At 40.3% G+C, this 258,810-nt stretch overlaps 5 protein-coding genes and 16 non-coding genes across 37 annotated transcripts; 15 read left to right on the top strand and 6 right to left on the bottom strand.

Moving 5' to 3' along the window:
• Positions 1-13,488: 13,488 nt before the first annotated feature.
• Positions 13,489-13,561, top strand: TRNAR-ACG. The gene has a single exon. It is a non-coding gene; the product is annotated as a tRNA-Arg (tRNA).
• Positions 13,562-17,081: 3,520 nt separating this feature from the next.
• On the bottom strand, positions 17,082-17,172 carry TRNAY-GUA. The gene is given in 2 exon segments: positions 17,082-17,117; positions 17,136-17,172. It is a non-coding gene; the product is annotated as a tRNA-Tyr (tRNA).
• A 1,638-nt stretch (positions 17,173-18,810) lies between these two features.
• On the bottom strand, positions 18,811-18,883 carry TRNAR-ACG. Its single transcript has one exon. It is a non-coding gene; the product is annotated as a tRNA-Arg (tRNA).
• A 245-nt stretch (positions 18,884-19,128) lies between these two features.
• TRNAY-GUA lies at positions 19,129-19,219 on the top strand. Its single transcript is given in 2 exon segments — positions 19,129-19,165; positions 19,184-19,219. It is a non-coding gene; the product is annotated as a tRNA-Tyr (tRNA).
• Positions 19,220-23,982: 4,763 nt separating this feature from the next.
• DNAJC5B (DnaJ heat shock protein family (Hsp40) member C5 beta) lies at positions 23,983-60,741 on the bottom strand. Its single transcript, XM_038128620.1, has 4 exons — positions 60,635-60,741; positions 34,144-34,357; positions 29,674-29,848; positions 23,983-24,077 (listed from the first exon to the last, which is right to left on the bottom strand). The coding sequence occupies exons 1-4, from the start codon at positions 60,739-60,741 to the stop codon at positions 23,983-23,985; spliced, it is 591 nt and encodes a 196-aa protein (XP_037984548.1).
• On the top strand, positions 38,088-38,160 carry TRNAA-AGC. Its single transcript has one exon. It is a non-coding gene; the product is annotated as a tRNA-Ala (tRNA).
• TRNAY-GUA lies at positions 39,250-39,333 on the top strand. The gene is given in 2 exon segments: positions 39,250-39,286; positions 39,298-39,333. It is a non-coding gene; the product is annotated as a tRNA-Tyr (tRNA).
• TRNAA-AGC lies at positions 39,660-39,732 on the top strand. The gene has a single exon. It is a non-coding gene; the product is annotated as a tRNA-Ala (tRNA).
• Positions 43,024-43,112, top strand: TRNAY-GUA. Its single transcript is given in 2 exon segments — positions 43,024-43,060; positions 43,077-43,112. It is a non-coding gene; the product is annotated as a tRNA-Tyr (tRNA).
• TRNAA-AGC lies at positions 46,287-46,359 on the top strand. Its single transcript has one exon. It is a non-coding gene; the product is annotated as a tRNA-Ala (tRNA).
• On the top strand, positions 47,072-47,160 carry TRNAY-GUA. The gene is given in 2 exon segments: positions 47,072-47,108; positions 47,125-47,160. It is a non-coding gene; the product is annotated as a tRNA-Tyr (tRNA).
• TRNAY-GUA lies at positions 53,914-54,002 on the top strand. Its single transcript is given in 2 exon segments — positions 53,914-53,950; positions 53,967-54,002. It is a non-coding gene; the product is annotated as a tRNA-Tyr (tRNA).
• Positions 54,340-54,412, top strand: TRNAA-AGC. Its single transcript has one exon. It is a non-coding gene; the product is annotated as a tRNA-Ala (tRNA).
• Positions 56,194-56,282, top strand: TRNAY-GUA. Its single transcript is given in 2 exon segments — positions 56,194-56,230; positions 56,247-56,282. It is a non-coding gene; the product is annotated as a tRNA-Tyr (tRNA).
• Positions 57,379-57,467, top strand: TRNAY-GUA. The gene is given in 2 exon segments: positions 57,379-57,415; positions 57,432-57,467. It is a non-coding gene; the product is annotated as a tRNA-Tyr (tRNA).
• Positions 57,785-57,857, top strand: TRNAA-AGC. The gene has a single exon. It is a non-coding gene; the product is annotated as a tRNA-Ala (tRNA).
• Positions 60,742-81,873: 21,132 nt separating the features above from the next.
• Positions 81,874-82,800, bottom strand: LOC119696965 (serine/arginine repetitive matrix protein 3-like; the record flags this gene model as incomplete). The annotated part of the gene is made up of 1 exon (XM_038126924.1): positions 81,874-82,800. A coding segment is annotated over one exon (927 nt), but the record flags the coding sequence as incomplete, so codon positions are not given.
• PDE7A (phosphodiesterase 7A) lies at positions 82,666-158,221 on the top strand. Of its 13 annotated transcripts, none has more exons than XM_038122782.1 (14): positions 82,666-82,944; positions 121,945-122,005; positions 128,618-128,650; positions 129,141-129,224; positions 141,834-141,985; positions 143,682-143,745; positions 145,995-146,090; positions 149,184-149,284; positions 151,501-151,632; positions 151,926-152,017; positions 152,620-152,764; positions 153,610-153,706; positions 154,691-154,771; positions 156,100-158,221. In XM_038122782.1, exons 1-14 carry the CDS (start codon positions 82,807-82,809, stop codon positions 156,309-156,311), a joined length of 1,488 nt encoding a protein of 495 aa, XP_037978710.1. In that variant the 5' UTR covers positions 82,666-82,806; the 3' UTR covers positions 156,312-158,221. The 13 variants fall into 13 exon arrangements, with proteins under 13 accessions (XP_037978710.1, XP_037978719.1, XP_037978742.1 ...); XM_038122824.1 differs by lacking the exon at positions 82,666-82,944 and adding an exon at positions 93,204-98,297; XM_038122797.1 differs by lacking the exon at positions 82,666-82,944 and adding an exon at positions 108,713-115,283.
• A 1,890-nt stretch (positions 158,222-160,111) lies between these two features.
• MTFR1 (mitochondrial fission regulator 1) lies at positions 160,112-184,202 on the bottom strand. 4 transcript variants are annotated; one of them, XM_038122904.1, is made up of 8 exons: positions 184,070-184,202; positions 177,734-177,876; positions 174,400-174,498; positions 169,066-169,184; positions 165,682-165,923; positions 163,656-163,917; positions 163,393-163,561; positions 160,112-161,785 (listed from the first exon to the last, which is right to left on the bottom strand). In XM_038122904.1, exons 2-8 carry the CDS (start codon positions 177,797-177,799, stop codon positions 161,726-161,728), a joined length of 1,017 nt encoding a protein of 338 aa, XP_037978832.1. In that variant the 5' UTR covers positions 177,800-177,876; positions 184,070-184,202; the 3' UTR covers positions 160,112-161,725. The 4 variants fall into 4 exon arrangements, with proteins under 4 accessions (XP_037978832.1, XP_037978823.1, XP_037978842.1 ...); XM_038122895.1 differs by having other exon boundaries at positions 184,041-184,099; XM_038122914.1 differs by lacking the exon at positions 184,070-184,202 and adding an exon at positions 183,976-184,036.
• TRNAV-AAC lies at positions 171,824-171,896 on the bottom strand. Its single transcript has one exon. It is a non-coding gene; the product is annotated as a tRNA-Val (tRNA).
• Positions 184,203-185,393: 1,191 nt separating the features above from the next.
• ARMC1 (armadillo repeat containing 1) lies at positions 185,394-219,550 on the top strand. Of its 2 annotated transcripts, none has more exons than XM_038128222.1 (7): positions 185,394-185,726; positions 188,201-188,404; positions 192,502-192,593; positions 213,037-213,226; positions 216,470-216,586; positions 216,669-216,743; positions 217,285-219,550. In XM_038128222.1, the coding sequence occupies exons 1-7, from the start codon at positions 185,409-185,411 to the stop codon at positions 217,474-217,476; spliced, it is 1,188 nt and encodes a 395-aa protein (XP_037984150.1). In that variant the 5' UTR covers positions 185,394-185,408; the 3' UTR covers positions 217,477-219,550. The 2 variants fall into 2 exon arrangements, with proteins under 2 accessions (XP_037984150.1, XP_037984151.1); XM_038128223.1 differs by having other exon boundaries at positions 188,204-188,404; positions 217,285-217,900.
• Positions 219,551-258,810: the final 39,260 nt, after the last annotated feature.

Raw genomic sequence — 258,810 nt, 5'->3', positions numbered from 1 at the left:
TTTGCCCATGTGTTTTGGGAAGCACCAGGATCCTACCTTTCCAAGGTGTGAAGTACATGTGGTTACTGGAGAGGTCAGTAGGAGCGATGGCTGCTCTGGAGCTTGAACACTTCAGGGTGTAAACATCTCGCCACCTTGAAAACCAGACTGTTGGACAATTCAGACTTGTTGTGAATTATAACATCTGTATTGTCTCACCCTTCTCATGAGATTGAAAATAGAATAAAAGTTTTAAAAAGCCTCTCAGTTGCCCCGTCTTTGGGTCAGAAAAGAGTATAATCCAACACCAGACAAACAAAATTGCCTGCCTATAACTGTGCTTAAGTTTGTTCTGGTAAGATTTTGGTCTTAGAAGCCATAACATAAAAATCCAACATGACTTTGTGCCATTTGTGCACATTAACTCCATGGGCAGGTTAAATATGCATGAAAAACATTTGAATTTCCTGATAAGAAAAAAACAGAAGAAATGCAGTGTGAAAGGCTTTCATTTGTGCTGCTAGAGAATAGGTACTAATTGTATATGCTCTCTCTCTGACAGTTTGATTCAAATATATTTTAGTTTTGAGCACTGCTGTGTTTATATCTGTTTATTAGACACTGATATCCCTTTCAGCTTGGCACTTGTTCCAGAGTTATTTTTAAAATGACAATTTCCCAGATAATTTGTGACATGTGATGCCTGATCTTAAGGGAAAGCCATCTGTGCTTCTAGTTGCCAATAATTTATCTCACAACTGTACAAGCAGTAAATACCTCATCTTCAAATTTAAGCCAAAGTCCCCACATTATTGTATAAAATCAATTTGCCACCATGTAATCAGAATATTCTCTTCTCTTTCAGCCAATAACTACTTTCTCAGTTCAGTGTCTTGTAGAAACCTTTAATGTTTATTCTGCCTTATGACTGTAGAGGGCTTGCATCTGAAAAATGCAGTAGAGCAGCTGAGTGAGTGCCCTGTGCATCCAGGGACAGACCCCAATTCTAAAGCAAGTTGCACAGTCTGCATGCAACACCACTCTGGAAACTGTGCACTTCAGGAAAATATAAAAGTGAAGGTTTTCATGGATTTCTGCATGAAAATGAATACTATCCTCTGCATGCAAATGCAATAAATATCATGAAATTAAATGTATTATTGAATATTTTATTTTCAGTGCCTCACATGCCTCTTAAGCATTTGAGTGATCTCTTGTATTCATTTGCAGCCCACCAAGCTGAAAATTCCCCTGTGTAAACTTACACACATTTGTCAGCAGTCCCATAGAAACAAATCGATTTTTCTAAGTCTTGCATTCACAGGAAGTTAGTCATAGCTTAGTTAAACCCACTTGAAATCACACCTTTGCTTTGACTGCCTGTGTGGACAAGAGCCTGGAGTCCAGTGGGAGAAGCTGCTCTGGCAGCTGAGCTGCGGACAGCTGGGGCTTTTGGAAGGGCTGGCAGGGAGCCTTCCCTGGCAGCAGCAAGAAGATATTTCTCTTCTTTCCCTCCCTTCATAGCTGGGTCAGAGGCGACTTTTGCATCTGGAGGAATCTGAGCCCCTCATTCTTGCCCTCGTCACTTCGAGTCAGCTGCCCCTTGCACAGCAAAACCTGCTTCAGTGAGAGGCTCTGAATTAGATGAGGAAAACCATCCTCATCTGGCAGGGCAGGAACTTCCACCTTACTGCACAGGCAGAAACAGAGAAATTCTGGAGGGAAAAGCTGAAGGCTAGAAATGTCAGCACACAAAAACCCCTGCATATGCTGATGTAGGGAAGGGGGTGCTCATGGCATGCAAAAAAAAGCCATACTGTCCCTCTGGAGAATGAACTGAGGCACCTGTCAGGGTGTAACGTGGCTCTGGGATGTGATTCTGGTGATTCTATACCTACCTACAGTAACCCCCAGAAGCCTTCTGTTAAGTGGCTGAGCAGGACATCTGATGCATCTGCAGAGGACATCTGGTGACAACAAGGTGAGGAGCAGTGTGCTGCTGGTTTTCCCCTTTCTGTGTGCTGAAGCATGCTGACATGGAACAGGTAACAAACAGCACAACCAAAAGGAGGAGTTGGCAAAATGAAGATAAACCCATCTTTTGCAACCAGGCCTGAACTGAAATATTTTTCTGGCAGGAACGTGTAGTTCAGACATGTGAAAAATTAGTACAGGTTTTTCTGACAAGGCATTGTGAACCACAGCAATAAATTACAGGTAAAGAAATGCAGAGGCTTGACCACACTTGCAAAGGCAGGATGAGAAGTGCCAGGAAAGCCACACATTGTATGACCACTCTGCAAGAAAGAGGAAGAGAAGAGCCAAGTCCAAGACACTGAGGAGAAACAGGAAGATCCTGCAGCTGGTCTTCAGCAGGGACTACTTAGGATAAGATTCAAAGAATTTGCACTGAGAAAGAGCCTGGCACCCTCCTGTTTCTCCTTGGCAGCCCTGTCCCCCTCCTCTTCCTCCCCTTCCACTACTGCAGGGGAAGACCACCAGCACACACAGTTGTCCACCTCTGAAGAGTCACCAAGTCAAGCCATCTGTCAAGGGACAAACAAAGGGCAAGAGGAATTGCTTTAACACTCCTCCTGGACAGAAAATCTGGATGTCTGCCAGTCATCACCAAGAATAATTTTTTTTTCCCAGTATGGCTTGTCTGTGAGTGTTACCTGGCTTTCTTGACATAACCAGAACACCAATTCCTAAATATAGGCTTGCTTTTACAGATATTCCTTCTAATTCCTCTATTTTGCAGCTGAATAACAGCTTGTGGCCTGCGGACTGATGGCCTGGAACCTGGAAAGCTGGCTGCAAAGCAGTGGGCTTAGGAGAGGGATTTGGAGAAGGAAGGAGAGGTTGAGTGATGTCCAGGTTCAGGTTTCAATGCCATAATGACATCTCTGGGTTTTGCATTCACAGAATTCCCCTCTGCAACCTCTTATCTTGTACCAGAGTTGTGAAGCTCTTGTGTGTCACTCAGAAAATCAGCCCTGTGGCTCTCGCATGACTGGAAAACAAAGAGAGAAATCATATTTTGGCCAGAGGATGATGTCAAAAATATGCTCCCACATGAGTTGTTTCTCCAACGAGCCTGCAGAGACAAAGTGCACTCTGCAAGGAGCAGACTCCTTGTCCAGGCATCCTGTCCTGGACATGGTGGGTGGTGAGAAGCATCCTGGTCCCTGGGGTGACAGTGCCTTGGCATGCTGCCACCCCACTTTCTGCCTGTCCTGGGGCATGAGCAAGCACCCTGCCACCCAGCCCAGGAGCGGGCAGACCTCTACACAGGCAGCTGCCCAAAACATCTGGGAGCTGCCCATCATTCCCTGGGCAGGGATCAACACCCACCCCCACTCCGCTGCCTCCAGCAGCTTCCCACACTGCTGAGGCTGGTGGGACTCACCTTCAGGCTTCCCACAACAGCCCAGCTGCTGGAAGAGGGCAGAGCTGGTGGGTGCCTGAGCAATACAACAGCCAAACAAAAACAAGGTTGCCGTCTCCAATTCTGCCCACCCAAATGTGAGACTTAGGGCAAAATGATGATGCGTCCTTCCCCTTTTCCCATACTGCTACCTCTGCTTGTTGTTCTGGCTGAAAAGATTTGCATTTTTAGCCAAGCATGGCTCGGGGAGGCTAGAGGAGGTTGTCCATCAATCTCACCTTTGTCTGTGCCCATTTACCCTCGGGAGAACAGTCCCTTGGGAGCAGGTGGCAAGCACCGGCATTCCCACCTACAAGCAAGCATGCTGCGGAGACTCAGATTTCACTTTCATTGGCAAAAACTTCATGAGCCGACAAGCCAACTATAAGATGAAGCCCTCCTACCTATACAAGTGCAAACTGCAAATTATATTTTGCATTTCATGATTTTATTGTGATCGATATACACGCCATGATAAATACAGAGACTAGCCTTGTATGTGACTCAATTTATGCAGCCAAAGAGAGCTTCTGCAACAGAGACAAGTGCTTTCAAAAACACTTTGAGCCTTTGAGGCTGACATTTTTTCCATTCAACACACACACACACACACATGCATATACATATATATGTGTGTGTATATATATATAAAATATCTGTCTTTGTGTACCTCATACGTGATGACAGGCCATATGCGGTCAGTATTTGGAGACCTTCTAGAAACAGTCTGAGGGCTGGTTTCACATCTCCAGAAAAACAAAGACCAGCACAGGAGATAATGACATCTTTAGAAAGTTTCTTTTGCACATATGAAATCACAGCAGAAGAGGAAAGCTCAAAGCATTTCCAAGGGTGAGTCACTGGGAGCACATCAAATGTATGGGACATGAGATTTCAGGAACCAGCTACAAAGACCAGACAGAGGGAGGTTGTCTGCCCTTTTCTTTTTAATAGAGGATGGACACTGCCCTGAGCTGAACTGTGCTCAAAAGCAGCCTTCTCTGGGTTTATCCATGCTCAAGAACCTTCCACAGTTTGTAGCAAACTGGGAGAAACATGGGATAAAATGGCGTATTAATTAGATAATAACTTCTGTTCCAAATTAATCAGTGGTACCAACATAAATTATAGCATATAAACCTCAGAGATTTGGATTAAAAGACCCTGAAACAGTGAGAGGAGAGTCTGTGGACAAACTGCATCAAGGACTCATTCCTGCATGCTGTGCTTCTGCCATCATTGTGGCACAGACATGAGGTCACTGCCCCACCTGTCTGCCTGGGAGAAGGAAGATCCTTTGGCTTCCTTCTGCCCTCCATCAGTGCCAGCAAACCAGAATAAACCTGTCACCCAGCTTTAGGGGACACAGGGAAACAAAGCCCTCCTGAAAGAAAGTCCTGGTTTCCTCAGAGTCCTCAATATCAGGATGAGAAATGATGCTCAGGCCATACCATTCAGGCAGGCAGGGTGACCCTGTGAGGTGATTAACATGAGGCCTTTATCATGTTCCTTGCTGTTATCAGTATTGTCTAACGTCTCAAAATCAGTGAGCCTGAAAAGACCAGCTGTAGGATAACAAACATGAGATGAAGAGCTCAGCACCTCCCCAAACCACATGCAACTTTACAAACCTGGAGATTCCCAAACCCCTTTCCTCTCCACACATCGCTGCTAGAAAGAGATCCGTATTTCACAGCCAAGGGATAAAAGTATGTCCAAAAGACTGGAGGAAGTATTGCATGTGGGAAATAATAGCACTGCACTACTGTCTACCTAAAAATTGGTCCTTTCCAGGACTAGGGACAAGTTTCACAGATAACAGGAACAGGCTTGCTTTTCCACATCCCTAAACCTACCCAGCAGTGAAAATGAGACATGAAGGAAAAAAGGATATAAATAAAACAAAAACAGTTTAAAAAGGGGGAGAGCACACCAGTTAGAAAAGTTAGGAAGTTAGGAAAATCCCACTTCCTTTTGAAAAGTAAGCAAGCAAGTACTTTACTATTTTAACACAACCCTCTGCTCTTCAAATGCCACCCTGACCCTTTCCCTGCTACTTTGCTATCGCAGCATCCCACGAGAGCCTGGGGTTCAATGTATATCATGGCTCGATATCTCCCCTTCTAGCAGAAAGGTAGGAATGGTGAATCCTCCCCAGGTACCTGCATTTTCTGGAGTAACAGGGATGTTTGATTTTGGAGTGCAGGAACTGGTGCTGTGGCAGTAGGGAGGAACAGAGGTGGCACAGCAGGGGCAGTCCTCCTAAGCATACCAGAATTTAAGGGAAAGGGTGTTGCAGAGCTTTAACAACAGGAATTTTGACTGGGTGACAGATCTGTGTTCTGCTCTGGACTTAACAGGCCATAGCACTCCAAACCCCACTGCTGCAGCCCCAGCTCTGTCAGTAGGAAAGGAGAGTGATGTTCAGTAGAGAGGGACTTGTGTTTCACAGCACAGATCCAGCTCAGGCTTCCCAGCTGGCATCAGCTCATCACTTCACAGGGATACAGCCCTGTCCCAGTGTCAGATTTCTCCCTAGCTGTGGTCTGCTTGACATAAGCCACTCTTGATGCTATTTCAGTGTGCTCTCCATTGCTCAGTTGGCAGAGCAGAGGACTGCAGATATTTTTTCTTCCAGGACAATGCTCAGGTCCATAGTTCAAAGGAGAGACTGATTTTAAGTTTGTACTCAGCACAAATTTATATCACATCAGAGACCTGCTGAGACTCCGTCCCAGCTCCCCAGGATGGTCTAGGTTATGTTCTCATCCAACTCCATCTTGAGGGTCATTCTTTCAGGACAGAATAGAGATTCAGTGCTTGAAGATATAGGGTCAAATATTTCCCTATTACAGCTAAAGAAAAATACTGGCGGTAAGGGGGGGGGGGGGGGGGGGGGTGAGGAGGGTAGAAAGGTTTTCACACAGTAAGTTGCTACCAGAACCAGGAAAGTGGCTGTTTATCAAGTAGCTGGAGTCAGAGGTAATGATTGTTCTTAGGGTTTTTGGTTTTTTAAAATTCTTCTGTTTTCCTTTTATTTCCTTTTGCTGTATGCCCTGCAAATGTTTTCAAGGCACATAGCAAAACCAGCATGACTCTTCATTCCTGAGTACCAATGCCCTTTTTTTTCTCCCTTTTGAAAGTCAGATAAGAAGAGAAAGTTTTCCTTTTGGCCATTTTCCAATCAGGTTCTTTCACCCACTCCTTCACATGAGATTTTTGTGAGCATAGGGGAGCACAACAGCTGAGAGAGAGATGCAGGCATTTGCAAGGAAAACAACAGGAAAAGCCTTCAAGCCAGGCACTTTTAGCTACGATCAGAAATGCCATCCACTGTGACATTGTGTTCATTGTACCAAGCAGCAGTTTATTGCATTAACGTCCTTTTGAATTATCACTTCAGGAAGCATCTCAAGCACGCCGGCCCATGTCCACACACGTGGTGTTGCATCACCCTCTCCCCACACCAGGCTGTTCCCTAGGAGTCAGCCCTTCTGATTCTGGCAGAGTTTAGGGAATGCAAGGGAAGAAAGGGTGCATAGCAAGTCCTTTCACCATAGCATCACTCAGATTTTGTGTGTCTTCTAAAAGGCCTTGACCTTGCCAGAGAGGGGGCAGCTTTGCAGTAAGATTTGTGTTTTGCCTGTGCTGACTGAGGATGAACATCTCTCACTACACAATTCTACCCTCTGCAGTCAGGAGTGGGCAATATGAACCAACAGATCATGGCAACAGACAGCACCATAATAGTCTGATAGATGATCTGGGTGGAAGACAGAGTTGGGGCTGGCTGTCTTCCTCTCCTTCCAAAATTCTCTCCCTGATGCAGCCAACAGAGCTTGTCATCAGCCTGGCGGGTGACCCCCCCTGTGACCCCAGCCATCTGAGGGAGGCTGCTCCAGCATTGAATGCAAAGGAAGGTGTGCTGCTGTGAGCTGGACGTGCTCCTTTGTCCCACCACTGTGGTCAAGAAACTGGGAAAACAGGGCACCACTGACGCCACATCCCCTGTCACTGCACCCTTTGGATCAGGAGAAGACAAGTCGGGGAGAGAACAGGTATCTCCAGGGCACAGGGAGGGCTGAGATGTGGTGGCAAAGCAGAGCATAGGATCAGTGCCAGAGCTGCTGTGCATTTCCATTGTCACAGCATTTAGAGCTGCACTGCTAATGGAGCCTGCAAACAAGGAGAGGTAGTGTAAAGACAGAGCCTCTGATGGATCTGCTTATTGCAAGTTTTGCTTCCTCATGTCACTTGTGTTGCTCTTTTTATAATGCTGTGGGGTCAGCTCCCTTCATCTTTATCCTGTTGTAGGTGTGCAGAAAGTCTTACTTCAGATAATCCTTAGGTAAGAGGTGACAAGCTGGAGCAGTACATGGCCTTGTTCTGATGCTTCTGATAATTCAAAAGCCTGTAATGCAAACATGAGACGGGTGATAATAGATTTATGTAAGAGTAGACTACAAATCACATCTCTTCCAGTTACCCATGTAGTATGGCCTTGGTGCTATTTCCATCCCTAATCAGTGCTATGAAGCACTTCACAACAAGCTGACAGCTTTGCAGCAGCATTGTTTTGTGCACAAATTTGTATTGAAGGCACCTTCTGGGCCTTGGTTCCCCATTTCCCACAGTGTTACAGCTGCTACTTGCCATCATGCTGCTGAGACTGGGGCTGCTGTGAGATCCTGCTGGGAGTTTCTCTCAGGACTGTATCTCTTATCTTTTGATAGCTCAGCTCCCAGGGTAGAGGGCTGCAGTGTTTTCAGAGGAATCCTTAAGTCGCTGGCTCTAATTACAGCGCAAAGGAGAGGGGATTTTGACAGGGAAGGAAGATTTCTACTCATCTCTAAACTTCCTATTGTAACCCTGAGAAACACATTGAGAAACCTCAGGAGTCATGCCCAGAGCTTTTGTCCCATTCCACATCACTGCCCACAGCTGCCTTTGCCAGCAGAGGATGCCTCTGCCATCCCTCACCTTCATCAGAGATATTCACCAGGCACCTCATTTCTGCAGCCAAAATGGGGCAGGCATGGCTATCACTAATCTTTAGCATTCCATAGAACATGGCAAGGAGCCTGACATGAGCTAGGTGGTCACAGAGTAACAGCTCACTGTCCCCTTCAGCTAGTAATGTCAGCAGGCAATCAGTAATGCTGAAATCCCACTTAATCCAGAAGAGAAGAAGTAAGAATGGAAATAAAATAATTCATCCATGACAAATCCATTAATATCCATCCAAAATAGATTATATTTATGGAATACTTAAAGAACTATACAGGCTCCTATCCTTGCTGATCTTAATTGGCATGACCTCTCACCCATCATTAGGTGTTCAGGTGATATTCCTGAGAAGGGGCGATGCTTCCTCAGAAGCCTTCTCTGCATGTAATGTCTCAGGTTGCATTCAGTGGGGTACTCCTGATATGTCAGGTCTCATAACTAGTCCCTTGGGCTTCTGAAATGTGTCCAGACAGGATGGTTATTCCCAGAACTGAAGTCATGCATTGTTCCCTTTCAGGGAAGTATGTCTCTTTAACAAGCCAGGTGTCATCCAGTCAGGCAGGAAGAAGGTGCCAATTCTCTCATCCTTTCTCTGGTGACTTGTTAACATGTTTCCATGTGAAATGTTTTTTATACCTGACCTCACAAGGTACATGGAGATGGAAATTGAAAAACAGCATCTCAAGGAGCCAATGGGGAGAGCAGGAAACTCCACCTTTCTTCATCTTGGTGTTCTCATTTTCAGCCCTTCCCCCACTTTACAGCTTTCTCAGGGAAGCATGTCCAGCATGTGGGAGGCAGAAAGAACCTCTTGTCTCTGACCCAAGCTTGGTGCTGTCCCCACTCCTCCCACCACCACAAATGCAGCAGGAACCATGCAGGAGGGCATAAAAGTGCTGAACCTTTTCTTTCCAGTTTAGGGAGGAAACTGTGCTGCCAGCTGGCTAATGGGTATCTCTGTGAGGTCCCTGTGTGAGGCCACTTGGTAAGACTGGCAGGAGAATGTTTGAGGGAAGTGGAAGATGCAAAGGGAAAAAGACTCAAGAGGATAAGGAGGGAGACTGTGTGTGCATGCACAGCAGTAAGTCCCAGGATGTCATCTGCATTGAACAAATCCTCTGAAAATGATTTGTCAAGCCCAGCACGAGGCCTCCACCTCCTCTACTATTTTGCAGCACCACAGCAATCTGCTTCTCATCCTTCCCACATCAACCTTTATCTCCTTTATCCTCTTCCATGAAGGGGTGAACTGTCCGGCCCTCTCCCTGCAAAGACAAGTCCCATCAACCAGGGAGCAGCCTCTGCTTGAGCAGGCAAGGACTGCTCCCCTTGCTTCTGTTCCCAGCACTAGCTTGAAGCAACACATCCCCTCCAAACCAAGGCTGACTAGGCTCACACACTTTGCTGTATTCTGGTTTTGCCCACCAGAATAATGACAGCAGGCAGGGCAAAGAAGAGATGTTTACATTATTACAGAAGAAAAAACAAAAAGAGAAAAAGAAAATAGTGGGATTGAGATATCAAGCCAGTGCCTTTCCCATGACAGCACTCAGGCTTAGCATTGGAGCCAAGGTATTGTTAGCTGGCCAGGTAATGCTAAAGGAATGAAATCATTCTTATTTTTGCCAAGAAGAAAGGCCATCCTGTCTCTTGGATAGGGAAGAAATAGAAAGAGCTCCATACCAAATTAGTGCAATTCCCAGGATTGGAAGAATTTGGGGTTTTAGCAGAAAATTTTTTAGAACGTGAGAAGTGCTTTGTTCCCCCACAAGGAAAAGTTTCTTGGTCAACACAGCCTGAGGTGTAAGGTGTGGAGGAAGATAGGCTGTCTGCTCCTTACTGTGTCAGGAGGGCCTGCAGCAAAATGCCTGGATATGAGGGAATAGCCACGCTGATTTAATCTTCAAAGCCAGTAAATGAAGCTTGGTTTTCTCTCATTTCCCCACCTACCTCTTTTATAAGTTTATCTGTCTTGGCAACTGAGCATATGTTTTTATTTTCTTTTTGTCTTAACCTGTCTTGCATTAAGTATGATTTCAGTGTAATTGGATACTAATGACTTGTTCCTTGCCAAAGGATGTGGTAAAACTCCAAGTAGAGCTTGGGGCACCTTACCAGCACTCTGGGTTGCCAGCTTGTTCTCCATGATATACACAGCATTGTGTGCAAACATCCAAAGCAATGTCCCTTCCTTCAGCTGCGGCCCCCATGCTCTCCCCTGGACAAGTCCGGCAAGGAGAAGTATAGAAGCACTCTAGAAAAGTATTATCCCTTCTCATTTCTAGCTCTTACATGTACTCCCTTATTGGTCCACCAGCCTGAATTCCCAGCTCTGGCTCCAGCTTTCTTTAGGCATTTGGGTTGTTTGCTACGACCAAGGCTTTGTCTCAAACCATTAGTTGTGGCTGCAGCTCTCTCTATGGCTCAAGCAGGGCCCATCTCACTGGGTCCTGCTTTCAGAATTGCCAGACACCACACTGCAGCTGTTTTGGAATTCAGTACATGCTGCATGAGGCAAAATGGAGCAGCCTTGTTTGCCCAGAGAAATTCTGTTGGAACTACACGGAAATCCGAGAGACGATCCTTCTCTAACATCATCCTCCATCCCATCACTTCAGGAGGGGTAGCATCCATGGGATCTCTGAGCTCATACATAGGAGCCCTCTCTCCTGCCTGGCCTGGGCATGCAGTGGATCATCTCTCCGGCTGCCAACTGGAGCAATAGGTGTGAGTCCAAGATGCCCAAGTAGAAAAAGGCAACACCTCCACCCCTGCAAACTGTTGTTTGCAATTACACCCTTCCTGTTGTTATACACCCACCACCCATTTGGACGCACTCACTCCCTTTCATTCACTTTGTGGTTTCCCCGGTTAATTCAGAGGAAAATGAAACACATTTGCAAGAGAGAAGCTATTTGCAAGCCTTTGCTTATGAAGGATCTGCTCCTCCCAGTTTATCCCCCTGCACTAGCCTGAGGCAGTCAGGAAGAATTTGGCCTCACTACCCACTCACTACCCAACTCACAAAGTAAAGTGAGCAAGGACAAAAAGGAAGAGAGATTGGACTGAATAACAGGTCTAAAGGGAGCTGTCTGTGGACAAAGACAGTGGGTCTACCTCTCATCTACTGAATACATTCCCTACTTCTCACTCCTTGCTCCCACTCCATGCCTTTTTCGTCATTACCTCAGCACAACACTCCTCCTCCAGGCTGCAGTTTGGCAAGCATCTGCAAGAGGCTGAGCTGCCCTGGCCAGCAGGAGAGAGTAGCCTGGGCTTCTCACGCAAGGTCTGGTCCCCTCATTAGCACCATCTGAGCTGATTCACTTCACTGACCATTGGAAAATCACCCACCTTGTTGGATTGTCATGGTGACTCAGGTGCCTGGAGCGCTCACAGACAGCTGTAGCCAGGACAAGGCAAGCCCTGTACATCAGAGCAGTGGAGAAGAGGGGAGGAGAAGTTGGACCTCTTTACTTTAGGTAAAGAGCTGCCAAACTGGCTCATCCTCCTTTCAAACTTCATCCTCAACTTCCTTATCGTTATCCAGAACATAATTAATACCTTCAGTACCCCAGAAGATAATCCATAACTTGAAGGAGCACTCATGAGCAAGTCAAGCCAAAAGCCATCACTTATCAGAGTAGTCAGGCAAAATCACTGCTGCCAGGAAGGTACAGTAGCAATGCATGTTCAGATGGAGTTGTAGTAATTAACATCTGACTCCAACAGCTCCCAGCATTTTCTGTGGCAGCAGGTTGCATGAATCCCATCCTGCTTCTAAGGAATGGAAAAAAGTGCCACTCATGTTCTTTCCCAAGCTCCCTAATGTACAACACTGGTTAACTGTTTTGGTTTGCTTTTCATTGGCCTAATGAAACTAGGGCTGCATATGCAGGGTTTTTTGCAGTATCCTGGCTCTCTCTGGTACAGAGCTGTTTAAAAAAGCGTGAATAGACAACTGTCATGCCAGAACTCAAACATCAAACAAAGGCTACCATGAGAAAGAAGCTTGTAGCTCACTGACACCAAGTTATTATCAGTAGTGGATCAACACATTTGACTGCCACAAGGTAAGCAAAGGGCTCAGAAAAGCAGGCAGTAAGTGTCAGCAAGAGGTCCTGAAGCTGAATCCAAAATGCCATAAATTGCCATCTCTTCTAGGAAAAGCAAAATCTATTTTGCATGTGATTGACGAGTAAAAACTGGAAAACAAGTTCTGTGACCTCGTGGCCTTTGTGGAGCATATCAAATGACCAAGACCACAGTCACTGAGACACAGCCACCTCTGTGAAGCACCAATGTGATGCACTGCAGGAATTCAGAGGCAAAGCCTGTTCAGACAGTACAAAGAGCATCATCTCTGGCAGCTGAGCTGCAGGGAAAAAATAATGGGGTACAGAACAAGAGTAATTCAGAGGTCAGGGCAGGAACCAACATGTGGACGTGAGTCAGGTGTACTGTAACGGGAGAGGTATTGATGTGGCAGTGGCATGAGGGCTGCCTGGAAGATGAGGTGCTGATGCTGACTGCCTTCAGAGATGCTCTTATCTCAGAGCAGATCAGATCAGCTCTGTGTCAGTCCCAGCCCTCCAGGCTCTGTCTGTCTGATCTGGGAGGCAGGACCAGGCATGGAGTGAAGGCTCGTCTGCTACAGAACTATGGAAGCAGCAGATTCCTCCTCCTTCTCCCACCAGCTGGGATTCCTCCTCCAGACACCAGGGGAACAGGCAGGCTCTGATGGCCCAAACGGCTGCTAGGGGCAGGGAGACAACAGAGTTTATGAGTGAAGGGGCATGACACATCTGCCAGAATTCGGGAACTGGATGGTATTATGATGGTCTTCCTGTTTTCCTTTCAGCATAGATATTGCAGCAGGTGACACAGTGGGACTTATCATCAGCTTGCACTTGCGAAGCTTCTCCTCACAGGGAAGTAATATCAGATGTGGAGCTTGGACACAGATATTGGGATTTCCACTGCGCAACCTCTGCATTTTGGAAGACATCAGAAGTGTCCCCTTAGTCCCTAATAGAGGATATAGCACCTCCTCATAGGTCAGTGCACACAGCTGGGGGCCAGTGGCGCAATGGATAACGCGTCTGACTACGGATCAGAAGATTGTAGGTTCGACTCCTACCTGGCTCGTTCTTTTCAGTTTTACAGTCTCACACTCTTTCTCGCCTTCTTAACCCTGGTCTTCCCCCAGGTTCCCACCCACCCCTCTGTGCGTACGTGGAGGGAAAACTGCGAAGCTTGGGTAATTCAAAACAAAACAAAACCTCGACAACCAAGCAGTTCAAAAGCTGGAGATGTGATTTTGTGTTCCTTTATTTTAATACCCACACATCCTGCTCATTGTGCTTGGGAATTTTCAATTGGGTCAACTCCACCTCCAAACAGACTTATTTTTGAAAAGATTTTATTACATGGATCTTTCCCGACCCCACTGGGAACTTTCCATATTCTCCTCTATTCCCAGCATCTTCCAGTTTTCCACTGTCACACTCCAGCTTGGCTGACCCTGGAGGATGCTCACTTATCCAACTCCTCCTGCTGAAACAGAGCAGGAGAATGTGCCAAGGAGATAAAAATCATGTCTAAGTATCCAGGATGTGAGCTGGGAGAGCTGCTGATAGCTGAATGAATGGGTAATCCTGAAATCCCACTTAGGTCAGGTGAGAGCAGGTACAAAAAGAAGCATGTGTTTACAATACTCAAAATACATATACTGACAAAGAGTACCTCAGAAAAGGAATATTCAATTTTCAGGTACTAATAAAATCTGGAAAGTGCTCTCTCGTTTCCAGTGGTTTCCCACCTTTGCAATCAGCAGAACATCTTGTCTATGCATGTGCCACATATCTCAAACAGCATCCATCAGGAAGCATATTGTTGTGCAGGAACATTTTCACCATCTCTCCTTTGAAATACTTCAGGCAGACTGAAACTTTTTTACCCTCATATTCCCATGAGATTTATTCTGTTTTCCGTTTCTCCAGCAAAAGGGACAACCTTTGTTTGAAATACAAACAAACCTTTTCTTACAAGACAGGACCTGAACATTTCCTTTCTGTTGCAGCAGTGTCCCCCCTGTAGCCATCAGGCTATTTAAAAACCCTCATCCCTTGTTTGCCTGAAGTGCCCTACTCTGGCAAGCAACCCAGTGTATCAGAGTGAAATGTTGCATGATTTGGGTTCTTATAGTCTCTGGCACCCTCCATAATTAAGTGATAGAAAGATTGAATAGACTGTACACACAGAGCTCGTTAGTGGCCCTTGCTGGAGACCAGATACAAAAATAATTATACACTTGCAGGTGACTGTCACTATTAACTTGCACCTAAATGAAGTATTTCACAAGTTACACTATTAAGCAAGCACTGAATAGTTTGCTACTGTAGTGAAAAACATTTAGTACCTTTAGATCCACGAGCATGTCCTAGAAGAATGGGAAGCTGAGCCAAAGAGTCACATGAATGTAAAAGGCTATAGCTCAAGAGAGAGAATAGCTGCTTAGCATAACGTGAGTCCTGAGACCAGGACATTTCGTGAGGGTTTTTGGTTTTGTTGGGTTTTTTTCCTTTCCTGGCTTTCATTATCCCTCAGCAGTATTACACTCTTACACAGAAATGCATGTCAATTCTTCCTGAGTGGGTGGGAGAGAAAAAATATCTTAGAGATGGAGAGAGGGGGAGAAAGGAGATGATCCCTTCTCTTGAAGAAAGTCTGTGTGTGCTTTTATTTTGGAAGCTATCCTTTAGGAGAAGTGAAAAGAGTTGCCACTGAATCAGTGAAAAGGAACAAAGGAGTTCAGAGACGTTTATATGGGCAGGGGTGAACCCTGGGAATAAAATAAATCTTTGGCTCTAAATAGAGTCTGTGCCCTGTCCCGCACTAGGGAATGGCACAGGGATGTGATTTTGGACTGTGGATTCAGATTTGACTGCCAGTGAGTATGAAGTTGTGTGGATAACAGACAGCTAAGGAAATGGATGTCTTTCCTCAATTTGTGCTCACTGAGATGCCTCTGTTCCCTAAAAGCCAGGTTTTCATGCCTGAGTTCCTCATGGGACAGTTTCTGAGAGGGATACATTGCACCATGCTGGAGGAGAAGGGAAGAAAAGGTTGCTGGTGGTGTCTGTGTGCGTGTCCACACACATGCACAAAACCACACTAATTAATGAAGGGGTATCTGGGGCCAGGGACGTAATGCACAAAGAGAAGCAGTGCGCAGGACTGACTCCTCCTGAGTTTCATAAATCTGTTTCCCTGCTGATAATCTTGCTTGTACTATATTCCCACAGAGAGTGGGTCCTCCTTGCTCTCATATCTGAAATCTACCCCAGAGAAACACTCCCACTCAGAGAGAAGACTCACACGGGGTTCTGTTGAAGGAGAAAACTTCACTTCCATTCTCCCCCTGCTATGCAGACAGATTTGGACACTTTCAGACACGTTTACTCTCTCCAAGCCAGGAGCTGCTGCCAAGCATGTTTTTCTGCACCCCACGTAGCACCTGTAATGGAAAAGAAGACTGGAAGGAAAAAGGAACAATAGAGCACAGGAGAGAAAAAAGCAGAGTATGAGTGCTGGCTCTCTTATTAACCATGTCCTAAGCAAGCCCATGTCGGTCTGCATCAAACCCCTTCTGTGTAAGGACCTCTGTGACCCCTCTCCCTCTGCTCCACATTCTGCTAGAACATCCCACGTCACTCTTTCTGGCACATCCAAAGGACCAAACATCACATTTGTTGCCTTAAGCCAAGAGGTGGTGGAGGACTTTTATCCACTCCTATCAGCCAGGGTGCTCACAACCCTCCTGTAGGAATTATCAGGCATCACAGAAAGCCCAATCAGTACAGATTGTTTGGCATCACACAAAGCAACATGCAAAATGGGGAGAGACCCAGAGTGGAACACAAAGGATCACCATGGAAAAGAAGACCTAACAAAACTAGCTAAGATTGAACTAAATTATTTTATTAATTATTTTTGGCTTCACATGGGAGGATCCTAAATATTAAAGTGAGAGGGGATCTTGTTAAGTCATATAAGTATCCCAGAGGTGGCTGCCATGAGGATGGTGCCAGACTCTTTTCAGCAGTGCCCAGTGACAGGACAAGGAGCAATGTCCATAAACTAAAGCACCAGAAATTCCAGCTCAACATGAGGAAGAACTTCCTTACACTGAGGGTGGCAGAGTACTAGAACAGGCTGCTGAGGGAGGTAATGGAATCGCCTTCTCCGGAGACATTCAAAACCCACCTGGATGCATTCCCATATAAACTGCTCTAGGTGACTCTACCTCAGCAGGGGGGTCTCCAGAGGTCCTGTCCAATCCTAACAATTCTGTGATTATGATAATAAATTATTTATTAAATCTCATTAAAAATAATTAATAATAGTTTTATCAAACATGATAATAACTAATATTTTTTGAAAACAACAAAACACTTCCAAAAGCATCGCTGTAAGAGTTATTTCAGTATTTACTGCAGGGCTGCTATCTCTTTGCGGTGTTTTCTGAATTTTGTTTCCCCTCAGGAGAGAATAAAAAAAGGTGAATTGCTTGTGCATCACACGTGTTTGTAAACGGCTCCGGGAGCGTCTTCCTGAGCGGTGAGCGAAGCCGCGCTCCGTTCCCAGAAAAAAAAAATTTACTGTCTCCTTCGAGCCGGAATCGAACCAGCGACCTAAGGATTCCCGCGGGGCGAGGCCTCTACAGTCCTCCGCTCTACCAGCTGAGCTATCGAAGGGACATGGCCGCCGCCCCCCAGCGGCCGCAGAAGCCCCCGCCCAGCCCCGCCCCGCGCGCAGTGCTGCGCATGCTCCCGGCAGCCTCGGCCCTCACGGGGGAGAGGCGCGGGAAGAGGCTGGGCTGAGTGAGCAGCGGCCGCTGCCGGCTCAGGGAGTCAGCTAATGGTGTAATGGCTCACACGTCTATCTTCGAGTGCGGGGAGTGGAGGTTTGACCCTACCTGGGCTGTGCATGTTTTTGCACAGGCGTGCGTCGAGAAGCAAAAGCAGGACCCTTCACAGCAACACACATACACATCGCTTCGAAGTGTTAGCAGCGCTCGTGAGGTACCGCAGTTATTTATTCATGCCACGGCGAATCACTTCTTTTGGGACATGTGAATCCACACACTGCTGTGTCCAGTTCTGTGGGCCTCAGCACAGGAAAGACATGGAGTGAGTCCAGAGGAGGGACACCAAGTGATGAGAGGGTAGAAGCAACTCTCCTGTGGAGTCAGGCTGAGAGAATTTTGGTTGTTCAGCCTAGAGATGGTTCCCAGGAGACCTCAGAGCACTTTCCAGTACCGAAGGGAGTTCCAACCGAGCTGGAGAGGGACTTTTTCCATGGGCATGCAGTAACAACAGAAGGGGTAGTGGCTTTGAACTGAAAGAGGGTGGGCTCAGACTGGATATAAGGAAAAAAAATTACAGTGGGTTTCATGAAAACACTGGAAGAGGTTGCCCAGAAAGGTGATTAATGGCCCCTCCCTGGAAACATCCAAGGTCTGGGCCTCTGAGCAGCCTGATTGAGTTGAAGCTATCCAGTGTCCCTGCTCATTGCAGGAAGGTTGGAAGTAGGTGACCTTTAAAGGTCCCTTTCAACCCAAACCATTCTGTGATAAGTGGCTGCTCTGAAGCTAGGGTGTGCTCTTGAATCTAAACATGTGGAATGCCTTCCTCGCCTCTCCTGCTTGCAAGCTCTTCTTGATTCGCTGCATAGCCTTAATGGAAATGAAAAATGTTTGGGTTTTGTTGCAAAATCACACACTTTTCATGCAACTGCACAACACGGATGTTCTTGCACTTCTGAGGACTAAGGGATAATTAGAATATAAACAACATTCCTAATCACAGCAGGCTTGGAAAAAAATTTGGAAAAAAAAAAAAAAAAAGAAAAATTTAAGCCTACGGTGGTGTTTCGCTTTGGAAAACACAGCACTACCAGGCAGACAAATGGGGATAAATCACAGAATTTTAAGGGGTTGCAAGGGACCTTACAGATCCTAACCTGCCTGTCAGGGACAGGGACACCTCCCACCAAGACACGCTTGTCTTGTTCAGGCTTTATCAGGTCTTGCTTAAGGCCTAATCCTGCCTGGTCCTGAACACTGCAAGAGCTGGGACCTCCACAACCTTCCTGGGCAACCTGCTGCAGTGTCTCACCAGCCTGACAGCAAAGAATTTCCTCCTAATCTCTAAATTTCCCCTCTCATTTTGTACCTCTTACTCCTTGTCCTGTCACTCCAGTTCCTGACAAAGTCAGGATGATGAGATCGGATGAGAAAAAGAAAAGAGAAATCTTAAGAAGCCAGGATGGTGAGATCAGAAGGAAAACCATGACGCCCACCTCCAACGGGTGAAAACAGAAAAAAAAACATGCGAGCCAGGCAGGAGTCGAACCTACAATCTTCTGATCCGTAGTCAGACGCGTTATCCATTGCGCCACTGGCCCCGCACGATCAGCAGCCATCCTTGCTGTCCTGTATAGCCGAGAGCGAGGGCTCCACGGGCTCCCCGGCCCCCCGGGCGCCCCTCACGGCCCGGGCCCCGCCCCGCCCCTCCGGCAGGGGGCGCTCCCGGCGTTCCCGCCCTGCCCCGCGACCGGCCGTGAGGCCCGCCCGGAGGCGCTGCGTGCCGCGCATGCGCGAGGGGAGCCGGTGCGGTCTTGGTGCGCGGCGGCGGGCCGGACGGCAAGTCCCTTCGATAGCTCAGCTGGTAGAGCGGAGGACTGTAGCGGCTGCGCCCCACGGGAATCCTTAGGTCGCTGGTTCGATTCCGGCTCGAAGGAGACGGCAAAATTTTTTTTTTTCTCCCTTCTATGCGAAGATGCCTTTTAACAATTGTGTCTTCAGGCTTTTGCAGATACGGTTGCTTTTCTAGAAGAGTTCCGGCCGCATCGCAAACCGAGCCTGTGCGCTGTGCCTCACTCTCGGGAGCGACTGTTCCTGCGGGAGCAGTGTATGCTGGGCCTAATGCAGGACTGCCAACACCTCCTAAATTTCTAAAGGAAAATGAGATGTGTGTTCATACTCCAACGTGCCACAAAGCAAGTCAGTGCAGAGACTGAGATCCCTTTGTCTCATCGCAGTTAATTAGGATGTTGAAATTCTGAAGGTCATTTTTCCAGGTCTCTTCTCCTCTCTTCCAAATGTCTAGACACTGTTTTTACAGCATAAGGCTCTATCTGTACATGCTGCCACAAAAGGAATACATGTTCTTATCCAGCCAACTGAAGTGTTCAAGTTCAGGCTGGACAGGACACATCCCTGCCCATGGTCAAGGGTTGGAACTGAATGATACTTAAGGTCCCTTCCTACCCAACTCGTTCTAAAATTAGCATGTAGTGACTCTCTCCTTTGGTCGAAAACTGAGTGTTCTTACCAGGGTCTGTCTATTAGAGGTGTCAGCTACCACACAGTTGTCCCATCTTACTGCCTTCCCAGCCCTGGAATGGATGAAACTGGCACAAAGGACTGAGTTCTCTTGCACGAAACTCTGTACCCATTCATCTCTCAAAGTGAAAGGAGAGGCCAGATGTGATGAGTGAGCTGACTTCAGTTTCTGGAGGGAAGGAAGGGAGTTGTGGTCATCTGTGGTCTTTCTCCCTGGTTCGTAACAGCACACTGTTTTCTACAGGAAATGATAACATAGGAAAAAATATCAATAATTTTAACTATGTTCAGTTTAGCATGCTTCTTCAATTGTATTAAGCGTTGTGGCTTAAGCCACAAACTTGTTGAGGGGAGTAAAAGTGCACAAACTACCTAAAATAACTAGTTACATGATGGTACGCCTAAACTGTCGATGCTGCCTCTTCTGTTTGGTGTTTTGAGTGAATCTGGGTATGTGTTAATATCTAAGCACACAAAGGAACAGATCTTTGAGAGAATACATACAGCCAAAACAGCTGCCCCTTGTCCATTTTTCAAATGCTTGGGCTTTTGTGGTCACAGAGGCTAGATACCAACCTAGTGACAAATATTCCTGTCTTGTAGCATGCCCAGATTATCTGGCACTCTGTGCTGGCTCTTGAACAGATGCAAAACCCCGGAGTGTGGTGCTGGATGTCTCAGGATGTCTGCTGTTGTCCTCAGCAGCACCATGGTTCCACTCTCTGCACACACCTCTTGCTGGGGGAAATTCTTCCATACAGAGGCTGATTCCAGTGAAACTACTGAGTTACATCCCTTTGTCACACTGATGATTTCTTTTACAAGCATTCTGCATTAAGTAAAGGACTTAAAATGTGAGGCCATGGCTCTGGCTGCTTTGCATGGGCAGGCACATCTGCTGCAATCCAAGAGCAAGTTCCTCTTCGGGGAAACCCTGAGCTGTCATTTGACACTTGCCAGGGAGCAAAGCCATAACTCGGGCCAGCTGTCTCAACAGCTTCTCTAGCTGTTACTGGAATGAAGTTGTTGATAGTGTGGCAAGGTAAAGGGAGTGCTACAATTCATACATACAACTTTTATTAGTCAGAGTGATTGACAGCCAAGGTAGATTTGAACACATGGAAGTTTACATATAAATAAATGTAGCAAAACAGAGAAAAAAATTAAGAATATGTACATTTTGAGAAGATTTCTGGGTGTGCAACTGAACTGTACACAAAAGCAGATAATGTTAGCATGTGTTCGTGTTAGAAACTTTTCTGAAAAGCAAACAAAGGAGTAAAATCACACTGAAGAGCTAAGTCCTGAAATCCTTTATCATTCTATCTCCACATGTCTTCAGAATAGATGATCTTCACATCAGTGAGAGACACAAATGCTTTGGTACTTTAAAAACTAAGTTACCCATTTGAAATTAAACCGTGAGTTCAGACACTCAGATCTTTAAGCTGCAAGTCCTGGACAACTCCCTCAGAGGCTTGGTCACTGTTTTCTTCTGAGATTTTCTGCTAACTGACATGCTAACTAATGCACTGTGGCTCTTCTGTACAGAACCTTGTGTCTGTAAAACATGCAGCAGCTTGTCCATCTTTGCTTCACACTGTGAGATCAAGCCATAAATCTTTCCCAAGAAAAGGCTCTCATTTAGAGAATGCAAATAAGAACCACATGACTTGCAGTACATCTCAAACCCATGGAGAAAATTTCCTTGATTTTGGTGAACTTTGGCTGTGGCCCTCTAGACCCATCAGAGGTGTTGCATGTGAAAAAATTCCCCAATTGCTTTTGCTATTATGGGATTCACTTCTTCCTCCCTGGCTTTAGGCTTGCTCTGTAGCTGTTGCTGAAATCAAGGGTGCAATTCCCAGTGACTTCCATGGCAAAAGTAGGATGGATTTCACATGGGAAAGGATTCCATGTATAAAACATAGCTTTCCAGCAGACTTTTCTCCCAGTGCCTCTTTCAGCTCTCTGCTGGAAATAGTCACTAGGTAACATTTGGACATTTTCACACTAAATTTCTCTACCAGACAGTGAAACTTAGGAAATTACTTCACCTGCAGATTTGTTATGTACTATGTGCTTTCCCTGCTCCTTCATTGGGGATGACATCCTACTCCAGAACAAACACCCTGAGAAGGGGAATAGTGGAGAGAGTCAAAAGAGGAGTGTGTGTGCTGGTGTCCACAGCACACACCCAGTCTCTGGGCTCTGCCCATCTCACAGCACCCCAGTGCTGTCTGATCCATCCCCCTGACAGGAAGATGTGCAGCACTCGGCTGCCACTGGAAAGACAAGCCTCTGGAGTCATGTCTCCTCAGTGGCAGGATGGTGGCACCAGCCCCCTCTCCTGGCACCACTGGGCTGGATGGGCACATCCTCAGTGGGCAGGTAGGGTGGTGGTCTGGAATTACATGCATATGCATGGTTTCCAAAATCCTTGCAGCTGAGGACAAAGAGGAGCCTGTGGGTAGGAGGGAAATGAGTGCCTGTGCACTCTGGCCATGCCAGCATCTTCCCTCTGTTCTGAAGCAGAAAACCAGGGCCATTCGTGAGGGCAATGTGTTGGCTGTCCCCAGTGCCTGTATCCAGAGAACAGATATATAACTTGAACAGGAAGTAATGGTCATGAAAATATCCTTGTGTTATGGGGCTTTTAAAGAAACATTGAAAGTAGTATGTCTTGACTTTGGAGTTACAGCTGGTTCTATAAAACACGTTATTTTCCCAATATATTTAGCTGAATGACATTTGATCACAGGTGAGAGTAGAAGGAAGATAATAATGTTTCACAACTGTGGGATCCAACTTTAATCAAGGGAACAACACTTTCAGCTAGTTATATATTCACAAGTCTGTATAATTTAGTGGAACATTGTGACCCCCCTTTTGACCACAGCATGCAAAAATGGCAAATACACAGAACTGACAATGATTGATGTAAAATGATCAATGAGGAGAAATTCTGCCGCCTCAGGCCTTAACTACTATGTCAAATCAGTGAGGTGCTAAGCTTAAGATTTAAGAGGTATTTCTTTAGCTCTTACAAATTAGCGGCCTAAGTTCTTCATGCCTCCTTTAGCCATGCCCACATGTATCTCCACTGATTTGTGCAGTGGTGCACCTGAACCTACACCTCATTCCCGCCTCTTTATTTTTAAAATCATGCCATGTGCTCTCAAAGCCCCTGTGCCTGGCACAGAAGGGAGGTTTCAGTCTTACCCCAATGAGCTGGTGAGGAGGACGGTCACTCCTTTGCTGCTTGCTTTCCCTGCCAAGTCCTTGCTGCTCCCACAGCCCCAGTGCCTGTGCTGAAGCGATGGCTCCCAGCCCAGTGCCAGCAGGGCAGTAGGGCCACAAGCCAAGGGCATGGTGCAATAAGCCAGCTGGCAGAAAGCTGTTGGCTGGGAACCAAAAGGAGGAGCTTTGCCACAGGCCTGTGGGAGGAGGAGAGAGGCTCTGTGACAGCCCAGGGTTTGTCTCATGGGCTTGCAGCTTTTGATGGGGAAGTCACAGAGCCTATGTGTGCTTCTGGACGAGGCTCCTGGATTTGGAGTGACCTGCGCTGTAACAACCATCAGAAAAATCTCCTAGCACTTTGTCTTGGCTCAGGATTTATAATTGCCAGAGCTGGGTCCCAGCAAGCCACCAGCTACCCTCCAAAGAGCACTTCTCTGGGAAGGAGAGCGGCATCTGTCTTGCTAACAACTTCCTCCCTGAGACCCACTAAAGAGCACTTCTAGGGCTCCCTCACAGGAATGTTTCACATCTGGCAAAACTGCTGCATGCAGGGAAAGTTCCTGGGGCAGGGAAGACAGCCAGTGTGTCCATAAAGGGACTCGAGACTGTGTCTGGGAGGTGAAACTACAGATGCAGGCAGGGAGAAGACCAGGTATATCAAAGGGAACACTACTAGAGGGAAAGACAATCTGAAGCTGTGAGAGACCGGCATGCTCTGTACAGGCCATAGGTATCTCCCTACACAGTGCAGTTATCACTATTGGAAGTAGCGTAGAGCGAGATTCTGCCTCGGTAGGAAATCACTCTCAGGTTACTTTTTATTAACTTAAAGACAGCTATGAACACAGGCTGCAGAACTTGTCACATGTTTTTCTCGCTGTGAGACTCGGTGAGAAGCCCAGCAGGTCCCTGGCCTGCCCTAGGACTCTGTGCGATAGCTCCGACGGCTGTCCCCAATCAGTTGTGTCTTCTCAGTGGCGTTGGTCGGCTGAAGCGTAATAGGAGTTTCTCCATCTAAATTGGAGAGGACAACAAAGATTACTTTAAGAATCCTTCACTTGCTACCAATGTCAGATTGCTTGTTAGCACCACAACATTTCATTTGCTGTTCTGGTTACAGCTTAATTTGGTTTCACAGACAGCTGTGTGGGTACCAACAAGGTGACACTGCTCGCACCCAGCCTACAAATGCTCTTCCTCCTAGTTCTCATACAATGGCAGATTTCTGGGAGTTGCTGCTGCTGTTAGACTGGACATTTGCTGTGCCTGGTGCTTTGCAGAGCTTGCAGGCTAAAGGTTCCTGCCTGTTCTAATAGCAAGTGCTTGTTCTGACAAATGGCTGAATATAATCAGCACTGTTGTGAGTCAGCAAGCACTAACCTTGACGATGTTTGTGAGAATGGGACAGAAATGAGTCTTGAAGAAGTCAGAGTTGACTGTAAAGAAAGAGGAGAGTTTAAAGGAAAAAAAATGCATGAGCAGTAATAGTAATACACTTGAGAGGAGAGAAATCATATATATCCTGAAAGCCAGCTAGTTAAACAAAAATGTTAAATTGAATTTGAAGTCTCATGTAATGCATATGCAATAGGACTCTGGGAATTACTATTTTAATGAATTTGGAACTACCAAAACTTCATATTATCACTATCTAAATCCTTACTGCTGTGTACTTTCTCACTCTGTGCAATTTTGTGTTTGCTTTTCCAATATATCTATAAAAAATGCATTTGTTGTAGAGTGGAGGAAAGTAGAAGTGAAGTCTTTACAGAGTTTCTTGATGGCTACTGTGTTCCATCTGATAAAGAAGAAGGTTTGGTTGCCCTTTTCCTGGGCCTCTTTCCAACCCTCTTTTTTTTTGGAGGGAGGGAAGTACTCAAGTCTCAGAGATTGACTTTTACAAGTCCAGCTATGAAGCGTTTTGTATGAAAACTTTGGACTCTCTATATCTTGATACTAACAGAGTCTTCACAGTAATCGAATACAAATTATGACTTTTTTTGCCAAATGACCAAATGTTCAGGAAAAAAAATCTCATCTGACATTTCCTTCTGTTTACATGACAGTTGATGGGATGAATCATGGGCAAAAGATGTAATGTACAGGAGTAACTTAACCCAGAGCAGGAATCTAATTGCATGCCATACGGCTTCCACTCAGTGGGGGTAGAACAACTTTGACTCTGTCAAGGTGAAAGGCAAGAATGATTAAATGCCAAGCAGCTTCTCTGTATGGGCAATTCCATATTTAGACACAAGGTCAAAGACAGACGTGTTTCATAACTTCTAAAAGTATATGAGTAATTAATGCTTTGAGCTCAGCTCAGGCTCATATTAGTTTGGCAGTTCCAATCCATTTTTAAGTTGCTGTGTGTTTTCTAGTTTTCTGAGCAGCGTTCCCTCCCACCCACTACTGCCTCCAAGTTGTTCATTTTCTGGAAGATTGTTGATGGAGGGCAGAGATTAGCAGTTCATTTTGCTGTGATACCCAGGTGTGCAACAGGAGAACAGGACCCACTGCAAATCTGTTGCGCTGCCTCCAGCTGATCTGCAGACAGCTCTTAGCTGACACCCTCACCAAGCATTTTGCTGCTTGCACCCTTCTAAGATTTATTACAGGGTTTTTTAGCAGAACAGGGACCCATAGCATAATAAACTGCACAAATATAGTCTGCTAATGGCAAGCTGCAGAATGGAGGTGAGGCAGAATTCACAGTTTAAACTGCCTTCTATAGATAGCTCCTGCTCACTGTTCGCCTACATTTGTATCATATGGAGTGTGGAGGAGACAATGAAGTGATAAAAACTTTTTGCTTCTGAGTTGGGAAAGTATTTTTCTACTCAGGTTCTTTTATTCTTGTCCTTTTTTTTCTCTCCCAGAATTCAGTTTCTGTAAAATAAAAGTTGGTCTAGAAATGCCTTGCTTTGTTCTCACAATGATAACCGAACAGGAGAGAACAGACCTGCCAAACTGCTTTGAGTGCATCGTTACAGCCTGAAATACAAAGGCAATCCAAATTCCAATGCCACCTCCTCCAGGAACACAAAAGTTAACAAAAATTTTGCCATCAACTTCAGTGGAAGCAAAATCTGTCAACCAGCCCCATGTGTGTGGGAAAGTGATGAAGTGCTGCACGTGTCTGTGCTGCAGACAAGCGAGTGATACTTCCCTCTGCCAGTGCATTTTGACAGGTTACCTGTAACATCATGGCATGATACCACAGATTACCTTATTTTGCACCTTTCTAATGTCATGTTTGATCTGAAACACTAAAAAACGTCATGTTTAAAATGTAATAACCCAAACACAACATTTAATTTTTGGTCTTCTGCTCTATATTAGGTCAGAGTCTTCTGGTACAAATCAATAATTATGTGGGGAAATCCTTGTAAGCTAAGTGTGTGCCAGAGCTTGCAAGCCCCTAATTTCCTTTAGTTCTGATGGTCATCTTACCCCTGGAAATACATGCTGTAAAACGAGGCTCTCAAGGGAGTCATTGAACTAGCTGAGCACTAGAACTAGTGGCATTTATTTGACTAAAACCTTCTTTTAGAGGAATATAAATTCCCCTAGAAAATATCTTTTCCTAGAGAAATAGCATACCAACAGAATTGAAGCCTTTGGCATGATTATGTTGATTTCAGTGGCAACTCACTTTGCTCTTACATTTTAGGGAATGGATCACTAAATCTTTGGCCTCACACCTCTTTCTTTTTCACTAATAATTATGTTTTATGATATGTTACTTTGAGGAATGAAATCAACTGTGTAAAACCTTAATTTTGTTAATGAGAAATGTGAGGAACTGAGAAATTATTGTAGTCATGTGAGTTCGATAGTTGAAGTTTAAATCTCAACTCCTTTGGGCAGTACTGTCAGCAGCAGGCAGCTCCCACTGAGCACAACTGCTAAGGGCTCAGTCTCAGAGCTTTGTAGCATCTGGAATTTTGATGCTTTATCAATGATGCATTCCTCAGAAAAGCAATGACTGATTAAAAAATATTTGGATAGTTTTTAGTGTGGCCTTAGCTTGAAAAATCTGCATTTTGACCTCAGTGAGAAGTTCTGGTTAGCAATATTGTAGATGCTGGGGACAGCAGGAAGCAAAGAAATTAATTAGTGGCTGGAATGCTCAGTCTGTGCTCAGAGGTCATGCAAAAAACTTGGATCCTAATAGAATCTCCTCTTCCAAAATTAAATCTGCTGCACAAGTGATTCTGAATTACACAGTTTGTTTCTGAATTACATACAGGGACATTTCTATTATTTACCTAAAGGAAGGCCTGAGTATTAATTTCCATGGCTCAACATTCAAAAATGCACAGTCCTTGCTATTCTAAAAGTCAGCTGTGTCTTTCTGGCCAGCATGCCTGAAGTTGGGGTGACAAGGGAAGAAGGAAGGGAGGAAGCACACTTTGATCTGGTTGTCATTCTCTTTTTTTTTTCCTAAATGCATTGTCTGTTTTCCTTTCAGCTGCAGAAAAGATGCTGATGTTACCCTTTGTCATAAAGCTTTTATTTTTATTCCTTACATGTTGATCTCTTTTAAAATAAAGAGAATTCTGCTTTACTGAGACTTGCTGGTTTTGATTAGGAGGAAAATGTAGCAAGACTGAAGAGGAGGGTAGGAAAGGTATAAAGATCTAGTTTTCTTCAGCCCCTACCTAAGTATTGTATTTAATATTATCTTCCAAATACTTAAAACATGAAATTCTATATTATGTTCATTTTTCAGACTGGTACTTTGCTCAGCATTTAAAATTAATTCTTAAAATTGATCTCATTGGGACTCGGTGAGAGTAAAGGCATGTCAAGAGGGCCTAAAATTAAGGAATACCTATACGTTCTGGTACCTGTGCCAGAAGGAAAGAGCAATTTCTTTTCTGCCACTGGGGAATTTTGTTCTGGATTTTGAGGCAGAATTAAAATAAATATAAACCAAATTAAAAATAAACAGGTGAAGAAAACGGGCAGAAATTAAATATTCTGATTCTTCAAATCAGAATAGATTTGAAGAAGTTCCATCCTTCTACTTTAGACTTGGCTTTGGTATCCTAGACTCAGGAAGAACAAGACCCAGTTTAGATTTGCACTTTTCAGGTGCCTAATGTAAAGTTTATTAGATTTGTCTCAAGGTATTGTGGTTATAAAGTTTTCACTAGTAGTTTTTATTGCCTTTGCAGGGACTGATTAGGTATGATCAATTTTTAAGCTGACTGTGTTTACCTTGATATGCCTCTAGGCAAAATCAGTTTAAAAACATCACCATACGTTGGCATAACAGTTATAAAAATAGCATTTGTTTCAACTACTACAAGTGTTTTGTTACATATTTATGGAAGGGTAAATTTGTGTGAAAAGTTGGGGGGGAAAACTTTCTTACTGCTAAGGGAACATGACATTTGCAATCTGGCAGTGCTATTTTAAGCATAATAAACATAAGAATATAACAGTATAAGATCTTCCGTAACAATGGAAGAGAAAAAGAGTGAGCTGACTTAGGTCCTTCCTCATAAAAAAACCATAATCATAGTTTATAAAAATTTGCAACTGAAAATTGTTCCTCAGTCCTTCCCTGGTACCTTGGGTTCTTATTGCTGTAGCAAGGGTCACTGCACCTCTCACCCTGTACATATCTATCCCCTTTGGGATGTGTCTACTTCCCCTGAATATGAAGGCAAAACTGCCCCTCTCCGGCACACTGGGACTGTTTGTTCAGAGCATGTATCCCATACTAGTACCAAATTAGGAAATCACCTCCATCATCCCTTGGCATAGCCAAAACCTGAACGTGCAGCGGGGGGAATGCAGCAAAGCAAAAAAAAGAGGCTGACCTGCTCTGAAGGTCATTCTGCTGCCACAGGCCCATATTCCCAGCTCCTAAGTTCCCTATTCCTCTTGCCCCTAAGTTAGCACTTGCCAGCTCCACCATGAAGCACATGGAATTAAATGGGCCAGGAACTACAGACATTTTTGAGAGGATTAGTTTACACCTGGATTTTATCCAATGCCTGAGTAAGGTAGAATTGCTATTGCAGAAGAGAGTGAGAAGCTTGAGGGGCTGGATGGGAGAGGGACAGGACCATGGTAGCTCCCATGCTTACTCTCCTGGGTGACTGCATTACCTTACTGTCGGAAACTTTGCATTTTTTCTTGAGGCCTTCTCTTGGATGGGTACAATATCCACCACAAGCAGGGATAAATTTTACACAACTAAAGTCTGAATGACAGCTTATTCAGGCCAATCAGATGTGACAGGCACCAGTCCAGCAGAGCCTAATGTATGAGCATAGGATCTAGGATATGAAGAAACGTGGGCATGGGGGCTAGAGGGTGAACATTGTCTCTTAAAATGAGCCCTAAGACAATTATTCTGTAAGTGTCTCATAAGAGATACAGGAGATGTTTAGTTGCAATTGCCATAAGTTTGGTTTTGTATTAATACATAATTTGGGAGGTTCACCGGGTTGTGGTCTTAGCTAGAGTGATCTGGCATGTCTCCACTGAAGTCTGGAAGCAGCCTCAGCGTTGTGAGCAGAACATCTGGACTACAGGCTTTAAAGATTGTTTTGAACAGCTTTGCCACACAGTAAGCCCCTACAATACACACCTCTTTCCATGTCGTTCTTAATTTGCTCTTCCAAGTCTTCTGGAGACACACAAAACTCCTGCTGCTCCCCCTCGGGTGCCTTCGGTTTGCACTTTCCACAGCAGCAGTTGAAGCAGCAGCAGAGGCAGCAGCAGAGGTAGCAGCCAGTCAGCAAACCACAGACTGCAAACAGGCCCTGGGTTAAACACAGCAGGATGAAAGTCCTGTTAGCAGTGACCTTCCCCAAACTTGTGGCTGTCTTTTACAGCTGAAGGCAAAACTCTGGTTCCTAAGTGCTTGGCACTCAGAGGAGTCCACCTGCTGTCCCAGTGCCTAAAGAAGGGCCAGATCTTCCAAAGCCCTCCTCACCCACAACCTCCTATGTGTCACTAAGGACCAAATCCACAAAGAAGACACCAACCAACAGGCTCCCACATGCTCAACGTTTGAAAGTCTGTTGTTCTGCTGATGGCCCTCAAAAAACCCTCCAGGCAGTATGCAAAACCCCACCCACCTTAACGTGACTCATTTCCATCTTTAAAATGACTCATTTGCCCAAGATCATTTTTGCAAACACTTATTTACTGGCAAGCTCTTGTCAATAACAAAGCTGAAAGAAAAAGAAGCAAAGACCCAGATGCATCCCACATAATTTTGGGCACTGAAATAAGGCATCCAGTTTTGGACTGGATGTAGCTGCTATGGACTCCCCACACAGTCAAAGAGAAGTTAAAAGCGCTTCCAGGGGAAGGTTTAGCCATAACAGTATTTGAATTTCCCATTGTGGGTGTCTCTCTCTCGCCCCATTAGCCTGTGCAGGACCACACAGGTGACATCTCCTAAATTATAGTCCTCGGACTATGGTTTCTTGATTTGGGGACTCAGGTAGCAACAAGTTCCCACCTTTGATCACTCTTGTCCCCATGGCACAAAGCATAGAGGATTCAGGAGAGCCAACACAATCGCCTGGGACCAAGCCCAGAGATCTTAGAAAGAGTCAAGAGCCAGAAAATTTAAATTTATAGGGCTTTCTTCCTTCAGATGAGGTCAGTGCCTGGGTTCACAGCACAGCACCCCAGATGTTTAAGTGTGTGCTGCATCACAGCAATGGACATGTAGGAGGGGAGCCTTTAGGCTGGCATTGCCAGTCTGTGCTCCATGGGGATGTGACAGCAGCCTGGCTCCTGACCCAGGGTAGATCCAGGACTACATGGAGATGTCTGTGACACAGAAGAAATCTCAATGGACATCTCTTCATGGACATAATGGTACAAGAGCAAAGGAAAACAATTGACATTCCTGGAAAGTAAACCAAAGCTGATATGTAGAAATAAATGGAAAGAGGGTAGATTTAGATTAGATATTTGGAAGGAATTCTTCATTGTGGGGGTGGTGAGGCACTGGAACAGGTTGTCCTGAGAAGTTATGAGTGCCCCATTGCTGGAGGTGTTGAAGACCAGGTTGAATGGATCTCTGAGCAACCTGGTCTAGTGGGAGGTCTCTCTGCACATGTCAGGGGGCTTGGAACTGGATGATCTTTAAGGTCCCTTCCAAACCAAACCTTTCCATGATTCTCTGAATGTGTGGGTAAAAGCAGCACAGCTTTGTGGCTACTGGCTATGTATGGATTGGAGGTACAGCCAGGCTTCAGCATTACAGTTTTCCAGTCTGCCTTTTGCTAGCTATTTGTTATGTTCCTAAGACATTATGCTGCTTGAGGAAGAAAGTAAGCACAAATGTCAGGATATTGTCAAACTCAGACAATGGAGCTATGGAAATAATATTATGTATGCATGTCTGAGCTAATGTTAGTGGGGGCTGGCTGGAGCATCTTTGAAGGTAATAAGACTATTTATATGCCTAATATTAATATAAGCATGTATCTAGAGTGAGCAAGGTGCTTTTAAATGAAAAGAAGGACTCAGACTTTTTGTCGTAAAATACTTTTCTTCTAATGGACACCTGAAACGGTGCCATAATTCCCAAAATAAGTTATCTGACTGTTTATCACTTATGCCATAATGGAGAATAAATCACCACAATGTATAGAATGAAAAAATAAAACAGAATGAAAGTGTGTGGAGGAAAAAACACATTGAGTTTATTCATGATACCTTTAATGTTTCAACATTTCTTGTGCTTATATTATCATAGTTGTTAAATCAAAAATCAGTTCATTGATGTTATCAATGAACTGTCTTCATGGTAGAGGGTGAATTGGTTTCTGCTATAACAGTTAAACAAACAACCTCTATGCCTGCCAGTGGAGCAGCAATTTGAGTTCCCATTACCCATGTCAGATGTTCCCAGTTTAATATGCCTGCTAAAAAGTCTAGCACTCTGAAAAAGAACAGTAATTTTCATTTTTCATTTCTCCTTTCATTTGAACTTCCTTACTGCTAATGATAAAACTCCTTGCAACTGTCAGATTTTCCCAGTATGATTGTGCTGGGAAGAGGAATGTGTGCAGTCAATGAGGAAGATAACAAGCCAAGGCTGTGATCCCTAGTGTCCTCCACCAGAATGGAGGAAATCAGGATACCAGAGGTCATCTGCAGATGATACATCAGACTCAACTAGTATTAAGATGACCAATATAAAAATTTCAAATTGATGTAGCATTTGTACATGAGTTAAAAACAAATGAGAAATAGTGAGAGCTCCCCTTGCAAAAACAAAACAAAACAAAACAAAACAAAACAAAACAAAACAAAACAAAACAAAAAAACCAAAACCAACAACCAAACCAAAACCAACCAAACAAACTAACAAAACCACTTTGGCCTCTTTATACTTTGGGGGTGGAAGGATTTTGGGTTGGGGGAGACATAGAGAGACCACCTGTGATGATCCTCAAATTACTCTATATACATATTTTGGAATTTTTTTTTGTACAAAATTCTTGAAAACCAGGAAGCAATGATTACTTTGCTCTTCAGCATATCTTGTCTCAACTCTGTTGCTTGAAGTAATCCTCACATTTCTCCTTTAGTTGTTAGGGACTTATGAGCTTCTCTCTGTACTCCCCACTGCTCTCTTTATGAGTCAAAGCCACTGTGGTTATTTCTGTACCTGATTTTATGGCCCCAAAGGATTTTATACTCCATAAAATCTCCATTAAAGATCACCAAATAAAAGAAAAATAGAAGTTAAAAAAAAAGAAACTGTGAAGAAAATCTTTTTTGCCAAAAACTGTTAAAGGAGTCCACACTGTTGCCCTCTCAGTGCTGAGGCCACCTAACTTTGACAAAGAGGCAGAAGAAGAGGTGGACAGCAAAGATATGGGGGAATGATCCATCAGGACATGACAGCAGCTACGATGGGGTGTCCAGCCTGCAGCAGGAGGCAGCTACAGCAGCTGCAAGGAGGCAGCCTCCAACCAGCCTCTGAGGAGCAGCACCTTTGCCAGTTTAATTTAAACACCAATACTTTATTCATTGGTTTCATGCACTGTTCTGCATTTGAGCAGCTTCTGCCTCATCCTGATTCAGAAGTCAAATTATGGCTTCTAAGACCCCCAAAGTGCCCAAGTGACTTCCCAGCTTAAAAGGGGAAAGTGAGGCAATGCAGCACTGGCTTGTTCCTTGCCCAACAGAAAATTCTGTGTTCCACAGTTCTCAGATAAAAGCTGTCATCGCATGCTAGCTTCAAACAGTACAGATCATCCTCCTGTGTATCCTGTCAGAGTCCAGCAGAGTGCTTTCCTGTGCTGCTGTGGCTGGAGACAGGTGGGATGGAAACTGCATGGATTTTGCACATTTGCAATTCTGTTTGTTGCATGTCTGTAACATTTCAGTACTTGCAGAAACACTTGAATTTGATACATGCAAACATCAGAGGACACCAGTGTGATAAGGGAACAAATGAACGCAGCTCCTTCATGACTAGAACAGCCCATTATGTGTTTTTTCTTGAGCAATATGCAGGGTTTTGGTGTATCATTCTCTTCTTGTCCTACTCTCTTCCTCCATTCCACTCTTCTAACCTTTTCTTTCAGTTCCCTTCTCTCACTCCATCACCAAGGCCATAATCATAGTGTTATGTATTATTATTGCTTACTTATGTTGCGTGCTATATATAGCAAAAAAGACAGCTAAATTTGTTCCTTAATAATTTATTAATTGGTTGTCACATAAATGGGACTTCTTGTGTTTGAATAATGAGTCATTTTTATTTAGTCATTACAGAAAAGAAAGTCAAAATTAACCTGGAGCACTAGATTCAAATCTAATTAATGTCTGAAAGTGTTACAAAACATGTACTATAATTATATACCAGGTTAAAAAAAAAGAGAAAACTTTCTATATTAGTGCTAGTCTGAGCTTACATTACATTCTGCCACTGTCAATTTTCCAGATAATTTTGTTTTATTAAGTTTTTAGTTTAGAGTTTTAAGCCTGTAGAGAGATGATGTTTTTCAGGGGGTTCCTTGTGTATGTAATTGCCAGTGTGCATTGTAACATTTGATTTCCAAAGAGAATAACAGCTTACCTTTGCCCACCAGCTTGAGAGCATGAAGTAGGTGTTAACATTTTCCTCACCAAACTGTTCTGCCACATAGAGCCCCAATGATCCATACTTGTCATATATGTTTCGCTTGGACAGATCAGTCAGGGTTGCATGAGCATTGTTGATCTCTTTAAATTTTTCTGCAGCCTCTGGATTGTCTGGATTCTTGTCAGGATGGTATTTCAGAGCCAGTTTTCTTAAATATGAGACACAAACAAAAAAAACCACCAAAAAACCAGAGGGAAAGTAAGTCATCTGCATATGTGCATGTATACAGACACAAAACATTGCAAAAAATATTTTCATTGAGTTATAACAATTCTGAACTGTGTGTTCAGCCTCCTTTTTTCCAGCTCTGATGTACTCAGTGGAAGAAAAGTGACACAAAGGAACCAAACAGGAAAGTTTTGATGAAAGAGGTGTGCCTATTACACTGAGAATGAACTTTGTGTATTGATACCTAGTCAGCTACAGTGTTAAAGTAGACAGTGATATATGATGAAAGCACAGATTGCAACATGATAATAAATCACAGGCATTTGTTGCATTATGATTGCCAACTCATTTGCATCATTTAGCAGGTTTTAGCAAAGATAAACATTTTTAAAGGTTGTTTAAAAACATGATGATCACACTGCTTATCCAGGCAACATTATTTTCTTTATGGCAAAGGAAATTCTGTGTTCGATTGCCTATCAATAGTAGCTACATTAAAATGTTGTAAACAGTGTCTGTGTTTGCAGAAGCCCAGACAGTGATGATGGAGAGCACAGTTAGGAATTACAATAGAAGGGAAGCATCTTTTCGAAGCACAAGGTGGCAAAGCATAATGAGTTAATCCCGCTTTCAAGTGCCTGTCTTTTGGCCTAGTTCCCCACTGCTGCGCTTCTGAGACAATCCTTAAAGGAGTAAAAGGGGATTGTTATGGGATCATCATAAGAACCATCACAGAATGGTTATTTCCACAGGATCATGGAGTGGTTAGGGTTGGAAGGAACCTTAAAGATCATTTAGGTCTGGCTCCCTACCATGGGCATGGACAGCTTCCACTAGATCAGGTTGTTCAAAGCCCCGTCCAGCTTGGTCTTGAAGACTTCCACGGATGAAGCATCCACAACTTTCCTGAGCAAGCTGTTTCAGTGCCTCATGACCCTCACAGTAAAAAATTTCTTCCTAATATGGGATCTAACCATACTCCTTTTTAGTTTAAAGCCATTGCCCCTTGTCCTATCACTTCATGCCCTGGTAAAAAGTTCCTTTCCAGCTCTCTTGCAGGACTGCTTTAGGTACTGGAAGGGGCTCTAAGGTCTCCCTGGAGCCTTCTCTTGTCCAGGCCAAACAACACCAATTCTCTCAGCCTGTCTCCATCTCTCTGGTCATACTCATGTCCCTTCTCTGGACTTGCTCCAGCAGGTCCATGTCCTTCTTATTTTGGGGTGCCCAGAACTAAATGCAGTAATCCCTGTGTGGTGTGAGAGTGGAGCAGTGCCAACTAGTTTGGGCTGCTTACGCCATTGGAAGCCTTTACTAGGTCAGGGTTTGTCACTGCTTTTTGCCCCTGACTGTTCTCAGCACTGTGGCATTTCAGGAGAGGTACGGCTTGAAAAGTGCAGTGTGTGACTCTTGGCTCACAGCACTGGGGAAGCATGGCATCGAGAAGAAGGGGGTTGCTTCCAACCATCGTGAAGCACTGGTAGTGTGAACTTACACACACTTGCAAAACAAGCACAGACAGATGTATATATTTTCAAAAATCACCACTCCCGGTGAGGAGCTTGCAAAGTCTCCAGGACATTTATTTAATGAGTAGTGCTGACCTCTAGTGGCATCAAAAGTGACTTAGTTGTGTTTTAAGCTGCTTCAATCACAGCCAAGATACGTTTCTTTTTGTAAATATTCTCTCAAAATATTTTGAGACCTATCCATAACTGCTATGACCAAAAATAGTATTTGTGGTGGGAAGGCAGTGTGCCTACACTTCCTCTAACAAATTTAACCTCAGAGTAGAGTCCTACTTGATTTCCTTCTGTCGTCCCAGTAGAGGTTACTCCTCCAGGAAAGAGTAACTGCTTTGTTCCTGATGACAGTTCCTGCCTGGAAGACATTCTGCCAATATCAAAACTGATATCAGCCTGGGAATGGCTTCTGCCAACAATGTCTTCAATTCTGTTGTGCTAAAGTCACAGAATCATAGGTCATAAATAACTCCTTAAACATGTGTCTAATAGCACGAATAGATTCATGTTCAGTCATATTTAATACAGTATGCATATTGTACCTTAAACACAAAGTTTTGGTCATGTCTAACATGTGCCCTAAACACAATAAAAAATTAAATATAAGAAATGAAAAAACAAGCTAAGTCTTGCATGGCTAATGATATTATGTGTCATCCAAGTATTTAAGTAAATTATGCAATCTATCCCTTTTCTTACCTGAAAACAGGCCCCAACAATTAGAAAACAAAAGAAAAAAAGGAAATAAGAGAGAATTATTACTTTCAAAAACCCATGTATGTTTGCAGGTATTGGACAACAATTTTCCAGCCTTCCTTTCTTTTCCCAGAGACCCAAAGACATCTTCCGTCTGACCTATATCCCAAAAAATCTTATAAAAAATAAGAATTTGAACAGAATGTAGCTTTAAAAAGATGAAACACATTAGTTGCACTCTCTTTAGCTAGTATTGTTTTAGACTACTAACAGGATTACTTTCAGCAATTAACAAAATTAATAATCTATGTTCTTATTTTGATTTTGGGACAAGTGTTCTCACTAAAAAGAGTACATTACCAAAACAACTCTCTGCACACTGAGATGACGTATACTAACTGAAGATGATTTAGCAATGGGAAAAAGATTTAGATATTAGCAGTGCAATTCATATCAGTGAGACAAAGGACTCTGTTAGGTCCAACCCAAGAAACAATAAAAGTAAGGACAAAACCTATGTGACATAACACAAAGTACTAGCTATATGGTACTGTGGGTACCTGTGGGTCCCTGAAAAAGTGACACTCCCAGTTATGTAATAAATAGGGTTCATTATGACAAAAAAGAAGACAAAAAAGTAGAGAGTGACATGAACAAAGGAATTTGTAGGCTACTTCCTATACCAAAACCATGGGTTTATGTCCATTCATACTTTTTTCATGGTGAATGGCTTTCTCCTTCCCCACCTTAGGATCACTGCCCACTGCAGCCCTCCACAGCAGCAAGCAAGTTTGGGAGAGAAAAATGACAGCAAACAGAGAAACAGCTATCCCTCAAAATGGATGTCACTTATGGAAATGAAGTCAGTGAAATAAACTCAAGACCTCTCTCAGCTGGAGGCTTAGGCTGAAAAGTGAGATCAGGCCTGACTCTGACACAGGGGTGGGTCTCATGAGGGTGCTTTTGAATGAAGATAGCAATACTTTGAAGACAGGAAAGTATGCTCTATAGGCCAGATATGACAACATTATGAATTACAAGAGGATGTGAGCTGGATGTCTCCATGCTTCCTTCGATAGCTCAGCTGGGAGAGCAGAGGACTGTAGGCTCCCTGGCATGGCCATCCTTAGGCCGCTGATTCAACTCTGGCTTGAAGGAGTCACCTTTTGCCTCTGCCACACATCCTGCACTGGCACTGCTGCCTTTTGCTCCTGCCCAGGAGCCTTCCCTTCAAAGATCTCTCCAGGCATGAGCTCTTGTCTGAGGTTGGGAAAATGACCAGGCAAGGCATTTTCTGGTGAACCCTTGGGCAGGGGATGGTGATTCTGACCATGGGAGTTGTCTGCAGTCCCGTCCAGCAGGACCGTGGGTGGGTGGGTGGGTTGGTGGTGTGAGAGTGATATGAATGGGAGGCGCAGGCTTTGGGTGCAGGGCACCCTGGGTCAGGGCTGGGTGCCTGGGAGGGGAGAGGACCTCGGTCAGAGGCTGCAGGGTGGGGAATTAGCTCAAGTGGTAGAGCGCTCGCTTAGCATGCGAGAGGTAGCGGGATCGATGCCCGCATTCTCCAATGCTTTTCATTCCCCCTGGTGGGGACACAGGGCCCTTTGCCAGAGATTCATCTATTCTCTGGAGTCTGAGGGAAGATACAAAGTGTGCCCTGGATTTACAGAGGAGGATGACATCCAGGGTTGTATCAAGACTACTATTGGCAGTTTGATAGAAGAATTAGTCTTCTCCCTCTTTGCTTGACAGTTCTCAAGTATCATGTGAAGTACAGAGAACATTAACAGAATAGAGCAACCTTAGTGGAGGGCCACCAAGGAACTCAAGGAATGCTCTTTAATGACAGACTGAGAAGAGTAGGTGCTTTCAGTTTAGAGAAAGACATGTTCAGAGGATTTACACATGATGTTACAACACTGTTACAAAACAGAGGAATGGCTGTCTTTGTGTTTTCTCTTGTGCTAGAGCAGAGGGCTGAAGATAGCACAGTGAAAGGGAATCAAGGCAAAATGCAGCAGTGTTGTAGTGCACTAAATAGTTATCTAGTTGTTGTATTGCGCGGGGTGATTTGAAATGTTATGTCACATGGATTGTACCCTTTTTCCCTCATGTGGTATGTTCCTCATTCACCCCCCTGGTGGTCTGTGCCTTTGTAACCCCTCCCCTCGCCCCTCCTCAGTGGTCTTCCATTGGCTGCGGCCCTCTGTCCCTGCCCCCTTTTCCTCGGGTATAAACGTTCTCTGGGAGTAGGTCGTGGCCTCTTTTTCCACCTGGGTGGTCTACCACATGGAGGTCCCTTTCCAGCCAATAAAACAGGACACTAGAACCACGTGGAGAAAGAGCGCTTCTGGTCTTTCGCTTCGTCTATGTAGTATCCGTGCGGGCTAGAGTTCAAGCTAGCCGGGGTGGATTTTACAGCCCGAAACCCACGGATGTTACACAGCAGGATATAGGTGAGCTCTGTGTGGTTGTGAGGAAGTTAATCTGTAGATGATGATGTCCAAAGAGGTTAGGGAGCACATGAAGAAGGTTCTGTGATGCCTCAGCTGTTTAAAACAAGATGTGGTAATAGAAGCATGGTGGTGCACTGTAGCTGGGGAAAAGTGCTGGGTGAGTGTGTGCTGGGTGAGGTCTTGGGGAGGTACCCATGCTTCCTTCGATAGCTCAGCTGGTAGAGCGGAGGACTGTAGGTTCCATGGCCATCCTTAGGTCGCTGGTTCAACTCCGGCTCGAAGGAGTCACCTTTTGCCTCTGCCACACATCCTGCACTGGCACTGCTGCCTTTTGGTCCTGCCCAAGGGGCTCGCCTTCAAAGGTCTGTCTAGCCATGAGCTCTCATCTGACCTTGAGAAGTTGACCAGCCAAGGCATTTTTGGGTGAACCCTGGTCAGGAAATTGTGATTTTGAGCACTGGTGTTTTCTGGAGTCACAACCCGTAGCAACATGATCAGTTGAGTCGTTGGTGGTCGATATGAATGGGAGGCGCAGGCTCTGGGTGCAGGGCACCCTGGGTCAGGGCTGGGTGCCTGGGAGGGGAGAGGACCTCGGTCAGAGCTGCAGGGTGGGGAATTAGCTCAAGTGGTAGAGCGCTCGCTTAGCATGCGAGAGGCAGTGGGATCGATGCCCGCATTCTCCAGTGCTTTTCCTTCTTCCTTGCGTGGATACAGGGCCCTTTGCCAGGGATCTCTCTGCCCACTGGTGTTATTAGGAGCTATTTGTAGCTGGCTGCACAGATAACTACAGGAACTGGAGTTGTACCAGCAGGAGTAAGGGCTGTAGACTGGGGTATCTGCACCTTCCTATTTACTTGGGATTGGATCAGTATCCTTGCTCACCTTTATGCCTACTCAAGTGAAGCCCTCTGTTATTGAGAGGAGCAAAATATCAAACTAATTTTAAAGTATGTGAAAAGAATGACTCTGGGAACCACCAAGCAGTGAGAGCCACCCTGCTAAGATCACAAAATAGATCCTCCTGGAATATACGTCTAGACACGTGAAGACAGGGAGGTGCTTAGAGACAGCCGCCATGGCTTCACTGAGCGCAAATCTTGACTGACTAATCTAGTGGTCTCCTACAATAGACTGACTGCCTCAGTGGACAAGGAATGAGCTGGATGTCATCTACCTAGACTTTGCTAAAGCCTTTGACATCATCCCACACCACATCCTTGTCACTAAATAGGGGACACAGGGTTTGGGTGGATGGACTGTTCAATGAATAAGGAATGGGTTGGATGGCCACATCCAAAGAACTGTGGTCAACAGCTCAGTATCCAAGTGGAAACAAGTATCAAGTGGTGTCCCTCTGGGTCTGTATTGGGACTCATACTATTTAATATCTTCATTAACGATGCCATTGTGAGTGCAGCCTCAGCAACTTTACAGATGACAAAGGGAGCGGTCCAATTTATATGCTTAAGGGAAGAAATTCCATCCAGAGGTGTTGTGGTGCGGCACTTAAATCAGTTCAGTTCAAAAGGTTTCTCCCAGCCTTCCCCCATAACTATGTGTTGGTTCAGTCCCGGTTTTCCCGCCAGGTTCCTGATTGGTCCCCTAACCCCCAAGTTGAGGTTGTCAGTTATGTTCCTCCACCCCTGTTGCTGTTGTTTTCTGCTTAGTCATTCTGTTGATCCCTCCCTAAGGCCTTGTCCATCACCTAATGACTCCGCCCCTTACTCCAGAATGTTCTTTCAAGTACGTTAGGTGATTGGACCAAAGGAAAATACCCCTCCCCACCCTATCATTCATTTGCTAGCCAGGCTGTCCGTTACACTAGCACCTCCCTTTTAGCCTGCCCTTACTGGTTCGTTTAATGTAACCTCCCTTTTCTCCACCCCCTACATAAGCTGCTGTTTCTTGTGATCTTGGTCTTTTGTTCGGCTGGTTTCCCTGGTGAATAAACTCTCTGGACTGCACCCCGACTTAAGACCTTCTTTTCACCGCCTTGCCCTTCCTTCTGCCGTCGCCTGACTCCTGCAAGGCGCTGCTTGGAGCCTAGGGTCGCCTTGCCCGAAGCTCACCCAGGTAGTGCCCCTCCCTGCCACTTGGGCTGCGTGTCGGCTCCCACCTGGCACAAGCCTGCTCCTGGGACTGGGAGTAAAGCATTCTGCGGACGCGGCGCGGCACAGAGGGACCTTAAAAAGCTCGTGGAGTGAGTCTATGTGAACTTCATTAGGTTAAACAAGCCTGCAAGCTCTTGCACCTGGGTCAGGGCAATCACCAGTATCAGTACAGGCTGAAAGAGGAATGGATTGAGAGCAACTGTGTGGAGAAGGACTTGGGAATGGTGGTGGATGAAAAACTTGACATGATCTGGCAATGTACTTTTGTAGCCCAGAAAATCAGTCATATGCTGGGCTACATCAAAAGCCCAGCAGGTGAGGGAGGTTGTTCTGCCCCTCTATCACCCTCTTGTGAGCCCACACCTGGAGTGCTGTGTCCAGACATGCACTCCCCTGCATAAGAAAGACTTGCTTAGAGCTGGTCCAGAACAGGGCCACAGGACTGATTGGGGATGAAATATCTTTCCTGTTAAGACAGACTGAGAGAGTTGGCACTGTTCAGCCTGGAGAAGAGAAGGCTCCAGGGAGACCTAATAGCAATCTTTCAATTGATAAAGAAGGCTTATAAGAAAGACAAAGACACTTTTTAGCAGACCTTATGGTGAGGGAAGTGATTAGAAATGGTTTTAAACAAAACAGGGTAGATTTAGATTATGTAAAAAGAAATTCTTTATGATGACAGTGGTGAGGCACCGGAAAAGGTTGCCCAGAGAACTTGAAGATACCATATCCCTGCAAAAGTTTGTGTCTGGTTGGATGGGCCTTTCAGCTATCTGATCTAGTGGAAGAGGCTCTTGCCTACAGCAGGAAAGTTGGACAACCTTAAGTTTAAATGCTCTTTTCAATCCAAAATATTTTATTACAATATGTGAAAGACAGATGGTCACAAACTGCAGGCTTTAGGTGAGCTAAGCAGAAGGTTTTAAATGCCTCTGAGGAGGTTATTGACTCAACTATTAGACTTTTTACTGTGGTGATGGGAAGAAGAATAAGACACAGTGGGCCACAACTGAAGCAGGAGAGATTGCATATTTTCCCTCCTCGAGCCAGGCAGGAGAAGAAGGGTGTCCTGGAGTGCTGTGCGCTCCATGCTTGGAAGTTGATGTAATATAAATGGCTGAATCCTTGAGTCAGCTGCTGTGATCCTTGAGCTCGGGCTGCTGTAGGAGATTTGAAAAGATGTGTCCTGAGGCCTCATCTAAGCTGATTGCTATGACTGCTCTGTCACAGAGGAAGAGCTTGTTTGGGTCCCTCCATTGCTCTGCTGGTGGAGTGAAGGGCTGTAGGCTCTCTTCCATGGATACACATCACATCTGTTGGGGTGCTGCCTGCCCTAATACATCTGAAAGGCCCTGAACTGACCTCATGTGGGACCTCCATCTCCACCCTTGGGTCTAGAAGCTCTATTTACATTAATCTCTCTTTCCATGCTACACCCTGGGAGTCTTGATCAGTAGCTAAGTTAGAGCCATAACTTTGAATATGTCCAGCCACAAAGACTCTTGACGCATACACTGATGTGCAGATGGAAGTTCTGCTTGACCTCAACCCTCTCTTGTCAGTCTGGACCTGCCTGGCTCTCACTGGACACATGATCATCATTCTGACCTCTTCAGCAACTTCCTTGCTTGCAGTGCCTGGTGGTGATTTCTGCTCTAGCCTCTTATCTGGGATGAGCCACCATGGCTGGGTCTGCCCTGATTTGGTGTTGTGGACATGAGATTTTCTGCGCAATGTGGGTCTAAGGCAAATGTTTCTTTTTTCCTTCTGGACAGTGTCATGCAGATATATGTGAGGTGGTATGGAAGCTTAATGGTTGTCTGAGTGTGTCCTGGCCAAGGTCCTGGGCGTGTCCCTGCAAATCCTTTGATAGCTCAGCTGGTAGAGCAGAGGACTGTAGGCTCCCTGCCATGGCCATCCTTAGGTCACTGGTTCAACTCCAGCTCAAAGGAGTGACCTTTTGCCTCTGCCACACATCCTGCACTGGCACTGCTTCCCCCTGGGCACCCCCAGAATGAGCTGCCCAGCCATGAGCCGCAGTCTGAGTTTGGGAAGATGACAAGCCAAGGCATTTCTGGGTGAACGTTTGGTGACAGACAGTGGTTCTGAGCCCTGGAGTTCTCTGCAGTCACCCCTAACGGGAAAGTGAGTGGGTAGGTGGTAGTGTGAAGTTGATTAGGGTGGCTCAGGCTCTGGGTGCAGGGCACCCTGGGTCAGGGCTGGGTGCCTGGGAGGGGAAAGGACCTCGGTCAGAGGCTGCAGGGTGGGGAATTAGCTCAAGTGGTAGAGCGCTCGCTTAGCATGTGAGAGGTAGCAGGATCGATGCCTGCATTCTCCAATGCTTTTCATTCACCTTGACTTGACCTGTGCTGCAAAGAGGAGAACAGCATCTAGGACAATGACCATGGCAACATGGGCTGTGAATTGAAGGAACGGATTCTCTCACTTTGTTCAGACTATGATGGAAAAGATCCAGAATATTGTGCCCATCCTTGGGCCTCCATGTGTAAGACAGACATTGACCAAGTGCAAAGAGCTCAGAATAAGGCCTCCAGGACTCTTGGCAGCAGGGGCACCTGCCCTTTGAGAAGAGGCTGTTTAATGTGGCCCTGTGCAGATCTTGAAATAGAAAGGGCTGTGTGGGACATAAGCAAGCCCTTATAAAAATGCCTATCAGGAGGTTACTGATTCAACAATTAGGCCTTTTGCTGTGGTGATTAATGGAGGAAAGAAAAACAACAGGCCGCAACTGAAGCAGCAGTGGTTCCAGTTTTTTCCCATCTATGAGAGAACGAGAACCTAAAAAGAGGTAATGTCTCAAACACTTGGTAGCAGAGGAAAGGACTGTTTCCATGCTGATGAGATAAGGTACACTTAGAAAACAGCATCTTTCAATGCAGAATAACACTTTCCTTGGATCAGCTCCCTTATCTTGGGTAACTATCTCCAAAATCAGGTATGAGACAGAATTGCACTTGTCTCTCTGACATCTCTGAAGGGAATTGAAACCATGAGGCCCTCCCAACCCCATCTTAAAAGTTTGAGAATAACAAAATGCACATGCATGAGAGCTAGTCTATAAATAGCACAACTGAGATGGGTGGGGTGTGCGACCACCACCTGAAGGAACCAAACCAGAGGCAGCACTGGAACCCTGGCTGGTGATCCAGATCTTTTCCTCTGTGTCTATCTTCTTCTCTTCTTCTTAAAAGTTTAAATTGCTGCTCCCACGGGCTGTTCAGAAAAGTTTAGATCATTGCTGCCATGGCCAATTCAACTTATAATAAGGTTTAAACTTACTCAACTTACAATAAAGTTTAAACTGCTGCTGCCATAAATGAAAGTTTCTAATTGATAATTTGGCATTGTGTTGTCTTAATTTATCCTGAAGGTATCCTGAGTGTTAGTTGTCTCCAGGACTGCCTTCTAGGGACCAGATGTTTTATGGCTATCCCAGAAAAAATGGTCCAGGACCACCCTCTCAGGACCTGACACCTTCTCAGGTCAGCATGGTGGGAGAAGAATGTTGCTCGGTGTTGTGATGCACTAGATAGTTATTTGGATGCCGTACTGGGTGTTGTGTTACATGAATGTTTCCCCCTTTCCCTCAGGTGGTTATTCCCTTGGTAAGGTGATCTGTCCCTTGTAGCCCCTCCCTTCACCCCTCCTCACTGGTGTCCCATTGGCTGCGGCCCTCCATCCCAGCCTCCCATTCCACGGGTATAAATGTCCCTTGGGTTTGGAGCTCTTTCTCTTTTTTTCGCCTGGATGCCCTACGATGCAGATGTCCCCTTCCAGCTAATAAACAGGACATCAGAACCACGTGGAGAAAGAGCGCTTCTCGTCCTTTACTTTGTCCATGTAGGATCCGTGCGGGCCTAAATCCCAAACTAGCCGGGGGGATTTACAGCCCGAAACCCATGGGTTCCTTCAGCTCTGGAGTGCTGTGCAGTCTCCATGCTTGGAGCTCCTCCCTCATCTAAGGCTGCTTGGAGGAGAAGGTAGACATAGAGATGCCCTGAGTACTCATTCGAACTGACTGCTTTGAGAACACAATCATGGAGGCAGAGCAGAGAGAGGACCTTGATAGTCTGTTGGTATCTGCTGGTATAGTGGAAGGCTGCTGGTTCTCTCACATGGTGATCATTACATCTTGTGTGGGCAGTAAGTGCCTGAATAGGCCTGAAAGGCCCTCACCAGCCTCGTGTGGGGTTTGCACCTCCAGCCATCAGCACAGTTCTCTTTATGTTCACATCCGGGCTTTCACTTTCTTTGTGTGTTAAAAAACAGGAGTCCTGGTCTCTAACTCAGTACTGGCCACAGCCATAGCACTATCAAAGCACAAAGAACTTGGATCCAAACCTGATGTGCAGATAAATGTTCTGCATTGACCTAAGCCCTGGCATGTCAGTCTGGACCTGACTGTCAGTCACTGGACATGATCATCACTCTGACCTCTGCAGTGACTTCCTTGCTTGCAGTTGTCCCTGCTTTGTCATGGTGATAGTGCTTTCTGTTCTGGATTATTGCTTCAAGTGAGCCACAATGGCTGTGTCTATCCTGGCCAGGGGTAGTAGGCTTGAGAAGCAATGTGAAATAAGTTAAGTCTTTCTTATTTCCTGCAGAGGAGGGTCATGTAAATACGAGGAAGTGGTGTGAGACTTGAATGATTGCATAAGTGTGTAATATCTGAGGTATCTAAATTACATGCTTCCTTTGATAGCTCAGCTGGTAGAGCCGAGGACTATAGGCTCCCTTGCGTGGCCATCCATAGATCGCTGGTTCATCTCTGGCTTAAAGGAGTGAACTTTTGCCTCTGCCACACATCCTGCACTGGCACTGCTGCCTTTTGCTCCTGCCCAGGGGGCACCCCCATAATGAGCTGCTCAGCTTTTGCCTGAGTTTGGGAAGATAAGTGGCCAAGGTATTTTTGGGTGAACCCTGACCATGGGAAATTGTTTCTGACCATGGGACTTGCCCTCAGTCACATCCAGCAGGAAAGTGAGTGGATGAGTTGGTGGTGTGAGGATGGGGTTATTGGGAAGCCCAGGCTCTGGGTGCAGGGCACCCTGTGTCAGGGCTGGGTGCCTGGGAGGGGAGAGGACCTCGGTCAGAGACTGCAGGGTGGGGAATTAGCTCAAGTGGTAGAGCGCTCGCTTAGCATGTGAGAGGCAGCGGGATCGATGCCCGCATTCTCCAATGCTTTTCATTCCCCTTGCCTGAACAAAGGGCCCTTTGCCAGGGCTTATGGGTGCTCCTAGTATATCCAGAATGCAAAGAATAGGATGAGGAATAGAATAGGAAGACCTGGATGGTCGGCATGGGCAATTTAACAGAGGTTTCTCCCTCTCTGCTTGATAGACATCCAATGTCATCTAAAGTATTGTGTCCCATTTTGAGATCTATGCAGAAAAACAGTCAAAGAGACCTATCTCTGGAGTGCCACCAAGAATCTCAAGTAATGGAGTTGTTTCTCTCTGTGGATGTAATGAGGACAGTGGACATGTTCAGCCTAGAGAAAGAGAGGTTCTGAGGACTTGCACATGACCTTTTGACTTAGAAGAGGTTTCAGAGTAAATGGCTATTTATGTGTCATCTGCTTGAGCAGAGGGCAGAAGACAGCACAGTGAAAGGGAACAAGGGAAGATGCAGCAGGACATGGGTAAGCTCTGTGCGGCCATGAGAAGAGTCCATCTACTGATGAAGAAAATGATGTCCAAGGAGCTTATGGAGCATTTCTGTTTGTGGTTTGCATGGCTGATGGGGTCAAGTGTTGAGCAAGGTGCTGTGATGTAGGGGCTGAGGCTGTTTGAAGCAAGAGGTGGTAATAGAAGCATGTTAGTGCACTGTGGCTTGGGAAACATGCTGAGCGTGTTGTGGGTGAGGTTCCCATGGAGCTGTGCCCATGTTCCCTTCGATAGCTCAGCTGGTAGAGCGGAGGACTGTAGGCTCCCTGGCATGGCCATCCTTAGGTCGCTGGTTCAACTCCGGCTCGAAGGAGAGGCTTTCTGCCTCTGCCACACATCCTGCACTGGCACTGTTGCCTTTTTCTGCTCCTGCCCAGGAGCCTTCCCAGAATGAATGCCAAGTTCTGAGCTCTTGTCTGAGTTGTGGGAGACAACCATCCAAGGCATTTCTTGGTGAACCCTGGGGCAGGGGATGGTGATTCTGACCATGGGAGTTGTCTGCAGTCATGTCCAGCAGGAGCGTGGGTGGGTGGGTGGGTTGGTGGTGTGAGAGTGATATGAATGGGAGGCGCAGGCTCTGGGTGCAGGGCACCCTGGGTCAGGGCTGGGTGCCTGGGAGGGGAGAGGACCTCGGTCAGAGCTGCAGGGTGGGGAATTAGCTCAAGTGGTAGAGCACTTGCTTAGCATGTGAGAGGCAGCGGGATCAATGCCTGCATTCTCCAATGCTTTTCATTCCCCTTGCCAGGATACAGGGACTTTTGGGGAGGGCCCCCCTGCCCTCTATAGGGTAAGGAAACCTGGGAAGCAAAGTAGAGGACAGCATCCAGGACTTCTGCAAGAGTAAGGCCTCTGGATTGAGGGAAGGTATCATCTGGCTTTCCTATTGGATAGATGCCATTTAGAATTGTGTACCTGTTATATATAGGTTTATACAGGCTTTTTGCTATAATGGAACTAATTTGCTTCCTAATATCTGTGTTTTGGATTAAGAGTGTGAGTAATGTTGGTTAAACACTGCTGTTATAGTTCTTGGTAAGCAGAGTTTATGCAAAGCCATGGATTTCTCAGTTTCTTGCACCACATCCCATCAGCAAGGAGACTGGGGGGCACAAGAAACTCTGAGGAGACACATCTGGGACAGGTGACCCCAGCTGACCAAAGGAATGTTCCATGCCACATGACATCAGGCTCAGTATATACTAGAGAGAAAGATGGCTGGGGGCCACTACTGAGAAACTGTCTGTCTGGGCATTGTTCTGCAGGTGTTGAGCAACTGTGTTGTATGTCACTTATTTTGTGTAATCTAATTCTGTTGTTACTGTTATTGATATTTCCCCCTTCCTTTTCTGTCCTTTTGAACAGTCTTATTCTCAATCCACAAATTTTGCTTTTTTCTCCCAGTTCTCTCCAAAAACCATCTTGAGGGTGGGGTGTGTGAGCAGTTGTGTAGCGTTTAACTGCCTGCTGGGTTAAACCACAACAGCCCTTTTTAGTGCCCAACATGGAGCTTGAAAGGTTGAGATAATGACAAATCTGACTAGAGCACATTAAAACAAATTTCTTTCAAGCATTCATTATATTAGTGTAATCCTAGCTAATCCTTATGTTGATTTATTTACTCTTGGGGTTGAGAGTAAATAAATTTCTGTTCCCAGAGTTGGGTTATGTAAGATCTTACTTGCTCTGAATGTTTCTTGTTGTGTTGTTTATCACCTCTGGGGGCTGGGCTAAGGTTATGATGTTGTCATACTTTGTAATACTGGTTTAGGATATGATAAAACTGACGGTCACAAGACGTAATTTATTTGTAATCAAGTAGTGTTATCTTCTCCATACTTCTAGAGCCATCTATTGGAAACTATTCCTAATTACACCCTTTATCTTTCCTCCTAGAGGCAATCTGTTGGGCATATAGTTCCCACATCTTCCCCCTCTCCTCCAGGGTAATTACAATAGCTCTGAGAATTCTGAATATAGTCAGAATGTTCAAAACAGTACCTTTTGATTGCTATGTCTCCTGATTGTATTTCAGACCTTGTTTAGACTTAAACAACTTCTTTGTAGGATACCATCCAGATAACTGCCCTGAGCCTGGGCATATATAGTGGCAGGATGTGTGGGATAGTACAGACAAGTATGTACGATAATGGGCATCTTGAATATTTTGGAACTTCAGCCCCGAAAAAATTCAGAATCCAGAAAAACTAGTAAAATATTTGGAAGAAGTATGCTGCCAACCTGGTAATTCTAGAGAGAAACAAATCACTGCAACATGCTGGGGCCTGGCCCATGCCTAGCGAGTCCCGTTCCACACTATTGAGTCTCTGCAAGGGGATAAGGTCTTTGGATCTGATGACAAAATTTCAGGCACTTTGGCTACCCCAGTCCCAGCAACAGACACTGCGTATGAACCAAAGGACCCACTTGTACCGATACCATCTTCACTAGAAGACATACTGGAAGTAGAAGTCAGCTCCTTTAGTAAGGGATGAAGGAGCCTCTTCTAAGGGTCAGCAGCAGGAAGAAGACTGCTCCAAAGCTGGGCCCTTACGAGAACAAGAGGAGGAAGAGAGGTGGCTGCAGATTGAGGAGGAAGAACTCATAAATGAGGTGTTAACCATCTCATCCCTATATTACACCAATCAAGACCCCCTGATTCCCATGTATAAGCTGACTGGTCAGCTGGAAAGCCCTGGAGGGGTCAGCAGGACTCACTCACCCTGTAACAGTTTCTTATGGTCACTGTGAAAATCTGATTGAGAGTGGACACCAACAGTAAATCTACTGTTGGTAGATTGAACGAAGCCATAGTACCTTAAACAAATCCATGCTGCTGCTAAGTGCTGCCATGCCAGACAGGCTAGAACTTCAATTTGAACTGGAGACAGTTTGTATCAAAGGCAGCCAAGTGGCCTGTCACAATCAATATCACTAGCATGTTTTTCTTAATCCCTTTGGCAGCAGAGTGCAGGTCACAATTTGCTTTCACTTGGAGGGGCATCCAGGACACCTGCCCTGGAGGTGGAAATCCAGCCCTACCTTTTTCCATGAACTTAACCAGGCTGCACTAGAACAAGAATGCCTGCAATACATTGATGACTTCATCATATGGGGAAACACAGCAGTTTTTGAGAAGGGGAAGAAAATTGTCTTACTCTTCTGAAAGTCAGTTTTGCCATAAATCAAAGTAAGGTAAAGTGACTTACACAGGAGATCCAGTTATTAGGAATAAAGTGGCAATATGGATGTCATTGTATCCCAATGAATGCAATTAACAAAATAACAGCTAGGTCTACACCAATTAGCAAAAGGGAAATACAAGCTGTAATAGGCATTTGAGGTTTTTGGATAATATTTATTCCAAATTATAGCCTGATACAAAGCCCATTCTATCAACTAACCCGGAAGAAGAATTATTTCATTTGGGCCGTGAACAATGACAAATCTTTGAACAAATTGAAAAGGAAATAGTACATACAGTAGCCCTCAGGCTGCTCTGGGCAGGACAAGATGTTGAAAATGTGCTGCAGCTGGGGAGAATGGTCCTACTTGAAATCATTGTCAAAAAGCATCCAGGGAAGGCTCAAGGTTGACTCTTAGGGTTTTGGCATCAGGGATGGTGAAGATTCAAGGCCAGCTATACTCCAACTGAAAAAGAAATATTGGCATCATATGAAGGAGTTTGAGGTGCTTCAGACATGATTAGTATTGAAGCACAGCTCCTCTTGGCACCCTGACTGCCAGTGCTCGGATATTCAGGATAGTCAGAGGGAGAGTCCGTTCTACACATCATGCAAGTGATGCTCTGTGGAATAAGTGGGGTGCAGCAATGATACAATGTGCTTGAATAGGAAATCCCAGTGGCCCAGGAATTTTGGAAGTGATCATTGACTGGCCAGAAGGCAAAGATTTAGGAATATTGCTGGAAAAGGAGGTGACTTGTGCTGATGAAGCCCCATGGTAAATGAAATACGAGAAAATGAAAAACAATATGCCCTGGTGAGTCCTGTCATATTTTGGGAAAATATCAAAGGTGGAAAGCTGCTGTGTGGAGTCCCATACGCATCACAGAAACTGCTGAATGACAATGTAAATCTAGTCAGTTTTCACAGGTGAGAGCTGCTGGTGAAAGCTGTCCAGCTGGCTTTAGACATTGCTGAAAGGAAAAATGGCCAGTACATTATCTCTATACTGACTCATAGATGGTGGCAACTGTTTGGAGGGGGAGCATTGAAATTGAAGTAGGTCAACTGGCAGAGCAGAGGTAAATCCACCTGGATTGCTGGGTTATGGCAGGACATTTCTGCTTGGACAGAGAACTTTGTTGTTAAAGTGTGTCATGTAGTCATTTACCCAAGACTCAGGTCACTGACTAACATCAAAAATCCCAGCTGATGGGTCAGGATGCTAAGATTGAAGTGGATCAGGTGGATCTGGACTGGTAAGAAAGCGTGAACTATTTATAACTTAATGGGCCCATGATATCTCAGGCCATCAAGGAAGAAATACAACAGATACATCACCTCCTGACTGAGGGGTGGACTTACCCACAGACACTATCCAGATTATCCGTGAATATGAAACATGGCCTGGAATAAAGCAAGCCAGACGGTGAAAGCCTCTCTCTAATGGAGGACAGTGGGGAAGTCTGGCAGATTGATGATATCACATTCCCAGAAATGTGCCAATGCAAGCGCCAGGTGCTTCCACTCACAGAACTGTAGAATTACTTAGGTTGAAAAAGACCTTGAAGACAATCAGGTCTAAGCATTAACCCAGCACTGCGAATTCCACCACCAAACCATGCCCCTAAGTGCACATCTACACATCTTTTAAATACCTCCAGAGATGGTGAGTCAACCCCCTTCCTGAGCAGCCTGTTCCAGTGCTTGACTACTCTTTGCTTAAAGAAATTTTTACTAATATCTGTGGTGGAACCTACAACCAGATGGCTGGAAACATATTCTTTGTCTCGTGCCACCGGCTGGAATACTGTCCTAGGCCTTGAGAAATGAGGTAAAAATGAACCCCAGAAAGAACACCTGGGCCAGACAATGGTACTTATTTCAGAAGCAGTCTCTTAGACATTTGGCTCAAACAGCATAGCACTGAATATGTCACACCTCCTACCATGCACCAGCCTCCAGAAAATTGGACAGATGAACTGTTAAAGACTACACTGAGAGCAGTGGGTCCTGGGACATTTTAACATTGGAATACATATTTAGCAAAAGTCACATGGTTAGCCAACACTAGAGGATCTTCTAATCAAACTGCCCCTGCCCAATCAAAACTTTGATGTACTTTTACAAAAGGGAAAAGTCTCTGTAGTGCACATAGAAATTATGCTGTGAAAGTCAGGCTGGGTTATTCCTACTTCAGGCAAAGGCAAACCCATCCACGATACTGCTTTTGATTAAGAACCTGGGTGCATTTGGTGAGTCATGCAGAAGGATGGAGAAGTATGATGTGTACCTCAAGGGGATTTGATTCTGTGTGAGGACAAGCAATGATTTGAATTGTATTATATTAAGTGCTATATAATAATGTGTAACAGCTTTGCTATGGTTGCTATATGCCATATAAAAATTATTACAAAAAATATTTAGCTTTATTAATATATGAAAAATGAATTTTGATTAGACCAGGTTAAGTGGAGCAGTGACAGAACCAGAACTGTCTTCAGAATGCAACAGTCCAACATCACACGTCATCTCTCCTGCCCCAAAGGACTGCTATTAAAGAGGAGCCCAAAATCATGGGCTAAATAAACTCAACTGACATTTTGGAGGAATGGTCCATAGGCTAAGGGAATGATATCTGCATATGTATATAAAAAGACCAGAAAAGAGGCATTGGAACCTGTGGGACCTTGGCATGACATAAATGGAATAAAATAAGGCATCAATATTGACCTGGTTTCAGATGGAGCAGAGTTAATTTTCTTACTAGTAGTTGTAAGGTGCTGTGTTTTAGATGAAGGAGGAGAATATAATGTTGATAACATTCTAAGGGTTTAGTTTTTGCTGAGCAGTGCTCATTGTAAGTCAAGGACTTTTCAGCTTCTCACACCACCCCAACATCAAGGAGGCTGGTGGGCAAAAGGAGTTGGGAGGAGACAGTCAGGACAGGTGACCTGGACTGGCCAAAGGAATATTCCATAGCATATGGTGTCATGCTCAGTACATAAATTTGGGGAAAAGATGTCTGGGAGCTGCTGCTCAAGAACTCATGAGCATCATTCATTGAGTGTAAAGCAACTATGTTGTGCATCATGTGATTTGCACACTTTAGTTCTATTAATATTAGAGTTATTATTATTATTATTATTGTTGTTGTTGTTATTTCACTTTCCATTTCTTTTCTGCCCTAATAAACCATGTTTTTCTCACCCTGGGGAAGGGTGTGAGTGATCAGCTGTGTGATGTTTAATGGCCAGCAAAACAAAGCCACGACAGTGCCCAGCTTTATGCCTCTGTGTAGAAGACACATGTGAATCATGTGCAGTGATCTCAGAAAAAGGCCATCAGAATGCTTGGGAGCTGATGATCCCACACACAGAAAAGGACATCAATGGAATGGAGGAATCTCAGTGGAGGGACACCAAGATCCTCACAGAGTGGAGGGATTGCTCTACATGGATGAGCAAGAACAGTGATAATGTTCACACTGTCAAAGGAGAGAATCAAAGGGCTTAGGCATGACCTTCATGCTTGTAGGAGATTACGGAGTAGAGGAAATACTGTCCTTTATCTGATACTTCAGCAGAGAGCAAAAGAGAACACAGTGAAAACCAATCAAGGGAAAATACAGCAGGAGATGGGTAAGATCTGTATGGCCCTAAGGACAGTCCATCTGTAGAAGATGATGTCCAAGGAGCTTATGGAGCATTTCTGTTTGTGGTTTGCATGGCTGATGGGGTCAAGTGTTGAGCAAGGTGCTGTGATGTAGGGGCTGAGGCTGTTTGAAGCAAGAGGTGGTAATAGAAGCATGTTAGTGCACTGTGGCTTGGGAAACATGCTGAGCGTGTTGTGGGTGAGGTTCCCCTGGAGCTGTGCCCATGCTCCCTTCGATAGCTCAGCTGGTAGAGCGGAGGACTGTAGGCTCCCTGGCATGGCCATCCTTAGGTCGCTGGTTCAACTCCGGCTCGAAGGAGAGGCTTTTTGCCTCTGCCACACATCCTGCAATGGCACTGCTGCCTTTTTCTGCTCCTGCCCAGGAGCCTTCCCAGAATGAGTGCCAAGTTGTGAGCTCTTGTTTGAGTTGAGGGAGACAACCATCCAAGGCATTTCTTGGTGAACCCTGGGGCAGGGGATGGTGATTCTGACCATGGGAGTTGTCTGCAGTCACCTCCAGCAGGAGCGTGGGCGGGTGGGTGGGTTGGTGGTGTGAGAGTGATATGAATGGGAGGCGCAGGCTCTGGGTGCAGGGCACCCTGGGTCAGGGCTGGGTGCCTGGGAGGGGAGAGGACCTCGGTCAGAGGCTGCAGGGTGGGGAATTAGCTCAAGTGGTAGAGCGCTCGCTTAGCATGTGAGAGGCAGCGGGATCGATGCCCGCATTCTCCAGTGTTTTTCATTCCCCCTTGCCTGGATACAGGGCCCTCTGGTGAGGGATCTGTCTGACCTCTGGGGAGGCTGTGGAGAAATGTATGGTGTGCCCTAGATTTGCAGAGGGGCATGACATCAAGAGCACTATGGGCAGTTTAATAGATTAATTGATTTTCTCCTTCTTTGGTTGTGTCCTAGGTAACCGAAAATGTTATTGTCTTCCATAGCCATCTGTGCCCAGAATTGTTGCTCTCTTGAAAACCTTGTGGCTGGAAATGAAACTGCAGGGCTGTGGCATTGCCAGGTCTTTTAAAAGGCAGGATCTCTCAGGCTTAGCTCTTTCTTGCCTCTTGGTTTTTGCTCTTTCCTTTTCGTTCTCGCAGGGAGAGAGCTGAGGCAGTGTGGGTAGAAGCTCCTCTTGGTTTTCTTTTGTTTTCTTTCCTGAGAGGATTGCTTCAGAACTTCCAAGAAGCCGCGTTTTGTGGTCCTGGACTGCTTCAAAGCAAATTTCACCTGTCTACACTCACAACATGGCACCAAGAAAAGCGCAACAGCCCCTCTCTACATGGCTGTCCCAACCTGCCAGCAGTGCCCAGTAGAAGTGGGAAGGCACGGAGTCTGAGTCGCCCCTGCCAACTGCCAGCTCTTTCTCCTTATGAAAAGGTGAAGTCCCTATATGAGTTCCAGCTGGATTGAATTTCCGCTGCTGGAGTGCCTTTTTCGACAGAGCTGCTGCCACCAGAGAGATAGGAAGGGCATTTATCTGGTTTTGGAGTCCAGGTTTTCTTTTTGTTTTGCCCTTGTTCTCTGTGGCTTGTTGTTTAGGAGGAGTTTTCGTAATCATGGAGGCTTGGTATCTGTGTTGTTACAGGGTTTTTTTCTCTCTTTTTGTCCTCTCTGTCCACAAGCAGTTGAAAGAGGGGGAGGGTTGCCACTGTCTTTGTTTCTCCACATGCAGTTCTTCATGGAGGGTGCTGTCTTGGGCAGAGGGTTTTCTCTGCAACTTTTAATTTATCCTTTTTCACAGGGAGTCTGTGAGATTTAGAAACTTTGTAACTAGTGATTAGTATTGTTATTTTTCTTGTCTGTTGCTATTTCACTTTTTTGGTAAACTTATTTTTATATCTACTCATGTTCCTCTCTACTTATTGGTGCAAGGGGATTGGCTAAAAATAAATGGGAGGTAACTGGCTTTAAAGTGTCTACCCCCTTAGCTTGACTTAAACCCAGACAGTTTGGCAATTCTCAATATCACACTCAGTACGGAAAAGGACATTAATGAAATGTGAAAACCTCAGTGGTGGGCCACCAAGAATCACAAGGAATCACAGGATTTCTCTTTAAGGATGGACTGAGGAGAGTGAGCATGTTCAGTTTAAAGAAAGAGAGGTTCTGAGGACTTGCAGATGACCTTGTGGTATTTAGTGTAGGTCACACAATTGAGAAATGGCTATAATTTTGTTTTGTCTTATACTTGAGCAGAGATCAAAATACAGTGAAAGGGAATCTAGGGAAAATGCAGTGAGATATAGATGAGATCAGTATATGGCCCTTAGGAGAGTCCATGTGTAGAAGATGACTTCCAAGGAAGTTGTGGACATTTCTGTAGTTCGCATGGCTGATGGGGTCAGCAAGGTGCTTTGATGTAGGGGCTGAGGCTGTTTGAAGCAAGAAGTGGTAATGGAGTGTCATGGTTTGGCGTCTCAAACCACGACATGGAGGCATGGTGGTGCACTATGGCTTGGGAAAAATGCTGAGCATGTTGTGGGTGAGGTTCCCCTGGAGCTGTGCCCATGCTCCCTTCGATAGCTCAGCTGGTAGAGCGGAGGACTGTAGGCTCCCTGGCATGGCCATCCTTAGGTCGCTGGTTCAACTCCGGCTCGAAGGAGAGGCTTTTTGCCTCTGCCACACATCCTGCACTGGCACTGCTGCCTTTTTCTGCTCCTGCCCAGGGCACTCCCCAGAATGAGTGCCAAGTTGTGAGCTCTTGTCTGAGTTGTGGGAGACAACCATCCAAGGCATTTCTTGGTGAACCCTTGGGCAGGGGATGGTGATTCTGACCATGGGAGTTGTCTGCAGTCCCGTCCAGCAGGAGCGTGGGTGGGTGGGTGGGTGGGTTGGTGGTGTGAGAGTGATATGAATGGGAGGCGCAGGCTCTGGGTGCAGGGCACCCTGGGTCAGGGCTGGGTGCCTGGGAGGGGAGAGGACCTCGGTCAGAGGCTGCAGGGTGGGGAATTAGCTCAAGTGGTAGAGCGCTCGCTTAGCATGTGAGAGGCAGCGGGATCGATGCCTGCATTCTCCAATGCTTTTCATTCCCCCTGGTGGGGACACAGGGCCTTTTTCCAGAGATCTGTCTGTCCCCTATGGAGATTTATGATGTGCCCTGAATTTACAGAGGAGGTAGGCATCTAGGGTTGTATTAACAGAAGAAATTATGTTCTCTCTCTTTGCTTGACAGTTCTCAAGTATCAAGCCCAGTACAGAAAATGACATCAATGAAATGGAACAACCTCGGTCAGAGGGCTGCTAAGAATCTCAAGGAACTAGTGGATTTCTCTTTAAGGATCAGCCGAGGAGAGTGGGCATGTTCAGTTTAAAGAAAGAGAGGTTCTGAGGACTTGTTGCAGTGCTTAGGCATAGGTTACAGAACAGAGAAATGGCTGTAATTTTGTTTTATCTTATGCTTGAGCAGAGAGCAAAAGCCAGCACAGTGAAAAGCAATCAAAGGCAAATGCAGCAGGAAAACTCTGTGTGGCTGTGAAAAGAGTCCATCTGTAGAAGATGATGTCCAAGGAGCTTATGAAAGCATTTCTGTTTGTGGTTTGCATGGCTGATGGGGTCAAGTGTTGAGCAAGGTGCTGTGATGTAGGGGCTGAGGCTGTTTGAAGCAAGAGGTGGTAATAGAGGCATGATGGTGCACTGTGGCTTGGGAAACATGCTGAGCGTGTTGTGGGTGAGGTTCCCCTGGAGCTGTGCCCATGCTCCCTTCGATAGCTCAGCTGGTAGAGCGGAGGACTGTAGGCTCCCTGGCATGGCCATCCTTAGGTCGCTGGTTCAACTCCGGCTCGAAGGAGAGGCTTTTTGCCTCTGCCACACATCCTGCACTGGCACTGCTGCCTTTTGGTCCTGCCCTGGCAGGTCCCCATAATGAGCTGCTCAGCTTTTGCCTGAGTTTGGGAAGTGGCCAAGGCATTTTTGGGTGAACCCTGACCATGGGAAGTTGATTCTGCCACTGTACTTGCCCACAGTCACGTCCAGCAGGGAAGTGAGTGGATGAGTTGGTGGTGTGAGGATGGGGTTATTGGGAAACCCAGGCTCTGGGTGCAGGGCACCCTGGGTCAGGGCTGGGTGCCTGGGAGGGGAGAGGACCTCGGTCAGAGGCTGCAGGGTGGGGAATTAGCTCAAGTGGTAGAGCGCTCGCTTAGCATGCGAGAGGCAGCGGGATCGATGCCCGCATTCTCCAGTGCTTTTCATTCCCCCGGTGGGGACCATAGGTGCTGTGTCCTCTTGCAGCTGTGGGGAGCCTTGGGGGGACCCAGGGGCTGTATCAGGAGCAGAACAGGCCACTGGCATAGGCGTGATTAAGGCATTATCCCTCCTTGCTTTGCAGTAATTAAATGGCATTAAGAGTGCTGTACACAATTTCTAATAATTTCACAATCAGCAATGTACTGTCACAGAGATGGTGTGAGACCTCTCAGAGGTGCTGACCTTTTGGAGCAAGTCCAGAGAAGGCACACTATGATGATTAGAAGGATTCTGCTCCTCTCCTAGGAGGGAAGGCCAGAAGAATTTGGACTATTCAGACTGGAAAAGAGAAATCTTTAGTGTGATGCAATTGGAGCTTCTCAGTACTTAGGCAGGGTCTACAAGACAGCTGGAGCAGGACTGGAGCATGGGAGTGTAGTGGTAGGACAATGGACAATGGCTAGAAACTGAAAGAGGCAAAGTTTAGATTAGATATTACAAAGAAATTCTTCACTGTGAGGTTGGTGATACACTGGAATTGGTTGCTCAGAGAAGCTGTGGATGGCCTATCCCAGGAAGTGCTCAAGGCCTGATTGGATGAGGCTTTGAGCAACTTGGTGTAGTCTGAGCAACCCTGGGCAGAGGATTGGAACTAGATGATCTTTAAGGTCCCTTCCAACACAAACCATTCTATGTTTCTAAGATTTTCTTGTATGAAGTCTATCAAACAGGATCTTTTGAAACTTCTGAAGAAAAGAAATCCAGTATCTATCTCTCTGCATATTACTTCACTGTCAGACAAGAAAGCATAAGTCAAAGTACAGTTTCATTTATTAAGCCAAAAGAAAGGTTTTAAAATTATTTTTGAATTATATTGAAGATAAACAGATCTCCTTTGAAATTCTGCTGATTAAAAGCCCATTAGCTTTACTCCCTGATAAATTAGATTGTGCCAAACTCCAAATAAAATCACAGAGTCATGTCTGTCATGTTTATTAAAAAGCAAATTTTGCCCTGGGCTGTGGTGGTATAATTAACAGTGACTTAATTAATAATGGCAGGAAACTCAGAATCAGGTATGGCTGGTTTTATACCTTGTACTAAAGAATACCATTTCAACAGCAGATTTTTGGATTAACATGAATTAAATTATAATTAAAGCAAATCTATGAGACTGACTCATCATTTTATCTTGCAAATATTTACAACTACTCTATTAAAAGTGAATCCCTCTGACATTTCCACTTTAGTCAGAAGCAGCCTTTTTTTTCTCTAATTACTAATAAAGATGGAGGAAGCACCACTGTCAGTTTTGCCATAGATCACTGTCTAAATCATCCATATTCACGCTCAGCATTAAAAAAAGTTAATTGCAGTCTACATTTTTCCATGACAACTTTTTCCTTTGGGGATTTCCAGAAAATTAAATGTAAGAGCAACTGGAAAACATGAAGTTTGAGACAGAAGATGATTTCTATAGCCAGGCTGTTCTACAGGGACACAGAAGGTGCAAATCATGAGTGAATTTGCTACCATAGTATGCTTTTTTCCCAGTGGTATAATTATGCAAGACAACAGAACCATGGGATGTCAACAGTTCTCCTTCCATTGTATGAAGAGTTTGGACATTCACTACTCTTGCCTTCATTGAATATGTGCCTTTAGGAACAGAAAGCAGGAGAACTGCAATTTGTTCAAAAACATGGAGGACAGAGTCTTGCCAAAATTCAAGCTAAACTATGCAAGTAGAGCTATTTCATAAACCTTTTTGAGTTCATATATGTTCTTACATTTGATAGGAAAAGTAAGCTGTGTTAAGTTTGCCTGGTAATACAGTGCAACCAACAATAGCCAGAATTATGCTGTAATAAAAGTTTTACAATATTTATTAAACCTGCAAGTACATGTCTGACGTATTTCAGTGTCAAGAACATCTACTTCACACATGACATTGAAATTTTTTTTCTTTCAACAGCAGCTAAGCAAATTTAAGGGCAAAATTACCCATAAAATCTGGTCTTACTTCTAGGTCTTGTCACATTTCAACAATGAAATCTTTGCCACCATTTTGATAACTTGTGTTTGACTCAAACTATTCTTAATGTCCTCTCTTCTTTTTCAGTAGAGAAACTAGCATTCCTGTGCCGGTATTTTTCAGTAGTTGGTTTTACTCACAATTAAAATCATGTACCTCTTTTTCAGCTCAAATAATTTTCAGATCCCAAGCTCTGCTTTTGGTTATGTCTGCCTTCATAAAGTGAACAACTATCTCACACCTAGCAATTTTCCCCTTCAAGGACATTACAGACTCTAATGAAATAATCTATCTTTTTCTTTTTTTCTAAATCTATCTTTTCTTCTAAACAATCGTCTTTTTCTTTTCTGACAAGATAAACTGATTGAACTCATGTCTCTTACTCTAGTTCTCAAATTGTCATTACAGCACTTGCATTAGCTTTACTTTTCAATAAACTTCAGGAAAAATACTAACACAAGAACTGGGCGCAGTATTCAAATAGCCCGGGTTAGTTTATCCCAACAGTCTGACCTCTCATTCACTAAGATTAAAATATTTCAGATTATTCACAGACTGCTTGGGGGATGATTTCAGTAGATTTGCATTGCATCATCATCTCTGATCCTTTTCAGGTTCGCAAATTTAAAAAGAAGAAAGGAATGTCTACCGTGCAGGTAACTCAAAAGGTTTTGCCATCATAATCATGCCAGACAAATAAGCATTTTTAGACCTGTTGCAAAGCACATTTTACATACCTGTAGGACTTCTTAATCTCATCATGTGTTGCTCCCTTCTCTAGTGCCAGGATTTCATATAACGCTTCACCTGATGTTGACAAAGCACGTTGCCTTTGTTCAGCCATGATAGCAGTGCATTACCGAAGCTGCTAACGTAGAACATCATTTAAAATACCAGGGACTGCAAGTATATAGAGGTAGTATTTCTTATTGCTAATTTTAATAGCTTTTTTCAGGCAGCAAAAGGTTAAAAATACATGAAAGTAAATCTAGAATAAAATCTCCTCTATATTATCATCTGTCCTTTAATATATTTTACAATTAGGAAAAAATGAGAAAATGGAAAAGCAAAAACCAAAGAACAGAAGTTTTTGTGTTGGGTAGCACTGTTCATATTAGAGACTTGATGTTGCTGTCACTGAAATGAGTAAATAAATTTGCTATAGCATTAACACCCAAACATTATATTTCCACCTAGTTTTATTTGTGTTTGTTTACATTTTTCTTTACTAAGTCTTAGGAGAATTATTCCACTATTTGTTGAGGTTATTGACTTCTTACAGTCGGGTAAGAGCTTTGTACCTCTGAGTATTACCTAATGCAACAAAGTGGAGAATTTTTGCTTTCTTAACACAAGGGCTCAGGTTCAGCCTAACCAATCTTAGGTGCTTAAATTGAGATTAGATTTGACTCTGAATCAAACCAGACTCCTTATATTGTCAACAGACATACAGACTCCGAGAACAGCTGGCCAAGCACTTTCTTCCTATTATCTCTACAGTGTGCTCAGGATGACTTGAGTATTGTGCCCAGTTCCAGGCCCCTCAATTTAGGAAGAACATTGATGTGCTGAAGCAAGTTCAGAAAAGAGCAATGGAGCTGGTGAAGGGTCTGGAGCACAAGTCTGATGAGGAGCAGCTGAGGCAGCAGTGGGTGTTTGGCCTGGAGAAAAGGAGGCTCAAGGGTGACCTTACCACTCCCTACAACTCCATGAAAGGAGATTATAGCCAGTGAGGGTTGGTGTCTTCTCCCGGGCAACCAGCGACAGGACAAGAGGACACAGTCTTAAGGTACACTAGGGGAGGTCTAAGTCAGACATAAGAAGAACTTATTCACAGAAAGAGTGATTAGATATTGGAATGGGCTGCTGGGGAGGTGCTGGAGCCACCATCCCTGGAGGTGTTTAAGGAAAGACTGGATGTGGCACTTTGTGCCATGGTTTAGTTGACATGGTGGTGTTCAGTCATAGATTGGACTTGATGATCTATTCTAACCTGATTGATTCTGTGACTCCTAACCCATGACCCTGAGAACTAGTGGAGTGAATGTGGACCTACATGATGAGAGTATATACCAAGAAGTGACCCTGGTATTATAAAAGTAACTTTATAAAAAAATTATTCACGGGAAATACTGACATCTATCAGAGTCCTGTCTTATTTGAGATACAAGACTTAGGACTGAATTAATGATAAATTTAACATGATACCCTTACAGTATAGTGCAAGCACAGACTGACAGATTTAGTCCACTTCAGATCTAACATTTTTTCCTTCCTTTATCACAGAAGAGAAGCAGACAAACCAGTGATTCTTCACTGAGTAGTTTGACTACCTCCTTACAGTGTGCAGTTTATCCTTTTGGATTTGAAGAAGGAAACATTTTTAAACCAGATCTAGCTAATGCTTGGCAATGACACAAAGAAACTCAAAGAGCAGAAACTCCTTCTAGTAGCTTTCCAATATTTAGAGAGGGCCTATAAGAGACCTGGAGAGGGACTTTTTACAAGTACATGTAGTAATAGGACAAGTGGGAATGGCTTTAAGCTGAAAGAGGCTAAATTTAGATTAGATATTAGGAATAAATTTTTCACTGTGAGGGTGGTGAAGCACTGGAACAGGTTGCCCAGAGAAGCTGTGGCTGCCCCATCCCTGGAGATTTTCAAGGCCAGGCTGGATGAGGCTCTGAGCAACCTGATCTAGTGGAAGGTGTCCCTGCCCAGGGAAGGGGGTTGGAATTAGATGACCTTTAAGGTCCCCTCCAACTCAAACCATTCTAGGATTCTACATAAACCATAATTTAAACCACGAGATATAGATACCTAGGATTCATAAGAGAAAGCTACAGCTCATTGATGGCAGACTTGCCACAACAAAACTCTCACAACTTTCTGTCTTTGAATATTGGATCCGTCTCCAAATGTTGAAAAGCGATCACAGAAAAAGCCTAAAAGTGAGCTGTAACCCCAGTCATAAGAAAAATTTCTGTAAACCAGCTTTGTTAGGTAAGACTATCCACTCTTTTATTACACCCTTCTCATTGCTGAGCTAGAAACACTATCATGAGATTATTCATATATTATTTACTAAGCCACATTTTGGTTCAGAACCAATCATATAACACTTTTAAGTTCTTTGGTATTATTCAGTATGAAAAAGAAAATCAAATACCATGTAAGTACACAGAGAAACATAATCCACATAGTAATTCTGGCACATAGTATTTACTTTGATGTTTTCTTTTTCTGATCAACCAACTCACAATTAAGGGTCCTTTGACCTGCTGAAAAAAAAATACCTTTCTACTTTTAAGTGTGGTAAACAATTAAATGTACTGAACTTTTGGTTTTAAGATAAAAATTAGAAAATGAAATTGCATGTGAGTATCTAGATATTACTTTACCACCTGCAGTAGTTACCATGCTGTTTGTTCATGATGGCATGCATAGAGCATATTTAGAATAATCCTGGGATCTGTCCTGGCATTGAAGTCATGCAAGGCACATGAAGCCTGTTAATGCACAAGGTAAGGGTAGTAACCATGTGAAGTCACAGATATACAGCATTAGTTAAAAATCTGTGACATAATGCTGATCAGCTACCTGGCAGCCCTGAAGCATAAAACAAAATTAAAGTTATGGTGGATTTAATTTTGAAGAACTACAAGGTCATGTAATTTTTACTTTCTCATAAAATAATTCTAATAACCGAGTCAGCTATGGAAATTTATACTCAGTAGCCTATTCAGTCTTCTAGTGATTAATCAACTTGAAGCTTTAAGTTTAGCTATTCAAAATTATTTCTTACTTATTTAAAGCAGTCCTATAAAAGTATTAGAAGTGCAATGAGACAGTACTTTTCTAGAAAAAGTTAAACTCGCGTTATTAAGGAAGATGTAACAGTCACAATTTTAGTACTAGATACATTCCTTATGGCTGAAATTACATTAGAATCCTATTTTTGAGCTACTTATTTTTTTTCCAGTAGAACAAAGTCAAGAAGATGTTGTTTTCTTCCTTGAATGACAATAAAACTATTAAAACACAATCCAAATTCTGGTAACAATTCCACATCTCCTAAGAAGATGGGACCCAAATTAACTTCAGCTCCTTCTGTGCTGATTTTACACTACCCATCATTAAGTATCTTATACAGAGGTTGTAATAATGTGCCTTTTTTTCTTACAATACCCATAGTTCATTTGCATTCGTGCTGAAAAATAAGGCAAAGTTATTCAAAGAACATACCTGCTTCAAAAAGTGGTGGCACACAGTCTGGCATGTATAAACTCACAACATTATGAGTTCAATGCCTTGATGTCTTTATGCCAATATCATCCCAAAGGAAAGAAGCAAGTGCCACCAGAAGTGCTGTTCCACAGAAAGCAGCTGCTGCTTTTCATCCTTCACAATCAGGGTTAAACAGGTCAGTGGAGTCTGATTACGTCTTTTGTTGTCCAGTATCCAGTTGGTTATCTCTCAGGAAGATCTATGAAAGAGCAAATAAAACATTCATGAGTCTAAAAGCTGATATATCCAAGAGCTAATGACACCAAAAAATTTGGGACAACTGTGTATTGAGTTAGTTGTTCTTCTGTGCTTTACTCCTGATAGGGTATTGAGTTTGTCTTTATTTTTTTTCCATGCAGATATATTAAATTGTTTTAAATATAAAACAGTCTCTTGCTCTAAATTTCACTTCTTTAAGACCAGCCATGGCTTAGGTTTACTACATAATTTCTTCCAAAACTGGATTACTTGAAAAAGTCCCTTTAGGACTTAGTCCTGAGTTCTTGTAAATTTTTATATCAAAACAGAAGATGTAGGATGTCGTCTTTTATTCTGATGGAGTTTCTCCTCTTACGCCATGAAAACCTAGAGAGCCATTCCTCTCCATTTGAAACAGAGAAGACTATAAATGCTAGAGTCTTAAAACCTTCAATTTTTCTTGGCATATCATTCTTGGAACCAAATAGTTCATCCTTTGCACTCAAAAATTTCCTAGATCACCCAATTCCAAACCATATCATTTGTACTATGTCGACTTTGGCTGGCTGCCAGACCTCTACCTACCTCACACCATCCACCATCCCCCCTTCAACAGCATGGGAAGAGAGGATAAAGTGAAAAGCTCAGAGATCAAGATAAAGATAGGGTGATCCCTTACCCATTACTGTCATGGGCAAAACAGACGTGACTTGGGGAAAATGAAATTTAATTTATAACTAATTAAAAGAGATTTGGATGGTAAGAAACCAAGACAAAAATTAAAACACCTTCCCTTCACCACCCTGTTTCCAGGCTCAAATTTGCTCCTTCATTCACATCTATCCCCCATGAGCAGAGCCAGGAGGACAGGAATCATGGGTTGTATAGTGAAGATCATATTAAATATATATCTATAATATTTATGATCATTTATATATGAGATATATATATATCTCACATATATTATACAGTTGTGGTCAAATACGTAGTAAAGTATGTTATGATCACATAAATATATAGTATATTTATGATTATATAATTATGACCATATAAAAACAAAACAACAATAGGATAGCTGATAAAAAAATTAACTGGATGCTTTTTAATGTGAAGCATATGATTTTAACATTTCTCTAGTTGTTGGTATATTCTTAATTTCAAACTTTCCCTCAAATTTTAGCTGCGTATGGGGACAAGGCAAAGGACATTTTAATCTAAAATGTGAGTGTTTTTCATAGTTATGAGAAGTCAAAATGGCAGAGTCAAAGTATCTTTCCCAGGACATTAACAACAGAGTAGGTATAGCTAATTCTATTACAATAAACCAGATTATTCAATCATCATGGTTGATCACTATATTTCACATTCAACAAAAACAAAATGCACTCTTTCTAATGGTAAGAAGAAATTTAGGGGAAAAAATAAAAACAAGCAGAAAATAAAATCACTTCCAGGTTCTCCAGATCCCTTGTATTTATAGTCATCCTATTACAAGTAGGAGATCCCTGCTCTGCATTCCTGGCACACACCGGGATTTGCAGTTCTGCGTGGATACAGCTCCCTCTGGCGCGCAGAGCTGGGACCGCTCTGCAACCTGCCTTGCTTTTCCCTCAAGCGCTCCTTATTTCTCTGAAGGAAACGAACACAATCCCAGCGAATCTAGGGAGTTTTGTCCCTTTTGGTGTTCTGTATCCTTAACACATTCTAAAGAATCTTTGAAAGACTCAAAATGTGCTGAATTTTCATACATCTTTTTGTCAGATCAGCTATGCAATTTAGAAGAATAACCAGATAATTTATTGCCTGTTCACTCTTCTCATTAATTTTTATGGTTTTTGTATTGTAACACCTGAGAGTGCACCACAAGATCACTGTGGCAGGCAATGCAAAAATAAAACACAGCTCTAGTCCCAAGGGCTCTATTAGCTAAAAAATCTGACTTATACTTTATATTTCATGTATACATTGCATGTATTTTCAAAACAGGCAAATCAGAAAATGCCTGGAAATTCAAAGTTGAATATTAGACACAAAAAATTTGAAACATGGCCCAGAGAGAACAGGAGGTCTGGGGTTGCTTCAGAAGCCTCCAGTTACACATAACCAGAGCTAAGGACTGAAGGACTCTGAGTCACTCCAGTCCTTCCTCCTACCACTCCCTCCTTTTCTGGGCTCAGAGCGAGTTCAAGAACTTAAAGCCTGGAGCTGAGATATACATGCATGAAGGTACTGGCGTCACTGCTTAACAGTGGTGTGAATTTTAACTTCCAAGGCAAGGAAAGACAATTTTTAAAAGCTGAATGATATTCTTAGTTTGTTGAATCTGATAGGGTTAATACTGACAACATCAAAGCACGCAGGAGATACAAGTGATCAGATAAAGCACTCCTGACCTTTATGGAGAACCTACAGCTTTTGACTCCTCCAGTTGTGGCAGGGAAAGAAAAATCTCAGATTTTCCTTTGAGGAACTCAGTGATTGAAATTAATTCTTTTGCTGACATGCTTCCGTAAAGCCAGTAGGTTAAGGGAGATTATCTTCACCATCTAGTCAGCACTGGTAGGTCACATCTGGAGTGCTGGGTCCAGATAAGGGCCTCCAAGTACAAATCAAGCATGGACATACTGAAGAGAGTCCAAAAAAGGGCCACAAGGATGATGAAGAGACTGGAGCATGTGTCCTGTAAGAAAAGGCTGAGAGAGCTGGGACTGTCCAGGATGGAGAAGGCTCCATGAGGGGAACTCATCAATGTGTGCAAATGTCTGAAGGGACAGTGCAATGAGGACAGAGCCAGGCTCTTTTCAGTGGTGCACAGTGCCACAACAAGAGGCAATGGGCTCAGACTCCAAACTCCCAAACATAGGAGGTTCCCTCTGAACATCAGGACACATTTCTTCACTGTGAGGATGACTGAGCACTGCTGCAAGTTGCCCAGAGAGGTCTGGAGTCTGCATCCTTGGAGATACTCAGAAGCTATCTGGACATGGTTCTGGGAAACTGGCTCTGGGTGTCCCTGTTTGCTTTCCCCAAAATCTCCCTGCTATGATTACTGTTATTGCTAATTTCTATGCCTTGTTCAACAAAAAGGTGGTCCACAAGGATGTTGGAATTTATATTGGTGACTTACCACACATGCCAAGAGAAAGAAGGCAGGTGAGGATACTGGAACAAGAGCTCTTGCTAGCCGAGGACTTTTCACTGGTGAATGAATGGCAGTCTGGAAAAAGAAGACTCAACACAAGTAGAGCATAAGGATATAAGTAGGGTAGGCTGATAATATGTGAATTCAGAAAGGGTGTATACAGGGGTAGTGTATCCTGGCTTTTCACTCTCTGGGCAGGATTTTTCTTTTGTTTTATACTTTAATATGATGCTCTGGTGATATCAATATTTGTAACATTCAGCTAAGCAAGATAGTCAGAAGGTAAATGATGGAGACAGTGAAAAAAAAAAAGAATGCTTCTGCCAAGATGTGCTAGGCCTCTGGTTAAGGCATGGGGATTGATTTTTTTTAAGAAGGAAGAGTACTTCTGAATGCTATGTCCCCACATGCGCTTATAATTTCTTTTTATCCAGTTCTGTTTCACATGCTCCTGGACATTTAGTGCCCTTTTTGAACTTTACTGCATGCTGTTAGATATTCAATTTCCCAAAGTAAAGAGCATTGGATTAAGGTCCTCCCTTCTTCAGAGAGACACTTTTTAGATGTCAGTCAAGCCCAACAATTTTACAGCAAGAAGTTACATTCCTCTTGCCACATTTCTCTGTTACAGAATAGTTACTGTCATTATGGCTTCAAAAGCAATAACAGAATTGATTTAAATAATATGATTACATTGCATCCATTTTTAAATACATGGAACTATATTTGAAGGAAGGTATTCCATCTGGTACCCCATCTGCAACTCCATCTATACATGAAGTAAGTATTCATAAGAGAACATTCATATATTTGAATTCTCTGAACATATTGTGACCTTCTGTTACTATTCACATAGAATATCTCAATTTAAATATATCTTGGGTTTTTAATATCTTTAACTGAAGTACTGGAAAAAAAAGTAGCAAATTCAAGAAGCAGAAGCCTTAAATGAACAGTCAGTTACATATTTCAATTTCTCATGCCTTTACATGGTCAGTTTGACACAGAGAAGCAATCCAGACCTATAACTTCCTGGTTCATTCCAGTAAACTCAATTCAAAGCCTTGGCTGACTACTTAAGTGACATGACATAAACATTTTTTTTCCTGGCAATTTCAGCTAGAGGCCCCTGATATGGTGTTTTAAGTAATAGTAATAGACTTAACTTTTTCAACAAGTTACGCAGGAAACACCAGGAATTTTATTTCCATCTGTGGTTTATGAGAAAGTTCTGTCTATCCTCCCTAATTTAAAGTGGGTTATGGAAGTAGCCATAACTAAGATGTAAATCACAATAATCTGTCCATCTTTAAATTAAATTACTTTCTGAAAAGCAAAGACTAGGAAGTTTATTTAGCTTTGACAACTCAGAAGTGAGTTTTCCAGGTATTTTAGTAAAAGTGAAGTAAGAGAGTTCCCTAATTCTTTATTTAGGCAGTGTCTTGGTAATTTACTTTGCAAGCAGCTGTAGTGCTTTAAGGCACTACAACTTCGTATAGTAAATTTACAAATCCACAGTTCTGGTAGCAAGGTTATTCATTTTAGCATGGCCTAATCAGCTACAGCAAAGAATCAGGAAGATTAGCTTGAACAGTGTAAATAAGTGCTTTGACCTATTTCTCAGGCTATTTTACCAGAAACCTATTAGGAAACAGCAGTACCACATCTTCACAGTACCTGTTCTTCAGGAATCAAGACTTGCTTTTTGTCCTCCCCACCAAATACAACATTTCTTCAGCACCAAACAGTTCTCCCCACTTGTTCCTCCTTCACATAGTTTTCATAATTCACCCTCTGACATCTCCTGCAGTCTTTGTCTATGCAAGCTCTTTCTTGAAATTCCCACATAGTCCTCAGTTCTACCCTGCACCTACCATTCAGCTATTCTCTCCAAAATTCCTGCAAGCTGGCTGCTTACGTACATAGTTCCCAGGAGGGAGGGGGTGCAGCAGGGGAGATAGCAGGCACCGGCCATTTCTCTCTAAAGCTTCATTAATCCCCACATTGGATTTATTGCCCTGTCTTAGAAATGCTCACTTAATTGATGGCTGAGAAAGGTAAATTCTTTCTGAAGTGCTGATGAGTAACTATCTTATCTAGAGCCAGAAAGGAATGCCTGTTCAGTGGTTGAGTTACAAGTCAAAGAATTAAAGCAAAATGCAATCCCAGTAGGGGAATTACAGATTAACGGATGAGAAGACAGAAGTCCAAGATATTTTTCTTTCCTGAATGTTACTTACTGTGAGAAAGTAAAAAAATTTAAAAAGTATTTCAATAGCATAAATACACCAGTAAAGTAAATAAGCAAAACCATAAACATGAATGTTATTATGCACATAGCTACTGGAAATATTTTGCAATGGTCAGAAGACTAACACTTCAGTAAATTAGTAGCTTCATTGTTAACCATTTATCACAGCTGTTCTTAAGGTTTTTTTCCTCACCTTGTTATGACAAGACCTTTCAGCTGGAAAATAGTCAGAGCTGAAACTCAAAGTCTGAACCCGTGGGATCACAGTTGGCTCAAGTTAATCTTAGTGCTGCCAGCAAAGGAGCGGTGCAAACTTTCACTGATTTTCCTTCTTACTATTATTTTTTTCCTTAGTTTTCAGCAAAATCAGCTTTCTAGTCTGACTCACTCTGCAACTGGCATCATTACTAGAGCTGATGCAATGGAAGTGGTGACATCACACCTTTTCAGCAGCAGAAAAGCCTTACATTGTTTTCAGCTCACCACAGAACTGCACCTTAAGAAGGATATAGGAGCCAGAACACCATACAAGCATGAAGGACACGTAAATTCTGTGGAAAATAGTACGAATAAGGAGAATTAAGACTCCTCTGGAGTAGTCTGTGGCTAAAGGATAGGCCAAAGTTTAACTATATATCAAACACGTTGGAGGCCTCTGCTGCCAACTTTACGCTGCCATGGGTACGTGACACAAGGTACTGTTCCAGTTGAAATGTGCTCTGCCAATTCCATTTGTTCCAACAAAACTTTGGCAGGTTACCTTTGCCCCAGCAGGATTAGTGCTGCAACAGGTACCGGCTGCCCACACGGCGCTAACGCTCTGTGGTTCCGGCCCAGTGCATTTCCTCTGCAACCAGGATAAAAGCAGACGGGCGGCAGAGAATCCTCACCAAGCACTCTGCTAATTTGACAGAAATGTAATCATGTGCCCACACCTGATCCAGATCAAATTTGTACTGCTGGGTGATGCGGCATGGCCCGGAGCCAGCGGTAATGATTGTGGAACCACAGCACTCGGCTAAGGCTTCTCGTGCCGAGGAATTACCCGTACAGGAGACTGCAAGCAGCGAGTGTGGCCTATCGCTGTGGAAACAGCTTGTGCAGGCTCCCCCGAACATGCCCCGATCCGCACAAAAGAGCCATAGCGCAACCCCTTGCCAAACCACCTTTCTTTCCACCCTCAGAGGCAGGGTGCTGGGTTAGCTTGTGACTGAGAGCATTAAGCATGGGAGGGGAATAAAAAAATAAAAAAAAAAAAAAGGAAATTACACGTCTGAGGTTTTTCTTTCGGGCAAGTCTCTTATAAAAATAAAGGAGTGTACAAATGTCTTTGTTTCCCTGCCAACTTTTATAAGAACTAATTAAGACCAAGAAGAGCTTCATTTTCCTGTTTATTTCATAGAGAGAACAGCTAATGAATTTAACCTATTGATGATTTTGCAGCTGCCTGCTTTAATTTGCTTATGATTGGGAAACAAAAAGTTAGTGTAACAGCAAAGAGCTGCCAAAGCCGCTGAGCGGTCACTGGTGCGTGACCAGTGATCCAGCTGTGTGATCAAATTTCAATTAGGCAGCTGTGACAACAGAGCACGGGCTGTCCTTCCGAGCAAGAAAACAGTGTTGAAATTAAGGCCGCTGCTTAGTACTTGCTTATTTTCAAGTTGGCTGATTTGCCCATAATAAGGTCAGTATAACCATAAAAGTAGAGACTGCTGGCATTTATTCTCTGCCAAAGAACATCTTGAACTTTTCAACGTTATGATTTATCTATTGATTGCAACAGGAAATTCAGGCCACAAAATGCAGTGGTAATTGCTATCAATAAATGAGAAACTACGCTTTACCTGAAAACAATTTTCAGAGGGAAATATTCACAGGCCTTAACTCATATTTCTTAGTTCAGACAAGTGGATTACTAGGCATTTATTATATCAGGGAGTCCTATGGGATTTATGGAAATTGTCCAGAATTCAATAAAGATTTTTATGATAGCTATAAACTCTACAAAATAATTTTTAACATTCCTTTGATTCTGAAGGTGAGATCCCAACCCTCTATAAATCAGTGACAGATCTCACAGTTGAGATTGACAGAAAATGAGCACCCAATAATTTGCAAGTCTTATTTATAAAATTTTCCATAAATTACTGTACATGACTGGGGAACCTTATGGGTTTTACTCACAATAAACTTTACAGTGTCGGTTTTTTTTTTTTTTTCCAAATGTGGCAGGAGGAGGATGATTCACTTCAGAGGAAGTGGGTTACTTCATTTTCTTGCTTTCCTTAAAAAACAGCTCTTCAAACTTTTACATGTTATTTCAAAATATTATTTCAAAACGATTCGCAAATATTAGCCAGGGATTCCCAAACTCTGGTATCCTAGCAGCAGACTACCTAAGCTACTTAAGAAGGCATGGGAACTACTGCTGCCCTGCTGCACCATCAGTCCCCAGCCAAGGTTAACCCTGTATCAGCTTCTGCAGGAAGCTTTGTACCATTCTAACAACTGGGAATTAGACTATCAAATAACGGCTACTCTCAGATTTCCACTGTTTATTTTATTCCAAAAATCACAAATCTGAAGATGTGAAGCTTTTTCTGGCAAGCAGGGCAAAAGCCCTTCCTAGAGCAAGTAGAAATTTGCCACCAGAACCTTTTGGTTGGAATGTAGCAGTTTATTATAAAGACTTATAGGGTGTGCATGGAGTCTGTGCCATAGAAAGGGGAAATGGGTTTCTGCAGAATGCATGTCAAATCCGAGCAGAACAGGATCTTACATACTACTTGGTAACATTACTTGGTCAGTATATGCTGTTATTGTTGGTTCACATCACAGTCTCCTCTGCTGGTGCCAGGCAATAGCAGATTTCACCCACTTTCCTTTTCCTATTTAATTTGAAAGTCACATGAAATTTAAATTAATGTATTGTTACAAATTGCATACAAAACAATGTTTTTTCCTACATTTGATAAGTAGCAATTATGAATATGTTAGCGTGATGAACATTTGTTCATTTTTTTTTCCAAGTAGTGTTTAGAAAGATCTATTTCATCATTGTTTCTACAAATGGACATCCATACATACGGATATGATAAAGTGACAAGAAAACGAAAATATAACTGAAAATTGAATTATAAAGCAATTTAAGCGTTGAATATATTTGCTGTTTGGGAGCACTGTACATTTATCTGCATTTTGCAATAAACCAGGCACTTGTAATGCAAATGGTATTGACTTGCAGTGTATTAGTATTAATTCCGACTTCTAACAAATTAAATTCTCCCATTATCTGGGAATTGATTATTTTGGCTACAGATGCAATGACATGTTGTTTGCCCACAGATCATCTATTTCAAGATCACAGCAAGATAAGCAATCTTTCACCAAATTAAGCTTTTTGGGCCTGTTCTCAATTCTTTGTAGTCTGCAGAAATGTCAGCATTTCTATTGGGGTTTTACACTCATTCTGTCTTTTAAGACAGGGCTTTCTACTTATTTTGTGTAGTCAGAAGTTGGGTGTGTAAGTAAAAGCTCCTGCATAGAACTAAGCAGATGTCATGGTTTTTCCTGGTTTTAGGTATTCTATAAAACACGTTGCCTTGCAGGTTTGGTACAATTTGCAGACTAATACATTTGTTCAGATTTTATGCATTTTAGTATGAAATTTCTTACAAAAGAATTCTATTAACAAACATTCCAAGTCCAGGGTAAGATGAAACATTATAAAAGCTGCTTATTTTCTTAGGCCTATACTTGTATAAAAGTAGTCTACCAATTCCTAGTAATGTAATTTAATCTAGAAAACTGCTGACATGGTATTGATTTATGTAGATTTAACTGATGTTCTGACACGACTAGAGGGTGCTCTCCATAATCCCAGCTCAGCAAAGCATGTAAGAACACGCATAAAATTAGGTATATGCTTTCTACCACTAACACTTTATGCCAATTAACCCATATTTTCACCACAATTTCTGCTATGTCTATAATGTATCATAAATATATTACATAAATATTAGACATATGTAATATATTTCATATGTACATTACATATTACTCTTATCTGTTGTATATTTCATAAAGTTACTCACATATTCCAATGAATATATTTCTGTGAGATTTTAAAACTAGATTTTCTAAAATGAACCACTTTTTGAATTGTATGGTATGTGAGTAATCCCTTACATAACGCTGATTTTCACCATGTAGGTGAGTTTTTATGATACAGATGATGTGGTCTAAGGTAGGCTGACTCCAAAAAGGGCACTCCCATTGCTAGTTACATACCTGCACCTTGAACCAGCTGTGCTGTTTGGCTGGTCCCACGTTTTATGATGGGGCGAGGAAGGGGCGTGGGGCTAAGAGTAATTTTTTTCCAGTTTAACTCTCTAAAACTCTCTCTTGGCTTACTCTAGAAGTGAGCATCAGTGCTGGTAGGAGCAAACAGCCAGGAGGAGTGAGATGGAGGTGCATGGCCTCTCTGCACAGCAGGATCTTCTTTAGCACAAAGTGTACTGGCAAAATGTGTATTTTAAAACCACAATTCCAGCGCGCTTCACACCATTACAAGGCTCAGCCTCTTTGTTTTACTGCACTACTCCCCGCTTCCCCACCCCCTCCTCCATTCAGCTTTTAAAACACAGGACTTGTCTCTAATTAACTGCAAAGCTGCTTTTAGGAAATTGATGAAAAAATGTTCTCCTGATACTCAGACTCTCTTTTATCTGAACATAAAAGTTTATCAGAGCTAATCCTTTTAGTATGCCCTTGTCTTAAAAGAACAATTTTCTTTCTTTTGGCCAAGACAAAGGAGTTCAGGACTTTCTGTAAACTAACTCTCCCATCACTTTGTTGCATTTTTGTTGACATATTGGCAAGATTCCTTCCAGTTTTAATTGCATTAAGCACATAGAAATTTAGTGAGTTGTGAATGTGACAGGATGCCAGTTACCTTTTCACAATTGTTGAAAACAAAAGGTCTAGCAAAGAACAAACCAAATAAAAGCAGAGCTAGTCTCTTGAAAGTAACGAAATCTTCTCGCTGCATTTCTTCAGGTAGTTAATGGGAAGACTGGCAGAATGACAGATGTTTTTCCAGGCTTGCAGGAGAAGTCAAGCTAATGCTAACCCTGACACATTCTTTCCTTCACAAAGAAATGTCAGGATGCTACATGGCAAAAAAAACAAGAGCAGCTTCAAATATTTAATCCTCACGCTTCTACTGCTGTAGGTTTTGATAGAAGAGCAGTTCCACCAATGAGCTGAAAAGGAAGAAAAAAGGTTTAAATCCTGATTAATTTTTGAAGCAAGCTCAAATTTAATGGAGAAACTGTGGTAGTATGCTTAAGCATTTTTGGAGAAGGCAGAAAAATAACTGCTTGGAATATAATGAAGTCATTTTGTTTGAATACTAATTAGTATCCAGTTTTACTACTAATGTGATCCTCTGAATGAGATTGTTAATTCTAATAGTAGTTAATATTTATTTCAAATTAACTTTTTTTGTGAGGGAATAATTGCACACAATAGCCCTTCAATAAAAACAAAATTGAATAGTAAAAAAGCCAAAATGCAAGAGGAATGTAGGTGTAAGAGAAAAACTGTAGGTTCCTGTATGTAGTCATCCAAATTATCAGAAGTGCAAATGCTGCAAGTTACTCCAACTCCCATTTCTGATTTGTGTCATACACCAAAGAGAGACTGTTGTTAAAGTGTCCTTTTGTTGCTGGAAATTTTTCATTAATTTTAGCATATATAAAAAAGCAACTAGTCTACATTTTCATACAAATAAGCTTCTGCAACAAGGGAGTGTGCTCATCTTTAATACAACCAGACATAAATTAAAATGTTTGTCTGAAGAAATTCTAGTGCTATTGCCAGCTTTGGTCCTATAAAAACCAGGACTAGTTAAAGCTCATGCTTGACTTACTTATTTTTTAAACAGGAATTGCATCAGCTGCTTCTCCTGTGGGCTCATTTCACTACAGAACCTTCTGCAGAATTAATTCAGGGGAAAGGCCCTTCTGCCCTAGAAGAAGGCAGGACCCCAAGAAAGGTCTAATTTTTGACCTATAAACAGCAAAATGCTTTCCTTTGATTTTTAACAACACAGCACAATGAGATTTATAAAACACTGTTGCTTCAGCCTAGGCAGTAAGCAGCAACTTTAGCTCATTATTTCACTTCTGTCAGCATTTGATAGTCTCAGTTTTAATATTACATGACATCTTTAGTATATATCAATAGGCCAGTAAAGAATCAGCTGTAACATCAGGAATCTTTTGAACTTAAACATGACTCCCAAATCCAAACCTAACTCTAATCCATAATTATGGATAATTTTTTAAAAAAATAAAAGTCAAAATTGCTTTAGAAAATCTTTGCAAAGACTGTGCTAAAAATTACACCTTCATGTAAAGAAATTTAGAAAGGATGTGCAATTTTAATGAGGTACTGAGGCATAAAACATAAAAAAAATGCTACCAAACCAAACCAAAATAAATCACTAGATTTTCTAAAGATAGAATGGGAGATTGATGTTCTACAGTTTATCATGGAGGCTCCCAGGTACTGTACACTGAGTGGCCTGCTAAGAAATGATTAATCTGGTGAATGTGCAATGAATTTGCTACATCTGCTCATAGGGGTCCAAACCCACCTTCATTACCAACATAAAAAGCTGTGAATTTTCAGATTCTAATAACATCATTAAACTTATAAGCTGCACCTCGGAAACTGCACCTGGGGTTCTCATATCCTCCCACTCTGATATTAAAAATATTCTGCACATCAGCTGTTATTATTCACGTAAAAATGACACAAAGAGAAGCTTTCTACACAGGCTTATGCTGACACCAACGCCCTTAGTCATTTTAACTGTAGTGTGAGGATTTTTGTCCAGGTAAACATGATCATAAAGAAATCCAGTGGCTGAGACCAGTTAAGCTGAGTGCACTCTAGCTAAAGCTTTTTAGAAGTGCATTTAGAAAGAATTATTCCAAATCATATCTTCAGTGGAGTTAGAAAAAGCTGGCTTTGAACCCATATTAAATTTGTGACAGTCTGTAGCTGTGTTTAGAACTGACTTTTGTTAGCCTGTTTCCACGGTCAGTCCTGTTCCTGGAGGCTATAACTTGTCAGTAAAACTCCAGTCTTAAATTAAGCACAGAGGATGATTCTTGGGGCAGGAAGCAAATTCAAACTTGAAATGCTCTGGGATCACTCTTTAACTTTCTGCTCCAGCTTGCTGGTTTTGGCATAGAATTGGTACATATCTATTAGCCACTGTCAGTTTAGTGAAACTGAAGTTATTACAAACATTGAAAATATTCTGAACATTTTTCAATATAATATTTAAAATACCAGAAGCTGAAGGAAAAGCAAACAAGCAGTCTGCCCAGACAAGTCAAACCAACTTTATCTGCCTCTCCAGCAGTGACAAAACCTGTAGCTAATGGGAACACAGCACACGTGACTTAGCTTGTCCTCGCTGACGCCGTCCTTCTCCACGGCCCACCCCGACAGTGCCATAAACACCATCACATATCCCACTTCATCTGATAGACTTCACAGACACTGACTGAAGCACACTTAAATTAGGAGAAAGGTTACGCCATGTTCCTTCTTTTCAGTGAAGAGAAAGACAACTTCAAAGAGCAACTTGAAGGGCCTGCTGTCTTTCCCTTAATTATTGACTATGAAATTAGCCTTAGGCAACTACTCTCAAAGTTAAGCCTCCAAAGTCAGGAATGATGAACCTGGGCCATAGAAAAGATAAAGCTGCTGCAATATGGGTGCAAAAAATGACTGTAAAACATTCCCAGAGGAGTTAGCATGAGTTGACAGGATATACTAAATACCATTCTTCAGATCTCTTCCAGGTCTTACACTAACTCATTCATGGAATTTTTACTGCTGAGCTGTTTTGAGAGCACGCTTATTAAAATTGCAGATGACGGAGAGCCAGGAAAGTCGGGAAGTATATTGAAGGACAGGACTAGTATTCAATCTTGACCAACCAAAAAAATGGGTTGAGGAAATCACAATACACTCAGATGAAGGCAAGTGCAAGTCATCGCACTCAGGAAGAATGAGCACACTGAGGGGATGATGCAAAGTTCTGCAGAAAATATCCAGGGTGCAGGGGATGTCAAACCAAAGCTGAGACAAGAATGTTGTATTGCCCAACAATTCAAAGGAGCCCAATGCAGACCCAGGGCAAGGCAGAGGGAAGGGACACACCAAATAGGGAGAGAAGTACATTTCAACTGAGCTTCCACATGTCTGAAATTCCTATGGAAATATACAGTATTCACTCAGACAATAACTCTGGGTAGAAAAAAAGGACTATCAGGTCATATGCCAAAGAAATGCCAAAAACAATTTTAAAAAATGCATTACTGGGGATGTAACAAATGAAGACACTTTTTACTTGTCTAGAGAATAACCCTGATTTTTAGACTACATAACTTCTTCAGCTAAGAAGAAAAGCTAAAGCGTCTCGTGCTTGTTTTGATCATGTACCTGTATAAATAAATATTTCCTCTGTTCTCAGGATGTTTTCAAAATACAAGCACATTATGCCTTTGAGGACGCCTATTTTCCAGTTTGTACAGAGAACATGGGAAAAGCATCCTCTTCTACTCAGACTGTTCAGTTCTGCTAGTGTTAGCTGGGTGTGCCCCAGAGAGACACTCCGTGCCGTGCAGTTAATCCTGCAGAATGCCTTGCTGGAGTACCTGTGTGATTTCATCTTCTTTTTACTGTAACTAGGAAACTAAACTAACTCTGATTTTGTGATCTTCCATCTCTCCAGTTTCACAAGTACAGCTCTTTGTGATAAATCCAGCCATCAGTAATGCCTCTTCCTTGCTAGACAGCACCCTGAAGATAATAATGATGTGTAAAAGACATAATTGCAAATGTGAAAAGAAACACTGAAACATTATTAATGTTCCCTACATTTGAATATTCTAATTAATAGCTGTATTGGCCATGATAAAGAATTTACAAGACACACGGCTTACATGGATGAACTATGGCACCTCGTAATATCCTTTGATGCATTTAAGATATGCGCCACCATGGTACTCCAAGAACTCCATGGTTGAAATTTAATTCAAACAAAATGCTCTGAAAAATACTTTGGAGTTGTTTAACCTCTATGACAAAAATCAACAAAACCCTCTTTCTTTTTCCACAAGTTCTTAGCGCATGGCAAGTGAAGACAACAGACACAATTGGCAGAATGTAAATCACAGTTGGCAGAATGCAACAGTTTGTTGCATTCTTTTTGCAACAAACGTATTCAGGCTGAAAACATGTGACTTACCCCATAATTTTAAGGCTTTATCTGTCATCCTGAGGTAAGATTGGGGGTTGGAACTAGATGATATTTAGGGTCCCTTCCAACCCAAGCCATTCTATGAATCTCTAAGAGTCTTCCTTGTAAATTCACTCAAGAAATCAACACCGGGCTAATATTAATAATCTCTGTATTTATTAAAAAAATAGCAATTTGTGTCCTGACAACATCACACTTATGGAAACAGTCACTGCCTGGAAAACCTATGCTTACTTAATAATAATGTATTTCAGTTTCCTTAAAGGTGTTTATGTAACATTAATTAGAGATCAAAGATAATCTGAGGGGCAACACTGGATATGTTATTTAAGGCAGTACTGTCTCAGACTGAAAATTAAAGTGTCCTTAGAGAACTAATTTCAAATAATCAGTATGCAGAGCTGATAGGAACCATAAAACACTCTATCAATAATCTTCACTTATAGTTTGACCATATAGGATTGCAATATGTACTGCTTATATTGTGAAAGTAAGAATATATTTTTTCCCCTAAAAACATGACATGTTTTTGATGAATTGAATTTCAGATTGACTAGAATAAAAATCCATCCTACCTGAGTACAGAAAACAAATTATTTATCAGTAGAAAAGAACAAAAAGTAATTTTGACAACTTATTGGGAGAGGGAAATCCTGACACCAGTGAAGCTGGTGGAGTTCTATCAGTAACTCAAATGCACTGCTGATTTAATGTAAGCAGGCCAAATATGAGTAAACTATCAAAGAATGCAGAAGAAAACCTGACATGTCTTAATTACTGGGGAAAAAAAAAAGCTGAGTATGTTATTTTACTTTGAACTACCATGTGCTTATTGTATCTTGAAATATTGCATGCATGCATTACAAAATCATACTGAGAATGCTTGTGAGATTTTAATTTTTTTAAAAAAGGGGGAAAACAGCTGAAAAAAGCTCTTAAGACACAGCAGTTGATCCAGTGTCCTCCTCATATGTCCGTATGTTCTTTTGGCTATCCATGAGACTAAGTGGGATTACAGCTCTGCAAAAGAACGAGGTGCATTTGTTAACTTCACAGCTCAAGGTGAAATGGCCATCAGTCCATATGTATAAAACTACTTGCTTCTAGAACTAGTTCAAACAGATGAAAATCCTCCATACAAACCACCTATTCTTTCCAAATGGGTTCCTCTAAAGCTGTGTCATTGCCTATAAATAACCGCTATCATGTGAAATCTAAACCTTTCTGCCAGTAAGCAAGCACTGAGAAGAACAATGTATTATGCAAAATTAAATCATATGAATCATTTTGCAAAATCTGATTTTTAAGTGGGTACAGGCACTTCATATATTATTCAAAGAACAGAAACGTTCCCTTACCTATCATGCTATATTTAGGATTTTTTTTTTATGATGGAGAAATAAAAGAGATGAAAGGATGGGAAAAAAAATAACAGTTGCAGAGAGACAAAGGGAGGCTTAGTCCAAAAAAAAATAAAAAAATAAAAAAGCAAAGTTTATTTCTAGGTGTCCCAGCTAATATGAAGTAAATAACTATGGACTAGTAGATCACACAATGGATTATTCCTTTTCTCCCTTAAAATGCAATTCCTGGAATTATGGAATTGTGCGGTTTGCAGGAACCTATTTTTTTATGTTAACAAAAATTACATGGTTTTACCTCTTTGTCTTGCAAAAAATCCCACCTCTCCCCACTCTAAAAATGAGCCACAAGGGTTCAAATGCAAATACAAACTCCCCAGTGTATTGCATCTGATGGATGATGCATTTTGAAACAAAACTATCTTTCCATGTTTGATTTTCAAGCAGCTGTTCAAGGCCAGGCTGTACTGACCAGTGCCCAACCTCCCGAAGGAGCAGCCAAAGAAGAGAATCCAGATCTGGCCCTGGTGACACCACAGCCCCCTGAGTGCTGCTCCCCCAGTGTCAGGGCACAGCCTGTGGGATGGAGTGGGGAACTGAGGGCTGATGGACACAGAATACCTGAGTTGGAAGGGATCATCACAGTCCAACTCCTGTCCCTGCACAGCAGGACCATCCGCAAGAGTCACCTCGGGCTGAGAGCATTGTTGAAACACTTCTTGACTTGTCAGGCTGGTGACCACTGTGACCACTTCCCTGGGGAGGCTTTCCAGTGCCCAACCACCTTTTGGCTGAGAAACCTTTTCCCAATATCTGACCTAAACTTCTCCTGACACAACCTCCTGCCATTCTCTTGGGGATGACGTTATGACACGGGGTTACTGAGTCAAACCCCCACTTACCACCTTTCTGGCCTGGGGGTTCCAGGACCCCTTGGGTCTCACCCAAGCAGGGTTGCACCTCAGGTGCTGTGTCCAGTTTTGGGCCCCTCAATTCAGGAAGGTATTGTGGTGCTGGAGCAAGTCCAGAGAGGCGCAATGGAGTGGCTCAAGAGTCTGCAGCACAAATCTTAGGAGGAGCAGCTGATGGAGCTGGGGCTGTTTAGCCCCCTGGGAGAGGAGGAGGCTCAGGGGTGACATTATAGCTCTCAACAGCTCCCTCAAATGAGGTTGTAGCCAGATGGGGGTCAGTCCCTTCTCCCAGACAACCAGCGACAAGATGAGAGGACATAGTCTTAAGCTGCATCACAGGAGGTTCAGGTTGGCCATGAGGAAGAATTTCCTCACAGAGGGGGTGACTAGATACTAGCACGGGCTGCCCAGGGAGGCGGTGAAGTCACCGTCCTTGGAAGTGTTTAAGGGAAGACTGGACGTGGCACTCCGTGCCATGGTCTAGCTGTCACGGTGGTGTTCGGTCACAGGTCGGACTCGATGTCCCCTCAGGCAGCCCTTTCCCATGCCAATCCGTCCCGCGGCTCCGCGGCTCTGGGAGGACGGAGGGAGGGAAGGAGGGCGGTGCCGCCCCCCGCCCCTGCGAAGGCGCGAGGGGGAGGGGGCAGGGCGCATGCGCGCGGCGCGCGGGGCCCGCCGAGCCGCCCCTGCCTGGTGCGCGCGGACGGGGAGAGTGTGGGCAGCGGTGACGTTATGACGCCGCTCTGCGCGTGTCGCCAGCCGCGCGACCCACGCACGGTCCGCCGGGCTCGTGCCTGCTCCTCCAGCCGGGCCGCCGCGCGCGGGCGGGGCGGAGGCGCCATCCCTCCTCCTCCTCCTCCTTCTTCTCTCCGTTCTCCTCCTCCTCCCCCTCCTCCCCGGGTCCCCTCTCTGACGGCCCGGCCCCTTCCCCTCGGCAGAGCGGCGCCTCCTCCTCCTCCTCCTCCTCCCGCTCCCGGCTGTGCCGGACAATAGGGGCGAGCGCGGCGCGTGTCTCCCCCAGCGCGGCTCCCGGCCCTCCATGCGCGGCGCCGGGCAGCGGGGCTGACAGCGGCTCCCGCCGGCGGCAGCGCGCCTGAGGGAGGGAGCGGCGGCGGCCGCGGGCTGCGGGCCGGGACTCGCCGCCCCGGGCGCTGACAGAGCCGTCCCGCTCCGCCGCCTCCCCCTCGCTCCCGCCGGCGGCTCCCGCCGGGCTTTGGCGGCGGCGAAGCACAAAGGCGCGGGGCCCGGCGCGGCCCGGCCCGGCCCCCCGGGGGGCGCGGGGGCGGCGAGGAGGCGCCGGGCCCCCGCGGGGCTTCGCCGCCGCTCCTTCCCCGCTGCGGCGAGCCCTGCGCGGGCAGGTGCGGCGGGCGAGGCCGCTGCCCCGCGGCGGGCCGGCGCACGGAGGCTTCGTCAATGGAAGTATGTTACCAGCTGCCCGTGCTGCCGCTGGACAGGCCGGTGCCGCAGCACGTCCTCAGCCGCAGAGGGGCCATCAGCTTCAGCTCCAGCTCCGCGCTCTTCGGCTGCCCCAACCCCCGGCAGCTCTCGCAGGTAGGCACTGCCGCTGGGCCCGCCGCCCTTGTCCGCCTGCCCCCGAATACCGGCGCGGTGGCGAGAAAATGCAGCATTTAATGTTTTTATGACTAGTTATTGCTCAGGTTATCTATTTAGCATCGCTTGCCATGCGAACGGTGAGTTCCGTGGTGTTTATTTTTATTTCTACAGCCAGTGGGTTATTTTTTTTATCCTGAAATTTTTACGCTAGGACTGTTTTTTAGCTCTTTTATTAGCTTGGGCTTTCTTTGAAGGGTCCAGATTTTCTATGGGGTTGCCAAAAGCCGCAGCGACTTTACTGAAACGGTGAACATACACTGCAGTGTTTTATTTGGGATGCTCTGCTTTTTCTCTGTCCAACTATTGAGGCTTGGCAATTTGTCTAGAAGGAGACAAAGATCCTTGGCTTTTTGGTTTCCACGGTATTGCTCCCAGCCCATATTACATCAGTCACAATGTGAACTGTACTGTATTTTGTTTCATCTGATCGTGTTGGAAATACTGTGAAAAAGGTCATTATAACTCTCAAGACAAAAGGCAGGTTTTTCTTGTGAACACTGCCCTAAATTTCTGGATGTGCGTTAGTGTGGTTTCCCAGCACCCAGTGATAAAATTATATTCTGGCGGAAGTCTCTGGAGAAAATCTGGAATTATGGTGGAAAGCATATGTTTTGGTGGAGTCAGCCCGTTTTGGCTTCGAGGGATTTCCTATGTCGAGATTGAAAGGTCTGTTTAAGTGCTATGGAGTATGTTGTCCTTACAAAAGATGTTGTCTTTGCATGTGTAATGGTACTTTTTTGTTCTGTACGTTTTTGGTGTATCTGATTAAGTTATTATACTTTTTTTTTTTTTTTTTTTTTTTTTTTTTTTATGACTTGCTGTGCTACACGTACGTCTTGCTAGAAAGTACAGAGCTGCCAGTCGCTTTTGGCTTCTTCCCCTGCTTCGTACCAGTGGAGCCCTGTATGTGTGTGAGCATTAGGCACATGTATGTTTGGACAGGAAAAATCAACAGAATACTGTGTTAATGACCAGGAACTTGAATGCATGTGGAAACAATTATTAGCGAGCAGATGAAGACGGACATATGTTGACAATGCTTCCTTCCCTGATATGAATGTAATAATTGACAAAAAACTTTGGTTTTATGGCAAATTAATTTTCCATGGCAAAATTAATTTTTATGGCAAATTAAATTTTGTAGGAACCGGGTTGGGATCTTTTTCATTTGTAGTGCTTGTTCTGAGCTGTACTTGGTGAGGGTGGCTTTTCCATATGCATAAGTCATCTTGAAAGTCCAGCCTAATATAGCACATTTCATTCTGCGGAGATAAGAGTCTCCCTTGTTTGAAGCATTCGTGGTTTTCTGAAAAAGAATAGGCAGAATAGTCAAGGTGATACATTGTATTCCTTTCTGTATGGTCTCCAGAACAGGTGATGCATGAAGTGTATACAAGCTTACCAAATTACATCTGGTATTGACATTTAAAGTGCTTTCTCTCTAACTTTCAAGCTTCTCAGTGGATTCCTTATTTTCTGGCCAGTATGCTGCTCAAAGAAGAGGTACTTGAATAACCTGTAAAAAGGGAAGCTATGTGTGCTTAACCAAGTCGTATTTTGTCTGCATAAACCAACAAGTAACCAAGTTTATGCGTTAATAATAAGGAATTAAGATATTTGAGTGAGGAAGCCTTTGCTGTTATTGGACATCTGATTAGCTTTACCTTTGTTTTCCTCTTTCTCTGAAGTCTCCTGCAAACAATAGGATGTGAATAGGTCTACCAGACCTGCAATTACAGGTTGGTGTAAATGATGGACTAAGAAGCATCACTCTAGTGAGATTAGTGATCCTGTGTAACTTGTGAATTCACCTTACAAGTCTTTTGTAAGACATTCCAGATTCATTCCTGTCCAAAGAGGGCTGAACCCTTGGTAGTTTGTCATTTTCAGTCGTCTGCTCCAGCTAGCTTTGAGCAATAGGAGTAACACTGGAGATATGTACCCAAGGAGCTGGTATGTACAGCCAGCATTTTTCAACTAATCGGCATTTAGCAGATTTTCTTGAAAAATGTAAGGCCTTGAAAATTACATTCCCACTTATAGCTTAAAAGTGACTTGACATGATTGAGTCACAAGATGTTTTAGGCTTATCCTTCCAGCAAGAAGGTATTTTATATAGGAAACATACATAAGATAAATGCACACTACATTAGACATAGCATTTAATTGGACAGTCCAAAGCAGGCAAATATTTATCTCTTAATAAATTAAGTAGAATTTCAGTTTTGTTAAAGTTTCTCTGCATGGGTTCAAAATGTTTTCAAAATTCAAAATGTATGTTGCTTTTTTAAAGCTTAAATTAGGTGCTGCTGGAAATTACCTCGAAGATTCTGGTCTACTCCTCTCAGCCCTAGGAAGGATAAATTGTACTTACAACATTATTGGCAGATGTTTGTCTAATCTGTTTGCTTAATCTATTTTTTAAGATATAGTCTTATGCGATGCAGTGAGTTGACATAACTCATTAATGCTGAAGGTTAGAAGCCCTGACATTGGGTATGTGTTATTACTGCTTCCTCTGTGCCATCTCTGATGCTGGTCAGGTGTTTGCTGATTCAGTTCACTAAAACGGCAGAAAACTAACACAAGCAGGAAACTTGGTAGCTTCCTGCCATCACTTTGAATAAAACAGGCTTATTGAAGTTTGTCAGAACTGATTTAAAGGAAAAGATGGTACCTCCAGGCTTTTGAAAGTCATAAAAGCTTTAAATAATAGGAATTACTCAATCTCACTAGTCAACTGTTCTTAATAGTGCTTAACTGTTCTTGTCATAAAACAATTCTTTCTTAATACTGGAAGTCTTCCTTGTGGTGATTTGCACCTTTTAGTGTATGCAGTAAATGCAGAGAAAGGCTTATTCCTTTTTCCTTGTAGTTTTCTTTTATGTATGAATTATTTCCCCGTAGTCTTAATTTTTGTCAATTTCGAAGTCTTTGCAATAAAAATAATCAAAGTAACATCTGGAGGTTATTTGTGATATTTATTGTTTAAGTCCAGTCAGGTGAAAAGCTGCTGTTGTGTGGGTATATACAAATGTTTTAGTTAATAATCATCTTTGAATATGAAATAATTTTAAGTGTTAGTGTTAAAAGCTGTTTTTAAGGGCATTTGAATGTGTAAGTGTTAAAATTACCAGGACATTTCACATTGGTGAGATTTGAATTTAGGTTCCTTGTGAGATCAGGTGGATGTTAACTAGTACCTTGGATAATACATTCAGGGTGTTCATTCCACATATTACAAAATTATGTTTTTCAAATTAAAGCTGAGCTTTCAGAGAACAGTTTTTGATTTATTGCCTCATCTAGTTTTTATCTTGGGTTGTTAATAGCAGTAAAAAAAGTTTCTAGAATTGTACTTACTGGGGGTAAAAATTCTTAGTCTGTGTTTTCATGAATAAAGGTTTTTAATAAAAACCACTTCATAAATGTAGCTGCAAGCTACTTTTAGATTGTCCTGCATTGCACTCCCCCTCACCCCATGTTGAATTGACATAAACATATCACAAATGAGTAAGAAAACTTTGGCCTAACCTGCTATTTTTGACTCATTTCCATCTCTCTACTTTGTAACTGGTTCTGCAGTCTTCAGAAATGTTCCTCCAAAATGGCATCAACGGTAGCAGTGTCTGAATAGAAGTAAAGATCTAGCTTTAGCCTTTCTCTTTTTAAATGGCTGAAATTGATGATGATAAAGAAAGATGTCTCCTAATGATGAAATTGCATGAAGAGGGAATGGAACAAATAATAGAAGATTCCATTTGAATCTCAGAATTGTAGGCACCGTCTCCACCTGAAGTACCAAGTGCTACTGTGTACCAGGCAGCACCATGTCCTGCTAGCTGCTCAGTAGCCCCCTTCATGAGCCTTCTTCTTTGCATCTCCATTCCATGAACGTAAACAACGCAGTGTCAGACTTGGTGACTCTCATACCTGAACAACAGATTGTAGATCACACATATGGAATCCTAGATTTGACTTGGGGGTTGAAGTGGGGGGAAGTCACTAAGATCAGCTGGAAATATACTGCATTGGTTGATTCTTCAGTGACAGGTGTATCCTTCCTCTTTCCCAGCATTAGCAAAGTGCTTAGGCCACCTTTTTCTGTGTATTTCTTCTTGTCACTGTCACCTGATGTGATTCAAACATGTTTTGCTCTGCACCTAGCATGGTAAGTTAAAAGATGCAGTTGAGAGATGTATTTATATGGTCTGGACATAGACATTGGTCTTTAATCCCATCCCATGGTTGCACCTTTTTGCGGGGAGAAGTGTTGGCGTGACCTATTTTTCCCTTGCAGCTGCTCATTTCTACTCCTGTGTCTTCCTCTTAGTTGTGTCAACTTCTTTTTTTTTCTTTCCTTTTTTTCTTTTCTTTCCTTTTTTTCTTTTTTTTTTTCCTTTTTTTTGATCAGGTTATTTTTCAGCCATGGCTGACTCATAGTACAGTTTCATAAATGATTGTGACTGTTGGTAAGGAGGAAGCAGCACACCACAATGCTAGACGCTAGACTAGGAGTAGTGAGCAGTGGAGCAGCAGAAGGAATGCCTTACATTGGCCCTACTACTGAATGTGAAACCTTGCCCTAAACCCCTTTCTTTTCTCATCCACCATTTTTCATAACTTTTCTTCTATACCTTTCTAATCCTCTTCATCAGTGCTTCTCAATTGCTGGCTCTTTCATTAGAGTTCTCCTGCCATTTCCCATATCTCTACTGCATGAATAATTAACGAGTTAAAATAATGAAATAATTTTCATGTTGTGATTCCTAGCCTCTGGAATTAATTCTGTGTTGCTGCTCTGCTTGCCATTCCCTTCATCTTGTATTTATTGTGTCTGGTTGCTGAGATTGCATCTATTCATATGAGAGGGAGAGACTGACGCTGACTACGCACAGCACAGACAAGTTCTGATTGAGGCTTTCATACACTACAGTAATTTTATGTGGCAGTTCATTTTTAAAATGCCCTGAGTTTTATAACCAATTAACTTTTTCATATGTTCTACTGTAAAGCAACATTGGTACTTCATTCAGCAAAAAGGTCATAGCAGCTTCTTTCATGGCCTATAATTGTCTGTGTAAGATCTAAACAGAGTAATAGTTTAAAATCCCCATTAATTAGATTGTCTTAAATCACCAGAAGTCAATTCTTCTTTGTCCAGATTGTGTAATAGTATGTTTTGTGCTTTGTATGAACCTCAATTTTTAGATGCTATCTTTAAAGAGAAATTGATTTGAAAAGAGAGTTTATAGCTATGTGCCCCAGTTGGGAAATATTGAATTTTAACCATAAAACAATTTTACAAGAAGTCAGCATTAGTATATGAGTATTCTATATGAACTAATTATATAGTAATAGCAGGCAAATACAGGTTGTTGGAATTCAGAGTGTCTTCTGTGGGATGTCTGTTTCAGCAGCTTTCCTGAAAAAATCCCTATTTGCTAGGTAAGTGTGTTTTTCTAGGTTGCCTGAGAAAAGCAACAGTGTCCAAACTCGGTTAATTCTGAGTCAATAAGCTCATATTTGAGTTAGTAACCTATCATAAAATAATGTAGTTTTTTGGACACATCTGTTCTACAGTTGTAGCATGTGAAAAACAATGCTGAGGACATCTGCATTGTGAATCTTTATTTCTTTGGTTCTTCTATTTTTGAAAAGCCTACAGTGGAAAAAAAATGGTGGTAATAGAATGGTGATGTGTTGGAACAGTAACAGTTCTCTGTCATGTCAATGACCATTGGCTTCTTGTTTTTTGTTTTTCCCTCATCACTTGGTATCTGCAACTTTTCACTGGTTTTCTGGTAAAATTGTAGATTTTTACACTAACTCAGTAATTTTCTTGCATTGAAGATCTCAGATTCATGACTGCATTCCCAAGTCATGCCAGGTTATGGCTCACATATATGAAACACCTTTTGGATTGGAGTAAACCTGTTGTATTTGCTTTTGTTCCCTGCACCTGCATGGGAATAATGAGTAATTTGACAGCTCAAGTTAGTTTGATGGTTTGCTTTTTTTTCCTCCCAGAAATGTGGAACCAGAGTAGCTTGGTTGTCCTTTACTGTGTGAATATTTGTTAACACATGCCAGTATTTTCCTCATGTGAATTTATACAGTTGATGTTCAAGATACAAATTCATGTATCTTATGATTGAAGGAATGTAATGTGTTCTGTTAGAATGTTGTTTCTTTGTAAATGAAGGCATGAAGATGGACATGCTAAAAATTAGAATCTTAATCTCGGTAGTTGTATTACATAAAGCATTTAGTGTAAATCATCATTTGTGTGCTTTCTCAGCTGAATGAAATGTTCAGTTCTGCTTGAAAAGAGTCTTTTATATAAGCAAGCACAAATACATCGTGTGGGCATGCACATGCATGTAGGGTCTCACAAGAAGCATGTGTCTGGTCCCAGGAACTGAGCACAGACTTACCAAGTCCTAGTTCAGAGTTATGCACAAAATCCTCGCTGGAAACCTTGAAAGAGTTTGAGTTTCATCAGATTTGAATTTTTCTTCAGTTTGTTCTGATTATGTCATTAACAAGTAACTGCAGTGTAAATAACCACCCTGTGTAATCCAACAAGGCAGCCTGCCAAAGAAAAAATGTCTTATTATAAAAATGCAGTCATGGGAAACTAGATTTAGGGGTTCGTTGGAGTGTTGTTTATTTGTATGTTTGCATCCTGGCTGTATTGTAAGGAATTTGTAGCCAAATATTTTGTTTTCTTTCTAGTTGAAAATAAATTTGTGGCTGTTATCTTGCCTTCCCTGCCCTCCTCCCTTCCATACCCTGAGAATTTTTTACTTCTGTTACAGCAGCCTGATTCCTGTTTTCCTCCCACTTCCCCCCTCTTTGTACACCTTTGATATGGCAATCTGATTTATTATCTTCCTGACCACACTCCCACAATAATTATAATTAGAGATTCCTGGAGTCTGCTTTTTATCACAAGGTAGAGGGGTGAATTCTTTTCCCAGCTTGTAGCTGAAGTTGTGGAGGAGCCAAGGTTTGCAGCAGGCCTTCCTCCTCTGCCTGTGTGAGCATCAGAAGGAGTATGCAGCAATGAGAGTAATAAAGAAAGGTCTGTATTAGTAGAATATTTTACTATTTCTTCATCTCCTATCTGCCAGATGAGATATGTGGAAAGCAAGACACTGTTTCCTTTACCAGTCGCAGGGATTTTTTCCTGTTTCTCCCCCCATGACAGACATAGCTGGAGGCTACTCTGACTAATAACACTGGATACATGTGAAATACAGCCAGCTGCCCCCTTTAGGGCCAGGGGTCAATTCTGTCCCACAGGGTAAAGAAAATCACAGGAAAATATACAGAAACCTATTCCAATGCTGTGAAGGAAAAAATCACAATGGGAACTCTGAGACTTGAGTAGGTAGATCAGCCTTCGAACAGAAAGGATTTAGAAACTTTGCATGAAATTTCTGTCTGATGCGATGGTTCTTAGTTGTCTTAAGAGTGGAGGTACCTGCGGTGTTTGGATGATGGCAAGCAAGTAACTTTCCGAGGGACTCAGTTATATCTAGATCAGAAAGAGTTAAAACTCTCACAAAAAATACTTGAATAGAATAGTCTGGAAGAATCATAGCTGTCATGGCAGGAGTGGCACTGGCCTGTGTTCCTTCTTGCTTTGTGTTTGTAGCAAATACACCCCATATATTGATGCTGCAGTTGATCACATGCAGAGGAGGAGGTTTCATGTTTAGTCAGGCATGAACTTGCACTTCCATTTTCTTAAACTTTCCAGTAAAGTTCATGTGCCACAGTAATCTCTTGAAATGTGTATGTATGGCAGGGGTGTGTGTCTTATCAGTAGTGCCTTGTCTTCTCTTTTGCAATGGTAAAGTCCTGTAATCAGTTTTCAAAATGCCTGTAAAACTTAAATTTCCTTGATTATTACCTGTGGAATTTTAGACTTCAGCTTCAATATTGAGTAAAAAAAAATCTGTAGTTTTTTATAGCTGCAAACATAGTGTGAAACTGCTAAATAATAAATATCTATATATGGATAGTAAAGGACAGGGGTTTTTGATGCCCTTTTATATTATGAGATCTAGACTGTACATTTGTTGTGGAGTTCTGCCATTGATGTGTTTCTTCTATTGTGAAGTCCGAGCTACATTTTTTTTAACATGGTGATAATAGGAATTTCTGCACTTTCCACTTAATTTAAACAATAATTATTAAATTAAACAATATATTTAATAAGCTTGTCCTAACTTGTTTTCATTTAGACAAAATAAACTGATTATATTTTTTTCCTGATAAAACAGTATTTAGCTCACAAATTGGCAGATGAAATGGTAAAGCTTTATTGCCTGAATTAAAACCAAAAAATAATCTTGAGTCCTTAGCTTTGAGAAGCTCATAATGTCCCAAATGCTAGAAAATTTGTTGTCCCCTCAATATTTTTTCCTTCTCCTTTCAAAAAGGGTAGTGGTTGTCCTCTGCATCTTGTCCTTCTGCTTGTATCTTTGTCACTTCAGATTATTGCAGGAGTTTTGCAACCTACCATAAGTGAAGACTAGAAATCAAAGCTAGCAAATTGCAGATACTAAATTCCTGAAGTTTTGTTTTGGGCTTGTACTTTGTGATCTGTATTGACTTTCAGGTTCTTTTAAGGAGGAGAAAGGCTTCATCTCCATAAGGGTGTTGAATGGTTGAAGCTATGGTTACCTTGTGGTTTTTCTTTTCCTTGTGATATTGTGATGTTATTTTTGCCATGCCCTTCCATCTTAAGTTCGGGCCTGAAGGGATTTTTTTTTTGTTTGTTTTAAATGAAGGCCTCTGGTTAAAATTCTCCACCTATCACATTTTGATACAATAGACTGTAAGTGAAATAATCAGCTGTGCACTACAAGGCTAATCCATTTTCATGAGCTTTTTAGGAAAGATGATTTGAGAGGATTAGACAAGGAGGTATTATTCATGATTGGCTGAATAAATAGGAAAACAATTAAGACTAATGAACTTTAAGACATTTCTCATCATTCTTAATATTGTTGTATTTATATGAGAACATGGGAAAGAGGCTATATGCTGAAAAATACAATTGTGTTGGAAGCAATTTGTGAGTCAGGTGATCAAATTTTTCCCTTATGCTGAGCGTGGGTGACAAAGGGTCTGGTTAAGGTGGGAGAAGAGAAAGGTCAGTAAGGCTAGAAAATACATTTTGAGCTCGTTTCTTGGTGCAATAAAACATGTTTAGAAAACTTAAACAGAAGGTTTATGTTTCTGACACTCCTGAAATTAAGATTGTTAAAGTTAAGTACAATGATTTTTGTGTTTAATGTGTCATGAGAAAGAGAAGGGCAGTTTTTTAAATTCTGCCTTGACACGTTGTAATGCTGTGCTTGATGCTTGGAGAGGCTTTGTGGTTGATGATTATTGTTGACAGGAGCCATAGTTTTTATTACTAATATTATTTTAAATGGAAATTCTTTTTCAGGTATGAGTTTTATTTAATGTGTGCAGTCATAGTTCCAAGGTGCTTTTGGTGTTAAATGTAGGCAGTATTGCTTGCTCAGTAATTGCTTTTAGCTGCCTATCTTTACTCCTGCTCTAGTGCTGACAGTTGCACTTCTCTGACCCTGTGGAAAGCTGGTTTGCTGAGCTGCAGCAGCAGAAAGCCCTTTAATTTTTGTAGCAGTAATTTTCTGCTCATTTGTCTCTCCCTGGTTTTCTTGCAGGATCTGAGGAGTGTTGGCGCACGGGAAGGAGCAGGGATATGCAGGCAGAGGCCACCCAGCGTGTGTGGCAACATTGACTCAAGTTGTTTCCATTGCAGTTGGAGGAATGTCCAGAACAGCTGAACTGTGTGGAATTGTTTCACTTTCTTGGCAAACGAGTGGACTGATTAATTCTGTGGTGTTATTCAAATTAAGTAACGCACTATATTCAGGTATTTAGTATTTCCAAAGAAGCGTTGTGCGCCCTGTGTCTTTTATATATTATTATTCACACAGCTTCAAAATCTGTAATTTCATCTTTATTACATGAGTCCATGGTTCTGTATGTTTCAGGTATTAGACATGGCTTGATAGAACATTTTAAAAGGACTACATATTAGATTGCTAGCCTTTATCAATTATAGTGAGGTTTTAGAAACTTTTGATCATTATGACACATTAGTTTTACAGTTGGGAGTGTTTCAGGATGATGGGATGATGTCAGGTAACTGTTGTGGTTCTTCTTCTTAGTTCTTTTGGTTTTCCTGTTTCCAGGTTACTTGGTGTTAGATATCTCCTTCAAACTTTATAGAGCTTGCCCTGAAGCATGTCTTAGGCCAAGGACAGTCATACCATAATAGCTGTTCTTTATGTTACTGAGTTGCCAAGTCAAACAAATCTGGATTGACTGTGTACATGTATGCACAGTTGTTCAGCCATCCATTTCTGCTGAATTTAGTAGAGATCGCAGTATGCTGATTATGTTGATTGGCAGAATTATTTTAAATCGTGTCCTGAAGTGCATTCAGTCCTGTGGAGGTATTTGTGTGTGGGTTCATTAGGGGTCTGTGGGGAACTCAACCCCTGGCCTAGGAGCAGTGCCTTGAGCAAGTTGGGATGCCACACGCTGTCTGCCCAGAGTAGCACCAGGAGAGCATTCCTGGGAGCTGTCAACATACAGGAGATAAAATAGGCCATACTGCTGATACATTTGCTGGATCATGATAGAAGAAGCTGCAGCAGTAAACGTATTGCCTTCTATTTCATGCATGCTGGCATTTGAGAAGAGAATGGATCAGTAGCAGATGATGGCCCTGCAGTTGAAGTAAAACTTGAGGATGGAAAAGGTGATGTGCATGGCTGTCTTCTCTTAGTAACTCTTCATCTTTGCCGCAGAAGATACCTCATGAAGGTTATCCCTGAAATCTCCTTTGTAGTACTTGTGAGAGCAAAGACTGAGGATTGACAAAGGGTATTATGAGAGATGTGCCACCAGTGCCTTTTGGGGTTTGTTTCTCTTGGGAGAAGGTAAAGATCAGATGATTGTGTGACATGCGTGATAGCAGAATGTTACCCCGGCATTGTTGCGATTGTTGTGAAAACAATGTGGTTTTGTTGAATGCACACATTGATCCACATTTGTTTCATCCATTGTATCTTCTTCCCTCTGCTGCCTGCTTTATAGCATTGCTTTCTTTGTGTTCATACGTGGTGGCTTAATCCCAGATACAGCCTCTCAAAAACCTTCCATGAAAATTTTAGGTGTCTTTATGAGGCCTGGTGCTTCACTTCACTCTAAAGTGCCAATGGAAATGTTTGGTAAATGAAGAAGATGGACCTATTGTGAAAGTATAGATTATTTGTTAGAGTAATATGTGGAAAGGTTTTAAGCAGGTTTCTGCTCTTTAGGGCTTCCACTAATTGGTGCTTTGGGAAACAGAAGGAAGTGGCTCTTGTCAGGAAGAGAAAGCGGTGAGCTTTTAAATCTTCCATGGACACCTCGGTATTTGTGTGTTGTCATGTAATGGTGGTATATGCTTTCATCCCTGCTTCTTGTGACTCGATATTCTTTGCATGTGGATATGGGCTATGCCCCTAATTCTCTGCAGGGAATGAAAAAAAAGATTGTGTGCAGAGTATGGCAGCGCCTACACAATAGAGGCCTCCAGTGAGGCAGTAGTTGCTGAGTTACAGTTTCCAGCATTGAGCTTGCTTCTCAGGTGCTTCTTTAGGGCCACTGTATTAGTTTTTTTCATCTGTGTTGAAACCATATAGTAGCCTCTAGCATTTTCAGTGCAGTGTGACAGATTTTACTTTTCTGTTCCAGTGGTCTTTTAAGCCTCTCGTGGGTCCTCACAATGATGTGAACAGCTGGTCTGGTCCATGGTGTTTTCTCGTAGGTGCTGTTATTATCTCAGCCTCCAGTTTGGGCCCCCTGTGCTGCTGCCTTGTCTCGAATTCCAGCAGATCCAGGACTGCTGACTGCATGCAGCTGGGATAAAGGGGCCGTATTTGAGGTGTGCCTAGCACATAATTCACCAGCAGCTTCAGCAGTCCTGCTTCTGGATGACAGGCTGACTTTGGGTGGGTGCAGGTGTGAGAACTGTACTCTAACTATGGAATGACAGGATCTTTCAGAGTGTGGTTGTTAAAATGCTTAGTAATTTGGGAAGAGGGGTAGTTTTTACTTAGGGTTGAAGTGACTTGAAAAAGCAAGGGCACAGGGAAAGAGAGAGAATCCTGGTTTTGGAAGTGGGCCTCATTCTACTGAAAGTTCAGATGGAGACTTTGTTTACAGTTTCTATTTTCTGTATTTTTTTCTGAAACCATGCTCTTCCTTTGACTGCTGTCTCAACATTGAAATCAACCAGTAGGGAGTATAGGCCTGAAATAGCTCACGAAGGGAGACTGTGGAAATGCGATTTTGTCCTTAGTCCGCAGATTAGCGATTGGAAAGGGTTTGGTAAAAGCACCAGGGCAATGATATCCAGAGGAAACTTCTGATATGGGTTAATTAGATCCATAACAAACGGAAATAATTCTAAGTCAAGTTTCATCCTTGACCTGGCAAAACTTGGTTATATGCAAAAAGGGAATTGATATCATCCTGTCATTGCAGTACTTTCTCGATACCTTCTTTTTTTTTAATATTCAATCCCCGGCATCCTGCAGGTTTTCACTGTTTTATAAGTCCATGGTCCTACATTTTCTGTTTCAGGAAAATTAAACATATTAATGAAAATTCCTTGGTGCATTCAAGAATGTAATGTTTGGGTTAAACAAAGATGGGAGATTTGCTGTTTGTTAGGCAGGGGAAATGGTTGTGTAGTTAAAATAGATAATTAGTGAAGTAATTAGTTTTCTAGTATGCAGGTCTAAACCTTATGTATCTAATTTTTTTTTTTCAGTTTGCATTTCTGAGCTAGCTAGTTACCCTTACTTGGCTAAAGTGTGCATGGGTTGTCCGCATTTTAAATCTTTCTCAGTACTGTTTTGAAAAATAATGCTGCAGTAAAATTAGAAGTCAAAATACTGTTAAACTTCTGCTCTACTGCTGAAACAAAGATTGTAGGTGAGATAAGGGACTTGGTTTTCTCTGCCCAAAAAGCAGTGACCTCTCATGTCCTGTGTCATCTGGTTGAAAGGCACTGCTGAAGTGTCCAGCATCTCTGTTCCAGCCTCAGCTACACAGACACACAGAAGTGCATCCTTTCACTTAGATGTTTTTGGAATCTCTCCTCTTTCATAAGTTCCCTTTCCTTGTCGTGATGGCTCTCCTGGTAGGCTGTTTGTCTACCAAAGAAAATGGCAGTTCTGTTCCTATACTTTTGAGGGGAAGGAGGGACTCATGCTTAGGGAAGAAGGGTCTGGTTAGTCTGTAATCCTTCATGCTGCTGTTTGAGATGGAAAAGGGTTGAGAATGAAGGCAAATACTCCAGGGTTTGAGCATGTAAGTGGGGGGCCCAGAACCAGTAATTCAGAATTACTGGGGCAGATACTGCAACAGGCATTAGTGCTGGCCTCTTTAGTGCTGGCCACTTTATTAGTGCTGGCTACTTTCACTTTTAACTGCAGTGTATTGCTTTTTCACTGAATGAAATGAACATGTTTAGGCTTATTTGTGAAAAATTGCTCTGTTAGAGAAGGACATGTCTTTGATGATAGCTTTTTTATGCTGTGTCTCCAAGACTTATTAAGCCTCCAGCAGCAATCGTGGGTTATTCTGATTACTGGGAATGTTTTTTTTGCTATGGAAAGCAACATGATGTCTTCTTTTTCTGTTTTAGGCTAGAAAGCATCTCTGATTTTAAAACAAAATGTTTTCTTAGTAATTCATAGACATTAAAATACTCTTGACATGATAAGCAACTGCATTTATCTTTCATGAATGTTCACCTTCCTGAGTATATTTCAAGTATTTAAGTATCAGCTTACTATTTGACGTATTAGTAATCATTTTGAGGAAAGGACTGCCGAGCTGCTTGTTTTTAAGGTTCTCAAGCAGTGTTTGAATGAAACTAGCTAGTGGACAGATGTGTAAGGTCTGTGCTTGGTAATGCTGAGTCTTCATCGTGTGTGTGAAAACTCCAATAATCTGTCCTTCTTACTCACAAGATGAAGCACATAAATTTAGTATCTCCTACTTTCTTGTCTAAGAATGTTTATTTGTCTTTTTTTAACTTCACAACTTCAACTAGAATTCATCAAGCAAACGTGGTATTTACAAGTGTGAGCTGTACTTTTTGATATTAAAAACAGTGAGGTAAAATATTTCAACAGCAGTGCAAAGGAGGAAAAAAACCTGGATGTGTAAAACTAGTAGGAAGGCCAGGCAAAAGGCATAGCTGAGTGTGTAATTTGAAGGGGAAAAAAATAGAGGTGGGGAAGAGGATTTTCGTGGGTAGATGTTTCACATACTTGAGAGAGGAGTTCCTGTGTAGTGGTGTTGAAGAACTGTGCATTCTTTGCTCTTGTCCTTTGATTCATTGTAAGGGTACAAAGGTGGCCCAAGTGCAGGCCTCTGGCTTCTGTTGGCAGTGGTAAAGGGACAGATGAGGTTATTAATTCATTCTGTCTGTCAGGCACACACTTCGACAAGAAATAGAGGCATTAAAACATGGTATATGAGGATGAACAAGTTTTGGAATTAAGAAGCTTTGGAATTTTGAATTTTCAGGTTTGCTGCTTTAAATTGTCTTACAGTCGTGGATCAAACTATGGCAAAAAGGTGCCTTCTTAAAGATGATTAAGGAGTTTTAGGTATTCCAAGAGCAACTCTTGAGGCTATGGGGCACAAATTAATTCTAATTAGCCCATGGTGGAATGTGTCATTGAGGTTTTTAAAACCTGTTCTATATGGTAGATATCCCAGCATGTTTTTCGAGATGTTTCACCATGTTAAAATCCACACAACACCACCTGGAGGGTTCTTCTTTAAATTGCCAGTCTGCTTTGTGATGTGTATCTCCAAATCCAGCTGACAACTCAAAGCTCTGAACATCTGCAGTGACCACATTACATAAATGTGCTGGCACGGCTGTCGGTCCCTCCCACACATTCAAATGAAGCTGGTATGGATGTACTGTATCTTTTTAATCAGCTTTGTCCGGCCATCTAGGTGATTTGTCTTTGGAAATGATGTCAGTTACTTAAGAATGTGTGGTACCTCATGTATAGGCAAGGAAAGTGTGGTTGTAAGAAACTGAGCAGGAAGAATGAAAGCTGAATAAGCTGCTGATTAAGGTCCTTTCTGGCAGATGAGACCTACATGATGTTTTCAGTATTGTGTCTCTTTCTGAAAACTGTTTTCAGGGTATGCAGGTAAGTGAAAAAAAAAAAGGATTTTTTTTCCTGAAGTGAACTTCAAGGCTGGTAATTTTTGGTGGTGTCTGTTAGTTGTTGTTTGGAGAAGTGAAGTAACTGATCTTATGGGTAGTACTATCGCTGTTGGTGTTGTCTGGAATATAAGTATGGCCATGCAGAGAAAGTGTACAGAGCAGTGATCCAGAAACGGTATCTGGACTGACAAATGTAACAACTCCAGTTGCAACTTGAATGGTTTTTTTTACTAAGAGTTTCCAAGGTCACATAAACTAGTTAAATACTTTCCTTAGAAGTTAACCCTTATACCTGTTACATAATATGATGAATTAATTATATTTGCAGATGAGAATGGTTTAAATAATTTTATTTAAAAAATACTTTTTGCATTGTGGCAAATAAAAATTATTTTTGTATCCAGTGGCTTTCATTCAAATACAATAGGCAAAACATCATAATTGCAGCTATTGGAATTTACTTTTTTTTGTTCCTAGGCTTTTATTTGTAGTAGTGGAGGTCATAGTTTTTATCCAGTCCCTCATTTTTTAGCTTTTATTTCAAGCTTGCATGTTTTCAATAACTTAATACTTCAGATAAAATTCTCAGTATTTTTGCAACAATTAACTTTTGTTAGTGTTTTTCTGTTTCTGTGGAAAAAAGTGGAAGTCTAATGCCTTTAAATTGCAAACATAGGGAGATGTGTCATAAAATGAATGGGTATTTATTATGTTTTCAAATGTTTTGTGCTTTTTAAAATAGGTTTTTATCTTAGCCATTCCATTATGACCAAGTGTATTATTCTGATAGTATTTTGGCATGGGTTGGTGCTATTCCTGAAAGCAGTGCCTTGATAGCAGATTTCTTAGAGACTTTGAGGATCTTCATTTTGGGGGTGGTTGGGGGATGGAAAGAGCCCTGCTAGTTAATGCCTGACTACATCTTTTCTGTATTGTAATGAAAAACTTCTTGTGGGCATTAATGATGTTGGTTCCATCAGCACACAGAATGTTCTTTTGCCAGCACAATGAAGAACCTAATGTAAAGTCATCACACACCTTCAGAATCTGGCAGCCTTGACGTCTTGGAGGCCTTCATTGTGTCATATGAGTTCAGCTGTGGGCTGGTGATTGTTGCAGAAATCTAGACAGGAGTGTGACAGGAAAAAAAAAATTGATGTCCTACTTGAGTAGGTTTTTGTAGATTTAAATGGCAACTATATCAAGAAACTGCAGATAGTTTTATCAGTTTTGTTAAAGATTAAACTGACTTTATAGGTACTGAGTTATCCTTTTATATCAACACATGTAATGGCCATGTTACTTCACTGGTAATAATTAATGAATTGATTTGCCTTTTAAGAAGTATCATAGTTCTTGGCTATTTGCAAAGCTCAAGATACAAATCTGCATAATGCTTGGCATTATGCACTTTTTAGCTTTTTTTTTTTTTTTCTCTTGATTTGGTGATTTTTTCATACTTTAGTGTTGAAAAACGTGGCCCAGAAAGCAGGATTATCTCCCTCCCAGCTGTTTGTCCGTGTGTCCTCCAGCACACCCCATAGGTTTTTCAGAAACATGTATTGACAACAAATATGCCAAGTTATTATTAGTAGGACTGTTGTCACTCTAAGGAGCATCACTGGTATGACATTGATTTGGTCTGATGGAGTTTGACACCACCTGCATTTTGGAAAGAAAAGGTCTCTTACCTAATTTGATATCATGCATGTGCATATCAAGGAAATGAGTCACCTGGTATTTTCTATTGGAGAGAGGGGTTTGGAATCAGAGCAGCCTCCTGCACACGTGTAGCAGGCTTTGACATGCACGGATTTAGCACATACATGGAGGCAGTTCCTGTAATCATAAGCTGAGAGTCTCTTCTAGTCTTTGTAGTATCAAATTATCGCAGTGCCCAGAACTTGCTGATGTGCTCAGCATGATGCCAAGTTGCTCTCAGAAGGATTTTCTTATATCTGGCACTTCAGATTGATAAAATATAGGAAAATTGGATAGTTACTTTTAAAAACCTTTGCCCAAACTGGTGTACTGTTGCATATGCATGCCTAAAAGTAAACTCAGTCAGAGGTGGAAAAAGAGTCTGCTTGATGAGGGAGGCAGGAGTATGCCTGACTTCACTTCTGGATCTCTGTGTGGACTGTGGAGCCCAGGTTTCTTTTGGATTAAGCAGGTGGTGGTGGTGCTTAGCTCTCACCTGCAAGTAGTTAATTGTTGTGAGCTAAAGAAAAGTCTGTGAATGTTGTCTTCCCCTTTCTTAGAATACATATGCTGTTGACATTTAGAGATTTAGGAATTCAGTCACTTCTCCCAGCCTCTGTGAAGAGATGAGTTACTCTTCTGGCTTTGCAGAATGCTTGCTCCTCATATTTCAGGAGAGGTTCTTGTGCCTCACTACAAGCCAGAGGTGGGCTTCCCCAGCTTCGACGATGATGGAGATCTGAATGTGGTTCCTTGAAAATTATATTTCTGTCTCAAAGATTTGTTCAGACCTCCATCACCTCCCATTTTTTTCTGTCTTAAGAGCAAACAAAAATAAGTAATGTTGATGTTAAGCTTTCTCTCCTACTTTTAGTCTTATCCACAGTGTAGCAAGAAGACTTTCTGTTTAGTTGTTCGTTGGGTTTCTTCTGTTTCACCCTTTTATGTTTTAAATAATAAAAATACTGCCAGTTATGGAAATCACCTTTAAGGGAGGTTATCAAAATGTGGCACATGATTTATATGTAGTTGTTAGGAGAAAAAAATAGCAAAGTAATCCATCAGGGAGTTAGTCAGATTATATTTTATGTACAAAATGTCTAGGAAAAATTAAAGCAAAATAATAAATGCTATGATATTTGTTTAGAGAATAAAAGCTAAATTCTTTCAAGGGGTTTGTGATGTAATTTAATATATAGAGAGGAAGGGTTTGGGTTTTGCTAAGCTACTTGCTCAATTTCACCTATAGAAATCACTCCATTTTCTATGGAGTGATTACCACTGATTACCATGAAAATATTGTAAGAATTTCCAGTAATCTCACCTGCCAGTGGAAGGTAGCTTATTGTCCCTTTATGTGGTTTTGTGGGGGATATTTTTGTGACTTTTATAACTTTGCATTCAAAGGCATTTTTTAGATTCTAGTTGTCTTTATTTTTTTCTTCTACAAAAAATGAGAAAAGTATTAGCATAAAAAGATACTGGTTGATGCAAACTAAAATTTATCCTGTGCATTTCACAGATGTACACTGCTTTTCAAACAGTATTTCTCTGTAATACAATAATAATAGTTACAATTCTGATTTCAGAGTTGCGTTTTTGTGGTCTTCCAACATTACTTGCAAAAAAAATTTTTTTTTCCTCCAGTTCCTCATTTCAGGAGCTTTGCATTTGTATGAGCTTGTCCCACTCCTCCACAACATGTCTGGATTCAGCAAGAGGTGGAACAATACATACTGCCTTAGGACAAGCCGTACTTCAGTGAAAGGCTGAAAGGTGTACAGCTGAAGGGCAGCGAGCCTCCTGCACCACGTGCCCATGGTATGGGGGAGGCTGAATCCAGGAAAGGAGTTCAGCTTATTACTCATACTTCTGCTTCTCCGATGTTGAATGTTACATTGAAACTTGTTTTGCAAAATTCAGGAATGAAAAGAAGATACAACAAGGTCCAGGCACTGAGGTGCCAGCCCTGGCTGTTTTACCCCATGCAGCATTGCAATCACTCAGTTCAAGGTGGGCTGGAAGTACTTGGAGTACTCTTGTACCACTAAAGAGCCATAACCTGAGAATGAGAGGCATCAGTTTTTCAGATGAACTGTGCTATACCTAGGGATTTTTAAGACATCAAGCAATTATTTTTATTAAAAAAGGACACTTGAGAAGTGTTTAGTCTCATTGCAACTATTATAAAGGAGGAGGCTCTCGAGCACTCTGCAGTGCTCTTGTGGCTAACCTGTTCAAAACTTTGTACAGTGTTGAATTTTCAGGATCCAAGGCGTTTTGGCATGAACTGTGCACTTGAAAACTTACTCTCATCATTAAGGACAGATTGCTTTATTGCTAATGCCCTGTCCACACCTAGCCCTGATTACTACACTACTTGCAACCCTAGTAGGCATTGTTTTCCTAGGGAAATGGCTTCAGACTACTTCTAAACCCACAGTTTTAAAGATTTTTATTGAGCTGTAGGGTTTGTAGATAATAGAAACAGCCAATCCAGTGTTGAAAGTTCAGTTGTTCCTGGAAAAGTGTATCTCAGGTCTAGGAGGATAAAAATGTATCAGTTTACAGAACTACCTTAATTTTTTTTGCATTGTACTATTTTCTGTAAAATGTTTGTACTCACTGGTTAAGAATGATTGTTTTAAATTTGTGCATTTGGTTCCAGCTTACATGCTGAGTGTATTTGTATATCCCTGTATAAAGATTACTCTATTGCTCAAGATACGTTTTAAAGTCTTAATTTTAGAAACAGATTTTTGTTTTCTATAATTAGAAGTTATGAGTTATATATGTAGTTTATATATAAAAACACCAGAAGTGGTCTCTGAGATGATTGTAGAGTTTTTTTAATTTCTCTCTTACGTTATGTGGGTAAAGTATGTCCTGACCAATAGCTTCATAGTTTGGTTGTTGGTTTGCTTTTTTCTGTGTTTTTCTGGTTTGTTTATTTTTGTGTGTGTGTGGGTTTTTTTTGTTTTTTTTTTTTTTTCCCAACTGAAGTAAAACAGAAGAGCTGTGAAATAAGTTTTCTTCCCTTATGGATGTAACTCTAAAGATAATCACATCATTTAGGAAATATGCATTTCAATTGCCACTGCAATCCATGTTAACATCCTTACATGAATGCATTGTGAGATTTTGGGTTTTTTTAATGTTTTACAGGAAATCCCTGCCTCCTTTATTTCTAAAAATGTACTTGCTTTTGTTGTGAAAAGCATTTTAACCATACCTTGTGTTTTGTGTCTGGAAAGAATGAAGGATTGGATGTATGTAAAGGGCAGTTAAATGCCACTCCGGAGAAAAAGATACTTCCCATGCTTCCATCTTGTAATTGCTTATTAGTGTGGACATATACATCAAGCTTTTCCTAGATTATGACTGTATGCTCCTCATTTGTTGAATGCTTGATGTGAGATCTTGCAGCCTGATTTGCCTTTCCTGCCCTCTTCCTCACCTCCACCCCCTCTAAAGAGGGAGATGCTTAGGCTCGGGAGCCATGCTTATGTGTAGGCTGCATGTGATTAAAATAAGAATTGAAGAATACAATTCTAGCAGTCTTAAATTGTGTGTCCAGAAGAACTGATGTCTGAGCTATGATCTTGATGCTGGGCTGGAGTTTGAGGATGAATACTTATCACAGAATCATAGCATAGTTTGGCATGGAAGTGACCTTAAAGATCAACTAGTTCTGTCCCCTCTGCCAGGAGCAGGGACACTTTCCAGTAGACCAGGTTGCTCAAAGCCTCATTCAGCCTGGCCTTGAACACTTTCAGGAATGGGGCATCCACAACTTCTCCGGGCAACAATTTGTGAAGTGCTCTGATAGTTTTGATGAATGCTCTAAATAAACCACTAAAAAAATTAATTCTTCCTTTGGAGTTTGTGCCCTTTGCAGTATGTGAAGGCTATTGCCATTTCAGACCTTCCACTTTTTAAGTAAAGAATTATGACTTAGTTATGGGAGCAACAACCTATGTACATAAGTTGACTTGGGAACTGTGAAAAACCAGAATGGACTTTTACTCCTGGTCTATTAAATAACAGCAAGTATATGCTGTAGGAGAATTGCTAGTAATCTTTGTTTTTTTAATATATATTTTTTGAGGTGAGTTTAAAATTAAGGACATTATAAGTATGGATTATAATAAACCTACTGTTCTGGCTAATGATTTGTTGCCAAATATACCTTCAATGCAGGATATTTTCAAAAATGTTTGTGTTGCTTGTTTAGAAGGACACGTCTGCAACTTCCTTGAAAGGCATAAAAACTATTTAGTAGAAATACTTGTGTATCTCAAAGCAGAATAAAAAGTTCAGTGTTAAAAATGAATGTATTATTTCTAGGATTTGAGAAGTTTTTGCTCTTCATAGTTTGGAAAGTAAATGAAAGACCAAGAGTTGGGCTTTTCACTGGTGATTTCAAGGAGTTCTCTGGTGTGGTATGCGATAGGACTTCACCCAGGCTGATTGGTTAGCCCACAGCATGTGCTACCTTTCTTTTCCCATTCTCCTACACTATTTGTTGGAATATGATGCAAAAGAAGGGACGTTAGAATGAGAGTAAGTTGTTTGGAAATTTTTGATTAGAGGCGTGAGGGCAATTTGCAGTTTTGTGTAGGAAGCAATAAGAAAAACATTGAGGCAGTTCTGGTGGGGGTAGGCTGTTTTATAGCATGGGAAGCAAGGTTCTGTTGTCTGTGTCACAGCTGGCTCCCCGTGGAACCTCCAAAAACCCAGGGATCTTGAGCTACAGGCTGGGTTGCATTTCTTTCTGTATTTCTTAGATGTGTGTTAGAGTAGTCTTTGCACTTCCAGTACTGTTCCCTTTAGGAGCAATAACATCCATATTCAGTAACTTATTCTAAAGCAAAAAATGTTTTTAATGTTTTCTACTATTCTGTATTTCCATGAGTCTTCAAATTCTGTCAAAATGAGAAAGGCTTTAATTATATCGAGGTCTTGTATCTGTCTTCCATCATATTTGGCGAAGTAACTGACAGCAGTCCTCCTTTCCCCTGGAAAACAGGGTGAGTGGTGCTGTGCGCCTTTTGATCTGTGAACTCCCATCTCTGACATAATGATGAGAAGCCTGGAATTTTGCTGTAGTCATACAAGCTAATCCTCTCCTTTTTGTACCTCATTTTCCAACTGTGTTTTGGGGGTTGCTTATCTAGCTTGCTCTGTCCTTCTGCTCTTTTCCAAAAGTTCCTCTGTAAAATTAGTTCACTACATTAATAAGAAAATTATGATCCAGTATACCAGCTTTCCCCTTTCCTGCTTAAATCATATAACATTAATGAAATTAATTGTGTCTTAATATTTTTAGTTTGTTGTGCAGGCAGCAGAGTTTAGTCCTGGAGATAATCCTGTAGCAAGCTGAAATGGCTTCTTGCAGAATAATGGGGTGATTAGTGATGCCAAATTTGAAGACAAAACTGGAATCTGATACCAAAAATGTGTGTAATTTCCACATTCCTGAAATACATACAGAGGTACTGGTCGTGATTCTTGTTTACAATGTAAGATTTTATCATTAGCTTGTGTGCAAACAGAGAATACAGCAAGTGGACTAAACCCCAGACTTCATTAACAAGTTCGCCCAGAGTAGCTAACTGTTGCCTTAATTAGATGCAGCTTCAAAGTATATGCTAAGATTTTTCCACTAGAGCTTTTTATCACTTCCACAAGTTCAGCATGCCCTATACAGATGCTTAATTTGTATGCTGGGCCCTGTGATAAAGCTATTTCTGTCGATGAGATTCCAAAATTGTAGGCACTGATGTCAATGCAGATGAGGTTAGCCTAATTTGGTCAAGAGAGGGCTATGCCATGCAAAATCTTCTTTACATGGGCACATAAAGGCCAGTGCCAAGACTGACAGGTGTCCAGTGGGTGGCAAGGAGCTTCAGAGATAAACATTCTTGTTGGTATTGCTACAATTCTTGCTTCTTTAAGAAACAATGTAATAATTTTAGGGCTGTTTTCAGCATCCCTGCAGGATAACAAAGTAAAATGGTAATGGCACGTAATTTTACAAATGTATGTCTTCTAGATCCTATTGAAATAATGTCTTTTCTATGCTTAATTCAATTTCTGTTTAGTGTTAAAATCCTGACAATGAAAGTAGCATCTTGTTACCTTCAAAAATGGCATATTAAATTCAGAGGTGTACTGCTGTGAAATCACTGTAGGAAAAATTACCTGAAAGTGGTTTTTAATTGTGGGAGGTCTTGGAATGTTGTAAATGTGATAAAGTGCACACTCAGGTTGAATAATGAAGAGTCTGTACAAGGCTATAGTACTTGAGAGAAGGCTGTAGAAAGATAATAGTGGTGGTATCCACTTTTTTTTCCTATGTCAATATGTCAGCAGTGAAAAGGGTAAGCGGTAGTCTATATTTTATCCAAAATGTATTAATCTATTAATAGAACACTTTCTTTGTATGCCTGTTTCTATACCTTCTTCATGCCTCCACTAACAGGATGTCAATCATACTTTTTTTTTTTGCCTTTTAATTTTTTATATTAGTTTTGAGCTGGTAATTCTTCTGTTCCTTTGTCAGCTGCTTCTTTCTTAGTACTGACCTATTAGAAAAAAAGCCAAGCCAAACAAAAACAAATCGGCTTTTTATTGTGTCCAGGAAAATATTTCTTACACTGACATCTCTGTAATGGAAAGCTGAGCCTTTTCAGTGTATTTCAGTCTCAAACACAGTAGTCTTTTTCAGTTCAACACCTGCAGATATGAGGCACAACACTTCTGAAAAGCTCTCTCTGTTTCAGGGTCAGCTTTATCTGTAGTGGGTGAGAAGCTGAAATAAGTAGATTTGGGTTTTGATGAAAAGTATTTGGATGCATGGATTGCTGGCACCCACATGCTGACAGAATATTAATGCAAGGCAATAATTACATGTTTAAAGCTGTGTAGATGTCTATGAAATATAAGGTTTGTATGAAAATCCCTTTATTAAACTTCATTAGCAAGTTTTTAGAGCATTTGCTATAAGAAATCTGCTACTGCTACAGGTCAGAGAACAAGAATTGAGAAGTGTGTAAGAAGGGGTTGTATTGGTAGCTCAATAACATGAAAGGTGGGAAGCTGGCAATAATATATTGTGGCCTGGAAAGTGAGGGAAGGTGTTGAAATGGCAGGTGTGTGCCATGGGGAAGACTAGGGTTTTCAGCTTATTGCCTCATTAGAGCTTCTTCAAGTTTAAGGGGTTCAGCTGAAATTGATCTGCCTATCCAGTTCAGTGGATTGGTCAGTTTATCCTTAAGTGGAAGACTAAAAGCATTTTTAGGTATGGTGGGCAAGCAAAGTCTGCTCTAAGTGTTTAGTGCAGATGCATCTCTAGATGAATTTCATCTAGGAAAAACATTCTAGCAGAAACTAACTGCTATGGTTTGGGTTTGTATAAGGTGTGTATGGGGTTTTCTGTTGTTTGATTTTTGTTAATTTTGGGGTTTTTGTTAGTTTCATTTGTTTGGGTTTTCTTTAAGCTTGAAATGTTAGGGTTTTTGTTGAGGTGGAAGAAGTTGAATGTAGTTGGTCAGTCTTTTCTGTATTTCATGTACTATGATACCATGTGTGGCTTCTTAGTTTTGTGCTTTGCCTTTTGGTGATCTTTCTTTGACACCCTTTATTCTTCATGAACTCTGCGATGACTTAAAGTTAATTATTATTTTCATTTCTATCATAAATTAAATACAATATTGGTTTGTGAATTTGACAGCAAATGGTGTAACCAGTTTCAGTGTTTATCCTCTGTAGTTCTTGAGTTACTTTAATGGAAATAATCACAAAATAAGAGAATGAAAGCTAGACTTTATTTGTTTCAGATGTTCTGTTGCTGTCTCTGCTTAATTTGAGAAGGTGAATCTTCCAGCTTTCCCCTTGAAATATATTTTTTTGACAACCTAATATTTTTATGTGATGGCTAGCAAGGAAAAAGAAACAAAGATAATTTTATTACTGCCTTTCTAATATTTAATGTACTGTTGGAGCTTTAGCATATGTCAGTGTGCCTGGGGTACTGCTGAAATGTGTTAGGTTTTGTTTTGTTTGTTTTTTTCCCCTGTGGGAATTGTTAATTTTTTTTTAAAATGAGATTTGAAAATTGAAAATCTTTGCTTAAAGTAAATGGTAGATGTGTTGCCTGGGGAGTCTTAGTAAGCGTGAATATTTTCATTTTGTGTAAACTGTTCTTTAAATGCTTCCTACAAAGGGAATTAAAGTGTGCGTGAAGGGGTTAAAAGTAGCTTTTAGCTGTGCTGAATTAGGAAAAACTTGCTAGACAAGAAGCAGGCAGGAAGATATTACTCTAGGCTTAGAGAGAGGTGAGCCCTCATAGCTATGGAAGTACCCATCACTTAGTCAAATAGAGGCTTTTAGTTGTCACTATAAATTTTATTTATTTCCTTTGCCTTTTCACGTGTGAATAAGAAAGGAGCCCAAGGAGCAAAGGAAAAGGAGCATCTTACATTGTACCTTGCCCCTGTGCCTTTTAACCTTCACTTATTGCACTGCATTGCTCTCTTCTCTGAGTTCATGAGCTGGACAGACACATCTGTAGAAATCCATACATGAGCTGCTGTGTGGGGAGGCCCTGAGTGCTTCCTGTGCTCCCCCTTTCCACACACACACTTCTGGAGGCTCTGAAGAATCACAGGTGAGCTAGTGGTGTTCACATAAGCGTAAAAATTATTGGGAAGGCTTCTCTCCAAGGCAAAAAGCTTAAACCTTGGAGGTTTTAGAAGACAGACTTGTTGTGTTCTTTGAGTCTTGTATTGATAGTAAGTAAAGAATTATAAGATACAACTTGTGTGACTTTAAGTTCTGTAATTTTCTTTTCTGGTTGTTGTGATGTGTTGACAGTTTTGCTGTGTCTTTCTGTGAGATTGTAAACTCAATGTTTTTTTATTTAGACTCCCATTTAAATATAGCACAGTAAGATGATCTTTCACTGTTCAAAGGATATGCTTTAGAAATAGAACATAAATTTTTTATTCCCAAGTCTAAAACATTGGTAGCTTTTCTTGTCACATGGTAGTGTTCAACTGTTCTCACTTACATAGCTGGGTTACTTGCAATATGTGAGGTACGTGGGAATTGAAATTACTGTTGATTTGCTTCCAGTAAACCATTCAGTCTTGGCTGAAGGTGTATTTAACAGTGAAACACAGCAACTCGGAGCAGATAAAACTCAACTTCTTGAGTTTTAAATCTACATTATCTGACTGGATTGCAGTCTTGGGACCTTGGTGGAACTTTGTCTTGTAGCAGTGGTACAGTTCTATAACTCTTTGAAATCACAGACGAAGGTGTTTGTATTGAACTCTAAAATGGGCCTTGTTTCTTGCTGTGAAGGAGCAGGTTGGCAGATACAGGCTGCTGTAGACCAGTCCTAATTGAGCGTCTGTACAACTGCTAGTATGGTTCTCTGTCCAAGGTGATAAGACTCACTACATCCAAGGGTTAAAAATTAATATTTCCAGAAAAGTTAATGACAAATACATGTGCGTCAACTTTGTCCTAACTTTTTCATACTTTTTTTTTTGTTTGTTTCTTTAAAGGGGCTTTAAAAAAAAGTGGTGTATAACTCCTTTCCAAAATCTTCTCTCCGGAGAGAAGCAGAAATCTTAGTTCTGTGAACTTAAGCAAAGTCCTAAAATGCCATAGTAAGTAAACATCCTTTGGAAGCATGTGTCTGAATAAATCAGAGGAAGAATACTGTGTTGTAGAACTTCAATTAAGCTTCTGGTGATTTGTTTTACCTAAACCAGTAAATTTTCAGTTTCTATATTTAAATGATCTAAATTGGATTGCTTGTCACTGAGACAGTTTATACCATATCACACTTTTTCTTCTGAAAGCACATCTAGCTAAAAAACTGAAGTGCATGATATGACAGAGGTAGTGAGAGTGTTCTAATTTGTATTGCAAAAGAATCATTTTAAAAAGAAGTAAACTGTTTCAAGGTGTTTAATCTCTGTGTGGAAGTTAAAAAAGTGTTCTTATACACCCCTCAACTACAATATGTATGGTTTTGCCTTTTTCACTGTTACATATCCATTTCTGTCAACCTGCAAAATCATGATGTTGAGCAAATAAGAGGAAAGGTTTAAAACAGCCAACAGAAAAATGCAGTGTGTAATAATGTGCTTTTTTGGACAAAGATTTATATGATTTATTTATAAAATATACACTACCTCTTACCCCTTTTAGAAATATAGGACACAGCATGATCCTGATTGTTTCTATTGCTATGTTGCAGTAGCAATAGAAAATTCACTGAATGGGAGATGGTACAGAAATGCAAGTTGTTGACTTCTTTCATTCATTTGGATTGTATCTTTTCTGAGAGGGGTTTCTTTCCTTTTCTATCTTACTGAGAGCTGAAATGGAAGATTTCCAGAACTGAAAAGTGGTTTTTAAGGGTATAATTTCTGCCCTCTGGATCCTTGACTTTCAAAGTTCATGTGTTGGAATTCTCAGCCCTTGGTTTAAGATCAACCAGCCTTCTGAGTTTAGTTGCAATGAGTTAGGTAGTTGCAATGGTGATTTTTATGTGGTCGTGAAGGTGAATTTTGGTAACTTTCTTAGATTTTTATGTTTGCTTATTGCTTGCTAGCTCATATGTAGCATTGTTGATGAGTCACTGTCCCTGAAATTATTCAAAAGATATGTAGATGTGGCATTTAGGGACATGGTTTAGTGGTAGACTTGGCAGTTCTGGGTTAGCAGTTGGACTTGATGATCTTAAAGGTCTTTAGCAACCTAGATGATTCTGTGATTTTGTTAATAAACAGCTGGAGTAGTTGGAATCTTGTACCTAGTTGCAACTTAGGCTAACATGGCAAATCTTTTAAATAAGAAGCTGAATTGGAAGTAAATTGCTTAGATAACATTTTAAAATAAAATGTAAATAGAAGTAACATTTGTAAAAGTTGGTTATTGTGTATACACTGTGAAATTCTAGAAGTTCTGCTCTCAGTATCTTATGTCAGTATTAAACTAATGGTGCATTTTCTTATTTTTTTCCCTTGAGAGCAGTGTTTAGTGGTTGGGTTGGGCTGCAGCAGTAGCTACCCACACTTGTTACAGGAATACTCATAGATTACCATTTAATTATTCTTTTTTAGTGAAGTCTGCTGGAGAAAGAGATCATACATGATATATAATGAGACAGGAAGAAAAGCAAAGAAAAGATGGAAATGAGTTGTGGGGTTTTTTTTCCCACTGTGTGCTGATGAATTCATAAATGATAGGCTTTTTCCTCTACTGTCATTATAGGCTGTTAATATAGTAAAGTTCCCAGACTGGTTTACAGCAAGTAATAGGTCAGTCAGGAGTGTATCCTAGAAATCAGTGTGCCACAGGCCTCTGTTCTGGAAGGGGTTGTTTGAAGGGCAAGGAGACTCCATGGAGATTTCTTTTCTGGGCCAGGTGTACAGGTGCAGGCACATGAAATCAGGTCATTCTGGCAAGTAGGAGTGATAAGCAACCTTATGCCTCCAGTTGAACATAAAAACTCAGGTGGTGATGGAGATCTACAAAACCCTGCTGGAGATGGAGTGTCATTTGAGACCCAGCAGTGTATCTGAAATCTGGTGCTCTTGCTTCAACTCTGGATTTCTTGTAGGTGTCACTGAAATGTTTTCTGGGGGGAGTTAGAGCATTTAAAGGCACTTCTGCACAAACAGTAGTTACTAAACTTTGTAAGGCGACCCTGAGCCATTCCTCAGGGCTGATGAACTTCAGGAAAATAAATGAATATAGAAAAGTATTGGAATAGATAGGTATTTAGAAATATACAAATAAAATTAGGATCCTGTACGTGGTACTTCAAATGCAGAGTATGTAATAGGAAATAATGGGTTTCCACATGGAGCCTTGCAGATCTCTAGGAGTGTATGTGGAAATAATTGGAGCCTTACAAATAATCGTGGTGTGTTAATGGGGAGCTACTTTGAATGGGTATGAGCTGGTCCCATGTGATGCCTGTTTCCCAGTGAGAGCAAACTGCTATCTTTAGGAAATTTCTTAGTGGAATCTTTGTAACAGCTGTTTCAAGACCCCAGCTGCTTTCTGCTGTATTGATAATGCATGCTTGTCTTATCAGGAATAGCACAGAGAGGTTTGTTCAGTAAATGCAAAAAATTGTAGCAAAACATTGCCTTTGACTGCTTCAATGCATCTCCAGTGCTGCCTATCATCAAGTCTGCATTGAAGCCCTTGGGATATTTCTGTTTCTTTAGAAATGGTAAGAGACAGCGATTGCACTTGTACATGTGAGCTGATGGTAAGGAGAGAGGAATAGGTAATAACTTGTATGTGAATGTTTGGTACTGTAAATCTTGCCTTACCAAACGTGGTGTCTCTGCAGAACTCAAGAAAATGGGTTTTAGAAAAACTGAAAAAGAATCTGTTAGAAAGCAGTAAAGAGAAAGAGAAGAAAGAAGACAAAACAGTATTAGCAACTTCCCCAATTTAAAAAAAAAATACAATGCAATGTATGATAGCTATTCTTTTTTGTGTGCTTCTTAGTTTCAAGATGAAGCTGAGACTGATGGTGAAGTCCACAGCTGAAGGGTCCCTGCAATCCCAGAACTGAGGCAGTGTAACAGGGAGTAGTTAACACAGAGGGAATTTATTATTACGGCATTTTTATGTAGCCTTCCACCTGCGGGTTTACAGTACTTATTAATAACTTTGAATTATTTCTTCTTTGTAAAATCTCTTTCACTTTCACCTTGCAGTTGTTAGTGGGGTTATTCAAAGCAGCACTTTCCCCAAAAGAAGCACTTTAGTTTCTGTGTTGATTTGTTAAACTTCTCATACAAACCAGTGAGCTTTCTGATCTTACTCTGTCTCCAAATTCAGAATTGTATTGCCAAAACAATCTTTCCATTTCCAAGCTGTAATTAAAACAACAGTCTAGTGGTGCTTAACAAGTGGTCAAATACTTTTATTTCTCTGTTCTCATACTAAACTTATGCATGAGACAGTTTTACGATAACTTCCTGTAAGAGAAGGCTTCTTCATTAAACCACTTAATGGTGGAAAACAAAAGAGGGAAGGGTGATCACTTTGTATAGTTCTGTATGCTAAGATAATGTTGTATTTCTGAAATTGGTAGAAGAAAGTCTTGCTCCATGCACATGGGGCAAGACTATGCACACACTCCAAGAACATCTTCATGTGTTTTGAGACAGGAAAACAAGATTTGTGAGATATTGATAATAGTTGTGATGGAGAGGAATGCTTGACATTTTGACAAAGAGTATAAGGCTATTTATGCTTGAGTTTTATTCAGAGGAGAGTTCAATCTTGAAGCAAATCACCTCATTGTTCCTGTTTGCTGTGCTCATTTGATTGTTTTCTGGAGTGGTTTTGGTATGTGCTAACCAGGCTTCTTCCAAAAGAAACAAAATCATTCACTCTTTGTGTGCACCTAATGTGCCTTTACCCTCGATAAGGTTGTAGAGGTTTGATCAGTTACTGGATCATTTTTGGCAGCTTTGAACCTCCAGTGGTAGGATCTGGTTCAGGAAGTTGGAGTAAATATGGCCTTCAAAAACAAATTAAAACTCCTGGGCTTCATATAGTATGGGTGTAAAGATCTGAGCAGCAGGTGTGTTTTGATCTGCTCCAGTTGTGCCAGATTGTAATGCAAATATAGCCTGATGCCATTTATTGTGGGTTTGTTTTTTTAAAGAAACATCAGACTAGTGGTGATTAATTGTTAGGGTGTTTTAACCTTGTCAACTATTCGGAGGTGGTAATGTTTTTAAATTTATATCTGTGACAGTTTGTATTGTATGTGGGACTTGACAGATAAGTGCTGCATTCATGAAGTGACGTACAGAAAGACCCATTCTGAATGTTCTTGCCTTTGGTTTTGATCTGGCTGTTTTTCTGGGGCATGGTGACAGGGCAGAAGATAAATGTTTGCAATGTAATGGTTCTGTAGGGATTCACAGGTTGTGCTCAGAACATGATTATAGCTTAAAAGACATCATAAATATTTGGAATCATGATATAAAATAACAAAGAGCTCTAGCTCACTTAGCAAATCTTTTCCTTAATTCAGTAAACATTCACTGTGGTGTATGTCCACTTTTCCTGTGGAGGGGAGGAAATTAGTTTCTTAATGTTAAAACTACTCCTTTGGTGATCTGAGCTAACTTTTGTGGTTTGTGCACGTATTGGAATTTGGAATTGATTGTTTTTTCAAAAAAAATTATAGGAAGAGCAGACACTTAATATAATTTTGCTTTCAGTTATTCAGCATCATCCTTTTAAATGCCTCATTATCCTACACTGTTCCTTTTTCTTCCCCACTGTAGCTCCTTTTTTTCCTAAGTATTTGAGATTTCTTTGTATTTTTGAAATAAACACTTTTGTCAGCTTGAAATGACAGAAATTAGAATGAATCTGAAGGCTGCACCAAGCATGTAGGACCACTTTGCTGCACAATCAGTGTTCTTGGAGGTAGCTAGACTGCTTTCCAACCCTGGGAAGGGCTAGGGAGGCTGTAGCCAGGTTCAGCCCTTGGAGCAATAAATAAAAGCCCCATGCCAGTTCAGGCATGAGTGTGAATGGCTAGTATGAAGGATGGCTTGGTATTTAGAGGACAAAAGAAGTTAGGCAATGACAGTTGGTTTGAACAATTGCACATATTCGGTGCATTAACTTTCATTAACATTATTTGTAGTACGTTGCTATAAAAGCAATTTTGAAATATGTTTTGAAGTTCAGTTCTTAGCAGCTCTCCAGGTGGCAGAGATAAAAGGAACTTGTGAATATCACAAGTGCTGGAATCTGCTGGAAACAGGCTCTTCATAGCATTTGAAGGCAAGGCAGTATCCTGACTTAGCTCGAGTGTTTTGACTACTGGAGTTTGATCCTGTTGTCTGGCACACTTTGCTGTATTTAAAGATGATGAAAGGATGTAATCATGGTTTTACATTTCCGTTGGCATTTCTGTGGGGTTTAGTAAGGTTTTACTAATTGCCATGTCCTCTGGTTGTAAAACTTTCTTGTTGAGTCCAGCGTTGGCAGCGAGAGGAGCGGGGCAGAGCACATTGCAGGGGCTGTCAGGTGACAGCTGCTGCCTGCCTTGTGCCTCACTGCTGTGCCCTGCTGCTTTCAGCACTGGCGGCCATCGGGGGGAGAGTATGCTTCAGGTATTTGGGGTGATCCAATGGGAATTGCATTGATCTGGTGTTTAGCTCTGATCCTTATCAAATGGATTACTTCTAAGGTAGGCCATTTTTAAAATCTGTTTTGACTAACTGGGTGTATGAGTAGTCCGAGAGAAAACAAGTCATTAAGAACTTCACAAGTGCTTATTTTTCCTTTTAAAATCTAATCTGTTTTAGAAACATCATTTGCTATTTAAGACTGTGTTTCTTGAGTGTTCATACATGATTTTGTAGCTCTTGTCTTTTGCTTGCCTTGAAGTGGGAAGAAGTGTGTTTGTAGCAGTGCCAGTTAGGAGACGGAAAAAAAAAGGATCTGAAATGGCTTCTGAATGGCAGGAGTTGGCTTGCCTGTGTTACCAACAGATTTCCAGTTTTATAGCACCTTAAAGCCTTTGTAAAAATAAGGAAAAACAATTTTAAACAGAGTGAGAATAATACAAATTAGTGTATTTTGCTTCCTGGACAGGATATCCTTTTTGTATTGTTGATTTCAGAGTTACAGGAGTGGAAATACCAGTTTTGTTTGCTTATGTGAAATATCTACTTTCCTTTGTAGCCTTTCCATTTGAGATCCCTATGCTTTGCAAAATGCATGCTAATGTTAGGATTAAGTTTTTACTCTCTTCATTCCAAAGAATGTAAGTATCCCCATAATGGATATTTGTGCTAGTAAATATAGGTGAGATTGGTGTCTGGAGATGAGACCAGGCTCTTCTCAGCATAGATCACTGCAAAAAGGAGGAATAAATTTAAGTGTAGGATTATGAAGGAGAGCCAGAATAATTGGAGAGAATTAAGGGAAAAAAATAGAGTTCCTGCATTCATAGATTTTTTTTGTTATTGCTACTGATACACACTTCTAAAATTTTGTACAATTAACAGGAGAATCTGAACAAGTGTTAATTTTGAGTTTGTTGTGAAAACAAGCTTTGCCAGGCACCCATGCCTGTACTCTTCAGTCATTGCCAATAACATGTTTCTAAATTTATTAAAAACAAAAATGGTCAGACTTAGTTGCTAGCACTTGTGACAACTTTTGTCACATCAAGAAAGAGACCAGGATGTCCAATAGATGTTCGCTTGTGACTGAAGGCAGATTCTATAGATTTACAGCCTGTGTGCTAGACCAGTACTAATCTGCATTTTACCAGTATATTGTTGAACTGCTGACTTTTTGGAACTTGACATAAAAAACCTGTTCAAGGATTATATCTAATCCAGTTTGGTCAGAGATTGTTTTAAGATGGGGAAAAATAAAATTTCCAGGTAGTTGAACTGACATAATACAGTTAGGCATAAAATTCCCTGCTATTTATGGTTGTGTTTTCACATGTGCTAGTGGTGGTTTCTTTTAAAGAATTAGTGTTTTTGTGTTTATTCAATTACCTATTTTACCATTGCCTTGATGCTATTCTGATGTAGTTTCCTTAGGCAATGCCTCTGTGTGTTACTGTCCTCACTTAAACCAATTGCTTGTGGGTTTTTTTGACTGTACATTCTTTCCGATCAATTGTCAAGCTTTTTTTTTTGGGTATATTTTTAAGTCTTGACTTTTTAATGTTGACAAAGCTGTGGATAAATTTTATGCCACATGATATACATCTGAGGTATATAAGAAAAAATAGCTTACAGATGCTTGTGAGATATATGTATCGCTAACATTGATAACTATCACTCAAATGATAGCTAAGTTTAAAAGTGGTTGCCATCTGTCTTGGGACGTAATCATGTGAAATAGCTTTATATGGAAGAAAATATTAAAATTATCACATTTGAATATTTGAAGGAAAGGTGTGGTTCTTATTGCTGATTAAATGTCAGGAAGGCAGTATGAATGACATTTTCTTACTGCTGGTTTGATAAACTTTCAGAGTAATGCTTTGAACTGCAGTGAAATTTTTAAATAGTAGTAGGACCATTTTGCAGTGGCTTACCTGAATTCAGTGTCAATTTAAGTGCTTCTAAAGAGCATTTTTCTGTACTTCAGTGAGTTAAAAACTTGATGGTGCTTTTTGGAAAACTGTGACTCTTAGCATGAAACTTTTAAATGCTTGAAATAAGTCTAAGATACATGACAGTCTTGCTTTTGAAATCTAATAATAGTTGGAGAAATAAGGTCTTAACTAGTTTGTCATTCTCAAGACTTCTAGTTCATAAACAGTCTTATGATCTTAAATGCTTTCCAAGGGTGTGTATTTGAGGCAGCATAACCAGTACATTGCAATTGGTATAACAACTTCTCCACACTTGTCTTCAGAGCAGCTGAGACTAATACTCTGATAGGTCAGCAAAGAGCTTGGACTAGAAAGTCAGGTAGGTAAAAACGCCTGCCTGCGTTGCTTTCTGTCCTCTGTCTTTTCTTTCCTGGCTTCTGAATAAACAACTGAGTAGCAAAATGAAGGTCGTGTTGTCCGTCAAAAAGCATGGATGGTTCTTTTGATGGGTGGTGCTGAGTTTTGAAGGCCAACAGCTCTAGCAGATGTTGTTAGAGGATGAGAACAGGAGTTGTTTTGCCAGACAGTCCACAAGCTGGCCCTTGCCAAAATGGAGTACCCAGCAGAAATGCTGGTGCTCTGCTCTCAACAAGATTGGGAAGTCTGTGTGATAAAACTGATACATCAATGGAAACATTTCTGTTTGACACAAACAGCAGCAGGTGCTCCGTTTCCAAGTGGTACATGCAAATGCTTGTACTCCCAAGCATCACTGAAGCGGTTTCCCTTTGAAGATGTATCTGTGTGCTATTTTGGCATGTTCCCATTGCGTGGCCTTTAATAACTTTCTATACTCTGTGAAAAGATATTCAGAGAGATCTGACTGAAATATAAGTTCTGGTAGATACTCCCTTTGCATGTTTTTGCAGAGTTCTTGTATCATTGTTGTTCTTAATAGATTAATGGATCTTCCAATTTAGTTTGAACTTCTTCCATTCACTTTCCACAAACATCTCAAAGGAGAAGAAAAAAGGAAGCTTTTTGACTGTATTGCCCTTTTGAAGAATAAATGATACTCTGGTGTGAAACTGAAGTTTAAAGTTTTCCTTTGAAAGTGGAAGTCCAGTATAAACTATCCTTCCCAGTCATCTTTATGACATCCATCTTCACCGCTGAAGCAAAACAGCCCACCCAGTTCAGGTGGCTGTGCTGGTGCCTGGAAAGGAGCAGAGCAGTTGAGAACCTCGGGTAGTCATTTGAGGAATTTGTTGAATCATTTAGGATCTGGCACATTCCCACCAACCAAGTTGTCCTTGTGCTTGAAAACCTGCCTAAACACAGACACATTAGGGTTGTCTTCTCTTTGACCACTAGTAATTCTGTCTGCTTGCTGGAATGGTGCTTATTTGTTTGATATTTGTACAGAGGGTCAGTATTGTTGTTAACAGGTACAAATCTTCAGGTAGACTGGAGAGGTGGTGCAGAGATTTAGAAATAAATTCTTATGCTAAATGAGTTAAAAATATTGACAATAACATGACAAGTAATATTTTCTGGTCCAAGGTATCTGTAGGGTTGTCTGATTCAGTGTATGCTATGGTTGTCTCAGCTGTGTAAGTAAGGTATATTTTTAGGGTAAGTATGGTGTTGGTGTCTTGGTGTAGGCTACAGAGAGTGGGCCTTTGATTAGCCATGAGGAGGGTAGCATTTTTGTTCATCAACAAGGGTAAAATCCTGCTGATTAAGTTGTTTGAACAGTTGGGTGCTTGGCAGTAACTTTAGTTCAAGACACGTTTGCCTTCCTTCTTATGAATTTGCTGTCTGATCATATCTCAGTAAAAACTGAAGCATTAAATCTGTTTTTTCTCTTTGCTGGGTTAAAGTACTGGAATCTGGACAATATATCTTAAAGAACCTCATAGAGAGTATGTTAAATTACCTCTCTCTTTCTGCCTTATTCCTTGCATTTTTCTGGAGTACTGTAGCGGGTAGAATAACAAATACCCTGACAGTATTATTTGAAGTGGGAAAATAGGTGATGCCCCACAACCTGCAGGGGATGGTCTGTTACGTATTTGCAGGGTAAGCTGACGCAAAGCAATCTATGCCTGGATAAGTGCAATATCATTTGTTTACTTACCAAAAGTTGCTAAAAAACGTCTGTACCATTAGCTTTGTCCTTTGTCTCTGGCTGCCCACTACAGTGCTCAACTCTGTACCTTACTTACTTGCCTGGTCTAAAGATGAAAGATCGGACCACTCATCACCCCCTCCAAGACCTGTTGGTAGAACTTGTTTTCCTCTTACCTATTTTATATAACAAATTTCAATGAATAAGTATCTCTGAGACCTCAGTCCTTTTAGCAGAATTAGCTGAAATTGTCCTGCTATTTTGTAGTATTGCTAGTGAAATTTATACAATAAGTTGTCTCTATTTGTCCTTAGAGAACCAAACTTTCTTAGGTAATGTTACTAGATTTGTTTGTTTCAAATATATCCTTGCAGCGCAAAATCACTTGCCTGTATAAGCAACTACTGTATATTTTTTAAAATGTGCTTTGTATTTGATACCATACATGGATGCACTACTTTATATATACTGCTTTATCTAACAATATTTTATTTTGGGGAGCAAGTAATATTTTAGAATCGACATATCAAAAGGATTTATTTTTCAGTAAATTTTTGTATATTGTTTTCTTTCTTGGGGACTAATGCTCCAGTTGTATGTGGGTCTTGTAGCTGCATGTCTGCTTAGGTTTCTCCTGTATTAGATTACAGAACTGTACTGGACATGTCCAGAAATCTGTGATAGACAGGTGCAAATTGCAAGTTAGCCCTAAATTACATCACTGATTGTGCCTAGTCAGTGATATGAAATGTTCCAGGCTATGGAAAATATATTCAGCTGAGATTTTCTGAAACTCAAAGGCAAGTTTAATGAAAAAGATTGAAAATGTTAGTGAGAAATCAGCATCATTTTCTGGCTGGGTAGTTGTATTTCTACCTTTCCCATTGGGACAGGCATACTGCTGTGAGAAATGCTGTACAAGCATATATTGAGGAATTATTTGCATGGTTTATGATCTTCCAAGAAAATACAGAACAAAGGCTGAGACAACATAAAAGTTCTGTACAGGGAGTTCTTCCTTGTAGTCTTTACAACAGCTTGGATGCCATTATTATTATTGGACCCCATTTGGAGCTAGGTCTTTTGGTCACTTCTGTAATTGCACATTAATCTTATTTTTGGAAAAAACTTCTACAACTTCAAGTGTAAGGTTTTATTTTTTTGTTTTGGCATGAAAAAATTTTAAAAAATAGTGTAACATATGAGTTTGTAGTCTTAGCCCATCACTTGTATAGATCGTGATGATTGAGGTTACTCATCTCTAGTCTGCCTTTAAGTTCATTTAGGTTGTTCTGTAGATAGATGCATATCAGCAGTTCTGCTTTTTTGCCGTTCCATGTAATTTTTCTTCCTTCATTTCCTTCAGAATTCCTCTCAATAGGCAACATTATTTTTTCTATCCTCTTTCTTAACATGGTTTGATTTCTTACCTTTTGAACTTGCACATTTTCAGGCTGTTGTGTGTCCATGAGGTAGAGTTGTTCCTGATGTGTACATAAAAAAATGGGTGATTGTGTTTGCCACCAGACTGACTTTTATCTGAAATTCTCAAAGGCATGTGGTGACTCTTGGTGTCATCAAGGACTTCACTGTCCTCAGTGTAAGAAAGAAGTGTGGTGTACAGAGAAAGACCATTGGAGTTTCTAATGTGTACCTCCCACAAAAAAAAAATCTTATTTCTGTAAAGACCAAATGTTCTGAACTGTCAAAATGGAGGTCCGATTGTGAAGGTGGTGCTCTAATCCTAGGATTAAGAAGTAACATTAATGAAGGCCTTAGGAAGGGGCAGAAGATGGTCAAAGTACAATAAAGGCATGATGTGAGGCTGGATGCTAGGTGGAGTCACGCTTTGCAGACTGTGTGATGCTAGTGAGAACATTCCTCCAGTTTTTAGCTGTTGGAGAAGTTCACCACTTCGTGGGAGATTTTCTGGATTGTAACTACCACAGTAGCTGAATATGTAGGAAACATATGTGTCCCATGTAGGTAAAAAATACAGTTTATGTGGGAGTGTCTCAATCTTGTACATGGATAACTTGACTCTTCTGAACTCTTATCATCAAATTTGAAATATTACTTGCTGGCTTTCTCTGAAATGCCTTTATGTATAGCATCTTACCTCAGATGCTTTGCCTACAGAAAATAGAGAGTACAATGAAAGTAACATGTGGCATCCTAGGGCTGCAATAATGGCATAATTTCAGTTTTTACATCTCTTACCTTTGCAAGGTGGAAGTACCCCACAGGTAAAAGTAGATATATAAACCAGAAACTGCAAGTATTTGTTTCAATATGGTGTTCTAGAAGGCCATGAGGAGCCTTTTTTTGTGTCTGCATAATCTCTTTCTATGTCTTTCCTATTGTGAAGAATGATTGAGAAACATTGGAAAGGAATATATGGGGGTGTTTTTAACCACACTCTGATCTCACTTTTCATAATCTTTTCACTACCAATTCCTATCCTTCCTTTGTTCCCTCTTAAAGCAAAATCAGTCGCTACATATACTTTAAAAATGCATTTTGCATGGAAGACCCACAATTTCTAAGATTAATGTTAATAATTAAAATGGAAATGGTCAATTAATACTTTATTTTAATTTTAATTTAAAAATTATTTGCTTCTAACTTGCTTAAAATACACTTATTTTTTTTCAGAGACGTGGAGCAATTTCCTATGACAGCTCTGATCAGACGGCGTTGTACATTCGTATGCTAGGTAAGCATACCATTTTCTATAGTGCGAGTTCCAACATTTATGATTGGTTTCAATAATAATTTTTTAATATCTCTGTTGAATTAATAAACTTAGCATTCTATTTCTCCTGGATAATATTTTGGTTAGAATCTCCACAAGAGTTTGGGTTCTTATGTGTTGACTTGGGTTTTTTGGTTGTTTGCCTTTTTTGTTATCTTTTTTCCTGAGGTAAACATTGTGTAGGATGTTTTACTCCTATATTGAAGAAAAAGGAAAGGTCTTAAAATTTACCCAATGTGTTTGTTAGAAGTAAAGTTTTCTAAGTGACTCATAATTATCTTTCTGTAATGGAATTTACCATCTCTGCATGGTATCTTTCTAGTTAAAACTGTAGCTTAGAGAGCACTTATTGGAGAGTTACCACACGCTCTTAAAAACTTCAATACTGAGGCTATGAAATGCGCGAGGTGCTCTTGAAATAATGATATGATTTAAACTATATTTTTCTCGTTAATCCTGGAAGGTGACTCGAGAAAGGAAGGGGTGCTTGACAGGGCTGAGTAGTTCAGTCAACTTAGTGAGGAGTGCTTCCAGAGTAGCAAGGAGATAAAGGGTAAAGCCGAGTTCAAACAAAACAATGGTATTGGGAGGGGAAAACATCCAGGGGGTACCCTCTGTGGTAGTGAGTGCACAGAAGGAGTTGAGGTCATTTGTTGAGAGGAGAAAGATGCAAAGTTCTTGCAGATCTGGCTGCCAGATTCAGTATTTCCACACGTCTTCTGGAAGCTGCTGATGGTGCAGATGGCATGGGGACTGTGCATGTGCTCCAAGTCTGTTTCACTGCTGTGTGATGCCACTTAATTTAAGCCACCTTGAGCTATGAATTTGTGTTGAAATGGACTATGAATGCTTGCATGATGTCTCACACAGCTCAATGAACACCAACAGCTACTCATTATAAATTCTTAACCATCTCCAACTAAATCAGCCAGAACATGTCTATTTATGCCCTGGGTCTTTTCAGTTTAGTTGTATATTGTACATGTTAAAATCCCCAGAAATTCATAACTGCATTGTCTATGAATTTAAAGTTGTAAGCTATATGCATGTGTGTATATGAATTTATACTCCTAACCTATATATGTAGGAATATATGGTCATATATACATACAAATCCTTTTGACTTAGCAGCTTCACATTTTTTTCCATTTATTTTGATTTTTTACGTTTGTGTAGTTGTTAATACTGTACCACTGACTGTCTACTGAAGGATTTTGATCTGAGAATTTAATTACTTTGGGGATTTGTTGAGAAGAGAACAGAAGATACTGGGTTCTAAATGTTTATTGAAAAAGCTGCTGGGTTGTTGTTGTTGTTGTAAATAGGTTTATTTTGTTTTCAAAAGTTAAAATTAAGCAGTTAGGCCCATAATTTCTGCAGAAGGACTTGTGGTAATGCTCAAGTAATGCTAGAGAGAAGCAAAGCATGGCTTCCTCTAGTTTTTGATATATACGTCTGACTGGAGAGAAAAATTTAATTTGTCTTGGAAAACTTCCACTATTCTCATAGGTAGAACTGGAAAATATTCAGAACATGATGTTAAGTAAATTAATTTTTCACTTGTACTCTCATTGAAATTAATTATTACATAATGAGATTGATGCTTGTTATGAATAGTATAATTCTTGCTGGCATAATTCATTCATGCTGTTCTGCTATTCAGAAGCAGTAAATCTTTTAAAGGCTTGAATTCCAGCTTAGGTGGGGGAGGGGGGGTACCAACAAGCAAACAAAAAATTGCTCATGGCATGTTTGAATCATTATGTGGTAAATTTGTGTTATTTTCTCACTTAATAGATATAATTTGGTTTACACAAATGTTATATGTACTATACTGTACAAGTTAGCAACTATTTAGATATTTATTATTTTTGTACTTGTAAATCAACTGTAAAAAAGACCAGCCTGAAAGCTGAACAGTTGGACTCATCAGTATATAGAAACATTCATGTCAGAGTAGATTCAAGGGTTAATATATTCCATTACAATTTTTTGCAAGAAATGTGAAGCATTGCTTTTCCTGCAGTATTATTAGAGTTTTGTTTTTGTTCTATTTATCTTAGTGCACTTGAACAGAATAAGCTATAAGGAATCCTCAGCTGTGGCTTAATGGGAAGTTAGACACAGTCATGAGAAGATTTGCCTTTTACTTGATTGGTTTTATTCCATACAGACTGTATCTACTAATGAAATCTACCTTGATATGGTGTTTATCCTAGCAGAGGAAAAATGTAAACTAGGAGTATCTACAATAACTCCCTCTGCCTTTGTTTGTGCTGGCCATGAAGCTGCTTCATTCAGTTTTCAGGCTGTTCCAATGGTAATCCAATGGAAATTCATTTACACCAAGTAAATAGGAATTCTTGTGCTGTGGCAATGTGTCCAGGTTCAATTTAAAAGATCCTCTTTTAGGTGTATTTAAAATAAAAAGCTAAATCCTAACTGCCTTCATCAGTGTGTCGATAAAAACAAGGAGCGTTGACTGTAATGACTCATCTGTCATACCCCATTCCCAAAATATACACTAAGCCACTCCCATGTGGCTTATTTACTATTTTAAAATATAGATACAGATGCAGCATTGTAGAATTTTTCTTTTAAGACCTTGGAAAGGCTAAAACATCTGCATCACCTCAACCACTTTTCTCAGCAACTATGAGGAATTCTCAAAATATCTTGTAAGTGCTTCTGTGTAATCTGGATACTTTCTTGATTTTTCTATTGCTTTTCTGGTTTCCTTTTCTTGTTGCTTTATATTGACTGAAAGTTCTTCTACTGTGCATGGGGTAGAAAGTGTGGGGCACTGACTGCTTGTATTGGTGAGCATGCACCTCTCAGCTACAATTGGAGCATTTATCTTCCTTTAGAGGTCTTGATCACTTCAAATAGGAAACATAGGAGAAAAGCTACTGTGTACTGTGCACGCTCTTCTCTGGTAGTGGTTTTTACGTTGTGTTCTGTTTGCTTTAATTCTGGCACATTCAGCTGACCTGTCATCTGTTTCTCCAACAAATTTAATAGGAATTTTAATCTGTGAAGTTAGTAATTCTGTCTGAACATCCTGCTCTTCACAACCTCATGGCTTTGACTTGAGTCCTTTACCTTGAGGTGGCTATCGTAATTTCTGCTCCCAGCTGTCCTCCATGGTCTCTGAGGTTTCTGCCCCTGCTCCGGATGGCCTCAGCTCCCCAAGCAGCTGCTGCATTGTTGCTGTGCCACGCTGCAGTGTTAGGGTAGCACCGAGTATGTGCTGGGTAACCCTAACGCCCAGGGATGTCAGCTGTGGCATTTCAGCTGCCTCGTAAGTATCAGAGCTGTCCTTGTGGTCTGAGGAGGAATCTGAGAGAGGGGCAGGAATTAAACAGTCTATTTCAAGGTAAGTTTTGTTACAGCCCTAATTATTTTTCAGTTTTCAGTTATAGCTGCAAACCTCCCTCTTACATTCCTTCCTCCATGATTTATTTAGTCTTCAATTAAATTTCTGCCATTATGATTTTTGTCTTAAAAATGCAAGTGATCCTGATCATGCAGGACTATTCTGGAAAAAAAATTGTAGCTAAATACTCAGCCATCAGATATTGTATCATTTTTGTGCTCAGAATAAAGTTTGCAAAGGAAGCCTTCACATTTTTTAAATCTTTCTCTTGATTCTTTGGAAGCAGCAAAACTCTCAAAGAGGGAAAAAAAAATTGTTCCTGGAAGTCCAGTATCCTTAAGATGCTGGACTTGAATGTGTTCCATAGAGGTAACACAGGAATTTTTCCAGTGTGGCTGAAAGTGACTCAAGAAGAGACACTTAAAAGCTGTCAGTCAGCTTGCTGCCACTTCTGTGCCCTCCTCCAAGGAAATTTACTTAGAAGCAGACTGTGGGATCTGATGGCTTAAAAAGATTGTGTAAGCATTTCAATATGTTTGTAAGGGTCTATTGTTTTAGGTGTTGAATTTTAATTGTCTTTCAGCTACTGTAATAATGGTTGGCTCTAAGGTTGGACTTCTGTTGCTGTTTGAAGGAATTATGTAACAGTGTCCTTTTGTTTGATAAAAGTAATCTCAAATCTGAGATATCTTCTACTTTTTTTGTGAAGTTCTCTGTGAAGATAAACATGTCTCTTCCTTAAAATTAAATTCTGCATAACTTCACAGTCACAGGGTTGCAAAACACTTGTGTGGGATTTCCCAAGTAAATTGATGTGAACATTTATGTTGTGTGAGGGTCCAATGAAGTGGGTGCATTTGGGATCCATTAATCTTCTGCAAGTTACATTAACCGAAGAGTGAATGCATAATGATGATCCAGTATTTCTGGATGTTTTGGAACTAACTATACATATGCACTAGAGATTAGTTTCACTGTGCTAATTGCACATTATTTCATAATGTGCAGCCAGTTATCCCTTTTTCTACTTCTGCTTATTTAGAAACTTCAGATGGATGTATGGTATCATCAAATTCCACTTGTACCAATATTTTTAAAGTACATTTATTGTCTGAAAATTTTGAAAAATGCAGCAGTTCCGTACCATGATAATGGAGATGTCTCTTTTGCTTTTGTTTTGGCACAAGAGAATTTTCTGCTTTGTTTGCTCTAATGAATTCCAGTCTTGTAGAAGGGGTATATTTTTCCAGAATAAATCCAGTTGTATTCTAAAATAATTAATCAATTGTTGGGATACTGTTATTGGTTTTTTTTTTAATCACTTCTTCTACCATGATTAGGGAGAGAGAATTTTGCTCACTAACTGTGATGAAAATATTTAGCTTTCCTTGCTGGGAATTCCTCATTTTATATGTATGCAAGTAAATACACTGATTTTAGCTTTATCTTATTACAGTTACCTTTTCCTTAGTTTACCATGAGCATTTTTAGTATACATTTTAGTATACAATACTAAATATTTCTGTAAATAGATGTTCTAATAATTCCTGTTTAAAGTAATGTAGTCAATTGCCCTTCTCCATTTTACTTACAGACAGTTTTTCTTGTTTTCCTCCCTAAAGTTCTCAACATTGCAGGCATTTCAAGGGTACCAAGGACACTATTATTCAGTCTATGCTGTTAGTCATGGGTAGTAAGTGAAAAAGAACAAAGCAGAGAGACACTTTCTGGACATCGTATATCAGATGAACCTGCTCATTTTGTTATTTGCAGAATTCCATGTTGGCCCTCAGATATTCTTCTGTGAACTTTCCCTATTCTTGATGCTTAAAACAAATTGTTTGCCACAACCTAGTCATACACTGTGGGAAACTATTTGCTAATTGGTACTGTAGTTTGTAAATTTTAAAAGTAAAAACCTGCATTTTAAACTAAAAATAAATCACAAAAGCTGTATCACCTTTTCTGTAAAAAAGTAGCTCCACTAAAAAACCTCTTATTTTCTTTTAATTTAGCTGGTGAACTCATTCACACAGCTGTAGCTATGCCTGATTACCCAGATAATTATGAGTGAAAGGTAATGCAAGTTGAATTTTCCTCCATGCACACTGTTACTTTCATATACAGCTACTAATGCATTTGCCCCGTCTCTTCCAAAGTTTCCTCTCTTTTTCATTTTAATTAATTTATTTTGTAAATAAAATTCACCAGTTGCTTGTGCCTAACGGAAGAGTTCTACAATTTGCTGCCTCTGTATTGCCTGGAAGGAAGCAAGTCTCTTGCACTTTGCTCAAATGAATGCTTGAAGCCTTTATAAGTAATATATTGTAAGTGGTCTGAAAAATAATGCTTGGAGATAGTGATTGGGTTGCTTTCCCTTGCAGCTCAGTTAAAGTTTTCACTTAAAAAATAAAAGAAGATTAATAACTGAAAGGCACATGTATTTACTATGTTTTTACTGATATGTAAACTTTAGGGGAGCCCTGGGCCTACTTACCCTTTTGTGGTCCTTCCAGCATGCCTCCCAGGACAACATTTGTACAAAGTGCATCACTGTAGATGTGTCAGTATTTATAGATATGTATCTCTAGAAAGATACCGGTTAGGTATTTAAAAGCATATTTACTGAAGTCTAAGTCAGTACCTTTAGCTATTTTCTGATAAGTTGACTGCTTCAGCATTACACATTGCAGGCTAGAAAAGAAAAAAAAGGAAAAAAATGCTCTTGAGATGCCTATGACTTGATGAAAAATAAATAGCTATATTTTTATTTAGTTCTTATAAACTCAATCATAGTGCTTTTAGTTAAATACTTATTTTGGTTTCATATGGGAAGTGCTGTGTTTGAAGTGAGGCGAATACGACACTTGATGGATTGTCATAATTAGAAACCACAACATTTGCACATCTTAAATTTATCTTTGTTAGGGTTTGAGGAGGGAAACAGTATTGCATTTAATTCTCGAAGATTTCTCCAAATTTGTAATTGCAAAAGGATTTTAAGTGAAAGCTTTTAATGCAGGTGAACTGCTTATATTAATACATACAACTATCTAACAAAAGAATACTGATCAGCTTTCGGTTGGTAAAATGCATAAGTAGAAATCAAGTAGCATGCTAAAAGATTCAGGTTGAAGCTAATTACAGTGCAAAATAGTTTGATCAAATTTTAATACTGAGTTTTGGTATTTTAATAGGCTCTTGTGTAATATTCAAACAGCTGAGCGCAAGTAAGTAAATGCTAGTGGGAAAATATTATATAATATAAAACCATATTGTAACTAGCTTATTTGCTAAAAGCTGCCATTTCTAGAAGTTGAATCTTTTTTGTATTCTACAAAATGTTATCGTTGTATGTGTGTTACTGAGGAACAAATCAATTTTAAATGTTCTTGTTTTCTGTCATATTAGGGTGCATTTTTACCATACTGGTGTAGCAAGCTCTTCCTAATTTCATCTGAATGCTTATCACATGCTTCTGGCAACGTACGCTTAGGCAGGAGAGATATTTGCAAGAAAGCATGTGATTGCATGTTTAACAAGTCTTCAAACTTTGTTTTGAATTTCACCTTTAAAACAAAAAGCATTGAAGTAGGCCTATTGTTTGAATTACTCTCCTCCATTAAGTACATGAATCTTTACCCCTCCAGGCTATGTTCATTTGCATTTTATCTCTGCCACTCTTCCACACTTTTATTTCACTCTTGACCCTGTTTCTAGGAGATGTGCGAGTAAGAAGTCGGGCAGGATTTGAAACAGAGAGAAGAGGTTCTCATCCATACATTGATTTCCGTATTTTTCACTGTAAGTATTTAAAAGCAGATAAATGACAAATAAACAAAGGCTTCCATCAATTTTAACTACTGAGCCTCTAAAGTAAAGTTAGCAGCTTTTATCGGAAGACTATTTTTTATACTTCTTAGGAAAATCTTTCATTCTAGCTCATGACCAAAATTAGAAGAGGAAAATCTTCACTTCTAAATATTTAAAAAAAAATATATAATTTTAAACTCATTGAATTTAGACCTGAATCCATATGGAAATGAAGATGTATCTTCTAAACAGCTACTGATGTGTGTGCTGTGTGCTTACTTGGCAGACACAATCAGTTGAGGAGAATACTTTTCTGTTTTTATAAAGCCCTGGAAGGCCCTGTCCAGGATGATGCTTGAACAGAATTACAGTAATATCAATATTCTTGACCTCATCATAATGAATTAGCATTTACATCTACTTAACTGTGTAGCTAGGACTTAAATTTTTGGACAGAGACATATCTTAAAAATTAAATTGTTAGGAGAAAGTGGCAGCCTAAATTTTTTTTGATTATGTGTTTGAGGAATCTTTTATTTTTTTTAGAACTGTTACAAGAAGAATATTTTTGTAGAGAAAAAAGTAAAATTATCCACCTCTCTTGTTACAACTAAATTTGTCAGTAGTTGTGGTAATATAAAGTTTTGACACCACCAAACCAATATGCAGCAAAAGTGCAGGGGATCTGAGTCTTAATTTAATTATGCCAATAACTGAAGTATTAAGTGTCATAAAGGATCTATACCAGCATTGTATCAGCACAATTCCAAGTATTCTGGATGCAATGGAGAGATTTAGTTAAGCCGATTTCATGGTAGTAAGTGTGGTTGTTGTAATTACCTTATGAATAAAAATGAGTGGCAGAAACTGGTCTTACATTCTGATCTTAACTGAAGTTATTATTTTTAAAAGCAGATCATTTCTAAAACTCTTAAACTCTTAGTTTTGTTCAAAAGTTTCATAAAAATAGGTGAGAAAACAAAGTTTGAAGAATGTGCTATGTAGATTTTTTTCAATAAAGAGGATGAGTTTAATCTCAAGTCCTGATTGAGTATAATAAATTCTCTGCAGAAATAGCATGCAATTTATGAAGTACGTAATTGTCTTTTAGTGTGTATGTATATACATATATGTGGCATTTCATGCTGATATAGGAAAATACTAACAGAAGTATTAAAATAACTGCCTGTTAAAAGGCAGTCGACATATGATATTATTGCTGTTGTCAGATTAACTATTTCCTGGTTAACAGGAAACCAGGATTAACTGGTCCTCATCACATTGTTTCTTTCCATCCTGATGATTGTGCATCAGGCGGATCATGACTAGTCAGGAAAAGGACTTTCACACCCTTTCTCCTTGCCCCTACTTGTTGAGACACAGCCACCAGCTTTTAGCAACATCACCTGAGGTGTCTAATGACAGCAAAAAATATTGCTAGGAGGCCCAAAAAATTCTTTAGCTTTAACTTCCCTCTCAAGTCAGCTGCTCTGTTAGTTTTCAGAGTTGTCATATTATAGTCAGATTTTTTGCACTTCAGGATTGTAGCTTGTTGAAGAGGTGCTCTTTGACTTCTGGGCTCCTGCCACATTGTGGAGTTTCTTTCAAAGTCAGGAATTCAGCATAATCTCTCACCATATCAGTAGGTTATCTAGTAATTTACATAAATGTAAGATTCTTTTTTATCCATAAAATGTGGTTTTTTTTCCTCTCTGCAATGATAATTTAGTCCAGATCAGTGTTTCCTTAATTGTTTTAAGTCAAAGAGATTTAGTAATGTACTATGAGACTGCCAGTAGAGAGAAGTTGCAGGAATCAGACTTGACCTAATTTTTGGGATATTCTCCCTGCTCCTTCCCCTGCCTTCTCCTGGTTACTTCAGAAGGAGTTGGTTTTGCCACATAGAGGTAAATGACTGAAAAATATTCACCCATTTGAGCAATAACATGTGAGAGGAGTCAGTCAGCTCTGCTTTCCTTGGGGCAAATACTGAACTGAAAAGGGTCTCTCCTGCAGCTGAGGCAGACTAAACCATCTGAATGTTGCCTTTTTTTTTCTCCCCACCGCAGCTGTATCCTGAACATCAGTAATGCATGGACATGCTTCCTCCATTGTGTTTGTATAGTTTCACTATAACTTTCTTGCACTATCCACTAGCTATATTCTGTGGTTCTAAATTTTTTGCAACGGTCATTGCTTATGTATTTTGCAGAGGACTTATATAATTGCTGTCAGTCACAGTGCTGAAACATTCGTGCTGTTCTGTGTTTTGTTTAGCTAACTTTGGTTGTTCAACATTGTTTTCTTTTTCTGTCAATGATGTTTTGAGAAGAGGTTGAATGTCTTTCAGGAGGGGTAGCTAATAATATGCTGACCAGTCTCTTCTCTAATATTTATTGATAGGCTCTTAACCCAGTATTTTACTGATACTGATACTGAATTTTAAATGCTTTACTTTGCTTCATAACACTGTTTCAACTCGCAACTTCAACCAGTGTTGCTGAAGGAAAGTTTGTCAGCACTTATTTCTAAAGATCACTTCTGTATCTTCTTAGGCATTATAAGCTCAGCATCTATATCTTCATCCCAGAATTCTGTAATTAAAACATGAATATTCAAGTTTCTAACCTGTTTAGACGTATTCTCAACAGTAACTTTTAGGAAGTTTGATTTTAGGAAGATGGTTGGAAAAATATTGTTGTCATTAGGACAGTGAAATTGGGAGTAATATCTGAGGATTACTAAATGCAGGATTTCACAGACAATTAAGGTGACTTGGTTCAATGGTAGTTATCTTTCTACATTATCTGTTATTCCAGAAGTCTCCTTTTTATAGGTAATTGCAGGAACTACCAAGAAGAATAGCTTAATAAATTTTTGTTTTAACAAGACTGCTTCCCGGTGGATGGGCAGTCAGGATTATATTCTTCTTGTTGGCTGGCAGTTGGTTAATGTTACCAGTTAGTAGTTTTTCTGTTACTGTGTTCTGTTGGTTATGCCTGTGTGGGACCATGGGCATAACGTCAAGATGGCATCTTAAATCCACCATTTCTGGAAAGGAGAGAGCAGCCAACTTTCTTCCTCTGAATTTCTTCCACAACTTTCTTCCTCTGAATTCATTGTTGCACTGCAAAGTGTATACACTGTAATGTTTTATTGAATTGACTGTAGAACATTGGGTCTACTTTTCACTCCATGAGAAACAAGAAGGGAGTTTTGCAGTTCACTGTGAGAATGCAGCATGTACTGTTTGGTTTTCAGGGAAGTCACTGAAAAAGTCAATGCAGTGGTTATAATCACTCTTTACTGTCTTCTGGTTTACAAATAGGCTACAGTTTACGTGAATACTTCAAAATTTTCTTTACATTGCTTGAGACATCATAGGCAGTAATTCAGTCTTCAGTGTTGTCAGAATATGTTGATCAAAGCTAATGTGAAACACAATCTTTGGTAGAAGAATTGGCAAGTGACAAGATAAAAATATTCCTTTTTTTCAGAAATAGTAAGCCAGCAATAAAGTTTTAGGCTTTGTTTTCTTGCTCTTGAAAGGTTGTCAATAGTGTCTATTTTTTAATATATGTATGTATGTATACACACTACACGTAAGAAATTTTGATTGTTGGAGGTGTCCCTAGCATGCACAAAGAGAGGCATATATAATGTGCCCTAATCACTCTCTTTCTCCTGAAAAAAACCCCAGAGAGTGTGCACAGTGATATGTACAGTATGTTATAGTGAGGAAGTGAAGCCAAAATGAATAACGATCAAATGAATAATTAAGATAACAGAAAAAAATATTGAGAAATGTCATATGCAGATACAGCTGAAATTAATGCTTTTAAGCTTCCTTTTAGGAAAGGGTTGTTGGATATAGTCTGGACGAACCAGATAGAAAAATGGATACTTTGGTTTTGCAGAGAAGAAACATGGTTTTCTTCTTGTTTCTCCTGTTGTGCCTAGCCTAGAATAAGTAAGAGCTTGTCGAAAAGGGTTTTAGAATTCTCTCTCGTGCCAGTCTCATCTGAGCATGCTTCTATGGGGAGATGATGATGTTGCCAATACATGGGGCATACTGTTTTGTGTTTTATAGATAACCAAATCTGTCACATCTGTGAGTTAAAATATCTTAGAAAGAAGAAGGCATTTTGAATTAATCACTATGTGTTTGGTAACATTCAGGAATGCTCAATTTTGAAGAAAATAGTTGCTTACATACAGCATAATGGTACTGTATAAGACTTCATTAAGACTTAGGTGATTCTTCTCCTTAGCTGTGTATGGAGCCTTTTTAGGGGGAAATGGAAAGAAAGGAAGAGATATTTTTATAGGTGATGGATAAATCTAATTCTCTTCCTTGAGAGTACAAATACACGACAAAATTTCAGAGTTTACCTTTATTATACAACCTTCAGACTGTTTACTTGGAAATTCCCATTTGTGGAATGTATTATAAGCTATTCTGAGATCTGGCAAAAATGTCAGCATGTGCTGTTTCAAGGATGTTTTTAACTTTGTGGTTCTTAGCTCATGAACTCTTTGAAAATGTTTACCTTGAACAGTGGATTTAGACTTCCCTTGGCTGAGATGCCAGAATTCAAAGAAGAGACAAGAGTGCAAATTCAAATTGATTGCCTGAAACAATTTGAAAAATCCTGTGGCAGCAGCTAATGATGCTTTTGATGATACCATCTAAAGATTGAGATAAACTAAGCAGAGTCCAGATTAATTTCAATGCCCTTTTTTTCTTTCAAGAAAATAGAGGAATTACCTATTTGGTTATATTTAACAGTAATTGTCTGTCTTGTTCAGCACTTTACTATGAAGAAGGGTCGAGTTTCACAATGAGTAAAGTAATGCAGTAAGATTTATGTGATCATAGCTTGAAGTATTTGTTTCTTTTTGAAAATACCATCATTGAGGAGTAAAAAGCTTGTACTTGAGAGATTACTTCAAAAGCTGCCTTCCTGTGAATGATGCAATACTGAATTTGTCTTCTAATTATTCACAGTCCAGATTATTCAAATAAATTGTGTTCCACAATGTGAGAGATTTTGACTTTGATTTAGTTTGGAGAATGCAGTTACACAAGGGGAAATCAAGAAAATGCTCCAAATACAGCTGTATTGACCAAATAAAAAGAGTGAGCTTGAAGTGAACTTGGTTAAGGAAGATTTGGGGATAAAAAGTTCTAATTGAGAGTATAGAGCAGGTTTGTTTTTTTCTGTTGTTATTCTAGATGTTTGTTTTACTGACAGTTTCTTCTTTCCAAGCTGCTGTAAAACAGTATGTGTGCTCTGGAGTCTTGCACAGGTACAGGCCACTCTGTATTTTGTTGCTGGCTTAAGTCTGACCACAGAAGAAGACAGAGATGCATTCTATTTTTTCCCCCATTTCTTTTGAACCTCTCCAATGTATTCTTTCTCCTAGTACCTTATTTAGAAAGGTTTGGTTTTTTGTTTTTGTTGTTTTTTTTTTTTTTTTATGCTGGACAATTTGGTAAAAAATACCTGAGAATTCTTTTAATCTCTGCTCCCAGTTTGACTTTCTGTACTGACCATCATGTAGACTGGTAAAGGAAATTTGTTTTCTGTTAACCATGATGGGTTGTTTTTCAATTCTTTTTATTTCTGGTGATGGAAAATAGACAAAAAAAGATGAGTTGAGGGTTCTGTCATTCATTTACTGTAGAACTGAAGATTTCTAGGACATTGAAGAGAGGTGGGTTTTTCTGGGAAGACAGCAAGAAAATGATTTGGCAACGATCTGAAATATATTATCCTTTTGGGAAAGGAGTTTGGAACCATTCTATGTTGTGTTCTTCAGGAGGATCAGTATCTTGATTAACATGGCATAACCCATTTTGTAAAAGGCTGTGTTTGTATATATTTTGTGCATTAGTGTTCTGATGATAATGCTCTGAATATTTAGCTTCAGTAAGGTTTCTTAGTTTACAGTATGCTGTTGTGAATTGCAGCTTTGCCCTGCCCAGTGAGTGGATTAGGGTTAAAAAATCCCCAAAAACACAACTGCAGGATTGCTGGGTTTATGATTCAGTAAACTGGTACGGAAAGACTGTCTTGTATGTAGCTTCCTAGTCTTGAGATTATTGCAAAATGTTACTCATTCGAGCACAGAAATGGCAGTGTTTAATTCACTTAATTTTGTATCTTTCCTGAGGTGTTTACAGAAATTCTAAGATGAGCCAAAATTCAAAAGAAGTAAATTAGTAAAGTCCTGTAGATACCTTTTCATTATTTTTTTTTTACACTTTTACTGCTGTGCAATGACTTATAGTGCCATTGGAGAATTTGCACTGATTTCACACTGAAGTAGTCTAATCCCTTCACTTTGAGCAAATTCCCTCAAATTAGCTCTGCTTTGAGCAGAGGATTGGACTAAAGGATGTTCAGAAGTCTCTACATTCCCACCTAAATTATTCCATGGTTCTGTGCTTTGCTAAGGCAATGAGATCCTTTTGCTCTGTAAGATCCTTCAGAGAAAGTTATCTTTGGTGCTGGTGATGCCTAGCACTTCCCCTCCATCGGGGAGCATCTGATGAAAACCACTAGAGTTTTTAAGAGAATTGTGGTACTACTAGATATCTTTTTTCTGGTTCCACTCAGAAGACACTTGCAAAGCCATGTTTATTTCATGAATCCTTAACCCATAGCATATTTTCCAGCAGTCATTATTATTTGGAAAATAATGGAAAATATTTGGAAAATAAAAAAAAATTATGAATGTGCATATAGATATATATTGTAGATTAAAACCAAATCAGTATGGCTTAATATTTTTTTAAGCAGAAGAAGTGTAGTGCCTTACAATGATGCTAATCTTCTAAGTGGTTCTAAGAAAGACAGGAAGTATAGTGAGGTAATTTAGACCCCAATAGTCTAAATTAGTCTTTTTATGTAACTTTAAAATCCTTACTAAAATTATAGTTTTATATAATACTTGAATACTGAATGTCGTAAAAATATTTTAAAATTCAAACCATAAGTGGTAAAACATACAGGAGAGTTAAGTAGCAGGACTGAAGTAAAAAAAAAAACCCTACAAACATTCATGGATCTAATATAGTGCATTTCTTAATGGTTTGATGGGAATAGATGTGAAATTAGAGTGCTTATGGGTCCCTCTAGTGGTGTGAAATGCTAGATCATACTTTCAAATTATTCATAAATTGAAAATAAATTATATCCTGGAAAGATGGATCTTTAGAAAGGTGCATCCTTAGATGATTTTAATTGGCATGTAAAATGGAATATTTCTTTCCAACAAATATTTACAGGTAGTAGAAAATTTCAGATGATGTGTCAGGTTTGATGATGGTATCTGCTACGTAAAACTGTTAAATGTGCAGTTGAGTTAATACAGAAAATTCATGAGAGATCACTTCAGCTAAAAGAAGATAACTCCATATTTTTGGGGGAAAAGCCTCCTCTGGTGGGCCTGTGCTCATCTCAAAGTTCAGTTTTTACATTCAAACATAGGAAGGATCTAATACTTAAATTTTTTTTTCCCTAGCTTTTTTTTTTTTTTGTGGCAGTGATACCCAAGATCCTCAATTATGCTCTTTCTATTGCTGTGTAGCAAAACTCAGTGCTTTTTATAATGGATAGTTTTCTATCTGCCTTTTAGGCTGTAGCAAGGAAGAAATGGAGGTAAAGTTCTTATAGCTGGACAGCCTTGTTTTTACCAGATTGCTGTCAGAGGGTGTAAGTCTATCTTTGCATTATAAGAAATTGAAGTATATTGCTAGGATTTAAGGTTCCGTTAATAAATAAACCAAATCATAATTGTCATTCTTTTGTGGACTGTCCTTAATATACAAAAGATAGAATAATTGTGAGACTAAATCCATCAGTATATTGTGATCTTTTAAGTGATTGTCACTTGTCTTTACTTACTTTGTTTTTTTATATTGGCATGAGAAAAATAAATATTTAATACCCCTGTGAAATGTGCTGAAGCATTTTATTTTAGGTTTTCATGAAGTTAAAAGATTGGGAGTGGGAAGAGATTAAAATTAGCGTCTCAGAATACAGATGAAATCTGTTGCATGAAGGCGACTTGTGTTATTTTATTGCTATATATGCAGCACATTAGCAAAATAACTGATACTAATAACCAGAATTACTTCTTTTTCTTTATTTTAGAGAAAGGAATTTTTTATTATACTAGCATCTCATTTAAGATGCTTAGAAACAAGAATATAACCATTTTTATCAAAGAAACAAAAAGCCCCAAAACTTATGATTGATGCTTTGGATGATAACTAATTTACAAAGGAATGGCAAGAAGAATGTCATAGGACAGCTGCTGTTGAGTAGGCACTAAGGCCTACAGTTTGCCTTCTGGTTGCTTGCATCAAAAGCACTTCTCAATGCTGTAGTATCCTTCTTAACGTGCCCATCATCCCAACTTTGCTTTCATTCTCTTTCAGTTCATAAGGCTGTAAATGTCAAATTTATTTTATTGTTCTAATTTGTCCTTAAACTGTCCTTGTGAGCAAATGGTCAATATCAGATATTAGAAGGGCATTTAGCACACTGAAGGCTCCAAATGAAAGGAAAGATGTTTGGGCTGGGAGATGTTTTTGCAGCATGCTTGTTCATGAGCAAATGCAGTGCACTCTTCATTCTTCACTGTCTCCTTTCCATGATCTATACATTACTGAGCCTCGGTTTGGTAGGGTCTCTGAAATTAGCATCTCTTTTCATGACTCGTGATAGAAGAGGGGAGGTTGTCATTCTTATATTAATCATGCATCTAAAGGGAATGAATGTGCCAGGAGAGAAATGCCAAGTTTCCATTGCACAACTGTATCATTCATTTTACCAGTCTTTTCCATTTAATGGCCTTAGCTGATCTGCCAAAACCACAAAGCACTTGGTTTTTGTGTCCTTAATAATAATTTGTCTGTGAGGGAAAGGAAAAGGCAGGCACAGTAGCTATCAGTGTTCCTGCAGCTGGAGAATGTATCTTCCCCTCACTCCCTTCCTTAAAAGCCAGCTTTTTTCTGTTTCAGCCTCCCCTTTAAATTAATGGCCTGTCAAACCTCTGCATCTGACTTGCTTATTCTGAATTGTCCTGGGGTAAATGTTTAACTGTTTAAGAGAGAAATTTAGTTTTTGGGTTGATGTAGTCCCACAAATCAGGTGCTCTGGAGCTGCAGAGGGCTCAAAATCTCTTTGCTAATTTGGGAGTTCATATCTAAAGGATAAAGACATGTATTTAGTTAAGCTGGGGCTATCCATGTGCAATAACTAATAGCTCAAAGGGAAGCTCAAAGCCCAGCCCGTGGGGAGGAACAGCCCCAGGCCCCAGCACAAGCAGGGGGCAACCCTCTGGAAAGTGACTTGGCAGAAAGGAACTGGGCCTCCTGGTGGGTACCAAGTTAAACATGAGCCAGCCATATCCCTTTTCTGCAGAGAAAGCAAGTGGTATCCTGGGCTGCATTAGGAGGAATGTTGCCAGCAGGTTGAGGGAGGTGATACCTCTCCTATATGCAGCACCTATATGGTGAGGCCTCACCTGGAGTCCCAGTCTGGGCTCCCCAGTAAAAGAGAGACATGGACATACCAGAGAGAGTCCAGCAAAGGGTGAGGAAGATTAAAGGGCTGATGAGAAAAGGCTGAGAAAGCTGGAGCTGTTCAGCCTGCAGAAGGCTCAAGGGGAAACTTCTCAATGTATGCAAATACCGGAAGGGAAAGTGCAAAGGAGACAGAGCCAGGCTCTTTTCAGTGGTGCCCAGTGTGAGGACCAGAGGTAATAGGCACAAAGTGATGCGCATCAGGAAACACTTTTTCACTGTGAGGGTGGGTGACCAAATGTTGACACAACCAGAGAGGTTGTGGAGTCTGCATCCTTGGAGATGCACAGAAGCCTCTGGGAGATGGTTCTGGGCAGTGTGGTCTAGATGAGCAGAAGAGTTTGACCAGATGAACCTCATCTGGTACTTTCCTACCTCATCAGTACTTTGATTCTGTAATAAGCAGCATTGCTGCTAGGAAAGCTGGAATAATGTAGGCTTTGCTTTTTTTCTTTTAACAAGGGATAGAAAAACTAAGATTAATGTGTGGTTTACAAGGTATGTAAATTGGTGATAATTTAGAGAGTTTAAGCATATTTGTAAGATGAATAAGTGTCAATAGCATATTGTGAAGAGAATGATGGTTCAGCTTCACAGAAAACCAAGTAACTTATTTGTCTCTGTACCTCTATCATCACCAGAAAAAATCCTGAAGCAAGAAGATATGCAACTCCTCCTAAATGACTTTGAATACAAGTATAGGTGGAACACAGTCCTGTACTGCCAAATTGTTGCATTTCTGTATTCTGTTGTGTACTTTGCTGCCACAAGCTGCTCTTTTTCTTGTAGAACCGACAGCGTACTATTCCCTCCAAGATTAACAGGTGGTACCTGTGACGGTGAAACTTAATTTGTAGCATGACAACAAAAACAAGTTTTTGTTAACTGTAGATCTGTAGAAAACCACTTGAGAACAAGAAAATTATCTATGCTTCCAGAAAAGTGCTCATTTTTCCTGCTTTAAATATGTTGTTTAATGAGATTTAGTGTAGTCTCTGGCTTTTGTGTGTGACTTTGTGGATATTTTAGATAATTTTATAACCTAAATATAACCGTTTTATATTATTTGATTTTCAACCCAATAATTTCTGTTTTGAAAGCTGGCTCTGAAGGAATTGGATCAAGAGTGAGAGAGAGAAACTTCTTACCTGTAGCATATACTGCATTAGCAGCAGCAGCTGTATTGCTCCCTGCTTCTCTGTTATGCAGGCTGGTAGTGCTCAGACTGTAACGCCATGCTCACAAATGTGCTTAGAAATATTGGTAGAGTAATGTAGCATGACAGAATCTATTCGTTTTCCTGCTCAACACATGAATGTTGCTTTATAAGCAACCTTCATTGTACGTAGTACATCTGTTTACTTAATTAAAAAAACCCTGGGGTATATTATAGGTACCAGTGTCTTCAGAGGAAGAGCCCTTGGCCTTGAGAATGATAGCTTGAAGAAGGATACTTCATGTGGAGATGTCTGTGTTAGCCCTGAACTTCAGTGTCTTGATGAAGTGTTTCAGGCATGTCTGAAAGAAGATTCAGTTGAGTCAGTTTAATCTCTGTTAACACAGACGATGGTAGGGAATGGTGCTATGTTTGATTAGATACTCTATGATCATGGCACTGTCAGCTCTATTTAGAGGTATTTTATTAGTGTATTTTGTGAATTAATATATTAATTTAACATTTATATATTAATAAGCTAGCATAGAACAGAAAGTAAATTGGAACTTCTGCAGGGAGAAAAATGTAAATGGATACATATTTATGTTTCTGTTATGTAGAATTAAGCTGCTGTCACAAGGAATCACTGAGGCTTTTAGTTCAGATTGTCAATAAGGCTACACCTTCCTGTGTACGTTTTAGACTGACTTTAAGAATAAAAGTTGTAACTCCTTACTTCACCAACTTCTAATATGTCTTGTTTTTGGAAGGACAAGAGATCTGTGCTACAGAGTTATGATGATGGGTTTTTTTATGATCTGCATTTTTGAAAAAGAGCATGTTGGCACTGACTTCCTTACTTAATACCTCTTTTAAAAATTTTACTATTTAACAGGAGTCATTTCAGGCAGGTTGAGTGAATATCAAGATAAGATTATTGGCTTCCTGTTGGTTATATAAAACTGCTATTGGGGGGCACTGTTGAAAAGAAAGTAAAGGCCAAGTTTGGCCTAATGTATTTCAAAATGAGAATATCTGGCTTGCTACAAAGGAACTATAGCTCTATGTAGTTTGATGCTGGGGTTTCTTAAACACTTCAGGCATATCAAATGGAACTGGACATAAACTAGAATTGGTCATTTGTGTAAATCAGTTAACCTAATAATAATAAAGCAAAATATTTGGATTAATGTTTGAAACGAGGCTGACATAATTTTCTGTTGTGTTTTCATCGTACTGGGAAACAGAATTAGATATGCTGTGAACGTAAATGTCATTTGTTGTTTGGCTGAAGAGTATAGTTATTAGCAAAAGCACCGAAATTACTTGAGTGTGTTTAAAACTTCAGCATAGTAAAGAGATTTTCTGAGCTCTAAACTGTGTAAAAGTAATTTGTACTTGCTCAAAGCCTATTTGTATCTCCTTTATCAACACTCAGTTTCTGATACTCTCTTGCTGGTGTACATGTTATCTTTGGTGATTTGTTAGGGACATGGATTGGATGTGTGTACATGACAGCAATTTTCCAGAAATAATTGTTTGCAGTACTGTATGTGTTATTAAACAATATCCATAATATTTTTGTCCTTTCAATAACAGAGTTCCTTAAAAAGATGAGTTGCAGCTATGATTTAAGTATTTGTTTTTCTTCACAGGATGCTTGCATAGAATGTATTTTTTCTAATCCATGGCTCTGTATTTAGTATTAATAAAAATATCTGTATTTGTGCTGAAATGTTTGATACTCAAAAAAAAAATGCATTATCTTTATACCAAACTTCCCTAAGCACTTATCTTTTTGATAAAGGTTTTTTAGAGAGAGTGTTTATTTTCTTGTTTTTTGTAGCAAATTCTGAAATTGAGGTCTCTGTGTCTGCAAGAAATGTGAGAAGGTTGCTTAGTTTCCAGCGATACCTGAGATCTTCCCGTTTTTTCCGTGGTATCACTGTTCCAAATTCTTCAAACATTTTAGATGATGATTATAATGGACAAGCAAAGGTTGGTTGCTTGATTTTTATTTTTTTAAAGTATGTTTTTCTAAATGCTTGCTAGTATATATAACTATATCATATACTAAAAGTGCAACCAAACACCAATTTAAAGCATTTTTTTAATGTATGTGTGTATGTATTTTTCTGTGTTTATATATATATATATATGTATGTATATATTGTAATGAAATCCAGACAAAATGTCATGGTCTGTAGCAAACTCCTCTACTGCCCACAAGTTTACTCAGATGATTTTTATGTGGCTAGTGGTTTTGTTGTTGTTGTTTTTTTTTTACATTGTTGTTTTGGTTTTTTTTTAATAACTGGTGAATTAAGGATGCCCTTGAATAATTGAATAAAAAAATTAAGAGAGGAAAATGTATCTGTATTTAATAAATGTAATGGAGCAATTCAGACAACTTTGATTTTTAGTCCCCTTTGATTTTTAGTTCCCTTTGATTTTTAGTCAAAGCTCACTAGTGAACAACTGGAAGAGTGACTTCCTGAAAGTGCAGTAAATGGATTTCTCAGGACATGCTTATGTCAAACTGACTTTTTCTTTGGTAGGCACTTCTTCTAGAAAAGAAAAGTGATAGCTGTAATACACTTGTTCAGCACTAAAGCAGGGAAAGCAGATACTGGGAAGAGAGTTAGTGCTAAGGGAGCAGCTACCTGAATGAGCGGCTGCTGTATTTGCAACAGTGGATGGAAAGTGTTGAAGGGGATTGAGCAGGCAAAGGTTATTCAGGTTATTCAATATCCCAAAGGCTGTGTCACTGCATGTAGTGCTTTTTTAGTAATCTGACACAGAAAAAGAATGTACTTATAATTCAATGCATGTATCCGTGCTGAATTCCATCAGCCTGTGGTATACAAAAATATCAGAGAACCTGGAGAATGGATGTTAAAAATGTACATGTAATTTAATCATAAAAATATACTGTTAATGCTTTTGTTTCTTCTGATAGCAGAGTTTTAGTAGCTGGTAGAGAAAAGCTAGAACCAATAATTAGGTCACAAAACAGCTCTAGCAATCTAATGAGAATAAGAGAAGGCAGGAATCTGTTGTAAAATGTGCTGGACAGGTATTTCTGATACAGGTAAGGGAGGCAACGATTGGGACTGCTCAGCTCTGGTGAGGCCTCTTGTACTGTTTGCTGTTCTTGGTCACTCCTGTTGTGGGAAGAACAGTTCATGTGGAACAGCTGTGATAAAGATGTACTAATTCAGTGGGGTGAAAAGTCAAAGGCCAGGTTCTTAAGTTAAAATGCTTATACAGTGGCTCAAGTATCTAGTGAATCATATAGATACTGTCCTGTAAGCAGGGAAAAAAAGGAAAAGGTAAACGACTACATGGAGATTAATTTGCTAGTCTGAATGCACAGTCATTCTGCCGTACTATTTCTGATTTGAACCTAATTATTTTTAATTGTCTTTGAGAAACTGCCTAAAGGTTGAAAGGAGGATCTCCAACCAGTTTTGTCAAGACACTTATTGTTTGTTTTTTTCCTCTCCGCTCTTTTTATTTGTAAATGTGTGATGCTGTTCAGTTATCAGACAAATTTAATTATTCTTTTACTACTATTTTTTATGTAGAAGTTCTAAAGACTTCATCTGTCTCTGAAATCTTAAATACTCCTCTGAGCTACAGGAAGATAGACATATATTGATTGAAAAATGACAGCTTTTGTGTTTCTTTTCAGTGTATGCTGGAGAAGGTTGGAAATTGGAATTTTGATATTTTTCTTTTTGATAGACTGACAAATGGTGAGTTTACTTTTGGTATTTCATTTGTGGTTGATCTTCTAGCATAACTTAACTATGGTATTATGTTGCAGTGTTGTTTGCGATTGTTTGTTTACTAAAAAGTGCAAATTCCATCAGGTAGTACTTTTTGATTTAATAGTTTTTAATCTGAGTCCTAGTTTGCCTGGTCACTCCATTAAAATAATGATACTGCCAGTACTGATACTGGTAATTGATTTTTAGAAGAGTACTTGATGTACTTTATAGGTTGCTGTTCTCTCTTAGTAACTTAAAGTAGTAATTTGATACAAATTAACAAATAATTTTATGATCTTTGACTTCTTTTTTTCAATTATGGGATGCTGGTAATTTTTATGGTTCTGTCCAAAAGGTCATTTATATTGACCAAGTATTTTTCTGATAAATGTAGTGTTAGATAGAATGGTTCTATTACTTTATAGTGCTGTAAGAGACAGGTTGGTGTTAATGCATTATAATTATGACATAGAATACCTGGAGAATCGGGAGTTGAGCAGAGGGAAGCTGCTGTACACATGGCTTGCACAACATAGCAAAAGGAAGAGAACATTTTGGTGACTTTGAGTGCCCATTGCAAATAGCAGTAGGAACTACAGGAATAGTTGGTTAAAAAAAAAACCAAACCCTAAGTATTGTTCATTTGTAGGCAGAAAAGAGATCTGTAAATGTGCTGGGAAGGAGGAGGGAGGGCTGCTGCAGTGGGTAGGGTGAAGTTTTGCGTTATAATCTCAGCAATGGCAGCTGGGTTTTGAACAGAATGGAAGGAGGAGATGGGCAAGTCCAATTTCACAGTGACATTTATGCCAGTGTGGCGAAGAGAAAGGAGGGCAGCTCTTGCAGATTTTGCAGCAGTCATGTGGAGTAGGTAGCAAAGTTGCAATTACAGTTGCCAGAACAAGAAATTAAGTTCAAAAAGGAGAATGTGGCACCAAAAGATCTTTTTCTCTTCTATTTCATTGAAGGGGTGCTTGCCTAATCAAGTATAAAAGCAGTAACCTCACAGTTATATTAATTACAGAAGATGGATGGGAAAGAATGAAAATAGTAAGGACTTCTAAAAACAGAATGCTTATACAGATAATGATAAACTTTACATAACTGAATAAAAAAAAGCTATGTGTACAAGTTAACATGTAAGCATAGCTTCTTTTGGATTAGTTTATCAAAGGGGAGAACTCTGAAGTCATCCTTCTTATAAGAGCCCTCTCTACCTTTTAGATGTGCTTTTTTTTGTGCATTTATTAAAGTACCACCAGAAGAGCTTCTATTGTGGAAGCCTTATGATACCACCATCCATTCTGAATCCTAATTAAATTATTTTAGGAGGACCCTTTGATCAGTCAGCCTTGTTCTTGAAAGTTTGTAAGGGCAGAGTGCTGTATATAAAACTGCTGGATGAGCAGCCCTGGATGAACCTCTGTGAAGGAATTTCCCCAGTAAACATTGTTCCAAGAATTGTTTATTTATTTCATTGTGAGGATGTGACATGAGAATACATCAATTCTAGCCTAGTAATAAACTTGATTTAGAAGAAATTTTTGTCTTCTTGTCAGTGCTAGGTTTTGTAGTGCTGAACGAAGATTCTCAGCCATGACATTGTTTGCAGAGCAAATAATGGACAAGCTATTAAAAAAGAAACACTGTGGACTGTGTCTCTTGCAGTTTTACTTACTTTACCACTGCAAAAGATTATAATAAAGCTATGATTAGATAACAAATATTATAAGCTTGTAAGACTATGTTTTTTGTAGAGTTCCGGGTGAAATAAGTCCAGCAAAATATATGATGAAAATGAGAGAGAGCATATTTGCAATGTCCTCTAATCAAGAGTATTGTCTAGCTTTTCTTTTTGGCTGATTACATTTGTATTTTGTATATGTGTTTGTGATATGTTACATAAATATAATTATAAAATGGAATATAATTATAATGGATTTGCATGTTGAAACAGGTTTTTTAATGTTCAGTAACGTTTTCTTCCAGTTGCCATTGGACAGTTGGTGAATGCATTAGAATTAAGCAAAACCACTGGTTACTAGAGACAGCTAATGGAAACTTGTCATGTAGTAAGATTTAAATATTTATGAATTGGTGTAGAATATCATGACTTGGTGTAAAGAAGTTTGCTTGTGTAATTTTTGTGACCAATTTGTTTGAAATAATACATTTCTTATGGAAGAGTCACTGATTTCATGGCTTCCAATGAATTAGTATTTTCATCTTATTTTTAGGAAACAGTCTAGTCAGCTTAACCTTTCATCTGTTTAATCTACATGGACTAATTGAACACTTCCAATTAGATACGATGAAACTTCGTAGATTTTTGGGTAAATACAGCTTTTTATTTTGATGAATGTTGCTGTTTATCTGCATTTTTATACCTTAACTGAAGTCCTGGTTGTAGTTTAGCAATGAGGTTTGAAGGGTACTGATGCAGTCTACATTGTGCAGTGATTTGAATTATATTTATTGAGATGGTCTTTTAAAGTTTGTATGAGAATAGAATTTTCTGTGTTAAATCCAAATACGTATTAAGAAGTTTAATAGTTTCATGGCTGACGCCGTATTCTATTTATTAAATCTATTCAGTATCTATTAAACAATCAGGAATATACGTGACACTGTGTGACATTTGTATTGGGACAGGCTAGACAGCTACTTTCTTTGTTCTGATTTTTAGTTCTGTATTGATCTTTTTTTTTTCCAATGATGCAGTTTCCTAACTGTATGGAATACGTCAGAAATAGGTTTTGGTGCCAGTTTGGTTTTACCCTTGGCTTGCTCAAATTCTCCTACAAGTAAGCATTGCACTGTGGACATGGTTTCTCCCTAGACAGAGTATGGGACAATTTTAATTTAATGTCTGGGCCTGTGTCACTGGAATGCTTCCTTGAAAATATTCAAACCAAGTGGTACATTCAGTTGACAGAGCTGTCTGCCTCCCAATGCATAGACAGGTGCTGGTAGGAGACCTCCTTCCTTTGGTTCTTCTGCGACAGTACCTTTAATTTTGTGAAATGGGATGATTTTTTTAACTGACTGGGAGACACAAGTTTCTGGTCCCTTTCAGCAGTTTTTCACAGTTTCAGAGAAAACAATTCTGTGGTTACAAAGCTTGTTGCTTAACAGGGGAGCAATCACATTTGGAAGTCTTTTCTCCCCTTTCAAATAAGAGAATGTTTTTGTTTTCACAATTTAGTTCTCTTTCAGTTAAAAAAATAAAATCAGTTCTGTCTTGCATTTCATGTTGTTTCAAAATAGACTAAATTTTCTCCAGTTTCAGGAATGTTAATCAGCTGACCTTAATGACTGATATCTTGGAATGGAGGAAAATGATTATGGAAATCTGGTTTTAGGCTTCTGGAGTTCTAACTGAATGTGGTTTGTTTTTCTCATTGGGTTAGTTGACATCATGCAAATAATAATACTTGAAAAATCAGTTAGAAATTACTAGCTTAGTTAACTGGTTATCAGAAGATGAGAATTCTAACTAGATATGACTATTCAAAGTCATAATCCACTAAAATGAGATTAGATTTTGAAGAAGGCAAAATTTATTCTAAATTTGAAAATCAGCACCTTTCCCTTTTTGGTAATGCCTTCTACTTAATATCAGTAAAAAGCTCTGTCTTAGTCCATTATAAAATCAAAGAACCTTTCTTCCAAAAACAGCTTCTTAGCATGAACACAATTCATTCTTTTCTTTTGCTACCTCTTATACTCAAATCCATAGCAATCTGAAATCAAATTCCAGAAGACTAGGACAGCTCAAATGGTCCAGTGCCGCACAAAATTCACATATATGAGAATCTACTGGAATCTTTTTAAGTAGAGAAATCTTGATTTTAGTCCCCTATGGGATCTTAACTATTTTTTTTTGTGTGTGTGTGTGTATATATATATATATATATATATATATACACACACACTTACACACATGGTCTTTCAGTGATTTCCATCATCTGCTTGGAGATCTGCATCTTCTTACTGTGTCTTTACAGATTCTTATTCCAGACCTAAACCAGGGGAGAGAAAATGCAAAGTAGTGCATTCCTGAAAACAGGGTGGTTGTGCTGTTCTGATTCTGGCAAACTGTGATCAAAATGTTGACCTAGGTCTGCTTTAATAAAATAAGTAAGTTAGGAAAATTGTAAAGTTCAGGTAGCTGGATCAGCCTATGAAGCCATAAAAAAATTAAAAAGAAAGCCAGGTATATATGCATTCATGCACTTGATCTGAGGAATAGGTGGGAGAGAGTTCTACTGCAGGTTAGTAAAGCCCAAAGACATTTATATTGATTTTCATTATTTTTCATATGAGCTGTCACCTATCCATTGAGTACTATTGAGATGACATGGTGGTGACCGTATTTTGACTTTTCATGAACCTCAGCTTTCACAAATACCATGTCAGTAATGCTGTAACATTACATTCACAGTTTCATGGATCCTTTGGCCTTGTAAACTGAGTAGAAAATAAGCTTGTGGGCATGTTTGTTTGGTGGGACTGACAGTCTGTAGTCAGACATGAAAATGTTCTTTTGAGGTTTACTTGGAAGAACTAATGTGTAGTTCTTCCCAGCAAACCTCAAGACTTTAGAGGTAGTAGGCAAGACTTTAGAATATAGTTTGATTGCTGTGCTTCTTCCCTTCAATCCTTTTTAACATTATAGTTTTTTCATTCCCAGTACTTGAGCTAATGTTGATGCCCTTCAAAGAATTCTGCCTGTAATGTTCCAGGACAGTCAGGAAGATGGAGGAAAGAGGAGGAAAGCAAAGAAGTAGTTAAATAGGGAATATTGAATATAGGTGTAGTTAGTCAGACCAGCATCTAAAGGAGATTCTTTTCTAAATTGCATATGGGCTTACATTTGCCTGAGTACCAAGTATGAGAAAATGCCTAGCATACATAGAGAAGTGGTTTTCCTTTTCCACTTTCCTGACTGGGAAAGAAAAACACTTCATATGATGGGAAAGCAGCACTTAATTCCCCTAAAGTCCTGTTTGTTTTCAGGTCATGATATGAAGTCATCCTAATGGTTTGGTAAATAGCATAATTTTAATTTTGTATTCAGTGTTGCCTCATCATTCAGACAGATTGTCAAAGACAATCTTCCTGGGAAGATTCTTCCCTGGGAAGTTCTCAAAGTCAGAGTATCTCAGATTATATATTGATTTCAAATTGTTTAATTTTTGCTCTGAGGTAACTTTACATGTAGTTGATTTCCTTTAGCAAACACTGTTTCTTTGCATAAAAATCTTACAGCTGCATTGTGGTTCAGCTGATGATTTATTGACTCTGATGCTTTATTATATAAACTTGTGATACTGCATATTTCTGTGTCTAATAGGGGCATATTAAATGGTCCTTGAAAAAATTGCAATTCTATTTAAATTTGGATATTTGTTATTTTCCTGCAGTTATGGTTCAAGAAGATTATCATAGTCAAAATCCTTATCATAATGCAGTTCATGCTGCTGATGTGACTCAGGCCATGCACTGTTACTTAAAAGAGCCCAAGGTAAGGAGCATTCTCACTTTTACATCATACATACAGAAATATGTGTTTGTGTGTATATGCACATGAATGGATTGTGTGCACATATCACAGAATCATTTAGGTTGGAAGAGACTTCTGAGCTAGAGTCCAGCCTGTGATCAATCACCACCTTGTCTACTAGACCATGGCACATGTGGCACTGAGTGCCACATCCACCTAAACACCTTGACTTAAACACCTCCAGGGACAGTGACTCCACCAGTGTGGACAGCCCATACCAATGTCTAATCACCCTTTCAGTGAAGAAATTGTTCCTAATGTCCAACCTGAACCTCCCCTGGCACAACTTTAGACTGTGTTCTCTATGCTGTCGCTGGTTACCTGGGAGAAGAAGCCAGGCCCCACCTGGCTACAGCCTCTTTTCAGGCAGTTGTAGAGAGCAGTAAGGTCATTGGTCTATATATAAACCATATATGTATGTGTATATGCACATACAGGCTTTATCAAAAGTAAAGAAACCTAAGAACCTAACAAGAAACACTTTTGAACTCTCCCTTGCCCTCCCTATTGCTGAGGCTGTGGATTCACACTTAGTGTGCTTTTCTTTTCCTCCCCACTCTGAGCTGACATTGTCTTTTGTGTGACTTCCTGCTGAACTAGAGCAGGGAATTAAAGTTGCAGCTGTTTAATATAGTGCTGTGCCCCAAGACATTATATAGAATTGCAGCCTGAGTCAGAGCTGGCAACAACAAACCTGTGTACTTGTCATATGGGATGTTTTTTTTTCTTCCATAAATTACCATTACTCTTGCTTTGCTCATCTTTCCTGTTACTGAACGGTTTACTTCTATGAGAGGCAGTCCATAGCAATACATCAGGAGTTCTCTTTGGCTTTCTTTTTAAGAAAGGGTAAAGCGGCAGACCTTAAGGAACTAAACTAGTTTAGTGTTTGTTCCTCTACTACTTAGACTGCTGTCAGGCTGCTTCAAGTGATGTCTTGGACAATTTCAGGGCAAAGTTGTGTCCTGTATTAAATTGAAAGCTTTAGTGCTCTGTTGCTAGATGAAAAGTTATCTACCTTGATGCAGATTATCACCAATCTGATATTCCCTTGAATAGCTCCTTATTCTGCTTCTGAGGTAAAAACAAGTAAATTTTGGCTCCATAAAACCTTTTTCAGAGGCTCTTTGCCCACTCCTCCCACTCAGTTTCTCAGTGCTGCTCTCAGACCAATTGGTGCAGTGAGCCTGATCAAAGCTGGTACATGATGAGCTTTTTTATGGCATTCAGTTTGGAAGCTCTGAGCATTTTTTGTTTAATGCTCGTGATGGAAGTTTTGTAAAGCTTCAGATACAAGAATAGGCTTGGTATTTTTAGTAACATGTACAGCTATAGTTCAGTGTACTGAACTCCAGCTCTGTTGCACTAAAGTACATAATAAACATGTGAGGTGTGATACATGGCAAAAGCAACAGGGAACATAAATTTCTGTCCTTGCAGGGTGTTCGCTGCAGTTCACCTTTATATGGGCAGAACTGTCCTCTCTGTTTTAGTGCAAAATAGACTTTGTTACCGAGTTTAAACTTTAAAACCTCTCAACCACAAGAAGGAACACCTATGAACAGTGACAGTAAGTCCATGTAGATGCACACTGAGATAATTGACATGCTCATTGGAAATATTTATTTGTGGCAGATTTTCCTCCTTTGGTTCTATTCCTGGTAGATCTTGAAATACAATTTTGCATAAATGTAGAAATACATTCTAAATAGTTCTAAGTCTTCCAGAGCATTAGTTTCTTCCTCTTAGGAGGAAAGGTTTTCATGCTTTTTAAAATTAATATGAATTTAAAGCAGAGTAGACACAAATAGACTTGGTAAATGAGAGGGAGAGCTAATTTTAAGAATTTGCTGCTTTTATGGGGTCTGGTTAGGAATCGTGCTTCATTACCAGACACAAAGGGTTTTGTGTGCTGGCATATTTTAAGAGTGGACTTGGCATATTTTAAGAGTGGACTTTGCCATTCAGAAAGAATAATGCTTAAACCATTGTTGAAATTTTGTTGCTTTTGGAGGGGGGGAATACTGTGAAAAGTCAATGGAATGTTAGTTTTACATCTTCAAGATTTTCTCCAGATTTCTATTGGCTTTTAATTACTGCAAACCAAAAATGCAACATTCATGCACTTTTTCTAAGGCCATATTGCATTACTAACATTTGTTGGATTTGCCTTGCAGCTTTCCAAGTCTTTAACTCCATGGGATGTCCTGCTTAGTTTAATAGCAGCTGCCACGCATGATTTGGATCACCCAGGCGTTAACCAACCTTTCCTAATTAAAACAAATCATTATTTAGCGACTTTATATAAGGTAAGGATAAAATCAGTTGTTTTGTTAAAACCAGGTTTGGACAGGAGTATAGAAAAGGAGTATAAATTGTGATGTGTTTAGGTAGTGGTAGGATGGAATGCAGACATTGTTTCCATGTCACTGGAATAAAAAATTGTGCAAATTAAGTATTCAGGATTTGTGGGTTTTAACCTTTGGGAAAAGCAAAAAAGAAGAGAAGAAAATACAACACCAACCCCAAAACACAGCCAAATTGTATATAGCTCTTCAGTTTAAGAAAAAGGCATTGACTGATATTCCCTTTTAATTCACAGAATACCTCAGTATTAGAGAACCATCACTGGAGATCGGCAGTGGGGTTGCTGAGAGAATCTGGTTTATTTGCACACATGTCATTAGAAAACAGGTATGTTTATACCACATAGTATAGATTAGTTTCAGATAGAAGCAATCTGTCAGCTAAGACAGCCCTGCAAAACAAGATAAGTTATTGCACAGCAGTTTTGAGTACAAAATACAGAGATCTATTTTAAGAATTCCTGGATACTGTGCTGGTAGAGTAGAGCAGTTCATGGTGCAACGTGATACTCAGAAAATAACATATATTGCAAGCACACTGAAGGAGTGTATTCATGTAGTCAAGCACCTGTTCAGACTAAACTTGGCAGTCTTTTCCCGTTCTGCCACCACAACTGTAGTTTAAAATAGACCATCTTCACCTACTCTTGACAAGAAATAATCTTGAGACAATCAGTTCGTGCATTTTTAAAGGGGAAAAAAAAAAGGAGGGGGAGGAAAAAAAGCTAAAAACTGTTTTAGTCTTTTGAAAGCTGCCAATGAAATATTCTGATACTTCTGTGAATGTTGCAGGAATTTTTCAGGAAAAGAAAACAAACAGTTCAGTGAAAATGTTATTATAAAGCTTGTATTTCTGTAATAACAAATATGATAAAATGCCATGTAGGTCTAGTGATGGCTGTTTTGAACGTTTGGTGTCACTTATTTCAGGCAGCTGATGGAGAGCCAGATAGGTGATCTCATTCTTGCCACAGACATCAGTCAACAAAACGAGTACCTGTCCATGTTCCGATCCCATTTGGATAGAGGAGATCTATGTTTGGAGAACGCAAACCATCGTCACTTCATCTTACAGGTGATCTTACTGCTCGTATTTTTGAAAACTGCACTTTAGTGGAAAAACTAATTTACTTTAAAATACTAAATACTGCTTCAGCCAGGCCTTCTCCCCCTTTCAAAATGGAGCAGAACTGTCTTTTAGTCTTTCTGTTCCATTACAAAGAGGTTGTTCCCTCCACTTCAATTCCCACAGCCAGCACTTCTCCCAGTGATGGTGTGTGTTGGTAAGTCTGATAACTTAAAGCTGCTGAAGCAAGGTGTTTCCAAGACAAAGAAACACCTTCTAACAACTCCATTGCAGCCTCAGAACTGTAAAATGCTTTGTCAGAACATATTTTGGGGAAGGAAAGCACAGCTGTTGTGAATCAGTTTGCAGTTGTGCTAGTGAGCTTTAGCAAACTTTAAAAACAAAAGTCTTGAGCATCTTAGGTTTGTAGGCATTTTCTTACTAGGTTCATATTGTGGGCTATAAGAGAAAGTGGACAAACAGATGAGAAGTTCTGTCTTGTGCAAGCTATTGCTAAAAATACAAGCATGAGAGCCAGAAATGGAAAATACTGCTTGCTTGCTTTGATGCTTCTTTTTCTGAAGTTATTTTTGGTTCCTGTACCAGTGAGTATACTAAATATAGTGGTCCTGAAATACTTTGAGTTGACTGAATTTCCATATTACTCAGGGAGGATCATGAGATCTCACAATTCCCTGAGTGTTTTTTAAATATTACAGAACATAACTTTGGAGCACAAATGGTAGGCAGGTTTGTTATTCACAAAACCTAAAATAATCTGCTATCAGGAGCTGGTAATTACAGGCACTTGTGTGGAAGGAAAGGTGATCTAACACTGTGTGTTAACTTGTTAGATGGCTTTGAAGTGTGCAGATATTTGTAACCCCTGTCGGACATGGGAGCTGAGCAAGCAGTGGAGTGAAAAAGTAACGGAGGAGTTCTTCCATCAAGGCAAGTAAGAGTAGAAGTATCTGTTAGTGTATAATGTATTTAGTGTGGAGAGAGTGTCCATGAGCCCTAGTCCATTTATATTTAGCACTAACAGAGATGTGCAGTATAGGAGTTTTTTACTTTCATGGGTTGTGTTTCCTGCCAAAGGTCAGAGTTACTAAAACCCAGCAGAGAATCAGCTTAGACTCTGAACCTAGAATGGCTGATGCAATGCATCCTTCAGCTGAAAGGGGCTTCAGATCAATAATTATGGCCACTTTAAATTGGCCTAGTGGTTTCAGAAAATTATGGAATATGTTCATCATGTGTCTTCAATATTTAAGCTTCAGCTGTGAGGCCTGTTGGTAAGCAGGTAAGAGCCAGGGAGATTTTTAGTTACTGTGCAGTTTAGATTACTTATGAAAACAGTTAATAAAGCCTTTAATTGGCAAATGGAGTGAATTTGCTCCATTGTTATTAAATTGTTATATAATAAAATTAAGGGTAGTTTGGTGGACTGTAGATCTGCTAATTTGCACGTGAATATGGTAAATGGGGAACAGACTGCTTTATTTGGTGCTAATCATGTGAGACTTAATCTTAGATAAAGGTGATGGGGAAGCAGAAACACAAATTGCCTTTAGCGAGAAATTTCTGAAAGCTAAGCTGTCCCCTTCCATATTGCTGAGGGGGGATTAATTTGTCATTTCTATGACAGTACAGGCTTTGCAAGAAAGAGGATGGTAATCCTTCAGGAAACTTGTGGTTCTATGGGGTTTCTGTAATTACTGTTTAATGAAAAATACCAAGTATTTAAATACAGTAGTTGTAAGTATTGTTAGTCTGACAGATCTGCTTGGCTTTTTGGGAATTGGGAAGTAAATGCATTCCATCAGCTGCAGGGTAGTGTCTTTGTTAACCAATGCTCACAGCTCACTTCTGTTAGTGATTGATTTGATTGGGACTTGATGATTTAATGGCTGCATTATACTTTTGTTTCTTTAGGTGATATTGAAAAAAAATATCACTTGGGTGTGAGTCCACTTTGTGACCGACAGACAGAAACTATTGCCAACATCCAGATTGGTAACTGCAATTCAGTTCATTTTAGCAGATTTCTTTCAGCATGCAATTTGAAAAAAAGCACATTTTGGATACATTTCCTAGAGGCTGAACATACTCTGTGTCTGGCAGCACTTTATAATAAAGAGCAATTTTATTTTTATCTGCTACATAACCTCTCTGGAATTGTTTCTGAACGGTGCTGCCCTGACAGTCCTGGAGCCCCTCTGTTTCCTCACAGAGCAGGTACAGCGTGGGAGGCAGCTCTCTGACTTCTCCACACTGCTGCCCAGAACTTTGCCCATCTGAAGGGTATTTTGGGAAGAGGAGGGTCCCTTCCTCTTGCCATACGGTCTTGGGTGCCTTTTGCACTGAGCTTGTCACAACTGGGCATGCTAGGTTTAGCTTTTTGGAATGTCAGCATTCCCTTTAAATACAGCCTTTAAGGAGGGAGGTGGGCAGAGATGTGATGGAGGATGGTGGATAGCCATGATATTAATAGTTTTTGCTAACCTGACTTGGATTTAAATATTTAAATAGTAAAATGTCTTTTTATAGTTAATTTTAATAAAAGTTGATTATGGAGGTGAAGTGGGACTCAGTTAAAAACCTAGTAAAAGAAAAGAACAAATTTAACAACAATCACAGTGTGAATTAACGTTTTAGATTGACACAAAAGCTGATGTGTTCAATCAGCTGCACTGTTTAATTTAGAATGCTAGGAAATCATGTATTTTTTTAATTAAAAGACTCAGTTTTGGCTATCTTATCACTGATTTTTTGCTTAATGGAAATAGACATTACAAATAAATGAACATGTGCATACACACAAAGTACATCAGTGTGTTGTTTTGTGGCCTTGTTTAAAAAGTTTCTAAAATTTATATTTTACAGTATTTTTAGTCGCCCTACTATTGTGAAAACAATATATTCTTTTTCCCCTTGTGTAGTACAATTCAGACACACCAAAGGGTAATTAATTATAAAATATTTAGAACTTTAGGTTTTCTAAATTGTGTGACTTAGTTGCTGATGTTTAAATTTCTCTCCCCCTCCATATTGTCCAGTATTTGTCTTCATTTGGTCATTGCTGTGAAAGAAAGAAGGTTAATTTGTAATGCAGTGCATTGCTGTTCTTCTGACTGATCAGTAAAATCTTTTACATTTTGAGAGAGTTTTTGTAAAGATGCCCAAAATATCTAAATGAATATTTAACTGCACGTTGGAGAATAGTAGTTTGACACATTTATTGTTTGCTGCTAAATGCTATTTGAAGTGTTTGGTTTAAGTGTTTTGCTTTTTCTCTGTATTGTTTTTTTATTTAATCTGCCTCTGCTTGCTTGTTTTTGAAGGTTTTATGACTTACTTAGTGGAACCACTGTTTGGGGAATGGGCCCGGTTTTCCAACACGAGGCTGTCACAGACAATGCTTGGCCACCTGGGACTGAACAAGGCAAGCTGGAAGGGAGTGCAGAGGGAACAGGCGGGCAGCGGTGACGATGTTGACCCCACTTTTGAGGAAATGGACTCAGACATTTTACCTCAGGAACCTCGATTGTCCTGACCTCAATCTCCATGACAAAACTGCCTCTTCCCTCGGTATCCGCACGGTTGGATTAAAGGAGACACATGCCAGCCCAAGGTTTTGGTAGAATGGTAAAATGATGCCAGCATTATTTATTTCCAAGTTTTCCTTTGACACAGACCATTTGACCCAGAATTTTTTTAAGCCGCCAGATCTGAACATAGAGCAATATGCACCCGCCTCGGTTGGTTGTGTTCGGAACCTCGAATATGCAAAGCACAGCAGCGACCGAGCCTTGGAGCAACGGGACGGAAGCGCCATCGTGCCCCATGGCTTGGGTTTTCTCATGATATTTGGAATACGGTCTTCAAATCTAAGACTTGACATGGATTGTTCCACTCCCTTGGAATTTAGCAAGACTCGCATAAATGTGTTCAAAGCATACCTTCCACTCAGTCCCTGTTTTAATACGGAAATGTGAAGTGCCCATCCTCTGCTGCCTCTGGCAAGACTTGATGTTTACAAATGTACTCTGAAACTGTCGGTTCTAGACTTAACCTTTGCGCATGGCTGTGAAGGAACCACTAACTTGGGTTTTTTTGCTTTTTTTAAAGAAAAAGATCAAATTTGAGACTGCAGCTCTTGTTTCTTTGGATGCCAGAAAAGCCTCCCATTTGCCATAATTTTGTTTGCGCACTGGGAACTGAGCATTCATCATAGAGCACAGCCAAGCTTTACTCCAGTGCTGTATGGGAATGCAATTTTTTATCAGCGAAAAAACACTTCTGAATCTGGGAAGGGGTGGGGGGGAAGCGTCCGAACTGCATTGCGATTCTGCAGTGGGAACATCGCATGTTGTTCTCACTATTGTACACTTGAACTGCACATGCAAGAAAAAGGTGGAATGTCTAAACACCATAATCAGCTCAGGGTATTTGCCAATCTGAAATAAAGTGGGATGGGAAGCGTGTCCTTCAGAACAAGGGTACAAATGCCCCTTTCGCTGCAGCGTGTGTGTATGTGTGGGTGTGTGAGTACGTTTGGGACCGGGGAGGGCGGGAGGGCTCGGGGAAGGGTTTGAACGGCAACATTTTTTCTTTTTCTTTTTTTTTTTTTTTTAATTTATTCTTTTAGAATGTGACAATTTCATGAACAGCCACACTGGGGAGGAAACTGTAACAAATTGCTACAGATGCCTTAAACTATGCACAAAGCTAAGTGACCAAATTTGTTTTTGATTTGAAAAAAAAAACAATAAAAAAAAGTGCATTGTTTACGTATTCCTCCCTCTACTGAAACATTACCCACTGATGGGTTTTTGATGGGAAAAGGAGAAAATGTTTTTTAGGACAAAATTAAAGGACTAATTTTAAACTTAAAACATTCCATTTTTGTAATTTGTTTTACATTGTTTTAAGTACAGTAAGCACAACTGTAATCTAGTTTGAGAAACTGGTGCTTTCTTTTAGTTCATTTGTATTTCCCTGTTATTATTGTAAAAGACTGTTTATTAATTCTGTTTACAGTTTGTTGCAACAGCCATTTTTGGAAGAGAGCTTCAGCGTAAAGCCATTTGTAAAGGCTTTGCCATATTCATTTTAATATGTGCCTGTTGCTGTTAACTTTTAATTAATAAAACAAAATCTTTTCACATTATGCTCCTGTACATTTAAGTTATGACTGAGTCCAGCGTTGTGGAAAGGTAGCTAAGGTTGCAGTCAGCTTCCACTGTAAAACTAAACCAACTTTTGGATTTGAAAATACTAGTCCTCGTATGCCAAAATTGATTGCCTCTTGGAGCTTGGCCTTTTACTGTTTGAAAAGCAAATCCTGACTTACCTGATTGTTTCCCTTCTAAAACTGTTTATTATTCTTTCATGTTCCCTGAAGTAGTATCATTAATCTCAAAGTGGCCATGTTTAAAGAAATAAATTTCTAATGAAACCATTCTTTTGAGCCTGCGTGAACTTCCTTCCTTCGCTGTCAGTGCAAGTTCTTGACGCTGACTCCAAGAGAGAAGGATCAGATGGGACAAGGAGCTCTGGTTGTAATTTTCAGGAGAGAAGAGCCATTTCTGACAAGTTGCCTTTGAAAAGGGCGCTTAAAGCTGGGAGAACACAGAGGTAGCAACTGTGTGTAACTTAGCACAGAGAAACTGAGAGAGATGTACTACAGAGCAGCACTTAACTGGGTTAAATGTGGAAAAGTACTGATTCCTCTTGGACATTTTTGAATGAAACATATTCCAAACCTGCAGCTATTTTCAAAATGACAACTAAAATCAGTCTGATGATGCCTTCTGTGACACATTTGTAAAAAATGAACTTGGTTTAAAGAGCATCAACTGCATTTTTAGTTTTGCTACTTGCTACAGGCATATGTTAATATGCAATTGTAATGAAAATTAAGATTAATAATTTTAAAAATAGGTATATGGAGTATTTCAACATAGTATTTTTAAAGACCCTGTGATTTTTAACGTTGTGCAAACTTGCTGTCCTTTGCTCTGGCAGGACCCAGAAGAGCTTGTCAAAGTGTAAAATAGGGGTAGTTTTATTCTAAGCCACCCTTCCTGGAAGGGGGTCTCTCTACCAGACTGGTAGATAGACTGCTTCTAATCCCACCTCTTCGTGCCTGTGGAAGTGCCTGGCATTGGACTTGAAATAAAAATACTTTTTCCGTGTTGGCTTGAAGTGCCTTCTACAAATCCACACTGAACTTTAACATTCCTGCAGCTTCAGCACGTCAGGTGAGAGCCGAGAGTCCCGCGGCCACTCGGAGCCCCTGGGGCCCAGAACCCTGCCGGGGAGGGGGGCAGCCCCAGCTGTTCCAGCTCACCGACAGTGAGCACTGTTCTGTACACAGACACAAACGGGCCTCAGCTTATGTACAAGGGGGCCCAGCCTCCATGGGTGGCCTTGGAGCACTTGAGGTGTTTTGTTGTGTTCTCAATGCAAAAGTGTGGTTATCTTATTGCAAGAGTCCCATACCTTCTTGGTCATTTCTCATGGGTAGTTCTTCTCAACACTGCTCCTTCTTCAAAGCCCAGACAGCAGCTGACTCTAGGTCCCACTTCTCCCTGTCTTATAGGATTGTTCTTCCTTATTGGTTACAGCTGTGAGTCAAGCCTGTTCCTGATCTTGGATAATTGGCCTGGCTGCAACTCTTTGGGGGTAAAGCTGCTTTTTACACATTTCTTATACTCTGTTCCCACCACAGTGTTCTCCTGTGGACAGTGGCATTGTGTGCAATTTCAAGGAATAGGACACAGATTAGGGTACAGTGTAAGATATTTGATGGCAACTTAGTGATTTTCTGGCACGGATGACATTTCTTCTGCAGTAATTTCACATCACTGCTAAAGCTCACCTCGCTTCTCGTGCTGGATACCCGAGTTTAGCTGAGCAGCGTCTGGTGCGGATGATTGTCATGCTTTAGCCTGGTTTAACAGGTCAAGTGACATCTTGAATTTTACAGGTTAATGATTTAACTGGGCTGCCAGAGGAACTGAGTGTACCAGGGGACGGAGAGGCTGTTGAACAAGTCCCTTCCTGCTATCATTGTGGTGAGGCATAAACTCCCCACGGGCTCCTGAGAACCATTGTTTGTTTGTTCAAACAGCATGCACCTGAATTAACAGCGTGGGGCTGTTTCACAGCCACCCCTACTGTCACTCCTGCTGCACAGCAAGGTAAGCAAACCAGCCCTGGAGGAGATGCAAGGAGGATCACTACAAGGAGGTTGTCACTACGCTGATTTATAGTCACTGTCACAGAACAGAAACTTCCCTTTTTGTGGCTGCTATCATTTGTAGAGTACCACAAATCAAATATGCCATCTTTATTTTATCTGCTTTTAATTTTATATAGTAGCAATAGAGCATAAAATACAAAACTTAAAACCACAGTTAACTTTCACAAAGGTGTTTTAGAGGCACTTAAAAGAACTGAAGGATTGAATGACCAATCAGTAGGACTGATGGCAGAGCACTTTGGAAGGAAGTTACATTGTGTACGTATTAACACCATTTCAAGTTCCACACCAGAAAACAAAGCTCCTCCATGTACAACCTACATTCCAGTTATAGGCAGCAAAGCTTCACATCTTCAGTAACCTTGTCAGAGCCATTCAGCTGACTTTATTAAAAAAGTGCTGCTTTTGTCTTTTCCTAGGAAACAGAAGCTCCCAGAGGCAGCTGTACTTGTCCCAGTAGCCAGGATCAGCTTAGAGCACCAAAAATACCCAAGCTCAGCTTTTTCAATGCTCATCCATGGTCAGAGCAAACCATGGCTTTGTGTCAGCGTGCTCCTCAACTGCAGCTCTTGGTTCCTGAACAGCTTTTTTCACCCTGACTTGTACTTTCGGCTTGAGCCTTTCTACACCTGTGGAGAACATGAGCTCAGGTGGCTGGTACAGGTGTGGCAGGAAACAGCTGCTGCATCAGAGGGGCTTCCCCTGGAAAATGGGTTATGGGAAACAGCTTATCCCATCTCTTCCCTGCAAATGGGGCCACAAGGGCTTGTGCAAGCCCCATCCGCCAGAAACACACCCAGGGAACCAAGCTGGGGAGAAGGTGTGCACAAGCATCTCCTACAGCAGCAGAGATGAGCTGCTTTTGGCAACTTGCACCCCACAGTACTTTGTACCTTTGTTTTCTTACCTACAGCACTTTATGCCAACTAACACATACTCTTTGTTATTTTAATCTGCTGCTATTTACTGGCTATTTCAAATTCCCTTCACTACCTTCTGACAGAGGCTCCCACAGCATGACTTTACTCTTTATAATGGCCACAGGATGATGCAAACAGGTTTTACTCCCTTACCTTGCAAGCTGAGGTGAAACAAAAAGCCCTGCACAAAAATGTACTACTATGTAAAATTTAGGGGTTTTTTTGTTGTTTTTTTTTTTTAATTTAAGACCTCTGCTGCAGGTTCAAGTTTTCACTTTGTGTCAGTAAGAAGCAGAGTGCCTCCAGGTTTTCTTTGGGCTAAAAATTTGCTACAGTTAAGTTTAAAAGAAAGACTTCACCATGAAGATTTCAGTATAAAATTACACATTGTAGTGCAAATTATAGGTAGAGCTCACATAAAACTGGTATTAACTTAAGGGTGTATCACCATCATTAATAACATGTACACAAATTTTTATGCTGGTCAGTTATGCACAAAAAATGTTGTATATATAACTTAGTGTTAATAAACCAAATCCATCACATAAATCTGAGTGGAAAGCCAAGCTTGAATACAAAATTAATACCTGAGTATAATGGTCCAATTTATTCCCTTGATAAATCACCTACATACAAACATGTTTAGTGCCTCATTTCTGCGTTTCACATTAGATCTTTCTGTTCTGTAAGAAAAGAGACCTCCCAGTACTAGTGCTATTTGAAACATAAAATATTTTATACAAAGCAGCTTAACAGTCTTTTGCAGAATAATCTTTAACGCTAAGATTTTTCAATTAAAGTCTTCATCTTTCCTGTAGACTTCAGCATGTGTGGTCCAAACTGGAAAGAGAACCAGAAACATGTTCAGATTGCTTTCAACAGATTCCCTGTTGAACTATCTATCCATCCAAGTACTAAAAGCAGAACCTGGGCTGAAATAATTTCCTTTATCACCCTGCTTCTCTCCAGGTGGATGTCACAAAGTAAAGGGAAATTTGTGTTAGCAACAGCTGAAATTGCTCAGAGGAGGGAGCCAAGGACCTGCTGGAGCAGGGCTGGAGGCAGTTTGCTCCAGCACGGTAAAATAAGGAGACAGACACAGCTATCCTTACACCTTGACAGCCAACTGCTCCAGCAGCAGTTCAACAGTGCTGCTGCTCTTACTCTACCTGCGTTTCTGTGCCAGTCCCTTTCAAAAGTGTCACACACGTCTGATCTAACAAAGTTAGATATTGGTAAGTGACTGATGGACAGATTCTATTAGCTCACTGTGGGTCAACATTCTATCATTTAATGAAAATCTTCAGGTTTTTTGAGGACTTGATGATCCTTTACCTCAAAAGGTGGACTGTAAATTTCAAAACCAGAAAATCATGAAAAAACCCTGTATAAAAATTTTGCAACTCGTATTCTTCTCCTTACTGTACCAGAGATGCTGAGGAAACGTGATTAATTCTTGGGAAACATCTAGCCTTTTACTTGAGAAAAACAGCCTGAACATTACAGAAATAAAACAGTAGAGGCCAAAAGGCAAGCAAGTCAACATTAATTAGCTGAAGTACTCAAAAGTCCTGAGATTTGTGGTAAAGTTATTTTCCTTAAAACATTAAGTCAGAGCAGAGCCAGCTTTTGGACTTTAATGTGCATTTTTTTTGATTGCAAATTAAAAAACCAAATGCAAAAAAAACCCCTTTACTCTTCCTCTCTGGTTCCACAGCACAAGGCTTCACGGATTGCTGACAAACACAGCTGATTTAGACCAGGCTGGTTTTTAAGTGTACATTGATAGAGACTTGTATTTTGAATGCTGACTGCTTAAAAACCAAATTTAAATCCATCTGAAATAAACTAGAAGCCATTAATAACTTGTGCCAGGAGGTGGACTTCAAATACAGTTTCATTTTAACATTCTCACACTATAAAGAAACTGTTTTCATATGCTCAGCATTTCCAATTATTAGAAGAAACTCCCTATACCAAAGAACCAATCCAGCAGACCTTCTGAACAATTTATTTTCCAAATTCCTAAGAATGTCTGATATGTTTCAGGATCTTGCTTCAAAGTTTCACCTGCACTAGCTGAATGGCTAAGGTTGGTAATAACAGGCAAACTCAGTTCAGACTGGATTCGATGTGAGCCCTTAGCAATGGTTTTCTGAGTATCAGATGCTGTGGCAACAGAAAATATTTTTGTTTTAAAAAAATAAAAAAACTGTTACAGGACTTTTTACAGCTAGGGCCAAGACAGTACACAATCCTAAGACTTGCCACTAAAAACATTTGATTGCCAAAATTCCTGGCATATCAGCAGTACTTCACCGGGTTTTGTAGACATAACAAATGAGATGCTAACTTGTGTAACACCTACAAATGTTAGCAGGAAGATGCAGGTTGGTTTGCACAACTATAATTTAGTTCAAGGATGTGTTCAGAATCAAAATACTCACCAGCACTACCTCAGTCTGTGTCTTTGTTTCAGCCTTTGGAATCACTTTTTCTGTTTCACCTTGGTTATCGTTTTGGTATCGATACGCAAACTTCTTTTTGAGAGCTTCTGCTATTAATGTTGCTGGATCTGCAGGCTGAGACACTTTAGGTTTTGTACCTTCTAAGGATCTAGAAAAGAAAATGGTATCAGTATCTGTCTCACCCTGAAATAATTTCAAAACCAAATCATGAATACCAATCTTGGTACATTGACATTTATTACCTTTTCACCGAGCGTAGTTTCACACTGTTCATGTCTTTGAGGATTTCTAGCATGTTTGGTACTTCAGGCTTCTTTGGCCCGTTCTCCACCACATTCTGGCCAGCGTTCATTTTTTGGTTTTTCCTCTCTTTAATGAGATCAATTGCAGACTTACTCTGACCCAGACTTAAGGGAGGGGGTGGAGGCAGAGGAGGAGGAGGAGGTGGTGGCAGTGGTGGAGGTGGAACAGGGACAGCAGCTGAAGCAAATGGACTTGACCCAACTACAAATAAAACATGCAATACAAGTCAGTTTACTTGTGACTACCCTTCACATGCCACAAATGCTCAGGTAAGAAAATCACTGAAATAACTTCAATTGCATCCCCTCTATCACCTTTAGATTTTAACGCCTTCATTCCTAAAACATCTAAGCAGGTTCAGCCAAAAAACCACATGAAAATCATTCTTGAAAAGTTAGAAGAGTCTTTTGACATTCCAGTTCTAATTCCAGATGCATTTGTGTCCTTACTGCAGTGGGACAGATGCCATGACATCTTCTAGTGCTCTGCCCCTAATGTTAGCAGTATTTCCCTTTCTTCTCAGAGGCAGCTACTGAGCTGGAAGTCTCAATCTGACACAGGAGCAGTGTTTCTCCCTACTTATCATCACAAATAAGAAATGACCATACAGGATTTTTCAATGTAAGTTTCAGAGCTCAAACAGTGCTTAAATTGAAGCTTATTCCAGCTGTCCGAGGTTGAGGATTTTTAGGCCAGCTACTCATCTGTCTCTACTCATAGAGATTCTCACCATAATCTTGATTTTGAGTTCCATGTATACTTCAGGTAAAAATTGGTGTAATAAATACAGTAACAGTAATAACCTGACAAATAAATGAAGAAACCTTTGTTTAACTGCACCTTTAAAAAAACCCAAGAAAAATCCAGTCAAACCAGAGTTCTGAGGCTTGGAGTATAAAGCGTGTAAAGATATTTACAGAAATGAAATAGAAGAGTCTACTCTGTGTATCTGTAAGAAAGCACACAGCATCATTACCACGTTCTACCACAAGAGGGAGATAAAGATGATAAAATAAAAATTTAATTTCCCTAATAAACAGAGGTAAAGGGGGAGAAAAAAAAGTTCATAGTTATTTCACATGCCCCCACTCTCCCCCCCAATTAAAATTCAAGAGTGTAACCAGGTGATCCTTAAAACTATTTCACAGTTTTGAATATGAGCAGTTCAGGAACAATAAAGTAACTCCTATCAGTTAACAGCTAAAGGAGCATCTGAAAAATCACAATATGATTTTATACACAAACACAGGCAATGCTGTACTTGTTAAGTGACCTCAGGAAAGAGTGAAAACCAAATGCCTGTCATCTGCAGCCGACAAGGGCCATCTCCTGCTAATCTCTGAAGGCTTAAAACTGAAAGGAGTCAGAGGTGAGAGAAAGAGGAGAAAGAAATTCAGGAAAAGAATGATTCTGTTTACTACCAGAAACAGTGCACCACTTTTGGTTCCATATGGACAACGTGTCTGGTCCCAGAGATGATTGCAGTAAACAATTAATTGCCTTTTCTGTTACTTGAGATGTATATTACATATTCCAAAAGCATAATTAGCATCTTGTATGAATACTTAATGATCAGAGAGCCTATTTCCTTACTGAATGGAAAGACTTCAGTGTCAGTAATTAAAGTTACATTCCTTTAGTTTGGTTTAAGCCATCATGTTTATCATGAGCTTTGCTCTGAAAGCTGTTTAATACTTCTTTACTCATTCACAGATTCAGAGCTCTGGCAGATTTACAGACAAACATGAAGACTTTAGGAATACTAAAAAAATACAGAAAATCTGGCAAGTCACTTGTCTTCAAGACCTATTCTGTACCCCTTGGTTATTGTGCCAAACTAACCAAAACAATATGGAGAAGTGTTTGGCATTGCAGTATCCCACAAAAAAGAATTAGCACAGTGGTAATTATAAAAGGGACACATTCGTTAAGTAATTTTTACTAAGAGTGCAGCAAATTTAATACCTGTTGTCAAGTTCTGCTGTTCTTGCAAGGTTACAATTTTGGCTATCTGTGCTCTTAAAGAGGCCAGTTCATTTTCTAGGGCACTGATCTTCTGCAGAGCTTCTTCGTTTGCCATCACTGCAATCCTGGGCACTGGTTCCTCTCCCGACGGGCTTTGCAAGGATGTTTGTCTGTGCGGGGACTTCCTGGAATGATGTGCTTCACCTGGAAGAGGCTGGGTTGTTTTTAACCAAACTTCTGACCTGCAACAAAAACATCACAGCATATTTTAAAAGCGCTTTGAAATAGATAAAGACTAAAGCAATGTTACCTACAACTCAGGGGTACAAGCTGAAGACCTGACTTCAGAATTGTTTTTAGACGAATCACTTCCATCAAGACCTTAAATAGTTTAAGGTAAATAAGAGCTTCACATCCTTTCTCCTTGCATCATGAGCTATGTTTCTCCTCTTCCCCCAGACAGCATTTTGTAGAATCCTTGGTTTCAGCAAAAAAAAAAAGGACTATATTTCCTCTTATCCCAGTCTGTTTCTCTGCCTCAAACCTATTGTATATTTCATTTGAATTAAGATTTTTCTTCCCTTAAATGCTACCATTTTTCCCCATGGGCAGCAAATAGCCATTTGCAGTTGATTCCTTTGAAGAAAGAAGAGTCTCTTGGGTCCACAGGATTTTTTTTGTGCTGTTTGTATTTCTGAATTTTTTTAAAATGTAAAAAACATTTCCCATTTTAGCAGCATTGGGAAATACGGAGTGCATGAAACAGCTTAGTGATGCAGTGACTGCTTGTCAGTTGATGGGAAAGGGTCTCCTATCAAGTTTTCTAACACAATAATTAGAACAAGAGAGAAGAAAATTTCCATACAGTTTTAGAGTCCATGACCTTCCCTCTGCTTCTCACAAGAAAATGTAACTCTGTTGCCTTCCCTTAATACCCACCAAAGCTCAAGCCACGTTAAACACTGAGGCGTTACTGAACATCTGCTCAAACAAGTCCAATAAGCCCTTACAAAGACACCAACATTTTAAAACTGTTTATCTCAAGAATCTGAGGAACCTGATCCAGATAAAGATGTCCCTGCTCATTGCAGGGGGCTTGGACTAGATGGCTTTTAAAGGTCCCTTTCAGTGCAAGCTGTTCTATGATTCTGTAAGTAGAACTGGTAAGGACTGATGACAACAAATCATCATAAACTTTAAAACACAAAATGTGGCCACATACTTAACTCTTCAATCCTCCCTGATGTCAATCCCCAAACTTCTCAGGCATGCCAGGATTCCATTATTTATTTAAACAAGAGAGTGAGAAGAGGGCCTGGTAAAAGGACTTTCTGTAGAATGGCTCCAGGCTAACTCAGCCCAAGTGCCCCACCACTGGATGAGTGGATTAAGCTACTGTGGGGGCTCATCATGTTAGATATGCAGTTGTGCTAGACCTAAAGCAAGAGCCAAGATTTAAGGCTAGAACAAGCCCTGTGCTCTGATCACATCAAACCAAGATTAGATACACATTTAAGTTTTCTGTGACACTGATAAAAACCATCAGCACAACTTGCAGTAATTTGATCAAGGAGAATTGAATATTATCATGGATGATGAAATTTAGGTGGTGATACCTAGACAGGAATAGAGAGCAACTCAAGCTGAGAACAGGAAACCTCCTGTAGCAGTCACCTCCCTGCTCTCCCTAAATAAGGTGGAGGTGATCACTCCTTAAAACCTGCCTTCCAGAAATCCTTTAAAGGAGAATAGCTAAACAACAAAGGGTATTTTCTGCTTAGAGCAGTAGTAGAGTTTTAAGGAGATGTCTTGACTGGAACCTAACACTATGGGAAAATATTATGCCTGAGTTGTCATTACTACTCTGACTAGGGGTAGAGGAAAAATGATTTGTCATTTAGTTGCTTCCTGTATAAAACTGCATTCACAGAAAAAAAACCCAAACCCTATGTCTGCAAGACTGTTTACTAAATTTTACAGTAGATAAATATTTAACAGTAACACCTATGTGATCCTGTCGAAACAGAGAATTTCAAATGCCTGGAAAACACCTAATGCATACCAGCTCCACTACCAATACTGTGCACAGATGTAATAAACAGTGCACACTGAAATAGTCATATTTACTAAGTAATTCACTTCCTGTGCTCCATCATAAGCTGTTTGCCTTAAGGTCACTATGTATCTGCAGGATTATTTTAGTCCTATCCCACATCCATCTGTCCCTGCTCCCCCCTTCCCGTGCACACATTTCAGCAAATACGCAGTCCTACATCTTTCATAATAGGTTCTTTGAAGCACCAAAGAGCCATTCTCCCTGTTGTCTCCATTAAATGTAATAGCTTTGCAGTTCAATTCTTAAACAAAGTACTTCTGTGCAAACAAAAGTAGTATCGGACAGTTCATGTCCTTCGTATCAAACAGACTTCAGGAACAGTGTTTCCCAAGCAAGTCCTGATTTCTGTGACTCCCCTCTGAGCTTGTGAAATTAATGTGGCATTGCCAGAATGTTTGTTATGCAAAGCTTCACTGTAACAAGACATGTTGGAGGGCATCTAGGTCATTACTAACCTATTTTCAAACCTATGCTTTCAAATTAAGAACACTATCCTCCTGTAACCTCCCAAGCCAACAATCTGTGCCCCTCTCTGACAGATCAGTTTGTTTAGAAGAAAAACCTCCTCTGCACTACAGAACTGTACTTTTGTTTCTGGATAGTCTGAGTAGGATGGAATAGATAACTTTATCCCTTCAGCTAAACTGTTTCAGGTAGTGACAGTGCTGTGTAGACCCTTGGTCCAACAGAGCAGTAGCTATCCCAGCATTCTGGACACAGGTGCCCACATGCTTCCCTGCCACTTTTTCTTATGAAGATTAAAGATGTGAAACACAAACCACAATTTTTTCACTGTACTTAGCAGACTGCAGAGCCTTAACCAGAAAGGTGAAAAACAATGTGCCAATTACTGGATTGCCAGAATGACCATTGCTGCTAATGAGGAAGCTGTACAGTTCACTGCCCTATGGTAATGACAATCTCAGGAGAACTGGAGAATCACTGTTAGCAATTTTGCCATAGCACAGCAGACATTTTCATTGCTTGAAGCTGTTGTGTGCAGTTCTTTGCAATACATAAATAAATAAAATCCTGAGTCTTCCTTGTATAATGTCAATCTCCTGTATGTTTTCCAACAAGTCCTGGTTTTGTAATCCTGTTAGTCTAACCTCTGCCACTTCTTTTCCAGACCCTACCTCTGTCTCTTCTCCCAGCATTCAAGTGGTCTCTGTTAATTTGTAATGCACAGTGGAGTCTCAGTGCAGAGAAGTGAAGTTTCGTCCTCTCAGTTCAGACAGAAGTCCAGAGAGAAGATTCTAGAAACATACCTGAGCCTTGTAGAGACTTCACCTTCTTCTTCAGCAATCCATCCCACATCAGCAAAGGAGGCCACTGCATCTTCTCTGAGTTGAGCAGGAGTGTTTCCTTCCGTGACATGAGAAATAAGCTAAATTTTAAAGGCAAGATTGAAGGTTTTAGAGTCAATACTTTCAGCCTGAGTCACATTTATATTACCCAATACTTCTACTGAGGCTACACGTATCTATTAACACATACATGCACAAAACACATCTGTAGACTTGAAACACTTATTTCTGTCCTGTGCTCAGTCCAGAATAATTTCACTGACTTCAAACTATTCAATCCATCCTGCTGAACACTTCACAGAAGTTCATGGCTAACTACATACACCATCACATGATGCTAATGAATACAAAAAATCCAATGCAAATTGTTACCTTTGAGACAAACAAACATCAACATTCTCACACAGTTTTTTATACCAACTCAAATAGTATGTTTTTAAATTACATTCATGACCAGTAGTTAAAAAAGACATTAAGGCTGCCAATACTTCTGAAGTATTTTGCCCTAATTTAGTATTATTTTCAAAGTGAAATTCTGCCAAAGTTTCCCTTTCCCAACAACGTCTGTATAAGAAGTATGCACATTGCATAGGGCGAAAAGCAAACAAGCAAAGCAACCCCAAAACCAGGCAAAAAGGCAATTCTACCAGCTCAGTAATCACAAAGACTTTGAGTGAGAGGTAGGATGCAATCATAACATTATACATTATGTGCTAACAATCTTATTTACAGCATGCCAAACAAATGGACCATTTTCCAGCATGGTTCTGGCCATTAGCTTTACAGCTGTTTGAAGCCAAAGGTGAGCAAGGCTTCAGAGACTGGAACCTTTCTTCAATTTCCCGTTAAGTGACCTGAATGGTGATTTGAAAAATTGTTTCGACCATCAATACTCCATAGTCACAACTCAACCAAACGGTTTCAAATCTATTTTGAAATACTGGCTGCCCCAGGTCAGATGAGGGCATGTGTTCAGAGTCACTGGACTTCCTAGCAGCCTGGCATCAGTATCTCAGCAGATAAAAGCTACTGAAACAACTTTCAGTGATTTGTTCTGCTCAGTCTTTCACCTTGAGTTCCATATCTCCAATGCATATATGCCCCAGCTTTGCTTGTATTCCATAGAATCACAGACTCGTTAAGGTGGGAAAGGCCCTCCAAGATCACAGAGTCCAGCTGTTAACCCAACACTACAAACAAACCCACAGCCAAATCGGCACGAGTTGTTGCAGCTGTTCAAGTGCTGCCTATGGCCAGCAGTGGCCAAGAATCTGGGAATACTGACAAAGATGGTGGCAGTAGGTGCCAGTCTGCATGCACCCAGACCAGCAGCATTTAGGTCAGTTCTCAAGGCAACTCCACTCTGTAAGAGCAAACTACCATGAAATGTTAGGATTAATCTAAATTTATAGCAGACCTATCACAGTAGGACTGCAGCCTGGAGGAGGTGAAACCATCTCAGAAGAACATCCACACATATTTTAGTAGTAGCCTCTGATACAGAAGTCTCAGGAAGAGAGAAGTTGTGGGCTTGAGGCTGTTTTTTTTTTTTTCCCTGGGAGTTGTTGCAAACAGCCTTAGAAATTGAGATTAGTTGCCTTCACCTCACACTCTCACTCGTATGAAAGTCTTTATCACAGCTCCCAGGAGTGCATATTGGCACCATCAGATCATTTGGAAACAACAGGGTTTTTTCCAGGTAGCATCAGCACAGATGGTAATATGTTTATCACATTAACAGTTGTGCCTAATACCATTACAGTCTGCCTCTCTTTAAAGCAGTCTAGAGAATACTATATTGCATGTTAGGATTTTTGCTGTTTGAGGTTTCCTTGGCATTTTTCTTTTTAAAAATGAATAGAAATTTTCAGGACCACAGCGTTTGTATTAATGTTAATGGAAATTTTAAAAATTAGCTACTTTTTGCAGGCGATACAAATTTTTCTGGCAGTAATATTACCATTAAAAGATTGAAGCCACTTTCAAATAAAGGCACTACACATACTTGAATCAAAAATAATTTTCTAATTCAACAGTAAAGAATGTATTTACCACTGCCAGAATTCCTGCATAGATAAATAACTTCTAATCCAAGATTTAGTAGTAAGCCTTCTGTTGTATTGTGATACAAGTTTCTTCTTAATTTTAGTTCATATTTATATGTAAACAGAATATGCTTGTTACCCCATATACAGATGTTTCTTTTCTCTATCCCTAAAACAACAAAGCCTTCCTCAGCAGTGGAATTTGAATTTCAAGTTAATGCAAGATTGTTGCTTTAATTTAAAGGTGAAATGCCAATACTTGTCTCTCAAAACCTTCACCTGCCTATGAACACCTCTGTGACTACCCTACTCCTCTTGTCAATTCCAGCAGAAAAAAATCTGAGCTACTGCTCTGCCAGCACCTAAAATAGAGAACAAAGTACTGAAAACAGAGGCCCAGTTCTACTGGATGGCAGGAACTGAATGAATCAGCGCCGTAACCTGCTTTTCTTTCCCTGGAAACTCTGTAGTTGCTACCCCCACTTTTTCCTTTGCAGGTTTTCTGCCTATCTTAGTGTGCACGTGTGCTGCACACACAGACACGCCTGAGGGCTGCAGACCCATCCTGAATTTCTGAAGACTACACACACTGCACGGCTCTGGCACCTCGGGTTGGAAGGGACACATAAAGAATCATCGAGTCCAACTCCCAAAGAAGGAGTCAGCCTCGCCAGTGTTTCCGCCCGGTTTCGAACCGGGGACCTTTCGCGTGTTAGGCGAACGTGATAACCACTACACTACGGAAACGCTGCTCTGCAGCGCAGCACGGCAGGCTCCCTGCTCTTTTGTTCGCTCCACTAAGTGCAAAGCACAGCAGATATTTTCATTCACTTTCATACACAACAGAATAAAAACCTCTTGATTTAAATTACTCATGCAACTAGGTATCAAACATTCGGAAACACTCCGAGTAAGACAAACTTGCTGTGATTTTTCAAATTAGCCCAGTAAATTCAGATGTTTGTGACATGCACACCAATTTATTAGGAGACTTCCACTGAGTTATCAGGTATCCATCAGACAGACAGGAGAAGCATGGGACTAAAACACAGATGCTGTAGCTGAAGGATGCTATCTTGAGAGACACTACTGTAGGTTTGGTTACCTAGGCTATACTGGTAAGTTTAATTTTATTTTCTCCTAAACACTACATATAAATCTAAAAAATATGACATACAAAAGATCTATATGAACTATTTTCAATTGTTCATGCCATATAGAGTGCATAATGTACATAAGCTCTGCCACCTCTTACTGAATATGTAAGTTGCATTTTAGTATTTAGCAGTTAATTTAATTGTTAACTATGGCAAGATCCACAGAGTCAGTAGACTTGAAACATCAAAATGTTTGGCTACTATTTTTTTTTTAGACTAGCTGAACAAAAGCATTTTAGAAGGTAAGTATGGACATTACAGAGATATTCTTTCAATGAGTCTCATCCTTTTATCATAAGAAAAATGCAGACCTGTGAAAAGCCTGATGCTCTGGGTTTAGAAACATTGATTCCATACATGCACCCTCAGATGATGCAAGAAAGATTTGATTTGTTTTTTTAAACAGAATGACTTACAGCAAGGTTCAGTTCATGGTCCTTTCATAATAGAGCTAAAGCTGGCAAGAGAGAAAGAGGAAGAGACAGCTATAGGAAAGTGTCAGTTGCAACAGCATGAAAACGATTGAGATCAGTATTGAACTTCACTACAGAATCTTAATGCTGAGATAAAGACACAAAGAACAGATGTTAGCATCACACTTAACAAACTCAGCAGTTTATATATTAAAATAGAGTCCACACAAACCATATAAATTTTAATGTGTTTCAAGGCTCAAATTTTGGAATTCCTATTTTTAATTAAATCAACTCTCACAACTACTTCTGTTTTCAGGATCCTTCCTTTCATCTCATAGAAAGTGGATGTTTATACTTAGTGTACACACAAAGCTGAATGAATGTCTCTTTAAGAGAACTAAAATGTCAAATGTTATATTTATTTTAACAGAATTCAGACCAAAACATATTTATGTATTTATTCATTTGTTTGCTTAAATACTAAAAATAATCAGGAACAGATTCCCCAGATACATCTCACCATTCCTTGCAAGAGCATAAACCAGAAATGTCTTCTTTTATGTACCATATTAAGAGAAGTCAGTATTAGGCTAACTATCTGCAAATGAGCATCATCTTCCCTTGTATGGCCTTTACAGCACAGAAAATCAGACACATAGGAGGACTTCACTACCTTTTAAATCTGAGGCACGTGGAGCCTTCTTGCTGGCAAAACACCTACTAATTATATATTTAGAAGTTTAATCCAGCATGCCATTTGTTGTCCTCACCTGCACAAAACTCCACATTCCTTTATATTTTTTTTTTCATCAAGTCACTAGAAATGTGAGATGGCTGTCCCAGCTTTCTCAATGTAATTTTTTAAGAGAGGCAAAACATTAGTATGGCTTTTACTATCATACCATTAAGGCTTCTATGGTAATCTGAACATTCTGGTTTTGCTACTGTAATTTTGAGTCTAAATATTGTTCATACATTTCATTTATGATAAAGAAATTAATTTAAACATTGAAAAATTTAGCACTATGGAAGTTACTATATCTTAAGTGTGGCAGCTGATTCCCTCCATTCATCCTTACACTCCCCACCCTTGCTCAGCCCACGAAACATTCCTCTCTCAGCTTGAATTTCAAACACTAAATTTCTCCAATTCTATACCCACCCCCTAACCCTGACATCAGAGTTGAAGAGATTATGTGTAACAGCTTCCACTTTCCCATCTGTTCCTGAAAGACTCACTATAGAAAGCATGGGTTTTCTCTTCCTTAAGCTTTTACACTTGCTCTTTACCCTACCCTTTCACCTACACAGCGCTAGCGTTGTCTTTTAAACAAAAGCAAACAGGGTTCTCACGTTATCTTGTAACTAGTTTTTTTATTTCTGATAAAGTTGTTTATTTTCCCAAGTATTTTTAATACTGTTCATCTTTACATGCCTCTTAAGCCTAGCTTATAAGTACTGTTTATATAAATAAGTTTCAATCATTTTTCTCTTTTATGAATTTTTTTTCAACTTTCTTATTTGGGAAAAATCTGAACTGGAAGCAGAGAGAAGTTAAGTAGCCTAATTCTCCTATATCTAGTTTATCATACTCTACTTTTACAGACCTTCTAGTCATGAGCAAATCCCTTTATCAGTATAGTGAGAAACAGATTTGAAATTGCTGCGAACACCTACCTGAAAGTGAACCCTTGGACACTGTATAAGAGAGAGGTTAGTACCAATTTTTCTTACAATACTTCGAGATGAACCATAAGGCTTGCTTGACCAAAGCACCTGCATGGGAAAAATAAAGAAGCCAGCTGTTAAGTGAACTGAGTTTTGCATCATATTGTAGTAGTTCTAACTCATTCCTCCACACCATGTTTTTCCTAAATGTATTTAGTAATTTCTTTCATGCTGGAGTAGGATATAATGTTCATACACTGAATTCTGTCCCAGTGAACTCCTTACATTCTATCCCCAAACTGGCACAAACACATTATACATCATCAGTACAGTACAGCCAGGGCTGCTAAGGTTGAGACAGCCTTTGGATTAAGTCTAAAGCCAAAACAATAAATCAGGTAACACAGAAGACTTCAGGAGCTGAAAGTATCTTCAAAAACACAATATTCAAATTTTCAAGGCATTAAAGAACCTACATTCAGTGAGACACCTCTTTCTATATGGTTTCAAGAAAAACCACTCAATCATTAAAAATCCTTGAAGTCACATCGTTCTTCATTTCTCAAACTATTTTTTTTAAATTTTAATTGAGAGCTCTTCTAACTCTAAGGAAGAATGTCTACCATTCTTAATGAAAGTAAGTATTTGCTACAATAAATATGAAAATGTAACTGTGAAATTAAAGAGCAAAGGAAAGTAAAATGGAGAAAATAAGACAAAATTTTTGTAAGAAAGAAACTTCGTCCCCTGCCCCAAAAAAATAGATTCACCTAGAGAAAACTGCCCACAGCAGCTCAACACACCAGGCTTCATTAAAACTGGTTCTACTGCAATTTTTATTTGCTCTGTGTTGTTTCAACAGGGATTAAATTTGCTTCTTTTTGTTGTATTTACAACAGCCTTATGAAAGGAAATAAAATGGGAATTTAATCCTAGGAGAATACTACAAAATGAGCCAGAACAGAAGCAAACACCCTGGAGAGCAGTAGGAAAGATTTCAGCACAGGCAAAGGCAATGCAAATGAGGAAAAGAATAATGAGAAGACTCTAACACAGGGTACATTGTTAGTAAACAATCAGAACATTGTATGGTAATTTAAAAAACTTGGCCATCGTTTAATTATGGCTGTAAATATGAACTTACTAGTCAGACTTTAGTTTTTAAAAGATCACAGCTTCAAGCAAACTTGACATCCTGGTAGAAGGTTGCCTAACAAAGAAAACAGGAAAAATCCAGGCTATTCTGGATAGGCAAAGGCAATATTGCCTGTATGATGACTGTAGTGGTGCTGTGGGAGTTGCATAACACACAGCTGAATATTTTAATATACTAAGCAAAGATCACTAGTCGTAGATATTGAAGGTTCTGTTAAAAAGGAAAGTTTATGTTCCATGGTATTAATCTCCAGATTATTTCACAAACTTCACACAAACATGCCTATTTCTAATTTCTATCCTTCCTTCCTCTGGCTTTATTGGAATGTAAAAATTTTGACAAAATGAATGTGCACTGCACATATACTATGCTACATCCTCACAACAGAGCTGCAACTTTGCCATGAATCCACTCAGACCTGTTTTTTTTTCCATTCTATAAAAAAATCATTCTCTTGCTTAATACACTGCTAATCTGAACTCAAATTTTTCAATGCAGAGTAGTCTATTGATGCTGCATTTTGGTTGCCCCAACCAAGACCTCACATTTGTGCCTATCACCTGTTTGTTTACATGCCTGGGCACACGGCAGGCAGATCAGTGGCCCTCAAGAACAAGTCCCTGACAAACAGCACCACAGCAATACAGTCTCATTATTCACAACTGATTCTGATTAAAGCAGAACTGTTGGCAAGAGACTCAAAGTGATGGGGCATTGGAACAAATAATGCCAGTCAAAGGAAGGCTTAATAAGTTGCAGAAGTACTTCCACAACAGCAAGACAGTCTAGACTACATGCTCTATTACCAACACAAGTGCAATGCATTTTAAACAAGCAGCAAAACTTGTTTAGATATTGCTCAGACCACAGACAAGTTGCTGACTAGCAGTCAAAAATATTTGGTTTCCGAATGCCCTTGGGGCTCTTCAGCAACAGTGGTTTGGTGCACCAAAACACTGAAAGACTCAGTTTTGGTAATACAAGATATGCCAGGACATTATTGTCAGCATACTGCATGCAAACTGTGCCACAAGGGATTCAAGTAAAATCAGATCCCTGCTCAGCTGAGCTGAGGTCTCAGCACTGCTCTAACCAAATTCACAACTTCTTGTTGACTTGAAGCACTGGCTGAGCAAGTCTGCATAATGCTACTTAGTCATACACTGCTATTGCATCAGTGCTTCGCTGCTGTCTAGAACAACTGACACTTGGAAACCTAACTACATTATCACAAGCTTGATACAAGTAGAGAATGGGGAGAAAAGGGTTAAAAACTTGTTTCTCTCCCTATTTAGGCTGAAATTGCTGAATTACTAGTGTTATAATGCAACATATTCTCATACTTTGAATTTTCCAAGTTACATGGAATCTCAGATCAAAATTCAAATAAAATCCTAAAATATAGATTTTTGTTGTCAATCGTCATATACGCTGTATAAACAATTTGCTCTCCATAGATTCCCAAGACTGATAAAAGGTTCTACCACAGTAATACTGACTAAATACTGCACAGAGCTGTTACAGATTTCTCCATTCTTAAAATATTAAAATACTTCAAAAAATTTCAGGGATTACCACACTAAGGTCAGCATTTGTCAAAAGAGCTTCCTAGAGGTCAGTGACAGAGCAGCTGTTGTGAAGCAGTTCTCTGTCTCTCTCTGCTAAGCATTCAAAGAAAACTCTGTATATAGTCTCCTCCAAGAGGAGAGCCATGCAGGCCTGTTCCCCTGTTTACTCAGTAAAGAACACAGCTGTACTGCTCTCATGTACTGTTGTAACTACAGCACAGAAGAGGTAAATGTAGCACAATTATAATCATCTCAGTTTCATGGGGCTTTTGTATCTCCAAGGTAAGAACAAGAAAGAAGATTATTTTTTAATCACTGTTAAAAATAAGATGGAATTGTCCTTCAACTTTACAACACACACGGAAGGCCAGCATGAACAGCAGTGTTTACAAAGTAAACAGTTTATTAGAATCAGAAGGAACTGCGTAGTACTTTTAACACATTTATTACTCAATATTGCAGTGTTCAAGCCATAAACTTGATGACTTTTCAGCAATGCAGAATCATCCCAGTATTGAGTGTACCTAAAGTGTTCTTCTAGATAAGCACAAACTAAAACACATGAAGTGCTTTCTATACCTTATTTTCTGAAAACATAAAGGAAGTTTGAAACACTTACTGATTCCATGTTCAATCCAATTTGTTCAAAAGCCATCCTAATTAAGCGCCTCAGCCAGCAAATCATCAGGACTGGAAAAGGCCTTTCCGAACTTGGATTTAAGCCTTCGAAACCTACAAGGCTGCCAAGGTTCCATAGTAGTTCTGAAACGAGACACATAAGAAATTTAGATGCATGCTGTGGAACATGTACAGAAGTAAACTGCTAGATTCCTAAAAAAACAAGCTTTAGATAGAAGACATATTAGATGACACCAATACCTTGTACTGCAAAGCAAAGGTGTTCAAGAAGGCATCTACTAAATACAGGTAACAATGACTTTTTAGTAGTGTCATTTTTATAGAATCATAGAATTATTTGAGTTGGAAGAGAGTTCGAACATCATCCAGTTCCAACCTTCCTGGCATCTGCAGGGACACGTTCCACGATCAGGTTGGCACATACATACATACATTCCCATCCAGCCTGGCCATAAAAACTTCCAGGAATGGGGCATACACAATTTTTTTCAACAACCTATTTCTGTGCATCAGCACCCTCAGGGTGGTATATATCTAACCCAAACCTATCCTCTCTCAGTTTAAAGCCACTGCCCCTTGTCCTATCACCACATGCCCTTGCAAAAAGTTTGTCTCTAGCTGTCTTGTAGTCCCCTTCAGGTACTGGAAAGAAATCTAAGCTGTTGTTAAGTTAACAATTAAAAAGTTGGAGAAATGACTGCTCACTTGAGCTTGGACAGATGATGGCGTTCAACAACTCTAAGTGAGCATCAAGCCCTATGGAACGCCTGCAGATGGGGATTAGCACTAAGACTGAAGTGCCATGCTCATATCTAAAACTCATTTCTATGCAGGAATAGACTGCAGAAAGCTGATCACCTCTCCTGACTCACATTCTCTGACTGCTTTGTTGTTCCTTCCTTTTTCCTACAACTAAGGAGAGAAAGGAAACATGGAAAAATGACTAATGCAGGAAAATTACATGAAATACTGTAGATGTAGGACATGAAAATATTCAAGCAGTTTATAAAATTAGACAGATTTCAAATTTTGTCTATTTATATGCACTTCCATTCACTTGACTCAAGATGGTTTTATTGCTCCTGTAGCGAAAATAGTGTCCTTTTTCTTTAACTGTGTTCTACACCAGTCATAACCTGTATGCCACCAAAACCAGGGAAGGAAGCCACAGATTTGGGTTTACACTTCTTTTGTGTAGCAGGCTGGAAACAACACTCTGTTGATCCACCCTGAGCAACGTATTTGTAGCATGAACAACGGTGTTGCTATAGTCACTCCATATAGAGGCAGGGATGACTAAAGCAATGCAGCAGCAAGGAACTGGTACTTGGGAAGTTTGAAAGTCAGGAGATGGAAAAGCTCTGCTGTTTGGAGAAGCCAAACAAGTCCTACAGTTAGACCATCATTGTTTCCATTACAAAATTTTTCAACAGTTTACAGCTCCTTAGTAATAACGTACCTCTTGTGGAAACTTGGCAGAAACAGTACAATCTTACAGTTATCTTTTTTTAGACAGGCTTAAAAGACAGTTGATATTAGTTTCTCATCATCATAGGATTTTCTTTTGTTTGTGACTAAGCTCAGAAGAAACTATTAATCTACACCAGGAGATTAGAATGAAAATGGCAACTGTTATAGGAAAAACAATAGGGAAGAATAATGGGCTAGCTACCAAACAGCCATGAATACAAGCTACACTCATTCATAGTAAATAAATAAGTCATGGACTTCTTTACAGAATGCTTGAGAAGTCAATTAGAGAAGCATTACCATCTACTTGATCTATTATTCCTTTAGGTATCTGTTATTCTTCCCTTACACAGCCCACTGTATGGGCCTTGGATCCCATTGCACCTGCAGTGTTCTTAAAACAGGAAGAATATAATACCCCACATTGGATTTGGCACCGTTTCCACCACAGTAGCATGCAGTGACATAAAAGAGAGGAATGCTCTCATAAAAGGGGAAACCTGTTCCAAAGGTGTGATTACATGTGATATGCTCCACCTCATTCCAAAGTCCAGACTTGTTCAACAAGCAGTGTGGAAATCAAAGGAAGAAAAAAGAAAGCTGCATCACGACAAATTCAAACTAAAGAGAAAAAGGTAGGGTACTGCTGAGCAACTGCAAAGACAGGGCTGGCTGAGAAAGGCAAGTGAGAGGACTAAAATGAATGACTGTATCCTGATACATTGGTCTCTCAGCCAGCTCATAGGTTTAAAAGAAGTCAAAGTCATATTTTCTTCCAGAGAAGAAAACGTATGATTTTGTTCCTAATTAAATGAGAGGTCCGAGTCTAACAACAAAGACAATTTGGACAGAAGTGAAAAGGGAGTGTTAGAACTTCCTCCAAAGAAATCAGAGCAGGTCTAGAAAGTTTCCAAGAATTTAAGGAACTTAAAGGCAAACAGGTAAAAGAACAACACAAAAACTGACAAGATAACCAATCAAAAGCACAAAACCAGATATAGAAAAAAAAGTAGCACAACATCAGGATGACAGAATAGTATAAATACGAAGTAGCAAGCTAAAAAAGGCAAGCTACAAAATGGGTTCCATCTCACAGGCATAAAAAAGTCCTACATGTATTAGCAGTAAAAGGCAAGAGAGACAACCATGATGCAACAGGAAAGAAAGCAGTGTGTGCTTGAGAAGTTACAGGCATCCAGGACGACAGTATCTAGTGAATTTCACCTTGCAAAGTTCAGAAACTTGTCAAAGCAGTTTTTGAAATATTGATAATTAATTTCAGAAACTTGGTCAATGGGATTCAAAACCCCAGGAATAAAAGAAGGAGCATGATGACACAAAGCATTGGAAATAGTCCAAAACACTTATCCTGCCCTTAAATATTAAGGTGATCCTTTATAATTCCAGGTTCCAAGACTCTGATGACTGAACACAAAAGAGCATTCATTCAACGCAACAAGTACTCCGTAAAAAAAATATTTATAGTTCACTTTGTAAGTTGTTTCCTCTGTAGCATGAATACTTAAAGTACTTGAGACTGGGGTCACCAACATCTTGCTCTTTTCAATGATCTGTCTGTTCTTGCAGAAGAAATTGAATGAAATCAATCTGTAAGAGCACAGAGTACCACCCGATTCCTGGACTAGCTTCCTTAGTCTGTGGCTCTAAGGAAAACCACCATGTTTGAACAACCTCCAGTTAATCTGTTATCTAAAAGAAAAATGCTTCTAAGTGTATTTTTATCTGATTATGAGTTTACAGAATTATCTCCAGGCAAACTTCATACTTATTTCCTTCTGACTATGTTGCACTACATCTTTGTACACAAAACTCAACTATTTCACAATTGGTTTATGTGCCAAGAACAGACAGGGTTCATTCCAAAAGAAACTGCTGGACAGCAAGAATGAAATCATTAGCAAATTCACCTCTCATGCTCTGTACCATTACAAACCATTTGCAGAAGCAGAAGTAAATGTTTATTGCTTTTAGTAAACAGAATAATACTTCTTTTAAAATACTGATCTTTGTGGCATTTGTTCTCTCTCTTCTTGGTGCTACCTGCAGTAAAAATAGTTTAATTCCTCAAAAATTCCCATAACTCAATTACTACAATGAAAAGCCCTGAGTGACAGTAATATTGCTGTAAAAAATGGTCCTTCTGCTCTGCCTCAGCAGAACTATTACAAGGATGAGCAGCAGCCATAGACAAGATTACCAAGACGTCCAAGGTGCAGTGACATAAAGAATTACATTTCACCGCATAAAGCATGAAGGGGTTGGAATTTCATGGGTTCAATTCAATGAAACCCAGAAATTAGCAATGCTGAAAAACTTTCTCACTGATACAGAAATATGGAGGAATTGCTTGGTTTAGAAATGAGGAGGTCTACATTCCCAAGCCCCCTGGAGCTTATTTGCCCCTACTTTTCCCAACCACTTGTGCAGGCTCTGTTCAACACTCTCACATCAAATATCAACTCAACAAAGCTGAGAGATAAAACCACTTATAAATGACAAAAAGTTCATTAAATAAACATAAAAGCTCTGGAATCTCTACACATAAGGTGTAACACCCAGTAAATATGAACAGAAGCCTTTTGCCAGACTTTTTAGTGAGTCCTACACAGGAAACATTAAAAGAAAATCAGATGCAGCTGCTTTCAAATTGAAATTCTTCTATGAGTTTTTGCAATGTTGTACTTATCCAGGTCCCCGTCAGAGCGTGAGTTCTTGCTCTTTAAAAGAAATATGATATTTCTATTTTTTTACTGAAGGTTTCTCTCATTCACTTAAGGTCCATACAAACACAAAGAGAATGACTTAGCAGGACTGATGGAACAGATTAGCCTTAACAAAGAATAAACAAGGGTATGAAATCTGAAAAATTAAAGGTGTAGTCTCTAAATTCAAAAGGCATAACTTTAAAAAGTATAAAATTTTCAAAGAAGCACAGGTTCAAAGGAATACCAGCCACATAAAAAATGAAATGCAAAAAGACCAGGCTCCTCCTTATTTAAGCAAGAACTAGGGCAAGCATATCTCCACAGTCTTTCAGACTACCACATGACCCAAGTTCATCCAATAAAATTACATCCACAAGGAAACATTATTTAAAAAGTAATGAAGGAAGAGAAAACAAACAAAAAAACCCCAAAAAAACCCAAACCAAAACCAAACCATTATCACAACAGCCAAATGGGCGGAAGAATTTTTGGATAAAGGACCAGACTCTGTCCCAAACTGACACAGCTACAAGCAAAGTAAATGGGCATTTGGCAGAGGTCATATAGCCAGAAACAGGAGTCTGTTTTTTGGTGTGGAAGCTATAAACAATGGAGCACCCCAGTACTAACAGAAACACCTGTTTGGAAAGATATGAAGAGAGAAATAAAAGTCAGTAAATACTACAGGGACGATCTAAGCTAGTACTGGCACGAAATTTAAAGCAGGAATTGAAAATCATACCTACTTGCAACAGAAGTTGCTAAAGCTTTCCTAAAAATATAGCCCCATCATATTTACCTGAAGGTCCAAAACCCTATTAATCAGATTTCATTCATGCTACCCTACCTTGCCAACTAAAGACAGAGAAAAAAAAATCCATGTTTCAGCACTAGTTTAATCAAAAGCTTTTGCTCAGCAATGATTATACCTGCACAGTACACTATGATACCACTGAGAGGTAAGTTAAACCCTTCAACACCTATCCACCACAAGGTATTATGTGGCAGAGACAACCAAGCACCTGCACTTCCCTGCTGGACAGACAGACCTCCCCAGCAGCTGCTGCGAATGTCAGTCTTTCTGCTACAGCTTTGAGAGACAACAGCAGGTAAGTCCGAAAAAGCATTTAAAATGTCCCATTCCCCCCCCCCCCCCCCCCCAGATACCTCCCTGTGTAACAATGCCGAGTTCCTACACACAGAAATCATATCTTAGCTAGTGGCCCCTACACAGCGACAAGTAAACCAGAACTTTTAGACCTGATGTGCAGATAACTCGCCTGACTCATTTTTATCACCTAGGTAAAAGCCAGTGGGGATCAGGAGACATAATTCCTATTCATTTAATCTTTGTAAGTCTTGCCTTCACCAGAGCTGCAGAGCACTCTGAGGACAGCATGTTAATATTAATGAAGCACTGCTGACAGCGTCAGGCAGAGATCAATGCACTACGATTGATTTCAGCATTCAAACTCTACTCACCCTCAATATTTGGAATTTCAACAGCTCGTTAAACAAAATGAAAACACGCACCCAGCAAGTTACTTATTTATGACCACTACAGAAGAGCTTGAGCACGGCAGCAGTATCAGTAAAGGTGCACACAGCAAGCAGTGTAAATTTACAAAAAAAGATAAATAAAAACCCCATGCCCCTTAGGGCTCATTTTTCCTCTTATACGCCAACTCTCTATTTTAAAGCGTCCTCAAAAAACTTCCCAATTATCTCCACATGATCTTCTATTTACATTATTCCCCGTGACCTGTCACCTTCCCATCACAGCAGTTCCCCTGCACGAACAAAAGCTTCGGCCCAGCACGCCGAGGCTCTTCCACGATCCTGCCGGCACCTGCCCTGCCCGGGGACAGCGGGGCCGCCCCGAGCGGCCTGTACGTGGTTTCCAGGCAAGCTTCCCCTCCCACACCGCCCCTCGCCCGGGATCGGCCGCGCCAAGAGAGGCTGCCCAGGGGGAAGGAAGGGGGTGCCCAGGAGGGAGGAAGGGGCTGCCCAAGGGCAAGGGGAGAACCTCAGCCGCGGCCGCCGCCACCACCGCTGCCGCCGCTGCCGCCGCCGCCCCCCCTCGCCCCTCACCCGCCGCCGCGGCCGACGCGCTGCCTCACCCGCTGCTCGCGCGGCCGCTCGCGGCCCTGCCCCGGCAGCCAATCGGCGACCGGCACGGCGCCGCCCCGGCCAATCGCGAGCCGGCGGCGGGCGCGGGAGGCGGGACGTGGCGCGCGCTGCGGGGGTGAGGCGCTACCCGGCAGGCGCCGAGCCGGCAGCGGGAGGGGGGGCCCTGCCCCGCCCCCCGCGCGGTCACGTGAGCGGGACCCGCCAATAAAGGCGGGACGCCGGGAGCGCCGCGAAGCGCGCCGGGCGGGTGTGGGGCTCGTGGCAGCTGGCGAGCGGGATGAAGGACACAGCGGCCAGCAGTGCCGGGGCGGGGTCAGGCTGGACAGCGGGAGGCATTTGTTCACAAAACGGGTGATTAAACGCTGCAGTGGGCTGCCTTGGGAAGTGGTGGAGTCACCGTGCCCAGAGGTGTTTACGAAAGGCCGGCTGTGGCACTCAGCGCCCCGGTCTAGATGACAGGGTGGTGCTCGGCCACAGGTTGGACTCGGTGACCTCAGAGGTGCTTTCCAGCCTCGCTGATTCCGTCATTCCCAGGCGGTGGGCAACGACAGCGGCCCTGCCTTGTCGCCGGCGGGGCAGCGCTGCCGGGTCCGCCTGCAGCCGCGCTCCTGTGGAGGCTGCGGGGCCGCCCCCGGGCTCCGCCGCAGCCTCGGCCGCCCCCGGGCTCCGCCTCGGCCAGGACCGCTGGCGCTGCCCGGCGGCTGCTGGCGGCCTGCGGCTCCCTGAGGTGTGGCTGCCGGCTGCGGCACCGCCGGTGGCTCCTGGGCTGGCGTCGGCTGTGTCCCATTGAAACCTTGTGAAAAGGAGGGCCGGGATCGCTGTGGAACCAGCGGGAAGTCGGGATCGCTGTGGGGTAGAGGCGTGATAAAGGAGAGTTCAGAGTTTTTTCATGCTGAATTGATTTAAGCATTACTTAGCGGGTGTTTAGAGCTTTAGAAACTACTGAGAACTTTACTCAAGCATTTTAAAGTAAGGTGCCAAGGTTACATGGAGGAATGAAGAAACAGAAAAAAAACCTTGCCTTTATGGGAGCCCAGATCATCATCAAGATGCTGAACCTGGTGCTGTTAGAAGTTTTTTTCAGCCTTAACTATGCCTTGATTCTATTAAACCAAATCTTATTTCGGTGTCTCATGGGGTGGGGAATACCCACTTCGGGTTTCGAACCAGGAGATGGGCATTCTCTGTCCATACAACATCAGGTGTGGTTCACACTACATTGTTTTACAGTACACGCTACACTTTATTTGAGCGGTAAATTCAAGTTCTGGAGATAACAATCTTCGGAGGGAAAAAAAAAAATCCAAAACAAATGGAGGTGCGCGAGGCATGTGTTTCTGGACTACAGCCCTCGAACTACACCTCCCGGCCTGCACCGCGCCCCTCCGGGAACAAAGAGCTCCTCGATTGGCGGGGGGCCGCGCTCGGTACGCGCCAATCGCGCCGCGCGGTGTAGCGCGGTGCCGGGTCAGGGCGGGCTCCGGTGGGAGGTGCAGGCGCTCTCGTTCCGGTGCTCATCCCGCGGTTCTTCCCGAGCCTCTTCCCGTGCTCCTCCCGCCGCTCTCCGCAGGCCGCGCCGCCCCGCCCCGCGGGATATGGGGGCGCGGAGCTGAGCTGCGAGTCCGCCCAGGGACGGCTTCTGCGACGGTACGGCCCTGCCGGGGAGGGGAACAGGCCGCGCCGGGAAGGGCCGTGAGGGGGCGGCGTGTGCGGCCGAGATCCCCCCCCTGCCTTCCAGATACATCCCGCAGCGCCTGCTGCCCGGTGGCTGCGGGGCTGCGTCTCCGCCGACCGCGGGGCCTGGGAGCTGAGTCCCGGGGCCTGGTCGCCGCCGGGCTGAGGCCTCGGGCGCCTGGGGAGGGCTGGCAGCGGGGCTGTGCAGGTTCCTCTGCAGGGCCGCCCCGGCGAGAGCACAAAGCGGAGGGGAGAGCGGCAGAGAGACAGGGCTGTGGTGCCTGGGTCAGGCTTTGATCTCAAAGCTACGAAGAGGAGACAGGGGCAGGCATCTGGCTCGCTGCTCTGCCAGACTCCCGAATTATAGATAGCTTGTTATAACTTTTAAGACCGCCTGTTTTTTTAAATTAAAAAACTCCGGGAAGTGGGCGAGGGCGTGAGTTTTGGTGGAATTGATTGTTGCAGATCATGGAGAAGGGTGAGGATTTCAGAGTTGTTTCCGGAGTTAGGGTCTGAGGATAACAGAATCACGGAACGGTTTGGATTGGAAGGGGCCTTGAAGAGCATCTAGTTCTGACTCCCCTACCCTGAGCAGCGACACCTTCCACTAGATCAGGTTGCTCAGAGCTCCATCCAAGCTGGCCTTGAACACTTTATAGGGATGGGGCATCCGCACCTTCTCTGTGCAACCTGTTCCAGTGCATCACCACCCTTACAGCAATTTCTTCCAATATTTAATCCAAACCTGCCCCCTTTCAGGTTAAAGACATTACCCCTTGTCCTGTCACTATATGCCTTTGTAAAATGTTCCTCTCCGTCTTGTAGCTCCCTTCAGATGAGTGTAGCCTAATGGAATAGGTGAGGTAAAACTTGGTTTTGTGGGTGGGTTTTTTCAGAGGATTAGAAGGAAAAAGGCAAAAGGTGATCAGGATGGAAAGAGTTATAGGAGTGATATGGTGCTTGGGACACAGAGCTGGAAGTCAGAGACTTTGATTAGCATCAGCTCCATTCCTGACTTGATTTTTAAGTCTTGTATAATAAGTTCCTTTATGTACTATGGAAAATAGTTCATAATACTCAACAGAGCTGCTTTGGCTTTGTTTGTTTGATGGCTTTGTTTGCTGAGGTTTTGTTTTGTTTTTTATTATATTAGATTTTTTTCTCCTTTGGAAACACAAACTTCCTATTGGTTGAGCTACTGTATCTCCCAGTTGATATCTTTTTCATTTCTAATAGTCCAGAGAAATAGTCTGGAGACGAATCATTGGCCTGTATTTTCCACTCTAGCACTCTCCTGAAGTAAGGGACATTGACTTAGAGGTTAACAGCATTTTTTTCTCCATGAAAATTTCAGAAATTATCGTAGTCTAAATGCATGCTTATGATCATTGTTTTTGATGAGTGTGATAAATTTATGTTCCTCAGAGGCCAACATTCAGTGAAGAAAAACTATTTAATGTTGGCAAACGATGTTAAAAGAATGTGATCGCTTAAAAATTGTATTTGTTCTTTATTTGGGGGACACTGAGTGATTTAACAAATTAACAATTTGCATTCACTCCCACTTTTATGCCTTAAGTTACCTGGCTGAGTTGGTACTGGCAACAACCAGGACTGCAGTTAGCATTTAGTAGTTTCTGAGACAGAAAGAAACTTTTTTTACACCAAGGTTTTAGAATTTTTTCTGAACAAACTTATGCTTTTGTTGCCTGTGAAGTAGTTATTATTAAACAACTCTGCAATCTGATACTCTCACACTAACACGTGTCTCCTTTGAAATTGATCTGGTGGTTTGGACTTCGACTGGAGCAAGGCGTGACCTGCTTGCTCTCTTTTAATCGAGGGATACTTGTGAAAAGGAGAAAAAACAACTCAAACCCAGCCTCTAAAGCCCTTTCTGCCTTTGAGTGTATGACATTGCACTATTTATTTGATATATGGATGAAGAATAAAGCTTAATGTTCGCTGTTCTTGATGCACTGTTAATATTTTGTTGACTTTTGTCGTTCATTTTTTGTAAAATTTTTTGATTGCCAAAGCTACTCTGAAAATTCTTTGGTTTTTGCACCTTTGCACAGAAGGATGTTTATAGACTTCTAGGGTGCCTTGTGAGAAGGCTGGATTTATTGAAAATGTTTTCACTAGTGTAAGGAGAAAAAAACAGCACACAATACTGCCATAAAGATTGACTGGTCTGAAATGACACATAGGAAACAAATGAAAACCTTATTATCCAAATATATCTGTTCTCTGCATAGGAAGTTTAGATTTCCAGTTTATAAATTTCAGGACCCACATCCTTATCAATTCCATGCACCTTCCATGAGTTCTAGTCCTTGGGTTTTTTATACTTTTTTGTTTAGAGCAAATCATTGCCTTTGTGCTTTTTTGGTCTCTGTTTTAATTGATGATAAATGTTGTGATAGTAGTAATAAATTTTTTTTCAGCAGGTATTTTGTATGAATGGTGCAGAAAAGATGAATTCTGCTATGAGTGAGGAGCCTGATGCGCTGTCTGTGGTTAACCAACTCCGAGATCTAGCAGCTGATCCATTGAACAGACGGGCCATTGTTCAGGATCAAGGATGCCTGCCAGGTCTTATTCTGTTTTTGGACCATCCCAACCCTCAGGTTGTTCATTCAGCTTTACTAGTAAGTATTCTGGAGATAAATTTCTATGTTGGTAGGGAATTTCTAAACTTTGTTAAGCAAGTTGTTTAAACAAGCAATTTACAAATGAAACTGTTTAAACAATTTGTTTAAACAAGTGAAAATGTGAAAAATAATGCCTGGTTTTATATTATGTTGATATTCATTACATGTGTTTAAAAAACAAACAAACACCCATGTATTTCAAAAATGACACATTCTTCCAGGGTATTTTTTAAAAGATATTAATTTACTTTGCATTTTTTCCCGAATGCAGCTGTTTCACTTTTTGTGTGGAGGGAGGTAAGGACCCTTAAATCTCTTTTTTATGATGAAGTCATAGAGCCTGGTAAATATGGACAGTGACTTGATATTCACTTTATAAAAATCAAAATCCAATCATAGGATAACTTAGGTTAGAAACAACCTCCCAAGGCAATGTAGTCCAACCCCATGCCCAAATTAGGTGCACTCAGATCACAGCTCATGGTTGTGTTCACTTGATCTTCAACACCTTGAAGGATGAAGATTCCATAACCTCTCTGGCACACTGTTTGAGCGTTCCAACAGCCTCATGGTATTAAAAACAAACAACCAATCCCAAATCTATCAGTATCTAATACAACTTGTTCCAGCTTTTGCCTGTTTCTTCTCAATCATAAATGCTGAAGTCCTGATTTCTTATCTTGAATTGTAATATTAGCTTAAAAAATTTATTTCTTGGTTAGAAATGGGAGAAGTGAAAGTCAGAATTTAATCATTTCAAGAGTTGAATTAGAGTTCTAAGATTTTAAATTACTGAAGTTTATGTGGTGCTCCCTTCTTTTGTTTTTCAATTATGTTATTATTTAATTGCAAAGAATGTAAAAGAGCAAAGAGCTCTGGCTTTTACATGTGTACATGGCAGGTGTACATTATTCTTTATATCACTGAGACCTATCTGTACCATAATACATTGTTTTCAGTTTGTGTTGCTTTCATAGTGGATACTAGTGGACTTCTTGAAATCCCTTTAGTGACCGATTTCTTTTGTGTTTGGGGAGGGAGGTCCCATAAGCCAGGAAACCTGTGTCCTGCTAACTGTTTTTTAGGTTAGCCTTGCCACAGCATCTGGCAGACTATAGTTTTCTTTGGTAGGAGAACGTAGATTTGAGTATACTGTTCTTGGAAATGTGTTGCATTGCTTTTCTTCCCCGTGTAGTTTCCTTAGGCTGTGATCTTAAAAGAAGTTCTTGTTTGGCTGTCCCACTGTCTTTTTCCTTCCTTTGTTATGTTGGGCTGTGTATTCTCACTGCCTGCATGAGATTCACAAATAATTCTCTTGATCATGTTTCAAAAACTAGTTCTACATAAAAGAACTGGTTTTGCCAAGAGTGATGAGCACTAATCCAGTTTGCAGTGTAGTTCCACAGCCCCTGACAGTACTCAAGTTGTGTTGAAAGGAAATCTCCTTGGGTGAGGATGGGAGGCAGATGGGTTGTTCCAGGTAGCAATAAGAGTTAAGAGTGGATTAAGAATCAGGATTTAGAGAGCAGGATGTGGCTGCAATGAGAAATGGATCAGTTTACTATGGATACATGATCTAGTCTGCTACTCAGACTCCTTGTGTTAATGAGTTCTTGAACTGCTTAGGTTCTGAAGGTTTAAATATCTTTGCCCACAACTTTTTAGCCTTCATGTTTTGTATTTTTCCATTCTGAAAAGTCTTTTTGTTTTTGTAGTTATCCTGTTGGTCGAAAAGTGCTTCCATTTGAATGGGAATAGTTAAAAGTAATGATCTTCCATTAAATGTGTACTTAATAAAGGGATGTGCAGCACTGACTTTAAATTTCTTTTTGTACTGCTCAGAAATTCCTGTACTTGAAATTGTAATAATCTGTATGAATCATAATAGTTCCATATTTAACTTTTCTGATGTGTTGTAGAACTTATCAGGGAGGGTGGCTTTTTCTATCTGATGAAGAATTTATATGTATGTTCTATATATTTCTATTTCTGGTTTTTGCTAGTCTTGATTTCAGAAATTCTTTATGATATACTTCAAATGTTAGAATTTTTGAATGATATAAATTAAAAAAAAAAAATCAGAAGTAACGCAGGCAATACTACTATTTTTTCCCCTTCTGAAATTTGGACTAAAATTTTATGAAACAGGGCCCTGAAGTTAAGGAACTACTTCAAAATTTCACATAAAAACCATCAAAGATGTCTTTTTATCAAGACTGGCCGCAGTGTGTTTTGTGTTAAAGTATGCAGGTAGTCCTAGTCATTATGTTGAACTTACTTGATGAACTCACCTATATGAGCCTTAAAGCTAACACAGGTAAGTGTTTAGCTAAACAGAAGCTGAGCCAAAGTTCATATCAATAACTTTCCCTATGCTTTCAGTATACTGAATTTAATAAGTGTAAATTATCTCACTTTTTTGAAGGGATACCTTTGTATCTCCTCTGGGAGGCAGGAGGGATGGGGACTTCCTAGTGTTGAAAAGTTGGGTCAATTAAGTTGGTCTCACGACCTCGGCCTCATTTGAGCTGTGACTCAAAAAAGCTGTTAAGAGAATAGGTTTTTCTTTGTCCAGCTGAGTTGCACCCTTATTAAATTGCTGGAATAAAAATAAGAAACTTGTTACACTGGCAAGGATACATTTCATAGCATACAAGTTATTTGAGAGATATCCTTTTAGGTATTTCCCCATAGTTGAGAAGTAAGATAATAAATGGATAAACAACATTTGTCAGCTGCAACTATTGATACTGGTCCGCATCAGGAAATAACAAAAATCACATCTCAGGTTCTTACCGTGCCAGACAGCAGTCAGTTTCTTGAGAGGCAATAAAACAGTCTTGTGAATTTTACCTGATATGTGCAGAAGATGTCTTGGAAAAAACAAGCCCTGATGATTAGTCCTCTATTTCTGAAGGGATTAAGGGGCATGTTATTTTTAAAGCAGTTACTGTGCAGTGTAGCTGCTACATGGCTATATATAAAGAGTTGGTGTGCTTCTAAACCTTGTGTCACAAACTCCATGTTATGAATCACTGTATTTGTGTATTGCAGGATTTTTCAAGTGCAGTTCTTGTACCTACATCAGTAAAACACCTTTGGAGGCTCCTTCTAAGAAAACTTTCTCAGCACAAACAATAGAGAGATGTCTCATGAAAAGGACTGACATTTTAATTGGAAGAGTGTTATGTTAGGAGGATCGTATGAATATGCAGTTACCAACTGGGGTCAACTGTGTAAAATTGTGCAAAGAATCTACCTTGAAAGTCAAGTAAACAAAACCTTGAGCAACAAATAAGTGCAATTTCCCAGTTTAGGTCACAATTAGCTAAAAAGTTTGCTGCCGGTGGTATTCTTATTCCTGCATGGAATGATGAAATTGCAATTAGTCTTCAAAAGCTTATACATGTGTTAGACCTCTTTTTGTGGACAGTAGGAACTTGGTAGTGATGAGGTTTCTGTTTCTAGTACTGGTGGGGGTGCCCACAGAATTGATGGAAATTATACTGGAAGCATCATGTATAAAAATTACTTTAGATCTCAGGTCACATAAATGTTTATTGGAAGGGACCTCTGGAAGTCATTCACTTCAGTTTCCTGTTTGAATTGGGACTGTCACCAGCACTCAATCAGGTCAGTTGTAGCTTTGTCTCGTTCATTCTGCAGTTCCACTAGGTCATCTGTTCCAGTGTTGTACTACCTTCAGAGGAAAAAAGCTTTTTATTACACCTTATTTGAACTTCCCAAGCTACAGTTTGTGGCTGTTCCCCCTTGTCTGCTGCTGTAGAGGAAAGTCGGGCTCGACCATCTTTGTAAAAGCTTCTAGCATAGCTGTAGACAGCTGTTAAATTGTCCCTTAGGCTCTCAGCTGGTATTAGCAAACCCAGTCTCTCAGCCTTTTCTCCTAGATTAGATACTCTGTGCTTTCTGTGTATTTATAAAAATAAAATAATTTTTTATGTTCGTAGTAGGTGATAATTCTTTCTCTTCCTACTAGACTTGCCTCTGTGAGTGTTTTGCAGGTGTGCACTAACAGAAGTGACTGGTGATGTTCTGGATGTATTGCTGATCTGCTGTGCTCCTCTTTCTTGTAGGCTCTCCGCTATTTGGCCGAGTGCCGTGTCAACAGAGAAAAGATGAAAAGTGAATTGGGTATGATGCTCAGCTTACAGAATGTAATACAAAAGTAAGTTTGCAATGGAATGTTGGATCCAAACAGTGTAAAGATGTAATTGTGGTACAAGGTGCAACTTGGACTGAAGTTGTATGCAAGTTTCTAATATTGCCTTCTTGAAATTATGTGGCTGCAAGCAATTAAAGATTTTCATTTTACAGTATTTTGAAATAGTCAGATCCTAGCCTACAAGAAATATTAATTTGCAGGTCATTTGCCAAATAACAAATTTTATTTGCCTTGTTACAAGATAATTAATTTTGTCCCTTTCCTTCAAGTTCTCTTATAATCCTTCTCAACATTGTGAAAGGTTGCCTTGCAGTTGTGCAGTTAAAGAAATTTCTTAGCATCTGTCACATTTATTCTTTGAACCCCATGTTTGGTTAGGGAATTTGTTTCAATGTCTTTTTGGAAGTATCTGCAGTTCTGTGTTGAGAGAACATCCTGCAGGTGGAGTAGAATTAAGGAGGTTTATAGTGGTCACTGGTGTCTTCGAATGAGCTGTCAGATGCGTTATGTCTCTTAAAATTTGTGGTTGTTGGATTTTCTCAAGATTTCTAACTGCTAAGTCTTGAGTACTGGAAGATCTCTGTGTACATGCACACTGGAGATGATGCACCTAATCAACAGAAATTTATGTGATTAACTAAGGTAAATCACTATTCAAAAGAAACCCCAGCAGCCTCCTTCAAAGATTAGTCTGTCATAGCAGAAATTGACTTGCCATCAAACTATCTGAAGGTGATTATTTTACACAGTTTGGTAGTGCTCTGTTGGAGCTGTGGACTTTGGAGCTGTGAGGAGCTGTTCCATGGGGATAGAGACAAGTCACATTGCTACATTGAGATGTCTCAGATGAATGTTTAAAACAATATTTAGAATAGGGTAAAACACAAGTGGAATTGTATGTTAAATATTTAGTTAGAAAAGTTTTGAATATTTTGATATGTTAGTTGAACCTCTGTCACTTGTGCTGTAGATGTATGTGTGCCTTTAGAAAAAACAAGGCTGGACCTGGCCAGTTCTTCATCCCACAGCCCCGCCAGTTTTGGCGGTGTCCTATTATCATAGAATGTTAAGGGGCTGAAATGGACCTTAAGGATCACTAGTCCCTACCCACTAGACCAAGTTGCTCAAGGCCTTATCCAACCTGGATTTGAACACTGCCAGGGTTGGGGCACGCACAACCTCCCTGGGCAACCTGCTCCAGTGCCTAACCACCCTCACTGTAAATATCATCTCCCTAATATCTGTATTCAATTTGTACCTATTGTACCTCTCCCTAATATCTGTATTCAATTTGTACCTATTGTACCGTGTCCTATTGCTACAGTTCCTGATGAAGAGTCCCTCTCTGGCTTCCCAGTAGGCCCTGTCAAAAAAAAAGGTTACAATGAGGTTTCTACCCACACCCACAACTTCCTCAGCCTGGCTTTGTAAGGGAGGTGCTTCAGTCCTCTTATCAACTTTGTGTCTCTCCTCTGGACTTGCTCCAACATTTCTGTGTCCTTATGTTGAGGACACTGGAACTGTGCTCAGCAGTTCGGGTGGGGTCCCACAAAAGCAGAGTAGAGGGGGAGAATCACCTCCTTCAACCTGCTGGCCACACTGCTTTTGATGCTGCCCAGGATTTGGGATTATTGTTGGATATTACAGGATTATTGTTGTATTTCCCTCTGTCTGAAACTCCTTATATGTGTGAACCTGAAGGAAATTATGGTTTGTACTCAAGTTCTGTGTGATCTAGGAAATATTACTACAGTTCACCCTTATGTACTTCATTAATTGTGCTAAAGCTAAAGACATTAGGTATTGGTATGGAATTCAGCATTATGCCTGAGTATCATCTTGTGATTCACCAGTTACGCAAAACAAAAGGATTTAAAACATGTGTCTTAAAAAAAATGAACAAAGTTACTAAAATTTAGAAGAGATGTGTCAATTTTTTTTAATATTGTAATAATTGTAACTTTTGAAATGATAGGTGTTCTCATATGATGTATGGAGAGAAAAATGGAATTAAGTCTTAAGGTATTCACCTTTTCTAAGGACAAGCATAACTAAATGAAATATACAGAAGTCTTTGCTACTTTTACAGTAAGACCTGAAACATTTAGGTAGTAACAGAAGCATGTGTTTCAAAAGAAGTTAGTTTTAGTGTGGATTACATGTCTGTTTAGAGTGCAGAGACATTCTGTAAAAGTTGAGAGGGGGATGGTAGTTCATTATCAGTCTGTGTAGCTTGCAAATATTACTTAGGAAACATTAAAGAATTTTATGGAAATCTCTTCAACAACATTTTTTTCTAGGTTTCAGTTTTGAGGGCCAAAAGAATGAAGTTCAGATATGTGTAGAAAATGAGAGATAAGTCAGTGAAAACTGGAAGTCTTGTAGGTGTTTCTTTTTTTTTTCTAGAAAGCTCTTTGGCAACAGTAAGAACATACATTTGATTTGTATGCTTGTAACATTTGGAAAGTGTGATATCATGAAAATTTAAATACATAGCATCTTCAACCACAAGACTTTGTCATGTGCTTGTCAGGATTTTTAGGTTTTAATGTTGACAGGAAATGCTGAAGTTGAGTTTTGTACTGCCTGCATAAATATGGGGAAAGATGGTAGAAAAGCACTGAGAAGATAAATGTAGACTTTTTTATCACAATTAGGTTTTGGGTTTTTTTGTTAGAAAGTCTGTAGGGCAGAAAACTGTCTTTGATTTGCTTTACAAAATGCGGGTTCTAGCTTTTAACTGATTCCACTTTATCAGAAGATGATGTAGTCTGTTGAACTGAAACTGGACATTAATGGATGCTTTGGTCTAAATTACTTCATGCTCTCTGTTCCCATGTACTTTCCAGAATCTGTGTATTTAACTCACTGCTCTATCTAAAATATTTTTTATTATTTTCAGAATCAAATTTGGGATTTAAATTTTTTTGGTAATGTGGTACAAAAATGCAAACAAATTATACAGAAAAGATAGGAACTTCTGTCAGAATTCTGCTTTTGCTGTTTTTGTTTCTCTCTTTCAAGTGAGACAGAACCCAGCATCTTTTGGACCAGAAGTTGTAGTCACTGGCTTTTTGCTCCTGACAGATGACGCACATCCTGTCATCTGAGTAGTTCCTTTTCACCAAGGATTTTTCAACTCTCACTGTCCGTTTTCTCACTTAACTCAATAATATTCAGTGGCTTTCCCTGTTCAGTGCTGATTTATGACAAACTGTGTTCTGCCACTGATAAAGCTGTGGTATGTCTTCTGAAGCAATGAAATGGAGCGCGGGCAAATCACAAACTGAATAATTGTCATATTTCAAACTTAAGTTTATGTTCAGCAGTGCTGAACTGACGCTGTGCTAGGAAGTGGAGGTGTTTTAGCATTCCAGTTCTCTTTTGCTTTCAGTTATGCAGATCTTGAAATCTGGGGGCTTTTCTCATCATGTGTCTTTTTATAAGCCTTGAAGGTTTCTGTGTCAGAAACCTCAAGTTCAGATATGGATTTTTTTCTCATAGCCTAAGTGCAGCTAACAAGTCTAACAGATGTTTAAATGGTCAATGCCATCAACTGGGAAGTAGTTGGAATTGGTTTTCTACTGCTGGCATCTTGTAGTAGTACATGGGAGCCTCAGGCACAAGCCCTAACCCTTCCATTGCAAGTAATACACAACCAATGGAAAAAAGGCTATGCCTTAATTAAACTCGGTATCAGGATGGCAAAGTACTATTTCTTTCATGAAGACTACTGAGGATGAGAGTTGAAATTGAGTGCCACCTGTTTATCCAATCATAGTCATCGAGTGGCCTGGGTCAGAAGGGACCTTAAAGATCATGTAGTTCCAACCCCCTGCCTTGGGCAGGGACACCTTCCCCTCAGACAGGTTGCTCAGAGCTCCATCCGGCCTGGCTTTGAACACTTCTAGGGATGGGGCATCCACAGATTCTCTGGGCAGCCTGTGCCAGTGCCTCACCACCCTCACAGTAAAGAATTTCTCCTGTGCTAGGGATCTCAGTGATAAGTGGTAAATTGCACTGCATCATGACCAATGAGTAGGAAATATTTGAGACATCTGAGTTTGACAGTTCTTTGAGGTACCTTCATGTCTCCTTCCATGGCTTATCAGTCCTCTGGTATTATCTGATCAACTTTTTGCTGTTTTGCTTATTCTAAGTGTTAAAGCTTAGTTGTGAAAATCATGTTGCTGCTCAAAACTGATGTCTGGCTGACTCCTTAGTTGATACTATACTTAAGGAACAAAGAATAGGTTTCAGGTCCACTGTGACTGATTTTCAAGGCATATGAACACTAGATTTTGCTAACAGAAGAGTAACAAATTTTAAATGTAGATCCTGGAAGCTACAGGTTCTACAGCAGAAGTATAGAATGTCAGTGCTGAGGAGTACAGAATGAAAATTTGATGGCAGCTAGATATTTTTATGTTTAGGATTTGTTTTCTGACTGAACTTGATTTGGAACACATGACTTTCTAAACTTCTTCATGTGGAAGACTTTATATACTTTCACATTTTCTAGGACATATGAAGAGCTGCTTTAGCTTTCATGGAATAATTCAAAATATTTTTCAATACAAAAATTTCTGATTCCCTCTACTTTACTTGCTGCTTTTTTCCTTAGCAAGTGAGATTTTTTTTTCTTTTGTTCACCTACATCTGCTTATTTTTGAGGAAAACTTGAGGCATTTTTCCATGTTATAAGCTAGGAATAAGCAATTGTGTTGGAGAGATAGTGGACCTTTAAAATCTCTACCTGGAGGTTTCCAAACTTCTGTTTTTTAATTTTTTTGTGGTTGCTATTACAAAAATGTTACACTCCCTTGTCATGTGTACATGCAGAAGTGTTTGCATAAATAGGTAAAAAAAAGAGAGAAGAGATTGAAGCTCTTTGAATACTGGTATTTCACTGTATTCCAGCAGTCATCAGCAGTAATTTAATATTGAAAACTGGTTTAGTTGCTGGCTTTATGAATTGTGTAGAGGACTTAATGTGTCCATATGGACTTTCTAAAATGTTATTAGCAGCTTCTAGAATTAAAATTAATTAGGATTTATTGCCTGCAAGGAAATACACTAATTTGTGTTCAGAGTGAAAGTGTCTTTTGATGGACAATAAAGGTCAAAGTTCATAATTTTTCATAATCTTTATGAGCAGCATAATGGTACTGTTTCAGTATAACTAGTATGTATTAAAAAAAAAAATCACTGACGAAGAGTCAATGTACTAAATAGCTCTTATTATGGAATGGCAAATTACTGAGAGTAAAATTCCAATTACTTAGCTAAAAGAGCTTTTCAAGATAGTCTTCCTTTGCCAGGTTGTCAGATTTAACAAGCTGAACTAAATCCAGTGCATTAATCAGCTCTTCCAATTTATTACTTGCCTAAGAAGATTAGGGCAATTAATACATGTTTAATTAGAGTCCCTTGCAGATCTGGTAAAATACATGCAGTCTATAATTGCTGACTTCTTACTCAATTTTAATTTTTGGTAGTCTTAATTACCTGCACTTTTTGAAAATTTAATTATTCATTGAAACCAGCAAAGTTTAAATTTATGATATCTGACAAAGAAAAAAGGCAAAAGCCAAGTATTTCAGATAGTATTTGCTGAAATTAAAATAGTAGGGATGTTGCATCATAACAGTTTTATAATTTTTTGTTGTGTGGCATTTTCTATTTTTTCTTCTTTGTGAGAGGATGAATGGTTGGAGAAAGACAGGGCAAAGGCCGTATATTAAGTAGGAAGTAGGCAAACTATGTATTTAAAGGGATATCTGATGATTAAAGGGAATATAGCTTCAAGATAATATTTTGTGAGAAATTACAGTTAAAAAACTGTAAATTTCTTACATTTAATGCATTTGTTATTAAGTGGAATACTTAAAATCTGATCTGCAAAGGAGAAGGAAACAGCTTTTTATAGACTGTAGAGACTTTATTTTTCTCTGCCTGAATCACTTAGTAATGCTGTTTTTGTAATCCTAGGCATGTGGGGTTTTTTTAACATGTCAAAGTTGAGAAACTGTTGAGATTGGGTAATGGGAGGCATGATTCTGTTATGTGATTATTTTTGAACTCTACAGTACTTGTGATTCTGCACTGAGAAGTTGTGTTTTTGGACAAAAATATGATTATCCTAGGCCTTGGATTTTCATGTGAGCAGTAGGTTCCAAAAAGTTTGGTTTTAGTTACTATTTCCAAATTGTACTTTATCACCTGAAGGAGGAATAATACACGCATCTGTCTGTTCAGTGTTAACTTTCCTGGCCTTTCCTTTCCGGTTATTTTTCCCAACAAAATGACACCCTTGGTTGCTGGTGCATCTCTGAGCTGTGGGGCTCCAGTGTATTTATTGCTGGAGCAGTGTATTTGTTAATAAAAGAAGGTCACAGCAGGAAAATGCCTGCAGGCTGTTCTGTTCAGCATTGTTAGGCAAAATAGCTTAATATCCCCCTCTTCCCTAGATACCCTGAGTTTCTTTAAAGAACGTTTTTAATGTATATTTTCTAAATGGTGCAAGTTTTGGAAATAAATTGTTTCTTGAAGTTACTTTTGAAAAAGCATCCTCTGCCCCCTTCCCCCCAAAACAAAGCAATGAAATATTGCAAAATGTAGGAGACATCAGTATGTCCTCTGTAAAAATACCACGTTATTTGTTCTAAATAACTGAAGGCTCCTTTCTTCTATCAAAGGCTTTCTGGTATTTGGAGGAGGTTATATCTAGGGGAGAGGGTTTAATGTAGTGAGCTACCTCAGTTAGTTAGGCGTGTTCTCAGTACAAGTTCTGCTCTTTTTGTTTGTGGCAAACTAACAAACCAAAAAACAAGTTACAACTTTGGTTCAGCAGTCTTTGTTTCCTCTAGTGTATTTCAGTGTTAGTAACCATATAGAAAGTTATGATCTCAACACAGAGGTGCTGGCACAGGGACAAATGATGACAAATAAAACATAAAAAGCATTAGTTGAAATCCTTCTGTTGCAATATTGGTGTTAACTTAGACTTTAGTCATAATGTAACAGGCTTTCCGGGAGAATTTTATGGCTGCTGTAAGGTAAGGAAATAATGATTAAAGTCTTGTAAAGATGGATGTAATTTGTAAAACTAGTGGAAGACTGGATCATCAACAATTCAAATGTAACTAGCAATTTACTGTTGAAATACTAGGGTGAGTTTATATTTGCATGGGTTAATAGAAATTAGCAGTCATGTAAATAACTGTTCTAAAGGTTTTTTTTTTTTGAGAGGTACAGCTTAGGATAAGCTTACTGTTTGTGTGTAGAGTTGATCACAAAAAACAAAAGCATGGCCCAGTGGAAGGGTATCCTCTGTGCCCTTAAAAGATGTACTTTTCATGTTAGTGGGATTTTTTTAAAATTTTTTGTTTATCTCAGGACCTCTCTGCAGTCAGAGACATTACACAGTCATCATTTCTACTTGCATGCGACTTGCTTAGTGAGTTGTGCTACTCAACATGTGCAGTACTTAGCTCACTATAGAAGATCATGTAATGATCAGTACTGTTTCTGTACTCATCAGTTTAGGTGTTTGTTAATCTCTAGTTTTGGATTTTGTGTTTTCTGTTTTTTTCATTCTGTCATGTGTGTAATTCCTATTACAGTGTTTTTGACTGCGATCAGAAATACTGTGTCGTTTTGCTCTTTTCTCCAAGCTACTGCTTTTACCTCACAATGTTCCACTTGATGTCTGGTGCTTTTATCAGGACTGTTGGTTGGGCAGCTTTACACTGCCTGATGTCTGTCTCGCTGTAATCCAGGTACTGTGCTTCCATGGACTTTTCAGAGTACCAGTTCAGTACACACTGGTCCAGTGGAGCAGCTTTTACTCTGCTACGTCAAACCATTTGCACACTCCATGAAACAGCAGAACTTTTGTTACTGGTTTCTGTGCAGCACTTGTAGTGGATGCAAAACTTTCTCTGACACAACAGTGCTTGCTTGCATTTTAAACAGTTTCTTTTGCTTCTTTTCTTTGATAGAAATGCTATATTTTGTTGGCATTTTGAGTATTTCTTGTTAACTAACTGACAAATAGTGAGGTAACAAAGTAAGTAGTTATTAATGCAGTGTTTTTATAAAGAGTACCTGCAAGTTCTTTAAAATCATGGCCTTTGGCTGGTTTACAATGACTGGCTTAGGACTATGATAAGCAATGAAAGTAGTTACCTATCCATTGAGGTGCCTGAGTTGTACAGTGGTGATTTATGTACAATCACCAAATTGTAGGTTCCTAAACCTGGAGAGAATTTTCAGTACCTGTTGCTGAGTAAATTGGCATTATTCTTGCTTTTCTGACAGAGGGAGTGCCACAATCATAATTGCTTTGAGTGCTTTCTGTTTAAATGGGGAAAAAATTAGCTGGGAAGTTAAAAATGAACTAGTTGCGTTTCACTGTAGGCAAAAAATATTGTGATGAATATTGCGGAATTAAAAAAATAGAGAACTTTGAAACACTGAGAAAATGTTGTTAAGTATAAAATAACTTTATTGAAAACACATCTATTTAAAAGCCTTTTGTGCTCAATAGGTTGTCTTAGCCAGTTTCTTCTTTATTTAGAAATTGACTGAAACAAGGAGTTATTTTAGAGGGTCGTTGAAGCTTAAGATGTTTTACTTCCTATTTTTTTGCAGAGTTTATATTAAAACAAATAGGGAACTCAGAAATGTTGATTATAAAAAATGAAGTGGTTTACAGAGTGAGACACAATATTATGATATGTTAAAAAAAATAGAATCCGAGTTGATATTTAAATAACTACTGACTGTGAGATAGGAAACAAATACTACAATACTGAACTTAGTGTTTCAAGATCTGCCTTGTGTTTCAAGAGCTGCCAAAAGGCAGCTTCTTTTCTTTCTGTGGTGCAGTTCTGTACCTGTGTTGAAGGGTAGAGATTTAAGTGGATTGGCAGAAGAGTCAGGATTAGCAATGGCAACACCTCCAATGCTCGATAAACCTTGTCATCAGCTGGTGGTGAAAGCATTTCAGGAATACAGTGACCTTCTCTGGTTACTATTGAGTTTACCAGGAAAACTGCTGAGGTAGATTCTTCAGTATGCTAACTTTTACTGATGCTTACTAAAATGAAGAGCTAAGAAGGCTTAAGGTGCTTTGAAATTGAAGTAACAAATTGTGTGGTGAAGTATTTAATACTAATGCAGATGTGGATGGACAATATTGTAAGGCTGGAGTCATTTGCTTACAAAAAGGGCGTTGATACATTCTTAACACTGTGAGGTTTCTCACCTTCTCCTACCAGTGTCAAATGTCTACATTGAGTTTACAGTGACCTTGTCCACTGCACTGGTGGTATTTGTCCCTGGTCTTTGACCTTCATAGTAAGCATCCCAAAAAAATTGCAGATTTTTTTCCAGGTAACCATAAGTGGACTACCCTTTTATAATTCTTTTTTCCCTGAGGGCTGCTTGACCAATAAACCTAGTAAGGTGCTGGTGTGTGATTAGAACTTACATGGTTTCAGTTGGGTATTACAGGCAATAAATGCTACAAAGGGAAATGCTTGAGAACTTACTAGTGATGATACAGCCTTCATTAGTAGTTTCTGGATGGAGCTGTTATTTCAGAAGGAAGTGAATTTTATGTGATTCTCAATTGGATGTATTTCTATCCAGGAGTACATTTTGGTACTTTGTTGTTTTTTGCAGTACCTGCTACAATATATTTTGGCAGGGTTTCTATTGGATTTTGCAGTAGGAAGTCCTGTCTAATAACTTGAAACAAATTTAAAATGTTAGCACATGCTGTATTTATGCAGTACATCATCAAGTTCCCACAACACTTTTTTTAAACCTTGTTGTATGCTTCAACCTATTTTGCATGGAGACTGCAGTCCCTTTGACTAGAAATGAAGCTGCTAATACTGGCTTACTTAAAAATAAAAAAGTCAGTTCCTTGCTAATAAATAAGTAGTCTAAGAGTAGGAAAACAAGATATTTCAATAGTTACCTACTTTGAGTCTCTACTGAATTGATATTAATTATATTAGCAAATAATTCGAATACAAAGCTTAGACATAGATATGCCTACATAGATTAAACCTGCCTTTTTTTTTCCTCTGGGACAGGTTGCTGCTGTAGTTTAATTCTTACTATTTATACAGGCTTTCTTCAGGGAAGCCTGAATCATAGAGCTTTCAAACCCTTTGTTTTCTTTTTTTTAAACCTTTCTCCAGTAAATTTCAGGAAAATAACCAGATGAACCTTACTTTTAAAAACTGAAATAAACGATGGGGATTTTAAGATATAAATGGATTTTCCAGATAATTATAGACTATAATCGACTATTATTATATTATATACTTAGTGCTGTTAGCATGCTGATAACACAAGAAAGTTATTGGCTTCCTCCAAGTTGTTTGTAAAATGCTTCTGTGCTGAGACTGATTTCAGCACTACCAGTATTTCTACCTGGTCACCACAGCATCATTCCCAGGAAGACGTGGCTTTTTAATGCCAACATTTTACATCTTCCATTGTAAAGGACCAGAGACAGTTGTTGCCCTTAAGATTTTTTTTTTTTTTTTTTTTTTTTTTTTAGCCCTGATGCAATTTGTTGGCACCTTATAATAAACATGATTTTTGCCATCCATGAAATTATTACTGTTCATTAGCAGGCAAGATGTTGGAATTAGCTACTGTGAAATTCAACATGAAGTTTGTCTTTTAAATGGACTCTTGTCTAGCAAATGCTGCTATGAAGCCTTTTGAGTGTAGTTGAGTTAACAGGCCCTGCGTCTTTTTTTTATGTAGAGTATGTCCATATGGTAGATACCAAGCTGTGGGAGATCAAAAGTTGATTTTCCATTTAGTGTATAAATAGCAAGAGTTAAACAAAATTGGATGAATAGCTGGGTTAAGCATATGGCATATGTTCAAATCTGTTATCCCATTCTTGAAAGTTCATTCTCATGATCAGAGGACAATAGAATGAATCAGGGAAATGTGTTAAGTATGGGTAATTAATCAATTTACTAAAAGTTTAAATTATATCACAGTCGCTGATTTTACAGCAGTTAGTGGGATTGTGCTGTGATTTTACTCTTATTTACAACTCCTTTAATATTTAGACTTTTTTGTTTGCTTGTTTTCAACAGTCTTCAGGACATCCCAGCAATTTCATGGGGTTTTTGTACATCTTCAGGGTCAGTAGGTATATGATATAAACTGAGCTGGAAGTGGCATTGAGAAATCCAGTCCTTGCTCCTAATTTCAGTGGGGTATGTCTTGTTAAGTACAAAATCAGCCTTAAGACATCCAATCTCCTTGTTCATTGCAAGCTTTTTAGTTTAGTGTCTCTTGGTCAAATTGTCGCAGCTGTGACATGAGTAGTGTGTGGAAGGCTTGCCAAGTGACAGGCATCTTGCAGTTCTAGGGAGCAATCTAGGAAAATCTGTGACCTTGCCTTGTTGCCATGGTGTGGCTGGCTTGGAGCACGTGGTTGATACCGCTGGAGTGTAGGCACATAGCACTGCTGTACTCGGGCTGGGCATAGGTTCATTGAGCAGTCCACCTGCTCAATGGGTTTGAAGATCCATGGTGCTGCTGCTTATTCTGTCACTTTAAGGCTTGCCCAGTCCTACAGGTTCTCTTGTTTTTCCTGTTCTATACCTTCAAATTGTTTTTCCTATTGTTAATCCATTACTATGCTTTCTATATTGTTATTGACCAACATCAGGATCCTGCTGGCTGTATTCTTCAGGATTTTGACTTTTTTTCTTTTCAGAAAGCAGGTGGTAATCATTTCATCAGCTGCTCTATGATATTGTCTGGTCTTTGCTGTGTTTTTGGGGCTAGAGGGAACTGAGGTGTAGCATGGTGGTAGCACCATACTTGGGACTCTGAGAAGGTGTGTGCTGAAGTAATGCTACTCTTCAAGTTGTTTTCAAATGACGTGCCTGCTGCCTGGAGTGAGACTGGAGAGCAGTCATGTGCTCATGAGTGAGCCCACTGCATCACGGGATGCACTAAAAGCTTACAAGAAAGAGCAGCATTCTTGGAGATAAGAAAGAATCTTGCCCTGGCACTGGAGTAGAACAGGCAGAAAAGCAGCTAGATCAGATAACTGTCTTGAAACAGATTGCTTTTTCTCTAATACCATGCTCTTTCTTTAGGGTTGTCATTCATGCTCAAAGTTTTCATCAAAGCCATGTCAATCACTGTGTCTCACTTCTAAAATCAAAGATTAGTGATTTCCCAACCCCGTCCTACAGAATGTCACAACTCTTTACAGCTTACTGCTCCCTTTAGTTGCTGGAAACAACTTCTGTCTTTAAGTATAGGAAGAAAGTATTCCAGAAGAAATTGTTCACCTGGAAACAAATACATCAGTGATCTTAAAGCGTAGTGATCTGAGCATATGTTGACTAGCCATTTGTTACCCATGACTAAATGATAAATCTCTACTGTGTATATACTTTAAATGTTCTGATATGCATGCACTTGCCCAACAGTGATAAAACAGAGTGATAGAATTTGTGTCAATCCATGAAATTCTTACTTGTGCTTTTTGTGTCATATGGGCTACTATATGCATCGCAATGAATGAAGTTTGTTATGGAAATAAAATGATGGTTGAAAATATCACTACTTAGGATCCTAGAGAAGAATATAGGGACAGTGCTTGCATGTATGAAGAGGATTGGCCTCAAATGAAAATATCTACTTCTATGTGATGATAGGTTTTTTCTAACTTTTTTGGAGAGGTGCTTGCATCACTCTGTAAATGAGGTCTCTCAAACTAGTGTTTTAGAAGGAAAAATTACACATTCAGTGCTTGTTATGTTCAGTGATTTAGGATTCTTCTGTGACTGTAAGTTAAGTCAGAAAGTTGTTTATACTTTTAATTTATGAGTAGGTTATTTAGGATGGCATTTCCCGAGGTCTTGTCAAATGTTGGAGCCTTAACTTGGATAGCGAAGATATTTTTAGTCTTCAAACTCTTCATATTTGTTAGACTTGAATTGTGTAGTCAATTCTTTTTACAGATCTGCATTTTAAGGTTCTGCTTTCCATTACTGTGTAAAATTCTTGAGATGTCAATACGGGAAATTTTACTGGAGTTAACTTTTAAATGTCAAGATCTGTTTCCTTAGTTTTGTGTTTGGAGTTTATTTTTCCCTCACCACTGTTAGATACTTTTCTTTTTGCTTTTACAGAGCTGCTCTTTTCTTTGTGTTGGTTTCCCAAGTATTAGTGAGCAAGAGCACAGTGATGAACCATACAGTGCACATCCACCTTTTCTGTTTGGCTGTACCACAGCCTTTGTCCATGATTTGTAAGGCTATATGTCGTGTTCCCTTACTTATGGGGCCATGCCAACTGAAAATATATGTAGTACAGACACTCACTATGTGAAAAATGTTGTTATGTAAGTGGTGTACTGCTAATGTACCATTCTCCTGTATTGATTTCTTTGCTTGCATCTTAACAGAGTTCTGGGCTGTGAGTTCTATCACAGAGGCTACCTTGGTTGCCCTTTTCTCACAGAGGTTCCTCACTTTAGACAAATGAGCTGTAGCTCTTCTCCATGAGGAGGGGAATGAGCTGTATTTCTTCTCTGTGTATTCTGAGAATTGTAAAACATCCTCAGTTGGAGGGAATCCATGAGGACCATCGAGTTCGGCTCCTGGCTCTGCACAGGGCAGCTTCACAGGTCAGCCTTGAGATGCAAGTGATGCCCAGTTATAAACCTAGAAGCTGAGAATGATCTCTCTGTCTGTCTTTGGTTCTCTTGCTCATGAGCAACCCTGGGGAAAACAGGCCTTTCAGTACCAGGCTGAGATTGGTCCATAAATTACAAATTGAATACTCTTGAGCTACATCAGATTCAGGTAAGAGAGTAACAGTGTAAACTACTGAGTGAGCTTATATACTTTTTGACTTTTTGATCTATGACTTTTTGATCTATGTTGTGAAGTTACTTGAGATTAAAATATTTCTTTAGTTTGCAGTCTTTGGCTTTATCCTCTCTATACTCTATTTACTGAATACAGTTATTGCGCTAAGTAGAATTACGAAGAAATTATATATTTTGAGTGAGAAACCTGGGAGCAGTGTTCTCCTGAAGTCAGTGTCATGTTTGAAACAGTGAACTATTGGATTTTTAAGTTTTGTATTAAAAGTTTCTAAATTGTTATTATAAGGTATGGTTTTTCTGTGATGACTGTGTAATAAGATCTTGCTATAACCTAAGGTGGAACAGGTTGCCTAGGGAAGTTGTGGATGTACCATTCCTGAAGGTGTTCAAGGCCAGGTTGGATGCAACTCTGGAGTAACCTGGTCTAGTTGAAGGTCTTGCTGGAGGGTTGGAACTAGATGATCTTCAGGATCCTCTTCCAACCTTAACCATTCAAAGACGATTCTATGAAGATGAAAACATCAGCAATACCAACTGACAAGTTCTAATGACTTTGAGAATGATGCCTTCCTTTTTACATCTAGTCTTGCCTTTAGATCATGATGCCTTAAGATAGAACAATTTAGGACTGAGCAGTGAACTTTAAGTCTAAATATGAGAGCAGGAAGTTTCTGAAATCAGTCTTTCTAATTATCAAATGCATTAGAATTATGTAAGCTGTCATGCAGAACTCTTTGGAAGACAATGTGTAAGGAAAATAGTTGGCAGAAAATTAAATAAATTTTTGCTTTACTTACATAAAAGCCTATCGTCTAAAATATTCTTAACCTGAAAGAGTAGAGATCCACAAGTAGGTAAAAATAGATGTGCTCCATGTATATTGCTGTTTGAATTTACTTAGTGACTTCTTGGTATGTGTTCACAGACTCACAGGGTGATTGAGTTTGGAAGAAACCTCTGCAGGTCATGGATCCAGCTCCCGTCTGCTCAGGCATAGACACCTAAACCACATTGCCCAGAACCATGTCCAGGCAGCTTTTGAGTATCTCCAAGGATGGAGACTCTACAACCTGTCTGGACAGCTTCTGCCAGTGCTCAGTCACCTTTACGGTGGAAAAGTGTTTCCTGATTTTTCAGATTGTGTCCTTTGCCTCTGGTCCCGGCTTTGTCCTTTTTGCACTCCCTTCAGGTATTTATGTACCTTGATAAGCTCCCCCCACGCCTTCTCTAGACTCAACCATCCCAGATCTCTCTCCCTTCTCTCATCAGCCCTGTAGTCATCTTCCTGACTCTTTTTTGGACTCTGCTGCGTGTTCATACATCTTGTGTACTGGGGGGCCCAGACCTGGCCACAGCACTGCAGGTGAGGCCTCACCACTGCTGATGGAAGGGGCAGGATCACCTCCCTCTACCTGCTGGCAGCACTCCTGCCAATGCAGCCCAGGATACCAGTAACCATTGCTGCAGGGGCGCTTTGCTGGCTGATGCTGATCTTTGTGTTCAGCAGGTTCTTTGCAAAGCTGCTTTCCAGCTGCTCACTCAGGGATTGTGCCTGATCTGAGTGGTGCCTGGGGCTGTTCTTCCCCCGATGCAGGTCTTTGCACTTGCCATGATGAGATGCCTGTCAGCCCATTTCTCCAGCCTGCTGAGGTCTCTCTGGCACAGCTGTCTGATGTATCTGTCACTCCTTCCTGTTTTGTGTCATCTGCACATCTTGTTAATGGTCCGTTGTGCCCCAGATAGTTAATGAAGATACTGAACAGAATGGGAACTGGTGTTGATCCCTGATGTACACTGCTAGATACTGACCTCCAGTTGGGTTTCATGGCCTTGATCACCACCTTTTGGGCCTGGTCATCTAGCCAGTTTTCAGTCGGCATCACAGTCTGGTCAGCCAGTCCATCCTGCGTCAGCTTCTCTGTGGGGATTGTGTAAGGGCCAGTGCCAACGGACAGCAGCCTTTTGCTCTCCTGTCTTAATGAAGCCAGTCGTTTCATTGTAGAAGGTGCCTGGGGTGCTCAGGCATGACTTTCTCTTTGTGAATCTGGGCTCACCCTTCATAAGCACCTTCAGACTTTTTCCATCACCTTCCCAGGTCTTCAGACATTATTAGAGCCTTGAAATTTCTTAAATGGACAGTTAAGTTTGCCATCTTTATTGTGGGTAGTAGGCAGACTGAACAAGTGCATTCAAAAGCATAATTACTGCAGAAGTGAAACTTTGGGAATTAAATTACATAAATCTCCTTTTGATAGAGTCTGGGATGTAATTGAGTCTTGGGTAAAGAAAAATCTCCTCTTTTATTTGGAAACATCCTGTGTCAAGGTTATAAGCTCAGTAGAAACATGGTAATGAAATGCTGTTGTAGTGTGTTACATGTTTGGCTAATGTGTCTTTAGAGCCCAACAGATGCCACTAAAGAAAGGCACATAATAGTTCCTGTGCTTGTGCACAGGGTCTGCTCTGCTTTGAGCAGAGTTACAGTTGCATGTTTCCTCTGATGCAGGAGTTAGTATGTAATTTACAAGTACGTACACATGTTTATTTTTAAAAAGATGCATAAAATATTATAGCTTAAAAAGGATAAGATTATCTTTTACAGACTCACACCCCCATGTATGTATTTATAAACTTATTTATGTCTTGTCCTTCTCTAAAAGGGGAAAATCACTACATTAGTCTTTCTCAGTCTTTGTGCTTGTTCTAAAGGAAGAAACTAAATCTCTGTTACCTTTGCATCAGATGAAGCTATGAAGGTTGTCATGCCCTTCTGTTATCATTTATGATGCTGTGTGTACTTCAGTCGCAGCCATAATGCTGTACACTGCTTATGCATTCTCTTCTAGCATCCATACTCTGCCCACATCACACACACACCTTTGGAGTTGTAGCCATTAGCTTTCATGTCCTTTAAGGTTAGCAAAAACTTAAAAAAATGTCTGGCCATGCTAATAAAACCTCTCCAGTACTTGGACCATGTTTAAAAAGTTATTTCTAATAATAGTGTAGAAAGTGAGAACTATTTCTTGTATCCTCTGCTGACAGATACAGCACGTGTCACTTGGATTCTGTGTTCATATTTCTTACACAGCCAGCCTTGGGTAAACATGATAGAAGGACAGGCAGCAATCTAGGATGACAGGAATTCAGGAAGACAGTGAAAACTAAAGGCTTGGGTTTCTGACAGGCATCTTCTGAATCTTGCTGAAGTAATGTGTTACCGCCTCTGAAAGAGATGGTAACCATCTCTTGCCAACTGTTACTCTGCTCTAAGGAGATGCTACCATTTCCCTAGCAGGGTAGCAGAACACTAGTCATAGAATCACAGAACAGCCCAGCTTGGAAGGGACCTCAGAAGATGATCTGGTCCAACCTTTCCTGGGAAAGGGGACCTAGGTGAGACTATCTTGTGTCCTGTCCAACTGAATCTTGAAAACCTCCAGCGATGGGGGTGTACCACATCCCTCGGTGAGATTTTCAATGATTGATTGTTCTCAAACAAGCTCTAGCTGCACAGTGAAATTATGCAGCTGCACCTTTAGTAGTGACTAAAGTGCCATGCTGGAGTGGGAGAGGAAGAGAGTTCCCTTGTGCTGCTCTGGTGGTGGCAAGAGGCTGGGTCAGACAGCTGTGGGCAGTGTTACCTGAACCTGCTGACACACTGGTGCTGGGAGGACTGGTGTCAGTGCCCTCAGAACTCTTCTCCTAAAGTTTCCTCATTTTAGGCAAAAAAACCACATCCCATGAGTTACAGTGGTTTAAAAAAAAATTCCACTGTTCTGTGGTTTAATTTTATGTACAGTTTCATTGTATTTGTTTTATTAGCAATATAGTATGTAAGGAAACAGACTCACCATTGAACATCACCTTGGTTTGCAAGCTAGAGGGTTTATGATACTTGCTTCCAGATAGGTATTTTTTTTCCTTAAAGATCATAGAATAGTTTGGGTTGGAAGGGACCTTTAAAGATCCTCTAGCCCAAGCCCCCTGCAATGAGCGGGGATATTTGGAACTGAATTTTCCAATTTGATGTTGAATGGTTCCAGGGATAGGGCATCTGCTGTTTCTATGAGCAATCTGTGCCAGTGTTTCACCATGCTCATCATAAAAAATTTCCTTTTATCTAATCTGATATTAAGATATAAATGTTTCTATTATTTTTACAGCAGAAATTGCTTTAATGAGAGAGTAACAGGTTGCTGAAAACTTGTATTCACTCCTTTTCCCAGTATATTTGAAATTGTAGATGGTTTTGTCAGGAATTTTGTGCATCTTTGTTTAACTGAGTTGCTGAAAGTATAGTATTTTGTTTCTGCAGTGTAAAACTGGTGCACACCTTCGCTTGGGATTGTTTTGCAATCTGATATTTCTAAGTGGCGGCCATTGTCCTTGCCCCTGTAGTGTAGAGTCTGAGTTTCTTGCTGCTTTTTATTGCACAGTCAGTTGCTTGTTACTGATTCTCTTTAAATTAGATTAAAGTCTTGCATTTGGGGTAACTTAGTGGTAGATAGTGGTAATCCTCTGTTTGTACAAATACAGGAAATTATCTGAGTATCTTGTTTGAGAGTGTGTGTGTATATGTGTGTTCTGAGTATCTTTTTTGAGTGCGTGCCTGTATATGTGTGTATGCACGTAAAATTTATCACTATAGACTTGATTTAGGAAGATCTTGGAATAACTGTGTCAAATAAGACCCAATTTACTTTTGTGTTTTAAAGTCAACAGGTTGTTTCAGTTGTGCAGTTAATAGCAGATCATGAGTTTTCAAGAACTGTGCCAACTATAATGTTGGGAGAATAAAACATATATGAAAATCACTGTTGATTTTTTGCTTTAGGCACTTGAATATTCTATATTTGCTGACAGTGACAGCTTTAAATTCTCTTTATTTTGCATAGGTTAGTATATATATGCATATATATACACACACATATAGGCAGGTATTAAGGATGCTTTTATTTCTCATTTGTCTTTTTGACTTTTTTTTAACTCTCTGATGCAATAGTACAATTGTTTTGAAGCAAAACCCCTTACCAACTGCATAGTGGGTGCTGTAGGTGGAATAGTGACATTTTAAGTAGTTTGCTTAGTGAGCTGTATTTAAACTTACCAAAAATAAAACTTGTCTATTGTAAATCACTTGATATGGACAGGATTGTTGAAAGTAATTGGCAAAACTAGTAGGTGGGTTAATTCCTTAATCTCTTGATAAGCTATCACTTTAGCAAAAGCTGATTTATTTCTGCCTCAGGACATCCAGTTGCATGGCTTTATCATCAGTTGTATTACTTTATCTAATAAATGATGGAAGGATGAAGTTGAAATCTTTGTGAGTTCCCAGCACTTGTTTCTGTGAATTAACATATGTGATTTCTCAGTATAGGAAAGCAGAACATGAGCATGTATTTAAAACTGAACATATGTTGGAATGCTTTCCCTTTCTAGATCTTGGTTATTTGCTCATATACCACTTTTTTCTCTTTCTTTTTTTTCCCTTTGAATGTTGTTAATCTACTGAATTATCACAAGAACTGACATTTTCCTTTCCAAATGGGTGCTGTTCAAAACAAGGTGCAGAGAAGTAAAAAAAAAAAAAAAAAAAAGGCTAGCTGAGACCCCCAGAAGCCGAGAACTCCTAGCATGCTTGCTTTAGTGTTCTCTCTTGTCCATATGGTAGGATGGAAAATGTGTTTAATGTCTGGTAATTAAGGAAGTCAAATGGAAAAAAAAATAAATCTAAAGGTACTTGTTACTTACTTAGTGTTTGCTAAACAAAGCAGCAAAGCTGTCATTCATCATTTTAAAATTAATTGCAAGTTGATGCAGTAATAATTTTGTTTCTACACGAAGCTTAAAGTCACTAGCATAATTAAAACAGGGCTGAGTTTGGACAACAGATTTATATTAGTACCTGATTAAAATTAGTTTTAATTAAATCTTAACAATTCAATATATGTTGAGTCTAATATCTATTTTTTTTCTATCTAAAAACAGGCTATCATATAATTTATACCATAAATTTTAGTCTAATCAGGAATAACCTTTGGATTCTTCGAGAAAATTTGTGTTTCTGCTGTGCTGCTGATGCTGGGTAACTTTGGAGAAAAAAAACTTAGGGAAAGATGCCAGTTCTACAGAGAAATTATTTTTATTATGTAGCAAGGAAAGTGGGAAACAAAACATATCACAAGGCAATTGGAGAAGTTCTGTTATAAAAAAATAAAGCTCAACACAGAGTAACCCTGGAGCACTGACCATGCACTACCATGTTTGGGTTATAGTTGTCAAACTGATGTAAACTGTGCTCATGTTGTTTGGGAACAGAGCTGTTTATAATGAGCATAGAATCAACAAATTGACATAAAAATTGGAATCGGGAGAAGAAAATAGTTTTACACAATTTCTGCTCTCCCCACGTAACATTTTTGCCACGTCTTGACTGTACCATGTGAAATATTCTAGTTGCAAGGATGTAATCAATAGCTTTTTGCAGTACTAATGTGGAAACAAATACTTGGAAATCTTAGTCCCTTTTTTTTCTTTAAGGACCACTACACCAGGAGAGACTAAACTTCTGGCTTCTGAAGTCTATGATGTCCTTCAGTCTTCCAACATGTCGGACATGGACAATGCGAATGAGATGAATTATCGTCGGCGGAAAGCACAGTTTTTCCTCGGCAGCACAAATAAGCGTGCCAAGACAGTGGTTTTGCATATAGATGGCCTTGATGATTCGGTAAGGAAACCTTCAGAGTTTGTATAGATAAGGCATGCTGTACGGAGATTTATTTTAACCCCAGAAACCTAATGAGGCTCCTTGTGTGACATCATCAATTGTCAGCAGTTTCTGTGAATTGTATTTTGAAGCATGAGATATGTATAAAATCTTGCATAAAATTGAGCTTACTCAGAACACCTAAATAAGATGCTTTAAGGCAGTTTTCTTGATGGTTTTTCAAGAAAGAATAGAGTGTACAAGGTGCCTTCAGCATTTTTCACTTAAGGATGTCTTGTGGTTGTATAAGTGTTGATCTAAAAAAAGTTTCCTTTCAGTTAAGAGAGATTTCAGACACTGGGAGTTTTTTATTATTCTTAATTTAGAAGTGCTGTATTTTCTTTGAGCTGGTTTTGCTGCATCTTTTCATTGTCTGTGAGATCTTTTCTACTGTAGTGACCAGAATGGCATTTGAATTAATGAGGTCTCACTGAGTCTTTATGCAATGTCAGAATAACTTCTACAGATTTATCTACCATACCCCTGTAGATAACACCCCAGGGCCATGTTTGCCTTTTTACGGCTGCCAAACAGCATGTAGGCTGTTTAAGCATGTTATCCACAAGTGCCCTCCGGACTCTGTATCTTTCAGTTTTGTACCCATTTTAAATGATCAAACCTGATCCTTTGCTTTGTTGCTTTACATTCTGCCAAGTAAGCATGTCCACGGGCCCAGTTTACCAACAGCATGCCCACTGTTCTGTTTTCATAAGACCATAGTTAATTCCTTTAGAAATAACATGCTGCTCTAGCTCACTTTATACAAATATTTTTTACAGTTTTGGCCTTCCAGCACTTGCTCTATCTAGAAAGACAGTGCTTTGTCAACACCATTGGCTTTTCTACTCGGTGAAATTTTAAAAATTCAGTCCCATAGGTTGTTGTTTTTAAGCTTGTAGTTGATTTGTTTGTTCACAGGTATCTCCAAGCAAGAAATTTCATCCACTTCTACTTCGTGAGTTTAGATATTTTGCCTGTAGTCCAATTCTATCTTAAAAGCATGTCTTTTTCTCAACAAATGGAACTTAGCAATATTTGTGGAGTTTTCTCTCTGCAATGCTGAAGTAAAGGTATTGTGAAAAAGCATAGAGTATTTAGATACTCATCTTTAGAGAGCAAAACTGCAGGTAGATCACACCAGCATGTTTTCCTAGCTTGTTGTTAAAGGAAAATCCAGCTGTGCACAGGCTGAGATAGCTGGTGTACGTAGCTCTGTATTTCATCAGATGATTAAAGAAATGTTAAGAGGTGCTCACCAGAAGTTAAACATCCCCATGATGCTGTTTAAAGTGTTATGATAAGTTGGGACTGGGAGGGTGTTAAAGCTTGTGAGCAACAAAAGCCATTTATTTTCATTCAATAGTTTATTCCTGACTTAAGTAGCAGAGAATATTAGGTTGCATGTATGAGTTTGAAAAGGCATAGTGAGTAAACACAGTGAGCTTTAGACACGGTGTTCTCAGTCATTTATATTTGTAAATGGAAGCTGCTGTCAGGAATGGTTGCAGGTCCTACAAACGCTTGTGGATTTCGAAAGCTCAAATAGTAGATAATTGATTGTTTCAGGAAGAGAGGGGAAAGGTCGTTTGTTGTTTAATGTGGTGTTTTAAGATCTAATAATCAAATTTGGTGATAAAGGTAAAAAAACAAGGCAATAACTCAGGAATTTGTGGCATGCCCCTCAGTTTTCTAGTCTGTACATTGTAGTGAGGGGCATGGTAATCAGGGTTTGATGCATAGGGAAATAACCTAAATTTTACCTGTGCCCATGTTTCAGGAGTACCATGCAGAAGTATGTTTAGTTGTGTATTGCTGGGGTTTGTGGCTACCTGCCTGTCAAATGCCTTTTGCAAAGTATGTCTGTGCAGCAAAACTGGTGGCTGCCAAGCTGCCAGCTTTTTAAGGAATTTGTGTGGACTTCAATTAGTTTTTTTATTTTAAGAAATTATGCACCTGTTATCTGATCACGGAAAGCCTCATTTTGAATTAAACTGAGGTGCCTGTGATTCACCTGGGATCTTAAGAGTAAAAAGCTAAATTCTGTCGCAGAACTGCTACACAGCTGTGTATGAATTTATTTTTTTAGACTAAGAAGCTATGAAAGTGTTGCTTGCTGTGTCCAGATGTAGGTTTCAACTTTCACTTGTGTAAGGCAGCCTATCATCTTTGCATCAAATATTTCCTTTCTATAGTGAAGGTAGTCTATCTGACAAAGTTATTTTTGGAAAACGCAAAAATGTTTGCTATTTCAATACATAAACTTACACAAATGAATTGTTTAAATATATTTGCTAAACTGCTAAACCCCCCGCCAAACTGCTTCTGTTCATTCTTCCAGAGATTAAAAGAATTTAATTTGCTTGTTGTGCATGTGAATGCTGACTAGTGATTATTTGGTAACTAATGCAAATATACTTTGAAATAACTAATTATTTAAAACCTTGCAGAAAAAAAAAGTGAATAATTGTTTTAAACTTATTTTAAAGGCTGTCAGTTTATTTCTGATACAGTCCATCTTTTTTATCCCCTTTTGTGCTAGCAGTCTCTCCAAATATACTTTAATTCTTTTTGTTGCAACCATCTTGTGCAAATATTAAAAGGAAAAAAATTGAACATTCTAAGGTAATGTAGCAGGTGCAACTAGTACGGGTCAATGTAATGTTACTGCACAGTAGGTGATGTCACTTGCTTTAAACATAGCACTCTGTGGGTTATCAACCAAGTATTTTCCCTTTAAAATAAGAATTAAGTGTGTGCTGTGCCATGATGTCTGTGAGCTGCCACAGATGAAGCAGCTGAAAGACACAACAGCTGCTTTGATGCATTCAGTCAGTGTGGAGCCAAGGTGTCTGATAAATAGCAACTTAAACACTAACTACTCATCAATGAGCACTTCAGTCAATCAGAACTTAACCAGAGGGGACTGTTTAGCTGATCACACAGAGGAAAACATTCTTTGCTTTTCAGCACTTTTCTCTAATTATTTACAGTTGATTCCATCCTTCTTTGACTTCTAAAGTGTAAGCAAATTTTCTTTTGTGGCAAGAGAGTCTAATATTTGTGCACTAAAATGTAAGTCTTAGTTTTTCTGTTATTCAACCACACTTTTGTAGCCATGTGCTTTGAGACATACTGGAACACAATTAATTGTGAGCATTTTCACATGGTATGTTTTTTAGTTCTGGGACTTTGTTTGTTTTTCAGTCTCGAAGGAATCTTTGTGAAGAAGCCTTGTTGAAAATTAAAGGTGTTATTAGTTTTACCTTTCAAATGGCTGTTCAAAGGTGCGTGGTCCGAATTCGCTCAGATTTAAAAGCAGAGGTAAGTGCTTTGTAACCCCCCAGATCCTCACATTATTGCATTCTGTTGCGCTGAGCTCTTGCTTTTTTCTGTGTATTTGTAGGCGCTGGCAACGGCAATAGCATCAACCAAAGTTATGAAGGCACAGCAAGTTGTGAAAAGTGAAAGTGGTGAGGAGGTAGGATGTCTGCCTTTCTAAAGACCAGTTGTTACAGCTCAGCTGTATCTTCAGTATCAGCACCTCTGTGCCCATAATGTCTGATAGTAGGCAAAATTTTTAAGCATGAGTGTTACGCATCCAGTACAAGAGGACTCAGGGATATCCTATGTCAGGATACGAATCCATAGAATGGTTACACAGAAATTATTGTTCAGAAGAAGGATGAAAGTACTGTAATTGATTATCTCCATGATGATATGAAAAGGATCACAATGAATGTGGTGGGTTTTCTTGGTTGGTGTTGCTGATGTGCTTTGTTTCACACTGCACTAAAAGGTAGTCTGTATTTACTTGATACTTTCTCTTCCCTATTAAGCCAAAGCTTTTCTTGTGTATCTTGTAAGCATAGCAGGTTCCATTTATGTTCTTGCTCTATAGGGCAATGGGGAGGAGTCTCACTATGTGCATGCCTGTCCCCCTGAACGTGTTTATATTATAACTTTTTCATTCTTTTAAGTTACAGTGTTTGACATAATTTTAATCTGTTGTGTTTTACCAGATGCTAGTTCCGTTTCAAGATACTCCAGTGGAAGTAGAGCAGAACACAGATCTACCTGAGTATTTGCCAGAAGACGAGAGCCCTACTAAGGAACAGGACAAAGCAGTGTCTCGAGTTGGGTCACACCCAGAAGGTGCAGCAAGTTGGCTCAGCACAGCAGCAAACTTTCTATCGAGATCTTTCTACTGGTGACTTATATTTGGTGTTGAAAGACTGTGTGAATGAACCAACAAGGGGGCCAGTTTTCCATTGGTGTGGTGAACTGCCAAGTGCAATTTGCAATAAATCATCACGAAAATTTTAGATTAAGCAAATGTATGCTGCATTTTACATTTTATTGGACATTTAGCCTGATAGGGCAGGGGTCAAAGGACAGAGGCCTCCAATCAAATTGTTCCTTCATTAGTTTTTCATGTATATTTTATTGCTTCACTTTTTAAAAATGGGTCCACTCTTAAATACCAAATGTTTATGCTATACCTATAGAGCTTTAAGTTAAGTTTGACTTCACATGAAACACATGGTAGAGAGAATCCCTTCAACTTGTCTCAGGGCCTCTGTGAAAGAAAATTCTTAATAGCTCCAGTTGTACATTGAATGAAACGCCCTTTTCATTTATACATCCATTTGAACTAACATTGTTTTGTTCAATTTTGTAGATTTTGACTCCAGAGAAAAATATAGTCTGCCTCTTTTTTTTTGGCCTTTGTTTTTGCCAACCGTGTTCACAGCATGAGCACGAGGATCCCCTTTTGCTGTTAAACTAGAATCACTACAGACTTGAAATGTGTAACCCTTTTATGTATATTGATTTTTTCCCCAGCCTGCCCTTAACTATTGGAGTGCTTAGGATAAGAAAAAAGGGACTGAAAAAACACAAGTATGTATACATACATTGTACAGTAAATAAACTAGAACATATTTGTAATGATGGGTGTGACTGACTTATATATATACATATATATAACTAATAAATACCACTGACTGCTGTTTAGGCTAGCTGGGAAGACTAGCAGAAAGAGCTGTGGTCTAATATAGTGATGACCCATTGCAGCTCTGCCTGCAGAGAATAGAGGAATGTAGACTATATTTGATTAAGAACTGGTGTTTACTGTTAGGGAGTATTTAATGGTAACTAAAACTTTAAACTTGAAGTATAAAGCAGGACAGAATGCCTCTTTTGCCACAGTGCCACACTCGTAAATTTTGACTCTTTTTTGTTTGTTTTTCCCCTAACAATCCCAATATGCAATTGCTGTTTCCTCCTAATGTCTTTCATGAGACTCCCATGAAGATACATCAGCTTGGCTTAAAAACATATGCGGACAATTGGCTTTGCCCTGTAACTTACAGACAGTATAAGTCTAAAGATGTCTTAGTAATTCCTGTGAGCAGAAGTGATAACAAAAGCAAAACTTCTGTAGGTAGAGAATAACATATATCTGAGCTGTTAGTAAACACTGTGCCTGAGAGGATTCACAGTGCTTGAAAGCTGCAGTGCCCCTGCTTTGCTGCACCAGAGAAATACAGCTGAGAACTTTGAAACATGTTATAAACGTTGTTATACAGTGCTTTTTCGTGGTAATGTATTTGCTATAATATGAATCATATTTACCACTTGGAGACTCAGAAAAGAAATTTAATGCATCAAAGTTATTCTCCTGTGCCTATGCACAAGGAATAAATTAAAAAAACCCCACAGGCTGTCATAATACTACAGAAATGCTGAGGATATGATAATGTAAAATAATAATAATAATAATAATGCAGGTCAGAGTTCACCCACCCAGGTTAATTGTCATTCTAAGGAAAAGAAAACCCAAAATCTTGTTGGCAGACTAGATGTCTCATGTTTTTTAATATATCTAGTTTATTTTTGATTCAGGTTTACACGCACAGATTGAAAATACAGGCTTTTCAGGGCATGTATTGCTTTAAATATGTAATGCTCTTCATATTGCTGTCTAGAATGTTACAGTACCAAATGTGTTTGAAAAGTCCTCTGTTCTATAGCCATGAATGCAGAGTTTTGTTTTTCTGCATTAACATCTGTTTGCATTGGCATTACTGCACATCTATTTACTAAAAGACTACACCCTTTGGATATTAATGGTTCAATACCAGTAGGTATTACAGTTCGTTTGTGCATTCGGTCTGTAGGTGTGCTTTTATGACAGTATTGCAGCTCTTGTAGAACAGTTTAAGGCATCTGTAAAAGTTTTTGAAATACATTGTAAAATAATAAAGGATAATATAACTAAACAAAGGATGACTGGTGCCTTTTTAAATGTCTGATGAAAATCTGTTGCCTTCTGAAGTGTTCTGCCATTCTTTTAAGCTACTTGTGGTTTTAGAAGTGTATTCCTCTTTAATTTGACAGCGAGGAATGCAGTCCAGTTACAGTGACTCCTTTGCTGTATGTCACAGCAGGTCTTTTGTATGTGTGTAGAACATGCTTACATTTCAAACCAAGTTTTTTTGTAAAAAGTGGCTAAGCAGAGGAATTCTTGACGATATTATCTCAAATTGATTCTTTGGGGGCTTTTTTGGACATTAGCTTTTTTTTTTAATAACTGATGCTATGTAGGTCATATTTCATTAGGGAAATTAAGAAAATCAACACTTCTGGAGAAATTCCTTTGATAAAACTGGAGGGGGGGGAAGTCAACACAGACTCATTAATTTTATGCTTGTACTTTTTCAGAGGTCAGATGAAGAATAAGAAAACCCTTTTGCTCTGACCTAAGGATATGACAAAAAAAAAATTACTGCAAAGTTAGAGGCTTGTAAAAACAAGCTGAACTGGGAAATGTGGCATTGGTGCTGCATTGCCAAGTTGCAAAGTACTCAGTTGCCAAGGAAGGTACTGCTTACATCATGGTGGAAGTTTCTGAATTGTCCTAGGGTTATTGCTGTGTACAGTATAATGGAATAATCACTACCATGTTTCCTCATAATAAGAGTAAATGCTGATGGGATCGGTAGAGGCAAAATTGAGGCTTATAGTTCTGCCTCTGTGTGCAGCTGTCAAAGTACTGTAAGCATTCTGCAGTACAGTGAAATAAATTATACTCTGGCTTTCCCACTCCAAATCACCTATGGCTTATTCTGTACAAAAATAGCTGATGTGGCTGAGTTTTGCCACAGGCTGTGTAAGCTGGTGAGGGGAGTACTGTGTGGGGCTAATTTGGAGGAAAGCATTGCCTACCTAGGCAGATGCAAACTGGCAGGTGTGAAGTACTCCTGTAACTGCCTGATACGTAAAATGAAATGTGGGTGTGCCTTTTTGCCTCTGACAACGTTCTAGCTGTCAGCTAGCAGAGTGTAAAAACACACCTAATAAAAGTTAGCAGCACCACTCCTTCCCATATTTCTTTGGCAGAAGGCTAGGTCATACAGTCTTTCGTGTTTCTTTGTCTGTACCTAATTATTCAGAGTTCCTAAAACGTTAACAACCACTGTCTGGTAAAATTAAGGGTTGAAAACAGATAAAGATGAGAATAACGCCTCAACCCATCTCTGAAGCTGATTGTAATTCTTCAGGAAAAGTTGAAAGCACATGATTTGGCAAAAGGAAGTGAGTGGAGGGGTCACTGGAGACTTCTTCAGTGAGGTACAGCATCTAATTAGCCCCAGGGGTGACTGCCTGTTGAGATTCCTGCTCTAAAGCTTAGTATAAAGCTGTTAGAAAAAGAAATTGTCCTATTTGTAGTTTGCAGAGGGCAGGCAATGGTCTTTGTTTAGCCTGCATTGCAGATTTTGAATAGGGTTGAAAAAAGCTGATTTAAATTTGCAGTACTTGCATGTATATTGAGAGCACATGGAGAGCAAGTCTACCTCTGTGAGCTGACACATGTGCCACATCAGAATTACATTATTTTAAAGTTTCTTCAAGTTGCTGTTCATTTATGTGCATGCTGCAGTATGCAAGTGATGGCAAGAGTTAGAGCTTCCTCTGTGGAATAAATTAAGATCCCTTAAAGCAGTTAAAGTCTCAAGATACAAACACATCTCAGAGGAAATGCTCACTGTTACGGATATTTGTGCCAGTTGTCATGGTAGAAGTTGTTTATTTTGTTAGGATCAGAAGGCTGCTATCGGGATCAAGTTCCCAGCAGCTCCCTCTTCGTGGCTACCAAGGTACAGAACTTGGTAGCTAAATAATTTCAGCAGTGTTTTAATATTTGCCCAGTGGCTACAGTTCAGGTTGCTCAGCCAGTGCTGCTTGTGCTACTCTGACTGTTGTATCTAAGGAGCTGAATAAAATCACAAGCGAAACCAAACTTCTTGTGTCAAAAGCACTTCTGTGCCAGCAGTGCATGGCACTATGTCTGACTGGCATAACAAAGGTCTTTTAAGTAGCTGTTACAGAAATCTGAATGCCACAAACCCACCAAATTACAGGAGTGTTGTTTTCATTTCCTATCCGAGCACCGAGTTAAGTTTAAATACAGAAAATAAGGAGGTACTGTTTGATAATACTTTGCTATTTCAGATCTCTTCTCTTTGAGGTCCTTCAGGCTCATGGCATGCTAACCCACCAGTGCAGGGAATTGCTGTGTCAGCCTCTCCATGGGAACTGCCCCTCTGGATGTTTGCTGGTGAAGGGATGGTGAGATTCCTTGTGAGCCCATGGCGAGCTAGCAGGGAGCAGCTGGCACACTGCTCACACCTAAGATCCCACAGACACGTGAACACACGTAAAACAAGGTCTTTAAAAGAGGGTTTTTCTACTTGACCTCATTTTACAGACTGCACAATAGAATATGTTTACCCAAATTGCTCAGGAATCCTGGGAAGTGCAAAATTTTGTGAGCTGTCTCGGATTCTTAGTTCATGGTTCACTTCATAAATAAGCTGAAGTGCTTTGCATTTTAAGAGAGACCTTTGCACTGTCAACTTTTCTGGGCTGGCGTAGGAAAGTCAAACCTGTCACAAGCAACTTTCCTTATTGAATCATACATTTGCTGCATTAGGATGTTGAAAGGCATGGTCAAAAGCCAGTTTTCATCTCAAAATAGTTCTTACTGATTCGTTGAAGTTCTAGGTAGCAAAGAACTTTTGGTAACAAATACCCTTTAAAATTGTTTTTTAAAAAAATCAGCTATCTTTGCATATGTTGTATTTCAAAAGCTTTGCACAACATGATCTATTTCAGCAGTGCTGCCTGCATAAGGTGCCCAAGGCATCTGCTGCTTTCACTGGAGTTAAATACCACTCTTACTGTGGTATTTGTGCTCTTTCCAGCAATTAATGTTATTAGTTGGTTTTAATCTTTAACATTTCTCTAAGGAGGTGTTGTCTCCTCTCCTTTCTAGACTCCCCATATACACAGTATTATATATCTTATATAAATGTGGTGTTTCTCTTTAATTACTTGTGAAGAGCATGTTTTGGTTAAACTCCCTTCCTGCCCCTGTGTATAGCACAGGTAGAAAATGACAGCACACCAAAGTCCCTTTTGTGGTGTGACCTTTTGGCTGTGCTTCCTTCACTGGGCAAGTATCCATGGTGTATTGTTTTGTTTTTAACTTTAAAGGGTAGGTGGATGATCCGGCACAGGCAGTTCTGGTTTTGGGAAAGCTGTGAGGGAGTGGAAGGAAGCTGGAAGGCAATTCATGGGCAAGGAGACTTGCATCTACAAATGGCTGCTCCTCCTGGCCAGAGGAGCAGCACTCATTTAGCTTTACAGGAGACTGTCTAAAGGTGAGGATTCAATTTGCATTACTGCAAGATTATTTTTTTTCTGAATAAAAACTTAAACTGCCATAATGGATTTTTGATTGTAAATCCCTGTAAATTATTCATATGGAAGTCCCACATTCAATATTGACAATGCCTTTCAGGTTCATAATCTTGGTATAAAACTAGAAGCTTATATGTTGTCCTTGGATTTCATGGCTTTACTCCTTTGCTACAACAAATATGTGCTGTAATGTTTTAGCAAATAACCATTATTGTTTATACACTGTAATTCAGTGGGATGTAGTAAATGGCATATTTTAAGGAGTCTATTTCTTTGCATATAAAATACCTGTAAAGCTTACTGAAGGTGAAGAGTGGCTACTACTTAGCTCTCAATTGTTGGCTACATTACTGAAACAATGAAGATATATCACCCACTATAATAGGGAAATAGCAGCCATTTAACATAGGTGAGCATTAACTCTGTCATTTAGGCTGCTGAAGCAATCTTATTGTTATAAGCTGCTTTTGTTTCTCCATATGTGTAGGTGTTCTGGTGTATAAAATGCATTGGTGTTTGTAACAGTAAATTAGGTGTGTTTGGAGGATACTCCTGCTCTTTAAATGGAGTTATATCTTAGCCTTTCAACAGGCTAAGCAAATATAAAATAAATAATGACTGGTTTTTGAAACCTTTTTTACTGTTATAGCTTCAACAATAAAAATTCTCTGCCATTCTGCAAAATTTTGTTCTAAGAAAAAAAAACGTAAATAGCATTTTTGTAAATAAGCCTTCACTGTGAAAACAGCTTCTTGATACATAATTTCACAGTGATTATTATCAAATAGGTGTGTGTTACCCTCTTCAAAGCTAGGAACCTGTAAATAAAAGCTGGCAGTGGCTAGTTCTTCACAGGGGATGTGTCAGAAGTCATGCCCTCTCTAATATTATGTTTGTAGCTCATATTTGTGTGACTGGCTAAAGAAGTGAAGAATGTCATATTGTGCTGCTTTCCTTTTTCTTCAGCCTTCCACACACATCACCCCCAGTATAATGAACCTGATGTAGGTAAAGCTAAATAGTCAGTTGCAATTCAATTAATCAAGGGTCTATGATTTTATTATGAAATTATGAAAAGGAAATGGTAGTTATTAGGGTAAAGCACCAAAATAACTTCAGAAATTAAAAAAATTGTAATGTGTCTAAATTTTAAAAAACACTTTTTTGAGCCACAGTTCATAATATACTTAGGGAAGCATGATGCAGAACTGTCTGTAGAATGGATGGATATCTGGTTAACTACTGTGAGAGCTACTCCTGACTATTATTTGTGAAGACCCTGAATGTGTAAGAGTTTCTTGCATCATTTAAATTAATTGGGTAGGAGGAAGAGAAGGAAAGAACCTAATGCCACAAAATGAAGTAAAAGCTGGAATGTAGCCCAGCCCTTCCTGGTCCTTCTCTGTCCCTCATCTCTAGGCTGCAGCAGGGTCTGTAAGCAGAGATGTGGGGAGATGCAGACCCTCTGCAGTAGTGCTACCTCATAAAGACTCAAATTCTGAAACTGAGCTTCTATCTTTAGAAACCCCTTTTTAACCAGCCAAAATATTAGTGCTCTAGGACCAGTATTTCTTCTGCAAGGTCAATGCCATGCTATTTTGGCTAAACAACAGTACAGTTGACTGTGTGCCTGTCTTGTTGGACAGTCAGCCACCATCAGGGAAGAGAGAGAGGGTGGTCTTTAAATAAATTCTCCTTTTGGGGAGCTGTAAGGATACTTAAGTTTAGCCTTCATCTATGTGCTGTGTGCCCGCCTCTAAAGAGATATGTACTTAAATGCCATTCCTTCCTTCAGGATAGGAACACCCAAACCCCAAATGCCTCACTGAATCCTGAACCCTGAGCCAGCTCTCAGCTGCTGAGTGATGGGTTTAGGATCATCCAAATGAATGATGAGAGGTACCCAGCAAACTTCCAATATCTGGTCCCAGTGACTGCAGCCCATCTCAAGTACCCACCTACTCCTAGACTGAAACGGCAGCTGGCATCAGCTACTCAACCAATCCAATTTACTTTCAATCACACCATTACTACAACCTCCCTCCTCCATCTGTGTAAACATATGTCTTTGTTAAACACCACCATTTGTACAGGATAAAAATTGTCAATGCTGACAAAAATGCCCCCACATAATGCTGTTGTGATTGCAATGTTGTCCTTAAGCTGATTTTAAAGAAGTCTGTGAGCTGATGAACATCTTCCACTGCTATTAGTGGGAAACTTTCTTTGATAGGAATAAATAATGTAAAAATGTTTTTTTTTCATCCATGGGTGATGTGTTCTCACTTTCCTAAGACTAAGCTCTTACAGGCCACTTATTAATTATCAGTAGCAGTTTGCAGTGCCACAGTAATACCCCAAAGCAATGGCTGTTCCATGAATAGTTTTTTCTAATAATAGTGTCTTGGCAGGAACATATTTCCTTCATACTTTTCTGAGTTGGGCCCTTAAATCTGGCAGGCAAAAGTAAAAAATCTGAAGAAAGTTACTGGTGATTGCTCCTTGTACCAGCTTTTAAAAAATAACCAGAACTGGCTTCCATAAAGGAGTTTTTCCTTTATTCCATAGCAGAGGGCAGTACTACTAGGACTGTCCTACAAGGTGACGGAATTCCAGCATAACCTAAGGCCTCCACTCTCTAAACCCAAGAATTATGAAATAATATAGAGTGGATGAGGGTATCTGTTTACACAAAGAAGGTTGCTGTGTGAGACATGAGAAGGCAAAACTAAGAATCAAATTTGTCCCCTGCCAAGGGGAGAGCTGTTCAGCAAACTGGACACCCACCAAAATTGTGCAATGCTTTTTGCTGGGCCAACCTGCAAACGGCTGGCTTGATCAGCATGAAACAGGGAAATTGGTTTGGGTTCTGTAACCTGAGCTTCTTGCTCTTCAGGACCTTAAGTCCAGACACCTAAAAGTAACAGTTTCCTTCATAGAAAAAAGTAGATTTTTTTCCCAAGGATGTTGGGACTTCCAGTCTTGGTGCAGTGTCTATCAGCACAGAGTGTGAGATCCTTAAGTATTTTTCTTTTGTACAAACCTCCTTCTTTTAGTGAACACTTTGTTCCTTGTTTTTGCTCTTATTATAATACCCTTGTTGTCATCATCATTGTAGTCTTTCAGTCCTTATAATACTAAATATGGAAATATAGTTCCCACAAGAAACTGGACTTAAATTCCCCTAGGATTCAAACCAAATAATTTTATTTCTTGTTTGTTTTATTCTGCTGTTTGGGTATGCTAGAGTGCAGTTCCATGCTTTTCCCCCATCATATCTGCAGCTCTGAGGATTAAGGATGCTTGTTTTTTAATGAAAATTGAGATTTTGGGAAATTCCTTTCCTTACAAACTGGGGCTTTGCATCAGAAAAACAAAACAAACCAAAAAGTTAAAACAGTTTTTCACCCTTCTCACTTTGCTAATTCCTCACTGGCTTCAGCTTCATCCTGCTGTTTCATGCAACCTCTTCCTGTTTCCCTGGTTTTGAAGCATTTGGAGTCTTTTGGATTGTTTGTGTTTTGCTTTGTTTTCTTTCACCTGCTTTGCTTGCCATTACTCTGCATCTCACTTTTCAACCAGGCAAAGCAGGATAACAGGACTGAGAGTTTCTGCTCCTTTGCTATTTGGTAAAGTGAAGTATTTGAAACAAGTCAGAGAGGCTTGACTGAGCAGCACTGGGCCAAGATACAAGGGAGCTGTTAGTAAATCTCACCCCAAACATACTAGGAAATCACAGAAATTGTCTCTGGGATGTGAAGATTATGAAGAGAAGCTGGATGATTCTTGTATAAATGAAAATGTGGGATATCAGGAAACTCCTTTATTCTCTGTTTGAAAGTATTAGTCTCTCCTCCTGCCAGGAGCCTGGGTGGCTGCTTGTGCAACTCATTAGTGCAGGCAGGAAGGACTCCTGGACTTCTACAACCGCCAGTTTAGGTATTCTTGGTAGTTGGTGGTCTAGGCCTTATTCCCCAAGCTGCTCCTTGGTGGTTGATGACTGTGTAAATGTTATGGAAATTCTGAAGAGGCACTTTTTAAAGGGCAGTTCTGATGCCAAGGGAAAACTCTCCCCACCTCCTCCTCTTGCATCCTCTGGACCTGCAGCACTGGCTTGGCTGATGCTCCATCTCCATCTCATTGACCACACGAAACCTCCTGCTTGAAGGGGCAGTGGGAAGGAGGGACTGGCTGACTCTCCACATAAGCAGATGCTTACAGCAACACCTAAAGTTAACTGAGCCTTTAGAGTCTTAAAGTCCTAAAAGGTCTGCATGGCCATGCTGGTTTCCTGCAGCATGGGAAGAGACTTGAGGAAGAAACTCCACTTGTATTGTGTCTCAGGTGTTTGCCCATCTTTTGGCTGTTGCTGCCTGTGCCCATTCCCATTCCTCATGGTGCAGTGTCAAACACAGGAGTTGTATCCTGGGCCTCAGCAATGCTACTGAGGGCTGCTCCCCTTGGCTGGAAGTTGATTCTGCCAGCTCTGAGACGTTCAGTCATCCTGTTGAAACCACTTCTGCACATTAAGCAAGATGGAAAGCTGGTAAGTCACAGAATCACAGGCTGGAAAAGACCTCTGAGATCACAGAATCCAACTTGTGACCAAACACCACCTTGTCAACTAGACCGTGGCCAAGTGCCACATCCAGTCTTAAACACCTCCAGGGATGGTGACTCCACTCCCTCCCTGGGCAGCCCATTCCAGTATCTAATCACTCTTTCTCTGAAGAATTTCTTCCTAATGTCTAACCAGAAGCTCCCCGAGTGCAGCTTAAGACTGTGACCTCTCGTGCTCTCTACCTGCCTGCGACAAGAGGCTGAACCCCTCCCCTGGCTACAGCTTTCTTTCAGGGAGTTGTGGAAAGCAATAAGGTCACCCTTGAGCCTCCTTTTTTCCAGGCTAAATACTCCCGGCTTCCTCAGCCCCTCCTCACTGGATTTGTGCCCCAGACCCTTCAGCAGCTCCGTTTCTGTTCTCGGGGCCGCTCCCGCCCCGTGTCCCTCGGGCGCCGCGGTCCCGCCGGTCGCGCACCTGTTGCGGTGCGGCCGCGGAGCCGGGCGGTGCCGGGCGGCGCCGGGCGCGGCGGGTGCGCAGCGGGGCGGCGGCACTAGATGGCAGCATGGACGTGCCGATGGCCGGGAGGCGGCGGGGAACGGGAACGGGAGCAGGGAACGAGGGAGGGAGGAAGGGAAGGAGACAGGGAGCGAGAGAGCGGGCAGCCCTCCCGGGGATGCTGGCACCGCAGCCCCCGGCTCCTTCCCGGCTGGGCTGCGAGGCTGTAGATGTCTGCCCGTCTTTGACTCCTTCGGATTTTTTTTGCTGGTTTGTTTGTTTGCTTTAAATGCATTCTTTCACTTTTCTGCCGAACTTCGTGTGGTTTTTGTAGATGGAGCATTACACTTTCTTTGTTCTCATATAGATCTCACGCTTACGTTTCTTCAATTTTTTATTTTGTTGGGGCTTGGTTTGGTCTGGTTTTTTTTTTTAAAAAAACCTCATGGAAGTGAGTTTCGTCTCTAAATAAAGACCACTGTTTATTTTTTACAATTAATTTATTCATAACTGCATATAAAGCACTACAGACGATCTTAATGACCCATGAAATGGAATGGATAGTGGGTTTTGTATGTCTGTGTGTAAATACCTGCAGATTTATGCTCTGTTGCCACCTGCTTGAGTGACAGAAGTCCTGAGCTGATCTACCTGACAGCAGTGCAAGTACAGGATAACTTAATCCTAGTTTTATCCCAAATGTAACACAAATCAGAATTCAGCCCACGGTCCATGCCCCCTTCTAGGTCCATGCTTTGATTCCAGAACAAGGGACATTCCTTTTGGTTCAACCTCCAGACCCATGTTTGAGCCAGGCCCCAGGTATTGCCAAGGAGTTTGTAGGTTTAGTTTGCATGAACAGTGGTCTGCTCTCAGACCTGCCCAGCACATGGCAAAGGCTGCTGTAACAGGTTTTCACCCATTGCCCCATCACTGTCATCACTTCTTGCTGACTTTAATATACAGGAATGTGAGCAGTGCCTCTCTTCATCTGTTCTGGTGCTTCTCATGGTGATACATATTGGTCCATCTAAATCATCTAAATGAGGAATTGGTGAGAAGCACAAAAAAAGTGTTTCCTGGAGGTGGCTAAGCTTTTGTCTGTGTGTATTTGTTTTTCTCTTGGACTGTGTTGTGCCTCATTCAGCACTGGGAGCAGGGATGGCAGCCTGGCTGCTCCCTTCCTAGAGAGAGCTGATTTCTGTGCAAGGATGGTGCTGGCACCACGAGAGCCTCCTGGCTGCTGTGGCTGTGGTCCATGGGTGCGTGGAAGGTTGAGTGAGGCAAAGGAGAGGTCTGCACCCTTTAGCTGTGCTGGCACACATAAAGCTAGGCCCAGGTTAATGCAGCCAGAATTTGAGCTGCAAGTTCCTTCTTTAGAAAGCAATGCCCTTCCACTCTGTTTTGCTCAGCTTCTAACAAATAGAGGAATTAACTATGAAATTAGAGGAAACTAATGCCACTGTTATGGAGACAATCAACAGAGAAGGGGCACAAAAAGGAATTTTAATTCAGAACTTAGAAGATCTTTTTCACAATGCTGTGTATGCACTTTTTTTCCAAAGGACAGAAAGCAGACACAAGTATTTTTTCCTGTTGTAGGGCCTGTTTAAAATGTATTGCTGGAAGATCAGTTGACTTGGTGGATATAGATGCATGTATGTGTAGGAGAGAGAAGTGTTGTGTGTATTCAAAAGGCTCTTCTTGTTACCTGAATGTTTCTGAATAGACAACAGTCTGTTTATAGACTTTCTCCTGCCCCCCACAGTGTGTATTCATGACCATAACCTATGTTACATATAAATGCAATTTCATAAAATTGCTGCAGGTGTAAAGGCTTTGACATTCTATCAGTGTGTAATAAACAGGGCACATGGTCATTTCCCTCATGGGTCCTTTCCAACAGAAGTCAGTTTGGTCTGTGGCCATGGCTGCTGACCAAGAAGACCTGCCCACAGAAATTTCAGGAACAGCTTTGTGTTATGGTCCTGTCTGACCTTGTGTCAGGCTCTGGTTCTAAATGCAGCTGAAGGTGTTGGTGTAAAGTTTACTGATGTTTGTGTCATGATTATATTCCCTTCTCACGCCTCCAGGCTATTTCCTTGAAAAGAGTCTGACATATTAGTAGAATGGACTGCTCAAAACTAGGAGTCCCACCACAGAAATAAAAATAGGGATTGAATAATGCCATTTAAAAGTGGATGATGATATCAATATTCCAGAGAGAGAGAGAAGCAAGAAATGAAAGTTGTGGGTGTTACTGACTATGCTACCAAATATTTTCATACCAATTAAAATGTAGTGCCACTAGAGATGTTTTCTTCATAATATGAGACAGAAGTACAAATACTGACTCAGAGAATGACAGTGGGGAAATGAGCTTGTGCCACAACAGATGTATAACAGGAGAGAGGCACATATAGCAGAGTGATTCAGGAAAAAAAAGGCACAGGATTGCTTGTTATGGAAATGACAGAATTTGAGGTTTCTGTTGTGGGGACAGAAAAGAGAACTTCTCCTGACAGTCAGTCAGAAATGAGAATTCACTTGAGGCCTTTAGAAATGTTCCAAATGGCAAGCCTCATGGCAAACCTAGATGGTTGTGATCCCACGACTTAGGCTGAGCGCAAAACTTTAGGGTTTTTTTTAATCTTTTCATAGCAAGTCAAAAATAGTTGTTATATGAAAGCCTCCCAATTTACTATGGGATATTTTGTCCATAATGAGGTTTGCAGTTTGAAGCTCAAGACTTGGAAAGTCTCCTGTGACTTTTGTTTATACAGTATAGGCATAATCAAAAGGAAATTTGGGGAGTCTGAATTCAATTTGGCTTCAATTGGACATGTTTCCAAGGTGCACTTATAGAGGGAAAAATATGCCCATGTCAGCCTCTCTGTTGTCCTCTTCACAGTGTACATTCTACAGTTCAGTGCACAAAGACTATTGGTTCTTTGTTTTTGCCTCTTGCTGTCTTACTAGTAAGATGAAGAAGCAACAGTGGGAACTGGAAACAGGAACAAGCTATTGAAGAGAGGCATTTTGTGAATCCAGAAGCAAAATGAGCATGCTTTCATTAATATTTTAGCAAAACTGGATTCTTTCCCCAATTAAAATAATGCTATAAAATATCACAGATCCAACATCTGCTGAATCTTCATTAGTTTAATTGTTACAGTTAGATTTCATGGAATTTTACAGGCAACACTTAAAACTGAAGTAAAGGGGGTGCTTTTTCTACAAATATCTTTGTGCAATAGAAACTTGTGTCCATTTCCTGATGGTCTTTGTGATACTGCTTTAGGATTAACTCTTATTGCTGCTTCTGTCTCCAGGTAGAAAAGTTCTTTGTTGTGGACAGTAATTTTTGTTTGGTGGTCCCAGGGCTATGTTCCCTGCTGTACCTGTGTGACTTAGGGAAGTCATCCAATGTTTCACCCTGTAGCTCTGAGCAGGGCAAATGAAGGCATCAGGTTTTCCCCCTGGGTGGTTAATGACAGTGCTGCAGACTGGATGTTGCTGCAGAGGGAGTTGGATGCCCTGTGCCATCGCAGCTGAGGTACACGCACCAAACAGGGAAAGGCAAAGCCCCTTTCAGCAGTGATCCCATTAAGACCACACATATCAAAATGAACACATACTTGCACAGCTATGCAGAACCTGTATCAATTCCTCAGACTTGCGCCTGAGGGTTTATGAAAGGTTAATCTACAACATTTTTTTAGTTTCTTCCTCAAATCCCTGCTAATTGGATCAGACCACTCCTAATCTTCTTCTTTCCAATCAACCCTTGAGATGATTAGACACACTAGATACTTCTAGAGACTAATCTTTTTAAGAGACTGCAACACTAGTGACCTCCATAGGAAATATCCCTCCGTTTATTATCCCAAATGGCTATTTAGTGTCTAACAGGGACAAGCACATGATGATCTTGGCACTGAGGAACAGGAACTCCATTGATATGACTGTGTACCCTTCATGTTGTGAGCAGAGGAAAAGGAGGATGATCACACAGCTCTTCAGTCAGATATGTGACAAACTCTCCCTCCTTTTTTATCACTCATGTCTTCCTTGCACCGAAAGTTCCAGAAATAGTGGTTTTATGGTATTCTTGTGAATTAAGGTAAAACAGATGGGCTGGTATCTGGAGATCCAGACCAGATCAAGGTGTCATGAGAAGTCAGGGGGAAAGGGAGATGCGTAGCTACCAGTGGGTTACTGAAGGAGGCAAAGTTGGTTGATCAGGATACCTTAAATAGTGTTAAAGATGACAGGATGATGTGAAGTATCTGTCAAATCCCAGCATTACTGAGTTCAGGAATGCTTGGTGAACTTAATGTACCATCAGCTGCAACCTGGAGAAAAAGGGGCTCATTAGTTGCTGTCAATTCTCTCTAGACTAGCCTAATTTCACTATTAGGATCAACAATTTTGTCATGGTTTCCTCTTACTTAGAAGAGCCTGTGAGATTCAAGGGTGCTACTTATGGACCATCAAAGTAAATACATGGAAAAGAGCCTCAAACTTTGCCAAAATTAGGGACAGGAAGTTCAGCTTTCTGGAGCTGCGCAGTAGCGGTATAAAAAGAAATGCCAGAAAGGACAAAAGGTGATTCTTTAATGCATTTCTGTTCAGTGCACCACAATCCAGCTGCATATCTGCAACCATTAAAATAAACAAACACCTAAAATAATGTTGAATCAAAAGCATCTTAAACTGACTTTTGCACTTGGGAGATGAGGAGATGCCTGAGATGGAGGATGGGATATAACCATACAATTATTACTCCTTTTGCTAACTTTGTGCCTGGATGAAAGAGATCCTCAGAATACCAGAGTCTCATTAACTGCTTGCTGATAAGCTGTCCTACTGCTTGCTTCTCATTCAGCTGGGAGACAATTCGTTTCCCACTGCTTGGCTTGAAATGCTGAACAGTTGAGCTTATTAATTTTTATCAATATACCACCAGTGGCCTGAAGACCCTTTCTCTTCAGGCCACTCTTCTCTTTTTAGAGTCTTGACAAACACTGCTGCTCTGGTTTGCACAGCCACACATCGCAGGGTCAGAGGTCTTGGGCTCACATAGGGACAGGATTTTAATAAATACAGAAAGCAACGCTAGGCTGTCAGTAGGTGGTGTGCCAGCATGGAGTTGAGTTATAACACAAGCAAAACCCTTTAGGTTTAGACTCTTCATTACCCTTTGCAAAAGCAGAAATAGAACCAATATTCTGGTTGACAAGCTAGACCATGGAAATCTGCTGTATGCATGTGCGCGTGGGGTTCCTAGTGTAGTAATCCGGACCTGATCTGCACAGTAAAGGCTTTCATGCAGCACACACGGATCTCATAGCTGTGCCTCTAATAGGTGGAGTGTTGGACCACTTGGTTGAAGAGTCCTGTGTATGTGTCATAATCACATAAGTTAAATTCAGCTAGCTGCTTGTAGAGCTGTCAGCCTGAATGCTCTTGAAATTAAGCTTTCACGGTTTGCCATCTGGGTCCTGTATGAAGGCAGAAATGTTTCCCATCTCTAGTACCATGTATTAAGAGACAAAAATTGAAGTTTTCTATACACCTGCCAAGCCCACATCTTGGTACCAATTATGGTTGAGAGTTTTCTTGGAAAAACATCCATATTGCAAAAATGGATCTTTTTGATAGTGTATTGGATGCATTTAGTTTAGAAGTTTATGTTATGTGTGACTGGAATTGCACGCTTGCCTTCATAACTGTAGTCAAGCTTTGATCTCTTTACTCAGTCCTCATTCAGACAAGAGTCCCACTCACCTGTGTGGCTGAAGTGGCTGGTAACTGTCCTGCTCAGCCCTGGTGGGGCACGTCTGGAGTGCTGTGTCCAGTTCTGGCCTCCTCAGTACAAGAGAAACACGGAGCTTCCGGAGCAGGTCCAGTGAAGGGCTACGAAGATGAATAAGGGTCTGGAGCATCTCTCTTATGATGAAAGACTGAGGAGGCTGGGCCTGTTCAGCCTTGGGAAGAGACAACAGAGAGAGGTCCTCATCAGTGTATACAAGTGTCTGAATGAGGAATGTCTAAAGGATGGATCCAGGTTATTGGTGGTGCCAAGATATAGGACAAGAGGCAATGGGCAGAAACTGATGCACAGAAATTTCCACTGGAATATTAGGAACCTCTTTATTGTGTGGGTGACTGTGCACTGGAATAGATTGCCCAGAAAAGTTGTGGAGTCTCCCTGACTGCACATATTCAAGACCCATCTGGACATAACCCTGTGCCATGTGCTCTAGGATGATCCTGCTCAAGCAGGGAGGATGGACCAGATGACCCACTGTGGTCCCTTCCAGTCTGACCCGTTCTGTGGTTCTGTGACTCAGTATTTAACCCTCCAATCATTAGGATACATTTGTTGATGAGATTTAATTCAGGACGGTTTGGCCCATAGTGGTGATTTTACATGACCTTAAGAATAATGCAAGATGACTTTTATGAGTTTTTGATAGGAATGGTTTGCAGCTGCTAAAATAACAGCATTTTTAAAGACATGAGATGATTGGCAAGTGTTTTGACCAAATTTTGACTGTTCTTCTCCATTTCCATGTACAGGTGAACTAAAGAGTAGTCCTGTGTTTGTTTTGATTGTGTCACCAACCCTGACTTCTTGAGATTGCAGGGAGATAAGGTCTCTTCACAGCCCTAAGGCGAAGAGGCAGGAGGTAGCTACAGAGGAGCATGGCATAGCATCATGGCAATCCTGTTGATAACTGTGTGCCTAGATGAAAGAAATTCTCAGAATGTTATTGTGTCGTTAACACAACAACAAAAGGTAGCTAGATAGGAGAGTGAACATAGTCACTGGAAAGCATTGGAACAGTACCTTTTTGTTCCTAAGTTAGAAACATAGATTTAGCCCTGTACAGTGAGGTGCAGTGTGTGTCTTGCATCACTCCAAGCTATCCTAGTCCCTCCTTGCAGACCTTGCAAGCTGAAGTCCTATAGCCTTGGTATAGATAGATGGGAACCAGATAAGTGAATGGATGGTTAAAGACACACTAAAGTCCTGATTTTGGTTGTCTTATGGCTGTGATGTTTATGTAGAAGTGACGTATAAAGGCTCACCTCCCTTTGTTTCAAGCAAGTGTCTAAAGATTCAGAAACCATGGTGGTTGCTGGGGTGTTATGCAGTTTATGATTGTGTTTGGAGATATTTTGATAATTCTGCAAGGGACGTCTCATTTTTAGTTAGTGAGGTTGTTTGTTTTATTGTAGGGTTTTTTTGTTTGTTTGTTTAGTTTTTTTTTAATTAAAGCTTGATATTGTATACCTGAACCATAGCTCTAATAAAATAATTGGTAATATCAGCAACTGTAGTTTCATGAGAAGAGCTACAGCTCTAGAGGTCTCTAACACATCAGTGATGGTTCTTACAGATATATTTGCATCTGTGGGAGATGCATAAGTATTTAGTTGCACATTTGTGTCTTTGCTGGTGACAGCATATGAATAAGCACTTGTCTGTTTATTAACAGAATCCTGTTATAAATCTAAGAGGGAGAAAAAGCAACCAAGGCTTACACACTTAAACTTTCTGTGCGTAGCAGCAAAGAAACATATAATCAGGAAAAGGAATCAGCTTGTGAATGAGTCCTTAATTTAAAAATAAGGCAACATCATTGCATAATTATATTTTTAATTATTTGACTAATTATTGACTAATTGACTATAATATGTGAAGACAGTGCTAACAAATCATGGCTTTGGGAAATGTTTACTTTCAAGATCAGTATAACATGTATTTGCACAAACAGTAATGCCAAATTGAAACGTCTAGCCTGCCTCAAAGCTGGATGTGGTTGGTAAAAATAGGAAGTAAATCTCAGTTGGTTTCTTTAAGTCTTTCTTCTGCAGCAAATTCTTAAAACCAAAGCATACACACTGTGAGAAATAACAGTTTTGATTTTTCAAGTGAGTATATTTTTTCAGAAATTATTAAGGTTTTTTTTCACACCCATTTCTGTATATTTTCTAGAATCCTTTGTGTGCCTAGATGAAAGATGATATAAAACACTGTGACACTATCCTTCAGCTCTTTTCTCTAGTGAAATATTTCACTAGGGTTATTATCACAACTATTTTGCTATGTTCAATGAAATTAACATTGATTCCATTTGTTGAATTCATATGGAGACTGCAACTGCACTCTGCCTTATTACCAAATGAGTACAGTTTGCCCTTCAATAATTCTCTGAACTCTCAAATGCCTGGGAAATAATATGCTGGAGTGTTACCCAACTGTGACTGAAGCACCATTTGTGCGAAGTGTGACAGTGCACGAATGATATTCCACAATAAATGTTCAAATGACATTAATCTTCCACAGAGGTTCATTGACTGGGAAGATGCCTCAAATACAAAATAAGGCACTGTGGCTCCACTTCACATTATTTCTGAGCAGTTCCTTGCATCTCTCCTTTGCAAACGTGCACATCAATTATTCCGTTATACACTTAAAGACAACCAATGAGAAATTTAAAAAATGTAACAAATTATATAATTTCTGCAACTGCATTAATGAAAAATTTACATTTACATTTGCTGTAGAGAAATCCTCTTGGCAGTGGTATCATTAAGAATGTAGTGGCAGTGTAATCCACCCAGTCTCAGTTCTTGAGGATGATCGTGCATAACTCGTTTTGTGGTTTGGTTTTCTTCTGCCATTTTGTATTACAGGCATTCCTCAGCTGAAAAATGAACAGGCTCTGACCACTGCTGTATTGTCACTTTGTAAGATCCCAGTACAGGGAAGAGAAAACAGTTGTATCTGAATGGAGATTTAAACTCACGTGGAGATTTAAGTTTTGTGAGTCTTGGAAATAGAAGGAATCGCCTTTGAGGGATTGAGAAACCTGGTGGTTTCTCAATGGGATTGGAGAATTGCTTGTGGGATTTGGAGAATTGCTTGTTCCGCTTTCAATTCCTTATCTTTTACTTATTTGGTTTTTTGTCCCTTGGCCATGCCCTCTCGTGTTTTACTTCCCTCCCTGGGGAACTTCTGGTAAGAAGAGCATTGCCCCTGGTGTCACACAAGTATTTGAGAGTCAGTTGTTCAATACCTGCAAAATTTTGTAGTGAAGTTTCCTGAAAACTGTCTTTCAGCGTCCATTCTTGACTCGAAGAACATAAATTAGTGGGGAAAAAACAAAATTAGTGGGGAAAATGTAGACCAGTGAGGTTGTGATCCTGCAGCATAAATATCAGCCCGTTTTTTCCTTCCCTGATTTCCATAATTTGTTTAGCTGAGTATCATTGAGCATTCTGTACTCTTTTGGAAGCTAAGACCCCATCTAAACTCATCAGTGTCTTCTGAAGCCAGAACTCACCTTTTGTGGCTGTGATTTTGCTGGATACAGAGAGAATAAATCCAGTTCCTGGAAAGAGCACGTGCTGTTTGGTCCAACAGTCCCTTGCTCATTTGCTCAGGGCCTGAACAGGGAAACAGCCCCTAGGGACCAGTGGAATCCTATCCTCAGGACTAAAAATTGATTTACTTTTTCATTTATCAACAAGGAAATTGCTTTTTTTCAGCTGTGATGAACCAACCTTCTGACATCATGTCATAGATTAATTGCAAAAGACCAGAAGGGGCTGCTATGACCATCTAATCTGCCTTCTTGCATAACATAGACCTTTGGACTTCTGCTAAATAACTCACACTTGAAGGCCAGTGTATCCCCAAGGAAAACAGCCAATCATGATTTTATTGCCAGAGCCCACTGCAGCTCTTAGCACATTTTCCAATGAAGCTCTCTGTTAACTATTTTGTGGTCTTTTCTATGTGCAATATTTTAATTTAATTTTTACTTTTTTTTTTTTTTTTTTTAATCAAAAGCTAATCAAGGACTTTCCTCTATGCCTCTATGCCATCCATGAGGAGAAGACTCTCTCAAGGTCATGGGTTTCCTGCTCCAGGAAGCTTGGTATTTTTCTTACGAATTGATGACAATTCCACTGAATGACAGCAACCATGAATCAGACCTCTCTGACTTCTAGATGGGGCAGGCAGGTTCCCTGTCTGTTGGCTGGTGCTGTGAGTCCTACACGGAAGTGTGTAGGGGAACAAAAAGGCACAGTTTTAAGAAAGGGAATGTTCTCTCCTAGTGTGTAACCTGTACAGCCAGGTACTCCCAGGGAAATGGAATTTTGATAGGGTTGATGCCCTCAGTATGAAGCAGAGTTCAGATTTTAAGTCCTTTCTTCCTGGGTTTGGGAATCTGCCACCACATTGTTGTGCAAAGGCAGGGAATCACTGTGGCTGCTCGATCCTTCAGAAGAATGCCTGAACTGGGTCTTCTCTTGGCAGGCAGTGGTATGAAACTGCACCAAGCTCCAGTGCAGACCTGCTAGGAACCAGTGTTTCCTACCAGGAGGAGGTAGAAAGTTCCATGTTTGGGAAACCTGTAGGACCAAGGGGAGGAAAAGATATTTGATGACCTAAATCAGATTCCCCCACAGACCAGCTGAGGAGCCTTTGCTCCTGAGTCAACAGGCTAGGACAAGGCATGTGATTTTCAGGTGTTGCAACCCTCAGTATTAAGTGCCTAAAGTCGGTCATCAGAATATAGTCCATGTCTTCACGGACTCCAATGATTCCGAGGTGGTGCTACAGCAACAGCTGTGAGATGTCTGCTAGAGCAGGACAGCTCTGGGGGCCAGGTGAAGGAAACCACAGAGCAAAAACAAAAGGAGGAGGATGCAAGAGCAATGGCCAGGTTTGCCTGTGCAGCCGAGTCACTGCCCCTTTTGGGGCTTGTGCTTACCCGGAAGCCCCAGGCTGTGGTGGTGCATCATCTGCTTTATTTATTGGTAAGGACCATCTCTGCCCACACTCTATAGTCAGCTGTATTTGCTGCAACAAAGATTAATAAGCTACTGGGTGATGAGTAAATATTTAACAACATTTTTCTTTGCTTTGCTTTACATGTAAAATAAATATATTTGCAGAATATTCATTTTCCCTAGGTCTGGCAGCTTCCTAGAGTCTTTCACTTTTGACTTTCAGCAGATATGTTCATATGCTGTATCTAAAAGGATGGTGATGCAATCTTTATGTTTTGCACATAGCAAACATTATGTTTCATCCTCCTTTGAGAAAATCCCTTTCTGAGGTTTAAACTAAATGTGTCTCATCTTCATATTCAGTATGGCTCCACTTATGCTGCATCTTCCAAATTATGCTAACCCTTGTGTGCCTTTTTTTAGTAGGATTTTTCAAGGATTTTTCAAGTTCCATTTTGTTCATAGAAAAATTTATTCGTGAAACAAAAGGCATTCCTTTTAGGGATTGAAATATTGATAACTTTATCTTAATTCTTATGTCTTAGTCTACTGCTGAATTGTTTGTTCTCTAGGTTCTTGCTCTATAGCTGACTATCTTCTTCGGGAAAAAGCACATCAAACAAATTATTCTGAATGTGGCTTGAAAAAGGCCTTGTAAGAGATATTTGTTTCAACTTCTGAGGAAATTATTGCCCAGGACTGTATTTGGCCTTGCCATTTCTAACTAGACTTTAACCTTCAGCTGTTATATTTTTTTGCCTTTTTTTCTTTTGAGTCTTCTTCAGCTGAATTCCATGGTGACCGGGTGACAGTTTACTGATTCCCCACTGCAGACTGGTATTTGCTGAGATTGCAGGTATCTATAACCTTAACTGGGTCACAAGTTTAAAATTATGTCCGTTGTATCTTTGTTATCTTTGTTAACTACCTCACTTTTATAAAAAGCAATTTAAAAGCGTAACATCCATCTAATGTTAATAAATAGAATACCAATAAATCATATTCTGTGCTTGGCCTGCACTAGTAACATGACCATTATGGAGGAGTTGCTTCTTATTTTTCAGAAAGAAAACAGTAGTTTTGGGAACTTGATGAGTCACGCTTGAATACCATTTTTCACTTGATAATCATAGTCTTTCATAACTCTGTCATTAAGAGAGGAAAGCAACTTCTGTCCCCCAGATTTAATAGTATGGTGTAACTAGTTTGTAAGTTCTGCTCAAATGCACTGTAACTTTTATTACATGGCAGAGTCATTCCTGTTAAGTTTTGCCATTCTTATCAACTACTTCTAGCTCATTGTTTTCTAAATCCTTCAATTACCCTATGTAATCTTCTCAGGGTCACCTCAGTAGGGAAGGGGTGGATGTGTGTCCCTTTTTGCCCTTTCCGTCTCTTCACACTGTACTCAGAAAATATGATCTTTTATTTTATTTTCCAGGGCAAACAAAGCAAAATGGCGGGTGCTTCAGGTCTCTTGGATAGCAAGCAAAATATCACAGAAAACTTCTTTGCACAATTGCAGGAGGAGAACAAAGCTTTTGAATAAAAGACTTAAATTCCATCGGTCATTTCCACCCACTACTAAATCTACCAGAGACTGAACTTTCATCCGACTGAGCTGAATGCAATGATATCTAACTGTGGTGCCACTGATCACTGCAGAGCATAGACCTGACTTTTTAGCCTTTTGAAACTGTTAACATAGATTTAAGTGCAGCACAGGAGGCATGAAGCCATGAATGTTTTATTGGAGAGCTCCAGATCATCTCTCAGCAGGTGAGTCCAGTGCTGTCACTTAAAAGATTACCCTCCTATCTCTACAGCAGCAATTACGACAGGAACTGCCTTATTAGGTAAAACATATTAGATAAATTGAAACTCTAACTCTATTGATAAATTCATTCAGTAAAGCTGACCTCATGGCTCCCAGGCTACATAGAAAAATCTCTGATCTTTGTCCTTTCATGCAGAGGGATTATCAGCCTAATGAAGAATTAGTGAGTGTCCATGTGACTTAAAGAGCATATTAAGAATGTGTCTGTTTTGCAAATGTCTATGTACCGTACAATCTTGGCCATGTACCATACAATCTCTGGGGTCTCACGTCAACAGCCATGCTCAGTAAGACATAACATGTCTCCCTTCCCTTTCCTAGGAGGAATTTGCTAAGCAATCATTCCTCTGAGGCAGCTCATTCCAAGAGTCTTATATTATTTCTAAGCTTGATTTTAGCTTCATTACGCCCTGGTATGTTGAGCAGGTACATTTCTGCACTAGGGGAGAAAACTGAGAGGAAGGGTTGTTAATATCCAAGTTTTCAAAAGCAGTGGTGCATTTTCATGGAGGTGGCAGGGATAGAAATTCTGGGTCTGCGGGGGTGTCTTGTCCTTGGGCAGGTCCCGACAGGTCCCTTGGATGGGTGCCCACAGCCGACCTTCCGCCCAAGCCCGGATAGTATCAACGCCTCACCAGTAAATGACGCGCAGGGGGGCTTCTTTGCTTGCCAAGTCCGGAGGAGTTTATTTCAGGAAAGGAATAGAAGGGAGCAGGGGTACAACCCTCCCCGAAGGGCAGCAGAGACAAAAAAGCACCGACCTTGGGGGGGGTCCGGGTATATATTCGAGGGGGGTAAAGGCGGAGAGTGAGGAGGAGTTAAGGCGGGTTGACAGGGCACGGACCAACGGGAAGGAGGGTAGGGAGTGGTTCAGGGCAGGGGACTAATGGGGAACAGAGGACAACAGAACCTTCTAGAACGAAGGAGTGGGGAGCGGGTGAGTGGCACACTGATTGACAGGTGGGGACTGCCTCATACACACGCCTCCTCCCAAGGCATCCCCGATGCCTCTCTCAGCCCACCTCCCACATGGGTCATTGATCAGCATAATGATGGGGAGAAGGCGCATGTGGGAACAGGGGCAAGAGGACCTGGAGTGAAGATACACATAGTGCAAGGGGTCTTTTACAATCATATAACTGATCCCTCCCCCCTTGAGAGAAAACAGCCAGTATGACAGCAGGAAAAGGGTATACACCTTTTATCTCTGCATCTGACTGAAGGAATCATTTGTCTTTGCCTTCCCATGGACTCCATCTTTATTCCATCAGCTGTGGTGAAACTGACATACAAGCAGGTTTTAAATGAACTTTCAGAATCTCTTTCTGGGTCTGACGGTGTCTCGCTCTGCCTGTAGGGGCAGTAAGCTCTATCTGGCAACTGTTTCTAATTGTGGCGTTGGGTTGTTTGTCCCTTGGTTGATGTGACACAGGAAGTGTTAGGCAGATATTATGGCTCTAGCTCTGTGTGTTATTACAGGAACTTTTCACTGGCCTAATTTATTGTTACCAAGTGCTAACATCCCATCTTGATAGGGAAGGCTTTGAGTTACACAATCTTTAAATGACTTGCTGAAGACCAAGCATAAAACCTGTGTTTGTGGAGGTATTTATGTATCTAAGGTCTGCTGAAATTAGTGGCACAGGACACCCAGACATGAATGTGGGGATGGCCCACGAGTTTTGATGGACGTGAAAACCAAACCCAATGCCACCTCTGGAGTTTCTGCCGTGACTGCTGCTGTGACTGCAGTAATCTTGTGCACCTGTTTAGCACCTTGGATTGCTGGCACCCCAAGATGGCTGCACATAACCGCACGAGGCTTTGGAGTACCTTTACAAATGTTGTCCTTTCTCTCAGGAAACACTCCGTATGTCTCTGGTTTATGGGTTGAAGCTATATTCCTAGTGCCTTGCTGGATTTGTGCTAGCATAAATGCCTTTTATAGGGCAGTGAACTGAAAAACTAGAGACATAACAAGTTATAAACCAGTCAAGCACCAGGCTTCTCCCTATAATTAATTAGTGAAGTGTGAGAATTGCTGTTTGTGTAGGAAGATGTGTGACAGCCTCCATGTACCATGTGTCTAGTCAAGCCTGTCCATGGTTGGTTGGTCTGGCTATCAGGACATCTGAAAGTTTTTCTTGGTACTCATTCCCATTGTGTGAATATGTCTCTCTGCTTCATCAACTCTATTTCTTTTCAAACCCAATCTTTAAACATATCTTTCCTCCTTTGCCTACGTCTCTTAATTTTTCTTTCCTTTGGTCATTGGCCTCACGACTGAATGGTTTAATTTATTCACCGTGCAATATCTTTATGATGCTGTTTTCTGTAATTTATAACATATACAAGAGAGTGGACAGCACTATTTAATTCTATAAGGGGCTTTAGGATGCCATTTCTACAAAAGGTACTTAAGAAATAAAGTCATGAGTCTGCAAAATACTTACTCATGCAAATAGTTACATTAAAGTTGATGGTGCTGCCTGTGTGAAGAAGTTGTTTCCAGGTTGGACCCTCTTATTTTGTACCTGAATACTTAAGCATCCAAAATGGATTGTCTTCTAAAAGTCCCCTTGGGAAGATAAATTTTCTAACAGCTGTTTGATTTATAGCATGGTGTGACTCCATTTTATGGTCCCATTGGGCAATATTGACTCCAGATGACTTTAGGTGTCCTGGGAAGGTGTGTGGTGTGGAGGTTGGTCACTGCACAGCCAGCCACTTTCAGGGGGCAAACCAGAGCATGCATGTTCAAAGCTTGCTTTTCCCCATGTACTTTAAAGCAAAATTTCCCTGAAGCCTGATCTCCTTGATGGCCAGAAAGAAATACTTTCTAGAGGCTTACTGAGTCTTTGAAGATCTGCTTTATCTTGGGAAATTTTTTCTGTTATGTCATTGTAAAAAAACTCACATGCTTTAAATTTATTTTAGTGCCAATCCTTTTGAAATTTACTGTTCTTTTGTTTGTTCCTTTTTTTTTTTTTTTAGTGGCTTTATCTCCTATTAGGTGCCAGTGTGTATATAGCAGACTTGAATCAGACTAGAATTACAGGGAATTAATTTTTTTTTTCTCAGAATAAAACAAGAAAACTTGGAAATTCTGTTTTGTTTTGTTTTTTTTTTTTTTTTCTGAGTGTCCTTTCCATGTTAGACCAATCTCATCTGTGTTAAAATATTCTGTGCTGGCATGTTCCTTCCCCCAGAATATCTCCAGTTCACTAGGCTCGAATTATGACATGTATCCCTGAATATGAAAGCTTTTGGCTGAGCCTGAATAAGCTTTCTGGTAAGACAGATGTTCACTCTTTGGATATGTAATAGAAAACCCATCCAATGTCTCATCAGTACAAAACTGATGATGTGATCCAACTTCAGGTGCTTTGTCTCCTACAGAAACTTTTATATCTATTACCTGGAAAATGGCATGATGATTTCAAATTGGATTCTAGACATCAATGGAGACTGGACCCTGATTCACTGACAACACCAAGTCTTTCAATTTATTATCTCTCTGTTGGTGGTGAGGGGGCAGGAAAGCCAGTTGTATTTTTTCCTTTTTTATACCTTTCTTGTTCTTAATATTTTCCTTGTCCTAAAGCAGACACCTGTTTTTTCACTTTGCTTCATGACGGAGGGGCAACTCCATCCAAGCCCCAAAGCAGCTCCTTTTCCTGACCCTTGCTTTTACGTATCTGTTGTCTCACAGGTGACTTGCACTGTCTTAGAACATCTTCTTAATCACACTGTTTGTGCTAGCTTAAATGCATCAGGGATGGAAAGGTGAGAAGAAAAATTTATCAACTCAGAATAATAGATCAGGTACTGCACAGACTTCCCATTTCCCTGACCAATGAGCCAGATATTTTGTGAACCAGGTTTTGGGGATGGCATCAAGTAATCCGTTCAGTTGCTGGGCTGTTGTCTGAAATTATTTTCTTCCCCCATAACTTCCTATTTTAAGACAACTGTGAAAAATTTAAAGTAATTCTTTACATTTTGAAGTATAAATATTGGCAAAGTACTGTCTGCTGAGGTTTAAGGGATCTTACAATGTCCCTTAAAAAATGAGACCTCTCCTTCAGCAAGCAACAGTGACATTGTGCCATTCAAAAGGATGCTTTAGATGGGTGGACATTTTTGTAGTCTATGTAGTGTTAGTCCCCACACAAGGATTGTATCCAGCCATGATATATAGGTGTTCTTTGGATAACTTTTAATGAGTTCTGCTTTCATAATGACTTGGCTATGAAAGCTGGTAGAAAGGCCAATTTTTAACAATCTAGGTTCATGTCAGGTAAACTTATTTTGGAACTGGCATATATTTTGCACTCTGAAGAAAAAAATCTCTGTTTTGAGCAATACTCTGTGTCTTCTGACACAATCTCATTCAGCTATTCCTTAAAATAGTTCACTGAGGAAAGGAAAATAAGAAATATTTCAATTAAGAGACAAAAATTACAGTCATGGAAGAGAGTAATATTTATGGTGAATACTGTATTATCCATTCAAACTTGGTTTCAGGGGATAAAGAAATGGCTGGAATGTAAGCTTGTAATTCGATTAAACAATGAGTCACTTGAATGCACAAACTGGGCAGAAAGCAGCTCGTCTTTGCTGGGGCAGACAAGCAGACAGCCCATGAGAGAAGAAGGTGTTCTGATCCCTTGTGCAGGCAGGTGTGTGCCGTGGCAGTGGGGATGCTGAGCAGTGTGGGTTTGGGAGGAGTGCAGCTCGGTGTAAATGAGTGCTAATAAGACCAATATACCACATGTTACCCACGCCATTGTACCGCTGTCTGCTGCTCCGAGGAGAAAAGCAAAGTGGAAGAGAACAAAAGGGTGGGAGTGACAGGGAGAAGAAAAGAGGGCTGCTGCTGTAATCAGCATTTCACTCAACTGTGAATTTTAACAGTTTGTCTGTAGTTCAGATTATTATTTTGTCCACTAGGTACCTGTACAAGATAATGATGATGGCTGATAGAACATTGCAGGACAGCCGAATTCTCATGAACTTTGCAAACAGGTCTCTTGTCCAATATGCTTCAACCTATATGATCACAGCTTAGTCATATTGCCACATTGTTTTTGATGCTACATTTAATTTTATGAATAAACTGGTTTCTAAATTGCTAACCAGTTGTCTGATTAGCTGCTACAGATACAATTTATTCTAAGTGCTCAAGTAAAGTGTAACTGCTGCTTTTATGACATTATCAGTACCCTTGTCATGTCTGTCTAACTGGCATTTGTGAAACCTATGGTCATATGATAAAATTCCTTTAGAAACCACTAAAGAAAAGTATGAGCATTTGTGAGTAAAAGCAACTGTTATATCTAGGTTGTTGTAAATAGTGCATGTTATCCTACGACTGAATGGTTGGTTGAATTTCAGTATAGAATCTGGAAAATTACAAAGTATAGGAATAGATCACATCTCTTTCATTCTTTCTCTTCAAATCTCTGCTCTTGATTCTCCGAGAAATCAAGGGTATATTTCTTTCAAGGCTTATTTTCCAGCCCCCAGGAAGTGCTTATTTTAGTATTTGTGGGGTACAATCTGAAAACATAAGACTTAGCTTGCATTCAAAATTAGTTTCTGCAACAAATTTAGATGCTGATTTTCTAGAGATCTGCAATTTGTTCTGTGAAAGCAAACATTATGACCATGAGCCATGCCTGTAAAGGCAAAGCTGATCACCTGATAACATACCGGAACACTTGCAGCTGGTGAAGTAGGTCTTGCCACCCCGTTCTGTAAGTAGAGACACAGGAAAATGAAGTTGTGTCATGCACAGCAATGTGAACAAAGCACTTTAACACGATGATGAGCAGGTCCTCACACAGTTTAGGTGCCTGTAAGGTGAATGATTCACAGTAATGGAAAGAGAGAAAAGCTCCTCAGAGGACCATTCAGACTTAGCCCTGTGAAGCCTAGTAGAATAAAAACTTCCTGATCTCATAATCTGTTGGCAGTTTTTTCATAGTTTAGAGTTAAGGGACAAGACACAAGAACCCAACAGAAGCCATGCACTTTAATAAATACTACAGGCTGGTCAGGGAGGATGCAGCCTTGATGGATGTTGGACAGCATTGCAGCAGGGCTGCTGCTCCCCATCACAGGATGTGGAGTGTGTGGTGAACCAGCAAGAGCTAATGTGAAGGACATCCCCCTCCCTTGTCCTGTGTTAAATTTGTGCCTACCAGCTATTTCATTTCTCAGTTTATCATTTGTACTGTTGGTCTTGCATGCTCAAGGTCAAAATATTGTCAACACGTGGTAGTGAACAATGTGTGTTAGCTTGTACTGTTTTTTTCTTGCAGGGATATTTCCTTTTTTCACTGTGTAAAATGGTTAAATGTGGTATTTTGCCTACTTATGACTGAGAGCTCTTGTACTTGCTTCCAATGGTTACCTGAGTTATTTTCCATCTGTTTCCTCACATCACTTTCAACTGGCTTAAACCCACTGCCTGATTGTGGCACCTTCCACGGTGCAGTGTAATTAACCACAGGCAACTATTCAACATATTAGACATGAAAGCAACATAGTGTGTTTTTTTCTGTCTTCATGACATGTGAAGGCCAAAAGAACAGCTTTTTTCTCTCCAAAGCTTCTCTACCTTTCTTTGGTGTGTGATCAGGATATTTTTAGATGGCCTTGCAAGTGTACAGATATACCTTGGACATCTTGCAATAATATTGCTTTGGCCTCACAAATACCCCCTCCACACCAAAAAGAGGGGAATGTTGGCAACTGCTTAATATGTAGCAGAAGAAATTAAATGCCTTTGACAGTAATTGCCTGAAGAAAATTCAGAAGATGAGATAGCAACAACACAGCAGACACAAAATAACTCCATTAAGAGCACAATAGCCATATGTCAACATTATATTAAGAAAACAGTGCTTAAAATGTTCAGGTCAGATCCTTTGCCAAGAGCCTGACATGCGGTCGCCAAACTAGTTTTGTTGGAGAAAATAGTATATGGAAAAGATGCAAAAGCCATCTACCCCCTCCAGACCCTACAATTTGAAGTCTCAGTGGGTCAAACTGAAATTGATTACTGCAATTGACTAGGAGTATTAATGGGGGAAGGAAATGTTAAAAATGAAAGCAAATTCTTTTTTCATTGCTCAGTCTTCTTCGAAATAATGATTCTAATAAAACAAGATTTAGTTGGTTAACAAATTAATTTTTCCCCATGTAAATATTGACTCTTGAAACATTTGTATTGCATTATGGTCTCTTCCTATCTACAACTAACATGAGAAATAAACTGGGAGTGCACATGAAAAATTAAGCTCATTTTTGTTCGTGCCTTTCTGACAAGTCTGACTTTGCTGACATCCAAGAAGAGGATTCAGTTTCAGACTCCTTACCTTTCAATTAAATATGGTGAATTGCCCTATTCAGTACAAACACTGATTTCTAGAAAGTGTGAATAATGAGGCCATTGCATTGGTACCATTTTGAGAACAGACATAGACTCATTTCTGGTAAAACTGGGTGTTATATATATTAGTTAACCTCTCTAAAATTCTAGTATATTTGGTAGATTTTAAAAAATATCTATACCTAACAAGTTTATTCTTCTTGTAAAGATTCAGTCTGAATATTGGGAAACACGTTTTCCTTGTGAGGATGACTGAGCACTGGCTGCCCAGGACAGTTGTGGGTTTTCCACCTTTGAGGACATTCAAATCTGTTTGGACATGGTCTTGTACAACCAGCTTTGGGTGGTCCTGCTTGAGCATGGCCACTGGACCAGATGACCTCTGGAGACCCCTTCCAGCCTTAGCTGTTCTCTGACTCTGTAAAGATATGATTGGTGCAAAGGGCCTGTTAAGGATCCTCCCTTTTTTGGAGGGGAGCTTCTGGTACATGTCTGGACTTACATGTCATCTGTATCATTTTGATGAGAACAGACAAATATGCAGCCTGCTGTAAGGTGCCACAGTTGTATAGTTTAGCCTGTTAATTCTAGCTGAAAACCAGGAAAAAAATACAAACCCAACAAAGAACCTCAGTGAGTATAAGGTATCTCGGCACAGATTTCACCACATCTACTTTAGGTCTTTTAAAGGTAAAACTGTCAGGAAAATATCACACCCCAAATTGACACAGTTTTACCAGTGTGAATTTTTATATGTAGGCCAACTCTTGCTCTACTATATGTAAAATGAATCACAGGCTGCAGTCCAATTCCCTTAACAAAAAATAATTGGCAGAAACCTCTGCTGCCAGATTTGGCAGTGTAGAAGCTGTACAGGCATGCAGGCTGATTTAGTCTTGTTTTCAGAGGCACTTCTTCAGGACAAAGTTACCCTAAGTGAGTGAGGCATCATTAGAATCTTGCCCTGCTTTTGCCCATTTATTTAGGCTACTTAACTCTGTGTACACTTGACCACTCTCACAGGGGCTATATACCCTGATGCTGGCTATTATCCTGGATATCAGTCCACGAAGATCTCAGTAGCACGAATGACAATCCCAGTCTGCCTCATCTTTTTTGCAGGTGCTGCAGCAATGGTACCACCTGGACTCCCAGCATCTACATCCTGGAGTGGATACTTTGAATATATGTATAATCGTGAGCTCTGCCCACCATACAACACAAAACCTGCATAGTTTTGAACATTGTATTCTTTTTTCCTTTACTGTCTGTTTTCTAAGGTGTTTCCTTCATATCAACTTTGTTTTTGTTAAATCAGCCCCTAGAATTTTACCTTTTTAAACACTCCCCCAAATAAAAAATGAAATTACTGAATAATTAACTGACTATAAAGAGCTGAGGTTTTATGAGAAAAACAGAGGATTCATTAGAATTCAAAGCTTGGCATTATTGCAATGTATGCAAAACCACTTCTGTCATTGGTTAAATTATCACTTACTCAATTTCATCTATCTTATTAAAAGCTACATTGGAACAGCCTGTTGCTTAAATGAACATACCTCCCCATGAATATGTTGTTTTGATTCCATGTTTCTTTTTTTATTAAATCCGTTTATGAGCTGAAGGAAGTGAAAGACAAGTGGAAAAAATTAGCAGCTGATATCCCGGGTTCTGACTAGATACTGCTATGTGTTTAATATTTAGTTGATTTTAGATTTACAAATAATCTTGGTATGTATGCAGTACTGAAATGGTAAATATTCCTTCACTGGGTATTTCTCAATAAAAATAGCAGTGAATGTAATGTTTAGTGGTTGCTGGTTTTTTTAAAGGTTTTCTTGCCTTTGAAATGCACAGATGACTACTTGGTTTAATAAAATATCACTGTAATTAGTGACACACACTTAGAAGAAGTTGAAGTGCTCAAATTCAAGCCATGTTAAGGCTTTTTTATGTTTAAAATCCATCCATTAGATTAGGTGGAAGGGTCATAAAGCATTCTGTGAAATCCGGCGCTGATGTATCAGTCTTGAAGGGTGTTAATTTGGTTCTCCAGTTCTGATTTGTTTGGAAGAACATATTAATTGCTTGTTAGGCAGAATTAAACCATTTTCTGCTTAAAAAGAAAATCGGAATTACTGAGAATAAAAATCTGTGTCTTTGCAGAGCATTTTCATTCTGAATACAGCAGCTTGTTTAGCAAAAGGCAGAACAGGAGGATCCTGTCTTTTTGGATCTTTGAACAGCTCTGAGAAACAAAGGCTGAAAGAGCTGAGAGATGTGGAAGAGGGAGCATTTTATCCCTGCCACAAAAGGAAAATAAAAATCTTTAAGGTCATAATATTATGTGGTCTGCCTCAGCATCTTTCCTGGCTCACAACTCAAGCAGGCAGGAAAACGATTGTGAAAAAGAGAAGCTTTTTCACTCAAAAGCAAAAGTTCTTGGTTCTATTGCAGTCACAGATTTTTCCTGGGCCTGATCCTGTTTCTCCTGAGCCATGGCAGAGTCCCATGAAAGTTAATGGAGAATAACTTGGGCATCAGGATGTGCATGGGTTGAGTCAGAACCAAAGTCATAACCACCAGAAATCCATATAGAGTGGTCTCTTAAAAATGACATTCTGACATGACAGTGTCCTGTTTAGAATATCAGCCACCTCAAGCAGGTGGATAGGTCTGTGTTCTGTGTGTGACATGACTGTAGAGGAGACACTCCTGGGATAGGCAACAAAGTGAAGGGTAAATGTCCTCATGCTCTTACAGATGTCTCTTTTTTAGAAAAGTCATAGTACTAGATGAATTTTCCAGATATGAAATTCACGCAAAACCACATAGAACATAACAAACCCGTATTCTCACAGCAGGATTGTAAGTATTCATTCAAAAATGACGGGGCAAGGCTGTCCCTCTGCCGCATTGCCTGATGTATTCTCAGAGGGCTACCCTTTCCATCATGTATTAAGTTGATTTTTGCATAAGAGCTGTATGGAGGAAGTACCTACCCATTTACATGAGCTCATCTTCATCCCTTGCTGTGTGTGAACCTAAGTTCCCAGAGTAATCAGTACAATGAGGGACAAAAACCTTGACAGGAATTCTTAGTGAGTAGGATACTTCTCTGAGGAGGACCACATGAACATGAGAATTATTGATTGATTATTTCCTACAATAGCAGCTGATTTCTAGGGTGTTGTGTCAATAATATATTGATCTCTTAACAGTAGGTAGATGAAAAGGAAGCAATATTCTATGCCTACCAGCAAATGTACCAAATACCTAGCTGTTTTTGGGGCTTGATTATTGAATGAACTGTGATTCCCAAACTTTACTATTCCATATTTTGAAAGGTTTCCTATTTGCTTCTGTATAAGGTGATTCTCCTGTGTAGGTTTAAATTTTCCTTTTGTTTAGTTTGAATCTCCAGTTTCTTAGAACACATTGTATTTAAAGCTGAAAGGACATTGATCAACTTTTCATGATAATTTCAGTTGGCACTTGTGCTCTCAAATGGGTGCAAAGAATACATGTGGGAATATTTTTAATTCAGTATTTGTATTCAATAGATTTCACAGAGTTTAAATACATCTTCCAAATCTGTAATATATATGGGCATAGTTACAAAACTTGCCTGTTGCAGTGGCCTTGTCATATCTTTGCTCTCTGCTTGGATTGCTTCAATTCTCATGGTTTCAGCAAAGAGCAATATTGGATACTTCAGAAACATTGATGGAAGGCTTCCTTTCTGTAATTTCCTTTTGCATGCCTTAAAACCAGTGATCTGAACCTTGTGCATTGTTGCTAGCGAGGGTGTGTTTTCCTCTTTCCTCCCTAGCTCTTTAGCAGCCTACCTGACCTCTTGTTTTTCTGCCTGGTGTATTTCTGTCTTATCCTCACCCCCGAGCTGCCGGAGTCAGGATCAACCCAAGCTTGACATTGTCACTGCAAGTCATCTTGGCTGTGAGTCAATGCTACCAAGTGCAAAAAAACCAACCAAAAAACCAAATCCACATATCTTCTTCATTAGGTCTGATCTTACCCTTAGACAATAAGACAATAATTATTTTGGGGAATGGAGTGGGGCTTTTTTTATAGCATTTGAGATATCTGTGCTTTAGGAATGCTATTGTATTTGCCATAAGGGCTAGCTACTAACTTATACCATCAGGTTTCAATTCAAGTGATTGGCTCTAGTACAAAAGCTGGATTTTCTTCATTGAAGGCAATAAAATAGTGTTTGGCTTTTTCTGGATTTCTGTAACTTTGTTTGTGAAATAAAGGTCATCCAATTTTTCAGATTCAGTTGTCTAAACTTGTGTTGTCCATCTGTTTTTTTCCTGGCATGTAAACCAGTAAATCTTTCTTGTAAGTGCTGTTTCATTGTTCTTCCAGAACAGTGAGGATGAACAATCAAGAATATTATTGTTCTCTAAATAAAACAGAAATGTTCTCTTTTTCACTAAATATCTGTTAGTGAGACAGATAGTGTTGTGAAGTCCATAGCAAAATAGTGATAATGTATTTGTTAGCAATCAAGATAAAATACAACTTCATTTTTAAAATGACATCTAAGAAACAATGAAACAACAGAGATATAAAAATTAAAAATATTTTAACACGAATGTTTGGTTTGGTTTTTTTTAATTTTATTTCTGAGGGACTCATTCATAGCCATCTTCAGATTTGGCCACAATTTAGTGGGCATATATTTCAGCACTTTACAGTGAAGTAATTTGCTTAAGCTTTTATGTGTTTATAAAATAAATCTGAATTATAAATGTTGTATAGTTTTAACACTATAAAAACCCTAATAGTCCTTGCTTTTGTCATTGCAATGGGTAGGTGAAAATAGTGTAAAATTTATAAAGTGTCTGTTGATTCAATTTTTTGAGTCGGATTCTGGTCTATATTTAGATTTGCTAAATTACACAGAAGTATCAGTGAGATATGACTGTCAGAGGCTTACATGCTGCTTCAGAGAAAGCTGAAAACAGGAATGCCTTAAACTGTTAGAAACTAATGACAGAGTCAGTGTGGGTGAGCACTGAACAAAGACAGAGATAAAGCAGAACTAAACGCTACAGAAATGTTGCTGTTTTCTGGCAGTAATGCTTTTTGTGCCTTTGATGGGGAAGGAAGGCGACCCTGTTGTCACACAAAGTGGTCACCACAGGAGCAGTGAATATGACTTTCAAGCAGCATGGGCTAGGTCAGGCTTTTACCTGAGGTGCTGCATGAGGATGATGAGGACAGGCAAAAATAGTTCAGCAGGGCATGGCAGAGTTGCCATGAAGGACTTAACCTTCACCTGGCAGCAGCCCTGCTGCACTGCAGAGCTTCAGCTCATGCCATGGCACAAGGCACAGCAGAGCCTGACTGCAGCCAATATTGTCAATCCTTCAGAGAAATGCTGGTTGGCTTGATAAAGTATTGCTCCTTTCTAGAGAAATAATTTTATTGTTGAATAACTGGTGTTCCATACCAGCATTTGAAGCGATGCGAAGGAAGCTGCTCTCTAGGATGCGTTTGTGAGTTCTCCAGAAACCAGTCAATTAAGAACTAAAAAGGGTATATAAAAAAACATAGTATTTGGGTGAGATTGAGGCAAAGACAAGCAAAAGACAAGTTAATGCATCAAAATTATTTGTGTGATGCAGCAGCAACAATTTAACATAATTTCCACAGGAGAAAACATGGCCTGCAAATTTTCCTTTTCCATGTCAATTAGCTTTCCTCATGCTTCGCCAAATGCCTTTAGCAGCACCTAGAATTATTGTGATAATGGAAGTTTAACTTGGCAAGAGGCAGAGGAACTCAGTCAAAGCCAGAATAATGAAACAAACCCTTCACACTGACAAGGGAGTGAACACCCCTGTCTCTCAGACTCTCACGTGTCTGTGGCATGTAAGTGTTCATGTCCCCCACCCCATGCAGCAGCAGGTGGTGATTTGAAGTGGCCAGAGGGCCATTTACAGGCTACACTGGCCTGAACAGACTGCCCTGCTGTCAGACTTAAACTAGTCTGGATTCTTTGTTATGTGGACACCACTGCCATATATCCAGTTTTCCTTGAAAATAATTTATCTTTTCCTTTTTCTGGCAAGAAAAGAGCACTTTGCCATTTGTTCAGTGTTTCAGGTTGTCTGATGCCTGCTCAGGCTACTGGGTCTGACCAGGCTCTGCATGCACTGGAGGGCAGCTGGGCATGACAGATGAGCTCTAAAGGTACAGTAAGCATCAAGTTCTGGGATATAATGGTCTGCCTATATTTGCATACTGGATTTGTTAGGATCCATATGCATCCTCTGTATTATAGAAGACTCAGATGCAGAATATGGCAGCCCTAGACACAGACACCAGTTTGCATGCAGTTAATATTCCATTCCTACTCTGAGTGCAAAAACATCAATGTGTGCTTCTCTTAGGATTACCTTCAGACAGTGGCCACGCACAAAAATTGCCTAGGTGAATCTTTTTGCTTTGCCATATTCAGGTCTTGCTATGCCCATGGATTGTAGCATACCAGGATGAATTTTAAGGATATTCCACTGGCAAGAACCAACCCACCCCCCACCCAAAAAAAAAAAAAAAAAGAAACAAAAATGATGCTGCCTCTTATTTTGCTTGTAATGGAACACAGTCCTCTAATCTCATCTTGTAAGTACTTTGAATTGAATCCTCAGGTGGTTCAAATTGTCTGCACTCCACAGAGAAGTGGTGTTTCTGTGTGCCAGTGTTCCTGGGGATGTCAACGGGAGCTCTTCATACCGAACATTCACAAATGCAAACCTGTGGCAAATGAGCCTGTCTGGAATGTGTTTGTGAGCATAGATTGATCTTGCCGTGAAGCAGAGAACAAATTTTATTTGAACTCTGTCCCCCTTGTAACTTTTTCTTTGCAATCCTCAATATGTTTTTGCATTTAGGGACTGTAGAGACCTTCTGTAGCTGTGCTAACACATGCCAGTTCCCCTGGGTTAGACTAAAAAGCTGTTTAGCCTGGTAAAACTCCTCACAGCTGTTAACCAAAGATTGTGTTGGATGAGGGGCATGCCCCCATATGTCAGAGGGTGCAGAGTTCACATGTTGATAGGGTTTCACATTTAAATTTTGCTTTCCAAACCCACAAATAATGAAGACTGAACCACAAGGCTCCTGTTGCAGAATGGTTGCAAATAAAGCAAACTATGATTGATCTGAATTTGACAGTGAAGTACTGTTTTGCCTACCTAACCCAGGGGCACATAAGTATCCACCAGAGAAATGAGTGACCTGCTTCATCTTTTGCGTTGTGAAATCATTTTGGCCACAGTTCTGCAAAGACAAGTACATGCTCAGCTTTTAACATGAAGACTGTAATTAGAAGTAGCTTTGTCCGTTCCCAAACAGAACTGGTTACATACACTTGGGTATGAGCACACACTTGAACACACCGTTGAGTTTCAACACTTCTGCAAGAAGTGGCCCACCCCCTGCATTTTGTAATAGTGGGATCTCTAGTTGCTCACCTGCTTACAAAGTTAAATTCATTATTAAAAACTGTTTTCATAAGATTTGAGTTGCATTATGCTTTTCCCCAACTTTGATAGCGTGGTTTTACAAAAATTTATATATTTTTCCCCAGGATGACATATATATGTTTTGTTATATGTATATGTTATGTATATATGTATATGTTATAAAATGTTTGTGATTTAATGGAAGAGATTTTCTCCCCTTTTTAGGAGACCATTCCTTTTACAAGTAATTCAGAAGGTTACTTACTATAGAATGACAACAGCAAATCTGAATTACTGATTTATACCAACCCAAGAGCTTTTAAATTATTAAAAAGAAACATTGTTCAGGGTAAAACAAAATTATAAATATGTCTGTGGAGCAGTATACAAATTAGTTAAGAGTGATTTGGAAAGGAAAACTTCCTTGTGTGAATGAGAAAGGCAAGAGAAAGTCTGAAGCTTTCCATAAAGTAGACAGCAGCTGTACTGAACAAGTCCTCTTTCAAAAGGCATCTCTGTCCAGTGTGGGGGCTTAACAACAAACTGACAGCACAGGTAAGTGTACTATTGCCTTAGGTTTAAAAGAAAAGTGTGAACACGCCCAGCATATTGGAAGCAAATATTTTGAAAGTTTCACACAGGCTTTGTTGGAACATGTCAGGTTCTCTGCAGCATGTAAACACCAACAGAGGGGTTGATTCTAAACTTGCCAAACTTCCAGCCAAGAGTGGGTTTTCTGAGGGAAGTCACATATGTCATTACCCTACGCTGGATTACAGCTTGGGGCCCTTCTCTTAGTTCCATTGAAAAGTTAGAGTGGTGAAGTCCCTCCCCTGGTCAGGATTCCAAGCATGTTTTCAAGATTAGTCTCTCAGATTTAGTGTTGTAAAATTCCATGTGCACTATTTAAAATTAGGTAAGTGGGTGTAGATGCAGCAGAGTGCCATGCACTCTTTTTCTTAATTCCTTGAAACTTCACTATGAGCGGTAGTGGTGGTTGCACAAAGAAGAATTGTTAAAAATGAAAGAGGCAGAAGGGGAAAAAATGGTCATTTGTTCTTCTCTAAATTTCTTTTCAAGCCTAAGAAGATTTATTTGTGTAGTTTAATTTAATTTATGTATCTGACTGTGATCTCATGGAGTCATCTAAATGAATCCTATGAGTAAAAATAAGAGGTTTTATTTCCATTCTTCGTTTTCCTAAGATCAAAATTATGTCTAATAAAAAGCAAACAAGATTTTAAATATTTAGGAGTTTATTTTAGACTGGCTATATACACAAGTTTTATAGGCCAAAGTATTCAAATATTTTGCTTAATTTTATATTCCAGATTTGTCTCTTCCATAAAAAAAACCACAGTAGCTTTTGGCATTAGTGGGACTTTCAGGCACTTAGTGGTTTTAAGTCAAACCAAATGTGAGTCTGGTCACTTAATTATTTCTGAGTTTTGCTTTTAATTTCCAGCATTATACCCCTAAAGATTTCTGCTGAGAACATTATTCCAGAGCACCCTGCCTTTTGGGTTTACTGACTCCCTAAAACCTGCAGCTCTTCCCTGGATGCTGAGAGTGATCTCCTTCCTGGCGCAGGCAGCAGAGCTGCTCCATTCCCAGCCCATGCCTTGGCACAGCACAGATCCAGCAAGACTTGTTTGTGGCAGTGCTTGGCTCCTTCTCTGCAAAAACAGCAGGTGCCTACTGAAATGCTGTAAGGCTCCTTCACACAGGGCTTAACCCCCTTTTTTTTGGATGGAAGCTGTAAGATTAATGCGGGCTTGGGAGCCTAACATGGACTTGGAAGCCTGCCACCAGGAGCTGCATTTGGAAACTTTGGTCCAGCCTTTATCAGGTCATTCCTGGATTGCAGATTTCTGTTTCTGTTTTTAAAATGAGTATTCATGTCTACGCAATACATAAACCATGAAAGTTTTCATAATTGGTTTTTTACTTGTAAGTATGGCATAAACTGCAGGATATTTAACAAATTAAATTCACCAAAGGTAGAAGTGGTTGGAATTTAAGCAGGTTGTGTTACATTCCCTGCATGGACATGAGGTTACCTGTGCAAGAGTAAAAGGTGCTCTTACTGGTGCACACTGCATTCTTAACATTTTAGCATGGCAAGAATGAAAGACACAATACCTTACAAGAGGACAAAGGGGGAAGGAAAAAAATTTTCCATGAGTTACTACTAGGAACAAATAGATGGCTGAAGCTCAGTCACGATACCTATGGAGTATTGAATTCTTATCTTGGATTTAAGGATAAAGCTTTAGACAGGTTGCTGAGAGACAGATTTTAAAAAATCCCTGCTGGTTTTTTGTTTTTTTTTTTGCTTAATTATTGAATAATTTAGATGACTAAATGCACCTGTAAGCTGAGATGGTAAGTGCTGATGCACCGTATTTGGTGGCTGCAAGGTTATACTGAAGCTCATCATCAGGACTCAGATGGAAGTCAAGTTCTGTTTTAAGTATTGGGAATAATCTGTCATGCTTGATTTTGTAAAAAATAAAACACTGAGACTATACACATTCTAAAGTTAATGGAGAACTTATGTTTATTTTAGTGCAAATGTGATGTGTTGCCACTAAAGACAACTAGAATTTTGATGTTATAAGCTAAAACACTCTTTAAAATGTAATACAAAGGACCCGGCTCTTAGGGTAAATAAACAAAGATGTTACTAAGGCAATGTAATATGTAGTGAACAAGAAGCAATAAGCACTTCAAGATTTAAGCAACATGCTAACATATGCTGAAATCCTTGAAAAAAATTAAGGAGTGTGATCTGAGCCAGATCAATGAACCACATTGTTTCACTTTAGTGGATGTTGTGGAATTTGACCCCTGATGATTCTGAGAATTCTGGAACTGATTGTCTGGAAATATTATGAGGATCCAATTAAGTAGTTATATCTGTTGTGTAACTTCCTCTCAGTCAGGTGCTCTTCTTCTAAACAAAAACCACCTCTTACACACCAAAATATGCTTGAAATGCGGGTGGTTTTGACATTATTAGCATATATTCCCATTAATTTTTATTCACAATAATGTAGAATTCAAAACTATCTATCTTAAAAGAAGATTCTGTATGCAGTCTGTACTCTTGTGTGTTTGAATGAATGTGTTTGAAGAGCTTCTCACTGACCTGAAGAATGGCAACTTTCATGTTTC

The sequence above is a fragment of the Motacilla alba genome, chromosome 2 (genome assembly GCF_015832195.1).
Source record: "Motacilla alba alba isolate MOTALB_02 chromosome 2, Motacilla_alba_V1.0_pri, whole genome shotgun sequence".
In the NCBI taxonomy this organism is placed as follows: Eukaryota; Metazoa; Chordata; class Aves; order Passeriformes; family Motacillidae; genus Motacilla; species Motacilla alba.
The sequence above is the reverse complement of the archived record's forward strand: the minus strand, read 5'-3'. Positions and strand labels throughout refer to the sequence as shown.

Coding starts and splice junctions, on each gene's coding strand:
- DNAJC5B (XM_038128620.1), bottom strand. CDS start 60,741: ATGGCTGAACAAAGGCAACGTGCTTTGTCAACATCAGGTGAAGCGTTA. Junction 34,358..60,634: donor GAGATTAAGAAGTCCTACAG/GTATGTAAAATG, acceptor CTCATATTTAAG/AAAACTGGCTCTGAAATACC. Junction 29,849..34,143: donor TCTCAAGCTGGTGGGCAAAG/GTAAGCTGTTAT, acceptor TGTTTAACCCAG/GGCCTGTTTGCAGTCTGTGG.
- PDE7A (XM_038122782.1), top strand. CDS start 82,807: ATGGAAGTATGTTACCAGCTGCCCGTGCTGCCGCTGGACAGGCCGGTG. Junction 82,945..121,944: donor ACCCCCGGCAGCTCTCGCAG/GTAGGCACTGCC, acceptor ATTTTTTTTCAG/AGACGTGGAGCAATTTCCTA. Junction 152,765..153,609: donor ATCGTCACTTCATCTTACAG/GTGATCTTACTG, acceptor TTAACTTGTTAG/ATGGCTTTGAAGTGTGCAGA.
- MTFR1 (XM_038122904.1), bottom strand. CDS start 177,799: ATGATTTGCTGGCTGAGGCGCTTAATTAGGATGGCTTTTGAACAAATT. Junction 174,499..177,733: donor TTGGATTGAACATGGAATCA/GTAAGTGTTTCA, acceptor TTTCCCATGCAG/GTGCTTTGGTCAAGCAAGCC. Junction 161,786..163,392: donor CACAGACTGAGGTAGTGCTG/GTGAGTATTTTG, acceptor TTCTCTTTCCAG/TTTGGACCACACATGCTGAA.
- ARMC1 (XM_038128222.1), top strand. CDS start 185,409: ATGTGTTTCTGGACTACAGCCCTCGAACTACACCTCCCGGCCTGCACC. Junction 188,405..192,501: donor TTGTTCATTCAGCTTTACTA/GTAAGTATTCTG, acceptor TCTTTCTTGTAG/GCTCTCCGCTATTTGGCCGA. Junction 213,227..216,469: donor TAGATGGCCTTGATGATTCG/GTAAGGAAACCT, acceptor TTTGTTTTTCAG/TCTCGAAGGAATCTTTGTGA.